This window comes from Suncus etruscus, chromosome 5 (genome assembly GCF_024139225.1).
Source record: "Suncus etruscus isolate mSunEtr1 chromosome 5, mSunEtr1.pri.cur, whole genome shotgun sequence".
Lineage (NCBI taxonomy): Eukaryota > Metazoa > Chordata > Mammalia > Eulipotyphla > Soricidae > Suncus > Suncus etruscus.
In genome coordinates this window covers 115,607,953-115,825,396 of record NC_064852.1, presented here as the reverse complement: position 1 = coordinate 115,825,396, position 217,444 = coordinate 115,607,953, and the positions used below count along the sequence as shown (strand labels likewise).

Below are 217,444 nucleotides of genomic sequence, written 5' to 3'. Positions count from 1 at the left end.
TCTGTGCTCAGGGACCATAATGAATGCCAGGAATTGAACCTAGGTTGGCTACGTGCAAGGCAAGTGTCTTACTCTCCTTTCTTTCTAGACTCAATAGAGTTAATTTTATTTTTTTTTGTTTGGTTTTTTTTTTTTTTTTTGGTTTTTGGGTCACACCTGGCAGTGCTCAGGGGTTACTCCTGGCTCCATGCTCAGAAATCGCTCCTGGCATGCTCAGTGGACCATATGGGATGCCGGGATTCAAACCAATGACCTTCTGCATGAAAGGCAAACGCCCTACCTCCATGCTATCTCTCCAGCCCCAATAGAGTTAATTTTAATTAGAAGCATTCTCCTTTTAAATTTCCTTTTATGACTTTTTTTGTTTGTTTGCATTTGGGGGGGTCACATCCTGCAGTTTAGGGCTTACTCCTGGCTTTGTGCTCAGGGATCACTCTTGGTAGTCCTTGAAGAAGCTTATGTGGTGTTGAGGATTGAACCCAGATCAGCTGTGTACAAGGCAAGTGACTTTCCAACTGTATTATCTCACTGGCCCACCTCATAACTTTTTATTTTTGTTTTGAGGCCATACCTTGTAGGGGCAATTTCTAGCTCTGTGCATAGTATTCACACCTATAAGTGCTTGGGGATTGCTAGGATTCAAGTTAGAGTCCTGGAATAGCCACAATTGAATCTTTTTACTGTCTGGCCTTAGTTCTGTTTTTTTGTTTTTTGTTTTTTTAGTTTTATGTCTAAGATAAATATTCTTAAGAGAATATTTCTTGGGCCCGAAGAGATAGCACAGCGGCGTTTGCCTTGCAAGCAGCCGATCCAGGACCAAAGGTGGTTGGTTCGAATCCCGGTATCCCATATGGTCCCCCGTGCCTGCCAGGAGCTATTTCTGAGCAGACAGCCAGGAGTAACCCCTGAGCATCGCTGGGTGTGGCCCAAAAAACGAAAAAAAAAAAAAATTTCTTTTTGGGGCCGGGAAGGTGGCGCTAGAGGTAAGGCGTCTGCCTTGCAAGTGCTAGCGTAGGACAGATCGCGGTTCGATCCCCCGGCTTCCCATATGGTCCCCCCAAGCCAGGGGCGATTTCTGAGCGCATAGCCAGGAGTAACCCCTGAGCGTCAAACGGGTGTGGCCCAAAAACCAAAACCAAAACCAAAAAAAAAAAAGAATATTTCTTTTCCATTATGTAGGAATCACATTTTCTAGCACTAATAAAAGATTAAAATAGTAGATCAAGGGCCGGCACAATAGCACAGCAGTAGGGTGTTTGCCTTGCATGCGGCAGATCCAGGACACACCTGATTCAATCTCCGGCATCCCATATGGTCACCCTAGCCAGGAGCAATTTCTGAGCACAGAGCCAGGAGTAACTCCTGAGTGTCACTGGATGTGCCCCCCCCAAAAAAAATAGTGGATCAGAAATAATGCAGGGGGAAAGGCATTGGCCTTGTTTCTCATTTGACCCTAGAACAGTAGATGACCCTTAAGCACAGCCAGGAGTGGTCCCTGAGCACGAACCAGTAATAAGACCTGAGCACAGCCAGGGTAAGTTCTCCTCCTCCTATGTAAGTGAACTCCTGATTTGTACTTCCAATAATTTTGAGAATTTTACTTCTTGGATTAATAATTAAACACTTAAGTATTATTATTATTATTATTAGATTTAAGTTAATTGACTCACCCACCTTGCATTTTCTATTTTGAGGTCTTTAAAAACAGGTATTTGTTTAATGACTTATATGACTCATCATTTGGAATGATTTAGAGCATAATATAGTTGATATTTAATATATTTTGAAGTGCTCCTCGTGATAACTGAAACTGGGGCCTTCATTACTTGTTTGTTGGAAATTTTAATACTGTATTACTCAACTTTTTCAGATCTGTTTAAAAATTACATTTACAATTTTATTATCGATATATTTAATGTTAGAGCATGATTAAGAATAAAAGGTTCTAGCCAAAATATAAAGAAAAGAAATAGGGGCCAGAGCAGTGGCACAAGTGGTAGGGTGCCTGCCTTGCATGTGCTAACCTAGGACAGACCGCGGATTGATCCCCAGGTGTCACATATGGTCCCCCAAGCCAGGGGCGATTTCTGAGCGCATAGCCAGGAGTAAGCCCTGAATGTCACAGAGTGTGGCCCAAAAAAGAGAGGGGGAGAGAGAGAGAGAGAGAGAGAGAGAGAGAGAGAGAGAGAGAGAGAGAGAGAAGGAAGGAAGGAAGGAAGGAAGGAAGGAAGGAAGGAAGGAAGGAAGGAAGGAAGGAAGGAAGGAAGGAAGGAAGGAAGAGAAAGAAAGAAAGAAAGAAAGAAAGAAAGAAAGAAAGAAAGAAAGAAAGAAAGAAAGAAAGAAAGAAAGAAAGAAAGAAAGAAAGAAAGAAAGAAAGAAAGAAAGAAAGAAAGAAGAAAAGGAAGGAAGGAAGGAGGAAGGAGGAAGGAAGGAAGGAGGAAGGAAGGAAGGAAGGAAGGAAGGAAAAGAAAGAGAGAAAGAGAGAGAAAGAGAAAGAAGAAAGAAGAAAGAAAAAATGTGTTGAAAATCTTTGCAAAATATACAACAAAAATAGATAATGTCCATGTTTTGTGGAAAGAAGTTATATTTATAGTTAAGAAAATACAGTAAGGGGCCGGAGAGATAACCCAGCGGTGTTTGCCTTGCAAGCAGCCGATCCAGGACTGTTCCATATGGTCCCCCATGCCTGCCAGGAGCTATTTCTGAGCAGATAGCCAGGAGTAACGCCTGAGCACCGCTGGGTGTGGCCCCAAAACCAAAAAAAAAAAAAAAAAAAAGGAAAAAGAAAATACAGTAAGGCACCAGAGAGATGATAGTTCCAGGACTGAGCACAGGTTTTGTACACTTAGATTTGATCTCTGGCACAACATGGTCCCTGGAACACCACCAGGAGTTGTCCCTGAGCCATACTGTGAAGCCCAGAAACCCCCCCCCCCCAAATAGCTGATAAACTGTTAGAGAAATGGTCAGTCTCAGGGCCAGAGAAATAGCACAATGGTAGGGCATTTGCCTTGCACATGGCTGACCCAGGATAGACCTGGGTTCGATCCCTGGCATAAGGTTCCCCAAGGCAGGAGCAGTTTCTGAGCTCATAGTCAGGAGTAACCCCTGACTGTCACTGGTTGTGCCCCCCCCCCAAAAAAAGGAAATAGTCACTTTCATTAGTAAACAAAGAAACATTGGAACTTTACCAAAATTTTTTTTTTTTTTTTTTTTTTTTAGTTTTTGGGTCACACCCAGCGGTTCTCAGGGGTTACTCCTGGCTGTCTGCTCAGAAGTAGCTCCTGGCAGGCACGGGGGACCATATGGGACACCGGGATTCGAACCAACCACCTTTGGTCCTGGATCGGCTGCTTGCAAGGCAAACGCCGCTGTGCTATCTCTCCGGGCCCCCAAAAAATTTTTTTTACAAAATATTTTGAGTTGAGTATCTTTCAAAAAGTTTCACTTGATTAATAGTTTCACTTGATTAATAGTTCATTTTATGTTGATACTTCTATTGATAGCAATGTAATCTTAGTCCATTTTTTGGGGGGCCACACCTGGTGGTGCTCAGAGGTTACTCCTGGCTCTGTCCTTAGAAATCACTTCTGGCAGGGGCCGGTGAGGTGGCGCTAGAGGTAAGGTGTCTTGCCTTGCAAGCGCTAGCCAAGGAAGGACCATGGTTCGATCCCCCGGTGTTCCATATGGTTCCCCAAGCCAGGGGCAATTTCTGAGCGCTTAGCCAGGAGTAACCCCTGAGCATCAAACGGGTATGCCCCCCCTCCAAAAATAAAATAAAATAAAATAAAATAAAATATATCTGTAAAAAAAAAGAAAAAGAAAAAAAGAAATCGCTTCTGGCAGTCTCAAGGGACCATATGGGATGCCAGGAAATAAACCCAGGTCCGTCTTGGGACAGCTGCATGCAAGGCAAACACCCTACCACTGTTCTCTTGACGGCCCTCTTAGTCATTTTTGTTTTTATAGAATTAAGTAAATTTTTTAATACCTCTAAAAGGAAACAATCCTTCAACAGATCTGATCCAACGACAGACTGAGAGGAAAGAAAGAAAATTACATGCTTCAAGTCGGCTTATATTTGATACTGCTAAATTTCACTTGTAGTTTGATTGTGATTTGGGGCCATGCCTGATGATGCTGCAGGTTAACTCCTGGCTCTGTACTCAGAATTCACTTCTGGTAGTCTTGGGGGACCATATGGAGTGCTAGGGATCAAACCTGATTTAGGCAGATAGATATAAAGCAAACATCCTACCCACAGTACTTTTGCTCTGGCTCTTCTCTTATAGTTTAGGTTCCAAGTGTATTATGGTATATATTATGGTATAATATGCTGTGTTTATGGTCAAGTAGCTAACATTTTAAATGTAATTGTTAATTGTAACTAGATGCAACCTTTTTTTTTGACAAAAACATTTGATTTATTTTCCAGATACTTAAGTGAAATGAACACTTAGTTTCTGGAATAATTGTTTCTAAAATGACATGTTGTTAAATATATTTCCTCCCACCTGTTATTTTCTATAATTTTTGCCTGTAGAGCATCTTCCTTCTTTATTCAAGTACTGAGTGACTTGAAAACTGTTAGTGGAATATAAGAGTAGACAAAGGAGATTTAAACTAGGACTAAGTAAAATCAGATGATATAATTGGAATTTTCCATGACAAAAACAGTTAGCTGAGCAAGATTGACAGGAAGTTGGTATTGCACCAATAAGTATAGCTATTTATTATTACTATGAGTGGTTTTAATCTGAAAAATACAACAGAGAAGAATAAACTAAATGAGCATTTTATCTATGTGGCATGGCTAATGTAAAACATTAAAAATAAATTTCTTACTGGAATATTAAATTATATTAATTATTATTCTTAGTGATAATGAATGAAATAAGTTTTTCATTTTCAATTGTTCTTACTTGGCCCTTTATATTTATCAAATGACTGAAATTTTCATAGCCTCAGTATTACTGGTGTTAGTAAACTCTAGCCTGGACTCTTTGTTTGTGGTCACATCTGGCAGTGCTCAAGGATTACTCTTGGCTCAGAATGCAGTCAAGATTACTCCTGGTGGGCTCTGGGGGACCATCTTGGATACTGGTGAACGAATCTGGATTGGTTGTGTACAAGTCAAGTGCCCTACCTGTTCTATTATTGTTCTGTCCTTTGCATGGACTCTTATACAGTGTACATTTTAAAACAACTTTTAAAAATTTTCCTAATTTGCATTCTTTGACACTTCAGAAGTTTACTGTTAGACATATCAGCAAAACACTTTATTTATGTAATACTCTTCAACACTTCATGCTAATGAAACTGAAGGCTGAATTAATTCTGTACTGTATTTGTGAAAAATGAAAAACACATGTTCTTTATTTGGTTTGCAAATGTACAGTGCCATTATTTGATATAAATAAAATATCTGTCATTTATAGGCCCTAAACACAAGTCTGTCTTTCTTGGTTGGGAGTGATAGTATAGTGAGTAGGGGTGTTGTCTTGCACTAGGCTGGACTGGGTTTGATCCCTGGCATTCATCTATATGGTCCCTCGAGCACTGTCAGAAGTAACTCTTTTTTTTTTTTTTTTTTTTTTTTTTTTTTGTGTGTGTGTGTGTGTGTGTGTGTGTGTTTTGGGTCATACCCGGCAGTGCTCAGGGGTTATTCCTGGCTCTATGCTCAGAAATCGCTCCTGGCAGGCACGGGGGAACCATATGGGACGCTGGGATTCGAACTGATGATTTCCTGCATGAAAGGCAAACGCCTTACCTCCATGCTATCTCTCCGGCCCCAGAAGTAACTCTTTTTTTTTGGGGGGGGGGGCCACACTCGGTGATGCTCAGGGGTTACTCCTGGCTATGCGCTCAGAAGTTGCTCCTGGCTTGGGGAACCATATGGGATGCCGGGGGATCGAACCACGGTCCGTCCAAGGCTAGCGCAGGCAAGGGAGTTACCTTACCTCTAGCGCCACCGCCCGGCCCCCAGAAGTAACTCTTAAATGAAGAGCCAGGTGTAACTCTGAGCAGTATGGTTCAAAATAAAATAACAAAATTAACTAAAGTTACTTTTTCTGTTGAGGAACCTCTCAAACAGTGCTTAGGACACAGGGGCTATTTCTACTAAATTTGTCCTCATTATGCAGACCTGAAGGATTGGTTCTCAGTCCCAGGACTTATAGCTCTCTTCTCAGCCCCCACATCTGTGTTCTTTATTTTAAAATAGTTTATACTTAAAAAAATAAGAAAATAAGAGACTTATTGTAGAAAATTAAAGAATATAGAGAAACAAAATGAGCAAGCTTAGTTACCCATAATTGTTCCAATTATTGAAGTTAACCATTATTAAGTTCCTAAGGTAGATCTTTATTCTTTTTTCTTTTTTTTTAGGCACTAGCGTTTACTTACTGTTATGGTAGTTTTGTGCATAGAACATTTCCAGTGCCCACTCTCCATCAGGGGGTCCACTGGTCCCAGTGACCCTCCCAGCATGTTCTCTCCCCAGTCTCCTAATTGGTTAGATCCTTCTGTCTTTATAAACCTCTGTTATGCATGGAAGTTTTATATATATGCATATACATAATGCTTTCTTTGTTTAGTATATTCAAAACCAGGCGTATTCCTTTCTGGAACTTGAGTATTCCTATTCATAATTTTAAGTAATGTTTTTGTTTTTTCACTTTTCTTCTATTCTCAAATATATGCTGGCAGGGTGTGTCTTCTTCAGCTCTGCCCCAAAGCCCAAGAACCATTCCCTGTAATTCTTGACTCAGCAATGTGGGCTTGCTGATCTTGGGTGCTCTGATCTGAAGATGTGTTAAGACCTCCCAGAGGGCCCGGAGAGATAGCACAGCGGTGTTTGCCTCGGAAGCAGCCGATTCAGGACCAAAGGTGGTTGGTTCGAATCCCGGTGTCCCATATGGTCCCCCGTGCCTGCCAGGAGCTATTTCTGAGCAGACAGCCAGGAGTAACTCCTGAGCACCGCGGGTGTGGCCCAAAAAAAAAAAACCAAAAAACCAAAAAAAAAAAAAAAAAAAGCATATGGGGCAGGGTGGTGGCGCTAGAGGTTAGGTGCCTGCCTTGCCTGCTCTAGCCTTGGACGGACCGTGGTTCGATCCCCCGGCCTCCCATATGGTCCCCCAAGCCAGGAGCAACTTCTGAGCACATAGCCAGGAGTAACCCCTGAGCATTACTGGGTGTAGCCCAAAAACCAAAAAAAAAAAAAAAAAAAAAAAAAAAAAGACCTCCCAGAAGCACACCCAGTGCTGCTGGCACAGGTGGGTGGGCCATGCAGTACTGGAGATGAGACTTGGGATCTTGTGCATGCAGAACATATGATCTAAGGCCAGAAAACGACTATAGTGTATCTGGTGATTTGCTTGCACAAGGCCAACTCAGGTTGAACCCCTTGCACTGCATACAGTCCTCTGAGCCCCATCAGGAGAGATTCCTGAACGTAGGAGCAAGCCCTGAAGACTTCTGGGTGTGGTCAAAAAAATAAAAAAGGTCCATTCTTTTTATTTATTTATTTTTGGTTTTTTGGGTCACACCCGGCAGCGCTCAGAGGTTACTCCAGGCTCTACGCTCAGAAATTGTCCCTGGCTCAGGGAACCATATGGAATGCCAGGACTTGAACCACTGTCCTTATGTATGCAAGGCAAATGCCCCACCTCTATGCTATCTCTCCAGCCCAAAAAGATCCATTCTTGTTCTTAGCACTGCCTCCTCAACCCTCTCATATATTGTTATTATTTTTCAACACAAGGCATAGTTTTTTTTTATTCATTCTTTGAAAAAAGTGTACATCTAAATTGTTTAAGACTTAGCAATTGGGGCCAGAGAGATAGCATGGAGGTAGAGCATTTGCCTTGCATGCAGAAGGTCAGTTGTTCGAATCCTGGCATCCCATGTGGTCCCCTGAGCCTGCCAAGAGCGATTTCTGAGCATAAAGCCAGGAGTAACACCCCCAAGTGCTGCCGGGTATGGCCCCAAAACCAAAAACGAAATAAAAAAAGACTTAGTAATTACATTTTACCCTGAGTTTAGAAATAAGCATATAGAAATCAATTTTTCCACTATTCCAAGAAAAGTTTTGATGACCTTTCAACTTTTGGGGTGGGGATGGTTTGGGCCACACCCGGCAGTGCCTGTCTCTACTCTCAGAAATTGCTCCTGGCATGCACAGGGGACCATATGAGGTGCACGCCACATACAAGGTAAACACCCTACAGCTAAACTATCGCTCCAGCCCCTTTCAACTTTTTTTTTTCTTTTTTTGGTTTTTGGGCCACACCCGGTGGTGCTCAGGTGTTACTCCTGGCTGTCTGCTCAGAAATAGCTCCTGGCAGGCACGGGGGACCATATGGGACACCGGGATTTGAACCAACCACCTTTGGTCCTGGATCGGCTGCTTGCAAGGCAAACGCCGCTGTGCTATCTCTCCGGGCCCCAACTTTTTTTTTGAACAGAAAATCTCAAGACTCTTTATTGTTGCTTGTGAACTCTGAGGCAAAGAGTCTGCTATTTTTTTTTACCTCCGGATCCCCCACAAAGTACTTCTAACCTGTAATATAGACTTTTCCTCACATCATATAGTCATGTTGAAAACTGCTTAAATATACACTTCACTGTGTGAAACTGATGACCTGATCACTTATATCAACTGGTCATTTAGCAGCTGCAAGACTAGAGCCAGTCTGAGACCAAAGCCAGCTGTTTTCATGGCAGTTTTTTATGCTACCCACAGACTGAAACCAGCAAATATGTTTCTGGGTTTTTTTTGTTTGTTTGTTTTTTTGTTAGCCAGAATTATGCCTGCTTCTTGTGTTAATAAAACCGATGAGTAAGGTGGAGTGGGAGGAGGAATTGACGTGGAGGGTAGGAAGTGGCAACAAAGCAGTTACTTGACTACAGCAGTCAGAGGAAATGGCACAAACATCAAACAGTTAACACAATGTGGCTTTCAGGGCTTTGATTTACACTGGTAAATGGATTGAGACTACAGGCCGGATCAATAGCCCAGCACAGTGATTCTCAAATAGTGGGGTGCCCCTCAGCAAACACTATCATAACAAGCTAAGCCTGGTGTTTATGTAGCTGAGAGTTGCTGTGTCCTGCTTCAAACCCCTCTCCGAAAAGCTATGCATTGCAAAACGTTCTCATTGTAGCCATTGAGCCAGACATCACCTCTGATTAAAAATTCAGCTCAAATTATTTTATATATTATTGTTTTGCAGGTTAAAGTGTTTTTTTTTTAAAGTATTTTAAATAAAGATACTATTTACAGTCACGAGGTGGGGCATGACAGAAAATAGTTGAGAAGCACTGGCCCAGAAGATAGCCCTTGCACATGGCCAACCCGGATTCAATCCCTGGCATCCCATAGGGTTCCCAAAGCTTGCCAGGAGCAATTCTTGAGCACAGAGTCAAGAATAACCTCTGAACGCCGCTGGGTGTGGCTCAACACCAAACATACTATAAGGATTGAGACTAAAACTTGAAATGATTAAGTTGAAAGTAGAACACAGGGCCCAAACGATAGTAGAGCAGCTAGGGTGTTTGCCTTGCACAGGCTGATTTGGATTCGATACCTGCACCCCTATCAGTCCCCAAGCACCACCAGGAGTGAGCCAGGAGTTAAACTCTGAGCACCGCCTCTCAAAAAAGTAGATCACAGAACTTAAGCAAGCATTTGTTATAGTCTAATACTCTTTATTGACCTATTTCATTTAGTTCTTAAAGGATCACAGTAGGTTCAGCGCCATCTAAATAGTTGTTCATTCCTTCAAGAAGAAATATTGTACATGTAAGTTAGAAGTAAGGAGATCTAATTTCAAATTGATCTACTAGTTTCAGACTTGGAAGATAGTGGGAATCAAGAGATAGTTGTAGTTCTAAATGAAGCACCGATTTTTAATTGCTAAAAGAGTGATTGCAAGCATACTCTAACAGCAGAATTAAGCTGATTATTTTTGGGCTTCCCTGGAGGTACTCAGGGAATCTTCGTTCATGGCTACTTGCTCAGGGGTCATTTCAGGCACTGCTCAGGGGGACCTCCTCATGCTAGGCAAGTTCTTGACCTTCTGTGCCATTTCTTTAATTCCTAAAGGAAAATTTAAAAAGAAAACCTAATATTTCCAACTCACCCATATTTTACATCGAATCATTTCCACAGTTTTACATATTTTTACTTAAGATGCACAATTTTTACATAATAAATTATAAATGTTTCTCTTTTTTTTCACTTTAGAGGCAAGGTGATATACTTTGACATGGAAATAAATTTGAAATCAAATCAGTTTGATTTATGGAATTTGATGACAATGAATTAGTTGTAAAATTTTTATCTGTGAGCCTTTTTGCGAAATATCATGCTAATAAACAAAAGGGCAAAAAAGACAAAATTTTAATTTAATTTCTTATTTAATTGGTTTATAATTTAGTGTCTTAAGGAATTTAGAATGGATTGTAGTATTGACGAATAGTATGAGAAAATAAGTCAAAATACTTTGTTGAGTAATTTAAAATTTTCTGAAATATTTCTACATATTTTGTTTTGTTTTGGGTGCTCAGGGTTGCTCCTGGCTCTGAGCTCAAGAATCACTTCTGGTGGGTTCAGGGGACCATATGGGATGTCGGGGATTGAATGTCCTACCCGCTGTACTATCGCTCCAGCCTCTTTTATTTTATTTTATTTTTGAACACATAGTGATAGGGAATACATTGGTGTTACCTACCATTATATTATCACATTGGAAAGCACTTGCTTTCAAAAAGGTAATAAATACTTTAAATGAAATGTTTTCTAGCTCTGTTCTATCTCCCTGGCCTCCAAGCAAAAATGTGATTGAATGTTAATATTTACCAAGCACGTCAAGTTCACCTACTATGATAGGTACTAGAGATAGATAAAGGAATGAACAAAACAGACTTAATCATATGACTGTGCTCTCTTCTGTGCTTTAACCCAGGAGGAAGAACCTCAGAATCTCTTATTCCACATCTTTACCTCCTAGTTTGCAGATTTGGTAGGTTTAGGGTTAAGAAGTAGTTGAAGGACTCCAGGCTAGTGACTGTAAAGGAACACAGGAAGGAATTTGTAAATGGGTACATAAAAAATATAGAAGATTTTAGTTATAGGTGTAGCAATTGAAGAATTGTAAAGAACAACTGAGAGTCAAATTGTTCTTTCTGTTATTTGTAGTATGTATATGAACAAGAGAAAGTAGGCATCTTTTCAAGGGAAATCATCAACACTGATTGGACAACTAGGAATCCTGGAAATCTTTCAGCTAAATCATTGGAAAAGCAATATTTATTACATGTGATATTTATTGTTTAATTATACAGGAGCATTATATCTGTTCACCTTTCTTGTTTGCTGCTTGTGTTGCAATGTCATCAGCTAAAAGATGGTTGATTTTCAGGATTTAAAAGGCTCTTGTAGAGATGATATGGAATGGCCTTCTTAAAATTAAAAAAATTGAGCAAAATGTTTAGGGATTTCTGGAGTAGAAGCATAACCTTGCTGGACTTTTTCCTTACATATTTAAAAATATGTGATTTAGTCTATGCAGCTACTTTATTCATAGGATTTTGTGAAGTTAGCGACAAAGTATAGATTCAGAAGGAATTAGAGAGAAATTTTACATTCTCTTGACACGAAATTTTGAAGGAGATGCAAATGTGTTTTGAATGTTAAATTTGCTTAGATTTAAAAATACATATCTTTCAGCAAAGTTGCCATGACAACCTTTCTTAATGTGTGTGTGAATTTTATATCTGTTTCTGAGATCTTCATCTTAATACAAATTCCTTAATCACAAGAATTTGGCATGGTGGCATATTACTGTCTGGATGGAGCTTTGTGGAAAATATATAATCTTAGAAAATAAAAATCAGGGGCCAGAGCCATAGCGACCTTCCCAAGCTTAATCTCCAGCTTCCCATATGGTTCTCTGAGCACTGTCAGCAGTTATTTCTGAGTGCAGAACTAGGAGAAACCCCTGACCACTGCTGGGTGTGGCCCCAAAACAAGCAAACAAAAAAGTCAAAGAAAAATTAAAAAGTAACAAAAAACCTGTCATCTTTTTTTTTTTTTTGGTTTTTGGGCCACACCTGGTGACGCTCAGGGGTTACTCCTGGCTATGCGCCTAGAAATCACTCCTGGTTTGGGGATCATATGGGATGCGGGGGGGATCGAATCAAGGTCTGTCCTGGGTCAACTGCATGCAAGGCAAACACTCTACCATTGTGCTATCGCTCTAGGCCCTGTCATCTATTTTTTTTTTTTTTGGTTTTTTTTTTGGGCCACACCCGGTGACGCTCAGGGGTTACTCCTGGCTATGCGCTCAGAAGTCGCTCCTGGCTTGGGGGACCATATGGGACGCTGGGGGATCGAACCGCGGTCCGTCCTAGGCTAGTGCAGGCAAGGCAGGCACCTTACCTCTAGCGCCACCGCCCGGCCCCCTGTCATCTATTTTTTAATGATCAGAGATGTATATGGTTTTAAACCAAAGATAAAAGTTTGGTTGGATTAAAAACATGAAACTATTCTCTGAGTTTCTATTTTTTTTTCTATTTAGAGAATTTATAGAACACTATGGAATTTAGAGAAATTTAGACCAATTCTCTTTGGATCAATTTAGTCTGCATGGAATCATCTAAATGTAAGCCAATATCCATATCAGAATTCTACTCAGAACCACAACCATGAGAAAAAAAAAACATCGTTTTTTTTTTTGACTCTCATGTTATACCTTCAGTGGTGCTCAGGACTATTTCAGGCTTTGTATTCAGGGATCACTCTTGGCATGCTTGGGGTTTATGGAATACCAGGGATTAAACCAAGGTCTACCTTATGGAAGGCAAGTGCCATGCCCTAACTTTGCTATCTCTCCAGCCAGAGATTTGTGTTTGCAGGGTCATCACATGAATAGAGGTATCCCAAGTGCTCTGTTCCTTGTCTAAACTCCAACCAAAGTAGAGAGATTTCATTATCAGAGTCCTTCCCTCCTTCTTTCAAAGTTCAGATAAACCTTATCTCCTGAGCTCTGTTTTGCAACCTTGAAGAAGAGCAGTTAAATCTGGGGAGTCTAAGCTGAGGAGGATGGAATTCTCATCTTCAGTTCTAGAAATATGAATTTACTAAGCAATGATATAAAGTGGTTAGTCATGGTAACTTTTAGTAATGGTAAATGATTATTTCTTAAAGAACTCAATTGGGGTCCTGGAAATTTTGAAATTATTGCCGAAGAGCAGTGCTTGCAGTTCTTCTTTTGGTTGGTAGAACCTGGTGCTCAGGTCCTATTCCTGAAGGTACTGGAGAATGTTTATATGAAACTTGGGGCTCTTGCCTACCCCAAGCATCTCCCTGGCTTAGTTATTTGTGATTTATATGTGGTCCCCTGAGCCTGCCAGGAGTGAATTCTGAATCCAAGCTAGGAGTAACTCTTGAGCGCTGCTAGGTGTGGCACAACCCCCTCAAAATATTATATATATATATATATATATGTGTGTGTGTGTGTGTGTGTGTGTGTGTGTGTGTGTGTGTGTGTGTGTGTGTGTGTATTTATTTATTTACAGGGCTGGAGAGGTAGTACAGCAGTAGGGTGTTTGCCTTCCATATAGCTGATCCAAGATGGATGGTAGTTCTAATCTCGGCATTCCATATGGTCCCCGTGCCTGTCAGGAGTGATTTCTTTTTTTTTTTTTTTTTTGTGATTTTTGGGTCACACCCGGCAGTGCTCAGGGGTTATTCCTGGCTCCAGGCTCAGAAATTGCTCCTGACAGGCACGGGGGACTATATGGGACGCCGGGATTCAAACCGATGACCTCCTGCATGAAAGGCAAATGCCTTACCTCCATGCTATCTCTCCGGCCCCTCAGGAGTGATTTCTGAGCGCAGAGCCAGGAGTAACTAACCCGAGCACTGCCGGATGTGACCCAAAAAAACCCAACAATAACAACAACAAAAAAATATATTTTATTACTATTACACTTTAGTTCCTCTGTAGTGGCTTAAATTTTTTTGGTAATGATGTAAAACATCTGAGAGCAGTTAATTAAGTTAAAATATGGTCTATTAATTTCTTAAAATTGATTTCCTTTAGACTTAGTAGATTTTGTAATTTTGTGTACATTTAAGAGAATCCATTCCCCTTATATAAGGGGGAAATTATAGCCAAGAGAAGGTATTTTATACAGGAATTTCCCCAGACTCATACAACTTTTTTAGCTTATTCAGAATGTGATTTCCCTTTAGTTTCATTTTGTTCTCTAAAGAAGTGATTTAACACAAAAGTCTCTAGAAGCAAAATAAATAATTTTTTTAGAATTAGTTTAGCATGCCTTACTAATGATATATAAAATAAAAGAAATAAGAGTGTCTTAAAAACGAAAAAATCCAACACTCAAAAATAGGTGATCTTGGGCCCGGAGAGATAGCACAGCGGCGTTTGCCTTGCAAGCAGCCATCCAGGACCAAAGGTGGTTGGTTCGAATTCCGGTGTCCCATATGGTCCCCCGTGCCTGCCAGGAGCTATTTCTGAGCAGACAGCCAGGAGTATCCCCTGAGCACCTCCGGGTGTGGCCCAAAAACAAAACAAAACAAAACAAAACAAAATCAAAAATAGGTGATTTAGGGCCCGGAGAGATAGCACAGCGGCGTTTGCCTTGCAAGCAGCCGATCCAAGACCTAAGGTGGTTGGTTCGAATCCTGGTGTCCCATATGGTCCCCCGTGCCTGCCAGGAGCTATTTCTGAGCAGACAGCCAGGAGTAACCCCTGAACAACGCCGGGTGTGGCCCAAAAAATAAACAAACAAACAAACAAAAAAGGTGATCTACACAGTCCATGCTCCCTTGTTTGTAAAGATTGGGGGCGTATTTTTATCCTGAGGCACAATGAAGGACGACTACATTATTTGTGGGTCCTAAATGGAAATACGGGACTTTGGCTGTAAACAGAGTGAGTCAATCTCTTATCCCATAAGCCATCCCACCAAAGAACTTTCCATCTCTGGTGGATCTGTGACCCCAGTAGGGTTGGACTCTTGAACATGTTACTTACCTGAGTCCAAGGTAGGCAGGAGAGCTCACTGGGTCACCTGGTCAAGTTACTAGTCAAGTTGTCGTGGCTGCTTGAACAACACATAGACCTCTTTCTTGTCCTCTAAGTACTTCTCTAGGGGGAACCTGGCCTTCCCAAGGCCTCTACTTCAGGGTGACTGTGATGAAAGGAGGACTGCCTTCACTGTTACCTGCTGATGCAGTCCAGTCACAGAAGGCAGTAGTGGTTATGTGTAGGGTGGGGAAGGGACCCAGGTGTCCAGCTAGGTAGTTGCTGTGTTTTCCTGGGAGAATCAGGGGTTGATCAGCAGTTTTCTGAGGGACTACAGCAGTACACTGATTGTAGAGCAGTTCCGAATATGACACAGCATGGCACTGTGACTGGTGTTTTAAAGTCTTGTTTCCTGGTCGGATACTAGGTAAATGTTGTTGCAAACACCCAGACATGTCTTATTTACGATTTATGGTCAAGTGGTTTAGGACTCTCTATGTAATGTCTTAACATTCTGCATAATATGGCAGTGGGGGCTGGGGAAGTGGCTCCACATTTGCCCAGCACGTCTGAGGCCCTAATTTCATTTCCTGGCACTGAGTGGCTCCCTAAACACTGCCAGATCTGATCCTAGTGACCTCCCTCACCAAGCCAGCTTGAACACCCAAATGTAGGCAGTAGTGCTGGGAGTAATCCAGAACTCAGAGCACTACATTTTATAGGTATGTTTCTTATCAAATGATGCAGTAGATACTAGATGCAAAACTTTTAAAAAAGGCAAAAGAAATGATAGATACTTTGGGGTAGGAGCAATTGTATAATGGGTAGGCCTCTTACTTGCCTTGATTGTGACTGACATGAGTCCATCTCTGGAATCTCTGGTCCCCAACCTGCTAGGAGTGATCCCTGAGCACAATGCAGGCGTAAGTCTTGTGCACTGTTGGCTATGACCTCCAAACAAAACCAAACTCAGGTAAAGAAAAATCATGTTATTACATTTATTACTGAATCATTTTTCTAGTATACTACAAATCTTTTTTGTTGTTGTTGTTGGTATTTTTAGAGCCATACCCAGCTGTGCCCAGGTCTTACTCCTGTTTCTGCCAGCCAAGTGCCCTGCCTGTTGTACTGTCACTCCTGCCCAAGATCTCTTATCTTAAACCCCGTTACATTAAAGAAACTTATTTTCCTGTATTCTTATCATAATTTCCAATGGTTAATTTGCTGGGAGATAAGATGGATTACCCACTGAAATATCATCATAAAATCCTATGAAATATGACTCATCTGCTTATTCATAAAGATAGACAATTAGATATAGAAGTATTTAACTATTTTCTGAGAAATACAGTGTTCGTTCCTTTAGAGGAAAACATAGTTAGTTAAGTTAAGTAGTTAAGTTCAGTGCTCCCTGTTGTTTTTAAATATCAAACTTATTTTTTGCTGCTTCTTTTCAAGAAGCTCTATAAAATGACTTTGATAAAGCATGGCTTGGGGGGCATTAACCTCGTCTACCTTCCATTTCATAAACATAGAAATCAAAAATAACCTTTAGAACATTGACCTACATGGGAGACTTATTTCTAGGTACTGTGCCATTTTTTTTTTTTTTTGGTTTTTGGGCCACACCTGGCGGTGCTCAGGGGTTACTCCTGGCTGTCTGCTCAGAAATAGCTCCTGGCAGGCACAGGGGACCATATGGGACACCGGGATTCGAACCAATAACCTTTGGTCCAAGATCGGCTGCTTGCAAGGCAAACACCGCTGTGCTCTCTCTCTGGGCCCTAGGTACTGTGCCATTTTGCTAGCAATTTATTCAGTACAAATTTATATAGACCATGTCTGCTATATTACTGATCAGAAATGGATAGTTATTTTAAATGTCAACAAAATAAGGATGGAGAACTAGCTCAGCTGTCTGGAGCACAGACATTACATGTAGCAGGCCTGAGTTGATTCCTAATTAATTGCATAAATTCTCCCAAGCACTACTGGGTATGACCCTGATTACTGAGCCTGAACATGTCTATGTAGGTCTAAAAACAAACAAAATAATTAGTCAACTATCAGAAATTAGATTTTCTGTGGGCCAGTTAATATTCATTTTAAGGTTCTAGTGGAATTAGTACATAATAAGAAAAATAATAAGATAGACCTCAAACTCAGCAGCTCATGCTATTAAATAGAAGCTACTTTTCAGTAATAAAAACATAGTATATTGTGAGGCATGATGTTTTATAAAATATTTAACATTGGGCTGGAGTGATAGCACAGTGATAAGGTGTTTGCATTGCACGGCTGACCTAGGATGACCTAGGATGGATTCTTGGTTTTCCATATGGTTCAAGAGTCTGCCAGGAGTGACTTCTGAGGGCAGAGCCAGGAGTAACCCTTGAACACTGTCGGGTGTGGCCCCAAGTCCCAAAATAAATAAATAAAATTCTTAATTAAAAATAAATAAAATATTTAACATAATATAGGGACTGGAGAGATAGTAAGGGGGATAAGGCACCAGTCTTAAACCCACCACAGTTCAATCCCTGGTACCACATAGGGTACCCTGAGCACTGCCAGGAGTCACTTCTGAGCACAGAGCTGGAGTAGCCCCAAAGCACTGCTAGGGTGTGGCCTAACCAGAGCTACTAAAGGAACTTTAATATACATATGTGTGATTTTGTTTTGGATTTTTGGGGTACACCTGGCAGCGTTCAGGGGTTACTCCTGGTTCTGCACTCAGAAATCACTCCAGGCAGCCTCAAGGACCATAAGGGATGTCAAGGATTGAGCCAAGGTCAGCAGCATGCAAGTCAAATGCCCCACCCACTGTGCTATCACTCCAGCCCCATAATATTTTTTTTGGAAGGCACTCTCTGTGGTGTCCAGGGCTCATTGTCCTAGCTCTGCACTCAGGAATCACTCTTGGCATGCTTGAAGCACCAAATGGGATTTGGGGGTTGAACCTGGGTCAGCCATGTGCAAGGCAAATGCTTTACTGGCTGAACTATGAACTCTGAATGAACTCTGTCATTCTGTCTCCAGAATTTGAATATATATATATTTTTAAATTGAATAAAAGCTAATTTCAGAAGGTTAGGTTTTGGAAATGGTAATCTATTTACTTTTTTTTTTTTTTGGCATTAGTTCTCAAATTCACAATTTTATGGGGAGGCATGTGTTAAGCCAATTTTAGTTGGAACTGAAGAATTGAAGAATTTTTATTCTTTGCAAAAATGCCTTTTGAGATAAATTGCCTATCCCCTTGCTCAATCTATACATAGAACTACACTATCTATGAATAGGTTCAGGTTTATGTTGTTCATTGTTAAGTTTTAATGGAAAAAATTCTATTTCACAGAAAAGGAGTTATTTTGTTTTCTCTTGCAGGAAACTATAACTAAGCAATTGGATATAATTTCTCCAGGTTGTATCATGTTATATGGTATTTCCCCTCTTGTTATTCATTACTTTTATGTTTGTTCATTTTGGGCCACACTAGAGGCGCTTAGAGGATACTCCAGGCTCTGTGCTCAGAAATCAGTCCTGGGAGGCTCGGGGGACCATGCATGCAAGCATGTAAGCCACATGCAAGGCAAATGCTTTGTTGCTCTGCTATAGGGCAGAGTTTTAAAAATTTACTTGGGGGTAGTAGTTGGGCCGCGCCAGTGTATTCAGGGCTTACTCTTGGCTTTATGCTCAGGGATCACTCCTGGTGGTGCTGAGGGGATCATATGAGATGCTAGGAATTAAATCTGTGTCAGCCTTGTGCAAGGCAAGTGTCTTACTCAACTGTACTTGTTGTTGCTCCCCTTAAACATTCTTATTAAAGTTATGAACTCATAAGTCTCTAAAATTTGTAGGTAATGTAATGTGATCCTTTCAAAAGATGGTAATGAGAATGTTTTTGTTTGTTTTGTTTTTTGGCCACAACCGTTTGACGCTCAGGAATTACTCCTGGCTATGCCCTCAGAAATCGCTCCTGGAGGGGACTGGAGAGATAGCATGGAGGTAAGGCGTTTGCCTTTCATGCAGAAGGATGGTGGTTCGAATCCTGGCATCCCATATGGTCCCCCGTGCCTGCCAGGGGTGATTTCTAAGCATAGAGCCAGGAATAACCCCTGAGCGCTGCCGAGTGTGACCCCCCCCCCAAAAAAAAAAAACAAAAAAAAGAAATTGCTCCTGGCTTGTGGGGGACAATATGGGACTCCGGGGGAATCGAACTGCAGTACGTCCTAGGCTAGCGCTTGCAAGGCAGACACCTTACCTCTAGCGCCACTGCTCTGGCCCTGGTAATGAGAATTTAAATTTGGACAAAGCAAAGGTATAACTTATCGGAAATAATATTTTTAAAAATCAACTGCACTTTTAGGGCTCAGTTAATATATAAAAATACTAAGTTTATTTAATGCTTTTTTAAAATCAAGCTGATAATAAATCTGTATTGAGAAATTCCCACTGGGCTGCATTAATAAATATATTTTCTCTGGGAAGAAAATTGGATCTTAGGAAAACAACATACATCCATAGTAGAAAAGTTAAGGTGAGGGACTGGAGTGATAGCACAGCAACAGGGCATTTGCCTTGCACACGGCTGACCTGGGACAGACCTGGGTTCAATCTCTGGCATCCCAGATGGTCCCCTGAGCCAGGAGTGATTTCTGAGCACAGAGCCAGGAATAAACCCTGAGCACTGCTGGGTGTGGCTTAAAAACAAACAAAAAGTTAAGGTGAGAGAAACCAAAAAGCCAACAATTCCATTACTGAGATTTTGTGTATGTGTATATATATACAATTACACACATAGCATATATATTTAGATTATATATATGCATATGTGTATGTATATATATATATATATATATATATATATATATATATATATATATATATATATATATATATATATATATATATGGGGCTATACTTGGGGCTATATCTGGTTCTGCTCAGAGATTATTTCTAGTTTTGTGCTCAGGTATCATTTCTGGTGATACCAGAGGTGGAATTAAGGTGATGACATGTAAAGCAGGGGTCTCAAACTCGAGGCCCGCGGGCCGTTTGCTGCCCTCCGTACAACATTTTGTGGCCCGCGGCCGGCCTTCAAATATCGCAGTATTCGCGATTATTCACTTACCGAATAATCGCAATAAAAATCACATTAGTAAGAAAAAAAATCACATTCAACATTCGCATATCCCGAGCAGTTCCGTTCGGGGTATGCAAATGTTGAATGCAATTTTTTTTCTTACTAATGTGATTTTTTATTGCGAATATTCGGTAAGCGAAATCCCTTATGTGGCCCTGCCTCACCCGGACTTTGCCTCCTGTGGCCCCCAGGTAAATTGAGTTTGAGACCCCTGATGTAAAGCAAGGGCCGCACCTGCTTTTCTATCTCTCTGGTCCTTAGCTGCTTTCCTTTTTTCTTAAATTATTCAGAATTGTTTGTGACTTTAAGTCTTCTATTTCTTTCTGAATGATTCAAGTTCCTCTTGCTAGAGATTCCTAGTTACGAGAACTTGGAATCATGAACTTTCAGAGCAATAAGGGAAGTTACACTACTATCAACTGGGAAGTTGTGGAAACTAGAAATTGAATCAAATTAACCTAATAAAAAAATTTTTAAGAGGCTCTAGACAGGGGCCTGGAGAGACAGCACAGCGTCGTTTGCCTTGCAAGCAGCCGAACTGGGACCAAAGGTGGTTGGTTCGAATCCCGGTGTCCCATATGGTCCCCCTGCCTGCCAGGAGCTATTTCTGAGCAGACAGCCAGGAGTAACCCCTGAGCAACGCCGGGTGTGGCCCAAAAAAACAAAGAAAAAAATAAAAAGAGGCTCTAGACATAACATAGGACTAAGGACCTTGCTTCACCTGAGTCTGATCCACCACATCACAGTTCCTAGAAGTTCCTGGACCCTAGTTAAGAGTGATCCCTGAGCACAGAGCTGGGAGTAAGACCTGAGCATCTCAAGGTGTGGCCCTAACCTCCCCACAAACACACAGTAGGGCTGAAGAGGTGGTACATGGATAAGATGCTGGTCTTGGACGTGGTGTACCAGGGTTTAATCCTTGATGCTCTACCTGGTCCCTCAAGCCCTACCAGTAATATTCCAGTGTGCAGGGGCCGGGTAGGTGGCGCTGGAGGTAAGGTGTCTGCCTTGCAAGCGCTAGCCAAGGAAGGACCGCGGTTCGATCCCCCGGCGTCCCATATGGTCTCCCCAAGCCAGGGGCGATTTCTGAGCACATAGCCAGGAGTAACCCCTGAGCGTCACAGGGTGTGGCCCAAAAACCAAAAAAAAAAAAAAAAAAATTCCAGTGTGCAGAGCTAAGAGCAAGCCCTGAGCACCTCTGCAAATCTAGTGGTGGTACCCAGCAACTGCAGAATTAATAATCCCTCAAGGAGATTATAAAACCATATTAAGGTTTAAGAGCAGTTGGCCAGAGTTAACCCTTTGATTTTTTAGATATTGAAGTTAATATCCCCAAAATTGTCACAAGTTAATTTGAGCATTTGAGTTTTTGCTGTTTGGGGCCACACAGCCAATACTCAGGGTTTACTCCTGGCTTTGCATTCACAGGAATCACTCCTGGTGGGCTATGGGAGGTGGGAATCAAATAGAGTTCTACCACATACAACGCAAGCACTCTACCCACTATGCTTTCTCCAGCCCCAGAAGTGAATTGGAAAGTACTAGACTTCTGTTGCAATTATTATTATTATTATTATTATTTTGGTTTTTGGGCCACACCCGATGATGCTCAGGGTTTATTCCTGTCTATGTGCTCAGAAATTGCTCCTGGGTTGGTGACTTTATGGGATGCCGGGGATCAAACCTAGGTTTGTCCTGGGTCAGCCACATGCAAAGCAAATGCCCTACCGCTGTGCTATTACTCTGGCCCCTGATGCAGTAATTCTTTTTCTTTTTTGTTTTGTTTTGTTTTTGGGCTACACCTGGTGATGCTCAGGGGTTACTCCTGGCTCTGTGCTCAGAAATCGCGCCTGGCTAGGGGGACCATATGGAACACGGGGGGATCAAACTGCGGTTCGTCCTAGGCTACTGCAGGCAAGGCAGACACCTTACCTCTAGCGCCACCACGCCGGCCCCAAATGTTGCAGTAATTCTTACCAGAAGAATAATTCCTAAATTATATCTGAGGGTGGTACTTGCGAATAAATAAAAGGGGAGAAGAATGTGTACATGATAGGCTTTTTACAGTTTAACAGTGGTCTTTTTGAACCATTAAAGTCTGATCTGAAAGAAAAATTTGTTTTATCTAATATCTTTTACCACCTGATTACTCTGCATGTCTTACTCCCTGAAGCAAGTTTATGTGCCATTTGGAGAACTATCTGGTTTCATCTTGCTAATGAGTCTCAAGTGTAACATGTGTTCTAACGAGGGCTCTGTCTCCAGTATTCATTTTTCAAGAATCTCCTTACACTCAAGTTGGAGAAACAGTAATACAGACGAGGGTGAAAGTGGTTAAGAATAAAACTATTGGGGCCGGGTAGGTGGTGCTGGAGGTAAGGTGTCTGCCTTGCAAGCGCTAGCCAAGGAAGGACCGCGGTTCGATCCCCCGGCGTCCCATATGGTCCCCCCAAGCCAGGGGCGATTTCTGAGCACATTGCCAGGAGTAACCCCTGAGCGCCAAACGGGTGTGGCCCAAAAACCAAAAAAAAAAAAAAAAAAAAAAAAAGAATAAAACTATTTAGGTGGGACCAATAGCCTTTGAAGCAGCCGGTCTGTCATAAAGACAACTTGTAAATTGCACCAGAAATTTGTATTGGTACAAATTCCATGCATGACTTTAAAAGGCATTAACATGACATTTGGAGGAGAATGTATACTACTTTCCTCCTAGTCTGAGAGAAGGCTGGAGAGGACTGAGCGAGACAATGGGCTAGGAAATCTTTTGAAAGCAAAAGTTGAAACAACGAATTCTGTTCTAAATTGCAAATATAGTCCACTTGGACTCCACGAGCTTCCCATCCCAGCAATGGGCAAAAATCAGACTATTCTTTGCAAGATGGGAATCTCTAGTCAAGATGGAACTTCTGTAGGACTTACATCTAAGGTGAAAATCCATGTCAAGTTTTATGTGATCCTTGATAGCTAAGGACTTGAGTCCTGTACTAGCAAAAAACCATTGTTTTGCAAAACTTTCAATAAATAGGCATCTTGGAACAAAGCTCAAAAATATCTTTCAATAAAACTTGACATAGATAGGGAGCCAGAGGGCTGTGAGAAGTCGAGCTGACAAGCCAGGTAGCTGGGTGAGGGGACCGGATCAGGGAGAAGAGCAGTACAAAGGGAGGTCCGGGGAGAGCAGAAGTGGCCCCAGTGAACGGGAATGGATAAATCGCAGCGAGAACTGGGGAGCAGGGAGGGCAATCTGGCTCAGGGCCTGGGAGTCTCTTGTGCATTCCAGAAGAGGCAGGCGGGGGGTCTCAGAGCTTAAGCCTCAGGTCTTAGGCCCGCAGGTGGCGAGGCGGACTCAGAGCGGAGCCTGCGGCGGGGCTGCGGGGCCCGGGCCGGGGTCGCCTTCCAGGCCCGCCGGCGAACAAAGGCCGCGGCGGGGTCCTCCAGGTCCAGCGCGCGCCCGCGCCTCGCGCGCCGTTGCTAGGAGACGCCGGAAGTGGGGGCGGGACGGAGCGAGTGTGCGTGCGCGTGCGCGCCCGGCCGGGCCGTCTCCGCGGTGACCGTCCCCGAGTCGGCCGTCGTGCGCCCCTCCCGCCCGCCCGGCCCGGCCCGTCCAGGTCCCCGGCCCGCCACCCAGCCCGGCCCAGCCCCGGCCCCGGCCCCGGCCCCCCGGCCGCGCGCGGAGCAGAGCGGTGCCGGGCCGGCTTCTCGCTCGTCGCCGCCGCCGCCGCCGCTCGGTGCCGGGTCCCGGGCACCCCGGCCGCGCTCGTCTGCGGGGCCCGAGGAGGATGTGAAGATGGCGGAGCTGCAGATGCTGCTGGAGGAGGAGATCCCGGGGGGCCGCCGGGCCCTGTTCGACAGCTACACCAACCTGGAGCGCGTGGCCGACTACTGCGAGAACAACTACATCCAGGTGCGTCGCGGCGGCGCCGGGCTGCGGGCTGCGGGCTGCGGGCTGCCGGGGCGGGGGCCGCGGCCCTGCGGGGAGGGGAGTTGCGGGGTGAGAGCCGGGGCCGGCTGAAGCAGGCAAACAAGCAGGCAAGCAAGCAAGCAAGCAAGCAAGCAAGCAAGCAAGCAAGCAAGCAAGCAAGCAAGCAAGCAAGCAAGCAAGCAAGCAAGCAAGCAAGCAAGCAAGCAAGCAAGCAAGCAAGCAAGCAAGCAAGCAAGCAAGCAAGCAAGCAAGCAAGCAAGCAAGCAAGCAAGCAAGCAAGCAAGCAAGCAAGCAAGCAAGCAAGCAAGCAAGCAGCCCCTGCCTGCAAACATTTTGCAAAGCCCGGAGTACGTGTGTGTGTGCAAACGTGCAAATGGTAGCTTGCAGATATATTGCAAAGCCGAGCATCAGCCTTGCGTGCGGTGTGTGTGTGTGTGTGTGTGCAAATTGGAGCTTGCAAACATTTTGCAAAGATGGGGATCAGCCCTGAGTGTGTGTGTGTGTGTGTGTGTGTGTGTGTGTGTGTTTGCGTGTGCGAATTGGAGCCTGCAAACATTTTGCAAAGCCAGGAATCAGCCCAGAGTGCGGGGAATGTGTGTGTGTGTGTGTGTGTGTGTGTGTGTGTGTGTGTGTGTGTGTGGTGTATGTGTTGTGTACCGTGTCTCCGCCGCCCCCTCTCTCCTGCCCGGGTCGCCCCCGCAGTCGCTGCCAGTCTGGGCCTTTTGATTTTGACATTATTTGCTCCCCTATTTGGAAGCTGTGGGTCATTCCCCATCCCCCAGGCTCTGAGGACTCCTGAACGGACTACATTGCTGCAAAGTAAAGTGCCTGGGTTTTCTGCATAGGCGAATGCTTCGAAAGACCTTTTTTGTGGAGGACCAGGAGGTTGTTTTTATGGTCTTAAAAGGGATTCCGAATAGCAGTTGTCGCTTTTGGCAAGTTATTTTCAATTTATTTCCCCTCATGGTGGAGGAGGAGCTGCATGATAATGACCCGGCTTCCCTCCCCTCCCATTCCGTTAGAATTGAATAATTGAATCTTTTTTTTTCGGGAGGTGGCGAGAACTAGGAAATGAACCTCTAGTTTTGATTTTTCCTATTGTGATTGACTTGGCTCCCGGGAATATTTGTAGCGCTGAGTGTGTGATGGGTGTGGAGTGTGGGCGGGGGTGGGGTGAGGTGGGGGGGGGGGAATCCTGGGTGAGCTGAGAACCAGGTACCCCCAGATGCAGCAAAGGATCCTGTGGGTTAAAGGAAAAAGAAAGGGAGGGGTCATGAAAAATGGTTTGTGCAGTCAGATTAAAAGGGGCAGTTTGCAGATTCAGCATCTTCTGTTTTATGCCTTATTCTGAATCCCAGGGGCTGCGTCCATTTTCCCCTTCTCGTTTAAATTCTCTTGGGGTGAAGGTGGAAATGAAAGGTATGTTAAATTGCTTCTTTAATGTGGTCCTGACTCCCCACCTCTCTGCTTCTCTGCAGTTATCCTTCTTAGCAGAGCTATATTGGGAAACATTCTTCAGTCTTGGTGGAAGAAAAAGTGTCACATGTATAGATGCATAAATTTTGTGAGATTGCACGGTTAAGCAAGGATGATACTGTGAAATTTTACCGGATTGCCATTACATGGAGCTCAGGATTGTCTTGGGGAAGAACATTTTGTATCCGAGAGTCTAAGCCATTTATCTCCAAGGAGGTGTCTCCAGTTGGAAAAGAATGTGTCTTCCATCAAAAAGTCACACAAAAATGACATTGTCCTTGTTTCTAGGCTGCTTTGCAGATAGTGGGATAAAAGAAATTCAGAGGCTCAGAGGTTGCTTTTTTTTTTTTTTTTTTTTTCCTATACAGGGAATCAAACCCAAGGCCTCACAAAATACACAGGGCATCTGCTCGACCTCTGAAACTGCATCTGTTGCCCTTGTTTTGTTTTTGTTTGTTTGTTTTTTTTTACTAAATATATTATTCCAAGGTCTTCTGTTTTCTGCCATTATGTGTAGTGTTGATATAGCCACTAAATGTCTACAAAATGTAGCATAATCAGGCGGCGAGGCTGATCTGTGAGCAAATGAATACCACATACTGTGCTAGATTATACTTCAGTGGGCCAGAAGTTAGAGCCTCTGTCCTCAGGGGATTCATGTTGTCTATGAAAGGTAAGTTGGGAGCACTGTAGCATATTCATTCTCTCACCTCCTGCAGCATACTAATGGAGAGAGCCAGAAAATAAATAAAATAAATTGAGTGTGGAAAAGTGATTGGGTTGCAGTTTTTGCCAGTAAGTGAAGAGATGAAATTGTATCTTCTTGGCAGGGAATTTTTTATTGTGATTTGTAGGTGTAATTGCTCCTAGCTACAATTGTTACATAAAGATCAAAGAATATATATTAATAAAGCTACGAGGTTAATGGGGCCCCTTGTTGTCATATGCTATAAATTTCTGCTTCAATCAGATAAGAAGTTACTGTCATCTATAGCAGTTGGACTCAGTTTCATGTGGTGGCACTTAAAAATTCAGTCTCTATTATTGATTTAGGTTTTTAAAAGACTGTGTTTATTTTTTTCTTTTTTCTATTTTGCTTTAACAGATATTTTTTCTTTGCATCTCGGATGATTATGAAAATTTAGGGTCCGCTGGGAACATTATTGCTATTCTCTTCAGTTGATGCCTCACCTGGTGTGAATTGTTGACTGGGGAGTTGATGGTAGAATGTGGCTGACGGGTTTGTGTTGACCCTTCCTCCCCACCTGCCCATCTGACCAGCACTGCGTATTACTAGAGAAGGAGAGAGCAGAGGTTCCTACTGCCTGGATCCTGCAGCAGAAGATCCTCAACTGGTATCTCTGGGCAGGAGGTCACTTGACGCTCAACATGGGCCATCAGGTTCTACCACGTCCATAAATTAGTTGACCCCACACTCAATTAATTATGTGGAAATTCAATTTTTACCCATAAGGCAGGAAAAGGGACAGCTCTGTTGATGGTATGTAATAAGTGGCAGGGTTCTTTGCTCAGTTCTCAAGTTGTTGACTTTATGTAGAACGATGTTAAAAAGGTTATTAAAACCACTATCGTTGAAAGTTATATTTGGCGTGCAAGCTGAGCGAAAGAAGGTAAACTGTTGGATTGCCCTGAAATTAAATGTGTATTAGTCCCATGCTATGTTGCAGTGCTACCTTGCAGTATGCTGGGGACCCGACTGTTGCCGAGATCTCTCATCTGTGCTGGGGAATTGACAGGGGTCATTCCAGGTAGTGCTGTGCTTGGGGGTGGGTGCAATACTTAGTCCTGGTGATGGAATATTTGGCCTCAAAAATGCAAAGCATGTGGGCATTCGTTTGAGACAATTCAGGCTCCGAAGTGTTTCTTTTCTTTGAATAATGCAGAAGTTGTCATTGGTAGCTTTCCTTTATTCTGTATCAACAAACATATGCCTTGTTTCATGAAAAGGGATCATAAAATCATGACTAAATGAAATCAGAAATGAATAAAGTAATGCAAAGATCTAAATTTTATATTTGACAAGAGCTTTTAGAATGCATGATTCTTGCTGAAAAGTTATCACAAAATATTTAGCTATTAAGGAAGAAACACGTGCAACTATAGCTTTACAAATATGGGTTCAGATGCTTTGATATATATCTATATTTTTTGGCCACACTCAAAAGATGCTCAGGGATTACTTCTGTCTGTGCTTAGGGGACCATAGAGAATGCTGGGGACCAAACTGTAAGTCCTTTCCTGTCCTCCAGCCTCAGGTTTTAGATTATCTACAGGTTTTATATGATCTCTTTACTTTCTTTACAAAGAAACCTGGGTGTGGGCAGAGAAATATTGGAGGTTAAGTTATACATATTGTGTATGACTTCCCGTGGGCTGACTCCTGTTTAATTGTAGCTCCACTGGACTCCCTGAATTTTGCCTGTGGTGGTTCTGACACCCTGTCTCTTAGCACCCCTGAGTGGTCTGGGTAATCTAGTCTCCCTAGCTCCATAGAACTTGAGCAGCATCATATCTTCATGCCTTTGCAGTGGCCCAGAATCACAGGGACACCCCACCCCAGCCTCCTTAGCATTGCTTGGGAACAACCCCCACCACCTCCCCCCTATTAAAATAAAGAGAAACCTGTATTTAGGAATATGGCTTAAAGGGTCAGAGCCCATGCTTTGTATGAGGGATCCCCAGGTTCAATCCCTGGCATTTCATGTGGTTCCTCAAGTACAGTTGTTCCCCAAAACAATTGGAAAATGAGAAAAGCTTCAAGGATGCCATAGAGATGATAATGTTTCTTTTTTGATTTCTGTTCTGACAAAGAAAGGAACCTCAACTATACCTAGTTTAAAGGAGAAGGTCATCTGAGAGTAGAGATGTGAGGACTGATAGGTGGTGCCTGACTCTTATCTTTTAGCTGCTGAGGAATGACTCACTTACGGGGCCTGAGAGATAGCACACCAGGGAGCGCGTTTGCCTTGCAAACCTGGTCGATCCAGGTTCAATCCCTGGCATTTCATGTGGTTCCCCAAGTATTGCCAAGAGTGATTTCTGAGTGCAGAGTCAGGAGTAACCCCTGAGCACTGCCAAGTGAGGCCCAAAGCCAAAAAAGATGATGAGATCTGATTGAAGGTTCAAAGATGCTTGTATTGGGGGCCAAAGAGGCCAGAGAGATAGGACAGTGGGTAGAACACTTGTCTTGTATGTAGCCAACCTGTTTGGTTCCCTGGTATCACTTATGGTCCCCTGAGCACTGCTAGGTGCAATTACTTGAGCACAAAGCCATGAATAAACCCCTGAGCATTGTTACGTGGTTTTGTTGTGATGCTAGAATTTCTTGCATCCTAATCTTTTTTATTTTTTTTGGTTTTGGGTTTTGGGTCACATCCGGCAGCGCTCAGGGGTTACACCTGACTCTTCTCAGAAATCGCTCCTGGCAGGCTCAGGGGACCATATGGGATGCCAGGATTCAAACCACTGTCCTTCTGCATGCAAGGCAAATGTCCTACTTCCATGCTCTCTGGCCCCGCATCCTAATCTTTTATGTACTATTGAACTATGTTTGTAATTAGGGTTTCCTAGTTAAATAGATATTCACAACTTTTAGAATTAAAATGAATGGGGATTGGAGCAGTAACACAGCGGTAGGGCATTTACCTTGTATGCAGCCAAACTAGGTTTGATCTCTGGTAACCCATATGGTCCCCTGAGCCTGCCAGGAATGATCCCTGAGCGCAGAGCCAGGAGTAACCCCTGAGCACTGCCAGGTGTGTGGCACACCTCAAAAAAAAAAGGGTATCATATTAGGTTATGGTTCATGGTCACTACACAAATAATCATATATAAGTTATTTGAATTTCAAGGGCTGGCAAGAGAATATAGCTGGCATGGTTCTTGCCTTTCATGTGACTGACTCAAGTTTTATTCCTGGCATCCTATATGTCAGGGGTAATCTCTGAGCACTAATGGGCATGTTCCCAAAACAAAACATTCATTTTTTTGGGGGCCACACCTGATGATGCTCAAGGGTTGCTCTTAGCTATGCACTCAGAAATCGCTCCTGGATTGGGGAACCACATGGGACGCCGGTATCGAACTGAGGTCTGTCCTGGGTTGGCTATGTGCAAGGCAAACACCCTATCGCTGCTCTATTGCTCCAACCCCAACAAAATATTCTAAAATAGTGATGTAGTAGAAGTCTGAGCAGCAGTTTAAAGGGCTGGAGGGAGACCTTTGCACACAGGATCACCCCAGGCATGCCTGGGTTCCTGAGCGTCACTGTGACTCAGTGCCCTGACCACTATGTGGGACGTCGCCCCTGTATCTCTCCCTGGTAGCCCAAAAATGAAAAAAATTATTTTTTCTTTATTCTCTACAAAGCTTAGAGCTTCAGAGAGGAGTCTTTAGATCATATGGCCAAATAGTATCATTTAATTTACAATTACTATAGATCCTATTTTAATTTGTTTAAATCCTAAGACATTTTATCATCTTGACGAAATACTTTTTGTTTGGTTTTTTTTTGGATCACTCCTGATGGTGCTCAGGGCTGACCTTGCCTCTGCTCAGGATTCACACCTGATCCTCAGCAGACCTTTGTGGTATCAGGGATCTGACATGGGTCTGAGCAGCTGCACACATGACTTTCTGAGAGAGACGCCTGTAGTCCTGCTGTATTTCTCTGTGTATCAGCCACTTGAGCTGTTTCCCAGCATCGCTCAAGCCAGCCACCCACTTGGCTCATGCTAGCCTCATTTCTCCGAAAGGGTTACAGCAAATTGAATTGTAGCTGGTTTGAAAGCCACAGCAACCAGAGTGATCTTTTCAAAGAATGTCGATCCACTCAGTTCTGTCGAGAACCGTCTTGGGGACCCCCCCACCCCCACCCTCGCCCCACTCCCCATAAGAACAAGTCCTTCCAGCTGCCTAAGCTCAGGTGAGGCACCTTCTCCTCTCAATCATCTGTCATATTCCTTCCCTCTTACTCACTGGGCCTCTTACTCTCTGGCCTCTTTTAAAACATACCAGGCATACTTCTGCCTCAGTATCTTTTCACTAACATTTACTTTTTTTTGTTTGTTTAATTTGGGACTACCCTGGCTGTGCTCAGGGCTCATTCCTTGGTGGGTCCCTGAGAACCATGCGGGGTGCTGAGGATTCAGCCTGGATCAAAGTGAAAGGCAAGGCGAGCTCTTTCAGCTGGATTTTGTCTACTGCCCCTGAGCTCTTTCAGCTGGATTTTGTCTACTGCCCCTTCATGTACAGCGACTAGCATAGATGTGCTTGAACATTCCTTTAGAAATTTGGAAATCAGAGTGACCCTCTTCTACCTCCAGACTTGTTTCACAGATGCCAGGTGACTCCTTCCCATCTGTGGGAAATAATTATAGATGGCTTCTCTGTGATGAACTGAATCCTTCCCTGTGTTTATTTGCTGGTCTCCCTGAACTAGGAGGCCCACAAGTCCATCGGGAGTTTTGTCTCTTTGTCATGGCTTGGCCCCTGGAGCAGAGCTGGGATAAGTGGCACAATCAGAAAATGTCTGTTCAGGGAATTCGGTCTTTTCATGAAGCAGTAGAAGTATCTCTTGGTGACAGGCATTATTTTGTCAGGGTTGCTAGTGCTCATACATGCTGGGACTAAAGGATGCTGTTTGAGGTGTGGGGGAGTTAGGAGAGAGTGGGGAGAGGGAGAGAGAGGGAGAAAAAGGGAGAGTGAGAAAGGGGAGAGAGAGAGAGAGAGAAAGAGAGCAAGCACTGGTTCATTCATCTAACACCATTGAAAACAGTTGATGTTTCCCCCTATCACCCCCTTTTTAGGCATATGGGACATACATGACTGCTCTGGGCTTTTCTTGGCTTTGTGCTGGGGCTCTTTCTCAGAGAGCCTTCTGAAGTTGCTCTCAGCCCCCTGAGCTGTGTCTGCTATGTTGCTATATTATTGTTACTGCTGTTGCCTGGGGGGTCAGACACCAAGTGTGTGAATTGAGGCCTTTTGGTGCTTGGAACTGTGCCGCAGTCTCACACACTCGGGCCACTTGAGCCACAGTCTCGGCCTAATTCTATTTTTTTAACTTTTGTTCACTTAAAAAAAAATTCTTGAGCATCTGTCATACAAGGAAATGAGTTGTAAGTAAGTCCTGGAGCTACCAGTCTAGTCATTTCTGCTGCCATTTCGAGTCCTGTGAGAAGTGGGATTGGGAACTCGTTAGAGATGAATAAATAACCCTTGGGGCTGCTCTTTTGGTTTTGCTGGCTATAATATTTGCCTTATTTGTTTATCTATTAAAGCCTTTGCAGGGAAGCAAGGGGATGCAGTGTTAGGAAATTCCAGCACCTACCAAACAATATAATAGAAGGGAAGTGAAGATGGAAGCACCGTTTCCCCTTACTACCACCTGTGCCTCCACAATAGCTGCAGCAACATTGGCTGTTCTTATGCAGGCAGTGCTGAAGGTTGGACCCTGGACCTCACACAGACAGGGCAGGTTTCTCCCACAGTATACAACAACAACAACAACAACAACAAATTTGAGTACTGGGTTAAGACCCACATGTTTTCTGCCAGGAGAGAATATTTGAGGATTGAACCTATTTGTTGTGTATTGTTTTGGGGCCACACCCAGCAGTGCTCAGGGGGTCATTCCTGGCTCTGCACAGGGTTAGGGAGTGGGGGTGAATCCAGGTTGGTTGTGCCCTATTTGCTGAATTTCTCCAGTGTCTGTCTGTCTGTCTCTCTTCTCTCTCTCTCTCTCTCTCTCTCTCTCTCTCTCTCTCTCTCTCTCTCTCTCTCCCCCCCCCCCCCCTCTCTCTCGCGCTCTCTCGCTCTCTCTCGCACTCTCTCTCTCCCAAATTTTTCTTTTTTAAAATCTTTTTTTCCTCCTGGGGGTTAGACAGTTACTACAAGGGAGAAGATCCTTACAGGTCACTGACGCCCTGTTGATCCTCAGCACTGCCTCTGGTCCCCTGAGCTCTGCCAGGAGTGATCCAGTAGGGATCAGGAGTAAGCCCTGAGCTCATCCAGATGTGGCCTAAAAACCAATCACCAGCTAAACATAGAAAAAAAAAAAAAAAAAAAACCCAAAAAAGCCCCAGAAACTAAAAGGAAAACCTTTTTTATTTTAATGTCTGGAAGAGCAGACAAGGTTCACAAAAATTAAAAAAAATCTTGAATCACTTAGGAGAAATTAAAACTATTGACATAAATTAATAGGCTTTATAGGTTTTTGTCATCTACAATTTTTGCAGTTTATTAGTATGTAAAATTATGATTTTTAGTTGTGTAAGTAAAAGTCTGCCTATCACATAACACTTAATGCTAGCCATTTAGTTTAATTTTTTGTTTTTGTTTTTTGGGCCATACCCACTGGTGCTCGGGTTATTCCTGGCTCTGCACTCACGAATCACTCAGGGACCACATTGGATGCTAGGGATTAAACCCGGGTCTGTCCTTTCTGGGTCAGCAGCATGCAAGGCAAATGCCCCTACCACTGTGCTATCACTCTGGCTCCATCCATTTAGTTTTCATATGGCTTTAGTTAAGGGTCCATGTAAAATCACCCCATGCACTGTATTTTCATCCCATGGTGAACAGGTCTGAAGCAGGGTTGCACGCAAAATAATCCAGACTAAATTGTGGGTGAAACACTTGTAGTCTGGCAATCTTCTACCTTGTATGGAGAGCTCTATGCTTGCCCGAACAGAGTACAGAGTACAGAGACAACCCCCAGGTGGGGGAATAAGGACAGAGAATAAGGACAGATATCTGAGGCTATCCTGAGCTGGTCCCGCCTAGGTTTACATAAAAGACCATCTTTGTTTTGTAGTAAAACCAAGTTGTGAACAAAGGAACCAGTGATGATGTTTGTTTTGGGTGAAACAAAATGTTATCTAACAAGTCCACCTTTTTCTTTCTTGTCTTTTGGACCACACCCAGCACGTCTTTTGTGCCGGGGGCCATGTCCCCTCGATCACACGTGGATATTGATTACACATCACATGGGTTCCAGCTCTTTGGACTCTTTCTCCATCTCTGCAGGTTTCTTCTTTGGAATATGCCTCTCCAGTTCTCGCATCATCTGTTGAAAATTTCTCATCGACTAGTTTCGGCACCTGCCTCTAGAGTTGACCATAGCTGCGTGGTTTCTCCTTTCACTTCTGTTACATTGATCTGTGGCCAATGAATGGCAGTGCCATGCTGTTTTGATTCTGCCCTTTTCTGGAATAACTTTGGTTGCCTCCAAGCAGAGCTCAGAAGGCCTGATTGATGACCTCTTCTGGAAATCCCAGACCATATGCTCAATGCAGGGGTTTGAGACTGCAGTGCAGTTCAGGCCCTGTGGTGTCAGGGATGACCTGGGCCTACTGATGGTACTCTGGGCTGGGTACCCTCTGGGGCCACACCCAGCAGTGTTCTGGGCTCTTCGGGGATGTACTTTGTGATGCTTTGAAAGGCGGGGGTGGGGGGTTGGGGGGAATTTGCAAACAGTATTAGTGATCTAAGAGGGATCAGCTGCATGCAGGATGCTCACCTCTGCTCTCTCCTCTCCAAGTTCATTTCTGATTTCCAGAGTATTTGGAGGGACCGAGAGACATCTACAAGGGCTATATGCTTGGACCTATGCAGAGACCCAGGTTCAGTTCTCGTTACATCATGGTCTCTTTGAGTACCCCTAGGACTAGCTTCTGAACACTGCCAGAAACAGAAACAGAAAAATTGTGTTGACATTGAGATCCTGTAATTTTATATGTCCCTTTTTGAAAATGGACAACTAGGATTTTAATTTTGATTGTTTTGGTGTATTAATTTGTTTGTTTCTGAAGTGTTATTATAATAACTGTGTTGCCTTTCATTCCATTCCATGAGATGTTTTTCCATTTTCTTTGTGGGGAGCATGAATTTGACTTTGTGTTCCTCCTTTGTGAGCTCAGGGGCACCATATGGGATGCTGGAGATCAAACCTGAGTCAGCTGTGTGCAAGGCAAGGGCTCTATCTGCTGAGCTATCATCACTCTGCCCTGTCTTGCCATTTTTCTAAGCAGATTTTTTTTTTTTTCCTTTTTGGCTTTTGGGCTACACCTGGCAGTACTCAGGTCAGACCTGCTCACACCTGACTCTGCGCTTAGAAATTACTCCTAGCAGGCTCTGGGGACCACGTGGGATGCTGATAATTGAACTTGGGTGAGCTATGTGCCACGCAAGTGCCCGCCCCGCTGTGCTCTGGCTTTTCTAAATAGTGACTCTTTGTATTTTCAATATGTATCTTATTCCTTCCTCTTTCAGTGTATTACAAATGTAAATATTTTTGGTACAGATGATGAGTAGAATTATCTTTTGGTTAGAGAGATGGTACAGCTTGTACTGGATGGTCCCCAAAGCTTTTCTAGGAGTAACCCTTGAGTGCAAAGCTAGTCTTAATCTCCAAGTATCCACATCTCCCCCCCAAAACCAAAATTATTTTCCTAATTTTAGTTCTGCAAATTCTGCATTTTTTTGGAAGTGTATAGAAATATAAAAACAAAGAACGTAGTGCCTCCCGTCTTTCCTTTTGCTGTTCAGGTATTTCTAGGGGTGGGTTTATGATGTGGCTAGTGACAGTTTTGTCTTCCTTTCCTGTCTGGTTATGTCTGATTTTTTCTCGTTTAATTGTCCCAGGTAGAAATTCTGGCGTATTGTTTAGTAGAGTGAGGCTGGTATACTTTTTGCCTTGCTCTGATCTCAGTGGAAAAGCTCTCGCTTGTCTCTTACCTTTCCTTGTGATGGGGCCTTGGTGTTCACAGTCAGGTGCACTTTATCAGATCGTGTGTTTTTATCATGGGATGTATTGAGCTTGCTAAATGCTTTATTTTAAAATTTATTGCATATATTTATTTTTGGTCACACCTGGTGATGCTGTCAGCCTTACTCTGGCAGACTCAGGGATCACTCCTGGTGGGGCTTGTGGGGACCATACAGGGTGCAAAGAATGAACCCTAGTCTGGTGCATGCTAGGCAAGGCCTCCTAAATGCCATTCTTTTTTTTTGTTTTTGTTTTTGTTTTCTTTCTTTTTTTTTTTTGGTTTTTGGGCCACACCCGGTAACACTCAGGGGTTACTCCTGGCTATGCGCTCAGAAGTCACTCCTGGCTTGGGGGACCATATGGGACACCGGGGGATCGAACCGCAGTCCGTCCAAGGCTAGCGCAGGCAAGGCAGGCACCTTACCTCTTGTGCCACCTCCTGGCCCCCTGTTTTTGTTTTCTTGGGCCACACCTGGGGGCGCTCAGAGGTTACTCCTGGCAGGCTTGGGGGATCATATGGGATGTCAGGGATTGAACTGAGGTCTACCGCATTTGCTGTACCCACTGTGCTATTGCTCTGAAAATGCCTTTTAAGAACCTCTGTTGAGATGGTATTTTCCCACCTTATTCTGTTAATAGAGTATATTACATTAACACAATGCCTTTGTGGTTTTGCCATTGGAGACCTCTTAGGAAAAATAGAATGAGAGGCTGGAGCAGTAACACAGCAATAGGGCGTTTACCTTGCACTATGCCAACCTGGGCATCCCATTTGGTGCCCTGAGCCTTCCAGAAGTGATTTCTTAGTGCAGAGTCTGGAGTAACCCCTGAGCACTGCTGGGTGTGGCCCCCAAACTAAAAAACATACAAAAAAAAAAAACCAAACAAAAAATTAAAGAAAGAAACAAGAAAAATAGAATGAGTTGGGAAATTTTTTTTTTCAATTTTGTGAAAGGGAGACATTTCTTTTTGAGTTTTGTGATGAAATTTTTGGTACTTAATGTTCGTAAAGTTTACTGGTGATATTTTTTCTTGAGTGTTAACTCTTTGTGAGATGATTTTTACTGAAAGGTTTGTTTTTTTGTTCTGCTTTTCTGTTTTCTTTTTTTTTTTTTTTTTGTCATACCAGGTGGCACTGAGGGGTTACTCCTGGCTCTGTGCTCAGAAGTCGCTCCTGGCAGGCACAAGGGACTATATGAAATGCTGGGAATCGAATCGGAGTCTGTCCAGGATTGGCCTTGTGCAAGGCAAACGTCCTACCGTCCTACCGCTGTGCTATTGCTCTGGCCCCTTTACTGAAAGTTTTAATTTCTCTCATAGAAACTGGAATATTCAGTTTTTTTTTTTTTTGGGGGGGGGTCACACCCGGCAGCGCTCAGGGGTTACTCCTGGCTCTACGCTCAGAAATCGCTCCTGGCAGACTCGGGGGACCCTATGGGATGCTGGAATTCGAACCAATGACTTTCTGCATGAAAGGCAAACGCCCTACCTCCATGCTATCTCTCCAGCCCCCAGGTTGTTTTGAGAGAACTTTGTTAGCATTAAAAAATTACTTTAGGGAATTTGTTTAAGTTGTCTCATATTTAGTTTTTCTATCCTGCCTTTTAAAGACATCGAATCATTAACAATATTCCCTCTAATTCTTGCTAGTGGTCATATGTATAATATCTTTTACCTGATTAGTTTTGATTAGATGTTTTACATATTATTGTCTCAAAGTATTGCTAGTTTTGTTTTCTTTAGTGATTATCTGTTCTCTTTTTATTGCCTTGGGTCAGCAGTTCTTCATTCTTTTTCAGATTTGGTATGTACTTTACCGACATAAACAGATATTAACTGATGCCACTGATTTTATTTTTTTATTACAGTAATTTAATGCTATACTATTATAGATACAAATTGACTGGCATAGGGCTGGAGAGATAGCACAGCGATAGGGCGTATGCCTTGCACACAGCCGATCCAGGACAGATGGTGGTTTGAATTCCAGCATCCCTCCCTACCAGGAGCGCAGAGCCAGGAGTAACCCCTGAGTGCCGCTGGGTGTGACTCCTTCCCCCTCGAAAAAAACCCCCAACAAATTGGCATCTCACAAATTTGGTTTTTATTTTATGTCAAAGATTCTCTAATATGTCTTTCATTTCTTGGTTATTTTTAGCAGTGAGTTATTTGAAAATACTTAATTTCAAACTACTTGAGAATTTTCCATTAATCATAATGATCCATAGAAAAACTTAATTCTTTTCCACTGTGGTCAGAAAACTTGTTTAATTTGAATGCTTTTTTTGTGTGTTACCTCTCCAGATCTCTTATAGTTTTTTTTTTTTAAATAAATACTAATGTTATGTAATAGGTTTAATCTGGTTAATATTTTGTGTGTCCTGGAATTACTCTGTTTTGGGGTGGAGTACTATTTACTTACTAATATACTACAGATAACAAGATTACAACAGTGTTCACATTTGTGGCATCGATATATAAAGTTGCTGCACCTCGCTGTCACCAAAATGCCAAAAACCCTGCACGAATGTCCCTTTGTTACTTCTACTTTGACTCTTGGTTTTCCTGTCTCCCCACTGCTTTGTCGTCTGAGTTTGGGCATCCAAGGCCTTTTTTTTCTTCTTCATTACTTGATACTCTCTATTACTCGTCATGTTTCACTGTATTCCGTAGATAAGTGAGATCATCTAATACTTGTCCTTCTCTGACTTATTTTGATCATCATTACACTCTCTGTTTTCACCTATCTTGCAGCGAATTGCTTTATTACAGATGCATACTATTTGTTATTGTTTCCCATAGTATCCAAATTACTTTTGTTTTGCCTTTTTTTTTTTTTTTTTTTTTTTGTGGTTTTTGGGTCACACCCGGCAGTGCTCAGGGGAAACTCCTGGCTCCATGCTCAGAAATTGCTCCTGGCAGGCACGGGGGACCATTCAAACTGATGACCTTCTGCCTGAAAGGCAAACGCCTTACCTCCATGCTATCTCTCCAGCCCCCCAAATTACTTTTAAATGGCTTATAGCCAAGCCTTGCTTAAGTGTTGTCCTAATTATGTTAGTGATGATGTTGTTCAGTTCTATTAGATTTATTTCCAGTTCTATTAAGTTGATATCCTGTCAGCTGAGAAGGATTTTCACCATTTCTGGGTTTGTCCATGGCAGGTGTGTCAGCCCTGGCTCCGTTTGTTAACGAAGTATGTAAATGTTTACAGTCGTTCTCATTATCATTGTGAGTTGGTTGGCATCTTTATTATTCATCTTCTGTTGAATGAAATTTTGGAGGCTCACATTCAGTAGTCGGAGGCATAGGACCAATCCCAACATCGATTCTTTGCTAACCAGGAGAGCTAAAGGGTTAGTGAGGGCCCACAGATGCTGTGTAGTTGGAGCCCTGGGGTTCTGAAGGGTGTGGGGGTTCCTGGGGCTGCACCAGTGATGTGCAGAGGACCCAGCGATAATGGGAGTCAGTCTAGGTTGGCAGATGCGTGCAGACTACCTACTGGCTCTACTGTTTCCAGGCCATGGTTGGGGGATGCCAAGGACCCAGCCTCTCCATCATATTTTATCTTCTACTACTCTTCCAGTAGTAGCTTTGACAATAAATTGATATTAATTAATCTTTATTTTACTTAGAGCCTTTTATTTTTCTTCGCTTAATATGCTTTGGTAGATATTTTTGCTTTTGGGCCACACCTGATAGTGCTCAGGGGTTACTCCTGACTCTGCACTTAGGATTACTCTGACTGTGCTCAGGGGACCATATGGGATGCCAGGAGGGAGTGAAGCCAGTTTGGCCACATGCCAGGCAAATACCTTACCCACCTTGTAAGAGATACTCTGAGCCCTGTTATAATAGATTTTAAATGTATTCATTCATTTGCATATTAAATTTGTTGCTCTTAATTTTGGGTCACTATTTTTGTTGGGTTTAACAGGTTTTTTTTATTATAATACTGTGATTTACCAAATTGTTCATAATACTATTGTTCCAGGCATCAATAATTTCCAGCACTAATCCCACCATCAGTGTGACCTTCCCTTCATCAGTGTCTCCAATTTTCCAACCACCACCCTACTGCCCTGTCTGCCCCTTTGCAGGTACAAACAATTTACTTCATGTTGTTTGTTAGAAAAGAAAGGCAAATGGACTTATCAAAATTTAGATCAACAAGTGCCAGTTTGAAATACTCCTCAGGGATTACTACTGGCAGGGCTTGGGGTACTTTCTGGACTCCTGGAAAACTGAATCAAACCTGGGTTGGTCTTCCTCAAGGCAATATAGTATATAATATAGTAATATTATGCTCCTGCCCTATTTCTGTGATTTTAATTAATTTTCTTTGATATTTTAGGGTGGGGATTTTTTTCTTTCTTTTCAGTGCTTATTTCCTATTTTCCAACTCTGTTTTGTAGGTGATTCCCTCCCTTTCATTTGTACTAGTGAAATATTTGTTTCTTAAGTGATAAAAGTTCAGTGATTTTTCTCTGAAAATCACTGTGTGCCTCGGGTCCTTTTGTTATTTGCTGGGATAGGACATATAACTAATAATGCCAAGCCATTATATAGAAGGAAGACAAAAGGGAATGAGTTTGGTTTGAGGGGAGCTCAGAGAAAGGAAACGAATGGAAAGCTCTTTTGTAGTATGCATGTTTTTTGTGGTATAATAACGGTATAATGGATATAAACTTTGCCAATGAATCAAAATTTTTTTGTCATCTGAAAATGGGAAAGTTAATCTTTTGACTCCAATTTTATTCAGATTTTGCCCATTGATCAAAGACAGTGAACGGTTTCCAACCAGCACTTTTTTTGTGTATGAGATTCTGGAGGCAGAGGGAAAGAAATCAGTAAACTCTTGATTCCTGTTCTAAGGATTGGCTTTGCCCTAACGTCCCTAATGGCAGTAGGACCAGATAACCATAGTGTGTCATAAACTGTAGGACAGAAGATCAGCCAACGGGAAAGTACAGTGGGAAGTCATGAGTTTCATTTTCTTAGATGACTTCACCATAGCCTAGACATCTTGGTCCTCTGAGCGAACAGACATAACCAAGATAGCAGCAGCCTGTTTTACAGAGCAGGAATAGAGATTCTACTCAGTCAGAAACAAAGACAGTGAACAAAAATTCTGTCAGTACTTTGAAATACTTGGTTTCTGAACAAAGTATGTTTTGTATAACAATAGTGGTTATTTTAAGGTGTTAAAAACAGGAAGTTTTAAGTTTCTTATCTATTGTATTTTGGTAGTAAGTTTTTTGTTTGCCCATTGTCTAAGGTCTGGTAGACTAGACTTGTATCAGGACATTCACATAGTTCTTTTTGTAATTATTTTATATTATTTTGTTTTGTTTTGTTTTGTTTTATTTTATTTTGTTTGGGGACTACACTCAATGGTGCTAAGTGGTTACTCCTGACTCTGCCCTCAGAAATCATTCTTGGCAGGCTTGGGGGACCATATGGGATGCCGGGAATCGAACCCCGATCCGTCCTGGGTTGGCCACGTACAAGGCAAATGCCCTACCATTGTGCTATTACTCCAGCCCCTTTATAATTGCTTTAAAATTCTGTACTTTAACCTGCCTATTTTTTAATGAAATCCTATATTAATATGAGAGATAAACAATTTGGAAGATAAAAAAAATTCTTTTTTTTTTGTGTGTGTGTGGGGTTTTTGGGCCACACCTGATGACACTTGGGTTGCTCCTGCACTCAGAAATTGCTGCTGGCTTGGGGGACCATATGGGATGCCAGGGGATATAATTGCAGTCATAGGTTACTGCGTGCAAGGCAAACGCCCTACCATTAGCGCCACTGCTCTGGTCTGGAAGATGAAAAATTTTAACAACTAAATCTAAGTAAAGATAAGTAATAAAATTTTAGTTTATTACTTTCAAATTTACTTATTTCTGGTGAGTGATAATCTTCACACAGATCATAAAATGTTTTAAAAACTTTATTATTTTAATGAAGCATGCAGTAGATAATTACATCACGCACCAGCAAATGCATAATTAACATATGATCCCTTTAATGTGATAAAGTGACTGGAATATTTTTTTTCCTAAGTGATTTTTAATATTTCTTCTAATGTGAGTTTTATTTTTTAATATAATTTTTATTTTGATCATAGTGACTTACATATTGTTGACAATAATATTTAGGTATTTACATAAAATCAGGGGGGATTTCCATCACCAATTTGTCCTCCCTACACCTCCGTTTTTGTCCTACCTCCCATATGCTCTTCTCTCACCCCCAGGGCTGCCAGAATATGTGGTCCCCTCTGTATCTAGCCTACTACTTAGTAGTCTTGCACCTGTTTGGTCCTGGTACCTCCCTTATTTCCCCCTCTAACTGGGAGGCAGGACTAGCTAGTTCAAGTTACGTGGTTTTGTTTGAAGAAGAGAAAAGTAATAAACTGGGGTAAAAGTCTAATACGCCAAAGAAGAGAAAAGTAATAAACTGGGGTAAAAGTCTAATACGCCAAAAATAAGCAGAATTCTTCTAGAGGCTCTCATCATTGGTTTGAGAGACGAAGGAGAAAAAGAGGGTGAAACACTCCACCAGTACAAAAAGAAGTGTCAAATATCCAGTGAGGACTCCAACAATAACGATAAGACCACAAAAAAACAAAACAAAACAAAAAAAACCCCCCAAAACAACAAAACAAAAAAAACCACCATGGTCTTGAGATAAGAAACATGGCAGAGCACATAAAGAAAGAAAAGAAAAGAAGAGAAAAAAATTAAGTATAAATGGGGCAAAAGCTTCAATAACCACACCAAAACAAAGAAATCGACCAAAAATAGATAGGTAAATAATAATGATAATAATAATAATAATAATGAAGATAAAACATAATATATAAAAAGTAAACAATGTTTTTTGCTTTTTTGCTTTTTTTGCTTTTTTCCCTTCCTGCCCTGGTACAGTAAATATTGGGGTCATTCGAAAAGGAATTCACTTGGCCTAAGAGATATGGGGTTTCTCCGCCCTTGGAGTATATTGTCATGGGATCAACTATAGACTCTGTTCAGGATCATTTACTCTCCCGGTGGTGCTTTTGTGTTGTTTGGAAGACTTCTGCTCCATCCTAGGTGATACAATCAGACCTCTGTATCTATCTATCTCAGTATCTGCACAGTTCCAGGGGTGGGACTTATGATGAAGTCAGTCTTTGTGGTTCTAGAAGTTCTGTTCCCTCATTGTCATTTTAATCCATCTTCTGTGGTTGGTGGTCTTGGTCTTTGCACTAAACCTAGGATGGCACCTAGGATAGCGTCTTTCTTTGTGTTTCCAGAAGCCCCATTCCGTTACAATTGTCTCTGCCGGACTTTTGGAACTGGGGATCATGGTTGTTGTGCAGGTTGTAGTTCAAACCCTAGACTAGGGCTTTTTTATTGGTCCCAAGATATATAGAGTCTGGTCATGGTTCTAGCAGCCAGTCATCTGTAAATCGCAATCTTGGCTTTTGGACCTACCAACGGATGACAAGTCTTCTGATTTTGTCTTATCGTTAGCTGGTAAGGTAGGATAACCTGCTCTTAGGTCAAGTTGTTCCCATTTTCTTTTTTGTTTTTGTTTTTGTTTTTGGGCCACACTCGTTTGATGCTCAGGGGTTACTCCTGGCTAAGTGCTCAGAAATTGCCCCTGGCATGGGGGGACCATATGGGACGCCGGGGGTTCGAACCTTGGTCCTTCCTTAGCTAGCGCTTGCAAGGCAGACACCTTACCTCTAGCGCCACCTCGCCGGCCCCAGGTTGTTCCCATTTTCCTCGTTGTCAGGATATCGTATTAGAGCTGGCACTTGTTGGTGTTCTAGCAGTATTAAGGCTGTCCTGGATGAGATTTGTTTCCTGCAGCTGTTGTGAAGAACTGTGCCGTTTATACGTGACTGGGATTTTTTAAAAGGTGGTTTATTATGAGTTATGTATTGGCAAGATAATTATAAGTTGTGTTAGTAAATTTACAAGTCAAAATTTGATAATGCTAAAGCCAAAAGTGATTGAAACTTGTCTTAACTTTTATTTACTTAATTGTTTGATTTTGGGCCACATCCAGCAATGCAGAACTCACTTTCTGATGCTTGGTTGAATTTATGGGATGCTAGAGATTGAACCCAGCTTGGCCACATGCAGGACAAACACCCTCTGCTCTCTATTATAGTTCTGGTCCCAAATGATTGTTTAGGTTTGTTTTTAGGACACACCTGGCTGTGCTCAGGGTTTACTCCCGGGTCTATGCTTAGGAATACCTACTTCGCAGGACAGGGCACCATAAGGGGTCCTGGGTATCAAACCGAGGTCATTTGGTCATATGCAAGGCCAGTGTCTTAGCCTCTGTACTAACTCTCTGGCCCTGCCTCATTTTTTTTATATTTTTGAGTTTAACCACTGAGGTTTTTTTTATTTATTTATTTATTTATATATATTAATATCTTTATTTAAGCACCATAGTTACAAACATGTTTGTAGTTGGGTTTCAGTCATTAAAAAGTACATTCCCCTTCACCAGTGCAATCTTTCTATCACCAATGCCACCCATCTCACTCCTCCCTCACCCCCACTGTCTGTCTTCAAGGCAGACATTCTATTTCTTTGACTCACTATCATTATCATGATAGTTGTTGGTGTAGTTATTTCTCTAACTGCATTCACCACTCTGGTAAGCTTCATATTGTGTGCCGATCTTTCCAGCCCTCATCTCTATTGTTTCTTTTTTTTTTTTTTTTTTGTGTTTTTTTTTTTGGGTCACACCCGGCAGTGCTCAGGGGTTATTTCTGGCTCCAGGCTCAGAAATTGCTCCTGGCTAGCACAGGGGACCATATGAGGCGCTGGGATTTGAACCGATGACCTCCTGCATGAAAGGCAAACGCCTTACCTCCATGCTATCTCTCCGGCCCCATCTCTATTGTTTCTGGGTATTACTACAATACTGTCTTTTATTTTTCTTAAATTGCACAGATGAGTGAGACTATTCTGTGTCTATCTCTTTCTCTCTGACTTATTTCACTCAGCATAATAGTTTTCATGTTCATTCATGTATAGGAAAATTTCATGACTGCAATTTTCCTGATGACTGCATAGTAGTCCATTGTATAGATGTACCACACTTTCTTTAGCCACTTATCTGTTCCTGCCTCTTTTCTTTATTTGTTCTTGTTTTTGTTTTTTTGCTAGACCTGGTCCTGGCTTTCAGAGTTCTGAGTCTCTCCTGGTAGTGCTTGAGGAACCATATGGGTTACTGGGAATCAAACCTGGGTCAGTTGCATGCAAGGCAATTGCCCGCACCCCTGTGCGAGTGATCTGGCCCTATCTTCCTGACATCATTTTAATGATGTTTTTCAATTTCCTGTCATTATTTTAATGATATTCTATAGTACACAAATTTTAATTGTACTAAATTGTATGTCTGTGTATGTATGCTCAAATGCACTCTAGGTACTATATCTAAGAAACTGTTGGTCTAATTCAGGTTCTCAAATATTATGTTTTTCATAGGAGTTTTAGACCCTTGATTCATTTGGAATTAATTAGGCTGTGAGGTAAGGTTTCCTATTCCTTGCCTTGTGCATTCAATTAAGTCAGCATTGTTGAAAAGAATCTTTCCTCACTGAAGTGTTTTGGCACCTTGGTCTAAAACTAATTACCCACAATGCGTGGTTTCATTTCTGGGCTCTGGAATTTGTTCCATTGATGGTCTGTCCTTATGCCAGTATTTCTGGGTCTTGATTGCTGTTCTTGAGTTATTTCGAAGTTGTTTGTTTTTAAGATAATTTTTGCTCACCTCTACTCCTTATATTTTCTTTTTTTAGAATTTTGGGGTGGAGTTCTCCCAAATGTGCTAGGGAACCAGGGGTTCCCTCCTTTTGATGTTTGGCTAGCTGGCCGGATGGTTCACTACTGGGACCCAGAGATGTGGCACTTTGGTCCTGTGGTTCCTGGCAGTGTTGGTGGGTCCCTTATACTTGGCAGAGCTCGGTCAGGTTGTGCTGCCAGGGATTTACTCAGGGTTCTGTGCCCTTCACCTCCTCTCATATCTCCACTACTTTTTGTTTGTTTGCTTTGGTGGGGGGGTTATGCCCGGCATCACTGGGGTTACTCCTGGCTCTGAGCTCAGAAATTACTCCTGGCAGGCTTGGGTGGGGCACCATATTGGATGCTGGGGAATGAACCTGGGTCAGCCACATGTAATGCAAATGCCCTACCTGCTGTGCTATCCCTCCAGCCTCTCTTTCCTGCTTTTTATGCAATATTTAAGGTCCCTTGATAATATTTTACAAAACGTCTAGCATGAATTTTTTTTTTTTTTTTTTTTTGGGATTTTGGGTCACACCTGGCAGCGCTCAGGGGTTACTCCTGGCTCTAAGCTCAGAAATCGCTCCTGGCAGGCTCGGGGGACCTCATGGGATATCGGGATTCGAACCACCGTCCTTCTTCGTCTAAGGCAAATGCCTTACCGCTGTGCTGTCTCTCTGGCCCCTCCAGCTTGAATTTTGATGGGAATTTTTATTATCTGTAGATAGGTTTTAAGGTCCTTATAAACCATATGATATATTTTGCTCCATAAATAGTGTATATCTTTACATTTAAGAGTACTTTAAATTCTTTTTTTTTTTTTTTTTTTTTTGTGGTTTTTGGGTCACACCCGGCAGTGCTCAGGGGTTATTCCTGGCTCCGTGCTCAGAAATTGCTCCTGGCAGGCACGGGGGACCATATGGGACGCCGGGATTCGAACCGATGACCTTCTGCATGAAAGGCAAACGCCTTACCTCCATGCTATCTCTCCGGCCCCAAGAGTACTTTAAATTCTTTTAATGAGGGCTGAAGTGAAAATACAGGTGGTAAGGCATTTGCCTTGCATGAGGCCAGTCTGATTTTGAATTTCTGACAACATGAATAGTCCCTCGAGCTCCACCAGGGGTTCCTCCTGAGCACAGTTAGGAGCTGCTTTGAGCACACTAAGTGAAACTCAAACCTCTCCTCTAAAATCACACATTCCTTTTTTTTTTTTTTTTTTTTTGGTCATACCCGGCAACACTCAGGGGTGACTTTCTGGCTCTATGCTCAGAAATCGCTTTTGGCAGGCTCAGGGGACCATATGGGATGCTGGGATTTGAACCACCGTTCTGATGCATGCAAGGCAAACACCTTACCTCCTTGCTATCTCTCTGGCCCCATCACACATTCTTTTAATAATGAATTTTAGTTCTCAGTGTTTAAGACCTCTATTTTACTTTAAATTTTGTTTTGTTTTGTTTTGTTTTTTTGTTTTTTGTTTTTGGGTCACACCCAGCAGTGGTCAGGGGTTACTCCTGGCTCCACGCTCAGAAATCGCTCCTGGCATGCTCAGGGGATATGGGATGCCGGGATTCAAACCAATGACCTGCATGAAGGGCAAACGTCTTATCTCCATGCTATCTCTCCGGCCCCTAAAACAATTTTTTTTAATTTAAATTTTATTTTTGTTTTTGGGCCACACCCGGCAGTGCTTAGGGGGTTACTCCTGGCTCTGTGCTCAGAAATTGCTCCTGGCCGGCTTAGGGGACCATATGGGATGCCGAGGATTGAACCTCTGTCCATCCTGGGTCTTCTGCATGCAAAGTAAATGCCCTAAAGCTGTGCTATCACTCTGGCCCTTATTTTTACTTTATTTTTATTTATTTATTTATTTATTTATTTATTTATTTATTTATTTATTTATTTATTTATTTATAGCCACACCCGTTTGATGCTCAGCGCTAAGAAATTGCCCCTGGCTTGGGGGGACCATATGGGACGCCAGGGGATCGAACTGCAGTCCTTCCTTGGCTAGCGCTTGCAAGGCAGACACCTTACCTCTAGCTCTATTTTTACTTTTAAAGTTACCACTAAGTATATTGCTTAGGGGCCGGGAAGGTGGCGCTAGAGGTAAGGTGTCTGCCTTACAAGCGCTAGCCAAGGAACGGACCACGGTTCGATCCCCCGGCGTCCCATATGGTCCCCCCAAGCCAGGGGCGATTTCTGAGCACATAGCCAGGAGTAACCCCTGAGCGTCAAATGGGTGTGGCCCAAAAAAAACAAAACAAAAAAAAAGTATATTGCTAATCTTAGATATTTTTATAGTATAACTGGGCTTAACTTCTTAATTTCGTTTTTATATTCTAATTGATTGCTAATTGCTAATACTTAAGCATACAATTGTTTTTGCATATTTATCTTCCATATTACCAAATACAATTAAATGTTCAGTTTTATATTTCTGTTATCGATCTTAAAGTTCTCTTTGCCCTCTATGCCTAGTGATTATTATATTAAGTAGCACAACACATTTGATTACTTCCCCACATGCAGATATGCTGGATGCTCGGTAAACTGGAGAATACTTTCTTGGTTTGATTACCCTCTGCTCATGGGCACTTTCAAATTTTCCCTCAATTTTTAGGCTACCCCCAGTAGGGCTCAGGGGATACTTCAGCCTCTGTGCCCAAGAAGCACTCCTGTGGCCAGCACTCCTGTGGTAGGGAATTTGCCTTCACAAGACTGACCTGGGACCGATCTAGGTTCAATCCCCAGCATTCCATATGGTTTCCTGAGCCTTCCAGGAGTGATTTCTGAGGGCAGAGCCTGGAGTAACCCCCAAGAGCTGCTGGGTATGGCCCAAAAACAACAATAAAAAAATCACTTCTGGGCAGTGCTCAGGGGACCATATGGGATGCAGGGGATTGAATTTAGGCTGTGTGCAAGGCAAGCACCCTCTTTTACTTTATGTCAGGTATTTTTCTTTATTTGTCCTTGTTATCTGCTGCTGCTGCTGCTGCTACTACTACTACTACTACTACTACTACTACTACTACTACTACTACTACTACTACTACTACTACTACTACTACTACAACCACTGCTATTATTACTACCCACTACTATTTTGCTTTGTTTTGGGGCCAAGTCTCGTAGTGTCCAAAGGCTCCTGGCTCAGGGTGACAGGCCACTCTCATTGATGCGGGTCCAGTCCTGAGCTCCAGCAACCAAAGCACAGTCAGCCTTCACAGGTATCTCTGAGTCCCATGTCTTTCTATTATTGCTGTTTGTTTATTTGTTTTTTGGGCCACACCTGGTGACGCTTAGGGTTTACACTCTTGGCTATGTGCTCAGAAATCACTCCTGGCTTGGGGGACCTTATCGGATGCCAGGGAATCAAACCACGGTCCTGTCCTAGGTCAGACACGTGTGCAATGCAAAGGCCTTACTGCTGTTCCACCGCTCTAGCCCCTTGCTTTTGTTTTGTCTTTTTGTTTTGTTTCTTTGTTTTGGGGCCATACCAGGAGGTTCTCAAGGGTTACCCCTGACACTGCTCTCAGGAATCATTCCTGGCATCAGGCTCAGGACATGCTGCTGGGGGTGGAATTTGGGGCAGCTGCCCACCAAGTGAGCCCCTTGCCCACTATGCTGTCTCTGGCCCCTATTTTTATTTATTTTTGTTTTTTTGCCACACCCAGTGGCACTCAGGGGTTGCTCCTGGCTCCGTGTTCAGAAATTTCTCCTGGCAGGCTGGGGGGGACCATATGGAATGCCAGGGATTGAACCTGGGTCTGTCCCAGGTTGGCCCCATGCAAGGCAAACGCCCTCCCCACTGTGCTATCTCTCTGGCCTTGGTCTCTGTTTTTATTGGATGATTTATCTTTAGAGGTTGCTGCTGTGGGAAATGGCAGCTTTTCTTTCTCTTCCTCCAACTCCCATGGCTTCGCATCACATTTGATTGTTCCTGATGGCCTTGATGACGTGGGGGACCCTGCTGCTGGCTCTGATGTTCACAGAGGTTTTTGGTTGTGATTGTTCCTCTCATGCTAGCCTGGACTCAAGCTCCTGCCCGTTTTATCTGCAGTGCTCACCGGAAGGGGGAGTAGCAGTTTGGGTTTCTGTGCTCACACATGTGTGGCTGTGGGCTGGGCAGCTCATGCCTTTTTGTGGCACCAAGGAACCCGTGGTGCCGTGAGTAGTGCCAGATTTGAGACCTTGGCCACAGGCTTGCACCAGAGCTCTGTTTTGTCAGCTGTGACGCGTCAGCACCAGTGGGTTCCCCTGATTCCAGCTGCATCTAATGCCTCACACGATCTGGATGGGGAGGGGATCGGCAGGTACAGTTGCCCTACCCTGCCAGTAGGTCTCCAGCCTCTCTTTTTAATATAGGAATAATTCCTTTTATCACTGTGCTTTGCAGATTTTATGCTTTTCAGGGGTCCTCAAACTTTTTAAACAGGGGGCCAGTACACTGTCCTTCAGACTGTTGGAGGGCCAGATTATAGTAAAAACAAAAATTATGAACAAATTTCTATGCACACTGCATATATCTTATTTAGAAGTGAAGAAACAAAATGGGAATAAATACAATATGTGGCCCGAGGGCCGTAGTTTGAGGACTATTGCTTTATATAATGCCCTCTGCCAGCAAAAAGACGAATGTCTTGCTGAAGACACCTGTGGCCATTGGCATTTTAAAGGAGTTGAGTCCTTGACCCTAGCAGTGCTTTGTGTGTGGGGGCACACTATCTGCAGTGTCAGGAACTGCAGTGGAGTTGCTTTTAATTAAGGTTTATAGAGATAAATATACATATTTATATATAGATATAAATATATACAGACACAAAGCTATTTCACACTTAGCAGAGAAGTATAAATACAACTTTCATATATATACATATATATATATATATGCATTGGAAGCTGAATAATTCTAACATTTTTTTCTTCTTTCTTTTTTTTTGGAGGGGGGAGTCATACCCCGCAGTGCTCAGGGGTTACTCCTGGCTCTATGCTCATAAATCGCTCCTGGCAGGCTCAGGGGACCATGCCGAGATTCGAACCACCATCCTTCTGCGTCTAAGGCAAACACTTTACCGCTAATTCTGTCTAGCTTTATTGGGATATTATTCACTTTATTGTGGTGATCTGGAACCAAACACATGTATCTGCAATGTATGGGCTACACTTTCCCCAGATTTCTCTGTATAACTTGTAGACATTTTGGATTTATTCTGTGTGTTCATCATTGCTTTGCAAACAACCACAGCTTGATTATAAGTGGACTGTGATTATATATATATATTTGTTGCAACTTGATTAGTACTTGCGGAATGTCTAAATTTCTAAGTGTAAGCAATTCGTTGAATAAACTATGTACTTACAATCAAAACAGTAAGAAGTTAGTTATAAAAAGGAATGAAAATACTGGGACCAAAGAGATAGCAGAACCCAGAGGGTTAGTGTTGTCCCCTGAGCTCCACAGGAGTGATCCCCAGTGCAGAGCCAGGATTAATCCCTGTGCACTACTGGTGTGGCTCTCAAACAAAAATACTAAAGAACTGGTTGGAATAAATTCAGATTTTAAAAAAGAATAGTAAAGATTCTTCCCTAATCTAATCTAATCTATCTAGATTTTGGGCCACATCTAGTGGCTCTGAGCTCAGAAATTGCTCCTGGTGGACCATATAGGGGACCAGCTGGGATGCCGGGGACCAAACTCAGGTAGATTGTGTCTGAGCAAGGCAAATGGCCATACCTGCTGTGCTATCGCTTCAGCCCCCAAAGAGCACTATATAAACGTAACATTCCCAAATTGGAATGGGATGTGGAGAAAACCATATGTAAGTATTGAACACTCTTTACTTAATCATTGACATATATATATATATATATATATATATATATATATATATATTTTTGTGGTTTTTGGGTCACACCCGGCAGTGCTCAGGGGTTATTTCTGGCTCCAGGCTCAGAAATTGCTCCTGGCAGGCACAGGGGACCATATGGGGCGCCGGGATTAGAACTGATGACCTCGGGCTCGGAGAGATAGCATGGAGGTAAGGTGTTTGCCTTTCATGCAGGAGGTCATCAGTTTGAATCCCGGTGTCCCATATGGTCCCCCGTGCCTGCCAGGAGCAATTTCTGAGCATGGAGCCAGGAATAACCCCCGAGCGCTGCCGGGTGTAACCCAAAAACCACAAAAAAAAAAAAAAAAAAAGAACTGATGACCTCCTGCATGAAAGGCAAACGCCTTACCTCCATGCTATCTCTCCGGCCCCTGTTGTTAATATTTTTAAAAAGTTGATCACCGTGAGTAGCACTGCAGGGGAGCTCCCCCAATAGAAGGAGGAACATCCCTTATGCCATCCATGTTTCAGAGGGAGCAAAGGAAGAAAAAAAACAGAAGACTTCTTACTTAAAAAAATAATACCTGGGCCCTGAGAGATAGTACAGCTGTGTTTGCCTTGCAAGCAGCCGATCCAGGACCTAAGGTGGTTGGTTCGAATCCCGGTGTCCCATATGGTCCCCCGTGCCTGCCAGGAGCAATTTCTGAGCATGGAGCCAGGAATAACCCCCGAGCGCTGCCGGGTGTAACCCAAAAACCACACACAAAAAAAAAAAAAAAAAAAAGAACTGATGACCTCCTGCATGAAAGGCAAACGCCTTACCTCCATGCTATCTCTCCGGCCCCTGTTGTTAATATTTTTAAAAAGTTGATCACCGTGAGTAGCACTGCAGGGGAGCTCCCCCAATAGAAGGAGGAACATCCCTTATGCCATCCATGTTTCAGAGGGAGCAAAGGAAGAAAAAAAACAGAAGACTTCTTACTTAAAAAAATAATACCTGGGCCCTGAGAGATAGTACAGCTGTGTTTGCCTTGCAAGCAGCCGATCCAGGACCTAAGGTGGTTGGTTCGAATCCCGGTGTCCCATATGGTCCCCCGTGCCTGCCAGGAGCAATTTCTGAGCATGGAGCCAGGAATAACCCCCGAGCGCTGCCGGGTGTAACCCAAAAACCACACACAAAAAAAAAAAAAAAAAAAAAAGAACTGATGACCTCCTGCATGAAAGGCAAACGCCTTACCTCCATGCTATCTCTCCGGCCCCTGTTGTTAATATTTTTAAAAAGTTGATCACCGTGAGTAGCACTGCAGGGGAGCTCCCCCAATAGAAGGAGGAACATCCCTTATGCCATCCATGTTTCAGAGGGAGCAAAGGAAGAAAAAAAACAGAAGACTTCTTACTTAAAAAAATAATACCTGGGCCCTGAGAGATAGTACAGCTGTGTTTGCCTTGCAAGCAGCCGATCCAGGACCTAAGGTGGTTGGTTCGAATCCCGGTGTCCCATATGGTCCCCCGTGCCTGCCAGGAGCTATTTCTGAGCAGACAGCCAGGAGTAACCCCTGAGCACCGCTGGGTGTGGCCCCCCCCCCAAAAAAAAACTTGAATTTTCCCAGCATGAGAAAGGAAGCTCAGATATTTGCAAGAGAAGCAACCCAAACAGATACAGATTAGGACATATTAAACTGTTGGAAAAAGAAAAAGACGTCCTGGGGCCAGAGTGGTATCATAGTGGTAGGGCATTTGCCTTGCTCGCAGCTGACTCAGGACGGACCCAGGTTCTTTTTTTTTTTTTTTTTTTTTTTTTTGGTTTTTGGTTTTTGGGCCACACCCGGTAACGCTCAGGGGTTACTCCTGGCTATGCGCTCAGAAGTCACTCCTGGCTTGGGGGACCATATGGGACACCGGGGGATCGAACCGCAGTCCGTCCAAGGCTAGCGCAGGCAAGGCAGGCACCTTACCTCTTGCGCCACCTCCCGGCCCCCAAAATTTTGTGTCTTTTCTCTGACAGCTACAAGTCTTTTTTTTTTTTTTTTTTTGGTTTTTGGGCCACACCCTGTGAGGCTCAGGGGTTACTCCTGGCTATGCACTCAGAAGTTGCTCCTGGCTTCTTGGGGGACCATATGGGACGCCGGGGGATCGAACTGCGGTCCGTCCTAGGCTAGCGCAGGCAAGGCAGGCACCTTACCTCCAGCGCCACCGCCCGGCCCAAGTCTTTTTTTTTTTTTTTTTTTTTTGGTTTTTGGGCCACACCCACTTGACGCTCAGGGGTTACTCCTGGCTATGCGCTCAGAAATCGCCCCTGGCTTGGGGGGACCATATGGGATGCCGGGGGATCGAACCGCGGTCCTACGCTAGCGCTTGCAAGGTAGACAGCTTACCTCTAGCGCCACCTTCCCGGCCGGACCCAGGTTCCATCCCCAGCATTCCATGTGGTCCCCTGAGCCAGAGCAATTTCTGAATGCAGAGCCAGGGGTAATTACTTGAGCACCACCAGGTATGGTCCCAAAACAAAAACAAACAAACAAAGACAAATGCATTAAAAGAAAAACAAAGTCAAGATATGGGAGTCCTTACATGACTATTAGCAAGTTCTGCCACACAGCTCTGTAGTCAGAAGGGAGAGTGATATACCTCCAGATGCTGAATTGAGAAGATCTGCAAACATTTACATCGGAAGGATGAATAGATTTTTCAGTAACAACAGTTAAAGGAATTTGTCACCCTTAAATTCTGCCCTCTAAATATTTATAAAGGACTTCTTTATGAAAGAAATTCCAGTCAAAAGTAGCATGATGAAAAAAAAAAAGTGGGAGACAGAGTAATAAAAGGGACTCAGGCTGTCTCGATCCTCTCTTGAGTTGAAGGCTAGCTCTAGCCGGCATGGGGTTGGGGGAGACCCCATGTGGAAGGCCTTCTCCCTAACTTGGGTGCACTGGGAGCCTTGATAGGCTCCCAGCCTTCCCGTCTTCTGCCCCTAGCCTCCAGGCCTTCTGGGGTGGCAGCCCAGGCGGCCAGACAAGGTGGGTGTCGGGGGGGTCCCTCCTGGATGGGGTCCCAAGCTTTCCCCGCCCTTCCCTCTGCTCTAGGGAGGGAAGGGCACAGGGTGGATGGCGGACAGATCCTGGCTTCCAGCTCTCTCTCGATCCTCTCTTGAGCTGGCGGCTAGCTCTAGCCGTCCTGGGGTTGGGGGAGACCCCATGTGAAAGGCCTTCTCCCTAACTTGGGTGCTCTGGGAGCCTTAATAGGCTCCCAGCCTTCCCCTCTTCTGCCCCCGGCCTCCAGGCCTTCTGGGATGGCAGCCCAGGTGGCCAAAAATGGTTGGTCCTAACTTGGGGTGTGCTGAGATTTGCTCAGTTGCACTAAGTTTGTCACTGGCAATTTCTGACAACTCTGCATATGGAAATCCGCGTGGGGGCTAGCGCCCCGTGCACACTGCATGTATTAAGAGTATTCCTTATCTTTATGTTATGTTTTGCGTATCAAGAATGTCCATTTTGTATTCTGCCCTTTCCCACACCCCTACAAAGCTCATTTTTACTCCTTAACTCTCTCACCCCCCCCCCCCCAAACATCACTAACCCACATTACTCTTTTTAACTTCAGTATTGCACAATCCTAATCACAGACCAAAGCCGTGCATTGTGTGTAACAACCCCAAACTGTTTCAAAGGACATACAATGGACACGCATTTCTTTAAAATATTTTGTGTTTTTTCTCTAACAACTATATGTTTTACTAAATATTCTCTTATACAGTGACAATTCTAACCAATTTTTATCTTCTCTTTATGAGCTGTTGAACAAGGAATTTTGGTGAAAGAGTCCCCCAGTTTAATACTTATAATTGAACTATGTCATGGGGATATTTGGACTTGTTCTTATGGCCCCCATATAGACCAATAACGCCACGTGGCATTGCTCCTTTTTTGCATAGGCACATTAAAATGGGAAAATACTATACATACAAATAAGATCCTATCTAATAGAGATTGGAATACACAAATCTTGTAGTGCAAAGGGACCTTACACCCTGAACATTGACATAGTGACCTGGCACAGGCCTCAGAAGAAAGGGCATTTTCCATTCACGCCTGAACCAGGGAAGCCATCCATGAAACATCCAGGTTTGTCTATAACATCACCTGGAAGCAATCCTCTACCACGGAAGACCCTACCACTGCTCAGACATTGACCTGCTCAAAAGAGACTTACTTCCCTTAACACTGAGAAGACTTAACAACGACCTGCTTACAGGACAGGGCTTCCTGCATTGCCCTTTAATGGTGAGGTGAAACGAGAGGACGCTCCACATCCTGACTTCAATGTAGGATATGCAGATTCCAGGATCTTTAATACAGAAACATGATACCAACAACAGAGACTGTGTGAAAAGTGTGTTGGCTCTATGGACAATGTCTTGGATTGGACAATCTAACTTGCCTGGAGTCTAGAGTTGGTCTTATGCCAGGAAACTTCAGGGGTAGGGTCTCTTTGTATTTAGGCCAAGGTTATTCCTTTCCATGCCCCTCATATTTTGGTGGGCCTATGCAAACAACAATTGCCACTCTAACACTGTTTTTACTGTGCTCCTTTGACTAATCCTTAAAAAAAAACCCACTTAAAATTTGAGGTTAACTTAAGCTAATATGCATGTACATGGAAATGTAAAAAATACTATGCCTCTAATGTTTAAGGAGTTACGTAAGTTTTATGGCTTTAGATTGCCTTGTGTGCTGTTAAGAAATATTATAATGTGTTAGTCTGGGGACTTGAGGGACAAAGTAATTCTGTTTTATTTATCTTAATGTTTTTTGGCTGAAAGTTCAAAGTTAAGATATCAGGAAGGGGACTTCTTCTGAGAATTATGTTATGGGTGATTGTCCTTCCACTGTAACTTTACCTTGTCCTCTTTCTTTGCATCTTTGTTCTCATAATTAAAAATAAAAACATTAAAAAAAAAAAAAAGGGACTCAGGACTCTCTTTCACTTTATTCCTAATTCCTTTTGGGGAGGGCCTTCTAAGCAGTGATTCGTTCCTTCTGGTGGTTCCTGGCACAGGGTGTGGGCTGACTTTTTGCTTCTTGGATCTGACACTGTGGTGCTCTTTCCCTAGTGTTCTGTGAGTCTTCGTTGCTGTCGTTAGTGGTTTTGGTTCTTGATTTGTTTGTTTGCTTCTGGCTCACACCCAGCGGTGTTCAGTGATTACTCCTGACTCTGAACTCAGAAATCTCTCCTGGCAGGCTTGGGGAACCATATGGGATGCTGGGGATCAAACCCGAGTTGGTCATATGCAAGGCAAACACCCTACCCCACTGTGCTATCACTCCGGCCCATGATTTCTTTTTTTTTTTTGGGCCACACCCAGCGGTGCTCAGGGGTTACTCCTGGCTGTCTGCTCAGAAATAGCTCCTGGCAGGCACGGGGGACCATGTGGGACACCAGGATTCGAACCAACCACCTTTGGTCCTGGATCAGCTGCTTGCAAGGCAAACGCCGCTGTGCTATCTCTCCGGGCCCTGGCCCATGATTCTTAATTCTTTTGTGCAGATATTTTTTACCTACTTTCTACTGTTTACATATTGTGCTCTGATTTTACTTTAGGCTCTTTCTACTATTGAACCCCTCAATTTTATTTGTTTGCTTGTTTTTGGCCTACATCCTGCAATGCTCAGGGGTTACTCCTGGCTCTGCACTCAGATCACGCCTGGTGGCTCAGGGGACCAGCTGGAATGCTGGGGATTTATTCTAGTTTGGCCACATGCAAGGCTAATGCCCTCCTTGCTGCACTAACACCCTGGCCCCCCTCAATTATATTTTTAACAATACTTGTTTTGTAATTGCATTGTATTTTATTGTATTCTATAGTATAATTCTTATTTGGGTTTTTCTCAGACTTCCTATGTCTGTTTTTTTTTTTTTTTTTGGGCCACATCCGGTAACGCTCAGGGGTTACTCCTGGCTATGTGCTCAGAAATTGCTCCTGGCTTGGGGGACCATATGGGACACCGGGGGATCGAACCGCGGTCCGTCCAAGGCTAGTGCAGGCAAGGCAGGCACCTTACCTTTAGCGCCACCGCCCGGCCCCTCCTATGTCTGTTGAGGTGTGTTCCCTCCCATCATTAATCTCATGTTAATGATTATCATTAGGACCATCACTTCAACATGATTTTCCTTAGGTAACTTGCTCAGCCATGTTAGGTCAGTCTAGGCTGCCTCCTTGACCCATCAGTATAGGTGAGTCCGTCTGTCTCCCCACTATCTCTGATGCCCTACACTATTGATGGACGGAGGGGGGAACTGGCAGTGGCCCTGAGCTCCAGTCAGCTGGTCTGGCAGTTTGAGTTGGAAAGTATCAAGTGTCTCAGGCCAGAGCAATAATACAGCAGATAGGGCGTCTGCCTTGTATGCAGCCGACCCGGATTCGATCCTCCCTTGAGCACTGCCAGGGGTGGTTTCTGTAAACCCTGCTTTCATATGAAGAGGGCCAGATGCATGAAGTGGATTGCATTTTGGGGACAAACTGAGTTAGGGGACCCTTCATCTTTTATACTGGCCCGTGAGCCTCCTTCTGACTCCTGCATCTGGGAAATCCTGTTCTATAGATGGTGTGGAACCGAGCCCCTGATTATACAAGGTACAGGTGTGTAAAGAACTCTTGGAGAATTGTTTTCAGTATCAGTTTCATCTTTCCTTTCAAAAGACACAGTTTTGGAACCCTGTGCTGTTGTTTTCTTCGCCTGGATCAGTAGCGTTTAGCCTTGCTGCATAGTCTTTCTGTTGGATAGAAACTCCTTTGTCATCAGTCTTGGTTTCCTTCTGCCTCTTTGATGTAGATCTGTTTTCTGCATCTCTTACTTCCTTTTCCCCTTGACTTCTGCTCTGAGGATACATATGCTGCATTTTTTCCTGAGAAAAGAGTACATGGAAAATTTTTTTAAAGCCTGACTCCTTGTGTGCCGAAACTGTCATTCAGCTTTCACTAGTCAGTTTGTGAAAACCTTGTAGAATCTTCACTTCTTCCAGCTTTCCTGTTGCTTTTGATTCCTTATTCATTAGTTTCTTCTATATTCTCTGGAGCTTTGTGGAGAATCATTTCTTGTAAAGATGTTTTTTTTAACATCTGTTTTCTTTCTTTAGTTAAATTGACACTTGATCTGTGTCTTTTGTGAACATGCTTTAAAACTTTTTAAAAATTAAATTACCATGAGCTACAGAGTTAAAAGTCGTTGATAGTTGAATTTCAGCCACACAATGTTCCAGCAGCCATTCTTTGACCAGTGTTCATTTCCTGCCACCAATGTCCCCAGTTTCCCTCCCATTGTCCCATTCCCACCCAGCTCCCTGCATACCTCTGTTACAGACACTTCTTTCATTGCCTCTATCTCTGTTTCTCTGTCTCTCTTCCTTTTTCCCTTTTAGACACCATAGTTTGTGAGACTATTACTGAAGGGGCAGAATGCATATCACTACTTCCTTTCAATTCCCAGTTCTTGTCCAGAGTGATCATTTCCAAGCATTATTATCATAGTGACCCCGTCTCTGTTTTAACTGCATTCCCACCCATTATTTCTATTTTCTTTGGGTCTTATTTTCCTACTATGGTGTTTTTTAAAAATATCTCTCAGATGAGTGCAATCATTCTATATCTGTTCCTCTCACTCTGACTCATTTCACTTAGCATGGTACTCTATATATTTTTATCCATATATAAGCAATCATGACTTCATTTTTCCTAACAGCTGCATAGTATTCCATTGTATAGATGTACCACAGTTTCTCTTGTCACTCATCTGGTGTCAGGCACTTGGGTTTCTAGGTTTTGGCTATTCTGAATAGTACTGAAATGAACACGGAAGTGCTGATGGCTTTGCCACTTTGTGTTTTTGGGCCCCATAGGGTGTATTCCCAGGAGCCGTATTGCTGGGTCAAAAAGAAGCTTAATCTTTAGTTTTTTGAGGAAAGTTTATATTGTGGAAAACATCCTTTAGCTCTGAAAAATTAGCTTGTTTGTTTGTTTGTTTGTTTATTTATTTATTGTGGTTTGGTGGGTGGATCTTCTCATAGTTGCTGGGGACACCAGGACAAAACCCAATGGTATTAGGGAGGCCACATGGATCAAACTGAGGATCAAACCTGAGGCGTTGTACAGGTCATATACGCACCCCATCCAGCCTTTTGAATCCAGGGCTGCACATACTTGAGCTCTATCCATGGCCTCTAAGAGGAGAATGGTTGGGGCTGGAGAAATAGTCAATGCACGAGAACAGGGAGCAGGAGCAAAGTTAACACTTAACGAAGGAATGAAAATTGGAGTTCCTTTGACTCTTATGGGCTGCTCATGATTAAAAATAGAAAGAAAACAAAATGGATTTCAGTGAGCATCCTTTGTTACTGCTTTTAAAAGTGATTACTACTGAGGATGGCCTAGTGTTCATATATATGATTTCTTTGATGCCAAAGTGAGCTCTATTTTTAGTTTGCTATTTTAATGGCAATCACTTTTTTTTGAGGGGGGTCACACCTGCCTGTGGTCGGGGGTTACTCCTGGCTCTACACTCAGAAATCGCTCCTGGTAGGCTGGGGGTCCATATGGGATGCCAGGAATCGAACCCAGGTCCTTCCTGTGTCAGCTGCGTGCAAGGCAAATGCCTTACCACTGTGGTAATTCTTCGGCCCAGAAACCCATTTTAAAACAGTGGCAGGTTAAGACAGTCTTTCTACTGTGGGGTTAGGGTGGGATGGGACAAGGGTACCATCTCCTTCTCTAATTAACCTTCCCTTCCTGCCCAGTGACAAGCTTCCTGCCAAAGACCAGCTCACCTGCTCTCGGTTTCTACTGGGATTGGACATTTGCTGTTCCCCTTTTAAGTATTTTTACGTCCCACATGAGAGACCTTCCTGAGTGTTTTTCTCCCTCTGGCTGATTTCACTCTGATGATACTCTTTGGACCCACCACATTGCAGTAGGCTGCCTGATACTTCATCTTTTCCTATGACTAAGTAGTATTCCATTGTATATGTGCAACATAGCTTCTGTTTGTGGGCACTTGGATTGTTTCCATATTTTGGATATTGTATATAGCAGGGGCGGTGAACAAGTTCGACACTAAGAGCCAACATTTTAAACTGTGAGAGTCAGAGAACCACACCACGCAGTGACCTGCCAAAACAAATACTCATACAAAAGCATTTAATTTTAACAATAATATATTAAACACATATTGCATTTTGCCATTTTGAGTGAGGGTAAAAATCCTGCAGTGATGGTGAAGATGTGCTGCGTCCTCCACACTAAGAACTAATGGCAAGATGTGACACAACATATGACACAGGGGTCCCCGGCTCGCTGGGCCGCGCAGTTGTTTCCGAGGGATGGGAGATGGGATGCCGCAGCCTGAGGGCGGGACTTCGTGCTCTGAGATCTCTCCTCAGAGGTCCCTCCTCAGAAGCAGCAGAACAAAATCAAAACTTGGCCAAGAGCCACAGTATACAAAATAATGATAAGAGGCAAAGAGCCGCATTCATTTTGGCCGGGAGCTGCATGCGTGAACATAGGAGTCTGGATCTATTTTCTGCACTGTATTTTTGGGCCTTTGGGGTATATATTCCCAGGATGGAATTCCTGGGTCATGTGAAAGCTCAGTGAATACCCATCCGTATTGCCTTTCAAAAGGGCTAGACCAGTCAACATTCTCACCAGTAAATAAATGCTGACCTCTTTCCCCCAGATTCTTGCCAAAACTGGTTATTACTGCTTTGGTGAGTGCCAGTCTCTGGTGTAAGGGAGCTGTAGAGGGATGATGAGGCAGGGCCATCAGGTAAACAGTGATTCTGAGTAAAGGAAGCAGAAGGCTGGCTTTGGCTTCGGCAGGGTAGGGGCTTGGTCCACCCTCTCCACCCTAGATAACCAACTTTCTCGTGCATGGGCTGGTGTACTCATAATCTTTCACGACTTGGTTTACGTTTTTTAATTCTTGTTCGAGAAAAGCGTGAATCTGTAGAGCTGGCCTGATGCAGAACATGGTGACTATTTGTGGGTGTGGTTACCTTATTGTGTTTTTCTTAAGGAACAGGTTAGAAGTAGATTAGTGAAATGAGTAAAAGTGGAAGATAGAAAAATATGAAATAACAGACTGCTGTCTACTTTAGGTTAGTGAAATTTTCATTTTGGATCTGAGTTAGGAAATCATAATGAAAACTGATGTTTTCATTTAGGGTCAGCAGACATTTCTGATATTTGGAAATTAAGCTAAACTGTTTCAATATCTGAAAGTTGTCAGAAAAGTAATAAAATCCAGTGATAATAACCCAGGAGCAGATAGGAGACACACCACAGCTTGGTTTGGAGGTGAGAGTTAACTTTATGATCATACCCTACAGCGTTTTTTTTTTTTTTTTTAATAATATAACTTACATGTAACTATAACTTACTTAGCTGTATAGAGTATTTGTAAACAAAGGTTTTGTGCATATTTCTCTTTAATTTTTGTCATAGTTTCCCAGAAATGCATCAGAGAATATGATCAGTGTAAAATCATTTGGAAGCTATTGATTGCCAAAATGCTCTCAGGATTAGTTTCTCAAGTACATGTGGAAAATCACTTGTCTTACTTTCTCCAGTGTTATTTAACATATTTAAATTTTTTTTTTTTTGGTCACACCTGGAGGTGCTCAGGGGTTACTCCTGGCTGTCTGCTCCGAAGTAGCTCCTGGCAGGCACGGGGGACCATATGGAACACCGGGATTCGAACCAACCACCTTTGGTCCTGGATCGGCTGCTTGCAAGGCAAACGCCGCTGTGCTATCTCTCCGGGCCCCAACATATTTAATTTTAACATGTCAGTCTTATTTATTTATTTTGGAAGCCTCCCAAGCAATCCTCATTGAACCTGGGAGCCTTTTGTGGTGATGGAACTATGGAGGCCAGACAGACAGTTCAGGCTGGGCACCACTGGGGTGTCCTCACCAGGGCTCAAAGGACACATGTAGTCAAGGGTCTGAGTTCAGCGCCTTGAAGAGCATAGCCCTTGAGCTATTACCCTGGTTACTAATGTTACTATTTTTAAAACTTAGTTTCAATTACTACTACTATTAAGCATTCATCTTTTATAGTGGTTGCTAAGTATTTGGATATCTTAACTTTATTAAAATATCACTTAACTTTCACAGCTTTTTGAGATCACTACTGATCTCACTCATTCCCTAGTTAAGAAAACCTTTGCAGGGGTCTCAAACTCGCGGCCCTCAGTACAACATTTTGTTGCCTTGCCCTAGAGGAATCTTTTTTTTGTTTTGTTTTGTTTTAGTTGTTTGGGTCACACACACACACACACACACACACACGCACACACACACACACACACCCGTGTTCAAGGCTTTGAACTTTTTTTTTTTTTTTTTTTTGGTTTTGGGGCCACACCCGGCGGTGCTCAGAGGTTTCTCCTGGCTGTCTGCTCAGAAATAGCTCCTGGCAGGCACGGGGGACCATATGGGACACCGGGATTTGAACCAACCACCTTTGGTCCTGGATCGGCTGCTTGCAAGGCAAACGCCGCTGTGCTATCTCTCCGGGCCCGGCTTTGAACTTTTTGACTTTGTTTTTGACTTTGCACTCAAGGATCACCCCGACTTTGCCTCCTGTGGCCCCCAGGTAAATTGAGTTTGAGACCCCTGCTAGAGGGTAGAAGTCTCAAGCCTGAGTGTACTTCTTTCTTCCCTTACTGTTCCTGACTTTGTGGTGTAGGAGAAACTGGGGCATATGGTGGACCTTGAATAGTTACATCCACTAACAGATAATGACAGATAGTAGATGATGACAATTGTGTTAGAAAGTGATTTTATGTTGTTGGAATTTATAAATTAGATACAAATGTTTGTAGATACTAAGGTTTATGCTTCTGCTTTATAACTGAAGAGAAACAGTTACACATGGGGAGTTTTTTTTTTTCTCCTCTACTTTCCAAGAAACCATTCTACCTTGTTTTAAGAAAAAGAAATTGAGAACCCTGTATCTTGTAATAGATTGTAAGAACAACTGTAAGAAATTTCTGAGCCTGAGGTTTTTCCGTTTTTTGTTGCATTGCAGAGATCCTGGAGAAGTGGGCAGGAAGACTATGCTTGTCAGTGAGCAGCATAAAGTGTGTAACTACCACCGCTCTGTTGAGTGTCTTGGACACCACCATTGCTTTTATTACTAAATCGTTCTTATTCCCATTTCCTTGGTTGTTGTTGTGATCAATGATGCTGTGAATTGGTGCAGTGTTTGTGCACTGATTGGGAGTCCTCCAGGGACCTCCTCTCTTGATGGGGCTTGTCTGCAGTTGGTTGTGACATTTTGCCCGGTCCACACTCTTGACTGGTACTTTGGTACCTACGCACTAGATGTAGGTGCCAGACAGGGCATCATCCCCTTAGCATGTAGCTCGTGTGCACACTTATTTGTGTTCGTCATGGACTTGAGTTCAGAGGTTCTTGGAACAGCTTGACCGACCGCCCCTTTGCAGAAAAATACTTCTCAGTGCTCACCCCCTTTCCCATAAATCTGTTTTCTTATGGGTAAACAAACAGAACAGACCTAATTGCAGCAGACCTAAGGCTGCTGTTGACCCCTTCCTGTCCTTGTGGGGTGGCTGGAAACACTTTTTGGTTGTAGAGCTTAGCGGGAGTTGAGAGCTGCTGTTGACCCCTTCCTGTCCTTGTGGGGTGGCTGAAACACTTTTTAGTTGTAGAGCTTAGCGGGAGTTGAGAGGCACATTGATTGGTTATTGAACCCACATTCTGGCCTCAGTGGCTCAAAATATCTTATATACTTGAGTATAAGCAGAGTTTTTCCAGCACAAAATTTGTGCCAAAAACCCGGACTTGGCCTATACTTGGGTCGTACAGGTTATTTGACTTGGTGCACTCTCACTGAATCAAATGCACGTAGTCTCCAGTCATCTTCTGCCCTCTGCTGGAGGGGGCAGTGCTTCAGCTTAGTCCACAAATCATGGCTGAACTGAACTATGCTACTGATTACCTGTTAAGCTATCGTTTTCTGCACTTTATTTAAAGTTATTGTTGCTAATTGACAGTTTTTCTTTAGCAATAAATATTGAAAAAACATTTATACTACTGATTCCTCAGTTATTGTACTTGTTTTGGGTGCAATTTGGGGGTGGTGGTTTTTGGGCCACATTTGGTGATGCTCAGGGTTTACTCCTAGCTATGCGCTCAGAAATCGCTTCTGACTTGGGGGACCATATGGAACACCGGAGGATCGAACCTTGGTCTGTCCTAGGCTAGCACGGGCAAGGCAGATGCTTTAGCTACCGTTCTGATCCTTGGGTATATATTTTTACTTTTGAAATTTACCAGTGGCTGCTGCATTTTCCACCTCGGCTGATACTCGAGTCACTAAGTTTTCCTAGTTTTAAGGGTAAAATTAGGGGGTCGACTTATAGTCGGGTCAGCTTATACTTGAGTATATATGGTATGTAAAATAGAATATGGATCCTGTCCTAGTATCAGGCCTTTATCTTTCTTACTTCCTCACTCTCCCTCCTACTTCTCTCTTGCTCCTCTATTTTTCCTCTCCTCTGTTTTCTACTCCTTCCCCCAAGTTCCCTACACCTTTTATCCCAGCCTCTCCTCTTCCCTTTCCCACTTCCCTCAGCCTCGTTCCTGAAAAGAAGCTCAGGGCCAGAGAGATTTTTATCAAATTTAAGGCATTTGCCTTGCATGTAGCTGACCCTGAGTTGATCTCAGACCCCTTATAATGGTCCCTTGAGTGACCCTTGACAGAGAGCCAGGGGTAACTAACCCTTGGGCCCAGAAACCCAATTCCCCCTCAAAGAAGCTACTGGCCAGCACTATCAGCAGTTGACTTGTGAAGCTTATGTGTTAATGGGTTTAGAATGGGTTTTTGAATATGTACGTCCTACAGCTGAATGAATTTATTATTTCTGTTTATTCCATGCCTGGAAGATGTTGTCCTGTAATTGATGATGTTTTGAAAATTTTCTCAGTCCACAGATAAGCAGCGAGCCCTGGAAGAAACCAAAGCCTACACCACCCAGTCCTTAGCAAGTGTCGCCTATTTGATCAATACCTTGGCCAACAATGTCCTGCAGATGCTGGACATCCAGGCCTCGCAGCTCCGGAGGATGGAGTCGTCCATCAATCACATCTCGCAGGTGACCACGCGCCTCTTTCTCGGTCTGCTAAAAAACCAAGTCAGATGGGTTAACTGCATGCATGAATTGGGATAAATGAGCCTCGAGGTGACTTTGGTTTGCTTTTCTTTTGTGGAGTTCTGTGATTTTTGACACAGTTCAGTGAGTTTCATTAAAGCTCTACTGCCATATTAAAATATATCAGCCTTGAGGTAAAAGTTCGGCTTCTTACACTAAAGTTTGTGCTTCATTTTATCTTAAAATTATCAGTGTGAGAACTAGATTATTTTTTCTTTATCCTGTTAGTTTTTTTTTTTTTTTTTGGCTTTTGGGCCACACCCAGTAACGCTCAGGGGTTACTCCTGGCTATGCGCTCAGAAGTTGCTCCTGGCTTGGGGGACCATATGGGACACCGGGGGATCGAACCGCGGTCCGTCCAAAGCTAGCGCAGGCAAGGCAGGCACCTTACCTTTAGCGCCACCGCCCGGCCCCTAGTTTTTTTTTTTTTTTTTTTTTTAACCAGGTTAGTATTATACCTCAGTAATGGAGAGATTAATCCAAGGATCTTAGGAAATTATTTTTTATGTAGAATTTAAAAAGAATTGTAGTTTTTATATTCTAGAAACTGTTCTTATGAATATATTGAAGAAAAGAAAAACTCAAAATGAAGCCTCAAGCTTTTCACTATATTCATATATATATATAATATATATATTATATATATATATTTTTTTTTTTTGGTTTTGGGCCACACCTGGCGGTGCTCAGGGGTTACTCCTGACTGTCTGCTCAGAAACAGCTCCTGGCAGGCACGGGGGACCATGTGGGACACCGGGATTTGAACCAACCACCTTTGGTCCTGGATCGGCTGCTTGCAAGGCAAACACCGCTGTGCTATCTCTCTGGGCCCTATATTCATATTTTTTAAACATGTAGTATGTATGTATGCATGTATGTAAGTACGTATGTATTATGTATGTTTTTGGGCTCACCCAGCGGCACTCAGGGTTACTCTTGTCTCTTTGCTCAGAACTTGCTCCTGGCAGGCTTTGGGGACCATGTGGGTTGCCCAGAATCGAGCCTGGGTCCATCTGGGTCTGCCATGTGCAAGTCAAACGTCCTACCACTGTGCTATTGCTCTGGCCCCTATATTCATATTTAATATGTTTTCTCCTGAGACTTTTAAAATATAGATTTGGGTGGATTTGGGTCAGACCTGATTTGTTTGTTCTGACCTGGTGCTTGGGGGGATGACCTGGGGTTCTGGGGCCAAACTGGTGAGGCCGCACCCAGGGCATGTGCTTTTCCTGCTTTTCTGTCCCTTGAATTCTAAAATAAATTTTTAAGTATATCTGTGATTATTTCAAATATAGAATTTCAAATACTGATATTTTAATTTACTATTTTTAAACATCTATACTGTGTGAACCTTTCATAAATATTTTCAAAGGCTATATAATGTTTCATGTTTATGTTATAGTTTTCATTACCTACCCTGTAGAGGAGAGTCATTTAAAATATTATAATAATGACACATTTTGAATTATAAAATGTATTTAAAAAATCTGGGACCAGAGGCCAGAGTGATGGCACAGCTGTAGGGCATTTGCTTTGTACGTGGATGACCCAGGACAGACTGCAGTTTGATTCCTCAGCATCCCATATGGTCCCCCAAGCTAGGAGCGATTTCTAAGAGCATAGCCAGGAGTAACCCCTGAGCGTCACCGAGTGTGGCCATCCAAAACAAAATAAAATAAAACAAAAATAATAAAACCAAAAGCAAAAACACAAGAATACAAAAACACACCTGGGACCAGGGAGATAGCACAGTGGTAGGACAGCTGCCTTGCATGTGGCCGACCCAGGAGGGACCACGGTTCAATTCCTGGCATCCCATGTGGGCCACCAGCCTGCCGGGAGTGATTTAAAATAATTAAAAGATAAGGAGTTTGAGCCATGCTTGGTGGTGGTCAGTGTTTACTTTGGGCTCTTTGCTCAGGTGTCACTAACTGGTCACTAATTGGTGGGCTTGGGTTGAGCTCAGGCAGTGTGATGCAAGGCCGATGCTATTACTCCAGCTCCAGTTATAAATCTTTATAAAATGTTAATGTTGGGGCCAGAGAAATAGTACAGACAATAGGGTGTTCGCTTGCATGTGGCCAACCTGGGGTCCATCCCTGGCATCCCACTTCAAGTGGTTTCTGAGTGCAGAGCCAGGAGTAACTCTTGTGTTCCACCAGTGTGGCACAAAAACAAAACAAAATATCTAGGGCTGGAGATACAGTATACAGTAGGTAGAGCACTTGCCTTGTACACTACCAATGTGGGTACCACCCCCAGCACCACATCTGGTTCTCTGCTTACCCTGCCAGGAATGAGCCTTGAGTGCAGAGCCATGAGTAAGCCTGGTGCACTGCAGGGGTAGCCCCAAAACCAAAATACAAAATAAAATAAAATAAAAACAAACATCCATTTTTCAAACAGTCAAAACAATCTGTGCTTCGTGTTAAATATAATTCTTTATTAACTGAAACATTTGGAAAGTTCTTTTTCATTGTCTAGATATTATTACTTCTACTATGAATTTTAAAATTAAAGTTTCATTTTGTCCTAAGAATTATGATTTTTAAAATTTGCTGTAGTTTAATTTTTGAGATGTTAGTTGGAGTTCTAAAAGCTTAGCTGAGTAAAAAGTGTCTCAAGGTAACTGTTCTATTAACATAACAACTGTTATAAAGAAGAGTGTCATTTTTTATTTTAAAGGATACTTGATACAACAACCTGCTTTAAATAGGAAATCATCCTAGTTGATACTTTGAATGATTCAGGATGACTCATTAAACATTATTCAAAGCGCGAATCATTTTATTCTCAGATGTAAAAAACTAGGTACTTTAAATGTCATAAATATTCAAACTTTCATTGTAACTTCTCCAGCAGTTGAAAAGGAAGGTAGATTTCATAATTTACCTCACACAGAAAAAGTCCAAGGACAATAAATTCGTCTTTAAAATAAATGCCTGAACATCATCATAATGTCCTGGCTCAGGCCTCAGAAGAACAGGCATTGTCCATTCACCCTGAACCAGGGATACCATCTATGAAACAACCACGGCTGTTTATAACATAACCCGGAAGCAGTCCTCTACCAGGGAAGACTCTACTGCTCCCCTGGCATCAACTTACTCCAAAGAGGGTTCACTTAACACCCAGAAGACTTAACAGCAACAACAACCTGCTTTCACGGCAGGGCTCTCCGCATTGCCCTCTAATTGTGAGGTGAAACTAGAGGAAGCTCCACATCATCCTGACTTTGATGTAGGATATGCACAGAATCCAGGATCTTTAACTACAGAAACCTGACACCAACAACAGTGACTGTGCAAAAAAATTTTTTTTATTGGGACCCCAGAGAATGACTCAGGTTGGACAACCTAGTATGCCTGGAGCCCAGAGCTGGTTTTATGCCAGAAAACTTTAGGGATAAGTTCCCATATTTAGGCCAAGGCTTTTCCTTTCCATATCCCCCATATTTTGCTGGGCCTGTGCAAACAACAACAATTGCCACTCTTAACACCATTTTTTACTGTATTTCTTTAACTCTTATACTTAAAAAAAAAAGCTTACTAAACCTTTAGGTAGGGCTTTAATGAGTTCATCGGTGATTCAATAATTTTCAAAAATAGACTTGCAACTGAATTTATTCTTATTTCCTTTCTCTTTCATCTCTTTAGTTTTTCTTTTTATTTTGTAATAGCTTTACCTTTGTTTTTCCTGAAACAAATGTATTATGATCAATTGTGTCAACTATATGATGTCTTTTCTTTAAATTAAAAAATTTTAAATTAAATTTAAATTAAAAAATACAATTTAAATTTAAATTAAAAAATACAATAATAATGGTGTGAGAGTGGCAATTGTTTGCATAGGCCCAGCAAAATATGGGGGCGGGGAGCCTTGGCCTAAGTACAAGGAGACCTTTCCCCTGAAGTTTTCTGGCATAAGACCGACTCTGGGCTCCAGGCATACTAGGTTGTCCAACCCGAGTCATTCTCTTTGGTCCTGGTGAAACTTTTTCGCACATTAGCTGTTGTTGGTGTCAAGTTCCTGTAGTTAAAGATTCTGGTTTCTGTGCATCTCCTTCATCAAAGTCAGGATGATGTGGAGCATCCTCTAGTTTCACCTCACCATTAGATGGGGAGAGCCCTGCCCTGCAAGCAGGTTGTTGATGTTTCTAAGTCATCTGGGAGTTAAGAGAGCACTCTTTGGAGTAAGTCAATTCCTGACAATTCTTGAAGGACCCTGTGGGCCAGACAGGGTTGACCCAGGTCAGCTGTGTGTAAAGCAAGCACCCTACCTGGTGCTCCTTTCTTCAGCCCTAGGGTTTGTTTTTCTGAGAGTTCTTGGGAAATTGGAGACTTTGAGATTTCCTGGTGTTACATTTCATGATGTCCTGATGGTTATCAGGTTTATTTTCTTTTATGGGTCACCTGATTCTTGCTGAAGTAGGACTTGGGAGGATTTCATAGGAGTGTTACTTTCGTTTGTGATTTGGGCTGGTGTTCAGGGATCCCTCACGGTGACAGTTGAGGTGCCTGAGGCTGACAGCCTGCAGAGCCAGACGTCTGTCTCCCTTTGCTCCACTCTTTCTGCCCTTTTATAGTGCTGACAAATGTGAACAGTTTCAGCAAATACTTTTTGAACTGTACTGATTACAACTCAAAGTAATAAAATACCTTTTGTGTATCCAATAAAAGGACTTGTATATTTTTATATATAACAAATATTTCTAGAAATAATATTATGTGTGATGAAATTTTTTTTCTGTTCTATTTCACTTTAAGTATTAAAACATTGGAGAATGAGTAATAAAACCATCATCACCCTTTATCTTATACCAAACATTATCCTATGTGAACACTTAATAAGTAAAGCTTTGTGTTATGATGAAATATAAACAAACTTATAAAAACTGCTATATATTTTTTGTTTGTTTGTTTTGGGGTTATACCCGGCGGTGCTATGGGTTTACTCCCGGCTCTGTGCTCAGGAATCACTTCTAGTGGTGCTCTGGGGACTATATGGGATGCTGGGGATCCAACCCAGGTCAGCCACATGTAAGGTAAACACGCTTGCTGTGCTCACTCCAGTTTAACTGATCCCCTCTCAAACCGATATTTTTAACATTCACTGATGGTTAGCCTCTCTTTTCCTTTGAACTCATTTAAGTGGGCTGAGAGACAGTGTGGTGGCTAAAGCACTTGCCTTCCCTGTGGCTGGACTGGTTCATCCCTGGAGGGATCCCTCACATAGTTCCCTGAGTGCAGGGCTGGGTAATGTGAGTGTCTATTGGGGGTGGGCTGGGATGGAGGTAGAAGGCATAGGCGGCGGTGCTCAGGGTTTCTCCCCGGTCTGTGCTCAGGGATAACTCTTGGCATGCTCTGACTGCTGTAAGAGGTAGTGGGACAACACAAGTCAGCTGTGTGCGAGACAGGCCCTCCACCCAGGCCCTCCACCCACCTGCTGTGCTCACCCAGGGTCTTAGCTCCTTGGCAATTGTCTTTTAAAATATAGGGACAGCTCATCACTGTTTAAAACTTGCAGGCTGTAAAGTCCTGTTACGGCTTCTCTATTTGTGGACATATAGAATAATTATATTCCAATAAATAATATTTGAATTTCATACAATTTTCACATGGTACTGTACCTTTTTTTTTTTTTGAAACATTTCAACCACTAAAAAATGTCAGGGGCCAGAGAGATAGCACAGCAGGGAGGGCATTTGCTTGCACGTGGCCGATCCGGGTCCTCAGCATCCCATATGGTACCCTGAGTCTACCAGGAGCAATTTCTGAGTGCAGAGTCAGACCCAAGTGCCACTAGGTGTGGCCCCAAACCCCTACCCCCCAAATGTCAGCATCAGCCTTAACTTTGGAGCTGTAACAAATAGGCAAAAAAGAAAAATTTTGTCACTCAACATCGTGTCCAGCCCTATGCTAGCTAAAAAATAAAGAGAGTAAAACTTAGACCTCAGGTGATTAGATACCATCCGTCCAGCCTCGAACCCTGGATCCCAGACATAGAAACGACACAGTTTTTCACAACAGCTGCAGGAAACAAATCCCATCTGGGACAGCCTTAATACTGCTGGGTCACCAACAAGAGCCAGGTCTAATATGACATACTGACAACGAGGAAAATGGGAACAACTTGACCTAAGAGCAGGTTACCTACCTTACCAGCTAACGATAAGACAAAATCAGAAGACTTGTCACTCTTTGGTAGGTCCAAAAGCCAAGATCGCAATTTACAGATGACTGGCTGCTAGAACCATGACCAGACTCTATATATCTTGGGACCAATAAAAAAACCCTAGTCTAGGGTTTGAACTACGACCTGCACAATAACCACGACCCCCAGTTCCAAAGGTCTGGCAGAGACAATTGTAATGGAATGGGGCTTCTGGAAACACAAAGAAAGACACCATCCTAGGTGCCATCCTAGGTTCAGTGCAAAGACCAAGACCACCAACCACAGAAGATGGATTAAAATGACACTGAGGGAGGGCCCGGAGAGAGATAGCACAGCGGCATTTGCCTTGCAAGCAGCCGATCCAGGACCAAAGGTGGTTGGTTCAAATCCCGGTGTCCCATATGGTCCCCGGTGCCTGCCAGGAGCTATTTCTGAGCAGACAGCCAGGAGTAACCCCTGAGCACCGCCAGGTGTGGCCCAAAAACCAAAAAAAAAAAAAAAAAAAAAAATGACACTGAGGGAACAGAACTTCTAGAACCACAAAGACTGACTTCATCATAAGTCCCACCCCTGGACCTGTGCAGATACTGAGATCGATAGATACAGAGGTCTGATTGTATCACCTAGGACGGAGCAGAAGTCTTCCAAACACCATAAAAGCACCACCGGGAGAGTAAATGATCCTGAACAGAGTCTATAGTTGATCCCATGACAATATACTCCAAGGGCGGAGAAACCCCATATCTCTTAGGCCAAGTGAATTCCTTTTCGAATGACCCCAATATTTACTGTGCCAGGGCAGGAGGGAAAAAAAAAGCAAAAAGCACAAAACATTGTTGATTTTTTATATATTATTTTTTTAATCTTCATTTATTATTATTATTATTATTATTATTTTTATTTACCTATTTATTTCTGGTCGATTTCTTTGTTTTGGTGTGGTTATTGAAGTTGTTGTCCCCATTTATACTTATTTTTTTTCTCTTTTCTTTCTTTATGTGCTCTGCCATGTTTCTTATCTCATGGCTTTTTTTTTTTTTTTTTGTGGTGCTTATCGTTATTGTTGGAGTCCTCATTGGATATTTGACACTTCTTTTTGTACTGGTGGAGTGTTTCACCCTCTTTTTCTCCTTTGTCTCTCAAACTGATGATGAAAGCCTCTAGAAGGATTTTGCCCATTTTCGGCGTATTAGACTTTTACCTCAGTTTATTACTTTTCTCTTCTTCAAACAAAACCACGTAACTTGAACTAACTAGTTCTGCCTCCCAGTTAGAGGGGGAAATAAGGGAGGCACCAAGACCAAACAGGGGCAAGACTACTAAGTAGTAGGCTAGGTACAGAGGGGACCACATATTCTAGCATTCTGGGGATGAGGGAAGAGGATATGGGAGGTAGGACAAAAATGGAGGTGTAGGAAGGACAAATTGGTGATGGGAATCCCCCCTGATTTTATGTAAATATGTACCTAAAATATTATTGTCAACAATATGTAAGCCACTATGATCAAAATAAAAATTATATTAAAAAAAATAAAGACTCCAGGTTAGGGCCTGGAGAGATGGCACAGCAGTGTTTGCCTTGCAAGCAGCAGATCCAGGACCAAAGGTGGTTGGTTCGAATCCGGTGTCCCATATGGTCCCCCGTGCCTGCCAGGAGCTATTTCTGAGCAGACAGCCAAGAGTAACCCCTGAGCACCACCAGGTGTGGCCCAAAAGCCAAAAAAAAAAAAAAAGACTCCAGGTTAGATAATGGTTAAAAAAAAAATAAAGAGAGTAGGCAGCAGGCAAGGTGATTTATTGCATGTGGTTGATCCGGGTTCGATCCCTGGCATCTTACATGGTTTCCCAAGCATCGTTTGGAGTATAAGTGTAGAGCCAGGAGTGACCCCTGATTATTGCTGGTAAGGCTAATAAAAATCAAAATAAAGGAGCCGGAGCGTTAGCACAGTGGGTAGGGTGTTTGTCTTGCACGCGGCTGATCCAGGCTCGATCTCAGGCATCTCATATGATCCTCCGAGTACCACCAAGAATGACCCCCGAATGAAGAGTCAGGAGGTAACTCCTGAACATAGCTGGGTATGACCCCAAAACAAACAACAACAACAAAAAAATCAAAATAAAATGGAAAATTTAGGGGATGGGAAATGTGATCAAAGATAAAGCATTAGTTCAAAATGTAGCAGCTGTGATAATACATGTATGTTAAATCTCGAATCATTTATATTGTAGTTTTTCTGTATATAATAGCTATATTTCTGTGATATGTTTTATCTTATAGACTGTTGATATTCACAAAGAGAAAGTTGCAAGAAGAGAAATTGGTATTTTAACTACCAACAAAAACACTTCGAGGACACACAAGATCATTGCTCCGGCTAACCTTGAAAGACCTGTTCGTTATATTAGAAAGCCTATTGACTATACGATTTTAGATGATATTGGGCATGGAGTAAAGGTAAGTATAATCTTCGTTGAACTTTTTAAGGGAGTAGCCCATCAATGAACCATTCAAGAAACCAAAGTCCCGTTTTCTTTCCTAGAGTCTCGGCCCAGTTGTTTCTGCAGACCTCTGACTACTTGAACTATTTTATTTTTATTCATCCATTTTCTTCCTAGTGCTCTGGTCATAAATGGAGTCATCTGGGAATGAATCCCATTTGCTTAAACAGTTAAGGTAGTGCCTCATGTAGATTTGATAACTAACTGTAATGAACTCTTTCAACCTTTTAATGTTTAATACAGCGACTTTAAAAAGTAGTATTACCTTATCTCAAAATTTCTTTAGCAGACTTCTGGGCTTCAGAAGTAATATCTATAAGCAAACATGCACTTTTGAATTTTTCTGAAATTCTGTTTCAGTATGCTGGTAGAATTAGCGTAGATATGTTCAATATATGAATTAGTATTTTCTCTATATTGAGTATACAAGCGATTTTTTAACTACTTCTTAAATGTTTTTATTTATTTGGATGGCTGTTACAGATATAATCAAAACTGAGGAGCATATTCATCTCATTTACTTGATATTTATACTTGACAAGCACTATTCAGAGCTTTACCTAAGTATGAAGCTGTTTAAATCTATGTCTTAGCAGTGATTTGAAAGACAGTGACTAATCTGATATGCCTGAAAGTGAGATTTTTAACTGTTTGTGCCTAATGTAGGCAGTTAAAATAAATGTCCCACAGTAGAATGGCTAGAGACCCATTTTAAATAAAAGTTTATATTTTTAAAATGTATATACTTAAATAAGATTTTAAAAGTTTTACATAAAATATTTAAGAATAAATTTTTATATAAGATTTAAAAAATTTTTATGTATAAGTGCTATTTTTAGAATTTGATACTTAATTTCTTTTGTTTTTTTGACACTTAATTTCTTATAAATACATATTACCATTATTATTCTAGTAGACTGTTAAAATTGAATGTTTAGTGATGGATAATTTTTTGATTTATTCAAGGCTAACTTCTCATAGAAAAATTTAATATATTGCATCTTTAGAAATGATATAGAATACAGAAAATTATATTTGTGTTGGTATATCCCAAGTCTTATTTAATCCTCAAGTAAGATGTTAGTTGAAAACCCTGTTGTCCCTTTCATTGTTTGGACTTAGAATGTGTAGGTAATACTGAGGAACTTGCTAATAAAGTTGTTTTTTTTTAATAAAACCAAGTGTCATATAATTTCATCCAAATAAAACTTCAGTTCATGACACATTCTGCTTTAACCACTCTTTCTATGATCTATTGAAACATTATTTTAATGCTAATGCTTAACTTGATTTTTCTGGTTTTTTTCCTTTCTCTTCACATCCTGAAGTTCCAACTAACCTTTCAATGCTTTTTTTCCTTACTTCTTTGATTTGCTCCATTTATGCATTAAGTGGTTGCTTAGATTTAAGGTAAGAGACTCCAGGGCTGGATTTTCATTCTTGATTTTTATCTAGAGCATTACATATGGGGAGTGAAGAATTATGTGGCACTTGGCCTTGTAAATTAAATCCTCTTTAAAATTTTTATTTTTTGTCACGCAACTTTCATTATCTTTTTGTTCTATGAAGGCACATTTTCCCCCACTTATCCACTGCTGTATCTTGTGCACCCAGAGTAGTGCCTGATATAAGTACAGTGGATACGTATTGTTTTTGAAGTAAATGACTTTCGTGATTTAATATAGTGCATTAAACTGGAATGTAAATGTCTCTGTCATGAAGTGTCATAATAAATTAAAAATAACTAAATTTTTTATAAATGTAGGAATTTTGTTAGGGAGAGCCAAGTAATGTGCTTCATTTAACCCTCCCCCTGTGTAATTACCTTTTTATTCTATAAATGGTGTGCTTTATTATACACCTCGTGGCCAGTTTGTCATTATCTCTTCTTAATCAATGTGAAGAAATTGAGAAGTGGAAAATTTTGAGTGTTAATCGTTTTTTTTTAAGTTGCAGTATCATCTATTTAATACATTTCACAAAAAAATAAAATCTAGCCTAATTTCCTCTTGCTATATTATTTATGTATGTCAGTATTTACTCGAATTTTTAAGCTACCTTTATAAACAAAGCATCAAAGACTTGTGACAATGTATAAAAATATACAAATTAAGAATTAGGCTGTACTTTGTGTTATTTGTTGCAGAAATAGATTGGAGGATTAGCGATGAAAACACTAAAGTTTATTCAAACTTGTCAGATAGATTCTAACAAAGATGATTTTCATGAGCTAAGTATGCATATTTTTCTTCCTTCTTTTCCCTTCAGTTTTGAGGTCATACCCAGTGGCGCTCAGAGGTTACTTCTAGCTCTGCACTTAGAAATCACTCCTGGGAGGCTCGGGGGAAACTGGAGATGGAACCCAGGTTGGCCATGTGCAAGGCAAACACCCTCCGTGCTGTGCTATAGCACTGGCCCGTATACATATTTTTTTTTAGCTGAATTTTATACTTCCTTTTCAAGTATAGATTATTTTATACCTGCTATTTGCTACATTTTCAGTTAGAAGGTGATAACAAGGAAGCCAGCATGGCAGAATTGAGTGAATATCTGTACTGTGGCCATAGAAATTGGCCATAGATCATGTCATAAAAATATGACTTCTGGCACCCAAACAAATGCACTTTTGTGTTATTCATTGATGTACCTCTTCTAGTATTCTGTTGTAGTGAGCAGGGGTTGGGTGTGGGTAGAGAGCACCCTTTTGCTAAGAGCAGGTAGAATGGACTCTGCAGCAGTGTCTGGGGCTCCCTGGGCTTTTTCTTCTCCATCTTCAGGCGTTACCTCTTCTGTGCTGGCCTGCAAAGTCCTAGGAGGACTGGGAAGGTTAACTACAGCTAAATCCCAAATGGAGCGAGCCTTCCTTTTCCTTTCTAGTGTAGACTAGTTCACCGGAGCGAAGATCTCGTTCTCTAGACTCTGCTCTGATTCCTTCTTGATCTGCTTGGATCTGTTCTGTGGGGAAAAAGGCTAAAATCAGAGAATCCCAGGAACAAAGATCTAATCAGGAAGCATCCGTGTAGTTAAGATACTATTTCATGTTGGCACTTAAAAGCTCCGCTCACAAATTCTCCTTTTTTTTTTCTTTTGGTTTTTGGGTCACAGCCGGTGGTGCTCAGGGGTTACTCCTGGCTATCTGCTCAGAAATAGCTCCTGGCAGGCATGGGGGACCATATGGGACACCAGGATTCGAACCAACCACCTTTGGTCCTGGATCGGCTGCTTGCAAGGCAAACACCGCTGTGCTATCTCTCCGGGCCACAAATTCTCCTTTTCAGCCACACTCTTAGACTCCTAGAAATTCTGCCAGGGCCCCTAAAAATCTGATGTTTATGATATGTGTGGTCACCCATACTTCCCATGAGCACTTTTATTAGTTCCAGTTCTGTTTTTGACCTATGGACTTTTTCTTTTGTTGAGTGGGGGGTGGTTAGGCCATACCTAGCTGTGCTCAGGGATTACTCCTGGCTCAGCACTTGGGGTCATTTTATGGGTGCTAGGGGGTATATGGGATGCCTGTAGGGTGGGGTCAAACACTGGGGTGGCTTTGTGCAAGGTAGAGGCCCTACCTGCTGTACTACGTTTCATCTTGACTTGGGATGCCAACTTCAACAAAGATTATATTTTATGGTAGGGCACATGAAATTTGACCTCATAAAAGCACCTTCAGCACATAGAGACACACACACACACACACACACACACACACAGACACACAGACACACACACACACACCTCATTTTCTGTGATGTTAAATGTTCTTTTATCTTCGATCAACTGAAGAGATCAGAGTTCTAGAGTTTAATTAGAATTTTGAAAGCTGTTGCTGACCCCCCCCCCCCAACATAAAAAAACAAAGATAGAAGGAAAGGCCAGGGAGGTTAATAGATTTGAAACTCTGTGTGGGCTTGGTCCCAGATTTGAACAGTGACCCCTGTGGCCCCTCTCCTAGTACTGTCGGGTGGCCTTATCACCTTCAGAGCCACAGTCTGAGTTCCATCTATGTAATGGTCAGGCCCACACAGCTTGGCCCACCGAGAACTACTTTGGAGCATCCTCCAACCCCAAACACACAAAATACAGGACATAAAAGAGCCGTAGGGGGGTGGGGGAAAAGAAAAAAAAAAAAAAAGAGCCATAGGATAGAATGCCATAAAAACCTAATATGGATATAAGAGTGTACCTTGAATTTGGTTGTCTTTCCCCACTCTCTATTTTGGAAGTAAAAAGAATTTTAAGACCCTTGTTACTCAAGTATTTGAGGTAGGAAGTCATTCTTGCTACCCCCCTAGGTGGTGGCACTACAAACCTGGGTGGAGGAGTGAGATTGCCCAGCATCTCAGGGCTGCCCAGAGAAAGACAGTGGGCAGGAGTTGGAGGGGCTGTACCACCATCCTGCTTTGCTCTTGGTAAAGACTTACCAGTTCAGCTCCAATGTTAAATCTTCAGTAGATTTTCCTTCTCATACTGTCATTTATTTGGGGTAGTTTTTCTGTAGTTTGTTAGATAGTCCTTTTTTCATTTTCAGACATTATTTATTCTAAAATATCGTAAATACCTTCAGAGAGTAATAGTTTTGTCCACCTCACATACCTCTCACTGGGCTTCTCTGTTGTGTTATTTTTTCCTTTTGAGCAGGTAAGTGATAGGTGATTTGTAAATTAAAGCTGTGCTCTAGGCATCATTTTAGACTATTTCTACCCCAGCTACATGTTATAGCAACAGCTGATTTCTTCATAACAGAGGTGATTTTCTTGGTAAACTAGATATCTGGCTGGCCGATCTGGTAAAAATTTACAGGAAAAGCACTGATATTTCTTTTTCTTTTTTTTTTTTTTTGGCCACACCCGTTTGCTGCTCAGGGGTTACTCCTGACTATGTGCTCAGAAATCGCCCCTGGCTTGGGGGGACCATATGGGACGCCGGGGGATCGAACCGAGGTCCTTCCTTGGCTAGCGCTTGCAAGGCAGACACCTTACCTCCAGCGCCACCTACCCGGCCCCAGCACTGATATTTCTTTTTTTTTTTTTTTTTTTTTTTTTTTTTTTTTTGGTTTTTGGGCCACACCCGTTTGACGCTCAGGGGTTACTCCTGGCTATGTGCTCAGAAATCGCCCCTGGCTTGGGGGGACCATATGGGACGCCGGGGGATCGAACCGCGGTCCTTCCTTGGCTAGCGCTTGCAAGGCAGGCACCTTACCTCCAGCGCCACCTACCCGGCCCCAGCACTGATATTTCTAATGGCTATATTTTATATCAAGGACCAAGGACATATTATCCTTGTCAAAAAAAGAGTAGAGCAGGGTAGGTAGAGAAGTACTGTTATGGGCAAAAAGAAAATGTTGAAGAGTGATAATTGGCCTGTTGTCTGGTGCTCATGTAGAGCCTCCCAGGAGCCTGGAGGTGAGGGGACTGAAGTGCACTCCAGTATCACAGCCAGCGGGACCAGAATGTACCTCCAGTACCACAGTCAGCTGAACAAGACGGTACCTCCAATATTCCAGTCAGGACTGTACTGTGCTTACAGTATTATAGTCAGTGGGATTGTATTATATCCCAGTATCACAGAGAGACTGGCTGTATCTTGAGTATCACTGTCAGTGAGACCGAACTAATTCCAGTATCACAGATGTGGGACCCGACGGTGCCTCAAATCAGTCAGTGGAAACAGCTGGACTGTACCTCCAGTATCATAGCCAGCAAGACCAGATTATACCTGGAGTATCACATTCAGCAGGAGTAGAGTCTAGTATCATAGTCAGTGGGGCTGTACTGTACTCCAGCATCACTGCGAGATCAGCTGGGCTATACGTCCATTATTACAGTCAGTGGGGCCATTTAGTGGGACTGGACTGTACCTCCAGTATCACAGTTAGCGGGACTGTACTGTACTCTAGTAGCACAGTCAGCAGGACCAGACTGTAACTCCAGTATTACAGTCAGTGGGACTGGACTGGGCCTATAATAAAAGAGTCAGCAGGACTGAATTATACCCTTGATGGAATAAAAAGTTGCATTATTGAAATATTATGATTCAAACTCCCAAAATTTTATTTAAATAGTTTTAAGATTCATTGGCCTTGTTGCTGCTTTGCTTTTTTTGTCCTGAATGAGTGGTATGTGTATGTATACACACACACATTATAGTATGTATATACTCACTGGAGTATTTATACACACATACTAGAGTACACACTGGAGTTTGTATTCATACACATTGGAGTATGTATATACACACACACTGGAATATGTATGCATTGTACACACTGGAGTATGTACAATCATGTACAGGAATATAAACACATAAATGCTAAAGTATGTATACACATGGGAGAATCACTCATACACATTGGAGTATGTACACACATACATGAGTATATAATGAGTACACATACACATGAGTATGCACTGGAGTATATATGTACACATTGGAATGTTTACACACTGGAGTATATACACACACGGAGTATGTACACCCACATTGGTTGAGTTCCCCTTTATCACATACTGAATTGAATGCGATCAGTTGAATCAGTCTTTTTCAGTTCATCAGAAAACGTTACTGTTCCCTGTAAACTCTCCACAAAATAATTTATAGAATCATGCTGACTGTTCAGTAAATATTTTATATTGAATTATTTAGGTTTGAACTGTTACCATAAATTGAGAATACAGATTACAAGATTACAAGTTACTATAACACTGATTGTTTTGCTTGGCAGTTAGTTTTTCTTTCCTCACATCAGAGAGCAGTAATTATCTTCCTTAAGTTCATTATTGTACTTAGCATAAAATCAGTATTTTCATGGAGCTGATACTTTGAATACTTGAAAAAATTTAACTTAGCATCAAGTAATATATTTTCAGTATGTTATTTTTATGAAAAGACTTATAGAAGATACTGCAATTTAAAACAAAATCAATTTACATACCAAAGTTGGGGGAAATGTTTTAAGGGTTTTCGCAATTCCATGTATAGAATAAAATTCTCTTTTACTCTTTATCTCTCCCAACTCCTTTTTATCCCTATTTCTAGAAATTGATGTAGTTTAGTGTTTTGTTGACCTATTTCTCCCTTACCACTTAAAGTAACTTTGGGTTTATGCTAAGGTTGAGCTTAAAGGACTTTGGTACCTATTTTAAAAATTCTTTCATTATAAATTAAGACTTAATAGTTTTAAAAGTGATTTGTTACTTGTCATATTACTATGCTGAAAATTTCCTCAAATGTGGATTGATTTAAAATGAAAATACTTTTGACATTTTACGTAAAGATATAATCATACCCTTTGCTTATTAGTGAGGGGGAGAACAAATATAAGTTAATATATATTCTGCTTGATAATGTACTAGTTTGTATTATTCAAAAGTAACAACAAAAGAATAACAGAGTTATGTTTCCCTTTAAAAAATACTGACATTTCTGAGGTATCTTGTCAGTTTGTCCGGACATCACACGCAACATGCTCACTGGATTTTTCATTTAATGAGTTTATTTCTTGATATGTTAAGATTTAAGTAGTTTAATCATTAGTTTAATTTTTACAGTTTCAATATATGAACTACTTTTCTTAATTTGTGTTTGAAATTAGTTATAAGTGCTTTCTGATTTCAGTGGTGTAAGGCCAGTTATACTTTAAAAATACATACTGAATAATTTAGAAATCATTTTTGTTGTTGTTATTTTGTTTTGGGACTACACCTAGCAGTGCTCAGGGAGAGTTATTTCTGTGGTGCTTGGGGAACCATATAGGATGCCAGGAAATGAACTCACGTTGGCTGTGTGCAAGGTATGCATCTCCCTGCTGTACTATCTCGCCAGCCCTATTGTTTTGTTTTGGGGCCACACTCGGTGGCATTCAGGCGTTACTCCTGGCTCTGCTCCAGAAATCACTCCTGACAGGCTTGTGAGACGATATGGGATGCCGGGGATCAAATCCAGGTCTGTCCTGGGTCAGCTGCATGCAAAGCAAACTTCATACTGCTGTGCTATCACTTCAGCCCCCCTAGAAATCTTTTTAAAAGTCATTGTTTTGTTTTGAAATGCTGGGCAGTCCAAAATAATAGGGACTTAATATAGGACAAATTTTAAATTTATTCACTGGTCTGGTGAACACCAAGTGGCAATCTCTAACAATTTGAAATCATATTGAGATATTTTTATGAGTGATTTCTCTTAGCCCCTTAAGATAATTCAGATTTCCAGAACCTTCTAAATAGTGCTGAGATACTCCTTAAATGATACCTGTCTTCCCAGATTACGTTGGTTTCCTATATTTGGTTTTTGGATGGAAATAGAGTCCTGAGAAATCATGGCCCAGTTCTGCTTTAAATTTCATCACATCTTTCTCTTACCTGAACTGATTTTTATTTTGAGCCTTGATGGGTCTCATTTCTACTAGACTAGGACATTTCCAGTGGCTTCTCTAGGGCTCACACTTGAATGAGATACTACAACTGTAATCACCTGTGTCAGATGTTCAGGAGCACTTCTTAACATTGAGCAGTTTTCAGGTAGGTGATTTCTTCAAAAAAAAAAAAAATTTAAAGAAATTGGAATTGTAAGCTGATCCACAGTTTAAAAACTAAAATTTTCTCTGTAATTTAACTTTATTTTATATTTTCTAATTTTGGTAGAAAAAATCTAGTTGCATATTTTACTTAGAAACTTAGTATTTTTTTAAAAATGATTTTTCTATTTAGGAAAAGCAATTACTTTAGGATGTAGTTACTGATTGTGTTGTTATTCATTAAAACACAAGTTTTATCATTATCCTTAATTTCAGTGAAGTGTATATCTTTAAATAATTGAACCAGTGATCTGTTGGTGTGATGCCCTAGTGGCAAATTAATGTATAAATTTTGCACACAAGTTTATAATCAGTTGAAAAACAAAACATTAGGAAGAGTCCTTTGAGTACAACTATGGAATACTAGTAAACTAGAAACTGCATATGAAATGCATGGCCTCTAATTTTTTTTCCCTATTCAAACCTTCCCCACTTTTGTTAAGTAGCATAACGTGATTTCCAAAAAGTACTTTGTCTCACTGCATGTAAGTTAAGTTGACTTCTCCAACATTTTTTAGGTGAGTACCCAGAACATGAAGATGGGTGGGCTGCCTCGAACAACACCTCCAACTCAGAAACCCCCCAGCCCCCCAATGTCAGGGAAAGGGACACTTGGGTGAGTATGCAACTAAAATGGAAAACTATTTCATGTGGTGTTGTGTGAAAGCTCATACTACGTATAAGTAAATGTTTTAAGTATTGATAAGAGAACATTTCCATAGAATTGTCATGCTATGCATATCCTTTTGGGACAGACATCAGACATTTTAATATTAAAACTTTAAGAACATTTTGTTTTGAAGATTTTGTAATTTCTAAATTTGAGGTAAAATTCTAGCCCAAGTTCTTGATTTATTATAAATTGTGTTCTGATTCATTTATAAGTAGTTCTTGAGTCTTTTATATTAAAGCTATTGTTCAGATTGTTTTCCTGAAGAATATAATAGATCACAAAACTATGTGTATCTTGCATTTTGAGGATATGAAACTTGGCCCTTGTATAAAATTGGGCTCCAGAGTTGATTTTTGGCAGAAGTGGTCAGATAATGGGAAATTTTGACATTTTTCTTATATTGCATCATATAGGCAGGTACCCATAGAGCACAGAAGCTAAATGACTAAAATTATGGTTCATCTCTGCTCCTGCTTCCTGTGTAAAGTCTTTTATTCTGTTTTTTCATCTGTAAAAGTGGGTTAATATCTGTCCTCTAACAACTTTTTAGATTCTCTGTACTACAAATTGGAATATTTAACAATTGTGTAAGATAAGACAAAATGCTTTGACAATCATTGGCTTTATGATATATACTAAAAAGTTTTCATTGACATTCTTTTTGGCCCCCCCCTCACCAAAACATAAAAGTCTAAACCTAAAAATAACAAACCAAAAAGGATTATCAACAATACTAAACTCCAATAAACACACATCCAAAATGACCTAATCAAGCACTGTGTATTTTGCATAGGACAAAGATGAGTTGGGATATAAAGGAGGAGGAAGGAGACAAGGGAAGCCAAAAATAAAAATCAATTCCAGCCAGGAAGAGGATAATTTTATTCTGGTTCGATTTTAAAGAAGAGAACATAATATTAAGCTTGACAGTTGTGCAGGAGGAATTGTAGAAAGAAGGTCAGAGGAAGTATTTGTCTTACTTTTTTTGGTGGAGCATTTTATTTCTAACATGTGTAAAACCCAAGAGGTTTTGTTACCTTTAAATCAAGAATATTGGCAACGGGCTGGCAAGATAGTTCAGCAGGTAAGGGTCTTTACTTATGGCTAACTGAATATAGTTTGCTGAGCACTGCTAGGCATGATTCTCAGGATAGGGCCAGCAGTAAACCCTGAACACTAACAGGTGTTCTGATCCCGCCCTGCCACCCACTCACCCCCAAAAAATAAAATAGTAGACTATCTGATATTCATTGTTGTTTTTAAAATAAGGTTTTCTGTTTCTCTCAAATTTTGAATGTTTGCTCATTTGTATGTCATGTTTGCGAACTTGCACGTGAACGTGTGTGTGTGTGTGTGTGTGTGTGTGTGTGTGTGTGTGAGAGAGAGAGAGAGAGAGAGAGAGAGAGAGAGAGAGAGAGAGAGAGAGAGAGAGAGAGAGAGAGAGTGTGTGTGTGTGTGTGTGTGTGTGTGTGACTGACTAAGGATTCTGTAAGGTCATTGGAGACCAGAGTTACTGGTTGATGCTGGAACTTGGCCTTCACACTGTCTTTTGCCTAACCCTGTCATATTTTGTTTGTCTGCCCTGGTTTTTTTCACCTTGTTTTTATCTTGCATTCATCATATAGATCTCAGATTGGTAAGTTTCTTTTCATGAATGAAACAGAACATTTCTGTCGTTTGGTAATTAGATATGTAGAAATCATTTGTTTTTCCCATTGTTCTATATTGACATCATGTTTTCCTAAACCCCTGTTTAGTATTGCAAACCCAAAGTACTCAGCAGTTGAGTTTTCTTCCTTTGTTCAAGTATCTCATCCACTGCCCCTTATTTATTTTAGCTATTGATCTATAGACGAAGACATTTTCAGAATATAATGGACAGGGTCATTACAATGTGATCTCATCTATAACCAAAGAGCCAAAGAGAACAGTGTTTCAAGGGTGTTTTTTGGGAGAGTGAATTATTATAAATACAAAAAGTCAGGTGAACCATATCAGTTTTAGGAAAAGAAAGAATTTAGTTTTTACATCTTAAGAATTCTATTTTTTATCCTTTTAAAGGCCATAAAATGGTCTTACCTCTATAAAGGTTAGTTTCCTGTTTGTTGAATATTTTTCATTGTCATAAAAGTATTCGGAAACTGAGAGATAACTAGCTTAGTATTCACAAATATTCTGATCTACATTTATTTCCCTCTCAGGTGCTTTCTTATTCTCTCCCTTTAATAGGAAAGAGTTTTAGAGAAATGGAAAATGCAAATCAGTCCATAAACATCTTGCCTGGCATTTGACAATTCAAAGTAACTAAGATAAAGTTTAACAGGCCTTATTTTTTCCCCTCATTTTGTTTTAAATACTGACCTCTGACAGTCCCGAGACAGAGAAAATGAGATTAAATTGTATATTTCTAAGACAGGCATGTAGTTAGTTTAATTTCCACTTATTTATTTACTGCGTAGAAAGGAAAATAGGGCCAGCAGTGTGGCTCAAGAGTTAGAGCACATACCTCCATGTGGGAGGCACTGGGCACTCTGAGCACTGCGGCCTGCGCTTTGTTGGGTGTGGTTCCTTCGGCTTGTTCCCCAGCAACCCCAAGAGCCAACCTGGTCCCCAGTACCACCCATGTTGACCCCTGCAGCCTTAACAAAAAGAGGAATGAGGTGCCTTGGCTGCAAAGGATTGTGTGTGGGGGTTGTGTAGTCTAGTAGTTCAAAGCCCGTGCATTCACTCACTACTGTTGACCCCCCTCTAAAAAATGGGGATTTGGGGGCACCCATTGACTCACCTGGTAGGAGAACCTTGGCGTTCTCTGAGAATGCAGGAGCAAAGTGGTGTCAGTCAGCATAGAGCACTGAGCAAGGAGACCTCACAAGCCAGAGTACACGTCCAGCTGGAGCTGGCTGAATGGTGTTTCCCGCAGGGACACAGTGAATGACAGTGTGGGTCCCCGGTGGGGATTGCGTTTGGCTGGCTGGCAGCTCCGGGCTGGGGTGCCCACCTTTGCTAATCCGACCGTGCATCACTCTTCTTTCGTAGGCGGCACTCCCCCTACCGCACACTGGAGCCCGTCCGTCCCCCAGTGGTACCTAATGATTACGTTCCTAGCCCAACCCGTAATATGGCCCCCTCGCAGCAGAGCCCTGTGAGGACAGCTTCTGTGAATCAAAGAAATCGAACGTACAGGTACTTCTCTCCCTCATCACGGCCCGGGCCGCTCACAGCCCATCACCTGCCGACGTCTTAACCTTCAGTTAAAGCTCTCTCATTTCCCCCCAGCACTCAGCTCTCTTCCTCACTCTACTTCCCCCACCTCATCTGATTCCTTTTCTCTCTCCTCATCTTCTGGTGCAACTTCTGAGCAGGCAGGATGTTAACAAAGGAAAAAAAGGAAAACAAGCAAGCAAACAAAAAAGTGCAAACATGTCTCTACAAGATGATTAGTTAGCACTGATTAAAAACACACAACAAAACAAAACAAAACAAAATTATAATCCTGTCTGGGAAATTTCAAGTTGGATTTTTGTTTTGGTGGAACTTTACAGATGAAAAACTCGACCCTGTAAACAGCCATATGTGATACGTAGATAGTAGGTCAGTCTGTGTCGTGGCAGATCAAAGGAGTTGAACCCTTCCTTTGGGTCACCTTTTACGAAAGTCGTTTTCTTCACACAGGCATCCTACCGGAGTGCAAGACTGTACCCTTGTTTTTACCATTTCTGTCCACGTAGCACATTTTCCCTCCGTTTCTTGAACCTGTGCTCTCAAGAAGTGGTCTGACTCGGGCTCTTCCAGCTCAGCCTCTTCCTCCGCCTTCTCACCCACCTGCTCCTTGAAGGGGGCCTGTGGGAAGCCTCGTCCTTGTAGCCTGTCTTTGCCTCGAGCCCGGGGAAGTGCTGGCTCGTCACAGTGTCCCTTGTCCTCACGTGTGGCCGCTTGTGTCCCTCCAGCAGCAGCGGCAGCAGCGGGGGGAGCCACCCCAGCAGCCGGAGCAGCAGCCGGGAGAACAGCGGCAGCGGGAGCGTGGGGGTCCCCATCGCAGTGCCCACGCCCTCCCCTCCCAGCGTGTTTCCAGGTAGGCTCCAGCGCCCAGCCCACTCGTGGCCCCCCCCCCCCTCCGTCCCCTCTGGGTTCCAGTTCTGTTCTACTCCTTCCCCCTTCAGTGGCACTGGGCTGGCTTCAGGAGTAGGCTTTTCTCCTTCTTCTCCCCTTTAGGACTCCATGATTGCTGGGAAATCTCTCTGCATCTATTATCTTTAAGCAAGTACTGTGTAAGTGTAGGCTTCATTATTTGTGGTTTGGTGTTTTTTGGTGCTGGTATTGCGAATGGCGAGATTTCGGGCGTGAACTACATAGTTAACCCAGCACTGCAAGCGTTTGGACACACAGGGACTGTTGGTAGCAGAGGAGTAGGGGGAAAAATCACAAAAGTAATCCTGGCAGTTAAATTAGACTTTGCTCTTATGACTCTTTAGTCTCTGAAATGCCATTCTCTTTTCTCCTTAACTTAAGGACACACAAAGTTAATTAAAATTTAATTTTCAATGCACGAGGCTCTGGGCCAGGAAGATAGTACAGGTGGTCAGGTGCTTGCGTACCTGTGTGCAGCCAATGTGGATCAGCTCCCCAGCTCCAGAGAGCCTCTTGAGCACCACCGGGTGATCCCTGAACATAGAGCAAGGGGTTCACCCTGAACTCTGCTGCGTGCACCCCCAAATCAAAACTAAGCATAAAGAATACTGTTTAATAGTTTATTGACAAATATTTGATGATGCTTTATTAAAAACTATACTTTTTTTGCAAATTGGTTTGTTTTTGGCCACATCTGATGATGCTCAGGAGTTATTCCTGGCTCTGCACCCAGGACTTACTCCTGGCGGTGCTTGGGGGACCATATGGGATGCCTGGGATCGAACCTGGTGGGCTGTATGCAAGGCAAGTGCCCTTTCTGCTATACTATCATTCTAGGCCCCAGATTTGTTTTTCTAAATTATTTTTTTTTACCTGATAACAGTATTTATAACAGTACTTGATGTATGTGTTTTCTGATTTATATGATTAGAAATGTAATATTGTTGTTTTCTGCTTATGTGTAGTCCTATATACTATTTACAGAACTTTATGCTAAAAATCATAGTATGAAGGGAGCACATTTCTTTTAGAGTAGTGGCATTCAGGTAAAAAAGAAATGCTTGAAAAAAAAAAGAAAAAAAAAGAAATGCTTGGTTTTTTATTTATTTTTTGGTGTGTATGTGTGTGAATTGAAAAATCTGGTCCTTCCTCGAGCATCCTGAATTGGCCGCAAATACAATAATCCTTTAACATAAGCCTCATTCACTTTATGAAAATGCTTTTCTCTTTTTCCCTCGGTGGTAGCCTGATGATGGTCTAAGGCTCGATTCTCTGACTAAAGCCTCTTGCCTCTTCTAACCCTCCATGCTGCCTCCAGTGCTCAGCTGATACCTTTCCATCCTCTCTCCCCAGCCCCCGGCTCAGCCGCTGCTCCTCCCCTTCCTGCTACTTCTGCACCTGCCCCTGCCCCTCTCGGCTCTGCCACTGCCCCTTCCTCCGCTGCCCCAGATGGTGCTGCCGGGGCGCCCCAGACCCCCGCTGATGGCTTCACTTCTCCTCCTCCCCCTGTTGTTTCTTCTGCTCCCCCTTCAGGTGAGTATGGACCCATTATTGGGCAAGGTCCTCTGTTTCTTGTGGCTCCCTCCCGCTGTATTTCTGTGTTATCTCGACATTTCTGAATCATAGTGGGCTAAGTGGAAATGACACAGGACCCCAGGGGAGCCCTTATGGGGGAGTTGTGTCCATCCATTCAGGTGTACTCTCACTTGAAACAGCGCACCAAGTTTTACAGCTTTCTTTGTGCATTTACTATAGGCGGTCTGTGATTCAGTTTGGAGAGTGGTCATTGCCAGTTGTTACAGTTAAGCCATTCACAAAAAGAAAAGTTCGGCGATAATTGGGAGGTTGATGTTTGAACGCAAAATTTATAATTCTAACAGAATTTATCTCTAATAGCCTTGGAAATACAAATGATGAAATTTTTAAAGAATTTCAGATTTCATTGTTACTTAAGGTTAACTTAAGGTGTATTATTTTAAAATTACAGTCCATCTGGAAACTCGCTTATGAACAACTTTTAAAATCGTGGCTTGTTAAGACCAAAATAATTGAAATAGGAATCCAAACTTTATTTTGTGAAGTTAAAATAGTGATGCTACTTGATTAGTGGAAGATATAAAAATGGGCGCATCAACTTAACTACCAATAAATAGATAGCTTCTGAATAGCGCTTTTTAAGAAAACTTTCAACAGTGGATAAATGTAAACATGGATCATTCTTTATTTGCTTAGAATTCTGCTAAATCCATCTAGTTAGTTAAATATAAGATCCTTTATACAAATCCTGCAGCTTTATAAACACTTATTGAAACTGGTGCTAGGCTCCAAAAGGATATCACTGTGACCTGTCAGTAAGCATGTTATTAATGAAATCATAATTTAGTAACAGGTTCCAGTTGTTAACACTGAATAAATATTTGTTTTGTGAATGGATAACTGCAGCTTTATAAAAATACAGAACAAGGTAAATGCCTTGACAGCTGATATCAATATAATATTTTTTATAGTGTCTTTGAATCACCAACTATTTTTCCTTCATTTTTATTAAGGTATAATTTGTTTACAAATGTATCCTTTCCAGTGTGTAGTCCTATCAGTTCTGGCAAATGTCACTACATTTCTAGTCTGGATGGTAAAAAGGACCTATTATTCCCATATTTTATAGACGTGTGACTTTGTTTTGCTCCTTCCTTTCACTTCTAATTTCTGACAATTCTTTTCTTGGATCTAGTTTTTTTTTTTTTGTTTTTTTGGCCATACCCATTTGATGCTCAGGGTTTACTCCTGGCTGTGCGATCAGAAATTGCTCCTGGCATACCATATGGGATGCCAGGAGATCAAATTGCGGTCTGTCCAAAGTAGCACTTGCAAGGCAGACACCTTACCTCTAGGGCCACCTCTCTGGCCCTAGATCTTGTTTTATCTCTAAAGTTTAACCTTTGAAAAGATTTTCAATGTAATGTGTAAATGGGAGTGTCCATGATTCCAACTGTGGAGTCTTTTAGATCTTTTTTAACGTAATACTTTCAGACTTAATCATGTTGTTGCAGATGTCACTATTTTTTTTTTTATTACTGAAAATGTTCTGTTATATGAATATACCACGGTTTGTTGATTTTTTTTACCCAGATTAATTATTTCCAGTTTGGGAAGATTACGAATAAAATTGCCATAAACAATAATATATAATACAGACTTTGGTTGGAGCAGGGTTTTCCTTTTTTTTGGGCCACACCTGGTGACGCTCAGGGGTTACTTCTAGCTATGCTCTCAGAAATCGCTCCTGGCTTGGGGGAGCCACATGGGATTCTGGGGGATCGAACTACAGTCTGTCCTAAGCTAGAATGGGCAAGGCAGATGCCTTACCGCTTATGCCACTGCTCCGGCCCTACATTTGTTGATTTTTTTCTTTTTTTTTTTTTTTTTTTTTTTTTTTTTTTTTTTTTTTTTGGTTTTTGGGCCACACCCTGTGACGCTCAGGGGTTACTCCTGGCTATGTGCTCAGAAGTTGCTCCTGGCTTCTTGGGGGACCATATGGGACGCCGGGGGATCGAACCGCGGTCCGTCCTAGGCTAGCGCAGGCAAGGCAGGCACCTTACCTCCAGCGCCACCGCCCGGCCCCTGATTTTTTTTCTGTTATGAATTATACTCTAGGTATTATATCTGTGATCTCTCCCTTACAAAAAGCGGAAAGATTTTGTTCAACTTCTTTTTGTTTGTTTGTTTGTTTTTTTTTGGTCACACCCAGCGGTGCTCAGGGGTTACTCCTGGCCCTGCGCTCAGAAATCGCTGACTCTGGGGACCATCTGGGATGCCGGGGATCGAACCCATATCCTTCCTGGGTCAGCTGCATGCAAGGCAAATGCCCTACCACTTGCTACTGCTCTGGCCTCTTTGTTCAACTTCTTTGAGAATTTTTAGTTAAGTCTGTGGTAATAAACAGTAGCTTTATTTTCAAGAAACCAAAGTAAATGTCTTTCTAATGATATGAATAGTCTCTTATGTAATGAATGCCTTTGAATCTCTGAATTTTTTAGACTCAGAAGTGACAACTCGAGGTTTTAGATTAGATCTATTTAAAATTCTCTACATTATGTTGTTATATGTTTTAAACATGATCTTATGGGCTGGAGTAATAGGCCAGTTGGTAGAGCATTTGCCTTGCATGCAGCAGAGCCAGGTTTGATCTCTGACATCCCATATGGTTCCCTGAGCACTACTAGGAGTAACTCCTAAGTACAGAGTCAGGAGTAAATCCTGAGCACTGCCCGGTGTAGTTCCAAACCAAAAATAGATAAATAAATGCAACCCTAGGCTATTTTTGTTATTTTTGTTACTGACTAATTAAAATGCCAAAGATATATTTGTATCTGGTGACTTAAGTTATAAAATGTACCTTTTAAACAATAATGTGTTAGCTATTTGCTTGTCATATTATTTATAATGTTGGATTAAATTTAAGCTTCAGTGTTCAATATTATTTTAGAACACTATTGATTTTTTTGGCTATCATCTTTAAGATTAGGTATTATGGTATATTCTGAATAGTATTTGTAATATTTTAATATGATTCCATTGATCCTAACCAAGTTTGATAAATTTTATGAAATCCTTGAAAATGAATTTTAGTCATGTAAAAACCTTTTGACTTCCCTGGATATGATAAAATATTGTTGAAGGTGCTTTATTTCTTATTTCCTCCACCTTTCCTCATTTTCTCTTCTTTTCCCTTCTCCTTTTCTTGGTACACTTCTTTTTCCCTCCTTACCTGTCTCTGCCCTCCCTTCTTCCTCCTGATTGCATCTCAGGAATGTTCCTTTTATTGCTCTGTGGAGTTAGACCAGCAGCTGATGTTTATGCAAACTCTTGGGGATACTACTTTGTAGGGGCTAAGGGGCCAGACTAGTCCATGCTGGGGATGGAGCTGGGTGGCTGTATCCTTGTGGGTGACTGTTTCCTCAGCTGGCTGCTTTGAAGTAGGCATTGAGCAAAGGTTAAATTTTTAGCTGGCATTAGCTGTGAAAGTACCCAGAGGGGAAAACAGAGTAAAATTTGTAATAAATAAGTATAGCTTTGGGGTTGAAAATGTTGATGCACATTTTGTATTTAAAATTTTCAAAAAAAGGAGCCAGAGAGGTGGTGTTAGAGGTAAGTGTCTGCCTTGCAAGCGCTAGCCAAGAAAGGACCACAATTTGATCCCCCCGGCGTCCCATATGGTCCCCCCAAGCCAGGGGCAATTTCTGAGCGCTTAGCCAGTAGTAACCCCTGAGCATCAAACGGTTGTGGCCCCCCAAAAAAACAAAAAATAAATAAATAAAGCATTTTTTGTCCCCCAATTCACAATACAGACCAGGCAAAGGGCCTGGGTTAAGGTGTATATGGGGTGCATTTACTGTACCTCCTCTTTCTATACAGTCAGTGTAAAGAACTCAGCCTGTGGTAAGCATTGGGAGGCCTTTTCTTTCTTTTTTTTTATTATATAATATGTGTGTGTGTGTGTGTGTATGCCCTTCACCAGTGCAACATTCCTATGTGTGTGTGTGTGTGTGTGTGTGTGTGTGTATGTGTGTGTGTGTGTGTGTGTGTGTGTGTGTGTGTGTGTATGCCCTTCACCAGTGCAACATTCCTATCACCAATATCCCAAGTGTCCTTCCTCCCCACCCCACACCGGCCTGTACTCTAGACAGGCTTTGCCTGGTCTGTATTGTGAATTGGGAGACTAAAAAAAATTCAAAATTATTAATTTCTTATACACAATGGAATATTATGCAGCTGTCAGGAGAGATGAAGTCATGACATTTTCCTATACATGGATGTGCACGGAATCTATTATGCTGAGTGAAATAAGTCAGAGAGAGAGAGAAAAACGCAGAATGGTCTCACTCATCTATGGGTTTTAAGAAAAATGAAAGACACCCTTGTAATAATAATTTTCAGACACAAAAGAGAAAAGAGCTGGAAGTTCCAGCTCACCTCAGGAAGCTCACCACAAATAGTGATGAGTTTAGTTAGGGAAATGACTACATTTTGAACTGTCCTAATAACGAGAATGTCTGAGGAAAATGGAGAGCCTGTCTAGAGTACAGGCGGGGGTCGGGTGGGGAGGAGGGAGACTTGGGACATTGGTGATGGGAATGTTGCACTGGTGATGGGTGGTGTTCTTTACATGACTGAAACCCAAACACAATCATGTATGTAATTAAGGTGTTTAAATAAATTTAAAAAAAAAAGAAAAAAAAAAAAGAAGGAGATTTGATTGAGAGAAAAATTTGACTGTCTACCGAACAAAGTTGGAGCAGATAGATCTCTTTCTGGAGGGATACTTCGCTGTCCTCTGATACATACATGCATATATATGTATGTATCTTATATGTATATGTATATATATGTGTGTGTTTGTATATATCTATGTACCTAGCTATAATTAAAATTAGGAATGTGGTTTATAATTCATAGATATGGTATATTTATGTGATACATTGTAGGCAGAAAATAAATGCCTTGAATTTACAAAAAAAATTATTTTCTTAGACATTTTTAAAGACAAAATAATCTAGCTTTTTAGAGATACTTGATTGACTAAAGAGGTTTATTTTTGCTTTAAACAAATTACTTTTCTGTCCTGAATTTTCTAGTGTTGTTATTTTAGAACAAAACTGTACCTTATATGTTTTCTTTGAGTTCTCCAAATGTCATCTTGTTTTCAGTATTTACTTTTCCGGAGGTCAGTGAGTGGTAAATTTTAATTAATTGTGGTTTTTGAAACTGTTCAATTAGTAACTTAATGAAATGGTATTACTCATCTCTGTAGCTTTTCCAAGGAACCTAGTCATGTTTTCCTTGTCTAATCTAATTATTCCTGCTTTTGCACTTGGATGTAATATTCGCTGAGCAGTAAGTGCTCCCTTGCAATCTGTTTGTCAACAGAGCAATTAGCTAAACTTTGTTACTTTTAATAATATTGTTAGGATCCAGGCATAACTTCTAAGATACTTTATTGTCAGAGATAATTTCCTTTTAATGACAGACTCATGTTTTGTGTCTCCTTTTCCAGGCCATCCTGTTCAGTTCTACAGCATGAACAGACCCGCCACTCGCCACACCCCACCAACAATAGGGGGTTCTTTGCCCTACAGACGTCCTCCCTCTATCACCTCCCAGACCAGTCTTCAGAGCCAGATGAATGGAGGCCCTTTTTATAGCCAGAATCCAGGTTAGATTTTTCTCTTCATTCTATAAAATGGTTTCTATAATTAACCATCTCCAGTCACAGGAATAAAAAAAAGTAAAACAACACTTTAATTACCAGTGATATCACACCATAGTAGGGAATTAGTACTATTTGTAGGATGAATGGAAATATCAAGACCAAGTTGCAAGTATATGGCTTCTAGTTCTTTTTAAGTCAATGGTTTCCAAAGTTACAGAATTTAGCTTTTCAGAACAAAATTATTTTTTTTAATGTGCTAGTGGTTATTTACTTTAAAAAACAATACTGCAAACTGGGTTTCCTTCTTTCTCAGTTGGATATTATTGCCTTATGAAAAAAAGCAAATAATAAAAATTGAGTTTACTTTGACAGAGTTAACATATGGCAGAGGAAAAATAGAATGAGTTTTTTTCAGAGTAACTCTGCAGTTATACCTGGGCCACACCAGGCTGTCCTTGGGGGTTACTCCTGGCTCTGCACTCAGCAGTTACTCCTGCAGGTGCTCAGGGGCTGCTCTTGGTTCTGCGTTTAGAAGTTACTCCTGGCGGTGCTTGGGGAACCATTGCTGGGTTTTGAACCTGGTCAGCTATGTGCAAGGCAGACACCCTACGCTCTGTAGCATCACTTCAGTCCCTCCTAGACTTACACTCTCTCACTCAGTTCTCACAGCAAACCTATGCTGGGGAGGCTGGGATGAACTTCATTGATCTAGATAGAACAGCTGTCTTTCACTTGCTTTGTGGGTATTTGGTGCATAATTGGAAATAAGCATAATCCTTTTTTTTTTTTTTTTAACTTCTTCCCCAGAAGAGCCAGTATTAGACTCCTACATGATACAGGAATGTGACTCTTTCCCCTGAGTTTTGCTGAGCCTGTCAGTCACCCTGTGGGCAGCCTGTTCTGTCTCTTCTGAGCACTGATCTAATGGCTCTGAAATTCCCCATTTGTGGCGACCACCCTTTGGGGAAACCTTACTGTCTTTGTGAGCATTCTGCAGAAGACATTGGATAATACTATTTTTGCAATATGGTCAGAAATTACTCCTGGTGATGCTCAGGGGACCAAATGGGATGCCAGGTCGGCCGTGTACAAGGCAAAGGTCCTACCTGCTGTACAGTTGCTCCAGCCCCTAATTTTTTTTTTTTTATTAAAACAAAATTTATTTTCAGTTATGTGGTTTACCAAGGTGTTCCCAATACAACTGTTTCAAAGTTACCTTTTTTATTTTAATGATATTTTGAGGCCAAGTCTGGCAATGCTCAGGACTTTTCTTGGCTCTGTGGTCACGGATCATAGGGACCCTGATGATCAAACACAGGTCAACTGTGTGCAAGGAAAGCACCCCACCTGTTGTAATGATCGCTCCAGCTTCAAATGTATTTAAAAATACGTTTTCCTTCAAATTACAATTGAATATACAGATACTTTTCTGTAACCTAAGTGCATTGCCTTGTTCTTAAATGTCAGTTTAATATATATGGCCACTTTCATAGTTCTATTGGAGAAAAGTCTCCCTGTAAATAATTGAAAGTCTAAACAAGCAGTGAGCCTTTTTGCCCTTCCTTTATATTGTTGGCTTATTTTAGTTTTGTTTTGGGGCTTGGGGACTCCCATTAAATGTCCAGAGGCCCTTGCCCGGAGAGATAGCACAGTGGTGTTTGTGCCTTGCAAACAGCCAATCCAGGACCAAAAGTGGTTGGTTCCAATCCCGTTGTCCCATATAGTCCCCTGTGCCTGCCAGGAGCTATTTCTGAGCAGACAGCCAGGAGTAACCCCTGAGCACCGCCGGGTGTGGCCCAAAAAAAAAAAAAAAAAAAAATGTTCAGAGGCCCATCTGGGCCACGTCTTGCCATGCTCTACCTGTGTTCCACACAATGGAGATCTCCTACATTTTGGAACGCATCTTGCTGGTCCCAAAACTTCTGCTTTAGAATGGAGCTGAGAGGTGTTTTGATGTCAAGATGGGGCTGGTCCTGATGAAAGGCTAGAGCTGAAACTCGTTTTTTTCTTTGCTGGGAAGTGGGAGTTAAAGGCATTGGTTTATGGCCATACCTAGTAGTACTCAGGCTTAGTTCTGATTCTGTGCTCAAAATCCTCTCCTGATCATTCTTGGAGGGGACACATGCAGCCCCAGGAAGTCCATAAGCCTTCACTTGTAGACTGTTATGGCCCTCTCATTGCTCCTTAATACAATCCAATCAAAGAACTGGTAATATTAATGTATTAGTCATCTGTCAACAATGAAGGGTGGTTTTTTTTTGTTTTTGTTTTTTTATCGAGTCACTGTGAGATATAAAGTTACAAAATTGTTCATGATTGAGGTTGAGTATTTGAGCACCCACACACCCCATCACCAGTGTCCAGTCCCCTCTGCCAGTGTCCCCAGTTCCCTCCCACCTAGACTGGTGATTGGGGGAAAAACAATTGGCCTAAAGGCAGGTTTTCACTCTTGGGGCTGGAGCGACAACACGATATCAGTTTACACATGCTTGGCCTGGCACACAGTGTGCGCCATGAATGTGTATGACTGGGGTTCTGTCCCTGCCACCTCCCTTGGCTCCCTGATTCCCACCAGGAATGGACCCTTAGCACAGGGCCAGGAGTAAGTCCAGAACCCCCCCCCCACACACACACACGAGTAAGTCCAGAACACCACACACACACACACACACACACACACACACACACACACACACACACACACACACACTTATATTTAACTTACATGTCTAATCACACACACACACATGTATTTATATATAACTTACATGTCTAATCCTAACTTGGTAATTGTATTAGTTCAGACTGAAAATACAAAGTACAGACAGACTAAGTGACTTCCAACAACAAAGACTGACTTTCCTGGCCTAAAGTCTGTTAAGTATGAGACAAGGTTCTGGGCTCCAGGTTGCTGCTGCCTTCTGAAGATCTCACAGCAGCAGATACAGGAGCTTGGAGCATCTCTGACAAGGTGTCAGTCCCAGGCATGAAGTCCCCATTCATGTGAGCCTCTCATGACTCACCCCAGAAGGCTCCACTGAGTTAGGGCGTCTCCATGTATTCTGGGGTCTGGCAGAGGGGAGCTGCTCACATCCAGTATTTGAGAACAGAGCCAGGAGTAACCCCTGAGCATCGCTGGGTGTAGCCCAGAAACAAACCAATCAATGAATTAACAAATAAAGTTTAAAAAATATATTTTAGGGCTGGAGAGATAGTATGGAGGTAGAATGTTTGCCTTGCGTGCAGGACGGTGGTTCGAATCTGGCATCCCATATGGTCCTCCGAGCCTGCCAGGAGCGATTTCTGAGCTTAGAGCCAGGAGTAACCCCTAAGCGCTGCTGGGTGTGACCCCAAAACCAAATACATATGTATATATATATATATATTTTTTTTTTTTTTAAAAACATGCAGATATAAGGTAAAGTGGATTGTGTTCTCTATTTGATGTCACATTTTTGATTGAGGTTAAGGAAGCTAAGTTCATGCAGTTTCAATAGTAAAGAGGTGATGGCTCAGGTATCTGGTGTAGTGATTTCAAGTGCAGCCTCTTTCCTGTAAGATTCTTTTTTTTGAATTCGACATCCCTGCCCTGCATCTTGTTCATCCTTTTGCTTTGCACTGTCCAGTGTGCATTTCCTGCTCCGTCCCTTTCACCCTTTCCCCTGCCTGCTTCTGGGGCCGAGTCTCTGTCTGTCTGTCTGTCTGTCTGTCTGTCTGTCTGTCTGTCTGTCTGTCTGTCTGTCTGTCCCTTTGTCCCTCTCTCGCCTCTTTCTCTTCCTTCCTTTCCCTCTCTCCCTCTCTTCTTTTTTTAACACCTTGGTTTGCACTATTATTACTGAAGGAGAGCCATCCACACATATCTCTTTCCTGGCACACCCTTCCTGACTGTCCGCTCTTTGTGGCAAGTTTCCCACCATGGGACCGGTCCTCCTAATCCTCATCTCTATTGTCTCTGGATATCATCCCACACTGTCTTTTATTTTCCTTTATCCCACAGATAAGTGAGATTATTCTATGTTTATCCCATCCCTCTCCTTCTGACTCATTTCGGTCAACATAATACATTCCATGTCCACCCATGCATACGTGTTTTGCCCCTTCTAAGCCTTTGCTTTTTCTTGATTCTCAACCTGCCTTTTATTTTCAGCCTTTGCTGTTGAGTACCTTTTCATCTCTGTTTAGGAGTCATTTCTGTGTGGCCTTGGTCAGGGCCACTACTGTGAACAGTGACATTCCGTCATCACCTGCCGGGAATCACTTTATTATTGGGCCAATGTTATTTTGTCTTGAGTTTCCCATTAGAATGTGATCACTTTGGAGGCAGTGATTCTTTATACTTTTAGTTTTACTGATTTTAGCTGTAATTTTGAACTGTAATAAAAATGATAATTTTAATAATAATAATAATTTTGAATTAATAAGAATTTTGAATTTTAAGAAGATGCATCCCTGATTTTACATTCATTCTGAAGAAAACTAATGATAGAGTTACTTTGGGACATTGGAAAATGTACTTGGTGCATTTGTGCCCTATGCCAAATATTACCTAGGTTGAAGACTGACTAGTGTCCAAACAAACTGTCAGGTACTTTAGGTGGAGGGAAAGATTGGAGAAGAGAGATTGATTTGAATGAGGTCGGTGTCTTTCTACAGAATCAGAGAAAATGTAGCTGACCACAGCTGTGTGGCTACGAAGAAGGACATTGGTGCAGACCTGACACTCAGAGGGGCGTGTCACTTCTTTCCAGTAGAGAGAGCACTTGCACTTAGAAGGAAGTCGGTGTGTGTGAAATATAGGAAAAACCAATTAATTTACCTTTTAATAAAGTAATGAAAACTACAAATTTTAGGATGTTGGGTTTAGAATGTAAATTTTTTTTTCTGGGGTCAGAAAGATATTACATTGGGCAGGGTGATTGATTTGCACATGGCTGACCCAGGTTCCATCCCCAGCATTTCATAAGTTCCTCTAGGAATGATTCCTGAGAGCAGAGCCAGGAAATAAGTCCTGAGCACTTCCTGATATGATTTTAAAAAAAGACAATATAATGTTTTTCCATCTATTGACGAACATTTAAAATTGTAGCCTACAAGATAAAATTGAGAAAACAATTATCACATAATCTCAAATATGTATTTCAGAGATGCTATTGATATGAAAACATCAGTTTGCCATTATATGATAGAGTGTATATAAGAAATGCTTCCTGTGGTAATAATTATGGAAAATTTGTCAGCACCCCACTTTTGTTTTTGTTCCATGTATTAATGAACAATGAATCCCTGCAGGAGAATGTGCTTCAATAGCATCTGATGTGTTTGTGCATGGTGCTTGCCATATGTTTGCTTTATTGTATTACCCTTTCCTTTGATTGTGCCTGCCCGTCCCCCTTACCCTCCACCCCTTTTTTGTTTTTGCAGTACCTCTCGCTCTCGCTCCTCCTCCCTCCATTCTACAGGTAACTCCCCAGTTACCTTTAATGGGATTTGTGGCCCGAGTCCAAGAAAATAGTAAGTTATGTCTTCTTTATGCTGTAGATCAGATTATAGGCATAATGTCATTTCTATGTGATTGGTTGCAGAGACATTTCCAACATTCTGATCGGAACTGACTGTTAGGAACAACAGCAGGGTGCTAAAATAAATAAGACAAAATTCTCTACTTCTAGTGATGAGACAAATTAAAGTGTGGCTCTAGAAGAGAGCTTCTATGTCACTAAGGAAATTCTTTGGACTTCGAAACTCTTCCACCTTTTTCTGCAGGTTGCTCAGACAAGTTATAAATTAATTTCCTGACACTGGGATTTCAGGATTTTGTGACTGGCCTGAGAGATTGGACCATGGCGGCTTTACGACCACTAAGCTCCCGATCTGATACCCGAGAGACTTCACTATGTGATGTGGTCCACGTTGACCTGGTGTGGATTCATGTGGGATCATGGAGCTAATTCAGTGGCTGATGGAGTCTTCGCTGTGGGGACTCAGCTCTGGGAACTCGGCCCGCACATAGGGAGTGCAGGACCAGGATCCAATAGCTGGATTCTTCCCTGTCAGCATTTCTACCACACTCAGGCCTGGGTGCTGAACTGAGGATGTTTCACAGGGTCAGGCTAATGCCACCCAGTGTGTGTGGCCAGTACCAGCCTTTCCCTAGAGACAGTGGCCTGCATTCTGATGCCACAGCTCTTGCTGTCTGAGGAACAGGCACCCCAGTACTTGACTGTGAACTCCCGAGACCAGGGGTTGGGGCCTGTTCTGTTCATGGGCTCTTTCCCTGTCACTTAGAAAAAACACCTGGCTCATAGGAGATCCTCTCCATCTCCTTCAGTGGCACTTCTCTGACTGACTAAATGACTCTCTTGGTTGACACAGTTCTTTTTTTGGGCATTTAATTGGTTAAAGTCCAATCTTAACTGGCCCGAGCGAGGGCTCATTACATATTTCTGAAAATATCCTATTTTATTTCTGCTTTTTTTGGGAAAGTAGCCCATGAATATTTCCCATTTATATCTCACAGAGTGATTGCTTTTGGGGTAATCATTTTTCCTTTAACATTCCAAAATCATACATTTCTCGCCACAAAGTGTATAAAAAGCTATATATGGAGTCTATTGTGGCTGATTTTGTAGACAAACACACAAAAAACTAGACATGCAGATCAGTGTCTACCTTGGAAACATACATACATTTGGGGGGGTTATCTTCATATTTTTACAGAGTTTATTACTCTGAGGCTTCTTGGTAGCCGATGTTTGCTCTCTGTTAGGGCTACATGTCTACATGGGTTGCACTGGGGTGAATGGTGTAGGGGCCTTTCTAGTAGAGCTCTTTGGGACCACCACAGCCAGTGGTACTGCGCAGGGATTGAACTCTGGGAGTTTCACACACTCCGTACTTTCCTCACTATTCAAACTACTTCCCTGTCCTTGATTTTAATTTTCATCTTAAAAGTCCTCTTTGGCTCTCTGCTGTTCTTCGGACAGAGTTAGTACTGTTTTAGGCCCATTCCATTTTTTTTAGTCCTTTTCAGCTTCCTCCAGACTTCTGCACTTGGCTCATTTTACATGCTTCCTACTTTCTTACTTTTGCTTTGTTCTGCCTTTTCCTCCCTTCCACACCTGACATGAAAGTTTCCACCCCATGCCCAGCACTTTGTATTCATGCTTCAGGTTTCAGGACTCTAGAAGTCTGATCCCGTGCTCCTGGATGTGGTGCCTTAGAGCATTGTGCTCAGATTCCGCTTTGGTTCTGTTTCCACGACTTCTCCCTGCTCCTCGGCTACCTGTGGCAAGCATAGTGCCTCGCCATGATAGACTTTTGTTTGATCTATGTTGAAGAATAACACAACAGTTTAAGCTGATTTAATATCTCATCCCATAATAGTTATGCTTTTGGGGAGGCTTGTTTTCAGGCCATACTTTGTGATGCTCAGGGATCACTCCTGGCTCTGCATTTGGGCAATTACTTCCTGGTCGTGCTCAGGGGACCAGACGGGATGCTGAGGATTGAACCCGGTTGGTCAAGGCCTATCTAGCTGCTGTACCCCACTCCACCCCAGTAGTTAAGCATTTGGGGGGGGGGGGCGTTTGGGTCACACTCGGTGGTGCTCAGGGTTACACCTGGCTCTGTGCTCAGAAATTGATCCTAGCAGGCTCAGGGGATCATATGGGATGCCGGGTATTGAACCGGGTCTGTCCTGGGTTGTCTACATGAAAGGCAAACCCCTACCCCTGTACCATCTTTCCAGCCCAGTGGTTAAGCTTTTTTTTTTTTGGTTTTTGGGCCACACCCGGCGGTGCTCAGGGGTTACTCCTGGCTGTCTGCTCAGAAATAGCTCCTGGCAGGCACAGGGGACCATATGGGACACTGGGATTCAAACCAACCACCTTAGGTCCTGGATCAGCTGCTTACAAGGCAAACACCGCTGTGCTATCTCTCCAGGCCCAGTGGTTAAGCTTTTAAGATAGCGGGCATTGATGTTCAAATTTCTGCCTAACCATTTACTTACTATATACTTACTAAACACTACTTAATCTCGGAAAGCCAGTCTCCAAACCCACTCAATGATAATGAAAAGCACCACCTTCCAAGATAAAGAAGATAATGTTAAAGAAGATACTGTGTTATGAAGTGTTAACTTAGTAATTAAACCTTTAAAAATATTGAGATCATTTCAGTGGTGTTCATGAGAGGCATGTGAACCAGGGAGTAAACTCGGGGTCTCAGTCATTCTTGGCACATGTCCTACTACTTGCAGTATATCCATGGCCAGTTTCAGCTAAAAAATGATCTCACTCTTATTAGACTTCCTGAATCAGTATTGTTGTTGTTGTTGGTTTTTTTTGGCCACACTTGGCAGCATTCAGGGTTTACTTCTGGCTCTGCCCTCAGGAATCACTCCTGGCATTCTTGTGGGACCATATGGGATGCCAAGGATCAAACCCGGGTCTGTCCTGGGTAGGCCGTGTACAAGGCAAATGCCCTACTGCTGTGCTATCACGCTGGCCCCTTTCTGAGTCATTTCTTTCTTTCTTTTTTTTTTAATATGGAACGCTTCACGAATTTGCATGTCATCCTTGCGCAGGGGCCTTGCTAATCTTCTCTGTATCGTTCCAATTTTAGTATATGTGCTGCTGAAGCGAGCACTTTCTGAGTCATTTCTAAGAATGATAAGCCATGGCAACATCTTTGAATAATTTTGCAGCCTAATTTTTCTTTTTTTGGTTTTGGGTCAGACCTGGCAGTGCTCAGGGGCTACTCCTGGCTCTATGCTCAGAAATCACTCCTGGCAGGCTTGGGGGACCATATGGGATGCTGGGATTTGAACCACTGTCCTCCATGCTATCTTTCTAGCCCCACAAGGGAACTGTTTTGAAAGATAATTTTGAATGCAGATTTTTTGTGCAGTTGTTTTAAAGTCTGTCTCTTTGTCTTACTGCTTTTTGGGGCCATACCTGGCAGTTTTCAGGGCCTACTTCTGGCTCTTCACTTAGGGATCATTTTTGTGGTGAGACTTATTGGGGTGCCAAGAATTAGAACTGGATTGGTCGCATGCAAGGCAAATGAGCCCCTACTGAATTCTTGCTCCGACTCTGAGCCAACAGTTATGTTTGAATTAAGTTTTAAAGTTTATAAAGTATAGAACTTTGTAAGTAGCCTGGCATCCCACAGTGAGAAAAACCCTGGACTAGGACATAGTATTGATGGCTAACCCTGACTAGCATTCAGCAGACTCCAAAATCCATTGATTTAATCCATGGGTTTAGATTAAAAATAGAAAATAGACTTGAACTTCATGAATGCAAAACTGATAACTCGTGAAATTGAATTATTTGTTAAAATTGGGGAGCTCAAACACAGCTTTGTTCAGTTTATTTTGTTGAGCTTTGTTTATGCATCTGGGATTTGGAAAGCTTTGGGTTCCCTAAATGCATGTATGGGATCTTTTGTGCATTAATATCTATTAATGAGTTGTGGAAAAGTTATAAAGAAGACATTAAATATTTAGAGTAATTTTGAATATTTAGCCTAAAGAAAATATGGATCATATCTTTCTGAATTAGCTGAAATTCTGTATATGTATACATATGTATGTGTGTATATAAAAACATTTATACATATATACACACATACACACCTTTATATGTATGTGAAAGCCAAACATATTCATAGACAAACTTACCCAAAGTTATTTGTTATTTCTGTTCTTCTAATTTGGTACAGTGGTACTAAAGTTTTTGATTAAAAGTAGCAATGAAAAAATTTATTCAATGAACTTATCCTAATTTGTTATAAAATAGTATTTAGAATAATCATTCTTCCTTTGATAGACTGAAATATCAGAGTACACTGTAATAATGGTCTCTGACTCTGAAAAATATTCAGTCTTCGGTATATCAGAAGTTCTGTTAATAGTAGTGAATAGCTGACTTGTACTTGCTGGTCTGCCAGCACCTACCCCAGGAAGAAATTCTGCTAGAGTTTAGGGGAAATTCTTGGGAATGCGGACAGTCTTTTGCCCACTCGAGCTTTGAAATCCTATTTTGTCTCAATTTCGTATTCTGTTACATGCATGGAAGCGTGGGCTAGCAATCTTGAACAATGCACTGACGCGTGTGTGGTGTGCACGTGTGCATTTTTGTCACCAGCCCTCTGCCTCCTTAGTTTCAGATACTCCACCCCCTCCACCGCCTGCCGAGGAACCAGTGTTTGATGAATCACCTCCGCCGCCCCCACCCCCTGAAGACTATGACGAGGAGGAGGCCGCAGTAGTAGAGTACAGTGACCCTTATGCAGAAGAGGATCCCCCATGGGCCCCGCGGTCTTACCTGGAAAAGGGTAAGTGTCTAGGGCAGTGGTCCTCAAACTATGGCCCGCAGGCCACATATTGTATTTGTATCTGTTTTGTTTCTTCATTGCAAAATAAGATATATGTAGTGTGCATAAGAATTCGTTCATAAGTTTTGTTTTTACTATAGTCAGACCCTCCAATGGTCTGAGGAACAGTGAACTGGCCCCCTGTTTAAAAAGTTTGAGGACCCCTGGTCTAGGGGAATGGGGAGAAGAGTGGTTTATTTCTCTGCATAGAAATAAAATTGACCAGTACAAAGGAGCATCTTGTATTTTGGGGGTCTGCTCAGGTCACGATGTGTAGGAAATGCAGCCCTCATAGTGGCTGACTGCAGGTCACTGTGAGAGTCTTAGGGTGATGGCTGCTCGAGCCACTTCTGCCATGGGGAGCAAGGTTGCTCCCTAGAGATGTATCCCACAGTACTCCGGGCCTCTTGGGCAGTACTTGGCCGTGTTCAGGGGACCATGTGGTACTCAGGAGCTAACAGTGTCAGCTATACGTATGGCCATAGACATTTATAGTTATGAACTAGGTCCTAACCCCTGGCCTACTTCTCCAGCTCCTGGACTCATTAATTTAATTGTATAAGGCTTGTGATTTTCAAAGTCATGCAAGGAAGAGCTCTGTGGCTGTTTAATTTTTTTCAGTATTAATCTCTATTACTTAATTTAAATACTATGGTTTTGGTTTCTGGGCCACACCCTGCTCAGGGGTTATTCCTGGCTCTTTGCTTAGAAATCACTCCTGGCAGGCTTAGGGGTCCATAGAGGATGCTGGGAATCGAACCCGGGTCCATCCTGGTGCAAAGTAAACAAAACACCTTACAGCTGTGCTATCTCTCGGGCCCTGAAAATGTGTTTTTACACAATATCACATTTTATAGTAAATTCAGCTTAAAAATATCATTTTTTATATTTTGTATTTCTTTTTAATAGGTATTTTCTCATAGATTTGGGGTTTTTGTTTTCTTGATGGGGGTGGAATTGAACCACACTGGCTGGGCACTCAGGGATCACTCCTGGCTGTGCTGAGTTCCAGGGACAGTATTGGATGCGAGGGATGAAGAGTGGGTTGGTGCTTGGCAAATGCCTTCCCCTCTATACTATCTCTGCAGCTCCTTTTAGGTTGTTCAGGGTCGTTAACACTAAATGTTGGTGCGCACCCCCCCCCCATGTTGTTTTCAACCTAACATCTTCCAAGTAATACAAAATTCCACGTCGTATGGGTTTTAGAAATAACATTTTTTGTTATTTGATTGCATTTCTGGTTTGCATATGATAAGGGATTTTGGTTGGGGTGGGGTATATTTACAAAGTCACTGTTTTCAGTACTGAAATGTTGGGGAAGTATTGCTATTTATTTGGTGCTTTGCAATGTTATTTTCCTCTTTAACTTCCTTTTTCCCCCTCTAGTTGTGGCAATTTATGATTATACAAAAGACAAGGAAGATGAGCTGTCATTTCAGGAAGGAGCCATTATTTATGTCATCAAGAAGAATGACGATGGTTGGTATGAAGGAGTTATGAATGGAGTGACTGGGCTCTTTCCCGGAAATTATGTGGAGTCCATCATGCATTATTCTGAGTAAAAGCTTGTGGCCGGGCTGTTTCCCTCCCTCCCAGAATAGTCAGGTCTTCCCAGAGGAAAAGGCCCTGGGGATTCCCCTTGAGTGAAATGAATGAAGGGCAAATGATAAAAACTACTTAGTTTTGTTTGTTTATCCCCCAGTATTAAACAAATCAAAGCAAAACAAACAAAAAAAAAAAGCAAGTTGAATCTAAAGAAATGGATCTTGCTGCCATCACCTGTACTGTGCTGAGCTGTGTGGATTGAAATAAAGGGACCATCTTCTGACATGCCAGAGCTGTCACAGCATAACTATGTCAAATCAATCAGGTTAAGACAAATTTGGAAAACATCTGGGATAATTTCTCAGGAATACTCTGTGTCCTTAGGATTTCTCCCCCTGCAGGCTCTGTACATCACTGTACATCCTTCAGTGCCTGTGCTAAGGTCAAGCGCCCACCCAAGCCCCAGTTTCTTCTGGTCCTTCAAGGAGGGGAACCAAGATTTAGGTTCTGTCCTTGACCATTTGCAGGACTGTTTCCCCCTGTAACACTGTAAATCCTGCATCCTCCTGGACAAGTCCGTGATGAACTTACTTCAGCCCTTGAGTGTTTCTGAGTTTATAGAGCAGGCAGTGGATGAATGTGAGTCCCCAAGTATTCCGAGGGTGTCCTTTTGCATGTGCTCTACTACATGGGGCCCTGGGGCTCAGAAACTAAGAGAAACTAAGCTTGTGGTAAGTGGGCATGAAGTGTGGGAACCCAGGCGGGGATGTTCCTGGTTTCTCCATAGGCTGCATTGTAGAAACTCACCTTGACTCACCACAGGTGCTGTTCTGAGCACTGAGATCCTGGAGGTCACACCAGTTACTTTTTTTTTTTTCTTTATAGAATCATTCTTTTTTTAGAATTTCACATTTTTGAGTCTTGATTATCACTGGAAATAGGAGGCTTGTTACTGTGCTTTCTGACTATTAATGGCCAGTGTTAGCTGCTGCTGCTGCATTGTTTACTCACTTAATTCTAGAAGAGGTAAATTCTCTTAATGTTATGTGATTGGCCTCTGAAGTAGCTGCTCTTAGGAATTTGTACCTTCTCTCAAGTATATTGGGGCAAGTGGAATAGAGCCAATTACTTAATCTCATCCTAGAAAAATAATTTGAGAGAAATGACAGTATTTTTGTATTTGCACATTATAGCTTTGGTTTTCATCACCACTCAGTATCAGGAGGTTCTGTTCAGGAGAACCTGCGATGAAGAGCACTCTCATGGTCCTCGGCCCCCCTCTACTGGGAGACATAGGGAGGCAGGACCAGAGATTGGCCTGGGGTGAAGGCACTTGCTTTGCGTGCGCAGTCCCTGGTTTGAATATCACTGCAATGGGAGCCCATGCATCACTTGGTCTGGTCCAGATCCCAACCCCTGCAGCTCTAATTGCAAATGTTTCAAATACGGGTGTTGCACAGGATGGTGCAGATAGAAGAGGTTGATGGTCTAGTCATGTTTGAGGCACCTGAGATGGTACAGCCAGAAGCCACCAGGCATTTGAGACTGTTGGCACAGCACAAACCTTCACACTGACTGGAACCCCGAGGGAGAAGAGCTCCCTTATCAAATTTTTTTTATAGTTACAGGTCTTGGTTAATTTTTACACCCATTGCAAGCTAGCTATTTTTTCTTTTATGGTTCTTGAACACTTTTAGTGTTCATCAACTTGTCCAGAATACATTCTACTTCTGCTTTTGTTAAGTCATCTGGGAATTATGTCTTCTGCTTTCCTTCAGAGAAATGGCCCTGGGGGTTCTCAGCCTAGACCATAATTGGATAGTTTACTTAGTATTATCACTGGGGAAAATGTCTTAATTAGGTATTCTAGTCCCCTACTCCCAAATGACAGTTTAATTTTGTACTGAAAAAGCTTAGTAGATTAAGAAGGTAGCGTAGGCAATCCTGTGGAGTTAGTTCCCACAGCTTGTCCTGCTGACTGAAGACAGTGGTGCAGAATGCAGTGGCTTGCCTGCTGGTCTGTGCCGGATTGTGGAATTCAGAAGATGTGGGGAAGGCCTTCTGATTTTCACATGCTGCAAGGGGGAAGCCCAGGTCAGCTGATTTGGATGGGCATTTTTTTTTGTTACAAAAATACTGGTTTGGTTTTCTGCATTTTACAATTTTTGTATAATTTCGAATTCTATGTACTTAGAAGGATACCATATAATGATGCTCCATGGTTTACAGTAATTGGAAACTTTTAACGTATGTAATAATTTCATAGATTGCATGCTGTGAGAGGGTAGTATTTTCAAACTTTATTCTAAGTTTTCCCCATTTTTATAACCCAAAGGTGGCTGGAACTAGGAATTTCAAAAGGATGCAGAAATATTATAGCAAATAAAGTCTAAAATATGTCAACTAGTAAACAACCATTTTATCAGGATAGGAAGAATGTAATGGGTGAGTTTTTTTTTTTTTTAACAAGTGATTTCATTCTTTTTGACTTCTGTCCAGTTCTTTTGGGGGAAAAAGTGGCATGAAAGCTTTTGGGATTGGTTGTTATTATTGCAATTAGGAGGTTTACAGAGACTTAAATTCAAGTATATGATGTAGAGCTAAGGAAGTAAAAAAAGAAAAGGATAGGAATAAACGTATTTTTCAGAGACCTTTCTCAATATTTTCCATCTTTTAGCTATTTGCTCTTTCTCCCTGAAGGGTTCTTGCTTTTTCCACCCCAGCACTGGCAAAGGCCTGCTCCATTATCAAGTGAGTAGGTCAGAAATTTTCAGCCTGCCTTTCTTTTTCCCTCTTGCTATTACCCAGTTCGTCTTTTTCTTTAAGCATCTTTAGAGATGTCTAATGTAGGTTGCTCCTTAGCAGTCTTATTTGATTATATTTTCCCCACTGGACTGTATAGTACAGGGGTGTCTTCATGTAAAACTGACACCAATTCAGAGCCCTGCCACTGCATAACCACAAGGGGTCGCACCTGAGCACCGAGTCAGGAATAGCCCTGGAGCACCCCCAGGAGTGGCCCAAACTGTACTGAGGTCCCTCCCCTTCAGAAAAAAAGGTGTGGAAAGTGAGGATGGCTTTTAGGTTTGAGAGCATTAAAATGAGAATCTCACCTTCACTTTTGGGTGTCATTTTCCTTTAGTAGGTGACCTCTGTTCTTGTGATTGGAACATGTTCCCATGTCCACCCAGTCCCATTTGTCCAGTTTGGAATTACTTTAGCCAGAATTCCTGACAGTGTGAAGATGATTTCCCTGATGATTTTTTTTTTTTTTGAACAATATTAGTTCAGGGCCAGAGAGCTAACTTGATGGGCAGAGCACATGCAGGAAGACTGGGCTTGGGTCCTGGCACTACGTGGTCCTGTGAGTACCCCATAACGGTTTTAATTCAGTCTCATTTCACTGATCAAAGATGCTCTGTTTCAAATAGCAGCTACTTCATAACGGTGTTAACACTATGTGACTCAGCACCACACTGTACCTTTGCTACCACGGTTTTAACTGAATGTGCTCTGTCAATTTAGAGATTCTGAGCTCTTACTTGCTATCTTCAAGATACTTGAAAAGATGTGCCATGTTCTGATACCACAAGAGTATTCAAACTATTTAAAGGAGTGTATTAAGTGCAACTTGAGTGAAACAAATTCTAAACCCATCAGAAACCACATCCAGTTCAGAGTTTTTTCCACAAAGTGCAGGTAGTGAAAATGTGACATTCTTTGAGCACTGGTCAAAGCACAGCATCAGCCTTACTTATCAAACAGGTCTTAATAGATGCAGCATTGTACTCGGTTACCAAGTTTTTCTTTATGCTGATCTTTTTTCCTATTTCTTAAGAATCTCATTCTTGGAAAAAAAAACCTGATAAATGAAATGACAGGGCCTAGCTGTGTATAAATGATCCTTGCTAAATATCTTGGTCTTTTTGTAAAAAAAGAAAACAAACAAAAAAAAAAGCTTATTTTCACATTATAATGGAAATGTTTTTTGCAACTTCAAAATTCTATGGAAAAAGCAGTTTTTATCATGTTTTGTGTCCATACATCTTTTTTCTTAACAAAATGGTTTAAAAAAATGAATAAACAATTTCTGATCTGGCCAGTTGTACTTTCAGCTTCCAAGGGGAGGCTCTGTATTCCAAGTTGAAAACCAGAAAACTGAGGGAACTGTTCCTTGCCAGTGACATTACTCGTGTGCCATGAACCACCTCCAGATGAGTGGGGGCGGCATTCACTTTTTAAGTTTGAATCTGTATTTGGAATTAAGTGTTGCAGTGTACTAAGAACTTGACCTAAATAAAATTCCATAAAAATCTATCAAGTGTCTTGTGATCATGTGTCTGTGTGACTGCGGTCTCTGAGGTGGGAAGTCTTAAGCATGTGGCTTATTTGGCTTATTTGACATCTGTGGAGAGGAAGATTTTTTTTTGTTTTCTCTTTTTGGGGACGAGGGACACACCTGGTGGCACTCAGATGTTACTTACTCCTGGCAGGCTCAAGGGACCATATGGGATGCTAGGGATAGAATCTGGGTCTGCCACATGCAAGACAAAAGCCCTACCCATTGCACTATCACTCTGGCACCAAGGATGATATATTTGGTTAAATATGGCAGTTCCGGGGACCAAACCCTGGTCTTCTGTTTTCAAAGCAGGGACTCAAGCCCTATGAGTGATTTCACTCTTCCACAGGTGATTTTTGTAATATATATTTTTTTAAATTACATTTTATAAACATGACATATTAAAGGATGAGCATTGACTAAAATACGAAGTTGTAATAAGCATTGCAACACAAAATGAAATACTGTGTCTTTGCTGCAAGGAGACCAGATTATGTAAGAATTTTGTAATTTGTTTAAGTAGAAACAAAGGCATGTGTTATTGTCTCAAAGATAAGAGTAATGATGCATATAAGAAAAACCCTTCAGGGGGCCCGGAGAGATAGCACAGCAGTGTTTGCCTTGAAAGCAGCCTATCCAGGACCAAAGGTGGTTGGTTTGAATCCCGGTGTCCCATATGGTCCCCGTGCCTGCCAGGAGTTTTTTCTGAGCAGACAGCCAGGAGTAACTCCTGAGCATCGGCGGGTGTGGCCCAAAAACCAAAAAAAGAAAAATCCTGCAGGACCAAAATAATAGCACAGCAGTAGGGCGTTTGCCTTCCACGCCGAGGACCCTGAAGGATCCGGGTTTGATCCCCTCAGCCTGCCAAGAGTAATTTCTGTTGTACCAAGTTGTCCTTTTTTTTTTTTTTTTTTTTAAATCAAAAACCAACTGGGAAGCTCTCCTCCAATAATCTTAAGCACTTACCATTCTTAATTGTTGATAAATTTAATAGCAGAAACCCTCTGATTTGCCATTAGTTGTAAACTACTCTTGAAGGCTACCTAATTGAAAACAGCAAATGAGTTTTATTTACCTTTAAACTTTAAAGGTATTGTCCTTGGATACCTTATTTTGGGGGTATCAAACAAAAAAAAATAAAACAAGTTCTAACAGTGCTAAGCCACAAACAGTCAAGTAAAAGTCCCCAAGTTTAAATGAAATCTATGTATTTTTTATTAAGGATTGTGTAAGCTGACAGAATGAAAACATGTAACTGAAAACAAATTTACGCTTGACTGTTGAGTACTGTCCTAAAGCTATTACAACAGTTGACTTGACAGTAACTGGCAAGAGTAATTTAGGAAATAACTTAATCCAGCAGTAGAACCAAAGCATCGTCAGTAGTACGGAATATATCTCTCATATATTTATATATATATATCTCTATATTATCTAGGTAAGGTAAGGTTTGCACAATCGGAGCAAGGCACATAATGAAATGAGATCATACATTTAAGCAGAAGAAAATTGCAACAGAGCTAAAAGAAAATTTCGACTTCATCTTTACTGAACTGTGCATAATCCTTTAAATAATGTCCTCTATCAGGTACTTTGATAATACAGTTCCTTTTGCCTTTTTCATGCTTTTGAAAAAGTATAGTCTACACTGTATCTATTTTACTTACAAAGCTCCCATAGCCTTGCCTCCATTTGTGAAAGAAATGGGAGAGAGGGAGCAATCCCGTTTAAATGTGCAATTTTTCTTTAAAACAGTAAACAATGTTTTTACAACATTTAGCACAAAAAATTAATTTTTTTGTTCTCTTTAAGGTGCCTGGGATCCAACCCAGAACCTCAGACATGCAAGGCATGTGCTCTATAAGTGAGCCACAGCCCTGGCTCTGATGTTTGATTGTAAATGTACATTTCTATAAAATGAGTTCAGTAGTGGCTCATAATAAAATTAAGCAAAGTCATTTGAAACATTCCAGTTAATGAGTATTCTCTAGTAGGTATTATTTACAAGCAGAGGAAAAAAAAATAGGTGGAAATCATGGGAAAAAATGGCAGTTTTTGGTATTCGGTTACAATTAATATAACAATGGACGATTCCTAAAATAGATCTTGTTCTTCAAGTTCTGCAAAAGCATGTTCAGCCTAAGAAGAGGCTGAGGCGCAACCATCACACACTTGGCCTGACTAGCCATCCCTGGTCAGTCAACCCCCTTCTCAACAGAGCCACTTAAGTATGTAGCAGACCCATCCCCTGCCCTGACTCACTTCTCTAGTATCTTTGGTAGAAAGTGACCAGACTCCAAGGAGATGGAATCATCTTTTGTGAGACACGTTTCAATATTTCTGCCCAAACTAGAAATACTTTGCCATTAGCACCTCGACGTTCACTTGTGGATTTTTAACTGCTATTCCTCCAAAGGAGTTCAAGGCACTGGAAATTATAGCTAATAGGATTTTCTCTTCTAAATGGTTTATTTAAACAAGGAACAAACCAATTGGAGAGTTTTCCTTCAAGTGTTTATCAGGATTATTATTTTCCTTATTTTTATATTGCAATTGTCCTAGATTTCAAATTCTTGTACACAGAGACCTTCCAAGGGCACAATGAAGAACCAAGCACTTATTTGATTAATGAAGGTGTGGAAATGCTCTACTGAATCTTAAAAAAATAACCTTAAAAGTTAATGAAATAATAAATTTAATCCATTTTCATTTGTTTAAATGATCAACTTTGCAAGTGGTCATATGTTCTCATAAGGTTAGGGATAGATTTTTACAAGTGATAAAAAGTATAAAAAACAAAACTTAGAAAGTACCAATAGATAACTTGCAGACTATAGTGATTTTAGGAGATATTTTCATCAGATGTATATATTCAAATTATTATATTTCACTGAAAGTACAATAACAGAATGAACACCGATAATCTCAATCTTCAATTGGCCTAAACTTGATAAAATTTGAGAGTAAATCATTTGTAATCTGTTAGCCCTGAAAGGATAGAAAACACTTGGTGATAAGCAAAAAGCCAGAATAAGTTAAAAACACATAAAGTTTGTAACATAAAATTGCTTTAACTGAGGGAAAAATGGGTTCTTCCATAGGTAGTCCTATAATCAAATCAAACCTAACCCATACCATTAGCTCACATTCTCTTCAGGCAAATTTACCCTTACATCCTTAAGCTTATCAGCAATTATATTCTTCCAGAATAGCAGCTTTTGAAACTTTGATTATGGATGTATGTCTCTTACTAATAATACTACTTTTCCTTAAATCTCACTGTCCTAGAATTATTACTCACAATACCCCATATTTGGTTAATTCGGCATTGTTTTCAGTATTAATTAAATTTACTTAAAGAGGTCCGGACTTTAAAAGACAGTTCACAGCCCTTTGCAGAATATGCCATGAGTGGGCAAGAGCACCTTAATTTTAGAGAATTACAAAACCATATCTGCATTCTTTTAAGTTTTGTAATGAAAATTTCCTGTAACTTGACTCAGCCATCTTCCTCATCCTAAAAAACTCAAATTAAAAAATTCCAAGTTATAGTTAAGTGGGTATATGTAAAAACCTTAAAATAGTTAATTTTTCCCCACATGAGAATGATATCAGCTAAAAGGATGAACATGTGTATTTGAGCAGTAAAAGTGAACCTGATAAAAATTTCATTACAGAGTAGTCTAATACTTTATCTATGAATCCAACATCAACTCGTTTTTATTATTAGAGCACAGGACCTGCTTTGGAGTTAGAGCCCAAACTTGAATCACAGGGTGCTTCATTTGAGAAATAATCTGTAAGAGCTAAGGGTGTGAGAACTGGGCTCGTCACTGGCCTCCTAGGCACCCGCTTCCGGAACAGGATGAATCCATCCCGCTGGTTTTTAGTACAGCTGTTCTCAGGCCAGAGGCAGTGGAAGAAGGCACAGTGTTAGTGTCACCTGGCAACCTGGCAGAAAACAAAACAAAACAAAACAACAACAAAAAACAAACCCCAAATAATAAAACCAACTCATAATTCAAAAGACCACGAGGGAGTAAAAACACTTTTTTTGGGGAGGGGAATTTCTGTTGTTTCACCCATTTAAAAATAACAGCCTTCCTATTTGTGGGAAACTTGTCAGAGAAGAAATAGGGATCACAGTGACACATTTTTCCTCTGGTCCTGCTTCTAAGTGTTCTAGTGTTCTTAGGGAAATTGATACTCTAGGAGCTCTAGTTCAGAATGGCATCAGGACTTTACAAGGAAAAGGTCCTAGAAGACTCCATTGTAGGCCTCAAATCATGCAGGATGGGAGATTTAGGGCACATAGTTTCACCTAGGAAGGTTGAGGTTTTCCTTAAATCCATTTCAGGGCCATAGTGATGAATGTATCACTAGACTGATTTCCTTAGACTCTACTTCTCCACCCCCCCAAATAAGAGGGAAATATATAGTTGTAGGTAGATTATAGGGATTTACTCAGGAGTCACAGTGGGGCTTGGCAATATGTACCCTAAATTTCCCCAAGTTACTGTGCAGGTTTTTTTTTTTTTTTGGTTTTTGGGCCACACCCGTTTGACGCTCAGGGGTTACTCCTGGCTATGTGCTCAGAAATCGCCCCTGGCTTGGGGGGACCATATGGGACGCCGGGGGATCGAACCGCGGTCCTTCCTTGGCTAGCGCTTGCAAGGCAGACACCTTACCTCCAGCGCCACCTACCCGGCCCCACTGTGCAGGTTTTAATGAAAACATTAAAAGCCCATGGGAATTTGTGAACAATAAACGTACCCACAAAGTGTCTTTGAAATGAGTGTTTTCCCCTACACCCTGCAATGCTGGGAAATGAAGCCAGGGCCTCATCCATGCAAGGTAAATGCTCTACTGCTGAACTATATCCCCAGCCCGGGTAGATATAACACCTTACTGAGCCATAGCCACATTATGTTAGATATTATCTTGGAGAAACAGTGTAGCGAGATGGCCATTCTCTAAAGTAATCCTTCCGTGGAGTGGGTTATCTGGTATATGTATGATCCACCTTCCACTTACTGAATTCTCTCTGCCCCACTATATTAGTGTCATTAGTTTTTCCTATGAGATATTGTCAAACTTTCTGCAGTTTGTAATGGTGCTCCTTACAGCAGGCAAGCAAACACTTTCACTATAAGATGTGCCCATTTATCATTGCTGGGATGACTGGTTTTATTATTCCCTTAAGCAGCCTTTGATTCTAATGGTCAGTTTAATATTATCAATAGATAAGGCAGCAGTACAGATTTCTCTTCGGTACTGAGAGGGATACATGTCTGGACAGGAATACAGAATTATAGGTTGTCATCCAAGCAATGAGTTTACTTCACTTTGCACATGTGTCATCTGTAACATCACTCATTATGTTTGGATAGCACTTTTCTACAGAACTGCTAACCTGGACAAATCTCTAAAACAAAAAGCCAGGAGCCCAGTCTGCCCCAGTAGGCTCATGGATGAATGTGATAATGTACTGTGATACATATGAAATGATCAGAAAGCTTATTTATTTTTCCCTGTCTCTGCTAGTCCTGTGCCACAATTTATCTGTATTCTGTCCATATATACACAACTAAGTTCCATCCAGTGAGTGACAACTGCCCAGGAACATTTCTGTTTTCTAATTGCTCAAACTTTTAAAGTGATGAACAAAAAAGGACACATTTCAGAAGGTGACTGTTGTAATGATGTACCAAATTGGATAAAGGATGTATAAACTTTATGAAGCAACTGCCTACAAATACCTAATTTCATTATCTACCCAAGCACAAACTGTTAAGATAACTGGTAACCCCAATGATATATACTGGGACAGAATATTCCAGGGATACTGTATTGGAGATACTCTCACAACAAATTAACAACCTGAAACCAAGCCTGATTCAGTTTCACAAGTTCATGAAGAGGGTTCTGGCAGAATCTAGATTACCCAGAATTTTTAAGACTAAGTCTAAGTCATCTATGGGTTGTAGGCAGCGAGCTTACCTGTGGCGACCAGAAATGGATCTGGTGGGATCCACACAGCAGTTCTCAGCTGGAACAGCCGAGCTACACCACACATTGGCTCTCAACACACTTGTAGCCATGTACAAAGTATGTTCATGAAACTTCACCACACCACTATTTACCCGTTCTAGGAAGCTGAGAGATTTTTCCTGATTTAAAGTGCCCCTTTATGGATAGTAATAGTCAAGCAGTTCAAATTAAGCCAGCTGGGAGAGGAAAAAAAGAAAAAAATCAAACCACAGAAAGCCTATCGACATATCAAAGATTCTTGCTGTTCTTCTCTGAGAAACAGGACATTAGACATCAAGTCCTTAATATATAATATACAACATGCAGATAGGCTGCACATCGTGGGCACGAAAAAAATCCCTTCTAAATGACTCATGAGAAACTTTTGCTCCAATCCACAAAAATAACAGAAATTCTAAGGGACGGGACTCACATGTCACCCTTCCATGCCTCTTGTACCCCAAAATACACAAAACCCACTTTTGGGCAGGCCAGGAAAGAAAAGGAATAAATAGAATCACTCTCAGCTCTCTCTCTATACACACACACACATACATACACACATATGTATACATACCTATACAGACTACAGCTGCGTGTATACACACTTACACTACAGCTGGACACTACCTGAATTCATCCCCCAGGAGGCTCTGGACACTGAGTCCCTCTGCCCAGGTGAGCTGACTTCAGAACCCATTGACAGATCCCACAAAACAAGAGGGGCCCGGGTGGCTGGCTACCAGTCTCTCGAGAGCTTGGTGTTCTGGTCTCTTTTGGGGGGAGCAGGAGGGGGCCCTCTCCGCAGGGTTGCATAGCCTGATATGTGGCTGCCCCCGAAAGCGGCTTTCTGCTGATCCGAGAGCATCTCGGGGGGCGGCGGCGGCAGCGCCATGTCGTCCATGGTGGCCGTGGGCTCCACGCGGGACAGGCGTGCCGAGGAGAGCGAGCCGTGCCGGGTGATGGACTTGCGCTGCAGGGTCCGGTTCAGGTCGGCCAGGAAGCCGGGCTGGACGCTAAGGCTGGACTTGGGCGAGGTGGGCACTTGGGGCAAGGTGGTGGCGGTGGCAGTGGAGGTGGCCACGGCTGCAGGCGGCTCAGGACCCTCCGCCGGAGTGAGACGGGTGCTGTCATTGCGCTTGGGGCGCGTGGGCGGCGGCGCCTTCTTGGAGGCCGTTCTGGACCATTGCGGCGGCGGCTGCGGCTGCGGCGGCTGCTGCTGCGGCTGTGGGTTGACCACGGCCACCCTCGGCGAGGTGCTGCCCGCGAACACGGCGGGGATGTCCACGGGGGGCACAGGAAGCTCGATCTCAGGGGGCGGCGGCGGGAAGTCGGAGTCAGAGGGCGGGGACGGGAACTCGGCCGCCGGGTCCTTCCCGCGCCCGCCGGGCACCGAGGGCGCCGAGGGTCTGGCAGGCGCGCTCGCTGGCTGGGGGCCCCCGGGGAAGTTCACCCCTGGCAGGTGCAGCTTCCCGGGCTTGGGGGGCGCTGCGGGAGGGGGCGACGCGGGGGGCTCTGCGGGAGCAGCAAACCTGCTGACCAGGCTGTCCACCGAAGGCCGCTTGGGCTCCGGCTTGATGCTGGAGTTGCGCTGCGGCGTGGGGGGCGGCTTCTTGCCCCCCGGGCTGGCCGCCTTCCCGGGGCCCTTTCTGCCCGGAGAGCCGCTCCAGTCGGGGGCCACCGCGGGCGCGGGCGTCGGCGTGGCGGACACGGGTGGCGGGAGCGGCGGCGGCGGGGGCGGCGGCGGGAAGCCCAGGCTGCTCTCGGGGGGCGGCGGGGGGAAGTCGGGGGACGGTGCCGGCCCCGGCTGCCACTTGGGCTTGGCTTTCACGGCCGGCGGGGACTGCGGGGCGGCGCTGCCGGGCAAGGGCTTGACGGGCTGCGGCTCCGGGGGCGGCGGGAAGTGGCTGGCCAGCTGCTTCACCGCGGGGGACAGCGGGGAGGCCGGGGGCTTCCCCCCGAAGCTCTGCTGCTTGGGGAAGGTGGGTGGGGGGCCCGGGGCGGAGGGTGCGCTGGGGGCGACGGGGAAGGCCGGCGGCTTCTTGGCCGGGGGCACCGGAGGAGGAGGAGGAGGTGGCTGCGGCGCGGGCGTCTGCAGAAGTTGGGGCGCAACAGCCAGAGGCCCAGCCTTGGTGCCACTGGCAGGCGGGGGGATCGTCACCAAGGGCTTCGGCGGGGCCTGGGGAGGGAGGGGCGCAGCAGCGGGAGAAGGCGGCGGGGGTGTCTGGGGACCCCCCTGGGGCTGGGTGTGGTGCTGCCCATGGTGAATCTTCAGGGGCGGAAGGGCCGGGGTGCAGGGCTGGGCCGGGGGGCAGGGTGCCGGTTTCAGCTGAGCCATGGCCGAGCCCGGGGTGGGGGGCGGCGGCGGGGGCGGGGGCGGCGGCACGACCCCACTGGGGGGCACCGGGATCTGGGGCTTTGGGGGCTGAGGGGTCACGGATGGGGGCCTGAACAGGGGCCCCGCGTGCTGGGCGTTCTGCAGCCGGGCGATGGTGCTGTACTTGACGAACAGGGGGGCTGCCGAGGTGGCCGAGGGCGCGGACTGGCCGGGCAGAGGGGGCGGTGGGGGCGGCGGGGGGTGGTGGGGGCGGCGGCGGAGGCGGGGGTAGGGGTGGGGCCGGCTGTGAGGCAGCATGTGGGGTGCCCACCTTGGGCTGTGGGGATAACGGGGGCATCAGGGACGTGTAAGGTCGGTTCACGGGCTCTGTTCGGACCTAAAAGGGGATGGGAAAGAGGGGAGAGAAATACAAGAAACCAGTTATGGAGGGAAAAGCTCAGACAGTAACACAACCAAAAACAGTCTGAAAAGACATGCAGGAAAGGGGCAGCAGTTGGTGATCCGAAAGAAAGACAAATACACACAAGGATGGGAAGGCTAAACTGATGTTGGGGCAGAGGAAACTGAGGCCAACGATATTCTGAAATCGATCTCCAGAAGGCAGCAGGACCAGCTTTCCTGTCCTGAAGCCACTTTGGCCCGGGAGAGGCTCAAGGCCAAGGATGCCCCACCTGGACTCTCACGGGGAGGCCACAGCCCCACTCACAGCCCAGGGGTGCGCCAACATTTAGGCAGATGCAGTGCTGGATTTCCGAGTCCCCAGGAATGACAGTGGGTGAGTTTCTTTCACACTAGGGAGTTGCATGTGGGTATAAGTGAACAGACGCACAGTCCCACAGGGATGCAGGGGCTTGACACACGTGTTCATGTGATACACTGGCATCCAACATGCACAACCGTTAACAATAAAGGTAAGGGAGGGTATTTCTCACATTTGTTTTACAGGAAGATCAAGAATCCCTTCATAAACATTCCAGCCAAAGATCATAAAAGAGAACCACAGAGGAAAAAGGCAGAAGAAAAGAAGAGGAAACCCCGGAAGAATAGTCCAGGAACGATATCAAGTAAGAGTTAGACTTTGCCAACCACCTGCTGACAAGCCTGTCCTGGCATGGCACCTCCTGGCATGGCTCCAATGACCACATGAGGTGGATTAGTTCATGGAGTCATGCACCCATTAGTGGTCTGACTGCTTTGAAAAGAGTCAAGAAATGACCACTGGTTTAGTATCTTGGTGCATCTTCAAGGCTCTGAACAAACTGAGGATCAACCATCTGTTTCCTTCCCACTATGAATGACGTCACTGGCACAGAAAAACGTTTGGGTTAGTTGGCTGGAAGACTCGAGTTCCATCAGGGAACTCACATTTCTTTGAAAGGTGCACATCAAAGTAAAAGCATTAGTCTGCACGATTGGGTTATAGGAGTCATCCAGGTTAATGTGTTTCCAAAGAACAGCCCCCGACCTTAACTGGGCCCTGTGTGGGCTGCTGCAGAGGTGTAGACCTTAGCTGTGCTGGCCTTCTCATTTGGCACCTGAGGCTGAGATAATAGACACATCGTCACTTGTGTGGCACTTCAAACTCTTCCTGAAACCACAATGGCACACAGACTCTTTCATCACAAGCCCTCTCTTTTTTGCTCTCTTGAGTCTTTTTCATAACTGGACAGTTTTGCACAAGGATAACACTGCTGACAATTTAGTGAGGTTGAAGACTTTAGCAGTGTCCTCAAACTTTTTAAACAGGGGGCCAGTTCACTGTCCCTCAGACTGTTGGAGGGCCAGATGATATCAAAAACAAAAACTATGAACAAATTCCTATGCACACTGCATATATCTTATTTTAAAGTGAAGAAACGAAATAGGAACAAATACAATATGTGGCCCTCGGGCCGTAGTTTGAGAACCACTGCTAGGGAATGAATTAGTCAAACCTGCTTCTGGACCTATCATACAGGTCCTTAGTACCAGATTACGGGGATTCATCCGAACTGACAGATGGGTAAAGGAAATACTGCTGGGAAGTTTGAGCTTCTGATATGGTGCCAAATTGTTGGTGTTTTGAGAATTTACAACATTAGAACCAATCCTCAAATATGTTTTTCTATAAGAAAATTCTAGATACTGGGGCATGAAAGCCCCTTTACCTCACTAAGGGCCAGTTAAAATGATCACATATGCAAAGAAAAAAATTCAAAGAAAGTAGCCACTTATTTTCATTAGTCAATGTACCTGGATAAGTGATTCATATTAAGAATTGAAGATCCAAAGAATTCTTGGAGTAAATGTATAATGACAGCCAGTATGGGCCCTTGACATTGAAAAGGTAAAGACAGTGAGGCTAGAGACTTGCCCACAGGAGTTTTTTGCTAGGACTTTTTTCAGATGAGCTCAAGAACCTCTTTTTTTTAAAAACTGGTTTTGTAGTTATTAGACTTGTCCTTAAGAGTTTCTGAAGAAGCGAGCATGCAAGGCTCAGGGATCTAAATTTGTTGTTTTCAGGGGACAGGAGGCCACACCTGGATGTGCTCAGAGAACAAGGCTTCAGGGAACAAATGAAGTGCCAGGGTTGGAACCTGAGTTGACCATAAGTCCCTTCCCACTTTATCTCTCTGGTTTCAAATTTTAAAGGGGTTAATTAGACTTTAATCTTCCACATAAACTGTAATTTGGGGGAAATCCATCAATGCACAAAAATGCCAAAAGCACAAAAGAAAGATAAAGGAATAAACAAAATCCATTAACTAATAGCAAAATTTTTGGAACAGATTTATGACACTGGTCTTATGGCTTTGCTCTGTTCAAATTGACTAAGGGTAGAAAGGAGGAGATCATTCTCTTAAAATTTTAAGCCATTGATAAAGGATAAACTCCCTGGCATTTTTTTTTTTTTTTAGAGATTTTAGATCAAAATAGTTCACTTATAAATATTCATTTCTAAAGGGCAGTGAAAGAAGACTGAAACAAGACTAAGAAAAATTCCTAATAAGTAAAATTTCTAAGGATTCCTAATAAAGGTCAAGAAGAAGGCAATGAATGAAGCATAAAACACCAGGTTTTTCTATGTGAATAAACATGTTACCTTGCTAGACTCTTCCAGCTGAGTCCCTCGCTTCCAGGCCTCAGAGAAGATAGAACTCACGATGCTTTGGGAACGGACGTGAGCGGCAGGCTGGGTGTCGGACACTCCACTGTCAGACTGATTCGAGTGATTTGACTGAGATTCTGTTTAAAGGAGATTTTCAGAAACAAGAATCAACGTACATTGTGACTGGATGAATTAGAATGATTTAGACAGATCATATCGATGTTTTATGTGAAACTATATAGATATGCTTGAGATAGAACTTTTAATCAAAGACCAGGTGTTAAAAAAAAAAAAGACCAAGTGTTTAAGTAGCAAACAGGCAAATTTCCTTCAACTCATTTCATGTAAGTAAACTAAACACTTTCCACTATGAAACTTCCCTTATGGTGCAACTCACTCCAAGAGACTTTTAAATATAATAAAAGGGTCATAGAATAAACAACTTGTTTTGTTTCTCTATACCTCAAAAGATGAGAACAATTGGTATTTGTCCTTTCTTTCTAATCCACTTAGCTAAAATGACACCCTCTAGCTAGCTCTCTCTAGGTCATAGTGACCCGAGCGGTATCCCATTGTGTCTGTAGGATGCAATTCTGCATCTTCCCTTCACTGGTTATTGAACATCTTGGTGGTTTCCACGTCCTGGCTTCTATAGAAATCCCTACAATAAACATGGTGTGTATATGAATCAGATGAGTTGGAGGAGGAAAAGGCAACATGAAATTTCATAAAATAAATTCTGGAAATGCGTGTTACAATAATTTTAAAAATGTGTTCGTTTTGCCGAAGAGATAGCATAGAGGTAGGGTGTTTGCCTTGCATGCAGAAGGATGGTGATTCAAACCCCAGCATCCCATATGGTCCCCCAAGCTTGCCAGGAGTGGTTTTTGAGCAGATAGCAGGAGTAACCCTGAGCACTGCCAGATGTGGCCCAAACCCCGCTCCCCAAAAGAGTTCCATTTTTTCTCTCAAATTTTCCTCTAAATTTTTTTCTGAAATTCTACTTGCAACATACTCTTACACTATCTTTCCTAATACGTCATAATCTCAAAATTGTCTATTTAAAAATTGTTCTTTCAGACTTACAGAAAACTATAAAATCAAAACAGACTTCATGCATGTCTAACATCCAGTTTTCTTCGTTATTAATATAATACTATGGTCACAACACTGATAATTACTATTAACTAAACTTCAATTTTCATCACGATTTCACTAGATTTTAAAAATTTCATTTTTTGACCTGGGGTCCCACAATACAGTAGTTGTATCTCAAGACAGTTTCTCAGATTTTCTTCCATTTTTCTTTAGTAATTTTGATTTCGGAACTGGACCTGTGGTACTCAAGGGCTGTTCCTGGTTCTGTACTTGGGCTCATCCCAGCAATGTTCAGTGGTTAAACCCAGGCATCAATGAAAAGCCTGCACTCAATCTGTCCTGTTATCTTTCTAGCCCCTATTTATTTTCTCATGATCTTGACATTTTTGAGGACTACTTATTAAGTATTTTATTTTAATTTTGGGTGCACATCCAGCAGTGCTCAGAGTTTACCCTGAGCTCTGCACTTGGGACCATTCCTGGCAATGCTCAATGGAGACCACATTTGGTGCTGGAAATCTAACCTGAGTCAGCTGTGTGCGAGGCAAGCGCCTATCAGCTGTATTTTTTTTCTTTAAATATCTTGATTACAAATATGATTGTGATTAGGTTTCAGTCATGTAAAGAACACCCACCTTCACCAGTGAAACATTCCCATCACCAATGTCCCAAATCTCCCTCCATCCCACCCCACCCCCACCTGTACTCTAGACAGGCTTTCCACTTCCCTCATTCATTCACATGATTATGGTAGTTCTCAGTGTAGTTATTTCTATAACTGCACTCACCACTCTGTGGTGGGCTTCATTAAGTGAGCTGGAAGTTCCAGCCCTCCTCTCATTGTCTCTAAGGAATGTTGCAAAAATGACTTTTATTTTTCTTAAAACCCATAGATGAGTGAGACTATTCTGCGTCTCTCTCTCTCCCTCTGACTTGTTTCACTCATATCAGCTGTACTTTTACTCCAGCTCCTGGTCAGGTATTTTGAAAGATGTCTCTCAATTTTTGTTTTGGCTGATACTTTTCTCTTTAGATTATACCGAGGTTATGCAATTTGGTAAATATAAGGAAAGGGAAAATGTGTCTGTATCTTCACATAACACCAAGCGTACAGACAATCAATAGGATGTGCTCCTCATCTCTTGACTGGTATTGTCAGTTTTATCCATTGTAAAATTATCTGTCCCAAATCCCCAAATCCTTTTTGGAATGAAATTACTCTGCACAATTCGCACCCGAGGAGATGGAATGAAGTTCTATCTCCTTAAGGAGAGCTCCTGTGTACATAACTTAGAAGTCTTTTATGCAGAATTGTTGTTACTATATTTATTGAATGACTGACATCATTATGGACAGATATATATATTTGATCATGAGTCATCATCTCATAGTACATTTTGTTGCTCAAATTAAATGGCTACGTAAAGTTCTCTCTGATTGGTGCTATGTCTTTTTATATACACCCATTATTGCATTTTTGCGAAAATATTCTCCATTTCTTGCATTCTAACTGTTTCAGGTCCATCTTAAATACTGCCACAGAGAATTATGTACATATTATATGCATTATTATTAAATATTAAACACTATGTATGATATCATTAACCATGCTCCCCCAAGTCCTTACTGCCAATCATTTGGAAAGGGATTAGGAGGTAGGAAGAGATGGCATAAAATCTAAGGATAAAATCCCATTGCGACTATGTGTTACCTTTAGGTATCCTCAGTGTGTTACCTTTAAATCCTCTTAGAAGATAGAACGAGGGAGCACATTGTAATACTAGCCCACGTACGTAAATACCTTACTTACTGTACTACCACTCTGGTCTCAGTCATAGAGCTTTTTAATAATTTTGTTTGTTTTGGGGCTGTACCTGGCTGCACTTAGGGCTTATTCCTGGTTCTGTGATCAAGAATCACTCTTGGCAGTGCTGGGGTGGAATTTAGGTAAGCTGCATGCAAGGCAAATGTAATATCTGATCTCCAGCTCCCACTAAATACTTCTTAAAGTATTTCTGTTCTGATGTCAGAAGAAAAATAATTCTAATTTTAGAAGATTTACATTGGATTTCTAGAAATTCTTAAGGAAAAGAAGCAGTTACCCTTGTATAAAAGATTTGGGAATCTGGAAGATGTACCTTTTGGAACATAAACGAATAAACTAGATGTATACTAGTTATTTATTTTTTAAATTTTTCTTATTTTATTTAAATATTAGTTATTTTGGGTTTTGGCCATACGCGGCAGTGTCTAGGGGTTACTTCTGGCTCTATGCTTAGAAACTGCTCCTGGCAGGCTCGGGGAATCATATGGGATGCTGAGAATCGAATCCTCCTCTGTCCCTGGTCGCCTACATTCAAAGCAAATTCCCTACCACTGTGCTATTGCTCTGGCCCCACCAATTATTTCTACTCTGCTGAAATGCAGAGAAGACAATTACACTAGGGGTTCAGATAGAGATTCTCTCCAGATAACAGTTGTCTCCCCAGTGAGCGTTCACTTTTATTTTTCAGCAGTTTGAGTGATTTTTAAATGAACTCCTGCCTTTATAAAGATGAGTATGTTTTTACTGTTTAGATACATATCAACCAGTTCATGATACCATTATAAGTAATAAAATAACGAAAAAAAAAAAAAAAACAACCAACTGGCACCCATACCTATTATAGTTTAAAAATTAGGCCTCACTCTGATTTTTTTAAAATTACATTCAAGTAATTAAGTCATATTTGTCTTGACTGAGACACTTTTATACTTTTGTATTGGTAAAAAACAGTGATGGAGTCTTCTAGACTACCTGGGATGCTGGAAGAACTAGATCCTGATTTAATGCTGGAGCTGGATAAAGATGTCCAGTCATAAGCCGACTCTGTTCTCTTTAAGGCCTCTTGATAGTTGATATAGAGCTGCTTCCCATACTACAAAGGCAAGAGAGTTGGACATGAGCGTAACTGAAAATGTACAGAACAGATATACGGATGGGAAAGGGGAAGACATTAAAGTTTACTGATTTATAGTTGGTATTACAAATATAAAGGATACTTCCAAATCTTTTAATAACAGCAGCTGAATATTTATTACTATTTTATTACTATTTATTGCTATTTTTTCCATTATCCACATAGGCCATAAGGTTTTTTTTTAATTATTCTTAAAATCAGTTTAATATTTTTTTCTTTTTGTTTGTTTGTTTTTGAGCCATAGTACTCAAGGTTTACTCCTGGCACTCAGAAAACGCTCCTGGCAAGCTCAGGGGACCATATGGGATGCTGAGGATCAAAACTGGGTCGGCCACATACAAGGCAAATGCCCTACCATTCTGCTATTTCTCTGGCCCCTCAGTTTGATTTTCATGGCTATAATAAAATTTATTTTCAGCTACTAATCAGAAATATATATTTCTTCAAATAATGTATATAATTACTTACGATTTTTTGGAGGGGAAATAAGACTTCTTTTTAGAGCAGTTTGTTTTTCCCAACAAAATTGAGAGAAAGAAACCAATTTCTTACATCTTCCCAACCCCTAACCCCTACAGGGCCTCTTCCATTATCAACAATATACCCCACCAGAGAGGGTATCCCAATCAGTGGCTGATAGTAATATTTCACAGTCACTCAAAAGTTTAATCTTAGGGTCACTCTGGTAATCTACAGTCAGTCTCCAAAAAATGTGTAATGACTTGTATCTGCCATAACAGAGTATGAATATTTCAGTCTAAAAATCTTCCATATTCCACTTATTTCTCTTTTTTCCAAGCCAACTTAATTATTTTTTCCTTTGCTCAGACTAAGCTGTTATATAAGAACCACCAAAGCATTTTCCAAAGCCAAAACAAATCACTTTGATGTTTAAAGAGCTTTTTTTTTTTCTTTTAGTGAAACAATATGGTTTTTGCTGAAAGAAATTCAGAGATGAGAGAGAAGGAAGAAGTTCAATGAGAACACAGGCTTTCTCCAAAGGAAAAAACACAGAAGAGAGAAAGGTCTAGAAAGTGTTTAAGAGTTTGTACTGGCCCGGAGAGATAGCACAGCGGCATTTGCCTTGCAAGCAGCCGATCCAGGACCAAAGGTGGTTGGTTCAAATCCCGGTGTCCCATATGGTCCCCTGTGCCTGCCAGGAGCTATTTCTGAGCAGACAGCCAGGAGTAACCCCTGAGCACCGCTGGGTGTGCCCCCCCCCCCCAAAAAAAAAACAAAAAAAAAAAAGGGCCCGGGGAGATAGCACAGTGGTGTTTGCCTTGCAAGCAGCCGATCCAGGACCAAAGGTGGTTGGTTCGAATCCCGGTGTCCCATATGGTCCCCTGTGCCTGCCAGGAGCTATTTCTGAGCAGACAGCCAGGAGCAGCCCCTGAGCACCGCCGGGTGTGGCCCAAAAACAAAAAACAAAAAACAAACAAAAAAAAAAGAGCTTGTACTAAAAGTTGATGCTTCCTAAGCTTTTCCTAGCATCATCTCATAGAGAGCAATTGCTTAAAGCTTATTCTTATCACCAAAGTAAAAAAAAAAAAATACAGTAAAAACATGAAACTGAGAAAATTAGACACTGGCAAAATTATGAATATAAAGCAATCAGAATGGCCAAAACAAAAGTGCATCATCAAATATCTCATCCCATCATCAAACCAAGAGCACTACTTACCTTTGCAATGCGGATACCATTGACCCACTGGTGCAGTGTCCTCACATCGTCACAACAAAGGTATTTGATGTACTGAGATTTCTTCTGAATTTGTGGGTGCTGCAGAATTAAAGACAAAACCCAGCTAAATTCCTGGAGAACTTAAAAAAAATTAACTAAGATTAACCATTTTATCCCAAATTATAGATCAGCACAATAATGGCCAAATAATTTATACTTGTTATTTGGCTAAATAAAAAAAAGTATTTCCACAGAGAACACAGGAAAGTTTGGTTAAATCCAAACATCTTGGTCAAGATGTTCAAGTCTTTCTTCCTTTCTTTTTTTTTTTTTTTTTGTTTGTGGAGGGAGCACATTCAGGGCTTACCCCTGGCTCTGTGCTCAGGAATCACTCCTAGTAGTGCTTGGGAAATTCTATGTGGTATCAGAGATCTAACCTAGGTTGGCTGCATGCAAGGCGAGCACCCTACTTGCTGTACTATTGCTCTAGTCTAAGATGTTCATGTTTAAAAAAATTTTCAAATCATGAGAAATTTCTAAATGTGCTTCTTCATTTTAAAGAAACAAACTCCATCAAAGTCCATAAAATCTGTAGGTTTCGAAAGTAGCTCTAAAACTGTGGAAAAGGAGGAGAATATTTGGTTTTACTCTGAACCCACTGACGTCAGATTCAGAAAACCCCATCTAGTCTCTGACGATGCATCCAGTGCTCCCCAGATTTTCCTTTCACAGGCCAGTGTACTTTCCAGTCAAGGTGTTTTTGAAAGGTGACTGATCTGACCTTGGCTAAAAAATGCTGGACCAAATACACAGAAATATGAAAATACAAACATATAGGACTAGAGAGACAATACAGTGAGTAGGGCATTTGCTTTGTATGCTGCTGACCTGGTTTTGATTCAATTCAAAAGAGTAATACCTGGGCCATAGCGGTGGCACAGTGGTAGGGCGTTTGTCTTGCATGGCTGACCTAGGACAGACCGGGGTTCGATCCCTGGCATCCCATAAGGTCCCCCTAATCAGGAGCGATTTCTGAGTGCTTAGCCAGGAGTAACCCCTGAGCATCACTGGGTTGCCCCCCCCCCAAAAAAAAAGAGTAATACCCAAGCACAGAGCCAGAGCCAGGAGTAAATCCCAAGCACAGATGGATGTGGCCCCTGACCCAACACACACACACACACACACACACACACACACACAACACACACACACACACACACACACCATAAAATATGAAAATGTTGTATCAAAATTAAGCTAGTTTAACTCTACTGCAGCATAACCACTAGTTCCCTGAAACAAACAAAAAAACTCTGAAATATACTTGGTTCTGGATTTAATTGTTAATCACCACTTCTCTTTTTGGGGAGTGGGGTAAAGACTAAAAATTCTCTAGCCAATCATCTATAATTAGTTGTTTGTTGTGGGAGACCAAGAAATCAATAAAATACATTTAAAAATTCCCTCAACGAACATGCACAGTTTAAAAAGCAAAACAGAACAAAACAAAAATAACTCTAACAACTTCATCCTCTTACTTTCTTAGTAAGCATATTAGTATATGCTAAAAGCTCAGCCAGACCCCAAAACATGAGTTAAGGCTATGATAAAGCTAATGTTTGGCAAAGACAAACGTGTGTAAATCTGCTGAGAATTAGTTGTCTATGTACTTGGGTACTGTCCCCTCTTCTGGTTTGGCTGAGAAACTACAGAAAAGGGAACAAACACAATATACCTGACCCACCTTTGGCTCTTAAGTTTTCCTTGAAAAACCCTGCTACTAGTAAGTGAGAGCCTCAAAATAATCATCTAAATATATATATTTCATGACTCAAAGCCTATAATTAGTACTTTTCTTTTTGCTTTTTGGGCTACACCCTGTGACGCTCAGGGGTTACTTCTGGCTCTGTGCTCAGCAATCGTTTCTGGCTCAGAGGACCATGTGGGACACCGGGGAATTGAACCAAGGTCCGTCCTGGATTGTGGCTTGTAAGGCAAACACCCTACCACTGTGCTATCTATCAGGCCCAATTAGTACTCATTCTTACAATAGTACCTAATTAGGGTTACTTAGTCAGCTCTTGTTAAATTTTTGTTGTGAGGATTAACCCCCTTGGTTCTTGTGGGACACTGGAACCTTACCTGGTAGTAACAGAGGGAAGGAAAGCCATGAACTCAGCTGGGTATGGACCCCGTAAAAAGTAAAAACAATAATAAAAACTAATATAAAAATTAAACTTGCAGGGGCTGGCAGTATAACAGTAGAGCATTTGCCTTGCATGCGGCTGACCCAGGACAGACCTGGGTTCGATCCCCGGCGTCCCATATGGTCCCCCAAGCCAGGAGTGATTTCTCAGCTCATAGCCAAGAGTGATCCATGAGCGTCACCAGGTGTGGCCCAAAAACTAAAAAAAAAAAAAAAAAAAAACCCCAAAAATAAACTTGCAAATTGAAGTGTATATTCAACCCATTCTATGTCAAACATCAGTAAAATTTCTAAACAAAGATATACTTCTACCTTTAGCACCAAACAATAGTCTGTAGGTGCTTTATATTTGTACCGATAGTCCTGTCCATAATAAACATTGACATGGTCCAACTGAAGAAAGCACACCAGATCCCGCGAGACCTAGACAAAACACCCAATAGATTGAATTAACAATAATATGTAAATCAGCTACTTTCCCTAACTAGGAACAATTTCTAGCGAAGAATAAAGTTACCAATTTATCAAGGAAAAAATTTCTTAGAACACAGTGAGATTCTAAATACTTCTTCTTTAATTCATGATACAAAAACTAATGAATTCATGATAAAAAAAGAATTTAAATAAAGTAGATACCCTCTAGGAAGATATGTATATCCTCCTTCATTCTACAGATTACATACTGAGGTCCTAAAAAACATATCTCAAGTATAGTGATTATTAGGATGAAATCTCCCCACTAATTAAATGGAGATAATGATAAATAAATATTCCTCTCAGGATGACAGTACAGTGTGGAGGAGGGGATGTCTTTATAATGACGTTTAAAACAGTGTTTCCTACAGTAAGCGCAGAAATGACAGCTTAGCAAGGGTACTCTCTAAAGCAAATAACCCAGGTAAGCTTGGAACACTCATAGTCCCAGGAAAATGGTCATTTCTGGCATAAGTTGCAAAAGTGACAAAAGTATAGTAAAGAATTATGCTTCCTCGTTATCATGAGGAAGCACAAGAGTAAAAAGGAACACACACCTTTGCTTTTCCTTTAGGGACATAATAGATACCAGACGCTCGTAAGAGAAAGTAACGTTTCTTCCAGGACTTTTTGCCATCATCTTTCAACCAAAGGACTCCTTCAATTTCTGGTACAGTCACAGAACTGCCACAAAAACATTCCTGAAATTAAAAAATGATTCATAAAGACAAGACCTTTGGATTCTCAAAATAAGGTGTTTATTTCTGAATTATATGACAGTCAACCACAATGACTATATTAAAACCTATTACAAATTTTAAGTCAATTAGAACTTTGGAACTGCTATGGCAATAATGGTACAGGATTATTTTATGAAGCAAGGTTTGTTTTTTGTTTTGTTTTGTTTTGTTTTTTGCTTAGAACTGATTAGACATTCATTTATTTTGTCAGCCTCCAATGTTTAATTTTTTAATATAATATCTTTAATAAAGCACCTTGATTAGACATGATTGTAGTTGGGTTTCAGTCATAAGGAACACCCTCCTTCACCAGTGCAACATTCCTATCACCAATGCCTCCCATTTCCCTTCCACCCACCGCCTGTATTCGAGACAGGCATTTACTTCTCTCACTCATTAACATTATTATGATAGTTGTCAGTGTTGTTATTTCTCTAACTGTACTTAGCACTCTTTGTGGTGAGCTTCATATTGTGAGCCTGTCCTTCCAGCCCTCATTTCTATTGTCTCTGGGCATTATTACAATAATGTCTTTTATTGTTCTTAAAGCCCACAGATGAGTGAGACTATTCTGTGTTTATCTTTCTTCCTCTGACTTATTTCACTCAGTATAATAGATTCCATATACACCCACACATTGAAAAATTTCATGACTTCATCTCTCCTAACGGCTGCATAATATTCCATTGTGTATATGTACCAGTTTATGAAGCCAAGTTTTATGAAGCAAAAACTCAAGTCATAAATGGAGTAACAAATTTTTTTGGCCACACCCATTGATGCTTAGGGGTTACTCCTGGTGCGCTCAGAAATCGCTCCTGGCTTGGGGGGACCATATGGGACACTGGGCGATTGAATCGCAGTCTGTCCTAGGCTAGCGCTTGCAAGAGAGATGCTTTAACTCTAGTGTCTCCAGGAATAACAAATTTTTACTCTTGAACTTTAACACTGTTTTGCAGGAACCAAGTTGAAGTGTCAACTGAATTATATACAACAGCACTATGAATTTGTAAACAGTCTAATTATACTTAATTAGTAAGTGTCTGAACTTATATCAGCTAGTTGTTTTTCTTAAATTAACAATACATTTAGATTAACTGTCATGCTGAAAAGAAATATAATTAAAAAAACACTGAGGCATATGCTATACCACTAAACCACATATCTGGCTCAAGTAATTTTTTTAAAATCATGTACACCATCATTATGAAAAGTTGAATGATGATCTTTTATGTTTCTAAGTCCCTTATGGCTAAGTAAAGAGTCTAGCTGGGTTTCTAAAGTTTTAACTTCCTTAATCTAAAAAAAGTGAAAGCCAAAAAGTCAAATAATCAGTCAGGTTTAAACTTGTTTCATTACTCTTCAAAGAAATAAGTTTTTTTTAACAGTAACTAGAATGTTTTAAAAAATATTTTTTGAGCCTAAGATTCAAAATACTATTTATTTTTCTCAGAGTTAGCACATGACACTATACAATCACATCCTTCACTGGGCAGCCCTTTTTCCCACCTAAGAGCATCTAAAATCCCTGAATCCTTTTAGTACACTACAATATGTCTTGGCTTGTTCTTCAGGAGTATTAAGTTCACACAGTTGAACTTGCACACCCAGGCTCTGGAAGAATCTTAGCTTCTCTAATTACAACATAATTATAAATATAAGGCACCGACATACCTGACTTCAAAAGGATGCTTAATATTTTAAATACTATAATGTGCAGGGACAAATGGGTAGGGACTCATACCTCCAACAGCACTTCTTTGTTTCTATCTGCCATCTCAGCAGTTTCCTTTCTTCCAAGAAGATAATTCTGGGAAAGGAATACATAAACGTTAAAGGGAGGGGCCAGAGTGATAACACAGCAGTGGGGCGTTTGTCTTGCATGCTGCCAACTTGGAAGGACCCAGGTTCAATCTCTGGCATCCCATATGGTCCCTAGAACCTGCCAGGAACGATTTCCAAGCTCAAAGCCAAGAGTAACCCTGAGGGCCAAAAAAAAAAGGTTAAAGGGAAAACACATTCTATTATTCCCTGAACATTGGTTTATAGTTGATGTGTCTATTGGCATCACAGCTTTGTGTCGATTTTTGTCTGTGTAGAGGAAGAAGCTCCTTTGAATACAACTACCACAAAGTGAAGTGCTGTCCCTCTCCTTAGTGTTTACATTTCTCTTGCATTATTTCCTAAGTAGTGCTCCCTCAAATCCCAATGGTTAGTACATGCAACCACCTGCAGAGATGTTTTGGTAGGGGCCAGAGACAGAGATAGTAGAGTAGCAGCAGGCAAGGCACCTGCATGGCTGCATGGCATTTGGTCCCCGAAATGCCACCAGGAGTGATCACTGAACAGAGCCAGGACCTGCCTACCCAACTCTCTCCTATTCAAAATACAAAGTTTTGGCATACCAGAAGGTTGGACCTGAGTTTTACAGTAAGCGTAAGAAAGGGAAATTTTATTTAAAAATTCTAAACTTAATAATCCACATGTAGAAAAATAAATCTATATTCGTTCCAATTTTAAAAGGAGAAATCCCAAATTCTCTGATACCTATACAATGTCATTTCCTTGGCTCAACTAAGAAATTAATTTTAATTGTTAGTATTTAATTTTTTCCCTCAATGACCCATAAAAAGATCTGCTGTTATTCCTGAATGTGCATTTCACTATATCCTGAAGATATGTTATGATGTTTAAGCTAGTATTAACCAAACCATACTGATTACCATTATGAACATTAGATGATATGTATCATTAAAAGTAACTTTAACATTATTATTTTCTTTTCATTATTTTATTATGTCATGTTGTACGAATACTGGGTATTAAGAATTAATCTCAATACTATTTAAAAGAATTTTTTTTGGTTTTTGGGTTATCCCCAGTGGTAATCAGGAATTACTCCTGGCTCTCTGTTCAGGAATTATTCCTGGTGGCACTCCGGGTGACATATGGGATGTCAGGAATCAAACGCCAGTAGGCTGTGTACAAGGCAAAACCCTACCCCTGCACTATTTTGCTCTGGCCCTCTAATTTATATACTATTTTTAAATTGTGCAAAAAAGTAAAGTAAGTGAAGGGAAGGTAAAATAAAAATAATAGAAATCAGAACAAAGAACTGTTTATATTCAAGATTTTAAATAAAAATTTCAAAAAAGAAATAAAAATATAGATAATAGAGATTTTTTCTAATTAGCCATGTGAAATTACCAACTTATCATGATTGAGTTTCAGAAGTTAGTAGAGAAACTTAAAATACATACTTTGATGAGTTAAGAAACTCCTCAAATAAATAGCTGGGCTTGGTGTGTGTGTGTGTGTGTGTGTGTGTGTGTGTATGTGTGTGTGTGTGTGTGTGTGTGTGTCCAGAGTCCTTGATTATACAGAGTGTGTGTGTGTGTGTGTGTGTGTGTGTGTGTCCAGAGTCCTTGATTATACAGAGCAGAAACCCAAAATGGGCTTGGTGTGTGTGTGTGTGTGTGTGTGTGTGTGTGTGTGTGTGTGTGTGTGTGTGTGTGTGTGTCCCCAGAGTCCTTGATTATACAGAGCAGAAACCCAAATTCCCAAGGAGCTACAACTCTGCTTCCCTGCTTCACCTCACTAGGCTCCATGGGACTGGTGAGAGCTCTCTGGAGCTCGACACTGGGCCAACCACACTGCCACCTCAGCAGCAGTAAGAGGCCCCTGTTGGTTCTGTAGTCACAATGCATTAACCAGGGGTTTGAAGTAGATTCACTCAAAAGTAAAAGGAGAAGCATTTTATTTTTATTTTTATTTATTTTTTGTTTTTTTGGGTCACACCCGGCATCGCTCAGGGGTTACTCCTGGCTCTGTGCTCAGAAATCGCTCCTGGCAGGCTCAGGGGACCATATGGGATACCATGATTCGAACCAGGGTCTGTCCTTGTATTGGCCGCGTGCAAGGCAAATGCCTTACCGCTGTGCTATCACATTGGCCCTCAGGAGAAACATTTTAAATACTAAACTCTGTACATTATGTCTCACCTGTGGGTTTTTGAAAAGTGCATATTTTTCTATACGCTCCATAAAGAGAAGTTTGTTCTGGCTATCTCTTGTCCAGTTTAGAAGATTTTCAACCAGGTTTTCATGGTCTTCAAAGATTCTCTCTGTCCCAAAATAAAATGTCCATATAGTTAGTTTAGCATACATTAGATGCTTCTTAAGCAATTCATGCCAGAAACACAGTGGCTTTGCCCACACTGCCCTTGGAGATGACCTACTGCCCCTCATTTTACAAACATGCCCTAATGTTATCAAGTGCACTCAGCCCATTAACACATAGGAGAATCAGGACTACAACCTTGGTCTTAAGAGTACAATATACAGTCTCTAGCCTCAGTTTTTCTTAGCTTAGGGTAGCTGCTTGTAACTCTGATGGTATTTTCAATTATCACATCATAGCATTTAAAAAAATTCCAAGGTGTCTTCTATTTCCATGAGTTTTATTTAATGTTAAACATATATTTAGTTTTAATTTCCAAATCAGACATCAAAGAACATATTGAGCACATGTTCAACAATTACATTTTAGATATTATTTGAAATTTCTCAAGAGTTGCTTATGGTCACATTTTTTTTTTTTTGGTTTTTGGGCCACACCCAGTGATACTCAGGGGTTATTCTTGGCTATGCGCTCAGAAATTGCTCCTGGTTTGGGGGACAATATGGGATGCCGGAGGATTAAACTGCCATCCGTCCTAGGTTAGCATGTGCAAGGCAAGCGCTCTATGGCTTGTGCCACTACTCTGGCACCATGGTCACATATTTTAATCAACTTTTGCAAATGTTTCATTTCTACCTGAACATAAGTTTTTCTGGTATTCTAAACAAATCTATTTAATTCTACTCATCAAGTCTCTGATATCTTTTTCTATTTGATTATACTGATTACTGTAAAGGCCCTACTTTAAAATTGAACTAGTAAGTTTCTCCTGGTTGTTTGTCAACTACTGCTTTATCGATATTAATAATTTTCAATAAAATTCTAGTATGATAAAATTTAGAATGATTATAGTTCCCGACTGAAGGTTTGGTTCTATTTATTTATTTATTTATTTATTTATTTATTTATTTATTTATTTATTTATTTATTGGTTTTTCGGGCCACACCCGTTTGATGCTCAGGGGTTACTCCTGGCTAAGCACTCAGAAATTGCCCCTGGCTTGGGGGGATCATATGGGACGCCCCAGGGTCCTTCCATGGCTAGCGCTTGCAAGGCAGACACCTTACCTCTAGTGCCACCTCGCTGGCCCCAGGTTTGGTTCTCTTTAACTCTAGTGCTGCATTTTGCTTAATGTCTACTTTGTCTGGTATTCAGTTACATTCCTTTAATTTAGTGTCTTTTCATTCCTCATTCCTTTTTGTTCTTATTTCTGAACCCCACTGCAGTGCTCAGGCCTTATTTTTGTCTTTTTGCTAGAGATTACTCCTTTTGGAGTTTGGAGGACCATATGGAGGACCAGAGACTGACCCTAGGTTAGCTGTATGCAAGGCAAGTGCCCTGCCTTTGTACTATCTTTGGCCCCGCATTCCCTCTACATTTTTTTTGCCTTTTTGTAATAGGTCTTTTAAAGACAGGAAACAGCATTTTGCTTATTTACAATTCCTAATAATCTTAATTAATTTACATTATCATAACTTTTTCCAGCATTTTATCTTGGATCCGTAATAGTCCAATGCTTTTTGTTTTTTTTTTTGGTTTTTCGGGCCACACCCGTTTGATGCTCAGGGGTTACTCCTGGCTAAGCGCTCAGTAATCGCCCCTGGCTTGGGGGGACCATATGGGATGCTGGGGGATCGAACCGTGGTCGCGATCTTTCCTTGGCTAGCGCTTACAAGGCAGACACCTTACCTCTAGTGCCACCTCGCTGGCCCCCCAATGCTTTTTATGTTCATTCAACAAGTATGGCTAAACACCCATCACATCTGAAACATCTGAAATAACGGGTCACATGTGTTAATGGGTCACACATATTTATTTAAGAAACTACAGGCAGGGGAGTCTAGCAGGAGGAGGTTTGGCAGGCCCCCGCCATGCCAGAGGCCTGCTTGACCAGGCCTAGTGGGGGTGCGGGACTTGGGTAACCCCAGCACCCCTCTACCGCCTTGCTCCAGATCTCCAGGGCTTCCCTGGGCCACACGCCTGGGCAAGCCGGTGAGTTGGGTCCCTTGGTGGAGCTTGAAGGTACCCTAGGCCTTCGCCCACTATCCATGCAGCTCCTTAGGGAGGGTCTGGGTGGGGCTCTGAACTTCTGGTCTCCCAGCTTCTTGAAGGATCTCTCCTTCCTGGGAGCCGGGAGTCTAGCAGGAGGAGGTTTGGCAGGCCCCCGCCATGCCGGAGGCCTGCTTGACCAGGCCTAGTGGGGGTGCGGGACTTGGGCAACCCCAGCACCCCTCTACCGCCTTGCTCCAGATCTCCAGGGCTTCCCTGGGCTACACGCCTGGGCAAGCCGGTGAGTTGGGTCCCTTGGTGGAGCTTGAAGGTACCCTAGGCCTTCGCCCACTATCCATGCAGCTCCTTAGGGAGGGTCTGGGTGGGGCTCTGAACTTCTGGTCTCCCAGCTTCTTGAAGGATCTCTCCTTCCTGGGAGCCAGAAGTCTATCAGGAGGAGGTTTGGCTGGCACTGGTAATCTCTGTCCAGTCTACATTTTCAAAATCGCTATTGCCCCCGCGTGCACAAGAAACATTAATAGTACTCTCACAAGAAACATTAATAGTACTCTCACAAGAAACATTAATAGTACTCTCACAAGAAACATTAATAGTACTCTCACAAGAAACATTAATAGTACTCTCACAAGAAACATTAATAGTACTCTCACAAGAAACATTAATAGTACTCTCACAAGAAACATTAATAGTACTCACTATCATTGAATTATGTTTTTATGTATGCAGAATGTCTATTTTGTACTCTGCCCTTTTGCATACCCCTTCATAAGTTCATATTTCTCTTTAACTTCTTTAACTCCTATCATCATTACTCCTTTTTTACCCTTTCTAACTTAAGTACTGTGGAGTCCTAAGTCACAGACCAAAGTGGTGCCCTAGAGTTAACACCCACCCAACTATTTTAAAAGGCATAAAAAGGACACATATCTTTTCAACATTTTATGGGTGTTTTCTTTGACGGCTATAACTTTTGCTAAATACTTTCTTATACAGTGATGATCCCCCCCCCCCCATGTTTTTTATCTTCTCTTTGTGAACTGCTCAATATGGAATTTGGTGTGTAAGAATCCCTCAGTTTAATACTTATGTTTGAACCAAGTCATGGGTCTTGTTGGAAATGTTCTTACGCCTCCATATATCTGATAGCACCACGTGGCTTTATATCTTGTTTGCGTAGGCACACTAACATGGGAAAATACTATACATGCCAATAAGTTCTTATCTAATAGAAATAGGAACACACAAATCTTGTAGTGCAATGAGACCTTACACCCTGAACATTGACATAAAGACCTGGCACAGGCCTCAGAAGAATGGGCATTTTCCATTTACCCCTTGATCTACAGAAGACATTTACAAAACATCCAAGGTTGTATATAACATCACCCGGAGGCATTCCTGTACCAGGGATGACCCTACAGCTGCTCTGACATCGATCTACTCAAAAGAGACACCCCTTAACACTGAGAAGACAACAAGAACAATGACCTGCTTACTGGACAGGGCTTGCTGTATTGCCCCTTAATGGTGAGGTTTGTCTATAACATCACCTGGAAGCAATCCTCTACCACAGAAGACCCTACCACTGCTCAGACATCGTCCTGCTCAAAAGAGACTTCCCTTAACACTGAGAAGACTTAACAACAACAACCTGCTTACAGGACAGGGCTTCCTGCATTGCCCTTTCATGGTGAGGTGAAACGAGAAGGCACTCCACATCATGACTTCAATGTAGGACATGCAGATTCCAGAATCTTTAATACAGAAACATGAGACCAACAACAGAGACTGTGTGATAAGTGTGTTGGCGCTACGGACAATGTCTTGGATCGAACGATAACTTGCCTGAGGCCTAGAGCTGGTCTTATGCCAGGAAACTTCAGGGGTAGGATCTCTTTGTATTTAGGCCAAGGTTATTCCTTTCCATGCCTCTCATATTTTGGTGGGCCTATGCAAACAACAATTGCCACTCTAACACCGTTTTTACTGTGCTCCTTTGACTCTAATCCTTAAACGCACCCACTTAAAATTTGAGGTTAACTTAAGCTAATATGCATGTACATGGAAATGTAAAAAATACTATTCCTCTAATGTTTAAGGAGTTACGTAAGTTTGATGGCTTTAGATTGCCTTGTGTGCTGTTAAGAAATATTATAATGTGCTACAATCTGGGAACTTGAGGGACAAAGTAATTGCACATGGATTCTGTTTTATTTATCTTAACTTTCTTTGGTGAAAGTTCAAAGTTAAGATATCAGCAAGGGGACTTCTTCTGATAATTATGTTATGGGTGATTGTCCTTCCACTGTAACTTTACCTTATCCTCTTTCTTTGCATCTTTTGTTCTCATAATTCAAAATAAAAAAAAAAGAAACTACAGGCAAAAGACAATAAATATAAAATACACACAGAGATGTAATACATTTCTAATCTATAAACATTTAATCTAAAAACTAGAATCCAAAGATAGTCTGTGTACTACAATGCTACACTTCTGATATCAAATTTTGAACTTCTCTCAAAATCGTTATTGGTGAATATTGTTAGAATACATTTTTTTTATTTGTATTTTTAATTTTTTTGTATCTCTTTTTTCTTTTTATTGACTTTTTTTTTTTTTTTTTTTTTTTAGAATACATTCTTTTTTCTTTTTTTCTTTTTTTTTGGAGGGGAAATCTAGCAACATCCAGCAGTGCAGTGCTCAACTTATTAGGGTTAATTCCTGGCTCTGTCTCTGTCTCTGTGCTCAGGAGTAATCCCTAACAGTGCTCAGCATATAAGTATAGAGTTAAGGATTAGAACCAGGGTTGGGGTACTGTTGCCACATGCAAGGAAAGTAATTTACTTCCTGCACTCTCTCTCTGTGGTTCTAACACATTTTCATATACAGAATAACTATGAATAACTTGAGATTTTTAGTTAGGGGTTAGTGCAATTGGAGAGAAATAAATAAAAATCTTTTCTGGAAAATGCTTTGAAATATATATGTTATATAAAAGATTTTATAAATATAAAATCTCAATGGGCTGGAACACATGCTTCATACGCAAGAGGCCAGGGTTGACCTAAACATTGAGAAAGGGCGAGAACCATGCTTAGAGTAGTCCTGGTGCAACCTGCACCCAGTTGCAGCCGCAAAAGAAAAACAGAGTAAGTAGTAAGTGCAATGTGAACATATTAAAACAAAACAAAACAAAACAAAACAAAACAAAACCCCAAGCCAACAGGTTGAAATTGATTGCTGATTAAAGGCTTAACAAAATAATTATTGCCAGAGTTTTGGTAACCAGACAATGAATATTGGAAAAAGGAAACCTTGTGAAAAAGTTCCAGTGTCAGCTGGTCTATGAGGGTGAGCACCTGCTAGTATGAGAGAGGCCCTGGGTTCCACTCAGCATGACTATCCCCTTCCCTCATCCTGCACACTGTGTTCCCATAACTGACAACAGCACAACAGTCCCTGGGGGCATAAAAAAAAAAAGAGAAAACTTAAAAATTAGAAATACCACACCAGGGACCGGAGTGGTGGCGCAGCGGTAGGGCGTTTCCTTTGCATGCATCTAACCTAGGACAGACCGAAGTTCGATCCCCTGGCATCCCATCTGGTCTTCCAAGCCAGAAGCGGTTTCTGAGCGCACAGCCAGGAGTAACCCCTGAGCGTCACCGGGTGTGGCCCAAACAACAACAAAAAGAAATATCACACCAGGGGCCAGATTGATAACACAGCAGGGAGGGTTTTTGCCTGATTCAGGGTGGATTCAGATTCAGTCCCAGGCATCCCATATGGCCTCCTGAGCACTGCTAAGGGTAATTACTGAGTACAGAGCCAGGAGTGAGCCCTGAGCATCCCTAGGTAAGGCCCAAACAAACCAAAACAACACAATGAACTAGAAGTCATAGGAAAATAAGGTGTAGTATGGTACAGCACATCTTTGAAAATAAGATGCACTTTATGTTTCCCCCAAGAGTCAAAAGCTGGTATAAACACATATTACCAAATGAAATAAATGGTCTATGGTAAGTAGATTTGTTTACCTATGTAGATCATACTTGAAAGGAAAGGCATGTTGTTACCTTAAAAAAAAAAAGTAAAAACAGGCCAGAATAGTACAGCAGGTAGGACGCTTGTCTTACTTGCAGTTGAACCCAGGTTTGATCCCCAGCACTGCCAAAAGTGATTCCTAAGCATAAGGCCAGGAATAAGCCCTGATCTCTGCTGGGTGTGGGAGCCCTCACCAAAAAAATTAAAAAACAAAAAAAGTTGTTCTAATCACAAGAAAACCTGATTTGAACTGGAAATAATCTTGTAGTCAAAGACTACATGAAAAAGCAAAGTAATATCACAGAGAAAAAGAGATTCACGATGCTTCAGGTATCAACATGAAGACCACTGTCATTGCACAGAAATGAAGGGATAATCAAGCATTACTGACCCATTTGTAGCTCAGAGATGGTTTCCACAAGTGACCAGTCTAGACTGTAACCGCAGTGAGATTTGTCCATCAGATTATCCAGTACTTGCCTCACTGTCTGCCTCTCATTCACCATCATTGTTTTAGAACTATCGTCAGACATGTGGACTCTGATCACCAGCTGTAACAGGCCAAATAAAAATGAAATACAGCCCCCCTCAAACAATGTTCTATTGAAAGCTTCTTCCAATACTAACCACTAAATGTCTTTAAAATATAAATTAAAATACAAACAATGATATTAAACCAGAAAGAAGTACTAAAAAATATATTAAAGAACTAAACAAATTTAGAATATTTGAATAATTGTAGCAGGTAAGATTATAAGACTACTTTGTTTCACTCTTAGGGTAATTTTTAAAAGAATGATATTTCTTTTTCCCTATAAAATATCATGTGAAATTTAGGGAGAAATGCCTTTCTATTTCTTTGTTTTAGAAGTACATTATATAAACAATGCAAATACTTCGAAATCTATTAAAGTTGACAAAAATAAACACAGTAAAAAAATCCAAATTATCACCTTTTTCACTTGTGCCTCTTTAATCTTCTCCAATGCTACTCGTATCTTCTCAGCTTTCAGCTTTGCGGCCTGTTCTTCCTGTCAACACAAAGTCCGTCAGAGAAACTAAAGTCAAAATGAGAATTTCTTGAGAAGTCCTTTTTATCTTTCAGGATGTTCCCAGCAATTAACTTCATTAAGACTACAACTTTACAGACAGTCTTATATAGCACACATTTGAAAATTACCTTCTGCTGCCGTATCAGCGAATATCCTATGTAGGAACATTAGTTGAAATGCAAACCTAGAGAAAACTTAGGATGAGACTAGAAATTCCATCTGCCAGAGAAGAACTCTGTGGTGTTGTGAATTAGGTAGTGTGTTGTCTCTCTGAAGCAGATGAATTTCAGGTCCCAGAGTAGAGAAAATCTCAATGTCTGAGGGGTGGGATCCTGCCAGTTGCTCAATTCTGCCCCTCCATAGTAAGACCAATCTTTCTGCATACTAATGTTTTGCACACTTACACTGAAACTGTATTAGTATCATAATCACTGAGATAGTAAAAATCAACATCAATTTCTTTGCAACCACATTAAAATCCAGGTTTAAAAAAGAGAGGTTGGCAGATTCTCATTAGAATAATACAAATAGAGGTGACTAGAAAAGCAGATATTACTCTTCTTTAGAAAAACCAAACAATAAAATTAGTGTCTTATTGTCAGTAAATTATTCAAATTTGCCAGCAACTTAAATTTGTTTTTTATTAAATTACGGGTGAATATTTAAGTGTAAATATCACTTCCCAAATATTTAATTCACTTTCTAATAACTCTTACTTTTTAAAATTTAGTTAAGTCATGATAAAGTGATAATTGAAACTATCCTTAAATTATCTGTTGAATTTTTTCCCTTCCGGTAACATCTAGTACTCTGATAGAACTACTTACGTGGACTTTCCAGCAATAGGCCATCGTGCACTGTAGCCTTTAATCTCCACTTGAAAAAAAATCATGTAAGTAAACTTCCACTTGTAAAGGATTACTTTTTAATTCTAAGTTTTTATTCTTCTGTAAAAACTAGTAAAAATATAAACTGTCATCTCATCTATTTTTATTTAATATAATTTAAAAATAAATCACAATCCAAGTGTTATTCTTCATTAAAAAATAATCTCCAGGATTGAAAAACAAAAACCAATTCATTTGACATACTTATTGTCTGTTCTCCAAAATTTTGTTGACTTTTTATTTATGAACTGCTTCTCGTCAATTCACATTCTACCTATCTCTCTTTATTTCTAGCTTAGTATTTACTACTCTGTGGAATAGAGAGAAAAGCAGTGGTCAGGAAAGGCTTGTTTGCCAGAAATGTGACCCTTTTCAATGAAAGAAGCCAGTGAATTAACATAACTAAGGCCTAGAAATACTATCTGTAAACCCTAATAGAGAACAAAGACCTTTCTTTTAACAAAATAAAGAACTATGATTAAGACTTGATTCTTGAACTATGATGCATATATATCTTTGATTAAGGAAATTAAAACATACCCCCCTCTCTGAAACTAAGCTTAAAATTTACAGAAGTTAAAAAACCATACTATACTGACTAGATACTTTAAGAAAAAAATTTAAATTAGTTATAAAATGACTAAAAATGTTCAATTTCAGTATCCTATGTCTTAGTGAAACAAAATTATGAAATTATGAAATCCTAATATGTATTTCTGATAAGAACAATACTCTTAAAATTTTTTAAATGCTAGTGTTTTCCAGTGCTATTATAAAATCAGCTGTTTGCTGAATAGGAAAGTTTTCTCAATGAAATTGTTATATTCCTCATTTGCCCCATCCTTATATTAGTAATGAATGGCTATAATAGTGAAAAAAATTTACCAAGGTTTATTTTCAAATTTCACCCACATCACTCAAAACCAAGTTTAAATCTCAAGATTTGATAAAGAAAACCTGATAGATTGAGTGAGTGGGGTATATTTGGAATGTATGAATTTCTAAAAGATAAAATTATTTTATACCAAGGAGAAAAAAATCCAACTATACATTCAAGAAAAGAACATACTATAAATGAGAAGGAAATACCTGCAAACATATTTCTCAGACATCTCTAATATGTTTGTTATAAAGGAAACTAAAAACTCAATAAGAAAATGAACTGAATTAAAAATTGGGCAAAAGCCCTGAACAGATGATCTCACCAAAGAAAACAGACAGATGGCAAATAAATCTACAAAATATTAGGCCATGGGTCATTAGGGAATAGCAAATTAAACAAAGAGACACAGCTGCACACCAGTAAAAACAGTCCAGCACCAAGAACTCATATTCACTGATGGTGGAAATAAAAAATTTTATACTGCAAAATCTTAAACGAAATAAAACTAAACAAATTCTTACTATCCAATCCAGCAGTCATGCTCCTAAATAGCTACTCAAAGGAGATGAGTATACTTACCTCCATCAAAAAACCTTCATCAGGCTGTGTTGCAGCAATTTTTTTCATAAATTCTAAAACTTAGAGAACCTTAGCTGTCCAACAGACTAGTCAACTCTACTATACCTGAGTAATAAAAGATTCATTGAATGTCTTTTAGATGCTATAAAGAAAGGAGCTAGCAAGCAATAGAAAGATAAGTTTTAAGTGTGTATTACTCAGGAGAAAAGCCTATCTTAAAAGGCTATACAATTACTTGATTCCAACTCCAGGACACTTTGAAAAATGCAAATAGAAAGATCAATGGTTACCAGAGGTCGGTACAAGGTGAATAAGAGGAGTCTTAGGATTTAGGGGAGAGAGGAAATACTCTGGATGATAGCATAATGCTAAATACACCAAAAAAAACCAAAACCAAAACCAAAACCAAAAACCCAACCCCCTCCCAAAAAAAGAACAACAACAACAACAACAACAACCAGGAAATGAATCTTTGACAAAGGACTGGGAAGCTGGAGCAATAGTGCAGGATGTGGAGCACTTGCCTTGCACACAGTAGCCTAGGGTTCAATCCCTTAGTGCAGAGCCAGGATTAAGCCCTGAGCACTACCAAGTGTGGCCCCCAAACTAACATTTTAAATAAATAAAAATTAACAACATAAACCAAGGGGACTGGGCACTAATGATTGCTACGGTAAGTTTCGCTGCCATTTTCTGTCCATTCTATATGCTCCTCAACTTGACACATCCATAGCCCCCTCAAATATATAGACAAATTTCCTGAAATCCAGAAATGTGCATAGTTACATCATCCTTCACCCTAACTCTACCAGGCAAAATATCCAGATTCCCACTGCCTTTCTCTGATGATTATTTGAAGACTTGCATTAGCTGAAAATACTTCCTAACAATATAAATTGTTTTCTTGCCAATAAAGCATCTTTAAGACTTAGTTTTGTTCTGGAAAAAAAAAAAAACTTTAAATTAAATGGAAATTCATGCATCATCTCCATTTTCCCAAACTATTCAAAAAGGACTTGGAAAAAACTAGGTATATTTTGATGTTGACTACAAATACAAAACAGTATTTCATATTCTCATCAATGTTATGATATTTACTGACAAAAGCAAAACAAACTATTAGTTTTATATTTTGAAGCAATGACCTAAAAAATCATTCAATTAAACAATTCACTTAAACTCACAAATTACAGGGGGGAAAGTGGGTGCTTTGGGAAGAATTAAAGAAACATGGGAAACATACAACTAATTAACATTAAAAACTAATTCAATTCTGTAGCAATTAACAAAAACATTTTATTAAAGCAGTTAGATGGAGATAATTTAATAGCCACTTTGAACTATTCTTTTATTTGCTTAAAATGTTATACTTTAATAACTACATAATTGGTCTGTTAAGCTAGCACATTTGAATGTAAAGGCTAGGCAAATTTTAGTTTATTCTCCTGCAATTCATTATACATTTTAAAAAAACCAAAATTGGACAAGATAACTAGTTTTTAGAAGTCTGAATATCATCACTGGAACAAAATTGAAAGTAAAATTTTATAGTATTCACAGTATTTTATGGTTTCTGTGGATAATAAGCTCTTCAGAAAGTTTTACTTTTATCTACAATATTTATGCCATGGTCATTCATATTTTTAACTTAAACTACCTAATAAAAAGGAAGAAACACTTTAAGGTCAGTGCTATTAAATATTTGCTAATGTGCATCTACATTTAAAGGCCTCTAATTTATAAAGGCAATGTAAATCTATGTTCAATATCTGCAGGCCAAATTTAATTAAAAGAAAAAAGCTTTATGTATTCCACATTTTTTTTTCTGTTGTTAAAGCTGACTGTATCAGGTCTTCATTTTTCTGCCTCTTATTTTTCCCTTCACATTTGCCACAGAACTGAAAACATAAGTCAAAAGTTCTTTATGCTTAGAACATCTTACCTTTCACTTCTATTTCTCTTAAAAGAGCAAGAGATAACCCATTTTCTACCTAAAAACCTTCTGTGTGGCTGTGAATGACCATCAAATGCCAAGTCTCCTCAAATTTAAATAAAGGAACAAAAACCTGGGTGAAGATCTCATGATTAGACGAAAGTCAATGCTGTGGTTACAAAGAGTTACAACATTCTCTTTAGTGGGAAAAGCAGAATCTTACAGAAAGAGTTAATAGTTACCAAAAGATGGCCAGGAGACTCCTGGGACAAAAACATGATTAAGGTTTTCTAAGTCAAGAGCAAATCTGGTGAAAATTAAGAATTTAAATAGCAGCTTCTCTGAGATCTAGTTTATTTCACAGATTACAATAAAAACCTTTAATGATTCAAAGAGAAAAAATTAAAATTAAAAAATTCTGAAAGATAACTGTTAAGAAATGATTTACTGATCTTATAGCCAATGAGCCCCACCATAATAAGTAGAAAAAAACCCACACTACAAGTGTGACAATGGGGAAACAATGCAGGCCAACAACATGCATAGGAATGCAAGGATGGTTTAACATATGTAAATCAATCAACATAATACACCATATTAACAAAAAGAAAAATAAAAACCACATGATCATAGCAATAGATGCAGAGAAAGCATTCAGTAACACCCTTTCTTGATAATAACTCTCATCAAGATGGGAATGAAAGGACCTTTCTCAATATAGTCAAGGCCATCTACCACAGCCAATGGCAATATTCTCAATGGAGATAAACTAAAATCCTTTCCTCTAAAGTCTGGTATAAGATAAAGGGAAAAGAAATGCAAAACAGAGCAAGGAAAGCCTCTTCAATCTGTGGTGTTGGCACAACTGGTTGGCCACTTGCAAAAAAGAGAACTCAGACCTCTATCCATGCACAAAGATCAAATCAGACCAAAACTATAAGGTATATAGAAAAACATGTAGAAAACACTCCATGACATTGAAACTAAAGGCATCTTCAAGGAGGAAACAGCACTCTCCAAACAAGACAAAGCAAAGATAAACAGATGGGACTATATTAAGCTTAGAAGCTTCTGCACCTCAAAGGAAATAGTGCCTAGGTTACAAAAGCCACCCACAGAATGGGAGAAACTATTCACCCAATACCTTTTAAATAAGGGGCAATCTCTAAGATATACAAGTAACTGACAGAACTTAGCAAGAAAAAAAATCATCTGACCCCATCAATAAATGGGGAGAAGAAATGAACAATTTCTCAAAGAAGAAATACAAGTGGCCAAAAGACACGTGAAAAAATGCTTCACATCACTACAGATACTCCTCACTTAACGACCTACCTGTTTAGTGACCACTTGCACTTATGACCATCTCTTCACCGTTATTTTATTTTAAATATCCCTTTTCCATCTTGTACACTCTACAGTACAGTAATGTGGTTTTTGGTGCTTTAATGTGCCCACTTTACTAACTTTATGTTCTATATACATTGCAGTACTGTGTGTAAATTACACAACCTATGAAAATTAAAACAAGTAGAAGTTTTCAGTTTGATCTTTCTCATTATTGTACTCATTCAGAATACTGTATTATTAAGTACTATGTATACTACTGTATACAGTACATGCAGTTCCTCACTTAATGACCAATTTGCTTAACGACCACGTCTTTGAAACGGAACTTGGTCATTAAGCGAGGAGTATCTGTAATCATCAGGGAGATGCAAATCAAAACAATGAGGTACCATCTCATACCATAGAGACTGGCACATATCACAAAGAACAAGAACAATCAGTGCTGGCGGGACTGTGGAGAGACAACTCTCATTCACTGCTAGAGGGAATACTTTATGGAAAACAATATGGAGATTCCTCAAAAAACTGGAAATTGAACTCCCATATGATCCAGCTATACCACTCCTAGGGATATACCCTAGGAACACAAAAATACACTACAATAATGCCTTCCTCACATCTATATTCACTGCAGTGCTATTTACAATAGCCAGACTCTGGAAACAATCAAGATGTTCTTCAACAGAATGGCTAAAGAAACTGTGGTACATCCAGGGGTCTCAAACTCAATTTACCTGGGGGCCGCAGGAGGCAAAGTCGGTAGTAACCCTTGAACATTGGGGGTGTGTGACCCAAACAACTAAAACAAAACAAAACAAAAACGATTCCCCTAGGGCAGGGCCACAAATGTTGTATGGAGGGCTGTTTGTGGCCCGGGGGACACGAGTTTGAGACCCCTGACACAATGGAATATTATGCAGCCTTCAGGGGAGATGAAGTCATTAAATTTTCCTGTACATTAATGTACATGGAATCTATTATGCTGAGTGAAATAAGTCAGAGGGAGAGAGATAGAAACAGAATAGTCTCACTCATCTATGGGTTTTTAAGAAAAATAAAAGACATTATTGTAATAATGCCCAGAGACAACAGAGATGAAGGCTGGAAGGACAGGCTCACGGTATGAAGCTCACCACAAAGAGTGGGGAGTGCAGTTAGAGAAATAACTACACTGGTAACTATCAACAATGTTAATGAGTGAAAGAAGTAGAATGACTGTCTCAAATACAGACGGGGTGTGTGGAAGATATATGGGGGACAGTGTTGATGGGACTGTTGCATGGGTGAAAGAGGGTGTTCTTTATATGACTAAAACCCAACTACAATCATGTCTGTAATTAAGGTGCTTAAATAAAGATATTATTAAAAAAAATAAAAATGGTTTATTCTGTAAAAACTGTTCAGGGGGTATCTCATTCAGTTTAATACCTCAACAATGCAATAGTATAGCACACACACACTCGCACACACACTTGCCCCTTTTCATTTTTACATATACACAGTATTTAAAGAACTGTGATTTACAAAGTTACTGAGTTTTAGGCATATACTTCAACAACAATCCCACCACTAGTGTCAACTCCCATCACCAGCTCCTATTGGCCACCCTTGCAGGCAGATTAAGGTGGGTTGTTGCAGCTTAGGCCTTATGTTTTCAATGTTGTTGAGTCTATGCACTGGATTTGTAGCTATACCACTGTCCAGTAACCAAAGCCCCAATCTAGTCCCCCATTACTTCCCTTTCTAATCTTCATCTTTCCTACCTTGATTTCTTTTCTCTGTCCTCCTTCTTCCTGGGCTTTGGGGTCAAGTGTGATCTAGGCATCCCCTTTTTACTACATTAGATTTTCTCATAGTTATTCTATGTACCACAAATAAGTTAGATCATCTTGTGTTTGTGTTTCTCCTGGCTTATTTAGCTCAACATGATATCTTCTAGTTCCAATCAGGATACAGTGAGTAGCATGATGTTATTGTTCTTTTCAGCTACATACTATTCCACTGTGTATGTGTACCATATCTTCATAATCCATTCACCTATCATTGGACACCTAGGTTGATTCCATATATTAGCCTTTGCACTCACTGCAGCAATAATAAAGGGTGTGCATACATTCTTTTGAATAAATTTTTTGAGTCCTAGAGGTAGATATCCCAAAGTCAGATTGCTGGGCCATATGGCAGGTCAATCTAAGTTTACTGAGAATACCCATTGCCGTTTTCCAGTGGTGAGTGAGAGTTCCTGAGGTCCATTTTTCTTGAGACAGATGATGCTTGCTGAAACTACAAGCCAGGTTTTGGGCACACACAGGTGATAGTGTCATTGTTCTCATGAGCTTGCATTTTAGCAACAGAATCAATAAATCAATAATGTAATACTTAGTGGCGAGTTCTTTGTGGACAAAATAAAGCAGGTAAAGGAGTCAAGGGTGGCAAACCAGTAGAAGACAGAGGATTGGGGCCGGGCGGTGGCGCTAGAGGTAAGGTGTCTGCCTTGCCTGTGCTAGCCTTGGACGGACCGCGGTTCGATCCCCGGCGTCCCATATGGTTCCCCAAGCCAGGAGCGACTTCTGAGCGCATAGCCAGGAGTAACCCCTGAGCATCACTGGGTGTGGCCCAAAAACCAAAAAAAAAAAAAAAAAGAAGACAGAGGATTAGGAGGTCAGAAAAGGCCTTCAGAACAAGAAGAGCATCACGATGGCCATTTGTACTCTACTACTTCCAGTTATAGAAAATAATTCTGTGCCATGACTAGAGTCACTCCTACAAGACTCGTTGATACAGTTTATGCTGCTGCCCTTGGCTCATAACTCCATGCAGGTAAGCCACTGTACTTACAATGCTGTCAGGGCAACTACTCAGTGATGGGAAAACCAACATTTCCTTTGCTGATCTAACCTCAGTATAGTGCTACTGTTATTCTGTGTACTAATTCCAGGTCTTACCATGTTCTCTTTCAAAGTGCATATTTTGGGTCATTAACGGAGGCATTACATTTTTTGGGTAAAAGAAACCAGATGCCTTACCAGGTAGTACGTAGGAGGAATAAACGTACATAATTTCGAAACAGGTACTCACCAGGAGGCCCCTGTGGCCAGTTTATCTAGGAAGTTCTACCATCTTATTCTTGACTCCATTCTCCATAGTACTTTTAATGCTTAGTTTTATGCTACTGACTTACATAATACAAAGAGGAATACTGCAGGAAGTTTGAGCCAGATGTTGGCTACACACACTAATAACACTTGGTTAAAGAGAAAAAGTCTAATCCAAGCAGGAGCAGCTTGGATACTATGGCTGTGGAATCACTGCTTAGGGACAATGGAAGATGAGAAAGAATTGACTGCATTTATCCAACACTTGCAATGAACAAATTTGCATGTTGTAGTTAATAAAAACTATTAATAATTAAATAAATGCTGGAACATAGTAGGTATTTAATAAATACTTGTTGAATGAACCAAGGGAGGTTTTTTTTTTTTAACTGTATTTAGAAAGAAATACAAAGTCCTTACTTCCCATGACTCAATGATCTGATCTGGAATTGCAACATGGAATATGCCTCCACCCCTTCATCCTTGAGCTGACTTCTCATTCTTCAAAGTTCAAATGCAAAGTTGAGCCCTTCTGACTTAGTATCTAAATGAAATAGGTACATATGCCTTTTCCCAATATCCTCTATTGCTTTTCCTCATCTCTCTCTCTCTCTTTTTTATTTTTTGGTTTTTCAGGCCACACCCGTTTGATGCTCAGGGGTTACTCCTGGCTATGCACTCAGAAATTGCCCCTGCCGTGGGGGGACCATATGGGATGTGGGGATTGAACCGCGGTCCTTCCTTGGCTAGTGCTTACAAGGCAGACACCTTACCTCTAGTGCCACCTCACCGGCCCCAGCTTTTCCTCATCTCATAAAAAAATTTTTTTAATGAAACAGGCTTGTTATTATATTTTTAAGTATTTATTAAGCAGAAGTCCTATAGCTAAGGAATACTTAGAAATATATTCTATTCCAGCTCCCAGCACAGAACATATCTCAACAAGTATAGTAATCTGAGAGCAGTGTACAATCCGTTCTAAAGGAGGGGCAGACAGAAATAAAAAGAGACACTGTGGGACATCATGACACATTGTGCATATGCACAATGGAATGCTACGCAGCTTTGAAAAAAGATGAAATTTTGTTGACTCTGAAACTTGACACTGGAGGGGGTAAAACTTAGTGAGGTAAGTTAGAAAGTATAAGATAAATACCAGATTATCTTGCTCATATTAGGAATAAGAAACAAAGGGGGGGGGGGTGGAGAGATAGCACAGTAGTAGGGCATTTGCCTTGCAAGCAGCTGATCTAGGATGGACTGTGGTATGAATTCTGGCGTCATCCTGTATGGTCCCCTGAACCTGGCAGGAGCGATTTCTGAGCATATAGCAGTAACCCTGAGGTTGCCAGGTGTGACCCAAAACCAAACCAAACCAAACCAAACCCAAAGAAACAAAGGGATTAAATAATCCTCTAAGGAAAGAAATCCTGAGATAGAGTTAACAGAACTGAGACCTGAGGAGATGGAGCAGTGCAAAGGGGAAGAAGGGGATGATGGTGGCAGGATGGTGAAATGCTGGTGGAGAAATTAGTGGAACAGCGCTGGAACTGAGAGTCAAGAACTTCAATAGTATTGACAACTATAATAGCTCAACAAAAATTGTTTCAGAAGACTAAAAAGACAAGTGCACTTATTAATTCTACTAAGACATCAAAAAGCATTTTAGGGCAGTGGCAATAAAATGAATGGGTAAACTCTGGACTATAGGTATTGAGAAAGTGCTCTGAGGTGATAAAAAAAGAACTATCAAGGATAGTAAGGGTTAGCTAAAATCTTGGACTAATTAGAAATTTGTGTTTTTTTTTCCTGTGGGTGGTGGTGGTGATGGCTGACTTACACTCTATACTGCTCAGGATTTATTCCTGGTTCTGTGTCCAACATCACTCCTGGCAATGCAGAAACCATACGAAGTGTCAGGGATAGAATAGGGTTGGCCAATTGCAAGGCAAAGGTTTTTTTTTAACTTGTACTATTGGCCACGAAGGCATTGTGAACAGAAAAGTATTATTAGAAAATTAAGTTGGATATGAATCATGAAATTTGGGGAAAAATGTAAGAAGGCAGCTATAGGATTGGAGTCGCTAATTGTTTTTCCAGACAAGAGTTACCTGGAAATGTGCTACTTTCAGGGAGAGAGATTATGCAGAGTGAAGGAATAACTGAGGAAAGCAAATAATGTTATGGTTGAAAAGTGTCTAGTATCTACTAAAACAACCAAACTTTTCTGATCTTTCCAGCTCCTCTACTCTCATTCCTAGATCTACATTAAAGAAACTCAAGCTAAGAGTTTTGTTGCTGGGGCCGGGAAGGTGGCACTAGAGGTAAGGTGTCTGCCTTGCAAGCGCTAGCATAGGATGGACCTCGGTTCGATCCCCCGGCATCCCATATGGTCCCCCCAAGCCGGGGCGATTTCTGAGCGCATAGCCAGGAGTAACCCCTGAGCGTCAAATGGGTGTGGCCCAAAAACCAAAAAAAAAAAAAAAAAGAGTTTTGTTGTTGACTCTTAGATCTTATTAAGCAGCTTCTTTTGGAAAGATATGAAGTTTAATGTTATCATTTTCATTTTATTTCTATATTGATAAGAATAAATTCTCTAAAAAAAAAAACCCAAAACAGGGGCCAGCGTGGTGGCGCTAGAGTTAAGGTGTTTGCCTTGCTAGCACTAGCCTAGGATAGACTGTGGTTCTATTCCCCGGCGTCCCATATGGCTCCCCAAGCCAGGAGCGACTTCTGAGCCCATAGCCAGGAGTAACCCCTGAGCGTCACTGGGTGTGGCCCAAAAACCAACCCCCCCCCCAAAAAAAACCCCAAACAACTCCATATACCACAACTTTAAAACATTGCCCATAATTACTATTATGTACTTCACCAAAAGCTATCTTTAATCATGTTTGACTTTCTTGAATCTAATATTAGATAGAGAAATAAAAACATGAATTGGAAAGAAAGAAAAAGCTATTCAGCTTTGCTATTCTGTACCCTTTGTTAACAAACCAATTTAAATCATTCTGGATTATTATCTAATATGATTATGTTACCATAGATTTTATTATTTGATATTTATTAAATATTATTATCTAATATGATTATGTTACCATAAAGATTTCTCATTATAAAAGTCTCTAGGGCTAGAGAGATAAGATACTAAGGTGCTTGACTTGTACATACTAGACCCAGGTTTGATCCTATGTGAGGCCCTTTTTTGCCCAGGTATGGCTAAAAAAATGAAAAAAGAAAAGTAAACATACTAATATATAAGCTGGTGAGACAATAAATAATAATTAGAAAACAAAGCGTTCTTATAAAACATATGTGCAGGGTCAGAAAATGGTACAATATAAAGGTGAATGCCTAGTAAGAGCTCAACTGGATTTGATCCTTCACTTCATATTGTCCCTAGCAGTGTTGTAGGTCCAGGTAGCTCTGCACTGCAGGGTCCCAAAGCAAAACATCCTTTGCACTGGACAGCAATCTTTACTAATAAAATTCAAATTAATATTTTTAGATTTATAATGAAAGGCAATGTACAACCAGAGGAAGTGCAACAGACTTAGGGAGACTGTCAAGCTTTTGCCAAAGTTTTTAAAAAGCGAGTCAAACTTATTAAAAGCATATTCCACTCCTTAATATTTCCTAGAATCATTATGATCAGTAAATCACTCCTTCCATTAAACACAAAATACCTATATTAAGGACGAAGATTCTGAAATAAACATAATGAGAGAAATCTGAAAGCACACGCAAAAGCAAGTTATATTCTACCTACAAGGCATTAACAGTACATGCAGGTGGAAGAAGTAGTATCACCTTGGTCAGCAAATGAGAAGGTTTTCCTGCAATGTTTCTCAGAAGAAGGGAGGTTTCCCTGTCCAGATAGGAGTGCTTGTGTAGAGACAGAAAGAGAGAGAAACAAACAAAAAAGCAACAGAAGTCAGTGGAGTCAGATAGGTGTTTAAATTATAAATCAGACAAAGCATGAATGACTTTATAATCAATCTCTTCTCTTTTCCTTAAACTCAGTGAAATATGTCCATAATGAAACTTTAAAGGAAAAGAAAAGTAAAAACAGGATGCTCCCCATTGATCATAATTGATGTCAATGAAACTACACCCTAGCAGCATCACCACTGATGGCAATTGGTGTGTTAGAGCTGACGATTCCTCACCCTGGAAAAAAGATCACTCTGTACAAAGTTCAGGTCAGACTGTCCACCTGGGTAATGATAGAAAGAACTGTATGCACCGCACAAATGGGCCAACGTCCAGTGCTTGAATGCATGCCTTCTTGTTCAAGCCTATACAAGACTGATACAACTTTATGTAGCCTATTCTCATTAATAAAAAATGGGATTGCATCATTCACAAAATGATAGCCACATTATTTATTTATCCTCTTGACAACCAGCCAAATATTTTACCTAATGGTATTATTTATTTTCAGCAAAATTTTATTAATTCACTCATTATAATTGCAGAGTACTAATGGCAACTTTGTTATGCTATAAAGGAGTTATATAGCAAATTACATAAACAAATTAATTCAAGAAGATGGTATAGTTTTATAAAAATGATTTGGCCCCAATGATTTGGATAAAGCATGTTCCCAACTATTCTTTTCCCATTTTAGCTTTTTTTTTTTCTTTTTTCTTTTTTTTGTGGTTTTTGGGTCACACTCGGCTGTGCTCAGGGGTTACTCCTGGCTCCATGCTCAGAAATTGCTCCTGGCAGGCACGGGGGACCATATGGGACGCCGGGATTCGAACCGATGACCTTCTGCATGACAGGCAAACGCCTTACCTCCATGCTATCTCTCCGGTCCCCCATTTTAGCTTTTTAATAACACTTGGTAAAGTTAAGTTTATAGCACTCTATCTTTGTATAGGGTAAACTGCTGTTTAAAAAAATATATGTTTATATATAAAATTCAGACTCACTTGTCCCTATATAATTCCAAATTAATATTGATTTTTCAATGTTACCTAATAACTGATCATCCTCATGCCCAATGTATGGTACAGCTGAGTGGAGCTATTGAAATAATTTTACATTACATATTATAAAAATGCCATAATCAAGTTGTTCTACAGAAATAAGTTCTTTGAAAAGACACATTAAGACAAGTAAGAGTGTAGTACTTACTCTTGAACTGTTCACTACCAGACAGAACACTCTACTTCAAGGTTAGAAACCCATGTGCAGAGTGATAGTACAGCAGGGAAGGCATTTCCCTTGCATGTGGCTGACCTGGGTTTGATCTCTGGCATCACATAGCTGGCAAGGGCCATACCAGAAGTGACTGAGCAGACACAGGACTAGGCCCTGAGTACTGCCAAGTGTGACCTCAAAACCAGAAATATAAAAGCAACCCCTGCCAAAAAGGTTAGAAACCCTACTACAGAAAATCTTAATTATGCTCATGTCTACAGCACATTGAATTGGATTTGATATCTAGTATTTAACTATTTTTGAGCTTTGTTTAAATTTAAGACAAACCTTTATAATCTGCCTGTCCCTTTTACATACTCATGAAAAACAAAGAAAACTAAAATTTTAGAAAATGAACATTTTGGGGCCAGAGAGTTAGCTCAAGAGGCTGAATGTATGTAGAAGGCCTGGTTCAATCCTGGCACCACATGAAATCCTGAGCATTTCTGAGGAACCACCAGACACTGGCCAGGAATAGTCCCATCAGGTAAAGCCCCACATCTCCCCACAAAAAAAGAAAATAAAAAAATGTAAAAAACAAACAAACAAAAAAAACATTCAATAAGGTAAAACAATGTAAGAACAATAATCTGTCAGTTGATATTTACCTCTGAGTAGTATAAGCACCCTGAAACAAAAATTTAATTGGTTTATTCATAAAAGCAGTTGATAAAAAAGTAAAAGCCCAAAAGAACAACCATAAGCTTAATCGCCCTCACTCCTGTTCATCTTGCTATTTATATTTTGGAAAAAAAAATATGTTCTTGGGGCCAGAGTGAAAGCACAGCAGTAGGGCACTTGCCTTGCATGCAGCTGACCCAGGATGGACCCCGGTTCAATCCCCCCGAATCCCATATGGTCACCCAAGCCAGGAGCGATTTCTGAGCACCTAGCTAGGAATAATCCCTGAGCATCACTGAGTGTGGCCCAAAAAGAAATAAACAAATAAAAACAAAAAATGTGTTCTTATAAAATGCTATGTAAAACATATAGAAAATAATTTCTTAAAGACCTCCTCTTAATTAGCTCTTCTTATTAAGTAAGATTAGTCTCAAAAAAGATGTCCATAATAAAAATATCTCTAGTCAGAAAACTTTATTTCAAATTTCACAAAATGTATCAAGCATTCAAAACAATCATTTGCTAACTATAATTCCAGACTTTAAATTCATATAAGCTTGAAAAATCTTTTATTTATTCAGTCTCAAATTTGAGCCACCTAAAGACTTCAAATTATTAAGAAGCAAAATTAATCTGATGAATAAGAAATATTTATTAAAAAAAAGAAATATTTATTATTTTTATTTGCTTAAAGATTAATAAATTATCCAGTTTAAAATATTATGCAATTTAAATAACTTAAAATGTCATTATTTAAATAATAATATGAGAACTATAATAAGAATAAATAAGAATTGAAATAAGAATAAATAATGTAAGAATTAAAATAAGAATCTTCATCAGTGACCCAAAAACTCGTCACATTGAGAAAATAAGACAATCATCAACAGCTAAATATGGTCATATATTGCATTTTGATTGGGACAGTCATGTGGCTATTTACTGCTTAATCTCTTAACATGAAGAAAGGCCAAGTTTCTTTAAATCCTCTGAGCTATAGGTACTGTAGCAGAAAACAAAATCTACATACCAGAGCATCCAACTTCTTCGCTTTCAAGAAATATCTTATCAATCTGTCTTCCCCTACTGACACCAGTCATTCATGTTCTACAGTTCCTTGCTTCTCAGAATAGTATGGGAAGAACTGGTTATTGGAGGAAGAGTTTAGAGTCAGAGCAGAAGACTGCTGTCCAGTTAGAGTGTTGGGAAAGTGATTTAAAAACTCAATGATTTGGGCATGTCATTCAATTAGTCTTTACTCTTGGTATAAATTGCTGGTAAAAAAAATGCACAAGGTTTTAAGTAAGGGCCAAGGACCATGAGCTCGGAGAGATAGCACAGCGGCGTTTACCTTGCAAGCAGCCGATCCAGGACCAAAGGTGGTTGGTTCGAATCCCGGTGTCCCATATGGTCCCCTGTGCCTGCCAGGAGCTATTTCTGAGCAGACAGCCAGGAGTAACCCCTGAGCACCGCCGGGTGTGGCCCAAAAACCAAAAAAAAAAAAAAAAAAAAAAAAAAAAAAGGGCCAAGCAACAAAAAAAAGGGAGGCACCTGTCATATGTGAGTCCAACATAAGTCCCAACATCCACAAATGGTTCCCTATGCACCACCAGGAGTGATCCCTGAGCACAGATCAGGAATAAAACTGAGTACCTCCTACTCTTATAGCACTTCCTTATTTTCCTCATTCACTTTTAAAAATACAGCGCCTTATTTTAAACCCACAGGTTTTCTTACACACACACACACACACACCCCTTTAATTTATGTAGCTGCTATTTAGACACACACACACACACACACACACACACACACACACACACACACACACACACACCTTTAATTTATATAGCTGTTATTTAGGTTTCAACTTTCAGTGAACCATGCCAGCAAGGCACTGGTGTTGCAAGGGTCATTAGGAAAGGTATTTCTTGTTCTTAGAATGCAGAGCTGACAAGGACCTAACTGACAACTATGGCTACTATGAAGGAATGCAGGAATCTCAGCTACACTTAGGAAAGCTATATTGTAAAATAGTCAAATGATATTCACTTTATCACTATCCTGTATTATAAAGTTGAAATGATTCTGTCACCACAATTATAAACTGTGAAATTTATCATCAGTTTTAGTAATTTCTTTCTTGATTTAGGTCATACTCAGTAGTACTCAGGGTACTCCTGGCTCTGTGCTCAGGGATCACTCCCAGCAGGACTCTTGGGGACCATATGTGGTAATGGAAATTAAACTTCAGTTGGCTGCACACCATGCAAACACCTTACTTGTACTGTCTCTCCAACTCGTTTTACTGATTTTATTAAATAAATACATTGTATTAAGTACATGGCCTTAATAACATTTAAATATATAGATTTTACAAATTATAAAATGACTCACTTGCAAAAAGTTTGTGCTTCCCCAATTTGACAAGTCTGTAAACTGTATCAGCATGTCTCTACTTCAGTTAGTTATATCCTTTTTTCTATAATCACACCAAAGTACGTTCTGTCTGTTGCTATTTATCATAACACTTTAATTCTAGGGCTCACCTACGTTTCTGCTCTTCGTTTATCCTGCACTTATGGTAGAAACCGACTTCTTATCTTCTTGGATCTCTTAAATCAGAGTTTATCATTTTAAGTGAGTGCAGGACTTGACCATATCATTATCAGTTGATAAAATGGTAATCAAACATTTAAAAACTGTAATAGATATAATAAATTACTTTTGTTTAAGCTATTTCTTCTTCATAATAGTTGTTAGGGCATTAAGTTCATTTAAAAATAGATCTGCAGAAATCTACTATTCTCTATGAGGTACTTGGAATAATAAGGACGTTACAACTTACTTTCTCAACATAGGAGTATGGGACTATCAGGGCTGGTAACTCAGCATGTGCATGCACCATGTGGATGAAAAAGTAAGAATTCTATTAATATGTCTGATGCTCAGAAAATGGGTTAGAGATGAGAGTGAAGTTAAATTTCACCATGCAGGTTACTAAAGGGTTATGAAGTATCTTCCCTCAGTCACTATCAGTATTTCTGAAGGGAAGGAGGAAGTGAAAGGTTAGAAATTTTTCTGGTTTGCATTTTTTTAATTTTATGAAAAGACTGGCGCAACATTATTCAGTAGAAATTGTGTACAAATTACAAATACAATCTGAACTATTTTAGTAATTACATTTTAGGTAGATTTTTGTTGTGTTTAGTAACCCCATTTTTCCTAAAAAAAAAAAAAAGGAAATAGAAAAATAAGTTAAGTGATTATCTTTTAATAGGAAGTATATCCAAATATAATTTCAATATTAAAAAATACTGATATTTTATATTCTTTTTACATACTGTCTTCAAAATCCAGTGTCTATTTTATCATTTCAGGGTATTGATTGGTTGGGAGGAGCCGCATTTCGAGCACTAACAAGCTTTGCACAACTACTGAAATAGTGTAGCTCGAAAAACTTCAGATCTGTGAGTCACTGACTCGCTGGAGTATATATTTTCAGATAAATAAATTCGGTTTGCATTTAAACATTAGTGCTGAAAAAGCCCTTCTACTTTATTGACTCATTCTGAAAAACAACTTAATTTATAAATCTTAACAGCTATGTCAAAAGCCCTTTCCTCGTTTTACGCTAAAAAGGCAAGCATGTGGTTTCAGTGTCCAAGAAGATATGTTAACAATGATATGATAAGATTCTGTTACTACTCAAGGCAATGCACCTCATATCATAATATTGCTCGTTTAAGTTGGGTTTAACATTTATTTGAAAGTATGTGGCAGGAAAGGATCTCAGGGGTGAAGGTGCTGGGCCACTCAGCTCTCTGCTCAGGGGCTACTCCTGCCTGGTTCCATGCTCAGGACTGATCCCAGCCCTGAGAGATCAAGGGTGCCCAGAATTCAAATTAGGGTTGGTTGGTTAGACACAAGACCTGTACCTTAATTCCTGTAAAAACTTTCCAGCCCCACATTATCATGCATTTTAAAGAAGACACTGCTGCTGACATTTCAGTACTTCCACCGGCAGGTTACACAACTTACAGGAGTCAGCTCCGCTTCCGTGAAGTCAGTCTGGCGCCTGGCCTGCTTGCTGGGGCATCTCAAGGAAAGAGCATGCTGTGAAAATGGGGGGGAGACAGAAAGGACAGGTAAAGGAGGCAGAAAGGACAGCTTGCATTCTCATGCAGGAAGAGAAAATGGTCACTGAAATGGATTGTTGGAACAAAACAGTCATGAAAAGAGGCATGCACTGTTCACTGTGCTATGTCATAATTTTTAAAGAATCTGATGCTCCTATCTTTGATTAAAAAGGATCACCTCTTTCTACTCCTAAAGCCCTGTAATACAGGGTCTAAAAGAGAGCTAGGCAGAAAGAGTGTCTTCTATCAACCAATACAGCTATACTGCAGTATGGGGCCTGGCTGCTCCTTGGCAGGACTCAATCTTTTTTATTCCCTAAGTCACTCCCTCTAATCTTAGCTGAAACATTTCTCATGCTCTTTAAACTTCTAGATTTACCCTTCTATCTCTTAGATCCTCACTTTGCTCTTACTAATATCCACCCATTTCTTGTAAGAATCTTCCTCATCAAAATGTGTTCTATAACAAACTCCATATTACATCCATATATCTAGTTCATTATAAATAGATCTTATTTATTCATATAAATCAAAGTTAAGTATGCCTAATTTCCACTGATTTCTCCTCTTAAAGATGTCACCTGATATCCAACTAAGCCAATTAATTGAGGCTAATAGGAAAAATAATATGTTATTCTAAATAGCTTCCCTTAATCTATCTTCTCCTTTTTACTGCTAAATTTTCATTTTTGGTGTTTGGACCACACACAGCAGTGCCTAGGGGTTACTCCTGGCACTGCACTCAGAAATCATCCCTGGCAGGATAGTGGGACCATATGAAATGCTGGCAATAGAACTCAGGTCCGACCTGGGTCAGCCGCATACAAGGCAAATCCCCTATCGCTGTGCCATCTCTCCAGGCCCCTAACTGCTAAGTTTTCTAAATTCATACTATCATGTACTTTCTGTCCACTTATGTATCTCTTCATTCCCTGCAACCCAACCAGCATCCATTTTATTCTCTCCAAAGCCTCATTCTGAGTCATTCTGAATCCTGTACTTCATTCACAAAATCATCAATGATCTTTTAACCAGAACGCTTTTCTATCTTTCCTGTTCTTGTACACATACCTTTTATTGTACTCAAACTGTATTTATTTATTGTATTCTATCCATATCCTTCATGACATAATATCCTAAGGGCGTTGTAAATTATTTTCAATAGTTTTACTCTACTATTTCTGGAATGTACGTCTATTTCTTGTTGCCTTCATGTCACATGGTTGGACAGATCAAGACGTTATTGTTTTTCTCCCTGTGCATGCTCTTATAAAACTCAACCTAGGGGCTGGAGTGGTAGCACAGCAGTAAGGCGTTTCTCTTGCACACAGCTGACCCAGGAAGGACCTGGGTTCAAACCCTAGCATCCTATATGGTCCCCTGAGCCAGGACCAATTTCTGAGCTCAGCGCCAGGAGTAACCCCTGAGCACCAAAACAAACAAACAAACAAAACAAAAAAACCCACAAAGAATACACAATCTTTATCAATGAGACCTTAAACCCAACATATATCTTCATTCTTCAAAAATAAAGATGAAATATTAAGAGCTGAAGGAGCATATGCAAACAAATTTCAAGTGATTTAGTGAAAACAAATATAAAAGAACAATAAATAAGTCAAAGTAGCAAAATTAAAATTAGCAAAGCTAAGCAACAGGCTTGTTATTTGCATTATTGTTTATGTAAGGTTAATGATGATCTAAGTTTTAAAAAAAATCTGTGAAATTAAAAAAATCCATATAGAACTAGGCTCCCTCACTCTAGCTGTATTTCTCAGGGCTGACAGGTTAATTTTTTTAAGCATCTATATTTAATGTGTTCAGCCAAAAAACCACAAAGTGACCAAAGGAACAGAAAATAGCCCAAATACAAACAAAGAGTAAATGTTGCTACATTAACAAAAATGCAAAAGTACAATGGAATAGTAGAAAAGTAACTGAATCAATTCTTCACACAAATACCACATCATATATTATTTGTGGGTTCACTAATAAATTATCTATCACTTTCTCAAAAATCTATTATAAAATCACAAAGTAACTTGTGCATTATTAATGTTTTTAACTGAATCCATGATATGTAAAATAAAGTATACCATTTGCAAGTCAGCATCCTTGAAGGAGAAGAAAGAAAGTAAAGCATTGATCTGGACATAGATGCCAAACCTTCGTCAAGGACTAGCCTTACGTCAGGCTGTGATTAAAAAATGAAGTACTGGGGGCCGGGAAGGTGGCGCTGGAGATAAGGTGTCTGCCTTGTAAGCGCTACCAAGGAACGAACCGCGGTTCGATCCCCCGGCATCCCATATGGTCCCCCCAAGCCAGGGGCGATTTCTGAGCACATAGCCAGGAGTAACCCCTGAGCGTCAAACGGGTGTGGCCCAAAAACAAAAAACAAAAAACAAAAAACAAAAAATGAAGTACTGCTTTAGACAGCTAAACACCTTCAAATTACAATTAGAAAACAAAGTGAAGAATGTGCTAATAAGACACGGTGATTTCATCTTTGACTAACCTGTATATATGCTCTTCACATTCACTGAAAATAAGCTCGAGTGTCTGGGTTATTGTTCACACAGTTACTGATAATGTGGTTTGAGGCTTTATTTAACTGGATTCCTCATGTGTGAAATGGATAATAATAGTATTTACCTCTAAGGTCTGCTATAAAAAAATAAGTGAACACCAATGACCTTACTCTTAATACAAGTATGGGAAACCAGCAGCTCCCATTTGGATTTTATTTAAGCTGAAATTAATTTAGATTAGACAAAGGTTAGAATGATTACATTTTAATGCTATATTTAGCAATATGCTAACATACCACAAGTTGGGGTTGTTACTGTGCAAACCACGTTTTCCCTATCCTTACAGTTCTCTCCATAAATCATGGGCCAGTCTAGCCTAATCTTGATTCTTCATCATTTTAGCAATGAAGCAAAATGATTGTAATATAACCCAAAACTAGCTCTCTAGATTTAAATTTTTCACTAGTTATTCATGGGTTCAGTTCCTTGCATGTAAAGAAAAGGTACTGGTTTTTATTCCACAAGATCTGTACAGGTTCAATGTGTTAATATACATCAAGCAAAACGCCTAATACAGAAAAGCACCCAACACAACATCTGTTATTACTCTTACATTTTCCTTATATTTGTCATCACATAGCCAGTAATGTTTTTAAAATGTGTTTATTTTATAGGCCTCATTAATTTTAAAAATAGAAGAGTGTTCTTTTTTATTAAAAAAAAAAAAGAAATAGCCCTCTGTAACACAGAATAAGACAGAAAAAAAAGTTCAGACAGAAAACCAAAATTTTTACTTCCTTGAAGAAAAACGGCTCAGATTTCTTATAAATACACACAAGAACCAAGACATACATAACATGTTGACCTGGAATGTATGTCTGTGAGTAATCATTGATTCCCCCCTGCTTTTTATCTGTTATATGTTCCATTTCTTAACTTCCTTAGGCAGCCAAATGTGAGATTGAAGACCAAGCTGGTACATGACAATCATTCTCAGATACTGAGTTGCACAACTCAGTATTAGAATCTTGAGAAACTCAGACCCTTCAATAATTGAGAAATAATAATCATCTTGTTAAGTATAAATATTACTCAAAGGTTCGGAAAGTCCCATGCTCCTGACCATATAAAATTTCAGATTGTTGCTCATAACAATTTGATATTATCATAGTGAGTTTTGGCACCTTAATGCTATAGTACACAAATAAAAAAATCTATACATAAGGAAAAATGACAATTTGAAAAGTTTTAGTAATTCACATACCAAGAAGTTTTTTCCTATCATAATATTTACCAGGTAAATATACACATTAGTATTCAGAAGTCTTTTAACTTTTATCATAAATTATAGTTACAGCTTTAAAAATATTTTCATTTTAAAAATGCAATTTCACATCTAAAATTCTCAATTTTGAGCAACCGTAGTAAAGTTTGACTACAACTGAAAATTTATATAAGGTCAATTTTAGCATTCACCTTTTATTCATAACACTGAATAACCATATAAGACTGCAAGCTAGGGGCTGGAGTGGTAGCACAGAGGGAGGGCGTTTGCTTTGTATGTAGTCAACCCAGGACAGACCTTGGTTCAATCCCCAGCATCCCATATGGTCCCTTGAAGCTGCCTGCCAGTAGCAATTTCTGAGCTCAGAGCCAGAAGTAACCTCTGAGCACTGCCAGGTATGGCCCCAAAACCAAAACCAAACAAACAAACAAATAAAACTGCAAGCTGTTGTCCCATTAAAAAATACTGCTTTATCTGCTAGCATATATAAAGTTATTCTAGTAAATCGAAGGCAATATTTTTCCATATGAGCTAAAAATTAAGTACCTTATTAGAACTAATTTCAACTGCAAAGAAATCTAATATTACAAAAAGGTAGCAAGTGAACACTACTGATGGATGTCCTAAGAATACTGATTAAGATTATTCTTAAATCATGTATGTTTTCCAAGGAAAATAATTTTATGCAACAACATGCTTATACTCTTTAACATTCGACAAATAATATATACTTTTAAATATTCCTAATTAGACATTCAGACTTCCTCAGGCAGTACACTTCTAAGATGGGAGAATTCACCCATTTTTCAGACAAATTGTATATCTCCTAAATCCTTTAGTTTATTTTATAGATCAAAAGTAAATGATCTGTTAGCCTTAAAGGAAATAAATTTTTCCTTTTTAATGACTAAGGAAATATGGTATTACAATAACTTTTATAATTAATATTTATGCATAAACTTGTTCTACAGCTCCACCAACAATATGCCAAAATTCCTCAACAACTATTGTTACCTACTGTAGTCTGTCCAATCACTCCAGGCCCTCAAACCCCATTGGTAGCTTTATTTCTGCAGAGTCCACTCTTCATTTTTATGAATGGAATAATCCAGCATTTGCCATCTTCTTTGACTTGATTTACTTATTATGACACCTTTCAGTTCCATCCATGTTATAAAAGAGTAGGATTTCACCTTTTATTATAGCTGAGTAGTATTTTTGGTACATCTATCTCTAAATGTTTTCTAAATCTCCCTATTATTTCCATAGAGGCTGAACCCCACCAACAGAGAGTGACTGTTCCTTTTACAACTCATTCTCACCACTACTACTTGCTTCAGATTTTTTGGTATTAGCTATTCTCACTGATATGAGGTGACACTGACTTGCTATTTCAATTTTTAGAAAATAACTTTTTTTTTTTTTTTTTTTTGGTTTTTGGGTCACACCCGGCAGCGCTCATGGGTTACTCCTGGCTCTCTGCTCAGAAATTGTTCCCGGCAGGCTCGGGCGACCATATGGGATGCCGGGATTTGAACCACTGTCCTTCTGCATGCAAAGCAAATGCCTTACCTCCATGCTATCTCTCCCTCCAGCCCCAGGAAATAGCTTTTTTGAACAATCAACCTCACTTTACTTTTGAGATACGCATAACTATTGGGAGGCAAATACGTTTGTCCTTAGTCATAATGGTGCATTTTAGTTTTAGTCCTGATACTGCTATGCTCAGGCCTGGAGGTGCTGGGTCCAGGAGTGGGAACACCCAGTTGTGCTGGTGACAAGTGGGTAGGGTGAAAAGATGTGAGACAACCAGCACGAGGAATGAAGCTGAGGGCACCATGAATGCCAGGGATATGCTTCACCACTCTGAGTCCCATGACTGGCCCTGGTTTTCACTTAGTGACTTTAATCTACCTATTTATTAAACATCTACATGAAGACAGTGCTTAGAGACTGGCGGATGAGCCTGGTATTTGGAGAAAGATACTGGCTGGACAGATTTGTGCAAAATCAAACATGATTTAATGTTGGTACTTTCTCAGCCTTTCTGAAAAACTGTTAATAAAAAGCATCACATAACACACAGGATTATCTGCCAACTTGCTGCTGGTGGCCTGCAGAGTCTGATGTCACAACATTGATACTATTCGAAGTCAGATAATTCTTGGTGGCTTTGGGGGGTGTGTCCTGTGTTTTGTAGGACACTTAGCAGCAGCACTTTTAGACTTCACCCACTAGATGTCAGCACCTCCTTCAATTATGGACAATCAAAGACAGTCTAAGAGTTCTGAATTTCCAAGTGAAAAAAGAATTTATTCCTAAGGGAGTACCAGTGTTTTAAAAGGGGGGTGGTGGTGGTGGTGGGAAGGTGCAGTGGGGGTGAAAGAGGGAATATCCAATAATGAAACCCTGTAGGACAATCTGGCAGCAGTGTCAGTACATGGACGAGATGACATAAATGTGTATAGTGCCAAAGAGTGTGAAGGGCTGAGCACAAGCTCTGCATGCAGGATCAATTCCGCATTCAATCCTTGATTCTGTGAAGTTTCCTAAGTACTGCCAAGACTGATCCCTGGGGATAATGAGATTAGGCCCATCCTCCTCTCAAAAGTGAGTGGAGAAAATCTTAGGTTAACGAACTGGTATGAGAGGAAGACTTCGAGGACTAGCTGACAGGAATCCTACTGCCTCACACACTGATCACACTATCAGGCATTCCCAAGAAGACAAGAGTGAGCTGGCTAGTACAGAGGGTAAGGTGTGGCTTTGCAAGCGGCCAGACCAGGTTTGATCCCTGGCACTTCAGATAGTACAAGTCCTGCCAGGAGTGATCCCTGAGCACAGATTCAGGAGCAAGCCCTGAGCATAACTGGGCATAGCCCCTCAACCAACTAAAAGCCATAAGAAAATTTTCAAAGCTAGAATGCACATGAATGAGTGGTAACCCATTTGTTACATTGGAGTGCTATGATGTACTGCAGAAAACTGCTGATGTTTAATTAGTTTGCCTCCATTTTTAAAATCTAAATCCAGAAAAAAAAATCAGTTATAACACTTTTATACTCATCTCTGGGCAAGAGAAAAGGAATACACTAGATAAACTTTAACTCTGTTTACTGTTTTACTCCTAGTTTATTCACCAAACTTTATATTGAACATTACATAGTTGAATACTGGTATCTTTGTCTTTGAAACCATTTGAAGTGTCAGCTAAGAAAAGGCTTTTTACTTTTTGTTTTGTGATAAGTTATCATGATTTTATTTTACTGAAGAGTAGTAAAGCACATTTAGGTGCAGATATAAATGTGTGCATACACAAGTAGATCACCTTACTGATTTGGAGGATGCAATATATCCTAAGATCTCTTAACCCAGTTCAGAAAATCCCGATTAGAAAGAAGGAATATCAACATGCAAAACAAAGCATAACCAACAAAGCACAACCTAATAAAACAGGACTCAGATTCCAACAGAGAAACTGAAAGAAGTGAATGATACACACTATTCAGTTGGTACTAAAAATAATTACTAGGGATAAGGTAGAAACGTTTTGAAATTCTCCATAGAATATATACAACTTAGATAAATTTAATTTTAATTATTTAGTTAATCTTAATCCTCAGTGATTCTAAGGATGAAATCAAAGGCCTTACAAGTAAGGCAAAGCATGTGCTCTTTCACTTGGTAACATCCCTGGCCCTGGGTTCTAGATCCTCCCATTTTATTCAGATTTTACTTCAGTACTGATATTCATCAATGACTGCACCATTGATGACTATATTAGAGAGAATTATATACAAAAACTGATGGGAGGCTGGCTTTATTTTACCCCTACTAATTTTCTTCTTTCACCCTAACACTTAACAAAACTGCAATCTCCCTTAAAAAACTTCCTTCATCAAACATAGCTTCTGCTAAACTAATTTCATTCTAAATTCCTTACTTTGTTTTTATTATATCAGGGCATTAAAAATTTTTTTTTGAACTGGGAATGTGGCTCAGTGGAAGAGCACATTCCTTGCAGGTATAAAGTCCTGGGTTCAATCTCTGGCCCTTAGTACATTCATGAGCACTGTATAACTTTTGACTTTTTGAACCACTTGTAAGAAGGTAGACCAGTTACTCTTAGTTTATTTCACTTATAAAAAGTATGGTGTTCATACAGACACAATAATTCATTTTAAGCCCTCTGAGTAATGAATGGCAAGTGATATACTGAAAATTACGTTTCTGCTAAGTCCAGTGCCTTTTCCCATTGCACAACACTAGAGATAATAAAATAAAACAAACCTAGAGAACTAAAATCTTGGAGGTCTACAATGGGGATGAGTCTTATTTTAAAATTTATTGTGTATATAAAATGAATTCACACTGAATAACAAATGTCAACTTACTAGCTAAATAGCTTAGTAAAATATCAAGTAGAAACAGTTTTCAAATTTCAAATTTCAGTTTTTGAAACAGAATGCCTAACCAGCAATGCTGGGGAACAGGGCAGGGGATATAAAGTGCCACTCCCAGCATTAAATAATTCAACTGGTAGAATAGGTCTGATGATTAAATGCTCAGGCTTAGGCCAAACAGTGCTTGAGGGTGCTCAAGAGATAATGCAATGCCAGGGAGCAAATTTGAGGTCTCAGAAATTCAAAGCATGTATGCTAACTCTTAGAGCTATCTCCTCAGCCCCATACTTTAAGATTTTTTAGTCCTGTGAAATAACTGAGTAATTCAAGGACTACAAATAGTTCCCCAAATAAAAATGAAACAAAGTCTCTTCTTAAGCATCTCTGTGACAATGCTATTCTCTGACCAATATATTACTTCTCTAGTCTAGTCTTTAAACTTACGCTCGACAAATTTTGAATCTAAATCTATTAGACATCTTTGTGACACTGCAATATGTGGTCCATGTATGACTTTTAGTCTGCTTTTACACTCACATTCAAAGAAATCCTTGACAGATTTTCAATGTAGAAAAAAAATAACAAGGTTATTCCAAAAAAGTTCTCCTTATTACAATACCATTTGAAGTATTTAATATTAGAACACCAGAAAGACAAGTTCCATTGATTTACCTCAGTAATTGGCTGCCCTGGATGTGTCAAATCCAGATCATGAGGGCGTGTTACTTTGTCAATATCCAAAGAGTCCATGCTGGAGGCAACTGAAGTGATGCTGGACCGAGAGGAATTACTGACAGAGCGAACATCAGCATCACTCACTGTGCCCGCGGAGGCGGTTCGTCGATGCTGATTGGTGACTATGGGCTTGGGATCTTCCAGGAGAGATTGCTGGGCAGCCTCATCCATGCTTAAGGAGGCCTGTTCTAACTGGGCAGTGATGTCATCCAGGGAGTAGTTGGCATGTGAAGACTTAGTTATTCTATTAGACGAAGAAGATAATCCTCTCAAGGTGCCATGTTTAGTTGCCGGTCGGCTGGGAGGTAATTTTTGAGCGGCTTTTGTTTCTGTGATTGGACGCTTACTGTTCCCAGCACCGATACTACTGAGCTCCTGCTCTATGGAGCAAAGATCAGCCATTAGGGCATCGAGATCCACAGTTTCCCCCTGATTCAAGGCTTCTGCAATGAGCAAGGCACACATTTCCACATTAGATTTCATCAGAATCTGTATATCCTATTGTAAATCAGTTAATAAATTTAGGGAAGACCAAAAAATTTTATCCCCATTGGGCCTAAAGTCTCCTAAAGCAGTTCTAAGCTTTTTTGTTTGTTTCTAAGTTCCGGACTATTTTAAAATAGCCCCTCATTAATGAATTGCAGCAATTAAAAGAAAATTAAAAATTTAAGATAAAAACAATGGGAAAAACTTTTATTATTTAAGGGTTTAGTATCATCCCATGCAACACTATGCCACAGTTGTTAAAAACAGGGGCCTTGTTGAAGGATTATTGCTGAAACTGTCCCAAAAGAGAGTAAAAACAGTAGATTGAAATGGTAATTCCAAGTACTATAAATTAAGTCTGCTGAGGGCTTTCCCGTGAGTAGTATTGTATTTATTATGTACTAATAACTCAACTAGAAAGCTATTTTAATCCTGCTTCATAAGAACTCAGCAAAGTTATACATATAGTGAAATGTTTAAAACTGTAGCTGCATTGTTTCTATATATATCTGGATATTCTTTTTATGATTCTGATTTTATTCTTACCATTCAAGTTGTATATTGAGAAACGATAAGAAAAGTTGGCCATGTTTGTTTCTTGGCGAAGAGGTGACCTTTTTACTGGTTCTGTGGGCTTGTCGGAATCCAAACTCTTAAAAAAGAAAGTTTAGTAATTCATGTTAAATTAAGACTTCAACTGTATACAAAGATAATGGTTTGCATTATGAATTTCATAAAACGGTGGTTTAAAATAAAAGTTTTTCTAGGCCATAGTGATAGTACAGTGGGTAGGCATTTGCCTTGCCTGTAGCTGACCTGGGTTTTATTCCTGGCATCTATTCTAGTCCCCCAAATCTGCCAAGAATGACTTTTGAATGCAGAGACAGGAGTAACCCGAGTGCTGCTGGTTGTGCCCCAAAAACAAACAAAAGAAGTTTTCCTAAATAATATATAGATTTAAAGAAAGGTATGATTTTTTTCATATTATCATGGTTATGTTTTTGCCCATTTTATGTTTACAAAGGCACTTGAAAATGTAATAGTTTGGAGTAATTGCATTCTTAATTCTTCAACTATATAGTAAGAGATAATTCTACATAAATTTACTATTAAAAATGTATGCTAAGAACCCCCCCGAAAAAAGAACCCCCCAAAAATATGGTGTAGAGAATGTTCTCTCTTTCTTCAAAGGTATTTTTTTTGTTTCAGCAGATTCTTCCTCTTAGCATTAAATAACCTGAAGAAAAATGGGCAATTCTAACCTCAAAAATACAAACTAATGAAATATAACACTTCCTCTTTTTTTTTTTTTTTTTGATTTTGGGCCACACCTGGCAGTGCTCAGGGGTTGCACTCCAGGCTATGCGCTCAGAAATTACTCCTGGCTTGGAACCATATGGGATGTGGGGGGTTGGGGGGGATTGAACCGAGATCTGTCCTAGGTCAGATGCATGCAAGGCAAACGCCTTACTGCTGTGCCACTGCTCTGGCCCATAACACCTCTTTTTTAAAAAAACTCTCTCTGTATGAGAGAACTGTAAAATAATTATAGTGCCCACAGCAAGTCCATATGGAACGCTGGGGGATCGAACCGCGGTCAGTCCTAGGTTAGCGTTGGCAAGGCAGACACCTTACCTCTAGCGCCACCGTGCTGGCCCAGATCTTTAAATCTTAAGCTTTAAAAACTTTCTAAGGGCCAGCGCTATAATACAGAAAGTGGAGTGCTTGCCTTATATGCAGCAGACCCAAGTTTGATCTTCATACCACATATATTCCTCTGAATACTACCAAGAATAATTCCTGAGCATAGAGCCAAGAATAACCCCTGAGCATTGCAGGTTTTGGGAAGATAAAACAAACCTTTCTAGCTATCAATTCAATTTATAAAACATATCTTAAGTAATTCCTCTAGGGAGTCACAAGTATTTTTTAAAATTTTCTTAATATAACCCAGAAGATAATTTCTTGTATACTAGACTTACTATACATATACTAAACATTTTGGGCATTTTTTCCCGTTTTGTAGCATTATAGAATGTAACCTAGATCCTTAGTCTCATGTCCAAACAGTTTACTTTCTGCAGTACACAGCAATGACTTCAAAGCTATTCAATCTTTTTTCTTTTCTTATTCATTTGTTTTCATTTAGGTGTTGGAGTATAAAGTTTTGTTTTAGGAGAACAGTTTCACCCCTCTTTATATAATATACAACTATACCAATCTACCACCAAAGTACCATTATCCATCCAACCTTCTCCCCTTTCATAGGTCTCTGATTTCCCCACTGTGATCTAGGAATCTCAGTCCCACAATTAGAATCCAATCTTTGTCTAGTATGTTATCTCCTAACCTGAGTGAGCTTGTCTAGCTCCCCTAGCCAGGCTCCAAACATTTTGTCCAGGTCCTGATCTTCTTTATCACTATCTTCTTCAGCACCATGATCAACTTCTTCATCTGATAGCTGCTCCATCTGAAATAGATAGTTGTATGAAATAAATAACAGTATACTAAGCTTAAAAAATCATTGAAACATATATTCAGATATATTTTGCAACTCTCTGGAGGCAAGCCTTCAAAAATAAAGATTAAAAAAAGAAATCTGGGGCCAGAGTGGTGGTACAGGCAGTAGGGCATTTGCCTTGCACATGCTAACCTATGACTGACCACAGTTCGATTCCCCGGTGTCCCTGGCTTGGGTGCTCCCCAAGCCAGGAGCGATTTCTGAGCGCATAGCCAGGAGTAACCCCTGAGCATCACCAGGTGTGCCCACCCCCAAAAAAGAAAAAGAAATCAGAGATAAATGCAGTTGCTATGTCTACATTTGACTAGACTCACTCTGTTTTCAAGAAGATGTATACCTAGCTGTGAAAAATTATGGATATACCGGTCATGCAGCTGAAAATGGAAATTTGGGAGGAGGGGTTGAGCTAACTCTATACTGAAGCCATGCCTTCTGTACCCATCACCCAGAACAACTACTTCCATAATGACCCAGCTTCACCACAACCATGAAGCTCTGCAGAGATGCCAAACTGACCAAAACTCAAAATATGCTGCTAGTATTTAGGCTGACATTTCCAGGACTTTTATGGAGTGGATATCCCAGTACCCCACCTTCTTATACTTCTGGAAGCCTTGGCAGCTGAAATCATGCTCCCACAAGAACCGAGATATTAGCCACAGAGCTTGGAATTCAATGATAACCCCACATATTTTCAGTACTGATATCCAAGTAGGAACACAACAATTTAGACATCAATGTGAAGTCAAAGTTACCTAATAGTCAGAAATAAAATAATAGAAGACCAACTAGCAACAAATTGCTTAGCAAACCTTCTGATAATGATTTTAAAACCTAATTGCAAGATAAGTTAATTTTCACAAATTTTCTATTATACTATTTAAAAATTAATTTTATTTTATTGCACTTAGCTGTAAACAAGTAATATAAAACATTTTGTGCTTTCTGTGGGGGTAGGTTTGGGAATGCATGGGAATCTGAGGACAATGTGGAGAGAATTTTACATTGGTAGTGGGATTGGTCTTGGTCTTGGAACAAATGTATTATGAGCAACTATGTAATGAATACTCATTAAATAATTTATATTAAAATTAGTCACTAATGCAGAAAGGTCTGACAAGTGAGTAGAAATGAATGATTAAATTTCAAGTTTTAAGATAATAAAAGAACAAGCAATATCAAGTAATGACCAGAAACCATTTATAAAAATTAAAATAATTATAGTACTCAGTTAATCAGCAGAGATTATAATAGTCCTTTCCACTAACATATTCTGTAAGAACACAACACATAGGAACAATTTCAAAAGACTTTAATGAAATAAATAACTTTATTTTGTACAAATCTGTTTAAATACAAATGTATCTAGCAAGGTTTAGTCAAATGAATATTTCAAAGAGAAAAAAAAACATTTTAATCTCTTAGCTATTTATCCCATTCAATAATCACTTTCTACGCCATTTTAAGGTTAAAACCTTATTTCTCTACCACCTCCTACAAAAGTCAAGGACCTAAAACTGGACTATAAAACTTAAGGGAACTACAAATAAAACTTCAAATTCATTTATAAAATGTACCACTATGTGATGACATTTTAAGCAAAATTTTCCTGAGAACTTCCCTAAGGAGTGTATGATAAAGAACTTGAATACTACTTGTGAAATGAAGAAAAATTATACCATAAAAAGTGCAAGTAAATAATCAGGTAGATAATTCAGTTTCCTAGAGTAAAATTATCCTGGTTAATATAAGAGAACATCAGTGAAACTTAGCTTTGTTAAAATGAACATATTCCAAATTCCACCCAATTGGGATGCCACGGATAGAACCAAGGTTTGTCACATGCAAGGTAAAAAAAAGCCCTACTCACTATGCTATCCCTTTGGCCCCATCTGGTTTTATTTCTATACTACTACTATTCAACATCGCTTTTCAAAACCCTGGCTACAGATATTAAGCAACAAACAGAAATAAAATCAATCCTAGTTAGAAATGAAGCACAACCATTGCTATTTGCAAGTGATAATATATACAGAAACGACCACAAATAAAAGTTAGAAATTGCTATTGAACATAATAGTAGTAGGATACAAATCTATTGCATTTCTCCGCACAGTGAATTAGAGACAGGTGTCAAAAGATTAAACAACTAGAAGAAAAATCAACAGCCAAAGCACAAAATCAAACCAGTGTCCATTGACAGAAGATGAATAAAGATGCTGTGATGTACATGTATTTAATGGGATAATACTGGGCTATTAAAAAAGATGAAGTCAAGCCTTTTATAAAAAACATAGATGGAGCTTCAGCTGATTAAAGAAGTTGCCAAGTAAAAAGACAATTACCAGATGGTTTCACCCATATGTGTTACATAAATAACTAAAGCAAACTGGCTCTCAATTTACAACAAAAATAACTGTAAAAACATGGTTGTTACCAAATAGAAAGGGGCAACATGGTAGAGGATTTGTATGATAGTGTGATTACACTTAAACTTTGATGAAGAGTATGTGACATATACTAATAAAGGTGTGAAGTCATATTCCAAAACTTTATAATAACTATAGTACCATTATTGTATAATAATGATTAACAAAACTCATTTTACATTTTTTCAAAAATGCTAGTGCAAAACAAACCTCACCTTTTCAGATAACTTAAATATTCAAACATTAGTGGCTAGTTTAAGTGTATCTAGGTTAGTGACGATAAGCAATAATAGAATTAGGATAATACAGTCATAACATCTGATTTCTCCCTAACCTTTATAATTAAACACAATGGAATAAACCAGAAGCTAAAATAGTCTAAAAGAAATTCTGCCTTGAGGGGCCAAAGAGATAGCACAGCGGGAGGACATTAGTCTTGCACTCAGCTGACCCAGGACAGTCTATGGTTTGAATCCCTGCATCCCATTATGGTCCCCTGAGCCTGCCAGGAGCGATTTCTTTCTTTCTTGTTTTTAAAATTTATTTTTAAAAAATGCATCACATAGTTGACATAACTGATCATAATAATTTGTTTTAAGGTAACAGAGAACAAAGTTATTAAAAATAGAAAAGAAAAAGAAAAACTAAAAAAAAAAATGAAAGAGAAAAGAAAGAAGAAAAAGTTCAGTAGCAAGTATATTTCTTTTCTTTTCTTTTTTTTTTTGGTTTTTGGGCCACACCCGGCAGTGCTCAGGGATTACTCCTGGCTGTCTGCTCAGAAATAGCTCCTGGCAGGCACGGGGGACCATATGGGACACCGGGATTCGAACCAACCACCCTTGGTCCTGGATCGGCTGCTTGCAAGGCAAACGCCACTGTGCTATCTCTCCGGGCCCGAGCAAGTATATTTCTGAGCGCAGAGCCAGGAGTGATCCCTGAGTGCTGTCAGGTGTATCCCATAACCAAAACAAAACAAAACAGAAATTCTGCCTTGAGATAATAACACTTCTGCAGGCACTTCCTCTTTGAGCACTGCAACTGTTAAACTGGATAAAAAGAAATGCAATTTCAAGGCCAGAGAGATAGTACAATGGGTAAAGCACTTGCCTTGCATGCAGCTGATGCAGGTTTGATTTCCAGCATCTTATTTGATCTCCCTAACATTACCAGGAGTGATATCTGAGTGTACAGCCAGGAGTAATTCATAAACATCACCAGGTGTGGCCCCAGAACAAAAACAACCATTAAAAAAGAGGATTTTATAGAGGAACCACAGAATAGTCCAAAAATACTTTTCAAAATATTTTAAATTATCATGGAGACAAGCAACTTTAATTCTCCATCACAGTTTGGTGTGTTTGAGAGGTTCCTCCTCCAAATTCAATTGTAATTTGAATTTTAAAATATTTCTTTAAAGTTGTCATTATAACTCTGCTTATATCTAGATGACTACAAATTTAAGAGAAAAACACAGAGAAGAAACAATGAGAACCATAAAATAAATGGATGGTTTAAAGCAACTACCCAATATCTTACAGTATCAATATTCCCTAATCAATAACTCTTTAATTACCCTAGAATCACTTTCTACTCAGTTATTCAAACTGTAACACATTTTAGTTATTTGTATCCAGTGATGTTTCAGTAGCCCTGTTAAAATACATTTGTATTATATTCGGCTTTAATCTGATCATTCTAAAACCATGTCTTAAAAAGGTGGGGGGAATAAAGTTGCCCATTTTCAAGAAGTGCCCACAGACTGCAAGATAACTCTAAACTAAGGTCAAGAGGAAGGAAACCTAACTTACCCCAAAAGAAACAATAAAATCCCTGTTAAGTTTAGTAAAGCACAAGAAAAAGGAAGAGGACCCATCAAAAGGAAGAGAGCAGTCTGTGCACAGAAGAAAAAAGGGATGCATAGAGCACATGCTTATTTAAAATGAAGAGAGAATTATGAGGTGGTGAAGGAACATTATCTGCTTATGTGTTTTATGGTTTGAATCTCCCAAGCCCAGTTCAGAGGGCCTCAGGACACATCGGTAGTGCTAAGAAGGCCATGTATTGAGTATAAAACCAACCATGCCCGTGGGTCAATGCTAGGGGCCCTGTGGTGCCAGAGACCAGTACCGCAACCCTCAGTAGTGCTCTGTGGCTTTCAGAGGACATATCTGGAGATGTTCAGAGGTTGTGCCATGCCTGGGATCACATGTCAGCTGGCTCTCATGGCAGTATCTCCCCTATTTACATTCTTATCTGAATAGGGCACCCAAAGGGGGCCAATCTCTCTTGCCTACAACTCCTTTTCTTTGGGGGGGGGGGTTGGGCCACACCTGGTGGCACTCAGGGGTTGGTTACTCCTGGCTCTGCTCACAAATCACTCCTGGCATGCTCAGATGACCATATGGGATACTGGGATTGAATCTGGGTCCGTCTTGGATCAACATCGATGCAAGGCAAAAGCCCTACCACTCCAGCCCCTGCCTATAACTCAGATTTTACAACTGTGTCTACAACACAGATTTTAAGTTCTACTGTGAAATAAATACGATTATTTGCAAACAACTCAAAGTAAACTGAATTTACATGAGCTCTTTTTTATAGATTCAAAATAATCTTACTGTGTGTAGAGTAACATTTCCCTCAAGTTTATTTTTAATTTAAACCCCATCCTTCATACATACTGTTAGAAATCTTATAAGTTACTAAATGTATAAATTATTTTTCTTGGTGAATCTGGCATGTTTTTGTTCAGTATATTATTTGCCCATAAATCATAAATATACCCATAGATGTGTGAACTTTCGGCATTATTTTATTATTAACACTTTTATGCAGTTATTATGTTTTATACAAGTAGCTTAATGAGGCATCTATAGGGAAAATGAGAGCCTAAAATGACTTTTTCTTACAATTTAAGTTTTCTACCCTTAGAATTTTTAAATTTTATATAATTATTTCTATGCCCACACTAAGTTCTTTTTATTTATTTTTGTTTTTGAACCACATCTGGCAGTGCTTAAGGGTTACTCCTGGCTCTGCACTCAGGAATCATTCCTGGAATATGGTATACCATATGCTCGGTGGGTCATATGGGATGCTGGGGATTGAAGCTGGGTCAGCCACGTGCAAGGTAAACACCCTATTTGCTGTACTATTGCTCTGCCCCCCCCAAGCTTTTTGTTGTTGTTTTGTTTATTTTGGGGGGCACACCCATTGATGCTCAGGGGTTACTCCTGGCTATGCACTCAGAAATCGCTCCTGGCTTGGGGGGGTGACCATATGGAAAGCCAGGGAATCAAACCTAGGTCCATGCTAGGCTAGCGCTTACAAGGCAGATGCCTTACCTCTAGTGCCACCGCACCAACCCCCCCAGCTCTTTTTTTTTTTTTTTTTTTTGTGTTTTTTTTGGGTCACACCCGGCAGTGCTCAGGGGTTATTTCTGGCTCCAGGCTCAGAAATTGCTCTTGGCAGGCACGGGGGATCATATGGGGTGCCGGGATTCGAACCGATAACCTCCTGCATGAAAGGCAAATGCCTTACCTCCATGCTATCTCTCAGCCCCCCCAGCTCTTTTTAAAGATTTTTTCCACTGTGTCTATTATTAAAAAACATCAAACCTCAAAATACTTTGCCTACAAACTACATAATGCTAAGTATTTTACAAATACAAAGAAGGCAAAAAATTACATTTCATGACTCACCAACATTAATTCTAACTGTGGGAAAGAGTAAAGAGTGTTATTTTTTTAAAAAAAACTTTATTTATTTATTGGTTGATTGACTACTTGGTTGGTTTTTGGGCCACACCCAGCAGTGCTCAGGGGTCACTTCTGGTTTCTGCACTTAGAAATCACCCCGAGCAGGCTGGGGGACAATATGGGCTGCCCAGATCCCTCCCAGACAGGCTGCATGCAAGACAAACACTGTACCGCTATGCTATTTCTCTGGCCCCATGTTATTTGAATTAAAAATTCTCTAGCAACAACATTCCTTTCATGGGTGTGTGCAAGGAGCAAATGTACAATGAAGGTATGGGGTAGGGGATATAGCTCAAGGACTTGCAAAGAGTATCGCCTGAAATGACACCCAAGACCCTTGAGCACTGCTTGGAGCTCCTCCCACCCAAATTATTAATAAAGGAAGTCAAGAGCACCTAAGTCTTATGAAGAACTAAGGAAAAAATGTACTAAATAAATCAAAGGAGAAAGCCCCAGTAAAATAGCTACCTGGTTATTTGGGAGTGAGCTGATACCTAAAACTAAGTTTTGTGAAGTTTCCACATGGTTATGAACACATAGCCCACCCTCCAATAAATAACTGTCTACTCCTCTTGGTAAAGAGAACCTCTCCTTACCCAGAAGAAAAAAAAATAGGAAGGAGAGCTGATTCAAATCCTTTTATTTTTTTCCCCTTCTCTATGTGTTTGTTTTTGACAATCCAGGATGTTTGTTAAACATACATAATCTTTGTTATCATGTGTATTAACTGTGAGTTTACTAAAGATCATATAGGGGTTTATAAAAATAAATAACTATTTTTAAAGCTGATAGATTACAATGACTAAAAACTGCAAGTCAGATCAATGGCAATTTTGTAAATTTAATGTTTCATTTATCAAGCACTTAATGCAACTCTTGGTAAAGGATTATTTTCACACAATGATAAAACATATTTTCCTTTTATTTACAATGGGTTTTCATGATAATAGATGGTCTAAGTCTAGTATACCACCAACAGGAACTCCTTATCTAAGATGCAAAACATAATTTTAGTTCAATGCTCTACAAAGAAAACTCCTAGCATTCAGATAAATAAGAACTAAGATTAATTTTATAGTTACTTATTACAGAGTACACCACAGACCACAATCTGTACTCTTACTTCAACAAAAAGTAAGAAAGTAAGGCACAAAAAGTAAGAAAAACAAAAATAAAATCTGGAACATTTTTTGTATATATTCCTACATTCCAAGTTTATTTAAGAAACTATGGGAGAATAAATTTCTTTGTTTTTGAGCCACCCAATGTGGTAATGTTCTAGCACCTTTGTGGAAACAGAGCTTCCATAAATGCTGCCTAAATTACTCACCTTGTTTATCTTACTCCACATTGTCTGCTAAACTACATACATGTTAGTTATCTTTGGAGACAGATGACAACTGTGTACATACTCTGCGACAACTTCCACTGAACATAGGCTATGATTTTTATGGTGGGTCGGACAACTTGTCTTGAAATTCTTGACTCATTAGGGAGAAGCAACATTCATTTTTCTCTACTTCTGCCCTACCACCCTCCCAGACAGTCAAATGTGTGGAAGAAAAACCCAAATTCTCAGGACAATCTATGGTTTGGGGTAAAAGGAAAAGTAAAAGAGAGTTGCAGTCTGTGGCTCTCAAACAGCCATTTGGGATGCATTTTGAGTTCTCAGTATAAACTCGGGGTTTCACACAAAGGATTGGTCAAGGGAAGGGTAGAAATACAGACATTGGGGCCGGAGAGATAGCATGGAGGTAAGGCGTGTACCTTTCATGCAGAAGGTCATCGGTTAGAATCCCGGCGTCCCATATGGTCTCCTGTGCCTGCCAGGAGCAATTTCTGAGCATGGAGCCAGGAGTAACCCCTGAGCACTGCCAGGTGTGACCCAAAAACCACAAAAAAGAAAAAAAAAGAAAAAAAAAAGAAATACAGACAGTATGTGCATGTGTGCTTCTAGATACGTCCACTGTAATGGTCTAGCAGCAATGACACTAGACTAACAATTAACATACCAAACACATAGTTTTGGGTTTCTAAATACTTATTTTACTCCAAAGTACCCAGCAATTCTTGGAGCACTGAGTTTAAGGCCTTGGCAGAGCAAACACCAAAAAGCCCTAGAACATCTTATGCCAGAAAGATTCAAAGAAAATGGAGAAAGGTCTTCAAAACACAGGAGTCAGTCTGGCGGGGGTTCCAGGAACCTAATCTGAGACAGTTTATGAATCAAAATAGATGCTGACAGACATAAATTATAGCTAATTGAATATAACATGTAACCCATGTATCTATTTAATATAAACATCTGGTGGGGAAAAGCTCATTCTTACAGAAAACTGTCAAATAATTAATGTAAACAAAAGCGCATGGTAGCATTTAGAAGCCACTGTATTAACAAATGATTCTGACAAGAATCATCTACATGGCAAATGATATAGTATAGGGATTTAATTTAGTCTTTGCCTTGAACATGAACAATGCTGACCTCAGTCTGACCCTTAGTATAGCATAAGGTTCTCTGAGCAATTCCAGGAATGATCCCCAAATATAATACTAGGAGTACAGTGAGCACTGCCAGTTGAGGCCACAGAACAAAACAAAATGAATCATCAGTAGATGCTATAACAAGAAGAGAAAATTTTGGTGAAACTACTTACTTATTCTCAAAAATATTTCCCACAAATTACTGGGGGAGAGGGTCATTCCTTAATTAACTGATTCAAGTTAATCTCACCACTGTTGGGGAAACCATAAATATATTGATATAATTATACACTGAGAAGACATACCACTATTTTGTATTCCTTGTATACATATGTATACATAATCTGTATTCCTTGTATACATTATGTATACATAATCTGAATCAAATAAGGAACATTTTATAAAACAGTTAAGCTATAGTTTTAAAAAATGAGTAGATCAAGAACACAAAGAAAAACTAAAGTTAAGTTCCAGATAAGAAGCCAAAAGAGACACGACAACTACATGCAATGATGAATCCAGTACCCAGAGAAAATATAGATATATAAATATAGCTATAAAGAACAAGATGGATAGAATGGTCTCACTCATCTATGGGTTTTAAGAAAAATGAAAGACATTCTTGCAATAATAATTTTCAGATACAAAAGAGAAAAGAGCTGGAAGTTACAGCTCACCTCAGGAAGCTCACCACAAAGAGTGATGAGTTTAGTTAGAGAAATAACTACATTCTGAACTGTCCTAATAATGAGAATGTATGAGGGAAATGGAAAGCCTGTCTAGAGTACAGGCGGGGGGTTGGGTGAGGAGGAGAGAGATTTGGGACATTGGTGATGGGAATGTTGCACTGGTGATGGGTGGTGTTCTTTACATGACTGAAACCCAAACACAATCATATATGTAATCAAGGTGTTTAAATAAAATAAAATAAAATATATATAAAAAAAGAACAAGATGGGCACAGGAGGTAAAAATGGACTACTAACTGGATTATATCAAAAAATAAGTACTACAGTTCCCAATTTTGTAACAGTACGTTTATTTTAAAAAACTATCTTTGATCTTAGGGAATATACATTGAAGGATTAAATAACACGGCACAAAAATGTCTGCAAACAACTTCTTAAATGGCTCTAAATAAAATTGTGTATAAGTGTAAGTATTATACGTAAAGATAAGGAAAAAATGATAATTAGGCAAAATGTAGACAAGATCAAGGGTAAAGGGAATATGGGAATTATTTGCACTTAAAATTAAAAGTTTTTGTTAGTTTGAAATATTACCAAAATAAATTAAGGGGGGAGAGGAATGGAAGAAGAGGATGTAAGAAAGGAAAAAAAATGTTTGCTCCACTAAGTTATAATTTAGTTAGAAAAATAGTAATATCAATAACAGATCATTTAAAATTCAAATTTAAGCAGAAAAAACATTATATATACAGACTAAAAAAGGTGTTATAAACAAAAGTATGTAGCTTAACCTAAGAACCCTAAATTATATTATTTCACTGCTACATGGTTTTTATTACTCATTTCTGTGTTATCATTCCCAAATTGCATTTTCTGGCTGATTCAGATGACTAATATTAGTATCTTACAATATTTTCTTTTTAATTCCTTTTGCCATAGATTAGTTTTACTCAATGTGAACAAAAACTTAACTTCTCAGAAAAATACTACTTTTTTAGCTAATTCTTTCACTGAGGTCAAAGAATTATTTCTAATCTTCATGTAAAAAAAACAACAACAGGTCGGGCCGGGTAGGTGGCGCTGGAGGTAAGGTGTCTGCCTTGCAAGCGCTAGCCAAGGAAGGACTGCGGTTCGATCCCCCGGCGTCCCATATGGTCCCCCCAAGCCAGGGGCGATTTCTGAGCACATAGCCAGGAGTAACCCTTGAGCGTCAAACGGGTGTGGCCCAAAAACCAAAAAAACAAACAAACAAACAAAAAAAAAACAACAACAGGTAACTAAATTAAAAAAATCAATTTGAGGGCCCGGAGAGATAGCACAGTGGTGTTTGCCTTGCCGTATTTTCCCTAAGAATCAGCAGTGGAACTGAGATCCACTAAGAAGAAGTGTGTGTGAATGTTAGGTGAGCAATGATTCTCTAACATCCCTGGCCCCTAATATTCTTCTTTCAAACCTGCTTTTAATTTACTGTACTTTTATACCATTTAGCTCTCCACTGTGGACCATCTTGTTATTGATGCATTATAGTTAAATAAAAAAAAAGACAGTGAATCAACAGGAGATGGTGGTCAGGCATTTGAACTATAAATTTAAGACTTAAAGTTATTATGGTAGATGTATACTCAGTATACATATACAGATGTGTAATCAGTATACTGATTAGGAGACTAGGATTACTCATGTGTTTTATAGAAAATTAAAAGCAAGACCCCTGTTCGTGACATCAGGCTGGGAAAATCTACAAAACTACGCCTGCCCAGTGGGGCCTGACTGTGAAAAATTGTGAGTGCTGCCTGTGTGTGTCTGTCTCCTGTCCTGCCTCTTGGGAGTGGGCCGAAAAGAGGCTCCAGAAGAGCACAGCTTTGCTACGCGGCCGTGAGCTCTTTCTAAGGAAAGAACACCATCGCAACAAGAAGAAAAAATCACACTAAGAACTGTGCTGGATCACTGAAGCCCAGCATTTCTCTCTGGACTGTCTTCTCTGCTGTGTGCTCAGGCCTAAGATTTGATCCTGTGAGGCAAGTTGACCCACCCAGAAAGGGTGGAGTTAGAGGAGTGTGGCTGCATACATGATTTAGCCAATGAATACCACCACAACACGTAGAAAAACCCACAATACAAGTGTGACAATGGGGAAAAAAACGCAGGCCAGCATCAGACCTAGACAATGAAGATGACAATTCTGATGACCAGATAATGACCAACCAACTAATCAACCTCTCAGATAAGGACTTTAGACAAGCAATATGGAAGATGCTCAAAGAACTCAAAGAAACCAAGGATCGAGTTTAACAGAACACTAATAAGAACCAAGAAAATATGAAGACAGAAATCACAAAACTCCAACCTGAAATAACATGTCAACTAACAGACCTGAAAAACTCAGTAAACGAAGTGAATGACAAAATGGATAAGCTCTGGGACAGGGTATCAGAAGCTGAGAATAGACTTGGTGCTGTGGAAGATGAGATAAATAACAATTCCATACAGCGGGAGAGATTGGAAAAAAAAACTTAAAGCAAAAAGACAGACAATGAAAAAATTGGTCAAAGAATGGGAACAGATGAAAATAGAAGTCTATGATAAGCTCAACAGAAACAACTTAAGAATCATTGAGTCCCAGAGACCCAGGAAGAAAATTTCCAGTAAGAATCAATGGTCAAGAACATCATTAAAGAGAAACTTCGAGAGCTAAAGAATATATGTGATCAAATTCTGCATGCCTGAAGAGTACCAACCAAAAGAGACCCCAGAAAAAATACCCCAAGACACGTCCTAGTCACAATGACGAATCCCACAGATAGACAGAATTCTGAAAACAGCAAGATCAAAAAGGAAAATTATATTCAAGGGAGCATCCTTGAGATTTACAGCAGACCTATCACCAGAAACACTCAAGGCCAGAAAGCAGTGGTGGGATATTGTGACAAAACTCAATGAAATAAATGCTTCACCTAGAATACTGTACCCAGCAAAACTTACTTTCCGATTTGACGGAAGAATACATGGTTTCACAGACATAAAACAGCTCAGAAACTTTACAGACTCAAAACCAGTCTTAAGAGAAAAACTGACTTAATTTAAGACAAGACTACCCAAAAGACACACCAAATTTCAATATAAAGATGGCATTAAATCCCAGGACAATTCTTTCTCTCAATGTCAATGGACTAAATGAACCAGTTAAGAGACACAGAGTGGCTAAATGGATCAAAAAACTCAATCCAACCTTCTGCTGCCTACAAGAAATGCACCTGAATAGTCAGAACAAACACAGACTCAAAATAAAAGGCTGGAGGAAAATTATCCAAGCAAACAACACCCATAAAAAAGCTGGAGTGGCCATACTAATATCAGATAATGCAAACTTTATAATCAGGAAGGTTGTAAGTGACAAAGATGGACATTTTATATTAATCAAGGGGTATGTAGAGCAGGAAGAAATCACTCTCCTAAACATATATGCACCGAATGAGGGGCCAGCAAAATATTTAATACAATTGTTGACAAAGCTGAAAAATAATATCAATAAGAACACAATAATTGTGGGGGACCTCAACACGGCTTTGTCAACACTGGATAGTCAACCAGACTGAAACCCAACAAGAATATACTAGACCTGAGGAGAGAAATGGAAGAAAGAGGCCTAGTGGATATATATAGGACACTCCATCCCCAGAAACCTGGATACACATTCTTCTCCAATGTACATGGGACATTCTCCAGGATAGACTACATGCTGGCACATAAAACATACCTCCATAATATCAAGAGGATAGAAATATTGCAGGCTACCTTCGCTGAGCACAAGGCTCTGAAATTATTTGTGAATTCCAAAGGGACACAGAAGTAAAACTTTAACACCTGGAAGTTAAACAGCCTCATACTGAATAACCAGTGGGTCCGAGATGAAATCAAGGAGGAAATCAAAAGGTTCCTGGAAACAAATGATAATAAAGACACAAACTATCAGAACTTATGGGACACAGCAAAAGCAGTACTGAGAGAAAAATTTATAGCTTTGCAAGCACACATCTGAAGGAAGAAGGGGCTTACCTGAGTAGCTTAATGACGCAGCTCATAGAACTAGAGAGTGCTCAACAAAAGGACCCAAAAATAGGGAGACAGAAGGAAATAACAAAACTGAGAGCAGAAATCAACGAAGTGGAAACCCGAAAAACAATCCGAAAGATCAACGAAAGCAGAAGTTGGTTCTTTGAAAAAATAAACAAGATTGATAGACCACTGGCAAACCTAACAAAGAAAGAGTGAGAGAGAAACTTGATAACTCGTATTAGGAATGAAAAAGGAGAGATCACTACTGATATGGCAGAGATTCAAAGGGTAATCAGAAACTACTTTGAGAAACTCTGTGCCACTAAAAATGAGAACCTGGAAGAAATGGATTAAATTCTTGGACTCTTATAATCTTCCACGGTTGAAGGAAGAGGATGTAGCATATCTAAACACCCCCATCACTATTGATGAAATTAAAACGGTAATCAAATATCTGCCCAAAAACAAGCCCAGGCCCAGATGGATTCACTAATGAATTCTTTCAAACTTTCCAAGAGGAACTACTACCAATCCTGGCAAGACTCTTTCATGAAATTGAACAAATGGAAACACTTCCAAATAGCTTTTATGAAGCCAACATCACCTTGATACCTAAACCAGACAGAGATGCTACCAAAAAAGAAAATTACAGACCATTATCGCTGAAGAATACAGATGCAAAGATCCTCAACAAAATCCTGGCAAATAGGACTCAGTGCCTCATTAAGAAGATTATCCACTACAATCAAGTATGTTTCATCACAGGAATGCAAGGATGGTTTAACATCCTTAAATCTATCACCACAATACACAACAACAAGAAAAATAAAAACCACATGATCATATCAATAGACGCAGAGAAAGCATTTGATAAGGTCCAACACCCATTCTTGATCAAAACTCTCAGCAAGATGGGAATGGAAGGAACCTTTCTCAATATAGTTAAGGCCATCTACCACAAGCCAGAGGCAACTATTGTCCTCAATGGAGAAAAACTGAAAGCCTTTCCTCTAAATTCTGGCACAAGACAAGGCTGTCCTCTCTCACCACTCTTATTCAACATAGCACTGGAAGTACTTGCTATAGCGATTAGGCAAGAAAAAGATATCAAGGAAATTCAGATAGGAAAGGAAGAAGTCAAGCTCTCACTGTTTGCAGATGACATGATACTCTACCTAGAAAACTCTAAAGTCTCTACGAAAAAGCTTCTCGAAACAATAGACTCATATAGCAAGGTGACCGGCTACAAAATTAACACACAAAAGCCAATGGCCTTTCTATACACCAATAGTAATAAGAAAGAAATGGACATTAAGAAAACAACCCCATTCACAATAGTGCCACACAAACTCAAATATCTTGGAATCAACTTGACTAAAAATATGAAGGACCTATACAAATAAAACTATAAAACTCTGCTCGAAGAAATAAGAGAGGACACGCGGAAATGGAAGTACATACCCTGCTCATGGATTGGCAGGATTAACATCATCAAAATGGAAATACTCCCCAAAGCATTGTACAGATTTAATGCGATCCCTCTAAAGATACCCATGACATTCTTCAAAGAAGTGGATCAGGCACTTTTGAAATTCGTTTGGAACAATAAATACCCTAGAATAGCTAAAGCAATCATTGGGAAAAAGAATATGGGAGGAATTACTTTCCCCAACTTAAAACTGTACCACAAAGCAATAGTTATCAAAACAGCATGGTATTGGAATAAAGACAGGCCCTCAAATCAGTGGAATAGGCTTGAATACTCAGAGAATGTTCCCCAGACATACAATCACCTAATTTTTGATAAAGGACCAAAAGTCCTATATGGAGCAAAGAAAGCCTCTTCAGCAAGTGGTGTTGGCAGAACTGGCTAGCCACTTGCAAAAAATTGAACTTAGACCTCCAGCTTTGGCCCCATTATGTTTCTTTGTATCCCACATAACAGGGATCAATTTGTATCTGTCTCTCTCCCACTAACTAAATTTACTCAGCATGAAACTCTTCAGGTCCTCCACGGAGCAGCAAATTGCATGACGTTTTCGAGCAGTAATTTATTATTTATATGTACCAAGTTTCTTTATCTATTCATCTATTCTTGAATACCTGGGTTGTTTCCAGATTTTGGATATTGTGGATTAGTCTGCAAGGAATATGGGGGTGCAAATATATTTTCTCCCTTTTGTTTTTGGGCCCTTGGGATACATTCCAAAAATTGCAGTTGCTGGGATAAATGGAAACTCAACTCCTAGTCTTTTAAAGAATGCCCATATTATTTTCCAGAAATGTTGGACTAGTTAATATTTCTACCAAGAGTAGGTGGAAGTCCCTTTCTCCCCCCATTCACCAGTACCGGTTGTTCTTGGTTTTTGGTCTATGCCAGTTTCTGGATGTAAAGTAGTATTTCATTGTTGCTTTGATTTGCATATTCTAATAATTTGTGACCCAGAGTATTTTTTCTTTTTCGTTTTTATTTTTGTGGACACACCTGGTAGCTTTCAGGAATTACTCCTGGCTCTGCGCTCAGAAATCACTCATGGCAGGCTTGGGGACCGTATGGGATACTAGGATTTGAAACACTATCCACCCTAAATCTGCTGTGTCCAAGGCAAATGCCCTACCCACTGTGCTATCTCTCTGGTCCCACAGAGATTTTTCAAGTAACTTTTGGCCATATATTTTTCTCCTTTGAAGTGTCCATCTCATTATATTTTGATGAGGTTGAATTTTTTTCTTATGTTTTACCAGTCCCTTATATTTCTTTGATATTAATCCCTTATCAGATGATTGGTGAATAAATGATTTTTCCCAATCTGTGAGATGCCCTTTGTATCTAGGTCATCAATTCCTTTGAAGTGCAGAAGCTTTTTAATGTAAGCTTCCTTATCTTTACTTCCACCTGCTTGGTTAATGGTGTTTCATCCTTGAAAATGCCTTTAGCTTCAATGCCATGACGAGTTTCCGCCTACATTTTCTTCTATGTACCTTATGAATTCAAGTCTGATAATACAGGTCTTTAATCCAAATCTTTGATTTGACTTTTGTGCATGGCATCAGAAAGAGATGAGTTCATGCCTTCCTGGGAGCCGGGAGTCTAGCAGGAGGAGGTTTGGTAGGCCCACGCCATGCCGGAGGCCTGCTTGGCCAGGCCTAGGGGGGGTGCGGGATTTGGGTAACCCCAGCACCCCTCGGCCACCTTGCTCCAGATCTCCAGGGCTTCCCCGGGCCACACGCCTGGGCAAGCCGGTGAGTTGGGTCCCTTGGTGGAGCTTGAAGGTACCCTAGGCCTTCCCCCACTATCCATGCGGCTCCTTAGGGAGGGTCTGGGTGGGGCTCTGAACTTCTGTTCTCCCAGCTTCTTGAAGGATCTCTCCTTCCTGGGAGCCGGGAGCCTAGCAGGAGGAGGTTTGGTAGGCCCACGCCATGCCGGAGGCCTGCTTGGCCAGGCCTAGGGGGGGTGCGGGATTTGGGTAACCCCAGCACCCCTCGGCCACCTTCCTCCAGATCTCCAGGGCTTTCCCGGGCCACACGCCTGGGCAAGCCGGTGAGTTGGGTCCCTTGGTGGAGCTTGAAGGTACCCTAGGCCTTCCCCCACTATCCATGCGGCTCCTTAGGGAGGGTCTGGGTGGGGCTCTGAACTTCTGTTCTCCCAGCTTCTTGAAGGATCTCTCCTTCCTGGGAGCCGGGAGCCTAGCAGGAGGAGGTTTGGTAGGCCCACGCCATGCCGGAGGCCTGCTTGGCCAGGCCTAGGGGGGGTGCGGGATTTGGGTAACCCCAGCACCCCTCGGCCACCTTGCTCCAGATCTCCAGGGCTTCCCCGGGCCACACGCCTGGGCAAGCCGGTGAGTTGGGTCCCTTGGTGGAGCTTGAAGGTACCCTAGGCCTTCCCCCACTATCCATGCGGCTCCTTAGGGAGGGTCTGGGTGGGGCTCTGAACTTCTGTTCTCCCAGCTTCTTGAAGGATCTCTCCTTCCTGGGAGCCAGGAGTCTAGCAGGAGGAGGTTTGGCTGGCACTGGTAATCTCTGTCCAGTCTACATTTTCAAAATAGTACTCTCACAAGAAACATTAATAGTACTCACTATCATTGAATTATGTTTTTATGTATGCAGAATGTCCATTTTGTACTCTGCCCTTTTGCATACCCCTTCATAAGTTCATACTTCTCTTTAACTTCTTTAACTCCTATCATCATTACTCCTTTTTTACCCTTTCTAACTTAAGTACTGTTGAGTCCTAATTCACAGACCAAAGTGGTGCCCTAGAGTTAACACCCACCCAACTATTTTAAAAGGCATAAAAAGGACACATATCTTTTCAACATTTTATGGGTGTTTTCTTTGACGGCTATAACTTTTGCTAAATACTTTCTTATACAGTGATGATCCCCCCCCCCATGTTTTTTATCTTCTCTTTGTGAACTGCTCAATATGGAATTTGGTGTGAAAGAATCCCTCAGTTTAATACTTATGTTTGAACCAAGTCATGGGTCTTGTTGGAAATGTTCTTATGCCCCCATATATCTGATAGCACCACGTGGCTTTATATCTTGTTTGCGTAGGCACACTAACATGGGAAAATACTATACATACCAATAAGTTCTTATCTAATAGATATGGGAACACACAAATCTTGTAGTGCAATGAGACCTTACACCCTGAACATTGACATAAAGACCTGGCACAGGCCTCAGAAGAATGGGCATTCTCCATTTACCCCTTGATCTACAGAAGACATTTACAAAACATCCAAGGTTGTATATAACATCACCCGGAGGCATTCCTGTACCAGGGACGATCCTACAGCTGCTCTGACATCGATCTACTCAAAAGAGACATCCCTTAACACTGAGAAGACAACAAGAACAATGACCTGCTTACTGGACAGGGCTTGCTGTATTGCCCCTTTATGGTGAGGTTTGTCTATAACATCACCTGGAAGCAATCCTCTACCACGGAAGACCCTACCACTGCTCAGACATCGTCCTGCTCAAAAGAGACTTCCCTTAACACTGAGAAGACTTAACAACAACAACCTGCTTACAGGACAGGGCTTCCTGCATTCCCCTTTCATGGTGAGGTGAAACGAGAAGGCACTCCACATCATGACTTCAATGTAGGACATGCAGATTCCAGAATCTTTAATACAGAAACATGAGACCAACAACAGAGACTGTGTTATAAGTGTGTTGGCGCTACGGACAATGTCTTGGAGCGAACGATAACTTGCCTGAGGCCTAGAGCTGGTCTTATGCCAGGAAACTTCAGGGGTAGGATCTCTTTGTATTTAGGCCAAGGCTATTCCTTTCCATGCCTCTCATATTTTGGTGGGCCTATGCAAACAACAATTGCCACTCTAACACCGTTTTTACTGTGCTCCTTGGACTCTAATCCTTAAAACGCACCCACTTAAAATTTGAGGTTAACTTAAGCTAATATGCATGTACATGGAAATGTAAAAAATACTATGCCTCTAATGTTTAAGGAGTTACGTAAGTTTGATGGCTTTAGATTGCCTTGTGTGCTGTTTGTTAAGAAATATTATAATGTGCTACAATCTGGGGACTTGAGGGAAAAAGTAATTGCACATGGATTCTGTTTTATTTATCTTAACTTTCTTTGGTGAAAGTTCAAAGTTAAGATATCAGCAAGGGGACTTCTTCAGATAATTATGTTATGGGTGATTGTCCTTCCACTGTAACTTTACCTTATCCTCTTTCTTTGCATCTTTTGTTCTCATAATTCATAATAAAAAAAAAGTGAAAAAAAAAAAAAAAAAGAAAGTTCCCCTCTACCTTGGGACTATTTAAAATTAAAAAAAAAAAAAAAAAAAAAGAGATGAGTTCATTTTCGTGCATATAGCCGATCAGTTTTCACAGTGTCTCTTATTGAAGAGGTTTTCCTTGCTCCATTTTTTTGCCCCGTTATTGAAGATTAACTGATCAATAGAATTCTTTACAGAAGGGGATCAATAAATCTAAGTTATATGGCAAGATAGATGGTATATTCTAATGATCATAACAATTTTCTCAGTGCCACATGTTCTTTTTACAATCTACATCAACACTCTTCCTATTGAAAAATATCATTTACATATTTTTCCTTTGAATCTGGATGGACCTATGGAGAAAATGAAGCTATGGCTGTGGCTGTGACTTCGAGAGCTAGATCATAAAAGGTAATACGTTTCTACTGTATCTCAGTTTCTGCCTCTGTCTTTTGGAAAGCTGCTGATGGAGCCCATACATCATGTAGCCTGGACTATATAAAAGCAGGCCATATAAATTATATAATATAATCTACAACCTGCATCAAAACCACCAGACAGGAAGACAACTGAGAAGACAATAGATCTAGTCACTTTAAATGCAACTGCATGAGATGTTCCAATTAAGAACCCCTTAAGCCTGGTCAACCTCCCATCATGTAAAATGACAGCTGTTACCTACTATTTTTATTTTATTTTATTGTTTTACATAGTCACCATTATATGACAAAGTTATTCATGATTAGATTTCAGGAAAAGTGTTTCAGCACTAATTTCATCACCATTGCCTGCTTCCCTCCATCAATGTTCCTCCACCCCTATCTGCCTCTCACAAGTCTGTTTCTATAGAGGTGCTTTTTTTTTTAGGTATAGAAATGTTTGCATAGATTTTTTTTTTAGGTATAGAAATGTTGCTATTAGGGTTTCTTACACACATTTAATTACTTTTCAGCACTGCCTCCTCTTAGTTGAATGCTTCCCTCCACCTTTGGGGTTTGCCACCTTTCCCCGCATCCTGTCTCCCAGCCCCTCAAGGGGCTTGTTTCCTACTGAAACCATTTCTCATATTATTTGTTTCCACTGTCTTTGGGTATTCATTATTCCACTATCCTTCCTTCTTCCTTCCTTCCTTCCTTCCTTCCTTCCTTCCTTCCTTCCTTCCTTCCTTCCTTCCTTCCTTCCTTCTCATATTATTTGTTTCCACTGTCTTTGGGTATTCATTATTCCACCCACCTACCTTCCTTCCTTCCTTCCTTCCTTCCTTCCTTCCTTCCTTCCTTCCTTCCTTCCTTCCTTCCTTCCTTCCTTCTCATATTATTTGTTTCCACTGTCTTTGGGTATTCATTATTCCACTTTCCTTCCTTCCTTCCTTCCTTCCTTCCTTCCTTCCTTCCTTCCTTCCTTCCTTCCTTCCTTCCTTCCTTCCTTCCTTCCTTCCTTCTCATATTATTTGTTTCCACTGTCTTTGGGTATTCATTATTCCACTTTCCTTCCTTCCTTCCTTCCTTCCTTCCTTCCTTCCTTCCTTCCTTCCTTCCTTCCTTCCTTCCTTCCTACCTTCCTTCCTTCCTTCCTTCCTTCCTTCCTTCCTTCCTTCCTCCCCCCCTCCCTCCCTCCTTTCCTTCCTTCCTTCCTTCCTTCCTTCCTTCCTTCCTTCCTTCCTTCCTTCCTTCCTTCCTTCCTTCCTTCTCCGTTTTTGGGCCACACCCGGTGACTCTCAGGGGTTACTCCTGGCTATGCACTCAGAAATCACTCCTGGCTAAGGGGACTAAATGGGACGCCAGGGATCAAACCCAAGTCCATCCTGGGCAGCCGCATGCGAGGCAAACGTCCTACCTTGACTCCTTTTACCTAAGAGAAATAAAATAGCTGTGCGCATAGACTTGTGCAAAAATATTCATAGCAGTTTTATTTATAACAGTTCCAAATTGAAAATGTCTCACAAAAGCCTATTAACTGGAAACCAGATAAATTTAATTTATGATTTATTTATTTTCAGCACAACAAAATAGCTGTTTTAAAATAAACTCACCAAACTACCAATACATTGCTTTTATTGCAATTATGCAGATTAGTCTAATAAACTGAATACAAGAAGTTCAGAAACAAAGTTGTTGACATACACAATTTGACTAAATGTTACAGAGAAGGCAAACTTACTAGTACTGAAGCAACTGAGGCTGTAGTTTAAAAAACAGAACATGGAGCTAGAGAGATAGCACAGTGGTAGGGTGTTTGCCTGCACGCAGCCCACCTGGGACCGACCGGGGTTCAATCCCCAGCATCACATATGGTCCTCCAGGACCTATCACCTGCAGGAGCGATTTCTGAGCACAGAGCCTGGAGTAACCCCTGTATGCACTGGGTGTGGCCCGACCCCTATCCCAAACATAACAAGATAAACCAAAACACACACACATGATTAACTTTTCTCTCTGTACCATAAAGGCAAATGGCCTTTTTAAAAGGGGTCTTAAGGGGGGGGGTTCACCACTCTGCCTGATGATGCTTAGGGTTTACACCTGGATTAGTGCTAAGGGGTTGCTCCTGGTGGTGCCTGAGGACTGAATTCACTATATACAAAGCTTGTATTCTAGTCCACTGAACATTCTCTCTAGTCTAAAAGAGACATCTTAAAGTTAAGTTAGAAAATAACTGTATTCCAAAAGAAAATTGTAGGTCATTAGTACTCATAATGACATTCTGGAAAAAAAATCATTTTATAACTCTCTAAATCTCTTCCAAATACAATTTCTATGGATTATTCACAGATCTGTTATATATATATCTAAGTGCATATCCAGGAAGAGCAAAGTTCTATTCACCAAGCCTGCATAATAGGTGGACTAAAATTAAAAAATGGGGATATCCATTTAGAAAGTACAGCCAAAGCATTATTCTCCCCCCACCCCCTTCGGTATATATCTTTATATGTGATGCCTTTCTGGCTAAGACAAGTAAGTAAAAACAAATATCAAAATAAGTTGATGATTCAAACTTGGAATCTCAGTATCACCAATATTTAAACCACAAAGGGGAAGGCATGACACAGGATTGGGTCCACCTAGCAGTGTGAGGAGGCCACTCCCAGCTCTGTGCTTTGGTTCACATCTAGTGATGCTCTGGGGACCATGATCTCTAAGTGCCAGGGAACTGGGGTTGGCTGTCCTCAAGGCAAGCACCTCAAGCATTGTACTATTTTTTTTTTCCCTAAAAGCATGATTTTTAAAGAGATTTTATGGATTCTTTCACAAGATGTTAACAACCAACTAAAAGAATCTTCAAATAACGGGGGCTGGCAAGACAGAATGGTTACTTAAGGTGTTTGCCTTCCAGAGTCTATGAGTTTGATCCCCAGTGCTGCATATAAGGTCCTCAAGCATCACAAACAAGTGATCTGTCAGTACAGAGCCAGAGGAAAACTCTGAGCACCACTGGGTATGGCTAAAAATCGAAGAACAAAAAGAAAATTACAGGGGCTGGAGAGATAGCATGGAGGTAAGGCGTTTGCCATGCTCGCAGAAGGACGCTGGTTCGAATCCCGGCATCCCATATGGTCCCCAGAGCCTGCCAGGAGCGATTTCTGAGTGTAGAGCCAGGAGTAAACCTTATGCGCTGCCGGGTGTAACCCAAAAACAAAACAAAACAAAAAAATTACAAAAACAGTGGTTTTTTTTTTGGTTTGTTTTTTTTAAAAAAAAAAAAAACTTTAAAGAATGGCTTTCATTTACAGCTGTGTTTTGAATGAGTAAAATCATGGCCAGTATTCCAGAACTCAAGGAGAATTTTAGACAGTACATTACTACCTGCAATATAAGACAAATCAAATAAAATAGAGGAATGAAGAGGAAAATACATAGTACTGCATGGAATCAAACAAAGGTGTCCAGTAATAGAACTAGATCTCAAAGGATGAGTGTGAGTTTTGGCAAGATAAAAACAGAAAAATTTTTTTGTTTGTTTGTATTGGGCCACATCCAGTGATGCTCAGAGGTTACTCCAGGCTATGCGCTCAGAAATCGTCCTTGGCTTGGGGGACCAAATGGGTGATCGAACCACGGTCCATACTAGGTTAAGGCACCCAAGGCAGAGGCCTTACACTGAGCCAGCCCCTGGATAAATTGCCTTTTCTACACTCTTCACTTGATCTTGTCACTTTGCTTCTTTGGGGCTCATTTTGTTCTGTTTTGTTTTTGGTTTACACCTGGTGGTGTTCAGACCTAACTCCTGGCTCTACACTCAAAATAACTCCTGGTGGGGCTTAAGGACCCATATGGGGTACCAGAAATAAAACCCATGTTGGCCATATGCGAGGCAAGCTTTCTTACCGCTATACTACCTTTCTGGCCCAGGGACGCACTTTTTATTTCTTTGGTTTTTGGGGGTTTTTTGGGGTCACTCCCGGCAGGTTCAGGGGTTACTCCTGGCTCCACGCTCAGAAATCGCTCCTGGCAGGCTCAGGGGACCATATGGGATGCCAGGATTTGAACCACCATCCTTCTGCATGTAGGGTAAATGCCTTACCTCCATGCTATCTCTCCGGCCCTTGGGATGCATTCTTGTAGTTACATTTCCTACTGCTTCATTATAACCTCTCTCTGATATGCCTAGTACTGCCTAAATCAATTTAAATAAAAGTATTTTATTAATAGAAATGCTTTCTTTTGTTTGTTTGTTTTGGGGCCACAACTGGTGACTCTCAGGGGTTACTGCTGGCTATGTGCTCAGAAATCGCTCCTGGCTTAGGGGACCACATAGAATGCCAGAGATAGAACCAAGGTCCGTCCTGGGTTAGTTGCATGCAAGGCAAATGCCCTACCACTGTACTATCACTCTGGCCCCAATAGAAATACTTTTTTAAAAGTCAATTTATAAATTATGAGTGATTATATATATAAAAGAAATCTGCCCCAGGGATGTGTAACTCAGTGGTAGACTATCTGCCTTGCACCAGTGAGGCTATTAATCCAATCTCTGCTCCCCCTTACTACTGTATACATCACTTTTCTGATCCCTGGTGCTATGACGAGACTGGCCTTAGATATCATGGCAACTACCATACAAAGACAAGGAAAAAGAGAACAGGGGTGAAAACTGCCCCCAAAGTGATATATATATATATATATATAACTATATATATAACTATATATAACTATATATAGTTATATATATATCCTAGTTTAAAATAAGAGTAATCTTAAACATATTGATAATAGTTTTATGGTTTTATGGTTTTATTCAGACTGTCTTAGCAGTCTGAAATATTTTTATTTCACTGGCATATAAGTGTAAAAAGGTTAGAAAACCATGCTATAGAACAGAGTTAGTCTACTGCTTCCTATTCAGGAAAAAGAAAATCCAATGATTCCCTGGAAAACTATCTTCTATAAAGGAATAAACAAAGTGTCTCATTACACAAATATTCTACTACAACTCCTTGAATTGTTCCAGCAGGCCCCCCCCCAGAGAAACCCACTTTAAGAAACATCGCTATACAGTATTCCAACGCTATAAAACTGGCAAAATGTTGATAATTTTATTTAATGTTCAAATATACTATATTAATTTATAATAAACTCAAACAAAGTGACAAAATAGTTTGGGATGCTAATTACCACCTAATAATCCACTTATTTTTGTAAAATCCCAATTTTACACAACTTAAAGTTACAAATAGAGGAAGTGTTTGCTGTTTGCTAAGTGGTTTACTTTGCAGTCTTGGGACACTCTTCAAGTAAACTGATTCCAAATTTTTGTTTATTTATTTATTTTGGTTTTGGGGGCCACACTTGGAATTACTCCTGGAAGGTTTGGGGGAACCATATGGGATGCCAGGGATTGAACCCAAGTAGGCCATGTGCAAGGCAAACTCCATGCCTGCTGTAGGCTCTAGTCTTCCCTCCACAATTTTATTTTATTTTTTGGGGGGTTTTGGGCCACACCCATTTGACGCTCAGGGGTTACTCCAGGCTATGCACTCAGAAATCGCTCCTGGCTTGGGGGGACCATATGGGACGCCGGGTATGCTAGCGCTTGCAAGGCAGACATCTTACCTCTAGCGCCACCGTGCTGCGCCCCCCCCACAATTTTTAAGTAAGAATCTTTCCTTTAAAATAGTATTAATATGTAACAACTACTTACAGAACAAGAAAAAAAAAAACAAAATAAACATCTATGATAACAGGATTTGCTATGACTGACAATCAGTATAACATGAATAGAGCCAGCATCCTGCCTACTTCTTTTTTTTGCGGGGGTGGAGGGTCATGCTCAGCAGTGCTCAGGGGTTCCTCCTGGCTCTACGCTCAGAAATTGTTGCTGGCAGGCTCGGGGAACCATATGGGATGTCGGAATTCGAACCACCGTTCTTCTGCATGCAAGGCAAATGCCCTACCTCCATGCTATCTCTCTGGCCCCTTCTGCCTACTTCTTAACTGAGCACAATACATGCACCAAAGTCATTTACTTTTTAGATAATTCTGTATGAATAAGTAATGTATAAGGCACTTTATTTAAAAAATCTCCTATCTTTCCTTATAAAAGTCATTTAAAATGCATACAGAAGGGCCCAGAGAGATAGCACAGCGGCATTTGCCTTGCAAGCAGCCGATCCAGGACCAAAGGTGGTTGGTTCAAATCCCGGTGTCCCATATGGTCCCCCGTGCCTGCCAGGAGCTATTTCTGAGCAGACAGCCAGGAGTAACCCCTGAGCACCGTCGGGTGTGGCCCAAAAACCAAAAAAAAAAAAAAATGCATACAGAAATATGATAGAAGCTTAAGAAAATCATTTTATTTAAACACTGGTTCACAAAGTGGTTCATAATACAGTTGTTTCTAAACCAATCCCTTTATCATTGTTCCCAATTTCCAATTATTTATTTTATATTGCTTTTTACAATTAAATGGTAATGAAATTATTAAAAAATGTGTAAATTTTGTTATATTTCACAATGGGGTCATTAAGTCATTGGCTGAAAGTTTACTAAGCTCTATGCTACTGGCATTTTGTGCTACTGTTTTTGTTCAGCTTAGGTAACTTCTATGCTACTTTCCCATGTAATCTGGTGTGTTCCTACTAAGATATCAGGATAGAGGAATTTGGAGTTGTCTAGTAGCTGTACATGCAGCAGTGGACTCAAGGAACTCCAGGATCTGTGAAGCTGAGCCCATGAGTTTATGTGATAGCAGTGGTTAGCTCTGGGAGACTGCTGAGGCTTCTGGAGGTAAGGAAGTCCAGAGAAGTTGCCTGCCCCATTCCAAAAAGACTCCAATGCTTTCAGCTCAAAAACTGTTGTACCCAGGGTTTTTGTTGATTTAATTTCTCTACAAAGATTAGTTGTGGAGCAGTGAAGCTGGACCTTTGACACGGCGATGACTATGGGTGGTGTGTTCGGCTGCTGGGGTTTTGGCAGGGTGGGAACTTGGTCACTCTTGTCCTGAGGGTGCTTTAAAGTTTTCAGCCAGGAGACTCGTCAGCTTGGCTTGCATCTCTTCCAAGAATAGCACGAGTCTGTGGAGCTGGGCCAGTGAGTTTACATGGCAGCAGTTTGGGATGTGGGTGTGGCTGGTGGGGCAAGAGAAGTTTTATTCTATACAATTCATGCCCTCACCTCGGCCAGTGAACCACATATAATCATGAAGCACTAGGCTTATCAGTATATTGAAATTTCATATATGAATGAAATGCCAAGACCATTTAATGGAGAAAAGAAGTACCTTTAATAAATAATGCCCAGAAAACATGTCCATGTGGTCAGAGTATGAATGTCATACTCTATGCAAAAATTAATCTAAGTAGGTCAAAGATCTATGAATAGAAACTGAAAATATAAAACACTTAGGAAAAAAGTTAAGGGAAAGGCTTTATGACATGGGATCAACTGTCAGTGATTCTTAGATATAAGACTAAAAACAGCATCAAAAAGTATAAATATAATCAAGTACTAAAATGATAAACTTATATCAAAAGATTCTATTATGAATTAAAAGACAATCAGAATGAGAGATTTGTTAATCAGTGAATCTATTAAAATCCCAGGAATAACAGGGAAATAGCTCAAAGAAGTTGTGAGCGTAAGCATGTTTCTCAATCAAGAAACCCAGGTCAATCCACAGCACTTCATGGTCCCCCTGAATACCAAGAATAAATTTTGAACATTCCATTAAGCCCCTACTGGGGAAGACCCACAACAAAACAAATGTTTAAATAAAAAGAATTACTACTATTTGGTAGCAGAATCAACAACTAAAACACATTTAAAAATTGGGGGAAAAGACTTAGGCAGATGTTTCTACAAATAAGAAAGCACAAATTGACATTGAGCACAGGAAAAGATGCTCAACATTACTATTCATTACAAAAAATGTAAATCAAAGCCACTTCCCAATCATTAAGGAAAAAATACAAGAATACAAAAGAGTTGTTGGGGGTCTAGAGCAATAGTACAGCAGGTACGGCATTTGCCTGGCATATGTTCAATACCTGACCCATGTTCAATCCCTGGTATCCTATATGGTTTCCAAGTGAACCAGGAGTAATTCTTGAGAACAAAGCCAGGAGTATCCTCTGAGCAATGCAGGGTATGGTCCCAAAACAAAACAGAACACACAAACACACACACATACACACACACACACACCACCACCACCACCACCACCACCACCACCACCACCACCACCACCACCACCACCACCACCGCCGCTACCACCCCACAATAATTAAGTGTTGGTGCCCAGATTGTAGAAAAATTAGGACCCAATGCTGGTGGTTATCATAGGGAAATCCAAATCAAGATAACAATGAGATATATCTCGCATCAGTGAGAATGGCACATATCATAAATATTAGGAACAATCTGTTCTGATGAGAATATGGGGGAAAATGGAATTCTCATCCATTGATGGTAGAGACATTGTCTGGTTCGATCTTTGTGAAAAACGGTATAGAGAGTTCTTAGTAAACTTAGAATTGAGCTGCCATATGAACCAGCAATTGCACTTTAGGGTATCTATCCCCAGAACTTAAAAGCAATCATTCAAAAGGATATATGTACACCATTATTTATTGCTGTTCTTAGTCTAATAGCTAAGATATGGAATTAACCTATGTGTCTGACATATGAATGGACTATATACATGTGATACTTATACAAAATGGAATACTATGCAGCTATAAGGAACAAGATCATACAATTTGCTGCAAACCTGGTTGGAGCCAGAAGATATACTGAGTGAAATAAGCCAGAAGAAAGACAAACACAGAATGGCCTCACTTATCTGCATTATATAGAATAACTGGATAAGGAAGTAAAATGTAGTAAAAGGTGAAATGCCTAGATCACCCCTGACCCCTTAAGAACTTAAGGCGGACAAAGAAGAAAAGAAATTAAGGTGGGAGGGAAGAAGATGAGAAAGGAAATTAAGTGAGGAATAGGTATGGAGGCTTCATTATAATGGGGGTGTGGGAGAGTGGTATAGTTCAACATCCAAAAGACAGATTCAGCAATACTGAAAACATGAGATCTAAGTTGCAATCACCAAACTTTGTAATGTATATATACGGCAAAGGTGGCAGCAAGAGATGTAGACGTTGAGTACTGGAGCACTGGTGATAGGAGTTGACACTGGGGTGGTGGTACTGGTGTTGCAATATTATATGCTTGAAACTTAACTATCAATAACTTTGTAAACCATAGTTCTTTAAATTTAAAAAGAAGAAAATAACCCAATGGAAATGTAAAATGATATAGCTGTTGTGGAAACATTATCAAAGTAACACTGGTCCACTAGCAGAAAAAGAAGGAAGCTGCTGTGTTCTGGGACTTATTCCTGGCGACATTCAGGGCAAACTCCTGGTAGGTCTTGGGGAACCATATTTCGTGCTGGTGACCAAACCCAAGTCAGCAGTATTCAAGGTAAGCTGTACTATCTCTCCAGCCCCGTATACCTAAAATAATTCAAAGCAGGTATTTGGACTAATATGGGCAAACCAATGTTCACAGTGGCCAATGATGAAAATAGCTCATACATTTATCTACAAATTAACAACCAGAGGCATCATATATGCATACATGCAGTGCTCAATGATAAGGATAAATTCTGAAAAACGAGCTGTTATGGGATACCAATGTGCAAATTTTATAAAGTGTAATCATTCAGCCACGATGGTGTGGACTAATTTATAGAAAGGTTACATACAGAGACCATCATAGACTAAGCAGCCCAATATTGGCCAAACCATCACTAAGTAACTAGCTGTAAGGAATGACATTCTGACTTATCCCACAGTATGATAAATCTTAAAGATAAATCTTTAAGTAAACTGAACTAAAACTAATACCAAAGAACAAATACTGCATAATTTCACATTATCTTGAAGTATCTACAGCAGTCAAATTTAAGACACAAAATGTAGAAATGTAGTTATCAGGGGCTAAATACTGATAAAAGTGGAGCATTATTATTTAATGGGTAAAAATATTAATTTGGAATGATGAAAAGGTACTAGAAATGAAGAGTAGTTGCATACTCACTAGTAAATAAGGAAAGTCCACCAGGAAAATGATTTGTCTGAAGTCCTGCATCTTGTTTCACTAATATTAATTTTCCAAAAATAATGTTTGGGATTAACAGTCCTTCCCAACTAAGGCAAGGCCAGGAAATACTAAGTATGGCTAGGATCTACCAATAGTGTGAGGTCACCATGATACTATTCTTAGAACAAATTATGTATAGCACAGTAACCAAAAAGTAACTGCAGAAATCAAAGGACAAAGCATCTTGAATACGCATTGCTAAGAATGGTTACCAAGGGCTCTTCAGAAATGGTGTTAAAATATCAAGGAAAACAAAAGACACAAACCAAGAGTTTAAGGCATGCATCTAATAGATGCCTGCTATCCTAGTCTTTTTCAGCCAGTGGCTCATACAGTGACTTTGAGACCTCTGAAACTAAAAAATCAGCTGCTTTTCCTACCAAATAGAGCTCATATTCATCACAAGAAAACATCTACAAATAATCCTTTATTAAATTCAAACAGGAGAGCCACAGTCCAAATAACATAAAATGTCTAATCCAAAACATCATGTATAAAGCTGTGTGGACTTCATTATTCTTACTTACTTGAATAGATCTGGGTTAGGGAAATTCATAACTCAAAAAGCAAACCAACAGGGACAATCTCTGAAGGTCAGGCAGGAAAACTAAAAGGTTCCTGAGTGTCACTCTTTTGCCCTGCCCCCAGTGGACTTCCTCCTCTACTCCGCTGTCAAAGCATAGCACCATGGCTCTAGCACTGCTAGCAAAGAAAGCCTTCTCGCCATCTCTAGCAGCTGAAATCCTAGCCAGCGTTGAAGGTTCCACTAAAATGCACTGCAGCCTTTGGAAACCACCTCTCCCAAACCAGAATCCATCTCCCTCGAAAGCCCCTATGTGCACCGTGATTTCAACAGTTTTATGATGTAATGTCTTGCATTACAATGAACGACCTACCTCCGCTGCTTTCCCCCCTAGGAAAATCCCAAGACCAGGCAGTCAAGGAAGGAAGGAAGGAAGGAAGGAGGGAACAATTTGCTAGGTGCAGGACAATTTGCATAGATTATCTCATTTAATCAGGATGCCAGCAGTTTGGCGGAGGCAAGCCATGATATCATTGCCATTTTACTGGTCGAGATGACACTGCTAAGACTGCCTTCTCCTATGGCACAGACTGCTAGTCCGTTCCAGTGCTGACGGAACCGCTGCTTTCTCCGGACACCCAAATCACGTTCCACCACCGTAGGCGCTTGCAGGATTTTTTTTTTTTATTATTATTATTACCTGGTGTCTCCCACCCTGCCTAAACCAAGGGAGACCAGGTAGGTTTTCCATAACTGCTGGCAGAACGTCATATTCCTCCCAACTCGGCACCGCCCTTTGAATAAGCCGAGCAAGCCCCGCCCCTGCCAGGTTACTGCTGCTTTCCAGCGCACTTTAGACAGGCAGCTCTCCGCCCCAGCCAGGAGAAAGGCTGCAGCCAAGCCAGGATCGACCCTGGCAGGGCGGGTGGAGGCTTGGTGGTGGCTTTGGTGGTGGCCCCAGATTGCTCCAACCGCTGAACAAGAGCAATGCAAGCCAATGCCAATGCCAATGCAAATACAAAAGCAGGGGCACGCATACACCTTGATGTCTGCTGGTGCTCTCCAGAAAGCAGTGGCCATGCAGACGGAGCTACATTTCGGTGCTTAGAAATCAGGCGGCGGGGTGGGGTGGAGTGGGCTGGGTGAGTGAATGGGTAGCGCAGGGAGGCTCCGTGGTGCTGCTCACACCGGGGTGGGGTGGGGTGGCCGCTCCAAACCAAAACCTCTAGGCAGGTTTGCACCCTAGTCTGAAACAGAAAAATCCAGAAGCTCTGTGCTCGGCTTCCAGTTTCCTCGCCACCAAGTGCAATTCGGGTTTCCGGCGGGAATGCACAGACACGGAGAGAGAGAGAAAGAAGGAGAGAGGAGAGGAGGATTCAGAGAGGGAAAGAGGAAAGCCAGAGCAAGAGAGGGGCGACGGGGCTGCAGAGCCAGAGGAGCAATTACTCGGCCCGCTCAATGGCAAAGGCTGCCTGCCTTTAAGCGCTCGGGCCCGGACTCAGGGACCAAGCGGGGGGCAGGCACCCCGAAGCCCCGCAGACCCTGCAATCGCGCTCCGCTCCGCCCTGCCCGTTCTCCCTGGGGCCGGCCCCGCACCGGCGCTCCTGCAATCCTCCGGAGGGGCGGCCCCGGGTTTATTGTCTCTCTCTCTCTCTCCCGGCGTCCGGGACCCGCAACCCTCCTGCATGCCCCCGCGGCGACCCCGCCCCAGGCCCGACGCCCCGCAGCGCGGGGAAGATGGAGGCGCCCCCGGCCCCCGGCGAGGCTGGACATGCACTCACCGCGGCGGCTGCTCGCTCGCTCGCTCCTCCCGCCGCCGCCTCGGACCCACCAGCCCCGGGAGACGGACTGACTGACGGACGGGCCGACTGCTGGCTGGCCGGCTGACTCACTCCGCGACTGACCGACCCACCGACCGACCTAGCTAGAGCTCCAGCTCCCGGGCGTCGGCGGCACGGCAGGGCAGGGCGGGGCGGGGCGGCCGCAGCGCCCGGCGGCGGCGTCCGCGGTAGAGCCGAGCGCCGCCGCGTCCGGCCGAGACGCAGAAGGCGGAGTCCGCTCCGCAGGGCCCCGCTCCGGCTCCGGCTCCGGCTCCGGCTCCGGCTCCCGCTCCCGCTCCGCCCCGCTCCGCCCCGCTCCCGCCCGCCTGCCGGGCCGCCGCCGCCGCACGCCCACTTCCGGGCACGCCCACCCCACCACAAGCCCCGCCCCGAGCCGGGAATCGGAATGAATGAAAGGGAGGGAAGGAGGGAGACAGCTACTGCACGTCTCTCCTCCTAAAGGCTTGCCCCAGGCTAGATGTTTGTTGTGCACTGCAGCGATGACAGGCGCTAGGTCCCAGCTCGTGCACCCTGGAGATGCTAGGCACCAGGGAAGCCTTGCTCTGCAGAGATGCCAAAGCACCGGTTCCCGCCCCAATCAGAGATGCAGGTACCCGCCCCATCTTGATACCTACCACCTGCATCTTGATACCACCCGGGCTATTCACAGACTCTAGACACTTGAATGAATGAAGGAAGGACCCTTTGGGAGGCTTTTTTTTTTTTTTTTTTTTTTTTTTTACTGACGACCTAGCAGCACCTAAGGAGAGAGACAGTTCTGTTCTCACACAACAAACATTAAGACCCAGTGTAGACAGTAAGCAACCCAATATCACACATACCCACTTCCAAGAGTTTCCTATTTTGTTGTTGTTTGGGTTTTATTTATTTATTAATTTTTATAATGATGATTTTTATTTTGACGAAAGTGGATTATATATCTTTCACAGTAATATTTTAGGTACATATTAACATTGAATCAAGGGGGCTTTTTTTTTTTTTAAATTCCCAGAGAGGAACTTTCTTTTTCGGTCAACTGTTATCTCTTGGAATATCACGCAGCACACTAGGAAGCATATAGAAACTGGACCTCTCATTCTGTATCATTTCCTTTTTCACTTTGAAATGTGCTTACTCATTATCCTAGGATCTTCATTTCTGCCCCTCCCCTGTTGAAGTATGATGTTGGCGTGTTTGTTTTTTTTCCCTCTTATCACCAGACTCTACATTACTCAGAGGCTACCTATGTTAGAGACACAGGGCTGACTTAGTCAGGCATTTAAAAATTAATTTATATCGTTATTTTTACCTTCTAATGTTGATTGAAAAGTAGAATTGAATTTTTTTTTCTCTTCTGGCCTGACACATGCAAGATACTTTTTGGTTGATTGCATTAAGACAGTTAGTTGACAGATAAGAAAATTGTGGCCTGAAACTGCTTGGACGGGTATCTTGAATTTTTGTACATAATGAGCTGATTCTATATTTCTGAGATCCTGATCTTCTTTCCCAAGAATCTGTGTTCATTTATCAGCCTTGGGGTCAAATTTTGGTTTGGTTAATTACATTCTTTCTTTCAGGAATTCTTCAGGGTTCTCAAGTGATTTCAGTGTTTCTTTCACAATCTGGTCCAAATTGGCATATGAGCTGTTCCAAATTGCTATTTAGAACCACATGATAAGATTTCTAGCAGCATTTCACTTAAAGTATCTGTACTCTGAATAAATGCAAACATGTTGATAAGTTTACAGTATACAAATCTGGCCATAGCCTCTCACCCACTTCCCTTATAACTAGGCTTATTAAGATTAAAAATATTTGAGAACCAATTTAATAAAGCCTTATGGTCATCAAATACTATTATCATCTCTCACCCATTTCCCTTATGACTAGGTTTACTGAGATTAAGGATATCTGAAAACCAATTTAATAAATAATTATTGCCATCAAATACTATTACCACCAGTCTGTGTGATGTTGCATAAAAGGAATATACGCATATTAATTATCAAACCTCCTTTTAAAAATAGTCCATTAACTATTTTTTAAAAACAGTTCTTAGCTAACACTTTCCTCCCAGAGCTTAAATTGGTCAAGGCTAATTAAAAAAGAAAACAATTGCTTGTAGCTACTGAGAAAAGTAAGCAGGGTTTTGTCAGTTTCTTTAAAATTCTGAAATCATTCATTCCACTGTAGTCTGCTGAGTTTCAAGTAAGAATGGGGACAATGACAATAAGGAAGTTGGTTCCTGTTAGGAAATTGGTTCCTGCTAGGTAGTTCCTGCCCTCCTAAAAGCAATCAGGTAGGTCAAGGAGGAAGGCATTCATTCACTATAGGAATGCAGAGTCCATTCCTAGGTTAAGGAAAGTTTCCTAGTGGAAGACCTAACACTGCACAGTGACTTAGTGACTGGGAGGAGCTAAACCAGATGCAGTAAGGGAGAGCTGATATGCCAGACAAAGGCAACTATATCTGGGTAGGTATAGAAACAAGCAACAGCAGGCAGCTCAGATCTGTAAATAATCCCATTTTGTCAATATAGATAGAGGGAACAGAGGTGTGTGGTGAGAGGAAGGAAAGGAAGTCCTTTCATAATGAAAGGACTCGTGTTCAACTTAAATTTGATACTCTGAAGACTATAGTAGTTAAATCCTTGGTGTATGTCAAGCCTCAAAACAACTAGGTTTATAGACCAGAAAGATTAGACTGGGGCAAGAGAAAATTAGGCAACCACTGAATAACCCAGAATGAGATAAGGGTTGCTTCCCATAAAATCAAAGCAGTCATGAGGAAGAGCTGGTGGGAGAGATATTGCAGAGAGAAAACTCTAGCATTTTCTAGAGGTGTGTGTGTGTGTGTGTGTGTGTGTGTGTGTGTGTGTGTGTGTGTGTGTGAGAGAGAGAGAGAGAGAGAGAGAGAGAGAGAGAGAGAGAGAGAGAGAGAGAGAGAGAGAGAGAGAGAGAGAGAAGGAGACATAGAAGAATGCTGATGACCAGTAGGAGTCAGATTAGTATCAAGCAGCTCTAGGGGTCTCAGTCAATCATTCCCCAAAGGCAATAGCAAAGTTTAAAAATCTCCTTAATCAAACAAGTGAGACATGTGATTATTAAACAAAGTTCAATGAGTTTCTAGGGAATTCTTTAGTGGTTTTAATATTCTAATGTGCCCTGTGAATGTCTAAAAAGTGGTCACTACACATACCCATGTTTTTTTTTAACAGAACATCCCATAAAAGATGTACAACATATACTTGGATATGTCTAACATAAAATTTTGGTTCGAGAGAATAGAATCCAATAATCTAACTTCATTCACATGTACTCTTTACTCCATATTGATTTATGAGCTACAGACTTTTTTCTAGGTCTTTCCAGTTAATCACAGGTAGACATATTATTTTTAAATTATGGTACATAATCTTTTACATGATATTTCAAATTAGTAGAGTTAAAGCTATGCTAATTTTTAACACTTACTGCATTATAGAAGGTAAAGGTTCTTTTTAATACTGGAGAGTAGGACCAATTATTAACTTAGCATGATCTTTGATCATTGAGCTGCAGCCTTGTAAAATTAAATCACCGAGCAGAATAGGACATCCAATTAGGCTTGTTCATCTAGAGGTAGCTATAAACTAAACAAACCTTCAAAATGGATAAAGACATTCAATATTTCCCGCCTATATTTTAGTGATGACTTTCCCCCCTTCATACTGAAGGAAAAGTCAGATTGTAAGAATGTGCTGAGGCTATGAAAATTTATATCATGTCTTCCCTTCTCTGACACAATTCCTTTGAAGGTTTACAGAATAATAGCTAATGGATGAGAAAGTTTTCATAGCCTAAATTCATAGTTCTATTTCCTAGAGAAGTTTCAGTACTCCTAATCTTAGAAAAATGAGATCAATTGTCCCCCAATATTTCTTAGGCCTACAGGACAACTTTTATTGTGTGTGTGTGTGTGTGTGTGTGTGTGTGTGTGTGTGTGTGTATTGGTTTTTGGCTCATACCTGGCAGCGCTCAGGGGTTACTCCTGGCTCTAGGCTCAGAAATCACTCCTGGCAGGCTCAGGGAATCATATGGGACTTGAGCCACTGTCCTTCTGCGCACAAGGCAAATGCCCTACCTCCATGCTATCTCTCTGGCCCATCATTGTAAGAAATATTTCTATATGCATTACTTTTGAGTGTAACTGTTATGTTTAAATCTATGTTTCAGTCATTTGTAAGTTTTTTATTGCAAAGTGTCATTCATTTTCAGTAATCATATCAAGGGCTAATAAATGCAATGAATATGTTGAATAAATAATTACTGACTTTAAAATTTCAGTATTTAGAAGTGGTAAGGAAAATCTATTTATTATCAATTTGTCAATCCTACTTTCTTTAGTGTTCATTGCTCTGTTAATCTCTTTAAGTAGAATGATAAATATGCAAGTACTTCTTGTATATAAAATCAGATTTAAAAAATACTCCATCCATATTAGTGAGGCAAATAAGAATATAAATAATAGGGGCTGGCGAGGTGGTGCTAGATGTAAGGTGTCTACCTTGCAAGCGCTAACCAAGGAAGGACCGCGGTTCGATCCCCTGGCATCCCATATGGTCCCCCCAAGCCAGGGCAATTTCTGAGTACTTAGCAAGGAGTAACCCCTGAGCATCAAACGGGTGCGGCCGAAAAAAACAAAACAAAAAAATAATATAAATAATAATAACTTCTTTCCTAAAAGTTACTTGAGCACAGACATCAAAATACCTTAAAATGTGCATCTCTTGGGTCAAGCAATTTCTCTTCTGTGAACCTATTTTGAGCAATAAGAACAAAACACTAGTTAGGACATAGTAGATAATGGTAAATAACTGAAAATACTCTAAATATCTAGCAATAATATTGAGAAAATGGTTATTTCTAGATAAATAGTATTTTTGATTAGAAAATATATTATAATATGTTAATAGTAAGAGTAATAAATATGTACAATGTGAAAATAAAACTATATGTAAAATGAACTTTAACCAAAAAAAAAAACAAAAAACCTTAGAAGGAAATACAAGAAGGATAAATAAAGCATTCATTGAAGAGCACTATGATTATGGTACTTCTCTTTGTCTTTTAATCATAATTTTTTTCTTTAATTCCAAGTATAATAGATGAACAAAATAGTTATTTATACAGATATTTAAGCCTCTAAGTTAAACAGTTGAGAAAATAACAAAATATATATTAAGTAAAAAATAAATTAACCTTAATTTTAGAAGAGTGCTGTGCTTTCAAGAACATGTTAACAAAAAAAACAAGAACATACAGCAGCCAGCAAATAACTGAATAATTATTAATCTCTGAGAAAGACTGTCAGTACAATAGACACTAAGGAGAAAGATTCACTGGGTTTTGAGCAGAATAAGATAACTTTAATGTGAGAACTTAACTGCACTTGGGATTTAAATACCAAAGAGAGAAACAGAGTCAAAGGCAAAAATAGAACATGAGACAAATATTTTGCATGCCCACAGAGAGCTATCTCTTTCCCTCCCCCTATTCAAACACAGAATATGTATTTGTGCTTCTTTCCTGTAAGTGAAATTTACATAGCCCAGGTAATCTAAACATGAGTAATTAGAGTATAACATATAGTTGGTGGTTTTTTTTTTTTTTTTTTTAGTTCCATTAGATTTTTTTTTAAACCAGCCCTCTTGAAAGGCATTTTATCTACAAAATCAGTAGACATGACCATTTCTAGATATTTACTCTGGACAAACACCAACTATTATGCAAGAACAGTTATCTCACAACTTGCAACCTCGTGAGTGTTCTGACGTCTGCAATCAGATCACAAATAAATCCAACCAATCGGATTCCCTAAATTCTTGTTCTTATTTCAGAGTGCTGCTTTAAAGTAAGCTTTCAAATGGAATAACTCACTTACTATGAGGAATATCAGTTATAAGTACAAATGGAAAGAGCATGGTTTTTCTGTATGGTTTTAGAATATGTATTCATATGTTAATAATAAAGCTCAAAAGTTATGTCCATCTTGAAATACCTACAACAGGGCAGATGTGAACTTCCATCAAATACTTCTTTTATGGGGGCATTTTCAGGTCTACATTAAACATAGTAAAGAAGGAAAAGCAATTCAAAAGATATATGATATAGATCAGCAATTTTCCAAACAGGATTTGGGGCACATATGCCCCATCTACTATGGGTTTCCAAGATATTCCTTAGGGGTCGCAGGTGAAAATGGTCTAAAGAGAAGATCACAATTTAGGCACTAACCAGTAGGACAGGCTGAGTCACAGGAAGGAGACAAAGCCAGAAGAAGGTGATGGTCAGAAAAAGTTGAGAAAACTTTGATGTTGATGGTTGGTGGTGTAGCAAATGTGTCAAAGTCAGAAGTAGTGGGCTGTTTAAGTGTAAAACAGAGGAAATGGTCTTCACAGAATTCAAGCGGTGTGCCATAGTGAAATGAAAGAAAGATTCTGAAGGGTTGGGAGGCCACGCAGAAGAGTAAATGACCACGTCTACTCTTGAAGATGTTACCCATTCCCTAATTCTGAACCTTGCTGTCCCTCCTTTTCTCTTTGGATTGTCCCGTTGGTTACAAGTCAGTTGTCTCCTTTAGTTCAAACACCACTGTGGAATTATGGGATTTGTCTGTATCTACCTCAATCTTCATGCATTGTTTCTCACTGGATCTTTGAATGTAGAGCCTTGGATAGGGTTGAAAATCTGGATGTTCCACCTTCCAGGTGTGACTTTTTTCCATCAGATAAAAGACTTGATTTGATATGAATAAGTCTCTTTCCCTTTCGTTTTCCGAAGCTCCAGGAAATGGCTTGGATTTTGGGCCAGCTAATAGGAGTGTATGATTAACGTTGGAAGCTTTTTAAAAACCTTTTCATATTACGTGTGTGTGTGTGTGTGTGTGTGTGTGTGTGTCTGTGAATTATTTTCCATACTGTCCTTTGACTCCAGACCTGCAGCTCGACAGTTTTCCAGGTGTGGAACCCAAGGGATTACTTCAATACACCACTAGTGTCTGTTCAGCTCCACTTCCCTCCATCACCCTACGTATGACAAATATTTGTGCCTTGGTAGCAGAACGTTTTGTGTCTGTGTCTGACACTTCTGAAGTTCAGAATTCCTTGAAGAACAAATCCAAGGTCTTATTCATATATGGATTTTCTTCAGCACCTTGCACAGTTTCATTTACATAGAAAAATATTGAAAGTGGGAGTCTTGTGTACTTACTAAGTCAACAGGTAAATACTGAGTTCAAGGCATGGTGCCAAGAAGAAGGGAAAACAAGGGAGGCAAAGGCTTTGTTTATGTTGCATCTGTAGTCATCATAGGTCAGTTCAGTGGCTCTGTTCCTTTGGTTTTGGAAATTAAGAACTAAATTGCCGTCAAGGCCAATTGTGTCTTCTTTTATTGATAAATATCCAATTGTTATCTTTTGACACGATGTCTAGGACATACTGAGCTTCTCTACTAATTTCCTAGGTCTGCCTTAACAAAATACCACAGAGTAGATGCCATAAATAACAGAATTTAATTTTTTCACAGTTCTGAAGGCCCAGGTGATGGCAGTTTCAGTCTCAGTTTCTTTGAGCCCTTCTCCTTTCAGTTTGCAGATTCTGTTTCTTAGTCTTTTCTAGGTTCAAGAAACTCCCTGGGTTCTTTATTTTTTAAGGGATTACATGGTGCTCGGGGTCTACTCTAGTTCTTTTATTCAAGGATCATTCCTGGTGGGGGTCAGAGAACCATATATGTGGTGCCTGGGATAAAACTCAGGTTTACTGCATGGCAGAATAGCACCTTATCTGCAGTATTATTGCTTGACCCTCCTCGAATTCATATGCATTCATAATATAAAAATACATATGAAGATTGGAAGAAAGTATTCGAAAACATTAAGAGATTGTTTCTCTCTGTCTTGAAAACGTTAGGTCATTTCCATCTTTCACTTTGTATTTGATTAGCATTCTCAGTTTTGAAAATAATATTACGTTCTTTTTTGTTTTTCTAGAGAATGACAATAACAATCACTGTCACTAGAAGACATTTGCTCACCTCTGTTTTATTGTTTTCAGGATTTAGTTTTCCTTTTTTTTTTTTTTTTTTCAGAATTGCTCTCCTAACCCAGGCTCCAGACTGGCTTCAAAACATAGTACCTCTTTCACCTGGTCACAGGTGATAAGGTCGGAGATGAGAGTGTATATTCCACACTACAAAAGCTAGAGGCATTCCCAGAATGTTTTCCTTTTTATAACTATAATTAGGAGGAGAAAGTCCATTATTTTCTGATTGGGCAGGCAGAAAAAAAAATACAAACCAAGAAATATCAATTATGTGACAATATAACATCAAAGATGTTATATATGTGATTTTAACATCAAAGAAAACACAGGGCCTAGTAGACACGAAGAAAACAGGGAAAATCCTCACGGTATTTGCATCATTGTTTGGGGTTGTCTAAGGACCTAAATATATTCCTCTCCTTCCCTAGGTTTGGATATATAAACCCAATGATTCCTCTTGCTGCCAAAACTATCTATTTCTATCATTTGCAACAAAAAAGGCTGGGATTAAAATAGTTTGGAATGTCTTTGAGCCTGCAATGATTCCCTGTTGTTTGTTACTGTCTCAAATTAGCTCTTCTGACTAGCTTCAAAGCTGTTCACAACTCCCCCTCTTTGTCCCCCACTTCTCAAAACCACCATTGCGCACTGCCTTACTCCAGCTGGCCTCTCCTTTTTCCTTTCTGTAGCAAATTTTCTCCTGTAACTTCTTTTATGAATCATCTTCATCTCTCCCCTTGCCCAGTAATAGTGCCCAACCTTCTCACCTTCCAAGTCCTGTCTAGTCTCCTCTTGGACACTACGAAACCTCTCCCCAACCAGTCAGACACAAAGCTTCCTTCTCCAAATAGTTCTCATTTGCAAGGTCTGGACCATACATTGAACACCACTGTTTACATTTTGTAATTTGGGGTAACTCCAAATTAATTCTAAACCCCACAAGGACAAGTTCTAGACCATGTTATATATATGCTACTCATAGAAGCAGCTATTCTTGTTTTCACAGAATTACATGTTAAGTGAAATCTCCATATAATTTTAATTCTCTTTGAATAAATGGAAGAGCAATGACTATAGTAAATATTTATGTTAGAAATGGCAGGGAACATTGGGAGATAATTTTTTTTGAGACACGACATATAACTGAGAGTTAGGCGTACAACGTAATTTACATACATTGCACAATGATCATTACGTACAACAAGTTAATGTCTATAACATGCTCAGTTACAGTTTTTGGGAAGCTAATTTTTTTGGGAGGATCACATCTGACAGAGTTCAGGGGTTACTGCTGACTCTGTGCTCAGAAATCTCTCCTGCAAGCACTGGGGACATGTGGGATGCCAGGATTCGAACCAATGTCTGTCCTGGATCGGTTGCGTGCAACGCAAATGCCCTACCGCTGCCCTACTGCTCCAACCTCCAAAAGAAAGTCAACTTTTAAGATCTACTCTGGAGAATTTTCAAATATGCAATAAATACAGTGTCTTTAACTAGGATCTCCAGGTTGTAAATAAAGATGGTTTTGTGATACTGAGTTGCTACTGTTGAGCTTTGTGTTGTCTCACCTTTCCACAAAGATAATTTCAGGATAGGAAGTAAGATCTGATAGGAAAAGTTGAAGAATATAGAATGGTAGAAGGAAAATATAAAAACATAAGAATCATAAATTTTGGTGAAAATTTACTCCAGAAAATGTAAGGTTCTTCTTTTTCTAGGAATTAAGATCATAATTATAATTGATTATAAAATCATATAGAGAAAATGAAATGTATTTAGCTAGATTATTTACTATTAAGTACCACTGAACTGAATTCTTAAAGAGTATATTTGAGGGGCTGGAGTGAGAGCACAGCTGTAGGGCGTTTGCCTTGCACACAGCCAATCCAGGACAGAAGGTGATTCAAATCCTGTCGTCCCATATGGTTTCCCAAATCAGGAGTGACTTCTGAGCACAGAGACAGTAGTTATCCCTGAGCATCACGGGGTGTGCACCTCCCCCCCCCCAAAGAGAATGTATTTGAATAGTAGATCTAAAACAAAATGAAAATAGGGGTCGGAGTGATAGCACAACAGTAGAGTGTTTGCCTTGCACGCTGCTGACCTGGGACAGATGCAGGTTTGATCCTCAGCATCCCATATAGTCCCCAGAGCCTGCCAGGAGAGATTTCTGAGCACAGAGCCAGGAATAATCCCTGAGCCCCACTGGGTGTGTTTCACCCCCCAAAAATTGAAAATAGCTTACGGGTGATTTTGCCTAAAAGCAAGGAATGGTATAAGATGACCATTAAAAAATGTTCTTGCTATCAGAGCTTATAAAAAGAAATTTAAATCCTGTATTGAGGAAGAAATAATTTAATAACATTTAAAGACTATAACTGTTCATTCAAATACTTTTCTTAGTCCAAATACAAACCAATGTAAGTTAAACACTTGTCTGACCTATTCATTTGCTTTCTTACAAGGGAGAGCTTAATTTCAGATAAAACTATTTCTACTTTTTTAAAAATATCAAGTAGAAGAGTAATTTTAAGTCTGATTTTGGTATTAAAACATGCAATAATATTTTCTACCTGGACAACTACACACTTAATCACAATTCTGTGCAGCATATCTATCAAAGACCAATCAATAGATAGTCTTATTATCAGGCTAAAAGATGATTCTAGTGGGGAGTACAAGGCATTTTTAGAAAAGTAGAAAAATTCTACCTGATACAGTAAAGGTGGATCTCAATCATTTTATGTTTATCAAAACCCACATGATGTACAACATGGAGAGTGAACCCTAATATGAGTTATAGATTTTAATGAAGAATGCATTAACATTGCCAGTTAATTATAACAAAAATGCCACAATTATTAAGATGAAACTAAAAGGTGAAATTGGTAATAGTAATAGTGTGGGGTATGGGGAAAGGACAGTTTATAGGAAAGCTGTGATTCTGTTCAATATACCTAAAAATGCTATAAAATAGCATGATTTTAAAAGGTGGTTCAAAACTCTCAAAATTAGTTCTTAGAGGAAAGAAAGTAGGCTATATAAAAGAGCTATATTATTAACTTTCATTAAGTAGATTACATATAACTAATATCCAGCTGTAAAAAAAAGGTCTCGATCTTTTAAATATGAAAGGAAAATTCTATTTCTATAATCATCAGAGACTCATTGAAAATAAGTTAAATATCTTTATGGCTACGTTTGTTTATAACCTTTTTGTCCTATTGTGACAAAACTTTGCCTTTCTTGTTCCACATTATAACTCAGAATTCATTCTGACCTTAACTTGGATAGGGGGAAAACCATATTAGTATTAATGCTGGCCAATGCTGGAGAGGAAATAGTTCATGTTTTTTTCACTGTTCTTTTACTATATTATAGTTTAGAAATTTGGCAATAATGGAGATACCAGTCTTGTAAAATGAGTAATACCTCTCCAAAGCCTCTTCTTTGACTTACACGGTCTAATGCAGAGGTTGGATATTGAGCATTAGTATAGGCAAGTAAGAAGATACTAGAGGAGCACATAATGGGGATTAAGCTCAGGAAGTGAATGTTGATTGTTTGGGATGAATGAAATGCAGTGATGAAATCTTTACTTGAATGAGTGGGGGCAGGTTTGAATGTATACATTAGTACATCAGTAAATGTATGTTAGTACTGGAAGTGCTTCACATGTATTTTATTTTATTTTATTTTATTTTATTTTGGTTTTTGGGTCACACCTGGGAGCGCTCAGGGGCTACTCCTGGCTCTATGCTCAGAAATTGTTCCCAGCAGGCTCGGGGGACCATATGGGATGCCAGGATTCGAACCACCAACCTTCTGCATGCAAGGCAAACACCTTACCTCCATGCTATCTCTCCGGCCCCTTTATATGTATTTTAATATTGCAAATGAAAGAATCTAGTTCTGGGGGTTGGAATGATAT

General features: G+C 40.7%; 2 protein-coding genes and 2 non-coding genes across 29 annotated transcripts; 1 reads left to right on the top strand and 3 right to left on the bottom strand.

Annotated features, from left to right (window-relative positions):
* Positions 1 to 23,913: 23,913 nt before the first annotated feature.
* ABI2 (abl interactor 2) lies at positions 23,914 to 110,738 on the top strand. 26 transcript variants are annotated; one of them, XM_049773244.1, is made up of 13 exons: positions 23,914 to 24,103; positions 65,022 to 65,189; positions 73,699 to 73,875; positions 75,312 to 75,329; positions 83,007 to 83,104; positions 86,198 to 86,344; positions 87,112 to 87,233; positions 88,643 to 88,822; positions 94,344 to 94,502; positions 99,921 to 100,010; positions 104,664 to 104,837; positions 106,263 to 106,359; positions 106,596 to 110,738. In XM_049773244.1, exons 1-13 carry the CDS (start codon positions 23,987 to 23,989, stop codon positions 106,681 to 106,683), a joined length of 1,635 nt encoding a protein of 544 aa, XP_049629201.1. In that variant the 5' UTR covers positions 23,914 to 23,986; the 3' UTR covers positions 106,684 to 110,738. The 26 variants fall into 26 exon arrangements, with proteins under 26 accessions (XP_049629201.1, XP_049629200.1, XP_049629204.1 ...); XM_049773243.1 differs by having other exon boundaries at positions 87,109 to 87,233; XM_049773223.1 differs by having other exon boundaries at positions 23,916 to 24,103; positions 106,263 to 110,738.
* Positions 92,613 to 92,745, bottom strand: LOC126010026 (small nucleolar RNA SNORA51). The gene has a single exon (XR_007496167.1). It is a non-coding gene; the product is annotated as a small nucleolar RNA SNORA51 (small nucleolar RNA).
* On the bottom strand, positions 103,039 to 103,145 carry LOC126010562 (U6 spliceosomal RNA). Its single transcript, XR_007496585.1, has one exon. It is a non-coding gene; the product is annotated as a U6 spliceosomal RNA (small nuclear RNA).
* A 5,703-nt stretch (positions 110,739 to 116,441) lies between the features above and the next one.
* Positions 116,442 to 173,264, bottom strand: RAPH1 (Ras association (RalGDS/AF-6) and pleckstrin homology domains 1). The gene is given in 14 exon segments (XM_049773169.1): positions 116,442 to 119,372; positions 119,374 to 119,507; positions 122,214 to 122,356; positions 126,115 to 126,235; positions 127,959 to 128,057; positions 130,477 to 130,587; positions 131,196 to 131,339; positions 133,123 to 133,188; positions 135,380 to 135,501; positions 142,002 to 142,161; positions 142,564 to 142,641; positions 170,246 to 170,751; positions 171,341 to 171,446; positions 173,145 to 173,264. Coding segments are annotated over 14 exon segments (3,750 nt in total). The 3' UTR covers positions 116,442 to 117,532.
* Between the last annotated feature and the right edge of the window lie 44,180 nt (positions 173,265 to 217,444).

What these genes read in the sequence shown, in the direction of transcription:
- ABI2 (XM_049773243.1), top strand. Translation starts at nt 23,987, where the DNA reads ATGGCGGAGCTGCAGATGCTGCTGGAGGAGGAGATCCCGGGGGGCCGC. An exon ending in TCAGGGAAAGGGACACTTGG is followed by an intron (nt 83,105 to 86,197) that starts GTGAGTATGCAA and finishes CTTCTTTCGTAG; the next exon opens with GCGGCACTCCCCCTACCGCA. An exon ending in CAAAGAAATCGAACGTACAG is followed by an intron (nt 86,345 to 87,108) that starts GTACTTCTCTCC and finishes GTGTCCCTCCAG; the next exon opens with CAGCAGCGGCAGCAGCGGGG.